General features: G+C 36.3%; 10 protein-coding genes, 2 long non-coding RNA genes and 3 other non-coding genes across 15 annotated transcripts; 10 read left to right on the forward strand and 5 right to left on the reverse strand.

The window, feature by feature from the left end:
• Positions 1 to 8,985: 8,985 nt before the first annotated feature.
• On the forward strand, positions 8,986 to 11,334 carry LOC136815793 (uncharacterized). The gene is made up of 2 exons (XR_010847762.1): positions 8,986 to 9,187; positions 10,674 to 11,334. It is a non-coding gene; the product is annotated as an uncharacterized lncRNA (long non-coding RNA).
• Positions 11,335 to 33,238: 21,904 nt separating this feature from the next.
• On the forward strand, positions 33,239 to 35,789 carry LOC136815794 (uncharacterized). The gene is made up of 4 exons (XM_067072246.1): positions 33,239 to 34,037; positions 34,234 to 34,331; positions 34,526 to 34,907; positions 35,123 to 35,789. The coding sequence occupies exons 1-4, from the start codon at positions 33,331 to 33,333 to the stop codon at positions 35,724 to 35,726; spliced, it is 1,791 nt and encodes a 596-aa protein (XP_066928347.1). The 5' UTR covers positions 33,239 to 33,330; the 3' UTR covers positions 35,727 to 35,789.
• A 1,938-nt stretch (positions 35,790 to 37,727) lies between these two features.
• Positions 37,728 to 39,049, forward strand: LOC136815795 (uncharacterized). The gene is made up of 2 exons (XM_067072247.1): positions 37,728 to 38,119; positions 38,583 to 39,049. The coding sequence occupies exons 1-2, from the start codon at positions 37,737 to 37,739 to the stop codon at positions 38,959 to 38,961; spliced, it is 762 nt and encodes a 253-aa protein (XP_066928348.1). The 5' UTR covers positions 37,728 to 37,736; the 3' UTR covers positions 38,962 to 39,049.
• A 2,467-nt stretch (positions 39,050 to 41,516) lies between these two features.
• LOC136815759 (uncharacterized) lies at positions 41,517 to 43,388 on the reverse strand. Its single transcript, XM_067072209.1, has 4 exons — positions 43,095 to 43,388; positions 42,313 to 42,591; positions 42,010 to 42,110; positions 41,517 to 41,681 (listed from the first exon to the last, which is right to left on the reverse strand). The coding sequence occupies exons 1-4, from the start codon at positions 43,215 to 43,217 to the stop codon at positions 41,609 to 41,611; spliced, it is 576 nt and encodes a 191-aa protein (XP_066928310.1). The 5' UTR covers positions 43,218 to 43,388; the 3' UTR covers positions 41,517 to 41,608.
• Positions 43,389 to 47,691: 4,303 nt separating this feature from the next.
• LOC136815796 (uncharacterized) lies at positions 47,692 to 50,533 on the forward strand. The gene is made up of 3 exons (XM_067072248.1): positions 47,692 to 47,966; positions 48,880 to 49,003; positions 49,750 to 50,533. Exons 1-3 carry the CDS (start codon positions 47,812 to 47,814, stop codon positions 50,281 to 50,283), a joined length of 813 nt encoding a protein of 270 aa, XP_066928349.1. The 5' UTR covers positions 47,692 to 47,811; the 3' UTR covers positions 50,284 to 50,533.
• An 8,936-nt stretch (positions 50,534 to 59,469) lies between these two features.
• LOC136815822 (U8 small nucleolar RNA) lies at positions 59,470 to 59,616 on the forward strand. The gene has a single exon (XR_010847765.1). It is a non-coding gene; the product is annotated as a U8 small nucleolar RNA (small nucleolar RNA).
• A 572-nt stretch (positions 59,617 to 60,188) lies between these two features.
• On the reverse strand, positions 60,189 to 60,335 carry LOC136815825 (U8 small nucleolar RNA). Its single transcript, XR_010847767.1, has one exon. It is a non-coding gene; the product is annotated as a U8 small nucleolar RNA (small nucleolar RNA).
• Positions 60,336 to 65,038: 4,703 nt separating this feature from the next.
• Positions 65,039 to 65,185, reverse strand: LOC136815824 (U8 small nucleolar RNA). Its single transcript, XR_010847766.1, has one exon. It is a non-coding gene; the product is annotated as a U8 small nucleolar RNA (small nucleolar RNA).
• Positions 65,186 to 75,946: 10,761 nt separating this feature from the next.
• On the reverse strand, positions 75,947 to 78,544 carry LOC136815819 (uncharacterized). The gene has a single exon (XM_067072271.1). The coding sequence runs from the start codon at positions 78,542 to 78,544 to the stop codon at positions 75,947 to 75,949; it is 2,598 nt and encodes an 865-aa protein (XP_066928372.1).
• A 17,326-nt stretch (positions 78,545 to 95,870) lies between these two features.
• Positions 95,871 to 121,932, forward strand: LOC136815797 (histone deacetylase 4-like). Its single transcript, XM_067072249.1, has 18 exons — positions 95,871 to 96,044; positions 96,252 to 96,422; positions 97,279 to 97,330; positions 97,766 to 97,934; positions 98,293 to 98,387; positions 98,654 to 98,943; positions 99,240 to 100,613; positions 100,975 to 101,024; positions 101,212 to 101,255; positions 101,512 to 101,561; positions 102,039 to 102,290; positions 103,487 to 103,606; positions 103,805 to 103,862; positions 108,875 to 109,033; positions 111,175 to 111,244; positions 112,160 to 112,308; positions 112,954 to 113,110; positions 118,719 to 121,932. Exons 1-18 carry the CDS (start codon positions 95,907 to 95,909, stop codon positions 118,780 to 118,782), a joined length of 3,462 nt encoding a protein of 1,153 aa, XP_066928350.1. The 5' UTR covers positions 95,871 to 95,906; the 3' UTR covers positions 118,783 to 121,932.
• A 381-nt stretch (positions 121,933 to 122,313) lies between these two features.
• On the forward strand, positions 122,314 to 133,467 carry LOC136815798 (uncharacterized). The gene is made up of 7 exons (XM_067072250.1): positions 122,314 to 122,986; positions 126,744 to 127,002; positions 128,354 to 128,637; positions 128,940 to 129,122; positions 129,285 to 129,454; positions 129,674 to 129,886; positions 131,368 to 133,467. Exons 1-7 carry the CDS (start codon positions 122,540 to 122,542, stop codon positions 131,708 to 131,710), a joined length of 1,899 nt encoding a protein of 632 aa, XP_066928351.1. The 5' UTR covers positions 122,314 to 122,539; the 3' UTR covers positions 131,711 to 133,467.
• Positions 133,468 to 139,821: 6,354 nt separating this feature from the next.
• LOC136815761 (uncharacterized) lies at positions 139,822 to 141,850 on the forward strand. The gene is made up of 4 exons (XM_067072210.1): positions 139,822 to 140,533; positions 140,798 to 141,187; positions 141,392 to 141,473; positions 141,680 to 141,850. Exons 1-4 carry the CDS (start codon positions 139,833 to 139,835, stop codon positions 141,848 to 141,850), a joined length of 1,344 nt encoding a protein of 447 aa, XP_066928311.1. The 5' UTR covers positions 139,822 to 139,832.
• A 519-nt stretch (positions 141,851 to 142,369) lies between these two features.
• Positions 142,370 to 162,845, forward strand: LOC136815806 (uncharacterized). Its single transcript, XM_067072258.1, has 7 exons — positions 142,370 to 142,631; positions 142,795 to 142,974; positions 143,216 to 145,068; positions 158,269 to 159,377; positions 160,017 to 160,440; positions 161,015 to 161,078; positions 162,487 to 162,845. Exons 1-7 carry the CDS (start codon positions 142,370 to 142,372, stop codon positions 162,843 to 162,845), a joined length of 4,251 nt encoding a protein of 1,416 aa, XP_066928359.1.
• A 46,613-nt stretch (positions 162,846 to 209,458) lies between these two features.
• On the forward strand, positions 209,459 to 211,513 carry LOC136815807 (uncharacterized). Its single transcript, XM_067072259.1, has 5 exons — positions 209,459 to 209,474; positions 209,708 to 210,004; positions 210,464 to 210,526; positions 211,056 to 211,130; positions 211,284 to 211,513. The coding sequence occupies exons 1-5, from the start codon at positions 209,459 to 209,461 to the stop codon at positions 211,511 to 211,513; spliced, it is 681 nt and encodes a 226-aa protein (XP_066928360.1).
• Positions 211,514 to 272,594: 61,081 nt separating this feature from the next.
• LOC136815799 (uncharacterized) lies at positions 272,595 to 277,974 on the reverse strand. The gene is made up of 2 exons (XR_010847763.1): positions 277,884 to 277,974; positions 272,595 to 273,016 (listed from the first exon to the last, which is right to left on the reverse strand). It is a non-coding gene; the product is annotated as an uncharacterized lncRNA (long non-coding RNA).
• Between the last annotated feature and the right edge of the window lie 10,384 nt (positions 277,975 to 288,358).

Here is a 288,358-nt window from a genome sequence, read left to right on the forward strand (position 1 = left end):
TATAGACTGGATGGCGCATTTGGATCCCAGGCTACAAAAGTTCTAGAAATTAAAATAAAGGGATGATGGTGATTGAAAAATATCCATTTGAGAGATCTTCTATGATTCTATGTGACATTTTTTGCAAACAAAACTGATTTTTTTCTTGCTTTTGCGGGACTTAAGCGATTGTGTGCAGCATTGAGTACAAAGTCCAAATGTGCGTTTCCCGTAAATTTTACATGAAGAGTTAGGGCTATTATACTGTTTTGTATAAAATTTGTATAGCAAAGCACACATTCAAATTTTCTATTTAAAAATGACCCACAGGAAATTTTTTGACCTTTCCAATTTGTATAATGCAATTACACTGCTGTATAAGTTGGTCTAATGTTGACATCACTAATTTCGTAACCCTTCTTTTATAGATAGGAATAAAAGGAAGGTCGGAATAGTTGATTGAACTAATTTTCTTTGCTTAGCAACCATTAGAATGACGGTGCTCCTCTTGTCTTGAAAAGCTTTACCAATAGCTTACTTTATACCCACTCCTTACGCTAATACACTAAAAGTAATTACTGCCTCACTCCAAATATATTCGGTGTACTGTGCACCATTTCCAGACTGCACCCCACATGCAATTGCAAGGCCAAGGATATCCCTGACTGCTGATAAACATATATGAAAAGGAAAGTAACAGTGACTGAGATTCCGAAAAGAGAAAGTTGAGAAGTTGGTGATTTATCTGCAAAAGCACACATTCAATTGCTCTAACTTGGGACTATATGTTTTTTTATAAGCATAATGCTTATAAGCATATGAACGGCTCAAATTTGCAGAATTCCTACACATAACATAAGCATATAAAAAAACATGGGATAGCCATTCGGCCACCATTTCACCAACCTCTAAAGTCATTAAAATTAACATAACCACGAATCATAGATAGCAAATAATATGAATACGCTACTCTCACCAGGTAGGCTTTCACACTGCAAAAGGAACAAATCTTTGCGAAACATGTAAATGCAATATGCGCATTTGCACAAGCATTAAAACACAGATATCAAAAAAGTCCGTTCTTCCGCAGAAAATTGTGAGATCTGTTATCGACACTCCCACTCAGTAACTTTGACATGTCAATCAATCGTGTACGCTGAAAAAAAGTCTCTAGAGAAAAACAACACAAAAAAATGACGTCAAGCTGTGAGCAGCGTGAGTGTGATTAAAAATTGTTAATTACTTTCAAATTATCTACTTTTAAAATGCTTTAAAAATATATTTGGTTGTGATTATGGGATGGCAAAAGTTTGATTTATAAACTTGGTTGAAGTACATAGAACAAAGAAATAAAATAGCAAAAGAACAAAGGAATTACCCATAGCCACCATTTGGGAACCATGGGGAATTGCAATTTTACCGAAATGGGAATCCTCATGTTGAATAAAGCATCTTCTGAAAATTTCATTCTTTCCACTAACAGATATACAGTCCAGAAATCTAACGACCCTCCCAGCGCTCCGGAAACGTCCGAAGCAAAAAGTGTAAACTAACTAATTTAACTAACTAAAGTGTAAACTAACTTGTAAACTACGTCACAACCACGGAGTGCTGACCTTTTAGTTTTATGACTTGTTCTCACTCGTTTGGTTTCCGTAATAAAAAGAAAGTAGTTATTGTGAACTTTGAATGTACTTAAAATTGAGGTACATCCACTAAACTGATTACAGTCCAAAAATCAAATGACCCTCCCGCTCCCGGCGCTCCGGAAACGTCCGGAGCAAAACGTGTCATTTTTTTTGTGCTCCTATTTTCTATTTCTATAAATTAATCCAAAGGGTACATATGTACATTTTTTCCCGGATATACTAAAAAAAAAATTAAATAATAACAATTTAAAAGCACTAATAAAACATGTGAGTGAAAAAAATATTTTCAGAAATTTTGGAAGAGAAATTTCAAATGAATTTTGCAAGAAGATTAAGACTATAATCACACGCTGGGTTATTTTTTCTACTTTGGCACGTCCTCAAAGAGAGCAATAATCGTTAATTGCATCCTGTAGAGAAAAATTGAGTAATTTGGCTAAGAACATTGATGTATGCTTATTAATAGTGATTCTTATAGATAAAGATGAATTTTTTGAGCTGAAAAATTCGTTTTTTACAAAAATCTGCTTGAGCCTTCTTTTACCTACTTTCATGCAAAAAATCAGAAGAAAACAATGATCCAATATTTCACAAAGTCCAAAAAACCCGTTTTTAAACTGTTTTTTGGCCCAAATTTGCCAAAGAACATTTTTTTTCGAAAATCAGGCTCCGTCACATTCGAGGGCTTATAGTGTTATGTATCTTTGTGAAAAAATTTATAAAGAATGAAAGGGCCAATCTCGAAAAAAGGCAATACCTGGCAATAATCTGGCCAGTTTTTCTATAAAAACACGCCAAGCAGCTAAAATTTCATGTCTAAACACACATATTCTTCAAAAGTAAGCCCTAATGAGCAAAAAAAACATCTATCTCACTAGGGGCCATTCAAAAAGTACGTTCTTCCAAATTTCCCTATTTTCAGACCCCCCCCCTTTGTACGTTCGTTTTTATCTCCGTCACATTTTCGCCACCACTATTTTGCACCTTTGGACCAAAAATCAAAAGATTCCTATGATTCAATCCTGAGAAAAGTTGGTAACAGACGAACGAACGAACGAACGAACGAACGAACGAACGAACGAACGAACGAACGAACGAACGAACGAACGAACGAACGAACGAACGAACGAACGAACGAACGAACGAACGAACGAACGAACGAACGAAAACGAACGAACGAACGAACGAACGAACGAACGAACGAACGAACGAACGAACGAACGAACGAACGAACGAACGAACGAACGAACGAACGAACGAACGAACGAACGAACGAACGAACGAACGAACGAACGAACGAACGAACGAACGAACGAACGAACGAACGAACGAACGAACGAACGAACGAACGAACGACGAACGAACGAACGAACGAACGAACGAACGAACGAACGAACGAACGAACGAACGAACGAACGAACGAACGAACGAACGAACGAACGAACGAACGAACGAACGAACGAACGACGAACGAACGAACGAACGAACGAACGAACGAACGAACGAACGAACGAACGAACGAACGAACGAACGAACGAACGAACGAACGAACGAACGAACGAACGAACGAACGAACGAACGCAGGTTAATTTATAGGACCTCCACCCCACCGGGGTAGGTCCAAATATAAAACTCTCAGTGTAATTTCTGCAATTTACTTTCCTAACTGGGAAAAAGTAGTGAAAGCCATTGTTCGATTAGCTTGTAATCACATTATAACTCGTACAATTCGAAAATTGCACTCGTGCTTTCGCACTCGGAAAATTTAATAACAAAAAGAATCACTTGTGCAATTAGCTTCGAATTGCACTCGTTATCATGTGATTACATATACAAATTCCTAGCCCAAAATAGTTGAGATTTAGAGAATCATGAGGTAGTTGTGACCAGGAAGGTTTTAGAATGACTTTATGCTAAAAATAGTATCTTTAATGTATGTATATATAATAAATAAGTTTATTCAATAATAATTATGATAAATTAAAAATGATTGAAATTGTTTTTAGTATTTGAGAATTCAGCAAAAAGGATAGAATGTAGGTAAGATTAGAATAGCTTGAGATTCAAGAACTTGAAAATGTAGTGATTCAGAGAGAAGATAACTTATTTGAGATGAACTAATAAAATAATTTGTATAAAAAATATCTAGTGAGCTAGAATTCATGATATTTGCTGGTAGTTTGTTCCATTCGTTGATAGTGTACGGGTAGAATGAATATGTGTAACGTAGTATGGCGCCTTGTATAGGTTGAAAACGTAAGCTAGTGCACCGTTGTGTTGGTTGATGGTTTAACTTGGCATGAACTTTAAGACCTAAGTGGAATTGGTACAGCGTTGATAACCAGTTGATTTGTCGTCTCTTATCCAATGTTTGAAGCTTAAGATTATCAATCATAGCAGTTGGGGATCCTTCATAGCTCCATTGGTTGCATATGCAACGAACTGATTTTCTCTGGACACGTTCTAGTTGGTATGTATGGCATACTCAACGATTGGGCAAATAAAGGTTTTGTAACTTTGCAGCTTTACCTCTTTTGAACATTTTCAAAGGTTACGTTGTAGAAAGTGTCGGCAGTTTTGCGCTTTAGCAGCAGTGGTTGTAATGTGCTGCTTAAAGTCAATTTATTGTCAAGAGTTACACCTCAGTATTTTCACTCAGCCACGGATTTTTCACTTATATCCTTAGGATCCTGAGCATCCTCAGGCTTTTAGAGGATATCCTCAGGATCCTCTGTTTTTCCTTGGATACGGCTAGATATTATATACATCAATATTTTAATTTCCCAAGGATCCTTAGCTAACTCAGGATCCTCATTTTTTATCTCTTCTTCTCAAAATATGAACCTTAGGATCCTTAGGATCCTCAGGATATTGCGAGGATAACCTGAGGATCCTCACTTTTTTTATTATTTCTTTCTCAAATATGAACCTTAGGATCCTTAGGGTCCTCAGGATTTTGCGAGGATACCCTCAGGATCCTCAATTTTTTATTTTTTCCTCAAAATATGAACCTTAGGATCCTTAGGGTCCTCAGGACAGGATTTTGCGAGGATATCCTGAGGATCCTCGTTTTTATTTCTTTTTTCTCAAAATATGAACCTTAGGATCCTTAGGGTCATCAGGCTTTTGCGAGGATGACCTGAGGATCCTCAATTTTTTCTTCTTTTTTTCTCAAAATATGAACCTTAGGATCCTTAGGGTCCACCAGGCTTTTGCGAGGAGAACCTGAGGATCCTCAGGATCTGGAGGATAAATGTGAAAAATCTGTGCTTAGCTCAGTATTTTGCAGTTTTTAAAACAAGTTCAAGATTGTACCCATGGATTGAGTAGGTACCGTTATTTTTCGTTTATTTGTAATTCGTATAACTTTTCACAAGCATTTTGCAATTTTACAGAATAACAACAATATTAATTGCACTTAACTGAAGGGCTGCACTTTTTGGATGATGTGCAGCCGGATCTTGTACACCGCTGGTTTCAATATCCAATATTTCAATATTGCGGGAGTAGGGTCAAGCAATGAACACACTCAAGGCACTTAGACTCAAATTTGGAGTAATTGGTGTTTCTTTTTATATATTTTGCTCCGAAACACCGGAAGATTCCGGAGCACTTCCAATGTTCCGGAACACGATTTTCGGAGATTGGTCTGCAACGGAACTGTGTTAAGTATCACTTGCTCCGGAAGCACAGAAGTGCTCCGGAACTTTCCGGAGAGAAAAATAGTGTTTTTTAGCTGCTCTGAAAAACTCTGGAAGTTTCTGGAGCGCCGGGAGGGTCCTGAAAACAACCATCCTAAGATTTGACCAAAGCGTCCCCAAGTTAAAGTGTGACCAGTAAAAGAATGACAAAATTTGATTGGCTATGTTTTCAACCGTTATTAGGATCTCAGAAATTCAAACTCTCAGCCCGTACCATGCTATACATTTCGCCATCAGTTTATCAAAGAAGAAATCATAGCATGGATTCCCAGGCAGGCTAGAACGATATTAGATTTGATGAAATAAATTTTACCAGATCAGAAGTTTGATATGGAACATTGATGAGACACAGTGAGATCAGAAATGACAACAATCCATCAGTTGGGAATTGAAACTTGAAACAGAACAAACAGAACAAACAGAAACTTCACACCAATCATAGTAATTTTAGACCACTCTAATAATGCGCCATGTTCGATGAAATTTAGCAGGAATTGGCGCTCCGCAATAGAGTGCGATATTGAGAAAAATTGAAAATTCCATGCCAACCAAAAATACTTCCGCCGCTCCCCGCCGACGGCTGGCTGGGTTCGAAAAGCAGGTCACAGTCAACAGGTCAAAGATCACAGTGCTTGTGTATTGAGTTAAATGGGCCCTTAAATCGAGGTCAAAATCACCGAACCGTTCACTCGATCGTTGAACCGGTCCTTAGTTCAGCTAGTGCACTGTAAGGGTAGGAAATTAAAAAACTGCACTGAACTGCACTGTAAGGGTAGGAAATTATGATTAAAATTGGCACAAAATTGGTCAATTTTGGAGGAAAATTCCACATTCTCTTGGAAAATTGCAAAAATGTACTGTAAGGGTCCGATTTTAGAAGCCAAATTTTGGGCCGAACGTATGGTCGTTTTCAGATGGAGTGCCCCCCCCCCCCCGGGACCGGTGGTCGAACCGGTCACTCAGTCGTTGAACCGGTGGCTGATCGAACCGTTCACTCGATCCTTGAACCGGTAACTCGCGATCGTTGAACCGTTCACTCGATCGTTGAACCGGTGGTCGAATTGGTCACTCGATTGTTGAATCGGTCAACGAATCGCACATTAAATCGGTCATTCGATCGTTGAACTCCTGTGAAAATAGGTGTCTATACTACAATAGTCCAGGAGCCAAATCCTATATCTCCTTAAATAAGCACTTTTGTTTAACCCAAGATTCTACAGGATAAACTATATATTTTCGGAATCCTTAACTATCCTAGTTTAAGAAATGGTCGGGGTCCAAAGCTAACTCCTGGTCAATTTTTCATATTGGGCCCGAGTTTTAGGGGGTACTTTTACCCTTTGTAAGGATTTGTTAAGGAAAATATCTTTCCATGTATGATATAATTTGCTATATCTCATGAATGAATTGACCAATTGCTTTGAAACTTTGCCAAAAGTTTCAAGATACATTGGTGATCATCATTGGCAAAAGATTTTTGCGAAAAATTATTTTTGGGGGTTTACCTGGGGCAAAATAGAGAAAATTTGGGTATTTTCACTGAATTTAGACATACACTTTATAAGACTGGGACCTACCAAAATAACTTTTAATGAGGCACAAACTTTGTGTTATGATAAAATTTGATGCGATACACCAGAAAAATTTCTTGTCAACTGTATTTAGTTTTATTTTTGACGCTTCAGGGGGTAAAAATGCCCATTATTGAATTTTTACATAATTTGAGCAATTTTCACTGCTTATCTCTCGCCTAAAATATCTTCGAAAATAGTTTTAACTTGATCTTTAAGTAATATACTCTGGAAAATTACAATTCTGACTTGAAACTATCACATTCAGAGTGCAACTGGACAAATAAACCAGGGGGTAAAATTGTCCGTTTTAGTGGATTTTTATCAATTTTATTGATTTTTGGGCCCATTTGACCCATAAAAAAGTATTAGGGTTTATGAGGGTTAACTATTTGGAGACATTGATATGACATGATATTTTCTGATAAATAATAGAGGAAAGCAATCTGTGGTTTTCATTATCTGGCATATCAGGGATACAGGTGTCAAATCAGGGAGTAAATATGCCAATTTCTAGTTCGCAGTTGCCTGAGTTTGGATGTTTTTCTTGAGAAGTTTCCTCAAAATCCTAAATTTTTAGGATAAAAACCAGCCCTAATAAACTTTAAATTACTATTCAATCATTCCTTAGTCCTTTTAAAGACAACTACACAAAAGTTCAATGCTTTTAACTGAAGTTATGGCTACGTGGCTACATAGTTACAGTAATTTAGCGTAATTTTGTCAGCTTTTACTTCCCGAAACGGTCACTACTGCCGGTTTTTGAGTAGAACTTGTTATTTTGAGGAAAGCTACTGTTAAAAGGAAAATAAAATAGCGGAAGAAAAGAGAAGTCACCTCAAAGCGTGACCTTAAAGAGGACATCAAGTTCTACTTTCATCGAAGATGATTTGGCTTTATATTCTTCGTCAGTCAGGTCGTATCCCGGCAAAATATCACTTTTTTTTCTACGCCTTCTAGTTCTAGTAATTATTTATCAAGTACTAGACTCCAGATAATAATTAAATATTTCCCTACTATAGGGGGGGGAATATTTGTTAAAACGGCCTTTTTCCGTCTTTTCTTCCATTTTCGATGTTAATGTTTTCTTTATTCGTGCTGCACATTATGACTAGGCTCTTCAGTCACGTGACTAAAAATCGTCGTGAAGCTTTAGCGGGGAAGAAAATAGCGGCTAGTTCGAAACGCAGGTCACAGGTCACAGGTCAACAGGTCACAGGTCACAGGTCAACAAAGTGCAGACCGGAAAAAAGATAATAAGATCATAACATATACATAACATAACATCAATACATAACGCATTAAATTACAAAAAAGTAATACATGTTATTTAGATATCATAAAATGACAATTGAATAAAATAACAACCTAGTGACACTTACTTACAAAAATAATGACAAAATCATAAAATATGATGCCTAACAAGAGAAAAACACGAAAAATATTTATAATACAGAATGTGATGTTGATAGTGTGAATGGATATAAAACGGCACCAATCAGAAGCTTGTGAGGTCCCTAAGAGAGTGGTTTTAGAAGGATGAAACTAATTAATCATTCAATTGTTATTTTAATGACTTAATGACAATTTTTGACAAAAATGTTGACAGAATCACAAAATATCATGTCTTACAAGAGAAAAACACCAAAAATATTTAGCATACCGAATGTGATGATAACAATATGGCTGGATATAAAATTACACCAATCAGAAACTCGTGAGTTCTCCGAGAAGGTAGTTTTAGAGCGATGAGTTTTATTATATGTAACCATCATATAACATTACAAACATTACAATATGTAATATACCTGTTATACGTATAATATGGTTTTAAATTTTCTGGTCTGCGTTATACACGGCGCAAACTGCGAAATATCGATAAAAGCACATGGTTAAATTTTGATGTTTGAAATGGTTTTATATGGATGAAATTGCTTGAGAATTATGTTTTTGATAATTCTTTGTGTTTTCCAAACATTTTCCTCTGCAATGACATTGATTAGAGTCAACCTGTCATCACTGACCTGTGACCTGTGACCTGTTGACCTGTGACCTGTGACCTGCGTTTCGAACTAGCCGAGAAAATAGTATCCTTTCTATCAAAATATGGCAGGGGTTTTTACCAGCTTTTCATAAAACAAATGATTGTGTGTAAAGCTCAGAAGACTGCCTGAGTTTCTCTCGTGTGTGCTGAATTTATATTTCCCATAAGGAGAAGAAGAAGGGTGGAGAAAGAAGCTGAAACACATGGAAATCCAATCCATTCCTATCTTGACTTGAGAAGAAGGTGAGCATAAATTTCTTTCTGATTTCCATCATGTATATATTGTCTAGATATTAATGGTCAAAACTTGGAAAAGCTTGCACTCTTCTCAGTGCCCCATTTGTAGCCTTGATGCCAGATGCTAAAAAGAAAACTAGATCATAATAGATGCTTTTACTCCCTGTTTACTGTACCTTTTTGTATGCTCCCCTCCCTTGTATCTTTTGTGTGCGCTCTCTGGGATCCTTTGGTACGTTAGGACCCTGTCGACGCACGGTACTATATATCTGTTGTATTTGTCCGGTGGCAAAAAGTATCCTTTCGCTACACCGGACAAAATAAGTCCGGTGTTCGTTAAGTCCGGTGCGTCGGCATGGTCCTGGTACGTTTTGTGTGGTCCTTTTTGTACTACCCATGGTCCTTTTTGAATGCTTTCAAGGTACCTTTTGTACGCTCTCCGTTGGTCCTTTTTGTGTGTTTCTGGGTACCTTTTTGTACGCTCCCCGTGTACCTTATTGTACGTTGTTCCAGTGTATCTTATTGTGCCGTTCCCCGTATACATTATTGTACGTTCCCCAGTACCTTATTGTATGTTCCCTGTGTATATACCTTATTGTAGGTTCCCTGTAGGTTCCCTGTGTACCTTATTGTGCGTTCCCCGTGAACCTTATTTTATGTTCCCGTCTACCTTATTGTATGTTACCAGCGTACCTTATTGTACGTTCCCCTTGTACCTTATTGTATGTTCCCCGTGAACCTTACTGTACGTTCCCAGTATACCTTATTGTATGTTCCCCGTGAACCTTACTGTACGTTCCCAGTATACCTTATTGTATGTTCCCCGTGAACCTTACCGCACGTTCCCAGTACCTTATTGTATGTTCCCCGTGAACCTTATTGTACATTCCCAGTGTACCTTATTGTATGTTCCCCGTGAACCTTACTGTACGTTCCCAGTATACCTTATTGTATGTTCCCCGTGAACCTTATTGTACGTTCCCAGTATACCTTATTGTATGTTCCCCGTGAACCTTACTGTACGTTCCCAGTATACCTTATTGTATGTTCCCCGTGAACCTTATTGTACGTTCCCAGTGTACCTTATTGTACGTTCCTCGTGTACCTTATTGTATGTTCCCCTTGTACCTTATTGTACGTTCCCCTTGTACCTTATTGTACATTCCCCTTGTACCTTATTGTACGTTCCCCTTGTACCTTATTGTACGTTCCCTGTGAACCTTATTGTATGTTCCTCGTGAAACTTATTGTATGTTCCCAGTGTACCTTATTGTACGTACCCTGTGGTCCTTTTTGTACGTTCCCGTAAACTTCTTTAATGGCTCAGTTTATATGCATGGCAAACATAGCTCAAACCATCAAGCAGAGTCTCACCCTTTTAAAGCCTTTTTTTGGGAGATTTCAGCGAATGACCACACATTTGGCATTGATTACTGTAAAGAGATTATTTCCCATTATGAAATTTTGAATTTTTCTTTCCTTTCACATTCAGGTGCCAGGATTACAAATTCAACAAAGTTTGACGACCTCTAAATCTGACAATACAATGTAACTTGCTGGCAATGATGTAATGATAATGTTGCACACAATGAGAATATGAACAAAGATAAACATTCTTGCAATAATTGAACCAAGGAACTCTATTGTTCCAAGATGTGATTTAATGATCAATGATACCAATGTCATGGAGTTTAGTTTATCAAGACACAAATTTCACAAAAAAGTTTGCTGGAAAGTGTTGTAAATATTCAGCAATACTGTAACTAAATGTGACAATTTCAAGGTTGACAATTTGGTATATTATCACATGAATACTAATGTAACAGATGTTATGCACTGGAAATCTAAATCTGTAAAGAAGGAGATCCATTTTTAAGTAACTTTTTACTTGTGGATGGTATAATATGGTGGTTTAAAATATTGATGACAAGGAAGTTTTTCACTAATGTGTACAACATATTTCGATATCTCCCAAATTCATATTGCCATATTTCCATATTAGTCCCTTAGTAGACAGTCTCAAAATATTTTGGCACTTTCTTACTCAGATGAGTCTTAGAATAATATCAACTTGTAAATCTAAGATTTTATTTCCTTAATGAAGGTAAAAAACAATATTAGTTGAATAAAATACATTTTTCTTTGTGTCAAAATGGTTATCATTTGCATGCAATTTTTTTAACAAGTTTTTAGACTTATATCATCTCTGAACATGTCTATGAAATAAAGACAATTTTTAGCAGGAATATGGTTAAATTTTGTTTTGCATCGGATATTGCTTAATATAAAGGCTTTTAAATAAATCTAAGTTACTAAGTTGGGGCTTTAGGATAATCTGTGGGGTTCGACTGCGACTACAATCTATGCTCTGAGCTATTGGAGGAAATATTTAACCACATCTTTGTGGCTCTTGTTGTACTTAAAACACTGCTAGTAGGGACCATTTTTGGGAGGTCCTGAGAAGCAATGCAAGAAATTTCAGCTGTAACTTCAGTTAAATGCATCGAAATGTTGTGTAGTTGTCTTTAAAAGGACTAAGAAATGATGGAATGGTAATTTAAAGTTTGTTAGAGCTGTTGTCCATCCTAAAAATTTAGGTTTTTGAGGGAACTTCTCAAGAAAAACATCCAAACCCAGGAACCTGCGAACTAGAAATTGGCATATTTACCCCCTGATTTGACACCTGTATCCCTGATGCCAGATAATGAAAACCACAGATTGCCTTCCTCTATTATCTATCAGAAAGTATCAATGTCTCCAGTAGTTAAGAACCAAATGATGATCACCAATGTATTATCTTGAAACTTTTGGCAAAGTTTCAAAGCAATTGGTCAATTCATTCATGAGATATAGCAAATTAAATCATACATGGAAAGATATTTCCTTAACAAATCCTTACAAAGGGTAAAAGTACCCCCTAAACTCGGGCCCAATATGAAAAATTGACCAGGAGTTAGCTTTGGGGACCGACCATTTCTTAAACTAGGATAATTGAGGATTCCAAAAATGTATAGTTTATCCTGTAGAATCTTGGGTTAAGCAAAATGCCATTTTTCGGGTTTGGCTCCCGGACTACAATTAAAATAAAAATCTCAATTTTTGATACCCTTTACCTTTAAAAAAAATAAATTTTTCTCTTTCAGAGAGTTTTACCCCTTATTTTCAAAAAGCTATATCCTTTTAAGTTTGCCCTCTTTTTTGAAAATTATACTTTAACATACGCTTAAAAGTAAAATACGTTCATGCCAGAAATGGAAGGAAAAAAAAGTCACGTAAGACCCTCTTAATCAACAAAATATCTACATAATGTCGGGAAAATTCCCAAAAGACAGCCTTAAGCTTTTTTCACATGCACGTAAAATTTTACTTTAGATCTTACGGTAAATCGCTCGTAAGGGCTAAGGCTGTCTTTTTAACGTTATGTTATGGTTACTTTTCTCTGCGTTGATTGCGCGCTGAATAGAATCTCCCGGGGGTACTAGGGTTGAGAGCTGACAGGGAGGGTCCCGCTCGACTTTCAAACTTTGGACCCTTACTATCGGGACTAAAAAGGAGAAATCAAAAGAAAATTTTGGGAATTTGGAGGAGGTAAAAATTTGAAATTTTCCTATTTTTCCGACTATCTAAGTGGGACTGAAATTGGGATTTTCTGATTTTTCCGACCCTTAGTGGGACTTTGGATTGGAAGTCCAAAAAAGGTACCCTTAAGGGCAGCACCGTACCCTCCATTTGCCTACGTACCCCCCCTGTTGTCTACTTTGCTTTGTACGGGAAAAACACCAAAACACCGTAGAAGCAAAGTCGACATAATGCCGTACGTCAAACATCAAACTTGCTTTCACCCGCCATTACTTGCCTTACTCGTCATTACCCTCGCCACTTAAACCGTAGCCGTAGAGAATTACAGATACATGAGTGAGTATCACAGCTCGAACAAATATGCAATGCAACGCCTTCCGATTGTATTAGGTAGGCTGGTCTCCACTTGTGCGCACTTCGATCGCACTTTTTCGAGCAAAGCTTCCACGCTATTGCTATTGGTCAAAAGAAAAATGAAGCAACTCCATTGGCGCGAGCTGACGTAACGGTTGAAAAAAGTTTAAATGTGTTCAACTTTTTTTTCCAGCGAGCACTACATTTATTATGGCTACATTTATTATTAATTAGTACCTCACTAAAAACCGAGATTTTTCATCCCGTTTCTTTAATTGCGTAGAAAAAACGCATTTTATATGACGTAATGTTTTTTTCCAAGCAAAAAGGATCGAAGTCAAAAGGTAACCTTGTCGCCAGAAGGTTACTTTCAAGGGCAGAAAGTTTCGCGAAGTCAAAAAGTCGCGAAATTTAGTGAATTTAAGTTTCGCGAATTATGTTTTAGCCGAAATTTCACAGATAGAACTTTAGCGAATTCATATATAATTTACCTTTTTTTTATTTTTGGCAACAAAAAATTAGCAAACAGTGCAAAACTGAGTAAGATCTAAGCAAGTTTATTTTTCGCGAAAAAAACTTTCGCGTATTTCAGGTTTAATTTCTTACCTGGCAGAAACTTTGGCGAAGAAGGATCAAAATCGCGAAATACGCGAGTTTCTGCCCGCGGAAGTTACTACTGCCCTTAAGGTAGCCTCCCGGGGTCCACTAGGCTGCATGCATCCCCAAATTAGTTTTGATATAGGGGATGCGAATCGGGCTCTGATATCGCTTCCGAGAAAATTACCGAATAGCTATGTATTTTGCAGAATTTTGGCGACTTGTATTTTTCAAAAAACTCGATGTGTATTGTTTGAGTTATTTAATGACGTAAATAGAAATCAAATAAAGATTCAAATAAAAAGAACATATGGCTAGAAATCTCTCTTTCTGCTCTCTTTCTTTTTGTTTATCGAAATTAATTGAATTAGCAAACAAAACTCTCAAGATAACAAAAGACGACAAACTGTCAATCAAAGTTCTCTATCATTCAACTCTTTTTTTGGTTAGCAGATTTTTTGCTAAGTACGGAATGGTTTTGTGAGCCTGATTCGCATCCCCTATATCAAAACTTATCAGAGGGGATGTGTGCAGCCTAGGGGTCCACTTAAAGCTTTTTTATAATACACTGGATAGCGCCCGGTAGAATATGGTATTAGCCTCCGTCTCAGCAGAACGCGGTCAGAAAATTTTGCGGATAATTTCACAGCGAAAATGCATCCAGTGAAATGTGAGTAATGTATCGTGATTCAAGTCGACTGACATAATTATACACATAATACATGTTACAAGTTCTGCCTACGGATTCTCAAGCTCGGCTATAATAAAACTATTACATGTTAGTAGCAGACCCGACTGACCAATGTTATGTAGCAGGCTGAAACATGAGTTTCTGCTGGAAAGATGCAGTTTGTTTTCAAGTTAAATCTTCAAAATAAAACAAACTGTGTGGGTTTCTTTACTTCCAAACAACCTACCAATAGTTTTGGAACACTCCATAATAAAGGAAGATGGCTCTTCTTGTGGATTGGCTTTCTGAGACCCCATATAAACACGATGTGACATGAAAGTGAAGAGACATGATTTGTTGGTTTTTGTTTGATTTGTTGACTCATATATCTCATGGCAAATGGGATAGCAAATGACTTTTCATGTATTGCTTGGCTCTACATATGATACCTCTAACTTTGAACACCTCCAGAATGTTGAAAAAAGCATTTTACGAGATAAGTTTCAATTATAATTTTCATGGAAATTTTTAATCGACAGATTTGGCTTGGCGTCAGTTTTGTTTGGTTGATGTTTGGTATCCTAATCATTAAAAGCAATGAAATGCCACACAGTCACTCTACACATGATGCCTCCAGCCATGATTGGTATCAGAATGTTGGAAAAAAAACATTTTACGAGAAATTGTTGATAGAAATTATATTGACTTATTTTTACAATTTTGGCGGTGTGGGTTTAGTTGGTTGATAATGTTTACACTGTGGGATGGTTTTCAAAAAACTGTTATATTGATTGTTGTTTGTTGGAATGGATTACCAAAAAAAAGAGAACCTTTTTTTGATAAATACTTTTTTTTTTCATGAATCGAAAAAACCGTGTGGATAGTATGTCTTGTAGTAACCAATGCAGTGTCTGTTTTCAAATTTTGAAAGCTCTATACCTACTGAATTGAAGCTCTGACTAGCTCTGTTTTTAAAACTTTGAGCCATGTTTATTTCTGTGTTGCTATTAAAGATAGATTTTTAAATTTTTGTAATGTAAATTTATGGTAAAGTTTTAGTTTTTGAGTTTTAGTTCATCAGTAGTACATACAGTAGTATTTTTTCAGTAATCCTTTCTTGTAAATATAGTAACATTTAACCAGACTCATTGCCCTCATTATATTCGAATTTGTATTTTTTTAGGACTGATAAGTACATATTTTTTAAACACCAAAACAAAGCAAACAACATGCCAGTTCTTTCTGGACAAATATATATGTATACTTTATTGTGTGCTTTGAGTTCTATTTTAATCAACCCTCTCAACTCCTGATCTTTCAACTATCATTTAGGAGTATAGAATGGGTGTCCATAGTACCATTTTCTCTAAGTATTTTGTGCAAATTTTCAACAAAGTAGACATCTTGACTGTCCTTGTCCCTTATGTTAAAGTTGTTCTGATGGAGGACATTGCTATTTTTGGTAGCCTTCACATATCAATAAGGAGCTTTGGTGTAAATGTTTTTTTCTGATGAAATCATACTAATCTGAAACTATTAGGCCTTTATGAACTTTCTAGAACAATAATCTTGCTCCAATCTTGAAAAACACTGGAAAAATAGGTTAGCATTCCCTGCCATAATTTCACATATTTCCTCTGCTTTCTGCTTGAAAACGCTGTCGTATAGCCGAAAACGAAAGTGAAACTGTGAAAACGTCCGCAAATTCGGGCCCAGTCCTCTTCCGAGACGGAGGCTAATTATATATGGTATGGTATTTGCTTAGGTGGACTGTAAAACAGTACAGTCCGCCAGATTTGTTATTTTTGAACGTAAAAACAGTACGATGCTGCAATGTTTTAATTTGAGAATAAGGGACTGCAAATCTGTTATTGATGTTTGTTTCTCATTTTTGATTATATCTTTAGATTCAATCTGTCGTCAAAAATACGGGCGCATTATCTAAGCCCCCCCCAGCCAGTTTGCGTGATTGCTTGAATGGGCATTTTCGGTTGCGTGAATGCGTGAAAATTGAAAAAAAATGCGTGAATAGCCCAGACAGCATGCGTGAATTGAAAAAACTTGCGTGAACGTGAAAATGTACTTTTTGATTGCGGGAATGCGTGCATCTGTCTGGGCTATTTTGTGCGTGAATACGTGAATTTTCCCATTTTTCCACCCATCGATTATGTGCAGTTTTCCCGATTTTCCAATGTTTCCCCGATTTTCCCAAAAAATTTCCGATTTCTGAAAAATCGGGTTAAGTTGGTGAAACTCGAGGAAAATTTGCGTGAATGCATGAATTTCGAAAAAAAAATTGCGTGATTGCGTGAATTGAGGGTCCGCTGGGGGGCCTCATTTAAGGCTTCACTTTTTCTTGCCTGAGAAAGGTTAGAGATTCCACTCTAGCCCTTCGGGCTTTAAATTCAATGCTCTAGTCTACTTATAGCCTGTTAGACGAAAACCGCTTTTTTATCGCGATTTAACGTCTGTTACTTTTTGCCAAGGAATCGAATGTTCTTGGACGGGAAAGTCCGTCCAAGATTTTCTCTTCGGCGCAGCTCATTTTGCCGTGACTTTGGACAAGCTGCACTCCATCGCGTGTGCTTTTTTCCTTTTTTAAGAAGTCGCTGCATTGCTTCGATCGGTAAAGTTCAATAATAGATGTTCGAACTTTCGAATTTTGTGATTCGAATTTTGAAATTTTTTTGAGAGAGAACCAAAATCATTTGTTTTGAAAAGTTGAAACCGAACGAAAAAGAAACATTATCAGTGGATGGAGGAGAAAAGAAGATGGAAATCCTTTTTTTGCATCAACAGCAGCAGAGTTGCTGGGTTATTTCCATAACAGGATTGAAGAATCCCAGAGACTGTAAACATTGAGAATGAAAATTATCAAATCAGATTAGATCCTATCCTACCTAGAACCATAAGTGCTGCAATCCAATGATGATTGAAAGGAAGACGAACTTGTACTTTTTGTATGCTTTGGGATGGCAACGAATATCTTTTGGATATGGCATGAAACCAGGAAGAATTTATTTTGTTTATTCCTGGCCTATTCCAGTGGAAAGAAGAACTGTTTGTTTGTTATTGTTTTTATTGGCTGTTCGATGTGGTCTCTCTATCTGGTCGCTAGTTTGAAAATATTTCATTAATAAAATGGTGGAAAGTAAATTGACATATGATTGAAAGTAAAGTGAAATTTGATTGTATTCGATTCGAAAGTTTGCTGGGAATGGAAATGAAAAACTTTCTTCACAGCTGTGTCTTCACCAGTGACATAGACAAGTCTTGACAATTCTGGACAATTGCCAAAACTTGACACTATTTTCATGATATTATTCTAGAATTTTTACATTATAATGTGAAGAGTTTGGTCCTGTATAATCAGAGTTAAAACTACTAATTAATTTTGAGATCTCGAGCAGATTTTAGATTTGAATTTCTCAACTTTGGAAACTAGATAGTAAGCCAGTAAAATGTGGAGGTTTTGCTTCGAATTGTGAGAGGAATCTACCTAAATTTTATTAGTTTTATCTAACTTTCCTATAAATTTATATTTTTAAGATGTTATAGTCATTGACATAGTTTTATTACAACTTTAGAACTTTGCTAAATTTTATGGTAAATACATTAATGATATATTTCTATTATTTGTACCTCTTAATCCTGAAATTGCACGAGATCGACTCATTTTCATCAAATGATAGTCTTGGAATCCTCATTATTTTTTATTTTACATCCCTGTTTCAAAAACTGGCTATGGCTAGTGTTGAGAGTTTTCTTTTATTTGATTTTGGTTGCTTTTCTCTACAACTTACAAGGAAGAAAACCTTTTGAAGAAGTGGGATTATCTCATTACCTTTCTAAATTAAGAGCCTGTTGACAATACCATTAATTGGAGCTGCTTGAAGACCTTTGGAAACTTTTTTGCTTCTATAGTTCTTTCGTTATAATAGGGGGGTATCAAAATAATTTCAAAAAAAACATTTTCAGCTCACCAAACTCCATCCCGATCCCGAGGATTCTTTTGTTTTGATTTTAATGCACGGAACTCAAAAATTGAGACTAGATTGAACATCAACGCAACCTCGTAACCAGGGCGATAAGCTTTTTGCCGTTATAGATGGGCGCTTAGGCTAATCGTCTGGCCATCCCCGCCCTCGCTTTTGCCGCCTGACCGCCAACGATTCGCCCTGGCTCGCGAGGTTGAACATCAACGCACATCCTCTCCTACCTATTCGATTGTCCGTTCCAGTCTTTATTTTCGAGTTCCGTGTTTTCCCGCCCTTATGCACTCTGCACGGGATCGACGTCACCCTCCACCACAGTGCAATAACTTTCGACAAACGCTTCAAAGTGTAACTGACCATAAAACAAAGAAAAAATTTGGTTTGTGGGAAGATACTGGCTAATAGCAAGGTTGGCAGACGATATCATCCACCAGGATGCAAGTGAAATTTTTCAATCTGCGGACCTAGACGGGGGTTCGGTTATTATCAGTTAGGGTTAGGGTTGGAGCTCGAGAGTCACAATATAAGGCCGAAGGCCTTCTTAGGGGCATCCGTACCCTGTGACCTAACTTAGGATCCCGTAGGGATCCTTGTAGGGGCATCGGTAGGGTTGGGAGCTTTCTTAATAAAGGTCTGTAAATTACACGCTATAAGTATTTGTGAATGACAGCTTCCTGCCGTGTCTCGTTGACGCAAGCGGTTAGGCATTGGGTTTGTAAACTAAGGTTGCTTGTATTTGGTGGTTCGAGCCGGGGTCGGAGACCTATTTCACCGGTACGGGCAAATTTCAGAAAAATACTTAGAAAACAGTCAGAAACACTAGAGAAAGTCAGAAAATCAGGATAGAAGATAGGAAAGTAGAAAATAGGGGGAAAATAAGAGAGGATGCATCCTGGTGGATGATATCGTTTGCCAACCAGTCTACTTACTACAGTACAATATTTTCTCTACGAAAACTTGGCCTTTGCGCTCTGGTAACCCAGGGTACAGTTTGTCGGTTCTGGTCGGTTCCGTAAAAATAATTTTAGGAAATGGTAGCCTGAGTAGCAAGAAATATTTGGATAATTTCGCAGTCGTCAGTGTCTGGTGTCAGTGTCCAGCAGTGTTTGTTTCATTTATTTTTTCTACTATACTATCATCATCTCTAAAACTCACGGGTTAAGAGGAAATCAGTAGTGGTATGTCATCTCTCTCATAAATTATGATATTTATTTATTTTTTGTTTTTTAGCAAACGATATCATAACAACATACTCCAGCCAGCGCCAGGATGCAAGTGAAATTTTTCAATCCATGGACCTAGACGGGGGTTCGGTTATTATCAGTTAGGATTAGGGTTGGAGCTCGAGAGTCACAATATAAGGCTGAAGGCCTTCTTAGGGACATAGACCTTTTCGCCTTTCCATCCGCCGTGTGGTTGGATTTACACAAAGTTTAAAAAGACAACAAAGCATCTTATAAAGAAATATTATAATCATTGGAACAATGAAAGATGGAATTTCTTAATCCAAAAAGAAATATTTATAGAACAGCAATAGCCCCTTCTTAGAAATTTGGCGGCAATCAAAAATATGTTCCATTCGCGGGTCCTAAAACATCTTCAAATCCAGTCGGTCGGTCGGTAGTAAGTTTTGTCGGATTTTTAAGATCTAGTAAATCCCGATGAATCAAGTCGGCAATCAACAGAATACCGATGGCTAAATCTTCATGATGCACCGGCCTTGCAAGTACACCCCGCGCGGGTACGCGCGGGCAAAATATTGTGCGCGTAAGCACACAGGCGAGCGCAGCGTTTTGTTAGGGATAGACTAGCGAAGCCAGCCTGCTGCTCATCCCTAACATGCACCCAGACGGCTGTGCACCCTCCCGGTGGTGCACCCGTGTGTGGAGTCTTCCTGGAGGAATGGTGATCATAACAGTTAGCCTAACTTCGTGAGGTCTGTTCACCCGTATATACTATATATGTCACTCTATAAACAACCTTGAATTTCGGAAAATTAGCAGCCGTCGTGGCCCAGTGGTATAGACTACGTGTGTTGTAATCGGAAACATGTAGGTTCGAACCGGGGTAAAGTATTGAAAAGTTTCAAAAAATTTTCTAAGTCTCCGTGCTTGTCGGTGCATCATGAAGATTTAGCCATAGGTAACAGAATCTTATGCCGCCATCTTTAATTTGGCAAACTAAATGTGTGCGCGCATGTGTTAACCTTAAAGCGAAACAAGTAAACAAAAAATAATAATTCAAAGACATGCTTCGTTCGCCCTGCAAACAGCGCCCAAGAAAACCCGACGATTTTACCGACTTTCCGAATCGGGTTTTCTTGTAAATAAACAGTCGGTCAGACGACCCGAAGGCAACATATTTTTGATTGTCGCCTTTGTTCTTAAAGACATTGCATATTCTGTTTTCATGCCATTAAAAAATTCCACCAAGACGGAGTACACACATCAAACTTTCAAAACACGCAAATTGAAAGCAGTAATTATGACATATGACGTCACACATTCAGCGGGTTCAGATCAATGTTTTGATTTGATCGTCTGACGGTTCTATTCCCAGGAGAATAATTTACCGTCAGCCGAATAAGGATTATTTTTGTACCTTCGCAGGCGGCTAGTTCGAAACGCAGGTCACAGGTCACAGGTCAACAGGTCACAGGTCACAGGTCAACAAAGTGCAGACCGGAAAAAAGATAATAAGATCATAACATATACATAACATAACATCAATACATAACGCATTAAATTACAAAAAAGTAATACATGTTATTTAGATATCATAAAATGACAATTGAATAAAATAACAACCTAGTGACACTTACTTACAAAAATAATGACAAAATCATAAAATATGATGCCTAACAAGAGAAAAACACGAAAAATATTTATAATACAGAATGTGATGTTGATAGTGTGAATGGTTAATTCCCACGTCTCAGATGTAATTAAAGTATAAGGCCCTAGGAATAAAAACACAAAAAAGGCAGACTAAGGAGGCAAGGTGAGAAGTTTTTGAAAGTGGTCGAAATACACTGATCTAGGTACCAAAGGATATGAGCAACAGAGGAAATGTATAGAGACATAAGTGTGCAGTAATGGAAACAGTATATTTCGAAACGTAAACAAGAATGCCGAAAATGTATAATAGAACTTGGGATGACATTGGGGATGCATCAAGATATATATATAACTGAGAGCCTAACCCGTTTTGACGACGGGTGTCCTGTGTAACCCGTATTTATATATGACGGGGGTCTTACTTAGCCTGTTTTGATGACAGGTGTCGCCTAGCCCCGTTTTGATGACGGAGGTTGATAAGCCCCGTTTTGATGACGGAGACTTATACGCCCCGTATAAGACGGAGGCTAAAAAATAAACAGGGAGGTTGCCCTGGCGAACCTTAACACCGTTGGGACTACAGTGTGCGAACCTAATCCAGATCTAACTGGATCCTTGACCTTAGGGGATTAATCTAAGTAACTGACTACTGACATGCAACGGTTACGGAGTAACCCTACACTAGAACTAAACGTATCATGATGCATCCCAAATGACCTAATCTCTGGTTACCAGCCTTGCCCAGGAGAAACCACGAGATCAGGATCCGTCGCAGCAGCAATCACCACGCTTGGATGAGAACGCAGTTGGTAACTAAAAAAAAGAAAAGGAAGAAGCAGAAAGCAGAACCAAAATATAGGGGTTAAGGAGAGGGTGGGAGGGAAAGATTGAAGTTGTGATCAATTGAGACTGAGCTGAACTGCGCTGAAAGGGGCTTGACGGTAGGATATATATAGGCGAAGGAAAGAATAACCGGCAGCCGAAATATACTATTTCATAGCCGCCTCGGTGCGGTGGCGGGATGTACTTCATTCGACTTGGAATTAACCTGAGCTAAGGTTTAGCTCCAATTAATTCCCACGTCTCAGATGTAATTAAAGTATAAGGCCCTAGGAATAAAAACACAAAAAAGGCAGACTAAGGAGGCAAGGTGAGAAGTTTTTGAAAGTGGTCGAAATACACTGATCTAGGTACCAAAGGATATGAGCAACAGAGGAAATGTATAGAGACATAAGTGTGCAGTAATGGAAACAGTATATTTCGAAACGTAAACAAGAATGCCGAAAATGTATAATAGAACTTGGGATGACATTGGGGATGCATCAAGATATATATATAACTGAGAGCCTAACCCGTTTTGACGACGGGTGTCCTGTGTAACCCGTATTTATATATGACGGGGGTCTTACTTAGCCTGTTTTGATGACAGGTGTCGCCTAGCCCCGTTTTGATGACGGAGGTTGATAAGCCCCGTTTTGATGACGGAGACTTATACGCCCCGTATAAGACGGAGGCTAAAAAATAAACAGGGAGGTTGCCCTGGCGAACCTTAACACCGTTGGGACTACAGTGTGCGAACCTAATCCAGATCTAACTGGATCCTTGACCTTAGGGGATTAATCTAAGTAACTGACTACTGACATGCAACGGTTACGGAGTAACCCTACACCCCAACGTCACCCAAATCCAAAGAATAACATTAAAAGGGGGGTAAAGTGATTAATCTGAGGAAATTCTAGACACATAATGACATTAGGTAGGTTGCAAATAGTGATGTAAAAATTTTACCTTGGCCAAGTTAGAATTAAACTTAGAAATATGTTGGTCAGAGATTTGAGATACCTAAGATAGCAATCCCTAGACCGTCTACCCATAATGTGTATCATTGAGTCAGACACACATGCGGAGAGGGCAGCGGAGGCTCCACCCATGCAAAAACTTAGGGTATTTTAACAGTGTTCAAGAGGAAGGAGCTTGAGCAGGGTATGGACTTTCCTTCAAAATATAAGTTTGCCATCCATGAATTTCCATATATTATTGTGAAAAGGAATCTCTACGAAGAAATGTGTCTTAGAAATTGTAGTCTGTAAATTTAAAAAAAAGGAGTAGGAAGAGTTATAAACAAAGATATAAAAAAAATCGGAAAATAATGACAGCAACAAAATAGAAAGAGAGAAAATATTCAAAAAGCATCAGCATTAAGAAAATCAGCTGGGAAACTAAATACAATCATGTGGAAAATTGAAGAACTAAATTTGAGTTTTAAGAGAGCTTTAAAAGATCTGAATTTAAGCTGTTGATTCGAGATCTGTACAATGTGATTCAAGTCTCTTGCAGATATGTGACATGAAACGGAAATAAGACATCCTAATTAAGATTTGGTTTGTAGTGAATGTACGCTGCAAACTAACTTGGAGATTACGAACGGTTCAAAACATATCATCTGTTAGCCATTAACTTATAATATTTTCATAAATGACTTGAACTTGGTCCTTTGATTATTCAAAAGTATCCATGCTCGAGAAATCTATTGAAATTCATTACTGTCATTGTCTTAGCCACTGACTCTATCAAGTTGAAACAATATCATTGTTGAGCTACTCAGGAGCCACAAGCTTTTAATACAAATTCTGCAAGTATTTGTCTCGAAAGCACAGCACTAAAATTTCAAAGTACTCCATACCTTTACAGTTAGGTTGTGATTCCATTTAAGATACTGGATGACTAAGTCATTTTGTGAAGCCCTTTTCTCCGTCAACTCCTATAGCGAAAATAATTTGACTTATCAAGTATTTCCGAAAAACCTGTTTAGCATTTAGTCACAAAACATTTGGCTGCAAATTGGAGCGGTGAACCTGCCAGTCAAACTTGTCTTCTTATCCCTTATTATAAAGTTTCAACCCATTGTCCCAAAAGGATAGACACTTCCGATAGTAGTCAACGAATATCGATCAATCAAATTTGACACAACACTATAAAATGATTATATAATTTCAAAACATTAGCAAAGAATTGATAAATTTATCCTGAATGTCTGGCATTGCTGGTACTACCCTTGCTTAAAAAGGTCAAATGTTGTTACCTCAAATGTAGGATATTAGTTAAACGTTAAGAATGATAAATTCAGGCCATTGAAAATTTTTTAAATAAAAACCGACCAGTCCCCAGAACAATGGAAGAAATGATAGTTAGAGAACAGCCTCCTTTTTGACTCGCTGTCGTTTAAATCAATAATAAAACAAGAAGGGAAAATGTTTGGGTGATTTTGGAATTGCAAAAAGTTTATGACAACATCTCAAAAATCAAAACACATGCAAAATGACACATCAATCCAGTCAAAAATCCACTATAACAAGCATTTAATTTGATCTTATTAAAGCAAAAGACGAAAAGCAAAAACTGGATCACTACCCTCATTCTTCAAGTCACAAGTAACAACACCAATTTGTCATTTCAACTTTGAGAAAGCAGATACAAATATTCAATCGTACCAGGCTTGTATACCACGTACGTGTCAAAATCAAAACAATCATTAAATCTGACATCTTTCTCAAAGAACTTGTCCCATCATATCAAATCCCAAAACAACTTGACAATCATTTCATAGCTCATTGACCGGTTAATTTATAACAATTATGAATAAAAATACATAACCATAACACTGGATAACAGGCCCCTATCCCCAACTCTCAAAAGGCTAAATGAAGCAGCACAACGACCAACAGTCACAACTCCAGAAACGATGACAAGTGTCACTCCAGCCACAAATCACTCAGAATGCAGGAAAATCTTTTAAGCCTTGAACAAAATTCTAGTGCCAGAAATTATCTTGATTCAAGACCGACACGACTCCTCAAAACAAACCAAAGGAACAACAAAAGCCAGAAGAAGCAAACAATCATGTCAAAGATTGAATTTAAAATGCCACATATTCAGGTGAATACTGATAAACTTGCCTCAATAACTTTACCAGCCTTTTAAGACTATCTAAATCCAGACGAAAAGAGAAAACAATACAAAGATTCATATCATACCGAAAATTAAAGGAGGGGTGGCAGTGAGAGTTGATGGACGTTTTTACTCGTAGCGAGGCTACCATTATTGTTGTTGATCGCTCCTGTGAGGGCGTTTGAGGCGGTAGCGGGTGAAGAGGTTGTAGTTCGTTCGTTATTTGGATGGACGAAGCCAGCTCGCTGGATGCTTTCGAATACTGTTACCAGGATATTGGTTTCATCGCCTACTGAAGAAACTGGCACTGTTGATGGAATTGTAAAGTTTGGGCGAGCCGTTGGATTCAACGCTGGTTGACAACCAGCGTTGTTGTTGACACGTGTAGCAGATATAGCGGCAAAATGGCTGAAATGGTGGTCGTTGTTCGTCGTGTTGTTCGTTATTCAGATGATGAAAGATTGAAGTTGTGATCAATTGAGACTGAGCTGAACTGCGCTGAAAGGGGCTTGACGGTAGGATATATATAGGCGAAGGAAAGAATAACCGGCAGCCGAAATATACTATTTCATAGCCGCCTCGGTGCGGTGGCGGGATGTACTTCATTCGACTTGGAATTAACCTGAGCTAAGGTTTAGCTCCAAATATAAAACGGCACCAATCAGAAGCTTGTGAGGTCCCTAAGAGAGTGGTTTTAGAAGGATGAAACTAATTAATCATTCAATTGTTATTTTAATGACTTAATGACAATTTTTGACAAAAATGTTGACAGAATCACAAAATATCATGTCTTACAAGAGAAAAACACCAAAAATATTTAGCATACCGAATGTGATGATAACAATATGGCTGGATATAAAATTACACCAATCAGAAACTCGTGAGTTCTCCGAGAAGGTAGTTTTAGAGCGATGAGTTTTATTATATGTAACCATCATATAACATTACAAACATTACAATATGTAATATACCTGTTATACGTATAATATGGTTTTAAATTTTCTGGTCTGCGTTATACACGGCGCAAACTGCGAAATATCGATAAAAGCACATGGTTAAATTTTGATGTTTGAAATGGTTTTATATGGATGAAATTGCTTGAGAATTATGTTTTTGATAATTCTTTGTGTTTTCCAAACATTTTCCTCTGCAATGACATTGATTAGAGTCAACCTGTCATCACTGACCTGTGACCTGTGACCTGTTGACCTGTGACCTGTGACCTGCGTTTCGAACTAGCCGCTTCGCAGGTGATTTTTCAGCTTGAGTTTATGTCTAATGTTATGGTTTTTTGAAGTTCTTGTTCAAATTTAATCTTTCTTCTACAAGAAGAAAAATGGCATAAACGGTAAACTCCTTGAATGGATCAGATCCTTTTTGACTCATCGAACACAGAGAGTTTCAGTAAACTCGACCTTGTCCTCAGAAATAGATGTTATTTCAGGTGTGCCGCAAGGATCTGTGCTGGGACCGCTATTGTTCCTGATCATGATTCAAGATATCGATAACAACATCCTTCATTCTATTTTGGCATCGTTTGCTGACGACACTCGTTTGATGAAAGAAATATCCAAACTGGAGGATGTTTATCATCTACAAAATGATCTAGACACTGTCTATAAGTGGACAGAAGACAACAACATGCAGCTGAATGGTCTTAAATTTGAGCACCTTGCCTACGGGAAAAACGACGCTCTGAAGCAAAGTTCTCGCTATTTTACTGACACAGCAACGTTGATCGAAAATAAAGACGAAGTTAAAGACCTTGGAGTCACCCTAGACACTCAGTTGACTTATGAGAAACATATCCAAGAACAAATCAAAAAAGTGAAAAATATAAGTGCATGGATATACCGCACATTTAAATCAAGGGAAATTGAAACCATGTTAACTTTATGGAAAGCACTAGCCATCCCTCATTTGGACTACTGCTCTCAACTCTGGTCTCCCTGGAAGCGTGGTCTTGTCCAGCAACTGGAAGAAGTTCAGAAATCATTTTTACATGGAATTCCATCCCTCAGACATCTCAATTATTGGGAAAAACTCAAATCATTAAAACTGTATAGCCTTGAAAGACGGAGAGAGCGGTATCAAATAATTTATACCTGGAACGTCATTGAAGGCAACGTCCCGAATTTTGATTATGACGAAAGTAAAGGAGGCATTTCCTGCCATATAAATCAGAGATTGGGGAGAATTTGCAATCTAAAAGCTGTCAATATCAAACACAAAAATATCTGGAGGGGAAGTCTTTCCCAAGAAGGCCCTCGATTATTCAACACCCTTCCCAGACCAATAAGAGATTTGACAAACTGCCCCAAAGAAGTATTCAAAAAACACTTAGACACCTTCCTCACAACTGTTCCGGACGAACCTCTGCTTGCCCACTATTTTAACCTTAGGCAAGCTGACTCCAACAGTCTCAAGGAAATGTCGAAGCATCGGACTCAACGAGTTGGATGAGCTGTTCAAGCAAAAGCCAAAAAGAGGTACAAAGAGGTAGGTACAAGATTACACTTTAATATAATGCCAATTATGCATGTAAGTTTTATATTAATACTTTCTTGCATATGTTTTGCATACTTTCTAAGGGAATTTCACCACGGCAATTCGGCCACCATAATTTTTGCATGCAATTCATTATGGCGGATGGAAAGGCGAAAAGGTCTATTCTTACCCGGTGACTTAACTTAGGATTCCGTAGGGATCCTTGTGGCTTGTAGGGGCACCGGTAGCCGGGTAGGGTTGTGGGAGCTTTCTTAATTAAGGTCTGTAAATTACACGCTATAACTATTTGTGAATGACAGGTTTTCATCGTTTCTCATTGGCACAAGCAGTTAGGCATTGGGTTTGTAAACCAAGGTTACTTGCATTTGGTGCTGTTTCATCGGTAGTATGGGCAAATTTTAGAAAAATACTTGGAAAACAGTTAGGAACACTTAAGAAAGACAGAAAATCAGATAGAAGATAGGAAGGTAGAAAATAGGGGGAAATAAGAGACGATGCATCCTGGAGTATGATATTGTTTGCACTGTAAGGGAACTTATATTGGCGGGAACTAATTTTGGTGAATTTGGCAAATTTAAACGGATTTCGCCAAATTTAGTTCCCGCCAAAATTAAATATTTTGCTCACTCACCTAAATAAGTTCCCGTCTAAATTAAATTTTTTGTTTCCTTGCCTAAATAACCCCTGAAATTCATAAAAATTGATCAAAATAAGGCAAAATAGAACAGATTTATGCTGTCATTCGCCAAAATTATTCCGCCAAAATTAAAAAAATTCACTACTGTATTGGCCAAAATTAGTTCCCACCAAAATTAAATTTTTTAAAGATTTTCGCCACTCGCCAAAATTAGTTCCCGCCAAAATAAGTTCCCTTAAGGTATATTTCTAAAGGTCATATCATGCATATCATCTGATATCTGAAGGCCTTGCTTGAAGAGGAATTTTCCCGCAAAATCCGATTTTATCAGGAATTTTTTTCGGGAAATCAGTGAATGTTACGTACAGTTTTTAGATGTCAATTTCAAATTTAAGACTATTAAATTGGAATAAAGCAATCATAAAATACTTTACACCCAGAGAATTTAGTCTATAAGGGGACCCGTCCCTATTCATTTGACAACGCATAACGTCAAATTGACGTTATCCTCTGACCCCCCACCCCCCACAGATAACGCCAAGCGATGTATACCAAAAGTTGTAGCCATTTTTTCATTAAATTTTTCCTGTCGCAAGGTCAGTACATGATTGTACCCGTGCGTGTATGTGTTCTTTTAACTAATGACCTTTATTTTTAAAAAAATTAAAAGCTCCCGCCCCTTGGCGCTAGGTCCGTGCTGTGCTTTAAGCGTACCACCTTCTTTGCCCACTTGTGCGATGTGGTTCGCACAATGAAAATATGATGTAATGATATCATAGCGCGAACCAATTGGATTAAGCGAGCAAATTTTCATGTAATTCATACACAAATATATTTCCGACAGCTTAAAAAGTATAGTGTGGTTGGTGGTTACAAATATTCGCGATTTTGACAAAAAGGTATGTATATATATACCTTTGATTTTTTATAACGTCAAACCTAACTTTTGAAAACCCCCCACCCCCTCATAACGTCAATTTGACGTTTTGCGTTGTCAAATGAATATGGACGGCTCACCTAAATAAAGAACTTAAATAATAGAAAAAGTGAATACAAAAAAGAAATTCACAGAACCAAGTTTAAATATTACGGGGAGCATTCAAACATGAGCGTTTCGTACGGCATGATTTCGTGACTGCGAGGAAAATTCCTGGAAATCTGTGAAAACACAAAGTTATTCAAAAATTATGTTTTTTCCATCAATTTCAAGTATTTTCATGAACCTAAACTAAAAAATATGACAATTAACTTAAGGCCCTAGCTAGACGAAAATTTTTTATTGCGTTTTTGGGAAGGTTATGGCTAGCCCGGCCCTAATTCAATTCCGATTTCGATTCCTGGTACAGGATCCTCATCATCATCAAATAGCCTTTCCTTCCTCAGTCTCACATTTGATATCTTTTGTAATCTCTTTTTGATTTGGTCACAGCCAGGAGTTGACGCCATTTTTTGCATTGTTCATTTTTTTGTCGATGGTGACATGCAGTTCAGTATGAATGAAACTTCTTCAGTGCTATCAGCAATAGAACTGGATTCCAATTGTCGTTCGAGTCTCCTGTTTTCATTTACCAGACGAGATACCCTCACTTTGAGAATCTGAAAGTAAATAATAATAGCGAGTTATATGCAAAAAAGCCTGCATCTATATATAATTAACATTTTTACAGCAGATTGAATGGCCAGGTGAAGGAGGAAGAAACCTTAGACCCTATTAAAATATTCTCTTATCCCCTCCTGCTCCTTTGATTCCCTCTGATATTTTCTTCTCATTGACAAACCACGATCTTTTCTTGATGATTTTGACGGATTTCTACCCCGACCAGGGTGTAAAGGACAGCCATCATCGGAGCATCTCCTCCCCAAGGGGTATTTTGGCTGTTTTGCTCTGACCTCTGCAACACGCTTTCTTGTTTCCTCTTTCTCCTTTTCATGGTCATAATCTTTCTTTTGTCTCTGCCTCTCTCTAAACAGTCTAATCCTCTGCATTGATGAAATGACTTCTTTCACTGGTCCTAGTTCTTATTCTTGTTTTCATTATTGCTATCACTAAAAAAAAAAATAAAAGACTTTTAAAAAGCTCCAAATCACTCAAATCACTTGATGGTGTAGATTTAAGGCTTTCCAAACTGGTACTGTCAAAGATCTACCTTTCAAACTTTATATCTAAAGAGGCGCGTTTCGTACACAGTTTCAGAGATAACCGTACGTAACATTTATTTTGCCTCTTAAAAAAATAGGGTTTAACCTGCTGAATGAATTCAATATGTAAATTTACGTAACAATGGTAGATGTCAGGAAATACAATTCATTTGGCTTCCAAACTCCTGTGTTCAATGGTATAGTGAATGTTACGTACAGATTTTAGTCATCAATTTCAAATTTAAGACTATTAAATTGTTATATTTTCATTTATTGGAATTTGAATCTAGTTTTGCACCTTAAATTCTTTTCATTTTCCCAGAAAACATCAAGACTGAAGAGCTTCTTTCATCTTCATTGCCTTTGGCGCGTTTTACAAAAAAAATGTTTCGTACGGTTATCTTTGGTTTTATTAGACTAAATAAATTTTGGAGCTAACAGAGTTCATAGATCAATCTTTGAAGACTTTGGTCAGTTATTTTTTCGAATTTAGGACAGTTTCTTATATTTTCCTCTTTTTCAACTTGTAAAATGACAATATGGTATCAAAAATGTATTTACAAGACTTGTAATTTCAATTTTTCAAATTTTTATGAATTAAATTCAGGAAATATTTCTGAACTAGCAATTAAATCATGAATTTTACAGTTATATATGATGGTACTAATGGTATGGTTTATATCTGTAACAAAAAAAAGTTTCCTATCTTCTTTTTTATAAAGTTATAAGGGTATAGCCGGTGTTTCGTACGGTTTAAAAAAGTAAGCGGGTCTTCAAACTCCATAGGCCGTAACTTTTACACTGTTTGAGCAATTGCCTGGCAAACTTAGACATTGATAACCCATAGGTAGGGGATCATTTTGATACAAAAGTTATTTCAAAATTTTAAGTTTTTTTTTAAAAAAAATTCAGATTTTTTTGGGACGGATTGGTGACCGGGACCCAAATATGACAATTAACTTGACAGTTTTTGTTGTTAAAATAGACAATGCAATGTAGGACCATGTCAAAACCAGTATTTCGTACGGTCAATTTTGGAACTTTTAAGCACAATAGCCTCAGATCAGGATTATTTTTGTCAAATTCAATGTTGGTCCCCACTAATTTACCTAGATAAGAGACTTTTGACACAAAAATAGTAAGTTTAGATTTTTCAGGTTTTCTATAAAATCAAAAACCATGTTTCGTACGGTTTTGGGACGGATTGGTGACCGGGACCCATAAAATGTCGAAAAGCCCAGGCTTGGACAGCATGTAATGAACTACCTACTGTCAACTTGGGACCATTGGTCGAAACATGGGACTGTTGATATATCTGGCCTGTATTTTCACTTGCTGTTAAATCTCTTTGACAACAAATTTGTTTTGATAACTCCACCAAGTTTATCAATCATACTTTCTGTCATAGCATGTCACGATATCTTTCACTGATAGCGCGCCCTTTTTAACTTTTTTGTTTTCATTCAAAATGACCCGAGGCCATTTTGGAGAATTAGAGAACGCCCATCGCCTAGCCGCCTATCGCCTGATGGGATTAACAAATGACGAGTGTGTAACTTGCCGCACGAGTGACGTCAAACACTCGTTTTGCCACTAAATTGTTCATCTTTGTTCCAAACCCTTGCGTATGTTCCTACGGATTTTTTTCATATTTCGATTTATAAGCCTACTCAGTGCGTAAGAGAAATCGTGTATTTTATATGATTTTATGAGGTTTGGTGAAATGGTGGCCAAATTGCCGTCCCATGTTTTGTCAGATAGTCCCAAGCTAGAGCAGTTAACGGTATCTAAGATATGGAAATAAAATCTGTCGCATGACCTTAAAATTAGAATATTTACTGCTACAGTAGAGATTGTACTTCTTTATGTTATGGTTGTGAAGCCAATTTTGGTCATAAAACGGTTTTTCTTGAATCTCTTGAGCTGCAGTTGATATTGTAAATAATGCGTAAGTAAGTAGGTAAGTCTGCGACCGCAGTCGGAGGCGACCCGAAGGCTCCTCTTTCGATAGCTATCTACCCGAAGGTAGGGGAGGGCGCCACTCTTTCTCCCTGGATTTCTCCACTTACCCTTGATCCTTCTCTTAGTTGCTGAGCATCAAGCAGAGAGGCATCAAGTGCCATTTTGGGAATCTTTGGTATGACACGGCTGGGGGTTGAACCCACAACCTTGCGAACCGTAGCCGGATGCTCTACCACTGTACTACGGCGAGTTTCTCTTCTTCCACTGATTTTGTGCAAATTTCCCGATTTTCAAATATTTTCCAGACATTCCCAGAAAACCTTCCATTGAAAAACTTCCAATTTTCTGAAAAATCAGGTTTTGTGTGAAACTTTCTGAAAATTTGTTTGAATGGGAGACTTTCAAAAATAATTACGTGATTGTTTGAATTGAGGGACTGCTGTGAGGGGCAACTTCTGCATTATGCTGTTTTTGTTTGTTTCCTGTATTTATTTTTTACATTACTTTAAGTTTGATTTATGTCTATGTTGTTTATGATTGACTTTAATTTCTAGCTGATGAAGAGTATTATGTAGTCATTAGACATTAGTAAGCTAGTGGGGAAGGCTCTTGTTGGAAACAATTCCTCAGCTGTTTAAAAAAGCTGTTGAATTTTTCTTAGCATACAACTTACACGCTTTTTCTTTTATAAGAATAACTTCTATAAGAATATCAGGGTGAAATTTTGGGTTTAAAACAATAGGCCTATTGTTTAGAACAATAGAAAAATAAGAATAATGCTCACCCTCAACCAAAGTACACTATTCTTATAAAAGAAAAAGCGTGTATATTATTTGTTATTATCATTATTACTAATAAGGTTCTCTGAAGAAGAAATCTTTCCAAATGATTTACTTAATAAAATAGAAATTCAAAGGGGAAAAATGAAAACAAAAAAGCAACTGAATACACAGAGTGGGAGACTTAACAACAAAAGAACAACAGCCAACACGAAACCTCCGCAACAATCAAAATATAGTTTCCGGGAACGTGCGATTGTTATTGAATCATCCACAGAAAACGAATCGAGTGATGGTGAAACTGTAGACTCAGAAATCGAGAGTAACAAAAAACACAGTGGAGAAAACGAAAAAAACCCACAAATCTCAGGTGATGAGACTGAGAGTCTTTCAGAATCAGATGTTGAGTCTCTGCCTCACAAGTCAACAAAAACACGTCAATCTCCAAGGAAATCACCTAGAAAACAACCTCCAGTAATAGATGACGACAACCCACAAACTTCAGGTGATGAGACTGAGAGTCCTTCAGAATCAGAAGTCGATTCTCCGCCTCAAAAAAACACAAAAAAACGTCAATCTCTGAGGAAATCACCTAGAAAACAACCTCCAGTAATAGATGATGAAGATTCTGACATCATCTCATCCAAATCTCGAAGATCCACTAATAGGACGCTTAGATCAGGGATGGAATGCATAGAGGATAGTCCACAGAGTTCACCCAATTCCGCTGCAGATTCGGCTTCGCCAAAGCTATTTTCACCAGCTGATCCAGAATCCCCTGGAAGTCAAAATTCGTCAGTATCGTCCTTTGATGAGTCAAGATTAAGGAATGAAACCTCTAACCATGCTGAGTAAGCATTGTGTTTCTCTCTCTAAACCAATTAAAGAGTCTGGTCTTTCAAAAGTTAATAGTGTTTTGATTTTCTTTTGTCATTTATTGTTGGGATCTACCATCACTAGGATGATTTTGGTTGTGGCGTTTTATATGCCTGAAAAATAGTTTGATATGATATGATTGATTTCTTTTTTCTATCTTTGTACAATCAGATCGATTCACTTTGATTTCACGCCAATTATGAACGTTGACAAGCTTCCTACAACGAATGTCGAAAAACAACCTCCAAATACTGTTCCTTATGGCCATGGTAACTATCATACGAATTTAGATTGGTATTCGTTTAACAATTTGAAAATTTTTGGGAATGACTGAATGTGAATGTTTTTGGATGGTGCTTGGAATAAACTCACATCACTTTTTTTCAGATATAATATCAATCAAAAGTTTTGAGTCCGACAAGCTCAATTTAAAATTTCCATCATAATTTTCCCTACACTCCAGGTGCACCAATTGAAGCTTGTAAGATAAAAGATCACTTATCCATTTATTATAACGAACGTGGCATATGTGATGAATTCGCCAAGAGAGAAAACCTACAAATTCCACAAATGAAAATATTATGGAATAGCTACCTTGAGTTTATGACCATCAAAATAATAGGCTGCGATACCGGGCTCGATGGACTGATACGATACTCAACTTGCACTGAAATGCATAAACTATGGCACGCACATGTTTTGAACACACATAATTACAGAACATTCATGGCATTAATCAATAACATTAATCCTTTAATCGAATATTTGGACCCTTCTATTGAGCACGCCAATTCTACTGAAGAAACCAAGAAGAGACAAATCCAGAATACGAAAGAAGCTTACAGGTATTGAGTCATTTTGTTCGCAATTTTTGCAGGTTTTGTTAAGTCCGGGATTGTTTTTTTATCTGCTTTTACTCTTTTCATTTCCATTGGACGAAAATTACTCAATAATTTCCCTGTTAAGCTGGCTGGAATGTGTCATGTTTAAGTAGCTTATACTATGTCCTTCTGAGTTTATGACACCAAACACATTTATATATCCATGTTTTGTTCATCAGGAAACTATTCAAGAAAGAATGTCCGTGGTTGTCTTCCACACAAGAGGATGATGAAATTCCAACAATAGAAGTATCGGTACCCAATACACCAAACACTACAAATGATCGACCAAGTACAATAGATAAAAACTCCAATAGTAATACATCTAATAAATTAACACACAATGCTCATTCAAAATCATCAAGATCAGCTAATGACCCTTTAATATCCACCAATAATGGCACTCTTACAAAGACAACTAAATCTGTTTCAAAATCATCTAAATCAACCTCTGCTGATAATGTAAACTATGCATCTACATCTAATAACAAATCACGTAAACGTAAACAAAATAATCAAATCGAGTCCTTGACCGTCAACATAAAGACACACTCCACTGGCAAACTCACGTTTTTTGAAAGATTTACAATAACGCCATCAATAACAGTTCTAAAGTTAAAAGAAATGCTTGCGCAAAGGCAGGATGTCCCTACTGAGTCCTCTCTTCTATGTTTTAGCGGCAAGCATCTTGAAAATCATAAATCATTATCAGAATATGAAATAACAGATTTGTGTACTATCCATTACGTCGAATCACGCGCCAGTCGACGGAATAAGAAATAGTTGTCCACAAGTTTGGAGCAGCATTGTTTTGAGATAGTGCGTCCTTTTTGTGCAAGTTGAGATCTGCAACCTTGGCTGAAATATATTGAGATTTTAGTGTATTTTAACGTTTTTCAAAATTTAAAGTTCGAGCGAGAATTGCTATTTTAGCACTTCCACTTTCTTTCATTGAATATTTCGATTTTAGAGGGGGTTCGGTGGCTTCTAGGCTATATTCCAAGCCTTATTCGAGTAAATTTGAGCTTTTAAATCCTGAGATCCCAGGTCCTAAGTCTCAAACTGTAGTCTAAGGCGCTTAAAAATCATTTGTGGTGTTTAAAATTTCGCCGGGAAATCCCCTTAGTCTCAAATATTTTGTCCATGATTGTGGATTCATCAAGGATTAGGTGTCTTTTTTTTTTAATCTTATGTTGGCAGCAACCTCGTCAAATTATGTTTGATGTGTGGTGAAAGTTTGTGAAAATATTTTTTTATCCATTTTCTTCTGTAAATTGTTATGCGTCTTCTGTTTTGTCTCTATTTTTCAATCTTTAAGAATTCTCTTGGGTAGCTAGTAAGTATTTTCGACACCCTAATTATTTTTAGAGAATGGCTACCTGGGAAATTAATTCTCGTAAAAAATTTGTCCTCATTCTTCTTCGTTTTCTTTCTCTTTTTTTTTACTTTATTTTTTTTACTTCTTTTTTCATTATTATTCCAAAATATAACATTTTTTGTTTTTTTAACTACCGTCCCGCCGTCGAAAATAGCCAAGATTGTGACTATTTTGATAACGAGGATATCAAGTTTTGTTGGTGATGTGGTTGCATGAAAATTACACTTGACTACTCCATGTCAATTGCACTAAGCCATATAAAACAGGTTTAGTAATACTTGTTTTATACTAAAGAGTGGCATTCAGCCGGGTGGACCAAAAAAAACGCAACATAATTTATTTTTGACGTATCTTTAAAATTTATCGAGCTTACTTTATAATTTTCACAGGGATTTTTACTTACCTAGTTTCCATCGTCTCCTGAAATTTGAAATCTATAACTTGATTACAAAAGCAATTATCGTTGTTTTAGTACGAGTACTTTTTTTCAATTTGTTACAAAATTGACGTCGCAGTATAATGTTGATTTATTTTTCAACAGGTAGATTGCATACAGGTAATATAATCTGGGCAAATTTTATCTTGTACGTAGAAAATTTTTAATATATCAAAATTTAGATATTTAAAACTTTTTTGATTTTTTTTATGTCTTTTGTATTAGGGTTATCTTTTATTATCACCCTCTTAAGGAAGACTGTTTTAGTGTCCGGCGAGGAATCAGGGAGGGTTCTCCTGAATCTCCCTTGATATCTAGTGCGACACTTTTATGTTATTGATAGCCATTGTTTGTATGTATGGTTGTATATATTTTTGTGTGTTTGTGTGTTTATGCGTCACCACTTTCATCTTTGAAATATTTTGTTCTTTAAAAGATGACTTTTGAGTTGATAGAGTCTGGTCTAGACTTCATTAAGCCTTTGATTTGAAATTAAAGACCCATCTACATTAAGAGCATTTTGAATTTCTACCTTGGCTAGCTTTTCTCTTCCTTTACATCTTTTCGAATGTAATTATCGACCTTATTTGATTAATGACATTCGAATTATTTTCAAAACAAAATAAAAAAGTCTTTTTATCTAGAAAAGAACAAAATCTATAAAAACATTAAAATCTAAAAGTACAAACTAAGACTTTTTAAGAAGCGCAACTTAAAATTGTTACTTGTTTACTATTTTTTGAATTTGACAAAAAAATTTACATTATTATATGTTTGTCTGTGTGTCTTTGCCGCCTGAAGAATCTAATCTCACTCCTCTATTTTGACATCAAAGTTTTTCAAATAATCGAGAGCTGAACGGCACATTTAAAGCGAGCGAAGCGAGAAGAATGTAATTGTAGCATAATCGTCTCGAACACGACACCAGAACGCAAATAATTTTTATTTTATTTTCTATTACTGCTTCAGAAAGATTTTAATGCAAAGAATGAATGCTTTTAAAGCTAAAGACATTTTATCAACATATAATGGAAAGAATCACATTTGCGATTTATTCTGGAGAAAAGAAAACCTATCAAAAACTGCGATAAACATTTTATGGGACCACTATCTAGAATTTATGACCATCAAAGTATTAGCTTTTGATACTGGTGTTAAAAATCAAATGAAATATTCGACAAGTCAAATCATGGAGTCGTTATGGAATGCGCATGTGCAGTGCACAGAACGTTATCAACAGTTCATGTTGTTGGTGAATAAGATAAATCCTATGGTTGATTTCATACATCACTCTCTAGAGATGTCCATCTCCTCTGAAACGTCCAAGAAAAAGCGAAGATATAACACTGCAATTGCATATAGGTATTTTTTATCTTTTCTGTTGTGCTTGAATAGTGCACAGCTTATGTAACGTTTGATGGATTTTAAGGCGAAGATATAGGTGAATGGCATTTTTTTACGTAGGACAAGTGAATTTTTTTCACCAGATATTATAAAACTGTAGTGGGTTAAACTATCGGTATTCTTTCTGTGGTTGTACGTTTCTTACAACAGCTGATATATTGCGTTTTTTTAAGACGTCCAATTTAACGACCGTTTTTTCTGTATTGATCAGGAAAAAACTCCGGTCTAGTGAGATGAAAAATGGTAGCCATAATATTCTGGGGGAAAATTGCATGAAATTTGCGTCATTAAAACAGAGTAAACGTGTCGTAAAGCCTACAAGAGTAAGCTCAAATCGCTAATACAGATATAGCTTTTTTTTACCAAGCTCGGGGTCCTTTATTTCAACAGTCATTTATTTTGGTTGACATTTAATTTACAGAAAGCTTTTCAATAAAGAATGCAAATGGATCTACGATGAAACTGAACCAAACCCTCCAATACCAATAAAGGAATCACGAAAGCGAAAACAAAAATCGGTGGCAGACGAGTATTCGAAAATCTACGTGAAATCGTTAAACGGTAACAAAACGCATACAATTCGAATCGTTTCTTGTATGACAGTAAAGCAACTAAAACAATTAATCAAAACTCTAGACGGAACTTCTGTTGAGCGACAACATCTCATTCTAGCTGGCAAGGAGCTTCAAGATCAATGTCTATTGGGTCATTATTGTGTGAGAAGTGGATGTACGATGCATCTGGTGTGTTCGAAAACGTCCAGAATGTTACAGAAAGTCAATTTCAGAAGATCACCTTGAATTTTATAACTGAAAAGATGTTAGAAATTTATCAAAATCTTTTGAATTCTAAAAGCTTTGTCTGCAATATATCTTGAGCTTTTGTGTTGCTTGAGTTTTTTTTGTTGTGTTGCTTTTTTCCTTTATAATACTTTTATCACTAAGCACAGGCATTTTGTATGGCCTTAGTAGTGAGCCTGAAGTGCATTTACGAAGGAGATTTTTTATCTCTGAAGAACAGAAGTTTTCCCCAAGCATACGGAGATTACATATCAATTTTGTTGATTTTAGTGTATAAATCCTTACGTTGTCAGAACAGCATTCTTATATTTTTAAGAGAATATTATTTTCTTCCATTTAGGGATCTAAAAATGAGATGTTTATATTTTAAAATATTTTTATGTATTATAAGTTGTATTCCTTGTCTTTTTCATTTTTTACTGAGGCCTCCAGCGGCACCCCTTATCGCGCCAGTACGCCGAATTTGATTTTTTGCTTCCTCACCATCACAAAATTGTGAAAATTCTCTCATCGTGATATCACAAAACATGCAAAAATAGCCAAAATCACGCATTATTCTTGAAACTTTTCGAAACTCCGTCACGCATGCAAGAATCACGCCATTGCGCAAACCGTGATATGGAATTTTTTATTCTGACTGAATTTGATTGAACCAATTGTTTATATAGGTTTCGAAAATTTGTAAATTTTGTACTGGGACGTGTCTCTAAGGTGTTGATTGATTTCAGAAAACTGATGATCTCACTTTCTTAACCCAACAACACTTTTGTATTTTTCAGTGTAAAAAAACACACTATATATTCAAATAAAAAAAAATAAACAAAATGTCATCCAGCTTACGTCAAGAATACACCCAATCTTCCAGCGCATCCAATAGCGTCAAAAATATGCAAAAGATCTACCAGGTAAGATAGTATTTTCTCCTTTGTTTTTGTATTTTTAATACTCTATGAACCCCTTTCGCTGCTGTATGAGTATTTCCAAAGGGAATTTTCGGATCAGGTAAGGTTTCCGTGGGCGCTGGTTGAATTCTTTATCAGTTTTCGAGCCAGATAAAGAATTCGCCCAACGATGATTTTACTGACCAGATTTATTGAAAAAAAGCACTTAAAACTGTTAAAGAATTCTCCCAAGACTGTTTAACAATTGGCCCAAGACTGTTAAAGAATCTGCCTTTCTGATAAAGCATCTGCCCCAAACCTGATAAAGAATGTACTCCCCTCCAGATAAAGAATCTGCCCACCTGTTCAACGATCTGCCCTCCACCAGATTAAGAATTGACCCAAGACTGTTTAACAATTGACCCAAGACTGTTTAACAATTCACCCGAAACTGTTCAACAATTGACCCAAGACTGTTTAACAATTGACCCAAGACTGTTTAACAATTGACCCAAGACTGTTTAACGATTCACCCAAGACTGTTTAACAATTTACCCGAAACTGTTTAACAATTGACCCAAGACTGTTTAACGATTCACCCAAGACTGTTTAACAATTTACCCGAAACTGTTTAACAATTGACCCAAGACTGTTTAACAATTGACCCAAGACTGTTTAAAAATTCACCCGAAACTGTTCAACAATTGACCCAAGACTGTTTAACAATTGACCCAAGACTGTTTAACAATTGACCCAAGACTGTTTAACAATTCACCCGAAACTGTTCAACAATTGACCCAAGACTGTTTAACAATTGACCCAAGACTGTTTAACAATTGACCCAAGACTGTTTAACAATTGACCCAAGACTGTTTAACAATTCACCCGAAACTGTTCAACAATTGACCCGAAACTGTTTAACAATTGACCCAAGACTGTTTAACAATTCACCCAAGACTGTTTAACAATTCACCCAAGACTGTTTAACAATTCACCCAAGACTGTATAACGATTCACCCGAAACTGTTTAACGATTCACCCGAAACTGTTTAACGATTCAACCAAGACTGTAGAGTATCTCGTTACTGAAAATCTCATGCCAACGGATAAAAAATGGCGAAATTAGCGGATTTAAACAATAGAAAAAAGTTAACTCTGAGTTCAAGAATCTCCCCTAAATCAGTTTAACAATGTTCCCTAGCTCAATTTAACAATGTCCCCTAACTCGGTTTAAGAATATCCCCTTGACTCAGTTCAAGAATGTTCCCTAACAATGTCCCCTTAACTCGGTTTAACAATGCCCCCTTGACTCAGTTTAACAATGTCCCCCAATGTCCAATGTTAAGGAAATAACCTTTCTAAGGTCCAAAACCACAAGTAAATATCATCTACCCCGTGTATACCTAAAATCTATCCGGAGCTCTGAATGTTAACCCTTTAAAATCGGAAGACCTGTTTAGTTTATGTGTCCAGAATAATCCAAAATACCAACCACAGACTTTTGGTGATAACTCCTGACCGCTTAATTTAAAGGGGCATATACTGGAAGCTTTTAGAAAGAGAATAAAAATAGCCTTCTAATGGTACCAAAACGATTGTCTAACTCTCAAGCTACAAGTATTTAGGCCACTTTGAAGTTTTATGGTTATTTCAATAAGAAGATGGACAAAGATGTTCAACTTTCAACTTTTTTTTCACATGTTGAAAAAGTACTATAAAAATATATATACAAGGGAATAAACAAAATAGCTGGAGCAACATCAAAATCATGTTTGGGGGTAGTCGATATTAATACAAGCGATGATGTTGTCGAATGGCTGGTCAAGTCCGTACCAATCTCTGTAATAAAACAAGACAGTCAATAGTTAACAGAGTTTATTTAAATTATTTTTGGATAAAATAAAGGCTTTGTATTAGCTTAAGTAACTCTGTCTCAGATTGGGCATATATTTCATATTAGACCAGAGTCGGCATATTGTCTTTTTTCGCTGAGATAAACAAATATTTTGAATTTTCTTGGTTTTCGATCGAAAATTGCTAAACATCTGTGTCTATTCAATACAAAATAGCTTGTAATTTAAAAAAGCTGAGTTAGCAAACGAAAACTTTACATAACAAAACAAAACCTTTAAACATAATTTCTAAAAACTATTAAATTTTTAGTTACCTCCACATGAACTCGTCCATGTAACTTTGAAGATCAACACGCCTGATCCCTTTCATAGCCTTGATTTTCAATTTGAAGCGGTTCCAATATGACTCTATATTCTAAAAATATAAGAAATAGGTTTCTAACGAAATAATCTTAACTTGATTTATGTAAAGTTATAGCTCCAAAAAGCTGGCCCGTTTCGCCCATCTTTGCCATTTTAACTCTAGCTTGTTGGTCTGTAACTTTTGATCCGTTCAGAAATATATGAGAAATTTGAAGACAAATTTCAACTTCTAAAGAGTAGTAATTATCGCTTACCTGCGTGTGAGCCCCTGTTTGAGGATCTACAAAGTGGTACGTATGGTTAACCGTGTCATGGCCAATACAATTTGGAACGAATTGTGGGAGATTGATGTATGCCCTCCATTCGTCGCTATGGATAATGCTGTTGGCATTTAGGACACGATTGATCACCCCAGTCAAAACAGCGCGATTCCTCCTTGGGACAATTTCCATATATCCTTTGGCGGGTACAAACCTCGTATCGGCCAAGCCAAAAACCCATACCGGATTTTGGGCAACGCGTCCTACTCCAGCCTAAAAATGAAAATAATACTTGTTTATGCATGTTTAAAGACTCTCAAGGCGCACACTATTTTATAAGAACGGATAAAATTTGGTCGAGACTCGGCGCTGTTCTTGACTTTTCGAGACTTTTAGAAATCTTCTCAAATTTTCAAATCATCGAGAATAATAAAATTCCAAACAACGTTTTTTGGCTATGAATGTTCTACACTTTGTTCTGATATAAAATCGTTGGATATCTAAATCTTCTGATATCCTTAAAATTTTAAAATTTTATGAACTACACGGGTGTTTAAAAAAAACGGAAAAACTTTTTGATGTTATTTTAAAAGAAAATTTGTCGTTTTTCTTCATAACTTTTGAACGAATAAAGCAAATTTAAAAACTCAAAATTTAAGTTAGCCTAACAAATTAAGTCGATAGCATTTGTAAAATTTTTTCACAACTTTTCAAACTTGTTCCGTTTTTTTAACACCCGGTACCTTACAGCTCAAAATCAATTGATCAAATTATACCCTTCGTCTGTGATGAAACTGGCTTTCGTCAATTTGAACGACAAAATTTGCGCCACCACCACCAACCCGGATGGGGTTCCTTTGAAGATCATTTTGACACACTCTTCTTAACTTTTGAAACATTTGAATTACATGGTCCTTGTTGATTCGCACAATATTGACTACTTTCACGCAGCTTATCTTCTTCGACCACAAATATATAATTAAAAAAAGGTCCGGTAGCGATTTTCTTTTCCAGTCTGAGAAGATTGTACCATCCCTGATTCGCAGTGCTTTCCGACATGGTCGGTTGCATCTCCTGAAAATGTACCATAAAATTTCCCAATTCTAATCAAAATCTTAAAATCCTTGTATAGTCTGTCTCAAAATTATGTGGACACTTTATTTTTTTTGATATTATCTCAGCACCCATTCATTCTATATTAAAAAGTTATACACCGTTGGAAAGATAATTTTTTGCAGAATATTTTAATAGATTTAAAATTTTTTGAAATTTGAAAAATGGAGATGAAAAGTGAAGAAGAAAAAATGAAGATTTTTTCTACTGATTTAGAAATCATGAAGTACTGTAATACTTTTTAGAATATTTAAACTTTGGTGATTTCAAATCTGTGCTCAGTCAGATTTTTCATATCTTTCTTGTATCAGAAGTTACAGTCCCCGAAGAGGGGCTAAAACGGTCTGAAATGGCTAAAATAGACCAATAAAATAAACCAAAAAAAAAACAAAAACTGTTTAACAAAAAAATTAAATAGTCTTACCAGCGGTAACCATCAGTGCATCTTGCATCTCTTTCCATGTGCATTGGATTTTGGCAATTTGGACAATCTTTTCGCACAGAAATCAAACTTCTAGCTTGCAGAAAGTGAATAATTGCTGCCTTATCACGACCAAAAAGTAGGGCACCCCATCTTTGCATGAATCCCCGATGTACTGCATTCGCTGCCATTATGTTACCGTGATACTACTTGAACAAATTACTAGATCCCAATTACTAGTTCAAAAATCCACTACATGCAAATAAATAGTAATTTTCGAATCCTGGGAATCCTCAAATCATTAAGCCTGGTAACTAGTAAAATCGTTTACTATTGTTTATCGTGTAAATAAGTTGGGCAGGGAAGAAAGGGAAGTTTTTTTATTGGGGTGCAATTACATAGCATATTAATAACCGCTTAACTTTTTCTTTGACATGCAGGTGACTAAGTGTCTCTAATTCCAACCAATTATATTCCATAATTGGAATTGGAATTCAAGTTATTTCACACTTCTGGAGCTTTTTGAAAATGTGAAGAGCCGTTTCAAAGGGAGAGTGTTATTCTTAATGTTATACTTTGAAACAACTCACACCATTCCTTTGTTCGCGCGTGTGTAAAATAAAACTTGAAATTTTGGCACGATAAAGTCCGATAAATCCATGTTCCCCCCATAAAAATTGTTAAATAACCCCTTCAAAGCTGAATTCCTTCGGAATAATATAACAATAGCATTCGGTTTGAGGTCGTTGTTGTTATTTTCTGCCCGCGCAGTTTGATTATTAGCCCGAGAGTGTCATTTGGGCCCGACGCGAAGCGGAGTTAGTTTAGTCTTTTCGCTTCAATGCAACGACTTCAATAAAGTTCTGAGCGGGCTGCAAATGACGTTATCGCCCTATAACCAGGGCGGTTATTGATATTTTAGCCCTCTGAAGCGCGACGCCTTAGTTTTCTCAGCGCGGGTATGACTATTTGAGTCATAGAACCTTTCAATACCGCCCGCCGTTCGAATATTTAATGGCTTACTTAATGACCGCTTTATGGATAATAATATGTGTTTATAAATAATATTTTCATTTTTGAGCGAGTCATTTTCATCTTTTTGTTGTTTATGTACAGGTATATATGGTTGCAAAAAAAAAACCGCAACCAATTGCCTGACGATTGCATAGCATGAAACACCGTGTAGCAATAAGTTAGTTTATTATTTCAAAATTCCTATTTTCGCTCGATTTCTTTCTTTAGCAATCTGTGAATTTATATTTTTATTGTACAGGTATATACATAACTTTAACCCTATTTACCCTAAGCTTTTTTGAGAGTAGTATCCCTAAGGGGGAGGGAGGGTGTTTTCCACCAGGCTTTAATAACTTATGATCTAGTTGGGTTTTAATCGTGAAACTTTGCAGGAATGGGCCTTACAGTATGTGTTCCCAAAAACGGCGATCAAATTTGAAATTTCTCTCAAATCTAGAGGAAAAGAGATTTTACAAAAATTTTTGCTGCATGAAAATCTTTTACATCTCTACTTTATTTCCTGGAAGTTCTTTTTCAAAATATTCAATTTCAACAATATTTTTCAATCGCTTAAAGATATGTAGCTTTTTTCTAATGGCCCCCGAAACGGAGGTTTGACACTTTAGCGATTTCTCGAGATATCTTTAAGATATGAATACAAAATTTTGAACATAGTTTTTGCATTTTCTGAACGTCATTAGATGTAGAAAGTTTCCTATACCACGTTTTCATAACTTATTTTCAATATCCAAGGAGCTAGAGTGAGTTATATGCAATTTTTATCTAATTTAGGTGTTAAAATATTTCCTTTAGACGCAAATATGTTATTTTGAATCCGTCTCAAACCAGCAAAAACATGCTCATTTTTAAGTATAACCATCATTCTTTCAAAATAAACAAAAATCGTTTGATTCTGATAAATCTACAAGTCAGAATTTTCATTTTAATGAAAACCTTCGTTTTGGGGGCCGTCTCCGTTTTGGGCGGGCCATATACTGTACCTTGAAAGGACCTCACAGGAAAAATTTGGAATTGATGACGTCACCGTACAGGTGGTGACGTATCGCGCAAACCTTTTATCAACCGCTGACCAGTCAAAAAATAAGGGTCACTAAAAACGTAATCCCAGGATAACGAGTAAAGATTTTTCAATTCTGTTTTGATTTTCTAAAAGAAGAAGATTTAGAGGCGGTTAGGCGAGATTTCTTTGGGGTATGTTGAAAAAATGCAAAAAAGTGAAATAACTGCCTCCATTGGATTTTTGTACAAACGTCAGGATTTCTCCAAGACTCTTTGTTTATTTCGTTAGAAAATTCGGCTGAGTATAGTAAAATACATCAGTAAATCGAATGGTAGTTCAATTGTTTTTAAAAACCAAGCAATTTATAAGTTTTAAAAGTCATTGAACGGCAACATGTATGGTTGCAAAATTCGTAGGAAAATCGCGGTCACCCTTGGAAAAAATAGAAAGATGCCCTTGCATTTCACTTTTTGAAAAGTTTAAAAAGATTTTGGGCTGAGAATAATTGAGTTTTGTCTCAGACTTTTTGTATGTAGGTATAGTAATTTTGGAAATTAGAAATCCTGAGCTTTCCAAAGCTATAAAAAATCTTTCCTTTTTTCCACTTAAAAACGTGTGAAATTTAGCCTCTAAAATAAGTCGCTGCGATTACCCTTGGGTGGCCGCCGTTTGCCTATGTTACCGATGTTTTCTAATGATCCAGGAAAATTTTACCTCAGGATAAAAATTTAAAATAATCACATCAAAACATCACAAAAAGATTAATTTACTCAATGGAAAAAAGTATTAGTTGTAATTGCTGGGGGGGGGGGTTGGAAAAAAATGTAAAACTTACATACAGAAGACTTAGTGCAAAAGAAGGAACTTTCAAAAACATTTTCCCAAAAAATAATAAGCGGGGGGGGATTGGAATGAGAATGTCCTGGGTAAAAAAATTTCGAAAAATTTAATTAGCAGGGGGAGACGTCTATTACAGATCAGAGAGTACAGACATTCATTAAAATTGGCATTACGCCTGGGTGCTCAAACGTCACATACATACAATCGAACTAATCGAAAAATTCTCCCGCTGCAGTTGATATTTTGAAAAATTCTTGCAAAACATTAGATTTTCATATAATCCAACTTACGGGTTGTGACGTTTTTAAGGGTAAGTTTTTATAAATAACCACCGGGGATATTTTCGCACTTGCTAGTGAGTTGCATGCGTCAGCATGTTCGTATGATCACCCCATGCATGGCCTGATGTAATACATACTTAAAGGAAAATATCCGTCACGAGACCTGTAGAACAGAGATATAGTAAAAAATACTTTGGCCAAATATTCAAATGAAAGTTGAAGAAGGTGGTAAAATACAACACGAAAACGGCAAAAGAATTCATTTGTTTCGAAAAAATTTATGTCGGTGTGTCGGTGTTTGGCTAAATAATTGTTGGTTTTTCGGTGAATTCAAAAAAAATCGTCGGTATTTCGGTGACACAGATCCTTGTACGCCCCCACATTACATAGCATATTAATAACCGCTTAACTTTTTCTTTGACAGGCAGGTGACTAAGTGTCTCTAATTCCAACCAATTATATTCCATAATTTTCTATCTTTCTTTCTAAATTCAAGTTTCACACTTCTGGAGCTTTTTGAAGGACCGACATTATTTGACAGCAATTATCTTGTTATGTAATTGTAGTATTTTGACAGTGTTCAGAAAAAATTGTTTCTACAGTATATAATCTACAGATAATTGGGAGATAATTAATACAACAATATACACGCAGGTGGTGGTAGATAAAAAGAATGGGCCGACAAAAAGTATATTTGATTGGTTAAAAGATTTCATACGAAAAGGTGATTCCCCAAAACTTTTTATATAAGGATAAAAAACACACGAGAACTTCACTTCACTTAGAACAAAAATAATTTCAAGATGAATTTTGCATTGATTACACAAATCGACGACGAAGGAATTTTAACGTACGAACTAATGCAGCGTGGTGTTTTGGCGAGGTCACGAAGATGTAAAAATAGAAATAAACACGAATATGACGTGGATATGGAGCTTTCAAATAATCAAAAGCGTTGGTAAGTAGTGGATTTATTATTAATTTCGATATTATTACGATAGTCTTTCTGCGGCGGCGGTGGTGGTCAGAAGATGTTGATATGTTTCTTCAGTTATCGACGGCGCTAGATACCTAGCACAGAAGCATACCTTTTAATAAGGACCGTATTTTTCAACTTTATAACAAACTGCCCAATGGCCTTTTTTTCTTATAAGCATCAAATCTATACTTAAGAAACTAATCGATAACTTGCGATCCAAGGGAAATTGGCTTTCGGCAATTCGGTTCGAGAATGAGCATAGTCTTTCGATTATACGTATGTGATAATCGAATACTTTAATCGTAGAAATTTTAGCGAGACTAATTTTAGCGTCAGGAAAATCTTGATTTTTTTTTGATTTTTTTTTAGCGAATCACGATTTCAAAAGATTTTGCGTGGACAAATTTTAGCGAATACTTGTATTACATTATTGACTATATCCGTTTTCTAGTATTTCTTTGCACTGAAACCCTTCCTATTGATAACAATGTATCAAGACAATATTTTCAGAAATTTCGCAGGGATAAATTTTAGCGATCTGTCGATTCGACGTGTTTTAGCGAGATTCATTTTAGCGAAAATAGGGAAAAATAGGGAAAACTCGCTAAAACGCTAAAATTAGTCTCGCTAAAATTTCTACGATTAAAGTATACAATCCATTTGCTTTCAAAGGTTGTCCTTCGATCTAATTTGTTGATTTGAATCGTCAATTGGCTTTTTAAAGTGTCTATAATCATTGAATTCAATGTTGCGAGGAGCATTCGTAGGGTCAGCTAATTGCTAGTTACTATAATGTTAATCCAGTGTATTACACTGTCAAACCCCTATACTTTTTTCTGAGTCACCCGGTACAATGGGATATAATGTGAAGAATTCTCTTTCTTTACCTCAGGAGATGTCATGAATGCACCAACACTTACTCTGTTCGAAAAGACTCGTTTTTTGAGAACTCTAATGTCAAATTATTGATTTGGGTACAAGTTATCGCCTTCTGGAGCCAAGAAAACACAATACGAGTAAGGAAAATGATTTATCTAACATTTAATGTTTATGCCTAAGGTTGTTTTCAAGCTAGGCCAGGCAGATGGGTAATAAATTAATTCCCAAAAAGTAATCAGGATCGAGAGCTAGTCACATCTGTATCAGCTATATATTTCTATTTTTTTCGGAATTTTTGGGTTTTTCGGCATTTTGAAAGTAAAATCAGAATATTTTCCCCATTTTCTGATTTTCCAAAAAATATTTATCGAATTTGGCGGAAAAATTTTCCTGAATTCCGGATTTTCCTATTTCTAAAAACCGGATTATCGGTTTAAGTATGTCATAGCCTTCAAATTAAATTTTGTTTTAATTTTTTTGCCCAATTTCGAACTATAAAAGAACGATTTCAAAATCTTTTTTAGCCCTTAAGATAAACGAGTTTAAAGTTTTCAGAGCAATAATTTTTTATTTCTAGTCATGTGCAATTATGTGAAAAAAGTGCAAAAAAATGATTTTTTCGATCATTTTGAAATTTAATTAAATAACTCGGGAACCGCTCAATTAGAAATGAAAAATAAGACCCTTTTTAGATCAACCTTTTTTTGTTTTTTTTTTGTTTTGTTGTTTAGAAAAAGAATTATCTTGAAAGCTAAAAGCTAAATGGGTGACTTTGAGTCTTTGAGTCATCAGTCATCAGTTATGACGTCATAAAGCAAGGTTTTTCTCAAATTACTCAAAAAAGATGTCGTCATATAAATCTACGTAATTTTTCTATTCTCAGGCTATTGCCAACAATGTGGATGTGTCACAACCAACAGTGAGTGAGATGGTAAAAGGCCTGAGGGAGCAATGTCAGGCGTTTTTGGAAGATCAACCACCTCTGATCGGTGGTCCGGGAAATCCTGTCGAGATAAAGATTTTAAAGCGATGTACTGCAGAGTGTGACATCGTGATTGTCAAACAAAGTGATAGAGACCATGGTTATTTGCTCCACAACAAAAATGGACGATATAATAACCCAGAAAGTGGAAAAGTAGTGCCAGTTCAACCAGGAGGCACCGTCTTCACGAGGCATGGTTTTAATTTACCGGAAAATGTGGCCACTTCGGATGATCTGGTCCTTTACCAAGGCAATGCCAATCCAGAGAGACACGCGAAAGATTGGATTCGGAAAAGACATGGGATTCCTTGTAACAAGGCTGGTGGCTTCTTGGGGGAGTACAACTTCCGCTTTCTATACGAGAATGACCAAGATGAGATTGGGGAAAGGTTCATCGCTGCCTTAAGTAGACATTACCAAGGCGAATTTTTATAAGGTTGAACGTCAGTTTAGTATTTATTAGTCGATTTTCTTATTGTTTTGTATATACCCGTCGTTTAAAAGAAGCCTTCGCCTTCGGATGTTCTTAACCTTTTTCAGTTTTAAGCCTTAAAATGTTCGTATTTTCAACATTTTTACCAGTTTTAAAAAAAATCGCTTGTTTCCCATGTTTTTAAAAAGTTTCTGGATGTTCCCACGAAGTTTGTACGTATAAAAAACGTAGCTTTTTTTATTGTTTTGTATATTGCTGCTTATTGTTTTGTATATAGCATATCGTTTCAGATTGATTTTACTATTTTCTTTTCATTTTGTAAAGCAAAGAGAAAAGACAACACAAACTTCAAATACCGTTTCGAAGAATTATTCCATATAGGACCATATACAGTGGTAACAAGAATCTTGACAAAATCAAAAATTTCCCAATTAAAAGGGCAAAAGTCTACAGAATACTCTCGGGTACCTAATAGCCGGGGGGATTGGAATAAGCGGGGGGGGGGGGGGTTGGAAAAAATCTCAAAACTCAATAAGCGGGGGATTGGAATAAAAATGTCCTGGGTGGAAAATTTTTGAAAAGGAGGTTAATACAGCTGAATTACGGCAAAAGAAGGAACTTTCAAAAACATTTTCCCTAAAACTAATAAGCGGGGGGATTGGAATAAGAATATCCTGGGTGGAAAATTTTCAAAAAATTAATTAGCGGCTATTAGGTACCCGAGAGTAACGCTTTTGAGAAACTTTAGCAAAAATTTATTTAGAAGAGGTCGGAAAACTTTTTTGTCAGTGGAAATTTTACTTATTCGCAAAACTTTATTGAATTTGGGATCAATATTTTCTTGGACAAATCCTTTTATAGGTAGAGAGTCTGAACGAACATTTTAAACAATCGTAACCTTGCGCCAATTGTTAAACAGTTTCGGGTCAATTGTTAAACAGTCTTGGGTGAATCGTTAAACAGTCTTGGGTCAATTGTTAAACAGTTTCGGGTCAATTGTTAAACAGTTTCGGGTGAATTGTTAAACAGTCTTGGGTCAATTGTTAAACAGTTTCGGGTAAATTGTTAAACAGTCTTGGGTGAATCGTTAAACAGTCTTGGGTCAATTGTTAAACAGTTTCGGGTCAATTGTTAAACAGTTTCGGGTAAATTGTTAAACAGTCTTGGGTGAATCGTTAAACAGTCTTGGGTGAATCGTTAAACAGTCTTGGGTCAATTGTTAAACAGTTTCGGGTCAATTGTTAAACAGTTTCGGGTAAATTGTTAAACAGTCTTGGGTGAATCGTTAAACAGTCTTGGGTGAATCGTTAAACAGTTTCGGGTCAATTGTTAAACAGTCTTGGGTGAATCGTTAAACAGTTTCGGGTCAATTGTTAAACAGTTTCGGGTAAATTGTTAAACAGTCTTGGGTGAATCGTTAAACAGTCTTGGGTCAATTGTTAAACAGTTTCGGGTCAATTGTTAAACAGTTTCGGGTAAATTGTTAAACAGTCTTGGGTGAATCGTTAAACAGTCTTGGGTGAATCGTTAAACAGTCTTGGGTGAATCGTTAAACAGTCTTGGGTCAATTGTTAAACAGTCTTGGGTGAATTGTTAAACAGTCTTGGGTCAATTGTTGAATAGTTTCGGGTGAATTGTTAAACAGTCTTGGGTCAATTGTTAAACAGTCTTGGGTCAATTCTTAATCTGGTGGAGGGCAGATCGTTGAACAGGTGGGCAGATTCTTTATCTGGAGGGGAGTACATTCTTTATCAGGTTTGGGGCAGATGCTTTATCAGAAAGGCAGATTCTTTAACAGTCTTGGGTCAATCGTTAAACAGTCTTGGGAGAATTCTTTAACAGTTTTAAGTGCCTTCTTTCAATAAATCTGGTCAGTAAAATCGTCGTTGGGCGAATTCTTTATCTGGCTCGAAAACTGATAAAGAATTCAACCAGCGCCCACGGAAACCTTACCTGATCCGAATTTTCATCAAAATCACCTTAATACTCCATTGTCACCCATTTTAAGAAATAATTAGGATGCCCCTAGAACCAGAGAATAATAATTTGTACTAAAGTCTTTCTCAAATTTGTGAGGAGAGTTTTTTTGACAATTTTCAACATGTATTAGTATCAGAAAGAAAATATTTTTCAAAAAAAGAAAAAAGACGAAGAAAAATGGAGATTTCTTCTAGGGGTTTAATAATCATGACATAATTTTTCTAGTGTATTTGAACTTTGCTGACTACAAATCTGTGTTCACATCTTTAGTATCATTGTTGGATGAAAATTTACAGTACTGTAAGCTGTTTATCTAAGATAGCTACGAAAAAGCAGTTACAAATCAGCAAGGCTCAAATATTCTTAAAAAATCCGTCATGGTATTTGAAACTATTAATTTCTTTCACCTTTATTCTTCGTTTTCATTTTTCAAGCTTTCAAATAAGTTTAATCTTTTAGATTAATCTCCTTTGAAGTATCTTTCCAACTGTGCAAAGTTTTTTAATATAGCATTTTCATGGGTACTGGCAAATTGTATAAAATGTAAAGTGTCCCACATACTTTTGAGTTGGATTATGTTCATGATTTAATTGAGCGTCGTTTCTTTCTTGTTAGTCTGGTCCAGACCCCGTTCACATCAAGACACTCGCCGACAAGAAAATGTTCAGGTAGATTTAAATTTATTGATTTAATCTGGAAAGATTCTTCGTCACAGACTGGTACACTTGATTGGCACCTCGTTAAATTTTTATGTTCCTTCTTCCAAGCTGGTTCTGTCCCTTTTATTCTTATTTTTGGGCGGTCTAGGGTAATGGACATCAACGTCATCGAGGGACTCCACTCCACTTTACAATTTTTTGTGGAGTCAATTGTTGAACTTAAAACTGCTACAAGCGTTGGTGGCATAGTTTCATTTTAAAATTTCCTTTTATTTTTTTAGATTCTTGATGCCAGCAACTTACATCTCAATTGCTGGTACTTTTGGTGTTTTCATGTACATGGCTCTCGGAAAAATGAAGCGTGCTCCACAAAATTAAAACGATGAAATTTGTTATTTGTGTGTAGTATTCAACAATGTTATTTCTAATGTCATTTTGTAAAGTTATTTTAACAATGTACCATCGCTGAATGTTTGAAGTCGAATAAATATGTTATTACAAAATTGCACGTTAGATATTTTTGTCAGAAAATTAGCATAACCGTAAAATCCTGGCCCTACCTTACCTTTTATCACGCTACACCTCGTGTACAAAGTACAGTATAATTTTATGGATGAACGTCTATATCGTAGAATGTCTAAAAGTAATCTGCAACGGATAGCGGTTTTGTAATTGTAAAAAAGAAGATGCTCCCCCATATTATCAATGTTGTCTGGTTGAAGGCTTCTGCTAGACCCGAAAAAATCTCATAACAATATTGATATTTGGGGAAAGAGTTTTTCCAAGAAACGACAGCGATCTTGATTGAAAATTCTTTTTCTTTTTTAGAAAAAATATTTTCATAAGCTAAAACTATGGCGGCGATGAGAGCTAAGAAACTTTTTCTTGGATATTCTGGAAGAATTGAAGTTACTCGTTTATATATAAGAAAAAAAAGTATATCCACACGTCAGATGAACATTTTATGGGATAATTACATCGAGTTCATGGTTGTCAAAACTATCGGATTGGATCCCGGTAGTAAATATGGAATCAAGTATGGAGCCACTGCACCTATCGAAAATCTTTGGCATTTCCACGTCTCCTTGACTGAGATTTATAACACCTTCATGTTGATTGTTAAGGATATCAATCCTCTTGTTGGATATATTGCACACCCGTTGGACCTTTGTTATACATCGAGAGAGAAGAAACAAGAAAGACGCAAAAATACGGTTGAAGCTTACAGGTGAATAAATTTCTCACATTTTACAATATCCTAAATTATTTCTAACTTAATCTACGGTGTGAATGCTTTAAAGATGCATCCTGACTTTACTGAAGTTGAAAACAACAAAAGGGCATCACATTTTGGGTTTAATTCAAAATATAAGCTGTGTCATATATATATTTCACGCTGACTGTCAGAAAATATTAAACCGCTATCGCAGTGTACTTTAGGTGTGCTAACTTGCGAACAGAAACTTTTCCGAGGTTCAAAAATCGCGAAATTTACGACATTTACTTTCGCGAATTTGACAAAAAATTATTTTTCGCGAGCATACCACATGAAAATGGATACTTAGAGGGACGGTTGGGTGGGTTGGGGAATTCTGTCTTTTGACTATTAATGAGGCTTAAACAGGCTAAAAAACCATACATTTTACACATTTTACATGTTATAGTTAGAAGTTTTGTACAGATTTTCTATCTTTCGTCAAGAATTCTTCGCGAGCATTAAACTTTCGCGAATCGACCTTTCAAGAATTTACTTCCTTGAAAAGGGCTACAATTCCCGAAAAGCGCGAAGGTTTTTGCACGTTCTGAATTTTACTTCTCTGATTTTGTTTCAAATCTTTAGGATGCTTTTCGAAAAAGGATGCAACTGGCTCACCATATCAGCAAAAAGAAGACCATCAATACAACCAAAACCAAATTATAAAATATGTATTGAAAGATCTGATCGGGCCTGTCATCATATTTGTATTCCTTGCAATTATGGCGCTCCAGATGAAACTGTTGGATTTATGAAATTCAGGATTCAGTCTCGAGAGAATATTCCAATTGAAGAACAGTGTCTTTGTTATAATGGCAGACCACTTGCCCGTGACCATTTAACTTTAAAGGAAAGCGGTGTTCAACAAAATAGTGTTTTGACATTACATCACAAAAAGGTCAAAGTTTCAATGGTAGAGGAGCAAATCAGAAAAGATATAGAAAGTAAAATCATGGAAGATTTTGGATCTCTACCATGGGAGCATTAGGGGAACGAACTACAGTTGTTTTTTGAACAGAAACTTTTGCGCCTGACCAAGTTCCTTTTACACCCCCTTCTCGCCGATAAGATTTGTTCAACCAGTGGGGTGAAAATAACGGAAGGAAAATGGATGGGGATTGATATTTCTGTGTTTTTTTATGGCTGGGGATTGGTTGGAATTCCATTGTTTTCGAGCCAGGAAATGGGTCTGTGAGAAGTGGTAGTAGGGGCCGCTATGTCGCGAAAAAGCTCCCCGTGTGCAGCAGCTTGTGCAAAGGGATTTTACGATTGAATATTGTTCCTTCCGTTGCCATGGAAACTGACGTCATTGGTTACTATGGCAACCAAAGTAAAAAGTCGTGAAAATTGAAAAATTTTTGTTCCATTCGAAAGAGCATGAAAAACTGATAAAGAAAAAGGTCACAACCTATATCTGAAAATGAATATAAAGTTGGGAAATCTAAAGGCTCTTAATCTTAAGTCTGCTGGAGACAAATAATTGGCAGTCTTTTACCCTTGAGTTGTTGACAAACAGGAGCAAACTCTTCCCATAAAAAGTAAAAAAATCTGTGACTTTTTTCTCGGCTGTAGCACATAAATTTAAAACAGTTAACGTGCATCATAAAAATAATGTCAAGTTTTGTCGATGTAGTAGTAGGGGGAAATTTGTTCGTTTTTTTGAGGTCGCTCGATTTTTTTAGTCAAAGCACTTGTTATACATTTTTGGAAAGCTAAGGGGTAGGGAAATCAAAATAACTTGGGTGCCAATTTTGTTTCGGACACTTTGGTATGATTTTCGGACAAATACGACGGTCTCGGGCAAAAATCATAGGGTGAAAAAATAATGAAAATTTCAGCTTGAGAAAACGGAGACCTGTTATATATTTTTGGAAAGCTCTCAAAAAATTAAGATTAGTGATATATTGCGAGTATAGGTGATTTCAGTACCTAACTCGAGATATTGAGCTTCCGAAAGCGCTAAAACTGGACAAAACAGCTGTTTCTGGCTGAAAAACACTGAAAAACACTGTTTTTAAGGATTAAAATCTCGAGTTAGGTAAAGAAATCACCTATACTCGCAATATATCACTAATCTTAATTTTTTGAGAGCTTTCCAAAAATATACAACAGGTATCCGTTTTCTCAAGTTAAAATTTTCACTAATTTTTCACCCTATGATTTTTGCCCGAGACTGTCGTATTTGTCCGAAAATCACACCAAAGTGTCCGAAACAAAATTGGCACCTAAGTTATTTTGATTCCCCTACCCCTTAGCTTTCCAAAAATGTATAACAAGTGCTTTGACTAAAAAAATCGAGCGATTTTACAAATTTCCCTCTACTATAGGCTGCGTTTAGACCAGCCTGGCATTTGTAATTGCTTGCAGTATTCTTTTGAATTCTATTGTTCCGCGCAATTGTTCGGTTTGTCAAATGCCTAATGATGCCAACGTGTTGGCATTTCGTTGGCATTTGAAATGCCATTTTGAGCAAAGGAATCCCCTTTTCTGGCATTTCAAATCAAACAAAGGAACCAAAACAAAGAGAAAAAATGACATTTTTGATTTTTAAAGTATTTGCACGTTTTTTATTCAGTTCTTTCTATAGATTGTAAAATTTGCAAGATTTGCCATAGCCTAGCCCTACGGCAAAAAGTTTCAGTCTTAATGACTGCAGTTTTTGAGAAATTCCATGCTTCTCATTGTTTGATCTGTCAAAGTTGAACTTGAGGGAATCACCTTTTCAGTAATGGCTCTAAAAAAGACGATTCCTTAAATGCCATGACAGAAAATACAATGGAAAAGCTATTAAAATCGAATCCCTCATGAGCAAATGCCAAATTACAAATGCCAGTTGGTCTAAACGCAGCCGTATTTTGATATTTTACAAGTCATTACCATTGCCATTACCAACAATAAAATCCTTTAGAATACAATCACATGTTAATGTTCTATTCTCTCTGACAACTAATGCGTATTCATAAACAACAAACAACAACCACATGGATGTGGCCACATCATCGAGGATTTGCCAAGCTAAAATTTCAAAAACAACGACAAATGAACAGTTCTCCTTCTACTGAATAAGGGGTGGAATAAATTCTTCCAGGTTAGCCATATATCCAAAATATTTTTTTTCCCATTTCAAAACATACGAAAAGTCAAAATTCGTGTTGTGCTCACTTCAGTGTTCAGATCCAATGTAAAGGAATGGTTTTCCAACCATATGTATACAGTTTATTTTTTCAGCTTTGATCCTCTTCTTGCAACGAAGCAACAACTCTGTTGAGTATGTCCTGTTGATGAAACAATAAAAATTCCATCTTCTTTCTTCTCATTCCACAAGTTCAGCTGCTTTTTTTGTTTCTTTTCATCAAGCACCACCTCTTTTTCTTTTCAAAACACCAACGTCTCTTTTCAAAACAACAATGTTTTTGTTGTTTACAGAAAGTCAACATTCGAATTTGGAAAAGTTCGAAAGTCTTTGCTCGAGTCAATGCACTGACTTCTTGAAAAATGAGCGCCATTTGTGGTTTTAAACGCTTCGAACGCGCGCTGATTTCCCGATATTTTCTTTAGATTTCCTAATTTAAACATAAAGGAAGATAAAAACAAGGCTTGTCTACTAGCGCCAACCGTGAGTATTATCTCCGTAGCTTTTAAGAATTGGTACATCTAAACGCACGAGGTGACGCTTTTTGAAAAATACGAATTTAACCATCCGTAATTCCAGGTCTCTCCGCTTAGGTTTCTAGGTTTGATCAAAGGAAGGGCGGACGGCTTTCCCAATTATATGCGTTTGAAAGATTAGATACATATTGTAAATGTTCATTTGCGCTCCCCCGTGTATATGAGATTTAAAGGTACATATACACGATAGCAAAACTGCTTCGCTCATGTATATTCGCTTCGCAAAAAGGATTTTCAGACTATTTCGTAATAATATTTTATGTTGACTGAAAGGTATTCTTTCCAAAAAAACAAATATTTTTGAATTTTGGCAAATCTTTATTTTTCGATGACGTCATTGTTTCATGACGTCATTTTGCCTTATTTCCTTAATATCTCGTGACATATTCATTTTCAGATATAGGTTGTGACCTTTTTCTTTATCAGTTTTTCATGCTCTTTCGAATGGAATAAAAAATGTTCAATTGTGACGACTTTTTACTTTGGTTGCCATAGTAACCAATGACGTCAGTTTCCATGGCAACGGGTGATAACACCCGGCCCCACCTCTCAAATTTTGATCTTCTACATTCAAGGAACAATATTCAATCATTAAATCCCTTTGCACAAGCTGCTGCACGCGGGAAGACATAGTGGCCTCTACTATGGGTTGTTTTCTTGGTTTGACCTGAACTTTCGAACTTTGACTAGTTGAATATAACTCTCTTTTTTTAAGGAAGATTTCATATTTGTTTACATCTATGTCTGTCTTAATCTTTTTATTTCCCTGATCTGATTTTATTTTTCATCCACTCATACTCGTACTCGTAGTTGATCGACACCTTATTTTATCCCCAAATTCTATTGTAATGTCACGTGACCTAGGTAGGATTTTCTACCTAACCACGTCACATTAGCGAGTTTATGTATGTGTGTTTTTCAGCGACGGAGACGATAAGGTTTTAATTTGACTAGATCCTGATCACCTGAGGACGACGGTAAATCAGCACTTTTACCGTCCTCGATTTTGCAGGGCGGAATTGCGGGTTTTTCCAAACCGCTTCAGTCACTCTACCGTCCTCAAAAGTGCAAATACATAAACTCGCTATTTTTCAGCAAAAGCATACGACATCTATCCCTTCGGGCTTTATAAATCTGTGATCCGGAGTTAAGTCCTAGTAGGCAAAATAGATGTAAAAGCTTATCTGACAGTGCAGACTTTTGGTCATTTGTATTACTTTTCTGGATGGATTCTAGATAAAAGTATCAAATTTCGTCTTTAAGGGTCCAAATTAGATCAGGATTGGAATGAAGTGAGTTATCTCGGAACGTTGATATAAATTTTAACGAATGGGTTCATTCGCCAAAATTTCTTCTCTGAAGGTAATACAGGCAGATTTGTCATTTGCATTACATATTGGATTATCCATTAGACAAAGTACTTTTGGTGAAATAGGCTACCCTTCGAAGTTTTGAATCGTAAGAAAAGATCTTATGCATGCTCAAAATCTGAGAGTCGATTCTCTACGGGCCTTAATAATCTAAAACACATCGTATAAATTGCTCCATAAAGGTGTTCAATATGTAAACCACAAGTCGTTATACAGCTTTCAGAGTATGATAACAAAAATCAACACTTTAAGTTATCATCAGTATAGGTGTAATCCTTACCTGTAGATGACTGTTTTGTCATCTATAGTAAGGTGGATGATGATCATGGGGCTGAATGACTTGTATGAGTTAAAAGCTTCGGACCTTGGTGCTGCAACACACCTCGTGTTCCCATGTCTGATCTCGACCTACTGATGTCGACCTTCCAACAATTAAAAACTAAATTAAATTTTGCAAATAGACAAAGGGAAGTTTTTATGGAATAAGAATCGACGAAGTGTTTCTAGAAAAAAGAAATTAAAGAAAATCAATATCCAATCATAGAATTAACAGTTATTAAATTTCTTACAGCTATTGAGAATGAGATAAAAAGAATCTATTTTTTTGTTTGGACTTACCTAGACTAGAGTTTACTTCTCGCTGAACTTTGCTTTCTGATAATATTTGATGACGCCGAGTCCAGTGAGTGTGTAGTCTTGGTGAGGTCGCCATTTTGAAAGAAACAACCAAAATATTCAAAAAAAAAACCGCTTGGAGTTGTAAATTATAGTTGGAGCTGTAAATTATAGTTAGAGTTGTTAAAAAAAACATGAATAAAAACATTGCTTAATCCTATATTTAAATTTCATTAACCAAGACGGGATCATAGAACTTTTTTGAATTTCGGCACAAAGATGCAAATGTTTCATCACATACTCCCCTCAATGTTTGGTATAGTTTTTAATTATTGGAAAGCAGGTATCATCAGGTTGAGGTCAGTCATGGGAACACGAGGTGTGTTGCAGCACCAAGGTCCGAAGCTTTTAACTCATACAAGTCATTCAGCCCCATGATCATCATCCACCTTACTATAGATGACAAAACAGTCATCTACAGGTAAGGATTACACATATACTGATGATAATGTGAAAACGAGATTTTTGCTATTATACTCTGAAAGTTGTATAATGACTTGTGGTTTACTTATTGAACACAAATGTGGAGCAATCCATGCAATATATTTTACAAGATTTGTAACCATGGAGAATAGATCTTTTCATAAATTAACGAACATCACTTGCCTTGTATTCAAACAATTACCATAGTGATTATATCCCTTGAGACAATAAATGATTTCTTTATGAATAGAAAGTAGTTTTGATAAAATCCGCTGGGAGTTAATCACCTTGACAATAATTTCAAAACGAGGCAAGTGATGTTCGTGACATAATTTATGAAAAGCTATCGGCCCTCAGATTTTGAACATAAGATCTCTTATTTAGCATTCAAAAAATTAAAAGGTAAGCCAGCCTCTAGGAATCGATGACTATATTACCGTATTAACCAACTTTACTCGTGATTGCTTCAATCATTTCTCATAGATTTGTAACTTAATGTCTCTTGTTGATGCATTAGGTAGGACCATAAAAATATCACTTGATTTATGATACATAGATCTTTAATTTGTAGTTGTTGAGGCAATTTTTTAATATCTGAGAGCAAAATTTGCAGTCTAACGTTTCCTCAGACTATTTTGTCGAAATGTTTATTTTCCAGAGAAACTTAATGAAGAAAAGAAAATTCTCACAACATCATCGGAATGACTTGTATAGTCACTGACAAAGATCTCAATATTGCGGCAGAAGGGGAGGACCTTATTATCCATGGTCATGGTAATATGAATGAATGGTGCATTAAACAACATGGCGAATCAGGTACAGCTCTTTTGTAAGATAAAGTTGTAGAAAAACAAAGTTTAATACATAATTTTAGGAATCGCAATGATTTTGACAGTATTTTTTAGTCCGGGGAAATTTAGTGTTGACCCAAAATTTGCGTCCCGTAAAATTTTTTGATTGAAATTATTTTATTAAGTCCCTAGGAGTGAAAACCCTCCAGATCCACTTTTGTCACCTTGGGAATTTTCTATAATGAATGGCAGAATTTCAAAATATGTTTTAGAACTTAGGCATATTATATACCGTTGGAAAGGATTTTTCTTGCTGAACAACTGTTTTGCCTACGATAAATTCTGAAAACGTACTCAGTGTGAGTAAAAAGCTATAGAAGATGTCAAAATGACGTCATCACTTTCAAAAAAATTGGCATTTGTTTCAAACTATTAAGTCTTATGTACCGTTTGAAAGGATTTTTCATGCTGAACAAATTTTTCTTACTTACGAAAAATTCTGAAAATACACGGAGTACCATAGTGTGCAACATCTGGGAGTTTGGATTTTTGGGTCTAAAACTATACAAAAATGCAGACTTGGTGTGTTCAAGGTACTCGGGTAACTTAATGCATGTCCCAGAATTGCATTAATTTTTCCGCCCCACTTCTAGTCCCTAAACTATAACAAACTATACATTTTTGGAAGCGTATTTGGATGTAGAATACCGTATTCGGTGTAACTTAAATTCTTTCTCAGTATAATTAGAGATATCTTAAGAAAACCTGATTATGACGTCATGATTGATGACGTCATAAATACAAAAAGTTGAATATCTCGAGAAATATAAATCAGAACTTTATGAAATTCGGACCAGTGGTAGAGTACATTGAGATGTTTCAAAAAAACTTGAAAAAATTTGAAAAAATTAATGATATCAGCAGAAATTGCAAGAATTTAAATTTTTCCAATAAAATGCTGACATCAGCTAATTTTCAATTTTTTTAAAAAGAATTCTCTTCCTCTTGATGAGTTCTATCATTGGTCCAAATTTCATAAAGTTTTGAGTATTAGTTCTTGAGATATTCAAAAATTTTGACGTCATAAATAATGACGTCATAATCACGTTTTCTTAAAAAAATTCAAATTCTGCTGAGAAAGAATTTAAAGTTACACCGAATACGGTATTCTACATCCAAATACGCTTCCAAAAATGTATAGTTTGTTATGGTTCAGGGACTGGAACTGGGGTGGAAAAATTAATGCATTTTTGGGACATGCATTAAGTTACCCGAGTAGTCCGCAAGACCAAAGTGAATCGATCCCTGCAGTTAACGTGTATGGGAAAATGACGCCCATTGGCAGGTTAGTTAGCGGTATTACAAGGAACAATTGGGTGTTTCCCTTTCAATTTTTGTTCCAAAATCGCTTATGTATCTCCATCCACTTACATTCCAGTTAATGCGTCGTTGCAAAATCACTTATGTATCTCTGTGCACTTATATTCCAGTTAATGCGTCGTTCCAAAATCACTTATGTATCTCCATCCACTTACATTCCAGTTAATGCGTCGTTGCAATCAAGACTAAGATCGATCATAAACCTCGTCAATTAAAAAGAATGAGTACTACATCAGCAGAGAGACTGTAGGAATCTTTTTCCCTTACTTTTAGGTACTTGATAGCGCTGGCTACGGAATCAGGAAAAGTCAGTATTTACGAATGGTTGAAGGAATGGCACCACGTGACCAGTGAAAAACGTATCCTTTTCTTCAATTTTAAAGCCTTATTTGAGAAATTTGAGATTAGGAAAAGCCATAGTCTATGGCAATGGATATCCGGGACAAGGCATGCAGGGTTACTGTAAGGGTTAGGGGTTTGTCGCAGACGCTCAAAAAGCAACAAAGAGACTTTCTTAATCTCGTAAAACAAAAAGTCCCGGATTGAAGTGAAGAGAAAGGATGAAAAATAGGCTAAAATTGATTTATAATGCGCAATGTATTTCCTTTCAAACAATCAGGATATCATATCATTTCCTCCACCCACTAAAATTGAATGGTTCTGTAATCAATCTTCTCAAAGCCTTTTTTACTTCTCCTGAAAGTCTTTTGATTTCATTTTGCTATCATGGCGCGGTTTTTTTGTTGTTATCATTCGACATTTATAGTTCGTGAGCGAACGGGTTGAAAACATCTCCATCTTCGTCTTCACTCTCGTCGTCAAGTTCGTATTCGCCCATTTTTTCCTCGCATTCCTCCTCCGATTCTTCGCTTTCCTCCTCTTCGCCGCTGTCACTGGCATAAGCTCCTGCAGCGATGTGGCCGTACCGCTCTACCCATTCAGGGTCGGGTTGAAAGGGTGGAAAGAGGCGCAACAGTGACGTCCTTCATCTTCACTTTCGCTATCCTCATCAACATCGTCCCCTTTGACACCACTTTCACTTTCAGTTTCGCTTTCGCCATCTGTTTCATATTCCGATTCACTACAGTGTGATACGAACATTCACTTTGGTAACTCTTATCACAAAAATAATCATGGTTTACTTCGTTCTCGAACTCTTTCTCCTGGATGGGAAACAATGTTTCGATTCCCATTGACTCGACCGTATCGTAGTCCCATCCAATTTCTTCCAAACATTCCTATGGAAGTTTACCCGTCAACATAAAGAATTCGAAAGAGATCCTGCTTTTGCACTTTCTTAACTTGCCACATATTGAAGGGGTCTGAGAAATAAGCTAAAAGAGCGAGAAAAATCAGAATTGATACTCCTAAAATTGATAATTGAGAAATTGATAAATTCTTGATTTAAGCACGTCTAATTTACAGAACAGAAAAGTCTCTTACAACTGAAGAAAAGGTGTATAGTTGAAGAGTGTTCGGGAAATTACTCCAATGTTGATGAAATAATTTGGATTGGATCTATCTATCTAATTGAAAATTAGCATAAGGTGTGAACCCATACTCGTGTAAAATTTAAATCCAACATAAATATAAATTGTATTAGGTACAAGTTTTATTGAAAATTAATTAATATGGTAAGTAAAATTTTTATTGCTGAATATACAAGATAAATAAAAGTATTTAGTAGGCCTCGGAAATGATGCAAAAAGTACTCGGCTCTCTATCTATGGTTACAGGTGGCATTCATGATTTAAAACACGTCGTATGAATTGCTCCACAAAGGTGTTCAATATGTAAACCACAAGTCATTATACAGCTTTCAGAGTATGATAACAAAAATCAACACTTTAAGTTATCATCGATATAGGTGTAATCCTTACCTGTAGATGACTGTTTTGTCATCTATAGTAAGGTGGATGATGATCATGGGGCTGAATGACTTGTATGAGTTAAAAGCTTTGGACCTTGGTGCTGCAACACACCTCGCGTACCCATGACTGACCTCAACCTACTGATGTCTGTCTTCCAATAGTTAAAAAGTGAATAAACTTTTGCTAAAGGGAAATTTTATGGAATAAGAATCGACGAAGTGTTTCTAGAAAAAAGAAATTAAAGAAAATCAATATCCAATCATAGAATTAACAGTTATTAAATTTCTTACAGCTATTGAGAATGAGATAAAAATAATCTATTTTTTTGTTTGGACTTACCTAGACTAGAGTTTACTTCTCGCTGAACTTTGCTTTTTGATAATATTTGATGACGCCGAGTCCAGTGAGTGTGTAGTCTTGGTGAGGTCGCCATTTTGAAAGAAAAAACCAAAATATTCAAAAAGAACAAAAAAAACCGCTTGGAGTTGTAAATTATAGTTAGAGTTGTGAAAAAAAAAACATGAATAAAAAGATTGCTTCATCCTATATTTAAATTTCATTAACCCAGACGGTATCATAGAAATTTTCTGAATTTCGGCACAAAGATGCAAATGTTTCATCATATACTCCCCTCAATGTTTGGTATAGTTTTCAATTATTGGAAGGCAGCATCAGCAAGTTGAGGTCAGTCATGGGAACGCGAGGTGTGTTGCAGCACCAAGGTCCGAAGCTTTTAACTCATACAAGTCATTCAGCCCCATGATCATCATCCACCTTACTATAGATGACAAAACAGTCATCTACAGGTAAGGATTACACCTATACTGATGATAACTTGAAGTGTTGATTTTTGTTATTATACTCTGAATGCTGTATGATGACTTGTGGTTTGCACATTGAACACCTTTGTGGAGCAATCCATGCGATATGTTTTATTACAAGATTTGTAATTAAAGAGACGTTATGGAAGCTTTAGCATAGGCGTAGCGAGATACCCTGCAAACTTTATGAGGGAGTGCAGACGTTTATAACATATTCATTATCTTTTGATAAAACAAAGACAATAATTACAGTGTCGTAAAAACCGTTCTCATCCATAAATTTTGCAGGGTAATGTCGCTACGCCTATGTTTAGACTTTTGAATTTGTAGCAAAGAGGTAATAGAAAACCAAAGCATAAAAACCAGTAAAAAACTGCAAAAACTAAAATTAGGGTTGTAAAATTAATGTTATTTGTTTAAAGACTGAGTCACCCTTTTATAAGCACCGCATCCATAAGAGCACCGCACCCAAAATCTCAAAAATTCCACAAGCTCCATGAGCGGCAAGGAGCTGTGACACAGCAAGGGGTGATTGTAACTCAATAACAAGTTTTCATATTCATAGGCAAGGGGGCCAAAGCATATGGTCTCTTAAAAGTTATTTAGGTATTCGCCTAATTTCTGGCTAAAATTAGCAATTGAAGGGCCCTAATTAGAATGTAATTATCGAAGTGATTTGGTTCTTATGTCTAGGAGTACAAAATTTTCACCTATCACTCCCGTAAGAGTTAATTTTGCAGGCGGAAAAAGTGGCGTGATGGTGTGAATTTTAGGTCCGCTGGGGGGGGGGGGGGCTTTTCTTCGACTCGAGTTTGGGAAAAAACTGACCCTGTGAGACTAATTTAAGGCTTTCTGATTTTTGCAACCCTTAGAAAAAAAGCCGACCCTTACCATCCACATATATCAAGCACCCATTTTTGACTAAGTACCCCCTCGATCTTCTACTACCTTTAAAGTTAAGGTTGTGAGAAAAGTATACAAATTGGGAAGAAAAGCGTAGGAGTTCAACATTAATTATTTCTTTTTTTATAATTGATTCATTTCCTAATACAATAGCTATATTTTTATAACTTTTCCATGATTTAAAGGTTTTCAATTTTTAGATTTAATTTGTTTGGGTGTGATAAATAGTTCTTTTCTTCAAATAAAGAGTATTGAATTTTTTAATTATTATTTAATCTATTTGATATAATTCGATATTTTTAAGTCGCTGTACGTTCTTATCCTTACCTCTTTCAAATTTCTGTTCAAGGTGTAGTCTGTCTGGATATAGAGCAGGAGGAAAGTTACAAAGCCAAAAATTCTAGGAAGACCTTTGAATATACTATATATATATATCGGGAATTGATTTCTAGTGTTAGTATATACTATACGATTCAGATATTGTGACATCGTTACTATGATGGATCAAATGTATATCGGAATAATATTATATTCCGTTTCAGGTTTGCTCCACATTATCGGGTTTACCTTACTACGGCGATGGCGCCGAAGTTCTCCATCTTCAACGTCACAACGATTGTACATGTTATCTTTATCTATGACGGAGATAATTTTATCTGTTGGTGGTATAAACTTACGAACCCTGTATATAACAAAGGCAGACAGATTGACTCAAACCTACGCTGAATACCTGCAACTAACACTTGTTAATTTGCTGTACACGCTAATGATGATTGCACTCACTTTCGATCGCTTCTTAAGCGTCCGCTTAAGTATCTACTATAATGTTAAATGGTCAACTCTCAAAACGAAAATTGTCATTTGCTTGGTTCCTAGTCTAGCCGTCACCTTGACTGTATTGATTGTCGTGATTTATCAGCCATGGCAGAAACCTTCGAATTGGAGACTTATTTTCAATATCATTTTCCTTTATCTGGTACCAATTTTCGACTTTCTTTTTCTTGCAGTTTCTTTGCTTTCTTATGGCTATTTGTACATGAAAATACGACAAAATTGGGCTGCAGAGCGAAAACAAGTCGCTAGTCTAAATACCAGCAGTGGAAGCCTAGATGTGGTGATAACCTCACCAAAGCAAATCAAAAGAGGTTTCTACACGCCGACTATCTTGATTGTGACTTATATTATCTTTTGGGCTATTCCCGATCTAATTTACGCCTTTCATGCTTTTCAAGGTGTCCAGATAGCCAAAGAATTGAGAGATTCTTTAACTATGTTGTATCCAGTGGGAAGTATTGTGGATGCGTTAGTCTTGATTTTATTACCTTTTTCTGGCACTATCAAACGAAGGATGAAAAGATACTTGGTAACATAATTGCTGCTGAAAACTTTCAACAGTGCAAGATAGAGGGTGTACAATCGCGTATACAATGTGTAGCCTGGTTATATATAGCACCTCAGTAACTAAATACCTCAGACAAAGTTTGGATTAAATTAGAAGACCCTGGCATTTTTTGTCAAGGAGTTTTGAAGGAAATTCTGGAGACTTTGTTTGGAGTTTGGATCATTTGCACAATAATAGTGCACTTGTTCCAATCTCCTACCCAGAGCCGCTACTTGCGCCATTATTTGATTTTACTGATAGATGTGATGTAACCATTTCCAGAATTATCAAAAAGACGAGCTAAAGGAATGGACACGAGTTTGCACTGGTTCTTATTTCATTAAATTTAAGATAATATATTTGGTAACATATTTACTGCTTTAGAGCTTTAAGCTTTAAGAGGTATGGGATTCTGTAAGAGCAACCTTTCAAGAAGTTTTTATAGCTTTTTATGGCAACTGGTACGAAAGATATGTTTTTAAAAATTTAATTTTAATTAATAACTTTATATTTTCAAAAAAATTTAATTACATCGGCTAAATCTCGAATTTCTCTATGTATTCTGAATAGAAGACTTTCTCTAAACAGTAAGTCATAACTATAAAGTTATTGTGAATTCTTTAGAGAAAGTCAGTACCTATAAATTTTAGTTGTCTCCGTTAAGAGATATTAAATGTAACGTAATAAATGTAAACGTGAAATATTCAGCCGAAAATGGTAATGTACGGGAAAAAAAACAGACATACTTTTAGGTTTTACGCTACCCTACTATTCAGAGAACGTTTTTTCTGCATTCTATTTTTAACCCCCTACTTACCTTGTCTAAACGATAGGCTCGTTTGAGTGTTATCAATCAATGTTATCGATTAGCGCTCTAGAAATTGATTAGAAAGCCTTTAGATAGATATGAGCCCTCCGAATGCGTTCGGGATGGGTCCTACCCACGAAGGAGTAGGAATCACGGCGCATATAGACACTGCGACTTGACAGACGCGAGCTGCCAAGCCATGGCGTATACCATGACACTCGAACGACACTGGGAGAGCAATACTCACGTGAGGCCGAACCTTATTAGTGCCATAACACGTCATGATGTCTGTCTAATCTACCTACACTCTTGTATCAGAGTCAAAGTAAATGGTACCCGATTCCCCTCACATTACATGGGTTGATTCGGGCGAAGGTGTATTCACTTACCAAGTGAATCGTAGAGACACAGTGGGTATCGAACGCTGGGGCCTCAAGGATGATAACCACTATATCACTACGCCTTTTTTACCAAAAAAAATAATAAGCTCAAATATCGATGTAAAAATATACTCTGACTGACTAGCTGTATATCTATAGGTTGAAATAGTTTCAATCGTCATTATCATACCAAATAAGGAAAATATTTAAACCGTAAAACTCCTGCTTGGGAATATGTAACACGCGTAAACATTTTTTCTTTAGTAAAATTCTGAATATACTGTCAATGAAGTTTGTCCTGAATTTCCTATGTATAATGCTTTCTACGTTTCATAGATAAACAAAACAGCTGGGTGTTCTCACATGTCTTTTGGTGTTTCCCTTTTAGAGCATATTTGAGCTGTCACTTATGTTTGATGTTATAAGATTTATACATTTACATGACATGATGACATGGAATTCCGAAATAGAGCCAGTTCTTTGACCAGTTTTCCAAGGCATCAATATGTCTTCCTGTATCCGAGTGGATCGGCACTTTTGAATAATAATAATGTAAATATACAATAGGAAGGATGGTCTCGGTTATGGTAGTAAATATAAACTTATTATTAACATGGTTGTTCGGCTGTTTTAACCGAATTTGTATTTGTATTCGACCGGACCATTAATCTGCTTTGAGTAGAAGTTCTTTTGAATTGAATACAAATTTTAGTTAAAAAAAAGCTAAACGTACGGTGGTTTGTTAGTGCGTACAAAGCAGATATAGTTAGCTAACTAACTGGGTCCAAAACCCAATATATTATGAATTAGCGTGCTAACTCGACTTATAGCGCAGAGCCCGCGCTACCGGGGGGGCATGTCTCCCCTCCCCCACTTTTTTGCAAAGCAAAAAGTTATCTTTTTCTTTTCAGTGCGCTTGCCAATAAAAACGTTAGAACCTTTTTAAAGGGGACATGGTTTGTATTATCTTTAGGAAAATCAGAACAAAAAGGAAGCTGTTTTAGCCAAATAAGGCAGGTCAAAATCGAAAATTTTCCGGCCCGTCGAAAAGTAAAGTAAGTAAAGGGTCGGAAAAATCTGAAAATCAACTTTCAGTCCCACTAAGGATAAGAATTTCAACTTTTTAACCCCGGAAAGATCGAAATTTGGTCAAAATTGGTCAAATTTGTACCGTAAGGATCGTAAAATCCACAAAATTTTCCTTTGTTTTCTCCGTTTTAGTCCCGGTAAGGGTTGGAGGGTCGAAAGTCGGGCGGCGCCTCCCCGTCAGCTCGCAACCCTAGTACCCCCCGGGACGATCACACATGACGATATGCGTAAATTCCAAAAAGTCCAATAATAGCCTGCTATGCTGAAAAGAACCAAGGTCCTCTTTTTTCCGTCAGCATATAAGAGTCTGCTAAATGACGCGCCTTACGCGCCCACGCGCCCTCATATTTCTAACGCGCCTTCGCGCCTTACGCGCCCACGCGCCTACGCGCCTTGAAAATTTGACGCGCCCTATGATTTCGACGCGCCTTGAAAATTTGACGCGCCCTAGAATTTCGACGCGCCTTGAAAATTTGACGCGCCTTAGAATTTCGACGCGCCTTCAAAATTTGACGCGCCCTATGATTTCGACGCGCCTTCAAAATTTGACGCGCCCTATGATTTCGACGCGCCTTGAAAATTTGACGCGCCCTAGAATTTCGACGCGCCTTGAAAATTTGACGCGCCCTAAGATTTCGACACGCCTTAGGGTTTTGATGTGCCTTAAGTTTTCGACGGTTTTGACGGACGGAATAATGGGACCGGTTTAATCATACATGGTTGGTATATAAAAGAATGACGGTGTTAGCAAAATGATCATTTCTTAAGAGATTAGCCTAAAGTCGACCCGTTCCATTTATCGGCTGTACACTTTATGTACGCTTTAGTCTATTTCATTGAATTTGTGCATGCTACACGTTATTTCTATTCAATTTACAGGGGAAAATGCACAAATTTGTCCCTTCACAGAAAACCCAACTTTTTGTAATCATCTTTGACTTGGAAATTTTTGAAAAGTTTTCCATTGTCGCTGTCTTTGTTAAATGTACATCTCAATTTGAAAAAGAGTGATTTAAAATAATAATTTGATTACTGCAGTGACGTAGAAAAAAATCATGTACTGAAAACACAAATTATGGCTTGGTAATGGTAATAAAATACTCGGGAAAAAGGTTTGTATCCTCAATCGCTCATAGAACGACACTGGGATAACAACAACATTCTTTATGAGACATGGAGAAAACTCTGATCTTCAAGTCAATCTCATTAATGTCAGTTATTTAGGTAGTGTCAAATTATCAGGGCGCGTCAAATTATCAGGTCGCGTCGATTTTTTAGGGCGCGTCAAATTATCTGGGCGCGTCAAATTATCAGGGCGCGTCGATATTTTAAGGCGCATCAAATTTTTAAGGCGCGTCAAATTACCAGGGTGCGTCGATATTCTAAGGCGCGTCAAATTTTTAGGGCGCGTCAAATTACCAGGGCGCGTCGATATTTTAAGGCGCGTCAAATTTTTAGGGCGCGTCAAATTACCAGGGCGCGTGGGCGCGTGGACGCGTAACATTTTAGGGCGCGTAAGGCGCGTAAGGCACGAAGGCGCGTTAAAAATATGAGGGCGCGTAGGCGCGTAAGGCGCGTCATTTAGCAGACTCCAGCATATAATTAGGGACACATACAGAATTCAGAATGTGACATTTAGAGCGGCACTAACCAGCTAACGTGCGGCACCTCGGCTGCTGACTGTTCTTTTTGCTGTGCTGTGGTGTTAAGATTTAGGCCCGGGGGGGGGGGGTACTTAGGCAAAATGGGTGCCGGGTATGTGCGAGCCATAAGGGTACCTTTTCTCGTTCCTCAAAAGTCTCTCAAAGGGGTACAAATTCAAAAGTTAGTCTCTGAAAGGGTCCCAAAATCACGAAAGTCAAAAATTTCTCTCTCAAAGGGTCACAATTTCCAAAAATTTTGACCAAAATTTGGTGAAAATCAAACCAAAATTTGGAAAAAATGGACCAAAATTTAGGAAAAATTCTCTCAAAGGGTCCCAAAATCACCAAAATTTTGTCTCTCAAAGGGTCGATTTTCGATTTTCGGCTCGGACATACCCCCGTCACCTCGCAAACCTAGTACCCCCCCCCCCGGGGATTTAGGGTGTCCGGCTTAAAAAGGTGTACGGAATTCTTTATTCTTCCGGGCTACCTTTAGGGCTAGGATACACTCTGCTCACTATCCTGAAACTGTTTCTACAACCGTTCATGATCTAAAAGAGATTCCACTTATAGCTGTTAGTGTAGACGCACCTTAGTAAAGTTAAGTGTGCGACCATCGCGCTGCTCACACTAATGGCGTTTTCACAGGGAGCACCAAAACAAAACACTGATGGTATACATTCTATTTTTGTTTGGTGATGTATAGTGTTAGAACATATATTTTATCTTTTAGTACCTAGTAAGCACCTTTTCAACTTATTACATCATTTCTTAGCTTCACATACGTCTACATGTCGAGCGTAATAGTTTTCGCTCATCATCCACATCCTGGTACCTGCCCTGGACTGGAGCTGGATGCTCCCCACAAGTTGTATAGCTATTTAGAAAGTAGGGGGTCTGGTGTGGTGGGTGTTCAGCAGAGGACAAAGTTCCATCCCAAAAGTCAATCTGTACCGTAAGTTGGTCTAATCTCGACATACGTCTTCTAATCTCGACACCGGATTTGTAAAATAATCAAAACAAACCTTGAATGAAATTCTTGGTATCATTCTTATCGAACAAGTTCATCCATCAAACTAGAAGTTCAGTAAACATTGCAATCCTTTCAATTAAAAAAACAGCCAAATTATAATCAGTTTTACACAACACACGAAACGCATACAAACTTCCTCGTAACTTTCTCGTGTCCATCATCATTAAAATTGTACAACTTTATTACGCTTCTAGTCACGTGATAAAAATAATTCGCACGCTTAGCCTGGTTTCCCCTTCCTTATTTATCAAAAACACATGCTCTAGGTGCTAAGAGGCCGCACGCCGTGATGGCTAGTATGGCTGTCACATTAAATTCAAAAGGAAACCGGGTTCTTTTTATTATTTTCGGTTCACGGTAAAAAGGTCTACTTAAAAATTCGTTGCGTGCAAAATGTTGTTTTGATTTGGATATCTTCGTTCCGTTGAATAAAAGCATGCTAATTAGTTTTTAGTGACTACATTGTTAATTAAAGTTTTCTTGTACGTGTTTTCTTTTCGAAAAAAAACCACTTCACGTTTCTTACATTTCAACAATCTTGATTTTTTATTTCGAAGACCAGCCTACAGCTATGTCAAGATTAGAAGACATATGTCGATATTAATTCGACTCTACGGTGCATAATTGGTCAGCCTAAGCTGAGCATTCAAATAGGTAAAATTCGGTTCTTCTTCTTCCATAAGACGGCAAAAAAAAATTCCGATTTTCCGATCTCACTTTGATTTCTAAACTTTCTTCCGATCGGGTTAACTTTTTGGGTACTTTTAGCGTGCGTTGTTTTTACAGATCATAATGTAGTTTCAAGATGGCGGCTCAAGCATCAAAGTGATAGTCAGATGTGATAAGTCAGTGTTGTACCAAAGTATTTCCAGTGTAAATCTGTTGCAAGCTTCAATTTCTGTCATTTATTTTTTTAACTCGGCAAATCAAACAAATGATTTTCATCAAGGGGATTCTTTTTCTATATCCTTTGAAGGTTTAAAGCCGTTTGCTCAAGTTTTGTTTATGTTGAATTTTCTGATATATACTTTTTATTATGCTGCTTTTTAATAGTTTTTGCAATAAAAACATATTTTTCTTGTTTGCCTCTAGGGGAATTGATGGTGTTATAATGTTATTGGGATTTGATAAAGTTTACAAAAGTACAGCTACTGTATAAATTTGATATAAAGACTGGATGGAATCGTGCTTTTTTGGACTTGGACGTGTTTGTGATAAAGGCGAATCGCAAAAAACTGTCTGGTTCCCGTCATTTCTACTTTAAAAAGTGGGAGTCGTTCGGTCAGTCGAAATTATTTTTCTGTTAAGAAGCAGCTATACATCTTGTTGAAAGGGAGTTCGTGTGGACTGATCCAAATTTAAAATTGAGAAACCGTGGATAAATTGGTGTTTTCGGTTTACTCTCCATTAGCATGCGGCTCTCTACTTCGATTTGAAAACTTTTAAACACAGAGCGTGCAGAGGTCGACAGTTGAAATCCAGCAAAGCAGTGGAAAAGCTTTCCGACTCTCCAGCTCGTAACCGTAAATCAGATGACGGGAACCAAATGATGACGTCACATCTCCTATTATTGGACTTGCAAGATTATGACAAATGGTCTTTGGAATTTGATCATTTATATTAGTATTAATATATACAGTTCTTATTGAAATTGATCAAACTATTTTTCACACAGTTCCGGATGCAGATTGTGTTTTTCTAACCTTTTCTAACCTTGGCGCACATTTTGACTGAATGATGGAATGGAATGAATGGCGATAACAGTTTATAGATATCTCTTATCAGACTTGCCGAAAGCGGGCTGCCGTCAAGTTACACAACATGCTGTGCACACTCTCGTCACAACTTGCACAGCCATAACAAACAGATCAACCTGGTCTTCATTTAACATTGTTTTAAAGTTTAAAAAACACTACCAGTGCTTGGCACAGAAGAGAGGACTCCCAGTTGAAATTAATTGCTACACCGCTGCCCTGTTGAATTTATTTATTATGGTTGTGTGTTTATTCCGCCAAGGCGGTAAATCAATCGCCCAAATTCATAGACCAATCAAAAGCGAGTTTAAAGCAAAACGGGGGAAAATGAGCTTCCCCGTATAGTTGTGAATTTTAAGTTTTGCTTTCGATTATCATTTGCGACCAGCAAAGTCTTCAAGATGGTTGTGTAGAGAATGAGTGTTGTGAGGTTGTTCAATGATTTGATATAAGTTTCTTCTGTTAAAAAACCATTTCAAAATGTGGCGTGAGCTACCCTCACAACCTTCTCTGATTAAATGAAAATTTCCACAGCTTTTATAGCATATCAACATGTCAAAATATCTAACAATGTCATTAGGGAATACAATCATACAAAAGAAATAAGAGGGATTTCTAGATAAGCTAGAAATCCCTAATGACTAGATAAATTACAAACAAATTCTTGTAAGTCATTTGGGAATTAATACGTGTATCAAATAAACTATTCATTTTAAATGTAAACAAAATTCCGCATGTCATTTGAGAAAATGACGTCAATTCAGCAGCAATTAAGAAAAGCTCCTTTGGTGGAGCGTGCGTCGAGGTCAGTAATAACACAAGATGTTTTACAATATACCCCTCCCCTTAACGAACGTTGGGAAGTTCAAGTCTGTAGATCTTCGAAGCGGGTCGGAGGTATGTACCAGCATTCGTCTTTACATACGCCATTCGAATTCGATTGTCTCGTCCGGGTATTGTTTCCACAATAATACCAAGTGGCCATTGTCCTCTTGGTGCATCCATGTGCAGGAGGACCATATCACCAACTTGCAGGTTTCTCCTTTCTTCGACCCATTTGCCTCTTGTTGTCAGTGTTGGGAGATATTCGGATCTCCATCTATTCCAGAAGTGTTCTAAGCACATCTGAATGTGCTTCCATCGTTTGCGATAGCATTTTGTTATGTCCAAATCTTTGTCTGTATTGAGTAGGACTTCTGCGTTGTTGAATCCTTTTAGCAGGTGGTTCGGTGTTAGTGCCTCTAACCCTATTCGGCCTAGGGGGGGGGCTCTTTCTGTTCGGACGTCAAACTATTGGTAATAGCTCCTGAAATAATAGAGCTTTTGCCTTGAAATTTTCTGTAAATTCCTAACTTTTATTTAGCTTCAAAATAAAAAAAAAATTTGACACCTAAAAATTTTCACACCTTGAGTATGATGACATTTCTGACAGTAAGGTGTCACAAAAATTGACACTTTTCCAATACAAATTTATTTTTAATGTCTAATATATCGTTTAAACCGTAATTTATTGAATATTTAGGATAAAATAAGCATTTTAAACTCAGACAACTTTTTTCTAAAGCTTTTGTTAGAATACAATAGCTATTTATAAGAACAAAGGAAATTTTCGGTTTTTGCTCACCTTGGGCATGATTAGTGACGTCATCAAAAAATTTTTTTGTCAAAAGTTACCTTACGTGACAAAGATCTTGTGTGCCAAATTTCACCCAAAAAGACCAACTAGATCAAAAGTTAAGGGGTGGTACAGGAAAAGCCCCCCCCTAGTTCTGAACCGCCCCTAAAAGCCTAGGTTGAATAGGGCTAAGTCTTTAGGATCTTCACTGATTGGAGTTAGCGGACGACTGTTCACCATATTTTCCACTTCAGCTATGAATGTCATAAGTTGAAATTCGGTTAATATTAGATTCTTCAAGGTGAATTTCATGCTTGTTTTTACGGTTCGAACTAGTCGTTCCCAGGCTCCACCCATGTGTGGCGCCGATGGAGGGTTGAATTGCCATTCAATCTCCCTGAGTGAACAAAATTCCCCAATCTTGTGCTGGTTCAATTTTCTTAGTTCTTCTTTGAGCTCGTTTACCGCACCTTTAAAGTTTGAGCCACAATCCGAGAGCAGCTTCCTTGGTTTCTGTCTGCGACTGATGAAGCGTTGGAGTGCGTTTAAAAAATCGTCAGTTTCCATACTTTCTCCATGAAGTAGTTCTTCTACGCTGAAGACTCCTCTTGTGGTAATGTCACCAGGATTTTCTTCACCATTAACGTGATGCCATTGTGTAGGTTGTGTCACTTCTCGAATTTCTGAGACTCTGTTTGCTACGAAGGTCTTGAAACGATTCCTTTCATTTGTTATGTATTGGAGGGTCAGTGTCGAGTCACTCCAAAAATGACTGTCCTCGATTGGCAAGTCAATTTCTTTGATGATTAATCTGTATAATCGTACTGCAATTGTTGCTGCACTTAATTCCAATCTTGGTAGGGGAACTTGTTTTGTTGGTGCAACTCTTCCTTTGGCTAATACAAAGCTAACGCTGATCGGTTCTGTGGTTGTTCTGAGATAAGCAACTGCACCATAGGCGTTTTCTGATGCATCGTCAAAGATATGTAGTTGAATCTTGGATGATATTGGAATGTTGTAGCATCTCTCCAACTTGAACATGTCGATAGTGGATAGGCCAGATTGCCATTTGTTCCACTTTCTTTGAATTTCGTAGTTGACTGGTTCATCCCAATTTGTGCCATCTTTCCATACATCTTGTAGTATCATCTTTGCAGTAGTGGTGAAAGGTGAAAGAAACCCCAGTGGGTCATACAGTGAGCTAACAACGCTAAGGATTCCTCTCTTGGTTGAAGAAGATTTTAATAGGTCATCCACATAGAACGATCGTAAGATTGTTTCAATGGTGCTTGGGTCGAAGTCTCCTAAGTGATCCCTTGCACACCTTTTTAGAGCATAGTTGGCACACGTTGGTGAGCATGTTGCACCCATGATATGAACCAACATTTGGTAGGTGTCTGGTTGATCAGGTGAGTCAATATCTTCTTTCCAAAGGAACCTCAATGATTGTGTGTCCTCTTGGTTGACTTTCACTTGATTGAACATTCCTTCAATGTCTGCGGAAAATGCAAAGTGGTGTGTTCTGAATCTCATTAGTACTCCAAGCATATTGTTAAGCAGATCTGGTCCAGTGTATAGAGCATCGTTTAAGCTCGTTCCTTGAAACTTTGCAGCTGCATCAAACACAAGACGAATTTTGCCTGGTTTGTTTGGGTTGAAGACGCCATAATGCGGCAGATACCATGTTCTTGGGTGTGCGGTAGCTGCCTCTTCTAACGTCATCTTTCTTGCATAACCAATCTCAAGATATTTGGTCATACTTTGGTCGTAAAGCTTTCGAAGGTTTGGTTCTCTTCTCAGCTTGTTTTGAAGTTGATGGAATCTTTTCTCGGCCACAGTACGGTTGTTTGAAAGTGTTACATCTTTCTTCCAAAGCATTGGTACTTGATACTTTCCATCAGCGAGAACAGTTTCCGATTCCAGCTTTTCGTGACACCGTTTATCCTCTATCGATAGGGCTTCGTCACGGTCTGATGGGTTTGTAATAAAGTCTTGATCCCATATTCTTTGTACACAGTGATGGAGATCAGCTTCTGGTTCGATAACAATTCTGTTCATTGATACCGTCTCTGGTTGTCCACTGGCACCGAAGAGGGTCCATCCAAAGATTGTTTTGATAGCCAGTGGTTCGGAATTTTCTCCTTCCTTGACTTCCAAGGGTATGTGGACGGATGGAACGTTTGCTCCTATGAGAATTCCAATTTCTTCATAAAGAGCATTGTGTAGTTTAATGCCTTTCTCCTCCTTCATTTTTTTCATCATTGTTGAAGGATATTGCTGCTTTGGCATGTGGAAACTTGATTTTGGCACAATATAGCAGTGGTCAATATTGACACCGATTCCATCGTCTCTGTTTTCGACACGCATTGACGTTTCTTTGACTTTAGTTTTTGTCCCAATGTCATTGATTGTTGTTATGGTGATCTTCTTGTCTTTTTTCTTCAGTTTGAGTTTCTTGGCAACGTCATTTCTGACCAAAGTGCTTTGACTACCTGTGTCCAAAAGTGCGTAGGTAGTGATAGATGAAGAATCCAGTCCTTGAAGCTTTACTGGAACGACAGATAGATACACTGTACCAGATTGTTCAACAACTTGAGTGTTTCCTAAGAACGATTCTTTTACATGTTCAGTGAAGTATTCATGTAGCGTGGTATGATGACGTTCATCGCAGCCAGCATTGAAACAATTGTTCTTTGATTTGCATTTTGAAGTAAAGTGATCCTTCTTCAAGCAGTTGTAGCAAAGATTCAACTTCTTTGCCATTTCAAAGCGTTCTGGTTGATCAGTGATACATATTTTGGACATTTGTGAATTTGATGCTCATCCTTGCATATGTAGCATTTGTTGCTTGACTTGTTTTCTTTGGATTTTGTTTTTGTTCCTTGTTGTCCTGTTGGTTTTCCATCTCCATTTTGCCAGACCAATTTGATCGATGGCCATTGTCATGTGATTGATTTTGCTTCCCTTGTCCTTGTCCATTTCTTAAGTCTCTATGATCTTTGCGGTCCTTGTGATCCTTTCTATCGTCATTCTTTCTTGGTAGATAAGAGTCTTTGGATGCAAGAATCCTTTCTTGAAGCCAGGCTTCCAAGTGGGTGAGATTTGGTTCACAGGATCTTCTCAGGGTAAGACAATAATCAGCCCATTTATGTAGCAGGTACTGCGGAAGTTTGGTGCAGGCTTGTCGAAGGATGTCTGTGCTGTATAGGTCGGAAACATAGTTTAGTTTTCGTAGCGTCACCAGGCAATCACTTAGTGTGTAGTAGAACTCGGTGAGCGAAGTTTGATCTCTGTTGCCAATTGGTTTGTAGTCGACAATCTTTGTGATGACAGACTCTGCAATTCTTGATCGTTGACCAAACATGTACTTTATTCTTCTGAGTGCGAGTACGTAGCCTTCATGGTCATTTCTGAAGCCTTGGATCGACCTCTTGACTTCCCCTCGTACAGCTTGATGTAGATAGATGCATTTCTGAAGCGTGGTCAAATATCCTTGGTTGTGGACAAGATCTCTAAAACTGGTTATAAATTCTACGTAGCTTGATGGAGTGCCATCAAACCATGGTATTCTGATCCTTGGTAGACCTTGCTGTACAAACCATGTGGCGAGTGTATCTTCCATTTTATTACCAGCCAGTTGATACGGTGGTTTGTTGATGTCGAGCTCATCTATCCATGCATCGACCTTGTTAGAGTTGATTGGTATAGATGAGTGATCTGTAGTTGTTTGATTCTTCGGTACTGCATCCTTTGCCGCATGTTCTTTTGGGGTGCTGATAATCTGGAAAGGTGATGGATCCACTCTGCTACGTTGTGGTTGAACATACGTCGATTTGTCGAATGCATTGGAAAATGTTGTGCAAGTAGGAGCTATGGTAGTCACGAATGGATTAACCATAGTTGTTAGTGGCAATGTTGGATTGGGTTGAAATCCAGTTGCAGATACGTTTAGTGTGCTTGCCGGTTGTGTTGTGATTGGAGCCAAATTCTCAAGCTCCTTGGTGATTTCCTTTTGTGCTTCGTCCATTCGGAGGAATTTCCCAAGTAGCCAATCTGATCCACCAGCTTCCGAAGGGGGATTATCTTTTAGCAGTTCAAGATAATCATCGATGTTTGATTTGATGTTGTCGGTTTGAAACTTCATGTCATCCATCCATCCTTCTGTATCATCACCAAGATCTTCAAGTTTTTGGTTGATGACGTGAGCTTCTTCCAAAACTAGAATCATCGAGTCGTACAATGAGCGAATTCTGGTACGACTGCCATTCATCTTCATGATTTCCTCAATCAAGTTGATTCGTTTGGTTATTGAGCCTTTCTTTCCTCCTCGTTTTCTGCGAAGACTCGCTATCTTCAGATCCACAGACATCTGGTCTCCAGTTTCACAAGGGACAGACATCGTTTGGTGGTTGAATGTGAGCAGTTGGGCACGAGTTTTTCGCCAAAAGGAGGCTAAAACTTTGGGGCAGCCTGGAGACTTCAAAAATTGTTCGATTTGGCTGAAACTTTGCACACTTGTTCCTTGGGTGAATATCTTGGGGTGCTTTTTGCATTTTTCAAAAATTTTGATTTTTGGGGCCTGGGAACGAGTTTTTTGCCAAAACGAGGCTAAAGCTTTGGAGCAGTCTACAGGCCTCCAAAATGATCGGATTTGGTTGAAATTTGGCACACTTGTTCATTGGGTGAATATCTGATGGTCTACAATTGGGCCTATGAATGATTTGAAGCCACTGAAGTTGAGCCCAGTGCGTTGCGCACGTTCGACTATGTTAAAAAACCATTTCAAAATGTGGCGTGAGCTACCCTCACAACCTTCTCTGATTAAATGAAAATTTCCACAGCTTTTATAGCATATCAACATGTCAAAATATCTAACAATGTCATTAGGGAATACAATCATACAAAAGAAATAAGAGGGATTTCTAGATAAGCTAGAAATCCCTAATGACTAGATAAATTACAAACAAATTCTTGTAAGTCATTTGGGAATTAATACGTGTATCAAATAAACTATTCATTTTAAATGTAAACAAAATTCCGCATGTCATTTGAGAAAATGACGTCAATTCAGCAGCAATTAAACACAAAGAAAAGCTCCTTTGGTGGAGCGTGCGTCGAGGTCAGTAATAACACAAGATGTTTTACAATAGGTTGTGTGCATGTTGTGTAACTTGACGACAAAATTTATTTACCCAGACTGACCATCCATATAGTACGTACACAGTGAAGGGGGAGAGGGGGTCCCGTTGGGGGGGGTACTAGGGTAAAATGGGTTACGGGGATGCTCCGCTGGTCAGGGTACCTTTGTTAACCTCCACGAGTCCCTGGTAGGGTCGCCAAAACACGAAAATAGAAAAATCAGTCCCTCGTAGGGTGCCTATTTTTGGAGAATTTGGGGAAAAAGTCGAAAATTTTGGAATTTCAGTCCCATTCAGGGTCACTTTTTTCGCAAATTTCGAGTCCCACGTAGGGTCCATTTTTCGAACCTTGGCGGAGCACCCCCGTCGGTCGACAAGGGTAGTACCCCCCCCCGGGAGGGGGTTCAGCAAAAGCGTACATCTATTGTTTAAACAAAGTCATTTCTATTGTTCTCTGCGTACAAGGGGGTGTCTAATATTTGGAAAATCTTTGCGTACGTACTATATGGACAATGCTAAAGAGAAGTATACTTTGAGCTTCTCGTGGGGGGGGGGTTGGAGGAGCTCTCAGGCTTGTTTTACATAATTTTAAATCAAGTTATCAAATGTTTCACATTTTGTACATTATTCAACATATTTAGTCTACTCTGTTTCAGTGCATCTCTTACATCTGTTAACCCACTTATTAAAGCTATCTAGCTAAGCTCTATTGGCTGACCTTCCAGCCTCGGCTGGTTTATATTAGTTTTTATTATCCGACGCGAGTAAATAGCGACATTTGATTGGCTTCTTTGTTGTCCAATATTTTCGAATATATAGCTTCCATGGAGGCTATATATTTCAAAAATTGACGTCACACAACGAGTTCAATGACAATTGAGCATCTTCTTTTTGACGTTACCATGGTTTCAGCCCACTTTTCAGGTGCCCCCATTTAGTATGGTGCCCCCAGCAATTTAGGTCCCCTTGAAAAATTGCTTTGAGTTAGGTACCCCTATTCAGCAGATAATTTCTTTGAATTGACACTTTTTGTTCTTTTGTCATTCCTAAAGTAAAATCATGCTGACGCATGAACGCCTGCTAATAAGCTTTGTTGTTATGCTATAAAGATGGCGGCTGTAAATCAAAACAATCACATTAGAAAAATATAGCAAAAGATGGCGTGATGGGAAACGAAAGAAAAATTCAGTTAGGGAAAACATCCAGGATCCTGCCATTCTATAAGCCAGCAAAAACTAAATGACACTTGTAAACTTAAGTTTCTTACCATTTTCCATCGAAAACAACCAAAAACATTGCTACTTCCCAAAGCCGGAGACCAAAACAAATTATCTTCCAAGATTATGGCGCCCTTTTGGATCTATTGTTAAGGCCATCTAAAATGGTGGAAAGAGTTGCGGAAAGACAAAGGCGCTCGCTGTTTCGAGGGTGGTAACGCCAAAACGCCCAATATGATCTTCCAACAGAAGGCGAGTTAGTTGCCGCGCGAGTTACGTCATGCGCTCCACCGCAGCGCTTAACGAAGCGTGTTTAAATGAATATCATTAATTATAAGAATATCTTATATGTGCTTACTTTCAGTAAACTTTGAGTGCTTCATTAAAGATGAAGAAGGTAAGAAGATAAAAAATGCGCTGGATAATTTTCATTGTAACAGTTTGGTCAATCATCGCTAAAAGTTTGAAAAAGTTTTTCCGACGCAAAAGAAATTGTCAGCCAATTAAAAGCACAGTGTGCTTATACTTACTATGTTTGCTACATCATCTAGGCTAAAAAAAGTGCGAAAAGACACGAACGCCATTTTTTATTGAGTGACGTTATGATTTTTTTGATTGCGGCCGTGTACAGGAACTCGCCAAATGTTCCTAACTGAAATTGGATGGGAAACTAGGTGCTGGGGTAAAAGAATTCAATAATTTGAAATATTTTGAAATATTAGATTTGGAAAATATAATACCCCAGAGCCTCCATCAAGACAGCTAGGTACCCTTAATGAATAGGTAACCCCAAAGAATTGCAAGGCATTAGCCCCCCACTACTAACCTGGCCTAGGTGCCATTCAGATTTCTGGGGGGCTGATACCATGTTGACGTTACGTCACAAAATAAAAATAAGACTTTTAAATAAAAAACTACCAAGAAACCAGATTTACGAGCTTATAAATTGAAACTATGTTTGAAAAAAAGAAATATTTTAGCGATGAACGGATAATAAACCATTTATTTGGACGTAGTCTCATCCAATAGACCTTTTTTTTAAGAGGCCACCCAGTTGAATAATTATGTAGTCCAGCAGAAAAACAATGATATAGCCATGCATAATCATTACAATATCCATGATACAGTTATTATGCATGACTGTATCATTGTTTTTATGCTGGACTCCTTAATTATTCAACAGGGTCGCCCCTTTAAAAAAAGGTCTATATGAAAAATATTGGGCTACGAGAAGTATATAGTCAGTGCATCACAAAGTGGGATATACACAAAACTCAACATCCTTACAAAAGTTGTCTTTTTGATTTTCCAAACATTCGTTTCAAGTGTTCACTTCCATTCACTTCCACAATAATTTATGTAATTACTGTTTTGGTCAGTCGGGTACAACATATACGCGGTTTTTAGTCACGTGACTGAAGTGCCTACTAAAACAATCCGGGGGTAAGTGTCGAAGCAACACAGCAGGTTATTCTTTAAAAGAAATATCAGGTGACCCACGAAAAAGTTCAGACGTTTCCCGACGTCTTGAGGCCGAATAAATGTCCCAAAGTGCTTGGAGTTTTGATATTTAGAAAGCAGATATCCTAACTTAAAATTTGAGCCATCATTTTTTAAATTTGACCAACTTGTTCTCTACTTATGAGCTTTTTTAAAGTCAAAATTCACTTTTCGAAAAGTGTAAAAAACACGTAAAAAAGAGGTATTAAATTGATACAATCAATTAGAAAATCACTTACAAATTGACTTATTTAACGAGTTTTATGACATTAATAATTAATAAAAACACCTTTGAAAGTAATTTTTGTTTAAAACAAGACTAGTTTTTATAAAAATTGGCGCCTTCATAGATTTTTTTCAAAAACTGTATATCAAAAACGTCTAAAAATACCAAATTTGATACCCCTTTTTTACGTGTTTTTTACACTTTCCGTAAAGTGAATTTTGACTTTAAAAGCTCATAAGCAGAGAACAAGTTGGTCAAATTTAAAAAGGGATAGCTCAAGTTTTAAGTTAGGATATCTACTTTCTAAATATCAAAACTCCAAGCACTTTGAGACATTTTTTCGGCCTCAAGACGTCGGGAAACGTCTGAACTTTTTCGTGGGTCACCCGGTATCTTTTGGCATTGACAATTAAATAATATATTACATTATATATTTCCTTAATTCAAAAATACAAAAATTCACTTTGCATTCGCGAAAAATAAAAATAACAAAATGATGAATTTTAAAATATTACGTACTAAAACGCCCCCGTCTTTTAGTCTCGTCTAATTTTCGATCTTGCGGAACGTGCAAAACACCTGTCCGCCTAATATCCACCCAATTATCATAAATTCACCTTGATTGTCCTTTGACTTTCAAAAAATAGTATTTAAAAACTATGAATTTATAATAAGTACAAAAAACAAAACGTTTGATACTTCATTTGTGAAATATTCAATAAATTCCTAGTTTCAATTTTCAGTGGGCGTTTTTCCAGCGCTTCGTTTATTGCGCAATTTTTGCGTCACACGAATTTTCTCGGCCGTTCGTAATAATTATGCATTGCCAAATTTGGTTTCTCCATTGTTCTTACTGTCAAGTCAGGATCGATGATGACGTCACCTAAGAATAAAAAAGAAAGGAATTTGTCAATTTTATGCATATTATTAATTTGCGAGATATTCTATTCGCTGCGCGCGGGCACATTTTCGTAGACTAGTCGGAATACCTCTTTTTGCTCGCAGGATCAATGGTAACTTACTTTTCATCTTCTTTTTTTTTTAAACCAAGCACAACCGAAAAAAAATTATTGATGATTTATAATTTTTTTTCAGTCAGCCAAATGTCTCGTATTGGGGGTTCTAGTCTTGAGCCTTAAGCCTACGCGAGATTGCAGCGTTTGGGTAATCGAGACAAAACTAAAAAAAAGCTGGTGTTTTGAAGCGTTTCCGTGTCATCGCAATATTGCACTTTGTTACGCACTGATAGTCATCAACTGGTGTACTGTAATTATGGGACAGTTAAAATGAAGGGGTAAATACACCGTTCACCCCTAAAAACAGTGTTTATTATTATAAATTTGGATTCAGATGGAGAGGATTTTGGAGATAAGTCATTCTCTAGCTGCTAGAAAATGTCTAGTTAGATTATTCTAACATATACTTTTGAAATTTCAACAAAAATTTCACATGTCACCATAAAAATCAATTTTCGTAAGGAACTGTCAACTGCTCTAACTTGTGACGATTGGTCAAAGCATGGGACTGAATGATATCTGGCCTGTATTTTCACTTACTGTTTAAATCTCTTTGACAACAAATTTGTTTTGATAACTCCACCAGGTTTATCAATCATACTTTCTGTCATAACATGTCACGATAACTTTCACTGATAGCGTGCCCTTTTTAACTTTTTTGTTTTCATTCAAAATGACCAGACGCCAATTGGAGAATAATAGAACACCCGCTGCTTAGCCGCCCATCACCTGATGGGATTAACAAATAACGAGTGTGTAACTTGCCGCGTGAGTGATGTCAAACGCTCCATTGTTTTGCGACTAATTTGGTCTTCGTTCCAGACACTGGTGTGTGTTCCACTGTGAATTTTTTTCATATTTCAATTTAAAAGCCTACGAAAGTGCAAAAGAGAAATTGTGTATTTTATAATTTCTCGTTCGCATTGACTCAAATCAAATGACTTTTGAGGTTCGGTGAAATGGTGGCCAAATTGCCGTCCCATGTTTTGCCAGATAGTCCCAAGTTAGAGCAGTAAGTTGACAGAACTTTTCATGCTTTAGTGTCAGGAAGAGCTGCAATCACTTTGATTATATTTTGACTGAATTCTTAGATCAAGATACTATGGTTTGAAATTATAATAGTCTCATTATCAAACACCTTGTCAGGCACCTTGTCTCTAAAAAGTGTGTCCCATACTGTATTTACCCCGTAGTCAAATCTTAATCTTGGGGTAATTATTGGACACTAAAGTTTGAGTTTGAAGTGTGTATTTTTTATAAGAAAACTACAAACTTGATTTTCTAGTTATGGAACTCTAAGTCTTTCAAAACCTGCAAAGGTTTGCATCTAAATATACTTCAGTTGGTCTAGATTGCTCTATACAAACATTACTGATTGAAAACTAATTACTCCACAGCAGCTGAGGGAAAGTAATTTATGTGGAGTAATTTGTTATTCAATAGGACGTCTCCTCAAACCGCGTACAAAATGGTAGAACTTAGCTGAAGCAGATCATTTTGTGGGCAGTTGTTGGAATGTTTACAAGGTTCTTGACAAAGAATCCTTTGTTTGATTGTCAAAAGATGACAGTGTTGTTATTAATTTTGTAAGATCTGACAAATTGATGTTGGTGAGTGCACTTATAGTTTTGATTCCCATCAAAAAATCGTATTCTGGTTTTCATGTTACTAGATGCTGTTTTAGAGCTTTAGAGCTAGCCTGAAAAATCCCTGACTAAACATACGTTTGACAAAGTTCGATAACAAGAAAACAAAATTGTCAAAAACACTGTTTGTCAAAGTTCGACAACAATAAACTTGGTTTGACAAATTCTATCTTAAGTTTACTATCCACTATGGAAGCAGGGTTAAGATTGTCAAGAGCACTGAAAATAGTAGCCTGATTTTTACTTTTTATAATTTATTTCTCATCCCTTTTATGTTGCTGCCCTCTGCTTTAATTTTTTCGATTCTGAGGAAACCCCAATATTTAAATCATCCTTTAATTTTTCAATGTGACCCCCCCCCTAACTTGATTTTGAAATTGGCAAATATGGACATTAAAACGCACTGTTACTGATTTTGTCCTTTGCTGGATAAAACTGTCCAGTGTGTGTAGGTTTTTAAATTGCAATAATTATTGACACTGGACTTGTTGGACCTACCTCAAAGGTCCTTCAAGTTAAAGAAAGTTTTGGCAAAAAACTGCCTAAAAGTGGTTTTTTTTCGACTTGTGTGAAATTACATTGTTGTTTACATTGATTTTTTGCATAAAGACAAAGGGCAAGGTTCTCTAAAGAGTGGCTGAAGCTGTGTTTTTCCAGAAATCTTTTTTGGTCTTAACAATCTGATTTCTTATTTTTGGAGATTCCATTTGTCATCTTCAGGGGAAATGAGCATTTTGTATGATTAGTTTTGTATTTTTTACATAATGATGCGAAATTGTAATGTCTAAAAGCCTGAAAGTGCCTAAAGAAGTGAAATGGAGTGAAATTGCTTCTTTAGTTTTTTCTGATTTTTCACATAAAGACAGAGGGTAATAAGAGCTTGAACCTTTCATGTCAAAAAAGTCCCAAAAACCCTGAAAACACTTTGGCTGAAACACTTTTTCTGACCTTTCATGCTTTTTGGACAAAGATTATTTCCCAAAACACCACACCTCTTGAATTCTTGCATATGATCTAATCACACTGCCAAATGATTTCAATTGCAAATATATCCATCTGGATCAGTAATTTAAAGGAATGAAATTACCCATCTTGCACGGGGTTATGTTTTTAAAAAACTTCAAATTTCTTCAAATTGTTAATAGTTACTTAAAGTATCAATTAGTACTAGTAGCCTTGTCCAGAACCATGTCTTTCTTTTACAATGTTGATTTTATAAGGAACAACCCGAACACTTATCTTTGTTAAAGGAAGTGCTGAGTTCAATCTCAATCTCATGTCTCAAAATCCTCAGACCTCACTGTCTAGACAGACCCCTAAAACAAAGTCTTGTTTTTTTACATCAAAAGTCGGATTATTTTAAGTCATGACATAATTTTATACTTTGTGAACCTCGCTTCAGTGTTTCACATATTATCTTTATCTTTTACTGTGATTGAAAACAGTATGTTTCACAAGTCAAGCATAAGAATATGACAATGTCATTGTCTGCGTTTTAAAAGTTTGGAAAGGAATCTTCTCCCAGAAGACTTGTCTTTACCATTTTAGTAAAGTTTACAAGAAAGTTTTTCAAATGATAGAACCAAAATAGCTCATGAAAACCTGTCCTTTTTCAAATAATAGTGTCAAGATGCAGTTGAAAATGTTCCTATAATATACTTAACTGTGTTGTGTTGGTTTTTATAAATCATCTTGTTCATATCTCTCTCAATGAACTGTTTTGAAATAGACTGTTTGCTATTTTGACATTTTTAGTTAAGGATTTTGTTTTTAAAATAAGTTTAGATTCTGAGATTGTGAAGGTATGTTTAGTTTTTCATGGTTTGGTGTTTTTGCATTGTTTCCATTTCTTTTTATAAGTTCAGCTTTGAAATAACTTAGTTTAATTATTCCTTGGTATGTCTATCTGCAAACAGACCATTCTTCATACTTTTTATGTTCAATTGATCACTGGTTATAGAACGCTCAATGTTTAATTGCAAAGAGGAATAGTAAAAACAAACTTTTTCAATGGAAAAACATTAAAACCCTTTTTGTGTCAACTAGATCCTAGCCTGTTTTCTAGAATTTGGCCTGTTAAATACACCTAGTGGAAATTTTTTTGTGAATAATGTATCAACATCTTTACAAGTTTGTCAAGCTAGAAGTAAACAGTCAAGCACTAGCTAAAGCTTAAAATGTTGAATTTGAGTACAACGAATAAAATACTGCTATGGACGAAAACGTTCATCATAAACTTCAATGTATTAGCTAGCATTGTTTTTTTGTCAGGATGGAATAAGAAGGGGTAGGTGTTAAGTAGTTAAGCATCTTTGCTTTTTATGAAGCTTTTTTTATTTCAATTTATTTACCATTTGATGCAACCTTTATTTCAAACTCACTTGGGATAAAACAAGAATTTTCTTTTTGAAGCGTTTGATTTTTTCTTGTATTTTGCAAATCTCAAAAATACAAAAAAGATTTAAAAGTTCCAAACTAGAAAGGTTTTGAAAATTTGCCATATATTTCTGTTTTCTAAACATCAGGAAAGGTTTTTTCAAAGAATTCAAATTCAAGGTTCTCTTTTGTTATTATTTATATCACTTGCTGAAAATTTATATTTCTATCGTCAAACTTGATTGAAAAATATGACAATAGTACATATTGTAAGAAGGAGGAAATAATTTTGTAAATGTCTTCTCCAAAGCTCTTTTTGTTCTATATTTAGACTTTTCAGAGAGGCATTAATTAACTTCTTGTCATGAATTATATATTAATCACACTCTTTTCTCTGATATAATAAGAATTTCTCTTAACTTTTTATTGTATTGTGTAAGATACAAGAGCAAGATAGAATCCAAGAAATCACTCTAAATATATTCTCTTGAGTTTTGAAATAAGGTTGATTTGTTTTGGAGTTGTGAGATCTGATTTCTTGATTGGTTGATTGGTTGTATGTATTATTGTATACACATAACTCTTGAAAACTGGAACTTACTTTCTTCGCAAATGAAGGAATTCCATTAATGTTTTCAGGGGACTTTAAATATTTTCAGTTTCATAAAAATATTTTTCCCAATTTTGTTTCGTTAGTAAAAGTTTTATGTTGAGGGGCACATTGTTTTCTCCAGCAATCTAGGATTACTGTGATTTTGTGGATTTTATTTTATTGCATTAAACTTAATTTCATTCCCTAGAAATCATAAATCCATGTTTGTTTTAATCAGTGCTAAACAGAATTATATTCTTCTAATCAATAAATTTCTTAATTTTCAATTGTATTGATTAGTAGTTATCCAGCATCATATTATGAAATTCACATCCATCATGTACTAAAATTATCATCTATGAACCATCTTCTGACTCTAATCTAGACCCAGTAAGTCCAAGAGACCCAAAAAATGAACTTATGTTTGTTGTGAGCTTGGAGTGTCGTTTTCCCAAATTTTAGAAAGATCAGACTTTCTGATAGGGATAATTTTTTGGACTGTGATTTAATTGAACCAATGACTATCTTAACATCCCATTGTTTTTGACTACTTTCGTTCTTATGATAAAATGTTTAAAATGTTTTACTGTCTATCAGGTTATAGAGAAAAACAATACTCTCTCTCTCCCTCTCTCCCTCTCTCAAGTGCTCATAATATTATTTTACTGAATGAAAATAATACGTATTATACAGTAATAATAATGATGTGTATCATTGTCATATCATTTTATTGCTTGTAACGTGAGAGTTTTAAACCATTTGGTGTCAGTTACAGGTTATTAGACTGTGTTGTAAGTTTTAACGTTGTGTATTTTTAAATGAGAAGAAAAGCAAAGATTTTATATCAGGTAGTTGTATTAAAGGTTAATTTTTGATACTGTTCTCTAGCTTTATCCAACGTTGAAAGTCATAGAGTATTTTTATTGCTAGAAATATTATATTTGCTTTCAGAGGTTCAAGAAAATTATAAATGATTTGTAGTGGAAGTATAAATTTCTTATCATTTTTAAAGTCAAGAGTCTTTCAGTTTTCGTTTTTGTACCTTGTAGTGTGGTTACCTTGTATCTACTGCTGTGTACTGAGAAAAACTTCATAGCTTTGAATAAACCTTGATGAATTTTATTCAGCTTTAGATTAATCAACACCTAAAAGCTACTATGACCAATACAGAATGAATGATAGTAACCTACGATTTTTGTTAACTTAGTTTTTGAAGAAACCTCGATTCAATGAACCTGTTTTTTTATAATAGTGATTCCACGCCTTTATGATGTTAAAAGTAAAACTTATGTATGAACAGTCAAAAGTTATCTTCTGATTATTTTTATCATTTCAATTTACGAAACCTTTTGTATCTGGAATTTTTGCAAAACACCTCCAAAAAGTACCCTAATTTTTGTTGTAGGAAATTTAATAATAGCAAGTTGATAAAAGACAAAAGTTCATACAGCACAACAGAAACTTAATTCAATTTTGGTCCATTTCTAGGGGACTTTGGAATAGCGTAACCCCAAAACCTTTAAAGATAAAGATAAAGTGAGGAGGATTTAGAAAGAATGTGAGTTGAATTGAATTGAATTTGAATGTTGCACGATGAGAATTTTGAAAAATAAATTAGCCGAGGTCTTGCTAGAATCAAAGAGTAATTCATTTGGCAATATTTTGTTAAGATTTTTATAAGGATGATGCCAAGGATAGGCTTTCTCTTTCCCTTGCCATCTTATTGTTCTATTTTTCTTGAATCTGGTACCTGTGAAGAACTTTTGCCCTTTTTGATTGTTTTTATCACCTGTCATAATTCATTATTCTACAACAATTTACATTTCCAGATGACGAGACCATTTTGGTTAATTTCAGACTGAATCTCTGTTTATAGGAATTATTGTGATGGATCAACGTTTTTCCTGTTTATGTTTAAGACCAATCCTCCCTTGTCACCTTGATTCTCTTTTTTGTTTTTCACGTGTGTGGAAAATATTTCTGAAATCTTCACTGATTTTATTGGTCTCCCTTTGTAAAAGCTAATACTTCAGGCTTGATGTTGGTATTTTAACTTCATTTATTGAGTTTCTTACAAAGATGCTTACGGTTACTAATAGTGACTTCATCATGATGAGAAGAGAGAAGTAATTTCTTAATTTCAAATACATGAATTGAGAGGAAGCACTTAATGATATATTAATTGCTCTCAAATGCTTGATTGTTGTAACACCACTTTCATACACTTCAATACGAATTCTTTGTAAAGAAATTCAGTAACAAAGTGTTTAATGATAGTGTTATATTGTCGGAGTTGCTTAATTTTGTATGTTGATTTTTTTCTTTTCACTCTTTTCTTATTAATTTCAGTTCATATTTTCTGAACAAGAGATTTGGGCATTTGTTTCCATTCTCATAAATATGCCGGTAAATGTGTGTATTGTAGGACCCTAGTGCCACTAGGTGGTGCAGTGTTCCATAGTCTCCGCAACACCCTAAGTAGCTCTTTAATACTACAATTTTTTCAATTGGTTTTGTTGACATCATTTTGATATGGATTGTGCTTTATTTTACAGATAATTTCTCATTATTACTGGGTACCAGATTCCCATAATTATTATTCTGAACTTCAGTTGAGTTAAGTCTGAGAATGGTTAACTTGAGAGTTGAGTTCTTTGGGACTCAAGTCCAGCAGTCAATTTTTGTTGGTCTCCCTAAAAAAATCTAATAATTTTCTCTTAAGCAATTACACCAAAATATGCACCCATGGAAGATGGTGACGAGGCCTTTTGATAATAATACATTTTTCTTATACCTTGATTGAAAAAAGGGCTTTTGGTTTGACTTTTTGTGTAGCAAAAATGAAATAAGGGTGGCAACACCAGGAACAACTTTCACGTTAAACGTACTGATCAAAAGAAAAAAATCCCAATATTTCGAAAATTGACTATTATGAAAATAATCGTCAGCCGTGCAAAATTACTCGAATCTGATTGGTTTAGAGGAGTGCGATTAATCGTTAATTTCACTATTACCACTTTTTGCACTCTTCGGCGGGGGGACACTTTTGTCCCCTTATTCTTTTCTCTCCCAAGTCCTGTGTCAGAGACTTTTTTTTACTATATAATAAAAAAAAAAGACATTTTTTTTCTTCAATATAAAAAAGAACAAAGAAATTTTGCGTTACAATAGCTTCTTTTAATTGAAAGCAAAGAAAAATTACACTGCAATGTTTTCTTTTCTCTCCCAAAAGAAAAAAAGGAGGTTTTCGAATGTTTACAAAAATATAAAAGTTAGAAAAAGATTCTTTTTCAAAACTATTTACTGACGATTACCTCGGAATCGTATGTTTTGTCGTGCAATTAACGATTAATCACTCGTAACAAAGGAGAAAATACCGTAATTTGCACTCGTCCTTCGGACTCGTGCAAATTAATATTTTCTCCTTTGTTACTCGTGATTAATCGTTAATTGCACTCCAAACCATACGATTACTAGTACTAAGAAATAATTCCAATTATATCTTTCAAGATTACAAAGGTTCAATATCCGTTTCCATTAATCGAGAACCTATTCTGCAGCATTTATGTTAAATCTTGCTGATAATGAATGGAAAAGGTCGATATTCTGCTATTCGACTTAAATTATAATCTCATAACAGATAATAAATTCTGTACCTACTACGCTCTGCTCTAAAGGGATATGGCTATGTGACGATCTGACCTGTTTGTCCAGCCAAAACATTCAAAACCGTGTGCCTTTTGCTTAAAAACGAAAACGAAAACGAAATGATTGAGTTCTAATGTGTATGTATTGTTTATGTATATCGATTCAGTGCGATTGTTTTGCTTTAGCCAATCAGCGCACCCGAAAGTCCATTCCATGTTCATCTCGAATCTGGATCAAAGCGGTGTGCCAACTTGGACAGGTTCTCTTACGGAGCCAACGCCTTTAGAGTGGATACGTCCCATGTGCGGAGTATTAGAATCTGCTTGGAGATTACTTGAATTAGGGATGTAGGTTTTCCAGATAGGTTATATTATTTATGGTATGATAATTACAGGGTTTTTGAAAAGTTGCTTTTCATACGATCTTTAGTTTGTCATAATTCTTAAAAGGTTACAGAATAGGTAGATACGCTCTCAACAAGAAAAAAATCTGTTTACAATTTACATAACTTTAGCAACGCAGATCTTTAATAAGTACTATGAAGGATTTTTGAAGGGATTGGATTAAACTGAAGTTCGAGATGTAAGGAAGGTAAGAAAAAAGCTAGGGTACTATAAGTAGATTTTATTTTTGTTCCTCTTTATTTTCCCTTGTTTCGTGCAGCTTTTAAGAGCAATGAATTTTATTTTTTCTGAGGTAAAGTTGAATCTGAGCCTCCCATATTTGAAATTACGAAGAAGACTTTACTAGTTTTAAGGCCTCTTTTATAAGCCCTTAGAATGAAAGAAAGGTAACTAAAAACTTTGTAAAGGAAAACTTTGAAGACTTTGAAGAAAAAGAACCACTGGAAGTGAGCAAAATGTTCTTATGAAATAAAAGCTTGTAGCAATAGCATATAAACCTCATTTTTATTTTTCTTGAGTATTATTATCACCCTATGTTATTTTGAAATAATACCTTATCTATATGCCCGATCTCAACACTTTCGAAAAGCTCTATAAACCTTTTAATAAGCTTTAAATAGTCTATTACCCTTTACACCTTACTTTTCTCTCTGCTTTTCATTGCTCTTTGTTCAACACAATATATTTTTTTGGAATGTGCAAAACCTGGTTTTCTGTTTATAGTGCAGATATTTCATAAATAGAGAAGATGCTTTCAAAATACTCCTTGGAAGTACGTATGGAGATTATTTTCATTTTCTTATTGTACTGATAACCCTTCAAGGGAAATATTTCTTTTTTTATTTCTGCTGGTCTAAATTTGCTTCATATGGTATTGCAATTGGTAATTTAATTAATTGATTAGATTTTTGTAGTCGAGAATTTGAAGTAGTATTTACAGGGATAGTGTTGTTATCAGCAAGGTGTTTGTTGAAGAAAAAATTGCAGATTACACACTCAAAAGTTACAGGCGTTCTTGTTTCCACTGCCAATTATATCTGGACAGACTTTAGGATTGGATTTTGAAATATATTTTTTTTGAAGTTTTCATATAATTTTTAAAAACGAAAGCGACAATTTTCATCATGTCAGAATCTTCTTGTCTACTTCGCAGGACTCAGCGCCATCAAAATCGTCAGAAAGCAAAGTTCATTCAGAAGTAGACTCTAGTCTAGACAGTGTCCATACTGACTGGTATATTCCGGTCAAATTATTTTTATTTTGAGTGCTCGTTTTGGGTGTTAGTATTACTGGACAGATTTTTGCGTATCTGTTCAATAATTACTTTGGGTTTGAGAGTTTTTAATTAACAGTGGACGGCTCGCTACTAAAGTCTATGTCATAATGTCGTCTAAGTGACGTGGTATGGTATATATATTTTTCATAAAGCCTTTTAGTACTCACAATGTCTGAGATTTTAGCACGTCAACCCCGCTGTAAAGTGACTAAGTTTGGAGCTTTGCCTTCAAAAGACTCTTTCTTAATGTAATTAATTTTTTATGTCATCTTGTTGATTTTCCATTTGATTTTGATATTTAACTTTTGATAAAACTGGGTGGTCCTTCATTTCATATTGGTCTTAACTGTATAATATAACGATGTTATGAAGATAATCTCTCTCCGTATGCCACTCTTCACTGTTTAATGATAATTTATTGAATTTCAAAGAGATTTACTTCAAAATTTTATTGGAAAGTCTGCTTTTCTTATTCTATTCGTGAATAAAACATCTCTGTTCTTTCAATACTCTTAGTTCTGCTTTATTGATTATGAATTTGATAATTACATATTTGTAAAAAAAATTTTTCTTTAAAGTAGCATTCGTACGATGTTAGTTGTGTCACTGAGAATAAATGTTCTTACGTGTTTCTTACGCAGTTCTTAGATATGTTTATATTCTCCATGTTTATTTTAAAGATTTTTTAACAAGTTAGCTCTTGTTCTTGGTCTTTTTTGAGAATTCAGATAAATACAAGACAGGGTCAAGACACCCTCTAAAATGACAGTTCCCTTCGTGAATGGGGAAAATTTAAAGACGCCTCGTTTCGTTATTGTAAAAGCTTTTACAATCAACATACCATTGCTGTCATTCGGAGTAACTTTGATGATGCTTGTGTAGGGGTTACTTATCCAACTTGATCCCTAATGGGGTCGGAAGGGGGTAGAAACTTTATAAGATGCATCAGACAAAAATATCTTTGTATTTGGACTAAAGTACTGTGATTATTGTTTGTTGGTGAATTAATCTGAGAAAAATTATTAAACTTCCAACTTTCATTATTTTTTCAGCCTCAAAAAAATAAAACCATAAAAATAATCAATAATGAGCAGCCAGTCATCAGGTCCTTCAGAAGCTCCGGCAACTCTTGCTTCAACAGATGCCGAACACCCAGAAACATTTGTAGCTCAACTCGATGAACTGAAAAAGAGCCAAGAAGAACAGTACATCTTATTGTCAAAGGTAAGGCCTGTCGGACTGTCATAGATAGCTAGCTTCAAGACTAAATCTCTATCGATCTTTTAACTTTAATTTCATCGTATGATGGGAAGGCAGAAATCCCGGCTGTCGAAATTCCACGCACAAACCATCTATTCATAGGTTGGTCCTAGTAACTGTTTCTAAGCTTAACATCTGTTAAATTCATTTCTTGTCATTTAATTGCTAAAGAAATACAAAGAAAACAAAGACAAACTGAAGTTTCAGCAACAACAAGAACTCAAGGAATACTATCAACGACAGTCCGTGTTAGGGAGCAGTAACAAAGTGCCCTCACGCCATGATTATCCGCCCACACAAATACCACCGCCCTATTATCATGGAGAACCAATACCACGAAAGGTAAGTTTTTGACTCTCCGATGATTTTTAACTGATTTCATTCGACTCTCCATTCGGATTTTTTAGTAGATTTTATAATATTTCCTGCTCGAATTAGTTTTATAGTCTGTGCGTGCATTCGATGCAGGTTCTGTGCCTGCATTCGATGCAGGTATTTTAGAGATGTTTTCAACCAAGTATTTGTATCAGAAGGAATGTTTTCTCTTTTCTGAATATTTACAATGTTACATTTCTAAAAAAAGGGGCTGCCCGTCGAGGTATTGCTTTTTGTATGGAAAAATATCATCTAAACATATTATATCCGGCTATTAAGAACAGCGCATAAAATAAAAGTCAGTACCCTTTCAATAAATCTTTACAGCAATGTAACATTCTTTATTCATGAGCGTCGGGAGCCATTTTATGTGTATTATATATACTAGAAGTATGAAACCTTCAACTATTCAAATGGAAACACAGAGAACAAAACCCACAAAACAAAATATATAGGTAGTAACTTGGTGGTCTTTAGTAGTATCCTTCGTGAGTGACCATGGCTTTATACTGTACGACAAGACATTTTGTATTTCCAATTTCAAATGTACGTATTAGACCAGATTAGACCTGAGTATCGTATCGCTTGGCTTGAAACGTGATTTTAATGTTTCGTGTCTCAAGGTTTTAAGTTCTCTCTATGCATAGAAGTCATAATGATACACTTTTTAGTATCACGGAATCGTTTTGAAAGTAATACACAGATTACCGTTCAGGCGAACGTTGCAAAAAACTAGAACGCTCTTTAAGCAGCTTTAAGCTCTAAATTACTGGGCTATCCATGTAAAATTTCGACTCTTATCTATTCATCTAAATATTTACAGGGCGATTATTCATCAATCACAAAAGGAGCATCCATGTTCGACGATCTGCCAAGTAAGTTGTCTGCGTCTGAATACACTTATCAATTCTAAGGGGGGTGGGATCAAATTTGCTAGGGTAAAAGGAGGTCAAAATGTCTCTGTCTATTAGAAAAACAACTGGTACATTTGACGTCAATTCTTCTCGATAAACTCCTAGCGTTTTATGGGATAACTGGATCACCTCTTTTTACAGACAATAGTCTGTCATAATCTCAATGAAATACATAAAGAGGCTGCTTTTCCGTCTAAAGAATATGAATATATCACCAAAATTTCAAGAACTTGTATTGATTTGCTGAGCGAAATCCATTTTCTGTCTAAAACCAAAAACCTTGCTTTAACAACTGCATCTTAAGCCTAAAATGTGGTGAAAATTCCTTTTCCCGCCAGATTTCAAAATGTATTATCTTTAATGTTTAATTTGTTTGTTTCTTTCCCTTTTCTTCAGCACAAGCAGGTGGAGGCGGTAGCGGAGGCGGGTTGAACGCCCTTGTCAAAGAGCGTCTCCGTAAGAAAGCAATAGACAACATTAACAAGAAGACACACTTTGAGCATGTCGATCACAAAGACCCATCGATGCCGCCACCGAGGAGGATACCCGACGATTATAACCGATGGTAATAAATTGTTGTGTTATCATCTTTTCAACTACCTTATCCAGCCTTTATACGCCTCCCGCCTTGGCATTGTCTACGCCCTAATTAGCAAAATTGGGCGTATTTAATGAATGGATGTCCAAAAGTGGGCTCTCTCGGGAGAGGTAGACCGGCTATATGTAGAGTATAATTTTCTCCCCAAGAACCATTCGCGAATTTATGTATCGAAGGGTATCACGGAAGTGAAGTCGACGCAAAACAAAGTCGATGTACTGCTCTATATCACCTTTGCTCACCTAAACATTCGAATCCAAAGGTTCAAATAACCGGTTAAATATTTAACTGACGATATTAATTTTTTCTTTCTTCTTCATAACAGGGTATACGAACGATACGAAGGTTCAGGGGGAGGTGGTGGTGGTGGACCTCCTGAAGATGATGATGAACCAGGATCATTCTCCTTGCGCAAAGCTGGTGAGTTCCCTCCCAGGCCCTAATAATTTCACCTGTTAATGAATAATCAGCCGAGCGTATCCTGGATTTGCGGAATATTCCCATAATCGCAGTGTGTCGCATCACCCTGAAAATGTGGTGACTTTGCTTACTATGATGTAATATAAGTGTTATGCAATAATACCGTAATCATCACGGGATAGTCAGTTTCAGAAACATTTTACTAACAGCGTATTTCTTTCGTAGATACATAAAATTTTTGATTTTATTTAATTTTTTCTTTACAGAATCTGAACCGAACCTTCGTGGTCGCAATCAACTCAAACTTCGCACAAACCGTTATAAACCACACACCGATCACCATCCACTCAATCCTCGCCATTATTCCCCCAATGACACTTCGTCCAGTACTGCGTCTGCCTCACGCCATCGAGAGGCGGTCTCTCCACCTTACCGCCCTCCTCTAGAAAAGGTCTTCCACCCTGGTCCGAGAGGCGTGCCATTGTTTCAATCGCCTTCTTTACCGAATATTTACAAGACTTCGCGATCACAAGTTCATTTCCCTTCTTCTTCAAGTGTGAGTTCTCTTATTAACTCAGAATTTAACTAACATTCTCGAAAAACTTCTTTTGCATGTACCAGACGACCACGGCTTTTCTTCGACATTGTTCCATCTGTAACTCCTCTGCAATCCCCCAGGCTCCATGGTAGACGCGACGCAACTCTAAACTTTTGGAGCTTCTGCATTATCGTATTTACTTTAAAACGCAAAAACAAACGTTAAGCCAAATGTGTTACTCGAACTATTTCGAGTATGATGGTGTAGCGTATTATAATCTCGTTACTAATCTTTTTCTGCTTTCTCATTTTCAGTCGATGATGGGCAGTAGTGGTTCATCTAGTTCCGAAATGAAAGCGCCTTTCGATCCTGGTCATCCGAAGTACTTGGAAATGTTGAAGTTGCAATACGCTACCAATCATCGCTACCTACAGCACACCATGGTTGAGTATGGTTATGATCCCAAAGAGATTGACACTTTCCACCAGAAATACCTAGCTGAGATTGACGATAGCTCAATGTCGGACGTGGAGCGCGTAAAACAACTGTTAGAATCGCAAAACAAACTTTATTTACATTTAGCTGAGAGGCTATCCTCGCCATACAGTAAAAGCTATTCCAAAGGGTTGAATTCAATTGATAGTGCTCCGTCGCTCATGTCGTCCCGATCACACGACTCCTTACACAACATTAAACTACCGCGTAACGATCCGTACTTAGTACACCCGAGAGGCGGCCCCTCATCAGGCAGTCGCTTCCCGATGCATTCTCGTGATTTCCCGCCTTCGTTACCGCCCGATCTTCATAGTAAAGACCACGCGTTGACCAGGCGCCGTTTAAAAGAACACTTACGTGAGAAGCAGGACGCGTCGTCGATTAAGACGTCGATGGATTATCACCAGCACGAAGATAAGATTCAAGAGGAGACAGCCGAAGACGTCGCCAACGAGGAACGGAAGCGTGCCTCGCGTGACGAGGACGCCTACCATCACCGTAGCTCGGAACTTCACGCGGCAACCAAAGCCGAAAGCACTAACAACACATCTGTGTTTGACTCGAGCCGCTCTAACGGTCTCTCGTCACGATTTAACGGATCAGATACAAAGTTGTATAGTTCGAGTTCCAGTCTTCACACTTCGAACCCAAGGTTGATGGGCTCTGAACCACGCCTTTATTCATCAACAGAAGCACGTGAAAGAGAAACGCGTGAACGCGAGTCTCGCGAGAGAGAACGTGACAGATTACATGGTTCCAATCCACACTTACACGGATCCAACCCACACTTGCACAGTTCCAGTTCCCGACTATCTGGGTCCAACCCGAACATCCATGGGCCTAGCTCTCGGCACAATGGGTCAAATTCATATCTCTACGGATCGAACCCTAGACTTTATAGCTCTGCTTCTAGACTCCATTCTTCAAACTCATCGCTACATAGGTCAGACTCTGGATCAAAAATGAACAGCTCTGACCCAAGAATTAGCACGGGGTCGGATCCTCGTTTGAGTGGACATTTTATTGAACCTAATAAATCTACAAAACACATGACAGGTCTTGTGTATGATACTATTATGTTGAAACATCAGTGCCAATGCGGTGGTAATTTTCCGCTTCACCCAGAATGTGCTGGCAGATTGCAAAGTATCTGGGCTAGATTACAAGAAACGGGTGTGGCGAATCTGTGTGAAGTAAGTATTTTTTTAACGGAAATTATCCGCTTTTTCTAGTAGCCTGCGAAATACCTGTGAAATCAGTCAATTTCAAAAACAGGTAATAAATAGTGCTGTAGTATAGAAGCTCTAATAGTGGCTCATGGTTTAAACTCACCTTTTTATGATATAAATCTCAAGAAAGAGGGGTATTAGAGGGGTATTAAATGGGAGAGGGGTATTTTTCAAAGTTTAGAGCTGTCAAGGAGATGTCATTTAAGACGGAGGAATCGGAACCCTTTTAGCACTATAGTGCTGACACATGAAAGTGCTTTGACATCATCCAAATAGTTAGATGGCAGATGAAGACGGTCTTAAAATATTTTAAACTTTATTTTAGAAAATCCGGCCACGGAAAGCAACAATATCAGAACTACAGACAGTGCATAGGTATGCCTGTTCACACATTCTATCATTATTTTATCACAGAATTCAAAGACCTCGTAGTTAATTGTACAGAGCAAGTCTATTTCAATGCTTTACACCTTTTTTTTTGTTAGGGACATCTTTCATTATCCTTTTGGTCTGGCAGTTTTCGGTACTTGTTGATCTTTATATTTTATCTCTTTCTTTTCAGTGAACAACATACGTTATTGTTTGGTGGGGGTGCCAGTTCAAGAGGTAACCATTTATCCACCTATCTCGTTTTCTATAGTTTGTAGAAATTTATTTTATTTTCCTAGTCTAATTCTAAGGGACTGAATGTATTATATCTCGACAAAGCTTTTTCTACTAAAGAGCTGCAATTCTCTTAGATTCAATAACCTTCCAAGTTTTAAGATAACGTACTTTTGAATCTGATCCTATCTTAGCTCCCACCTGAAATATGTTGCCCAAATGTATGCGAAGGTTTTTACTCAAATCATTTATTTTCCAGGGAGCTCAAATTTACGTTGTTTCACCAAGTTACCTTGTGGTGGCACTGGGGTAAGGTTATGTTAAGTTTATATAAATTTAGTGCGATAGTTAGAAATAGGTTTTAATGAGGCTATGTATGGTATGAGATGCGTTAGACGATGTCCTTTAACAGTGTTTGCCTGACCTCTTATTCTCTAAATAGTAAGTCTGCGACCGCAGTCGGAGGCGACCCGAAGGCTCCTCTTTCGATAGCTATCTACCCGAAGGTAGGGGAGGGCGCCAATTTTTCTCCCGGGATTTCTCCACTTACCCTTGATCCTTCTCTTAATTGCTGAGCATCAAGCAGAACGACATCAAATACCATTTTGAGAATCTTTGGTATGACGCGGCTGGGGGTTGAACCCACAACCTTGCGAACCGTAGCCGGATGCTCTACCACTGAACCACGGTTCTCTATTAAAAGAATAAAACCTGTCGTACGTCAACTTCGGTTTATCAGTCAATGATTGAAGAACTTTTAAAAAACTTATCAATCCATTTATCTAGGTTGATGATGATACGATATGGAATGAGACGCATACCGCTAACGCCGCCCGAATGGCGGCCGGTTGTGTCATTGAGCTCGCCTTCAAAGTCGCCTCGGGTGATCTCAAGAATGGATTTGCTATTGTTCGGCCGCCCGGTCACCACGCGGAGACTCATCAAGCCAAAGGGTTCTGCTATTTCAATTCGGTTGCTATAGCAGCGAAATTATTGTGTATGAAGATGGCAGTTGAGAGAGTCATGATCCTGGATTGGGTAAGTTTAAAACCAACGACAATTGCGGTTTAGGTCACACTATAAGGATTCTAAACGTTGTACTTGTGACACCTATCTGGGTTAAAATTAAATACATGGATAAAACTTCTACCTTTGTACGGGGTGACTCACGTAAAACTGTTGACGTGTCGAGACTTTAAAATGTTTAGAGAGTGTGCAGATGTAAAAGAATAGGGTAGAAATCAAAACATAGTGCCCTGAAAAAGAAAAAGATATACAAAAAAGCTTCAACAAATTTGAATGATATTTAAAGGTTTCCTTAAAAACTATTTACACGATTCTTTGCCGATGTTGATTTATTTCTTCGGGTTTCGGTCTTTTTCTCAATATTTTCATGCGAATTAAAATCAAGTAAATAAGAAAACGAGGCTCTTTACAAAAAACCTTCTAATTGTTACCAAGGTAACGGAAAAAATGGCCTACTACCACCTATTTCTTTAGAAGGTGTCGGTGTTTCGTTTTGACGGGAACGTCGAAATTCGTTGAGTAAATATCAACATTCTTTTTCGTTTGAAAGGTGAAACTCCTTTAGAGGTTTTGATGAATGTTTTATTTGGTTACGATTGACTATCTAACTTTTCGCTCAAAAGTTTCATTTTCCATGTTTGGCGATATGGCAAAAATGATATCACCTTAAATTAACAAGCAAACTTGGTTTTGTGTCAGTCGGTTTTTGATATCAACGATTACCGACTATGAAATTTAAGAAATTGAGTATCCAAATAAACGAGCACATTTAAAGGGATTTTTTATTTCCTGAATTCCCAACTCCCTAAAACGAAATGTAAGAAATTTGATTAAAGTCTTCAACTTTAATTCTGTGTGTTGGCAGGCAGATGATAACCCGTTTTTTATAAACAGTAATGTCGATAGTTTGGTATTATTTTGGCCTGCCCAATCCTTGAAAAAAAAGTGATAGTCACGATGGATTTGAAGCTTTTAAACAGATTTTAAGCTAACTTAAGACTTCCGACAGGTTTACAGGGCCGCGGCCTTGCCGTTTTTAGACGAAAATTCATCTAATTGAATCATTGAAAGGATTTCTAGCCTCGAAGAAACATTCTAGTAAAATTAAAGTCCAATCTAGTCTAGAGTAACAAAATACCGACAGCAACACTTAGTTTACCTCATAGCCCGCACAAATTATTGATACCATTTTTGTTTTGATTTGTTAGGATATTCACCATGGTAATGGTACACAACAAATGTTTTATGATGATGATCGTGTGTTGTATGTGTCAATGCATCGTCATGATGAGGGAAGCTTCTTCCCTGGGACTGGCAAAGCTGAAGAGGTCAGTGCATGTTCAAACATAAAATTTTATAAGTAGTGTTTGGGTTGGTGGATTTGAAATTTAGCTTTAATGCCTGAGAGCTCTTATACAGTTAATATTCTCAATTTTGGACGTCCATCATGCTCTAAGGAAATGGCACTACTCTTGACTTTTTGTGCAAATTGTAATTGTTTTTTTTGTTTTTGTTTTTGTTTATAGTGTGGTGCTGGCATAGGAGCTGGAACCAATATAAATATTCCTTTCAATGGTGGATTGGGTATGTATATAACTTCACTATATCTCTTTAAGATTTAAACAGGGGTTTTTGAGATGTCCGAGCCCCAAAACCAAAACTCATAATGAGAAAGAAATGACGTCTTAGAGGGCGAGATTTTTAGAGAAATCGCGATTTAAAGAAAACGAAGAAATATAAAAGCTTTCTAAACGGAACCATATTTCGAGGCTGAGGACGATTCGTAAAAAAATCCTTGTGATTTAGCGGGGTTTTTTTTTTAAGAATCTTTGTATCCAAGAATTCCGTATTCAGTTGAGAAGAAGCTCAGAGAGCTTTCATTAACTTCGGTGGACACTACATTAAAGTGATTGTTTTCAAATATTTTAGAAAAGAATAGCCTAGGAAATAAGAGCTTCTAATCCATCTAACCTTAGTCCCCTTTTACTGTCAGATTATGGGTTATTTTATGGTCACCTCTAAAGTCTGAGTAAAGGGAGGACTCAAATACATAGAGTCATTCACTGATGTTTCCATCTTTAATCAAATATATCTGCAGAAAGATGAGCTTGTCCTTTCTAGACTGTCTGATCAAAACGTCAAAATGAGATCTCCATCTCCCATGCAGAATTATAAGACCTTCGATATGTTCCATATGTCTCAAATGTTTTTGAGTTTGTCTAATTTCCTAATTCGTTTCCAATGTGTACGGCCACTCGGTTACGGGGTTCCGAACCGGGCTCTCGGTCAACCTTTCAACTTTTTCATCCTTCTTTCTGCTGTACTTCACTGTATGGTCAGGAATTTTAAACTTTTTTGTTTACAATTTGTTTTATTTTAATCCCTCTTCTCTGTTTTTTTTTATGTACGAAATAGTGTCTGATCAACACTATTTCTTCTTTGGTAAAGATGACGGGTGGCTCGCGGGCGCCAGAGAGTGCTTACTCTTGGTACCACACCTGACTCTAGGCTTTGTCTTCATCTTGCCATTTTCTTTTTCTTTGTATAATTGTTTGTTTGAATGTTTTGTTGTTTGAAAAAACATAACCCGAAGATCAGCATCCTTCTTAGTTTTTAAATAAAAAACAACAAGAAAGTATTCATAATGCGGAATATTTCGATGACTCTATCTCATCATTTTCAACCATAAACTAAATACATTTCAAAAATCTACTTTTATTCTAAAAATCTGTACAGCAGTAAAATGATAATTAAAAACGTTATTGAGTTATAAAATGTACAAGGGAAATAAAATTGATATAAGCTAAAAAATGACTGAATGAAAAGAACAAAAGAGTGTCAATTGTCAGGGGCCTATCCAAACAATTGAAGTTCTTTTGAAGCTTTCAACCCGTCATTAATCTTTGGTCTTAGTTTTTTAATGTAAAATGCTTCTAAAAAGGCCAATTGCGACCAATTATCATTCGAATCTAAGATTTTGCAATTATTCAAAACAGCGTTCAAAATGTGTTCTTTATGGTTAATCCCTTGTGATTCTCCAAACAATTGTGCGAGATTAAACATGTCAGTCAAATCGTGAAAACTACTACAGTTATTTAAATGAAGATTCATGGGTTGGTCCACTCGTTTCCCATGTTCAATCATGCGGGTTTTGAAACAACGGTCGGTCTTTCCAACATACCTTTCACCGCAACCAGGGCAAACAATTTCGTAAATAATCTTAGCTTTGTGTTCTGTTAAAACTTTGTCTTTAGTTGGGCAGAACATGGCTAACTTTTTTGATTGATAGCGCGTAATAAATTTTACATCGGGTTTAACGTATCTTCCCAATTTACGAATAAGTGATTTAACTAAGCGTTCACCATCGAGACCAAGATAAGGAACGTTAACGAAGATTTTGGTGATATCATCGTCACTATTCTCATCATCAGTTACGAGAGGGAGATTTAATTTCTCTGTTTGACGTTTAATTATACAGTTACTAATATGTGATGGGTAGCCATTCCAAGAAAGGTACTGTCACAATCACAATCACAAGGGATTAACCATAAAGAACACATTTTGAACGCTGTTTTGAATAATTGCAAAATCTTAGATTCGAATGATAATTGGTCGCAATTGGCCTTTTTAGAAGCATTTTACATTAAAAAACTAAGACCAAAGATTAATGACGGGTTGAAAGCTTCAAAAGAACTTCAATTGTTTGGATAGGCCCCTGACAATTGACACTCTTTTGTTCTTTTCATTCAGTCATTTTTTAGCTTATATCAATTTTATTTCCCTTGTACATTTTATAACTCAATAACGTTTTTAATTATCATTTTACTGCTGTACAGATTTTTAGAATAAAAGTAGATTTTTGAAATGTATTTAGTTTATGGTTGAAAATGATGAGATAGAGTCATCGAAATATTCCGCATTATGAATACTTTCTTGTTGTTTTTTATTTAAAAACTAAGAAGGATGCTGATCTTCGGGTTATGTTTTTTCTTGTATTTTTTGAAATTGTCTGGTACTGTTGGGTTTTGTTGTTTTGTATCATATTTGTTGGTATTGTCGGTCGAGCAATTGGGGTGTGATGATGTTTCAGCTTTTGCTGAGATTATGTTGAGGGTAGTGTTTTGATCCATGAGAGATTTTCAAACTTTTCTTAGATTTTAATATTAAGTTTTCTTAGATGGGTAGTGTCGACATTTTACGTAAACATTCCAGACTTTTGGGCATTTGTTTTCACTGGTCCAGTTATTTTTCTGATCAGAATCCGACAGGCTGAGCGGAACATTGAACCCCTGGTTTGAGGTGCTAAAGCCTTGATCATTCTTACATCGCTCCTTTTGAAACCTGGTTACATATTTATTTTTAGAACAAAGCTTATAAGAATGTAGGTTTGGAAGACAAAAATTCAAGAACAGGGGCCTTGAAGCTTTACTGACCGTTTTTTATGAGCTTACACCAAAATACTAACAAAATTTTGCAATATAAACATTTTATTATTTTTAAAACTTTTAAGGCTTAATTTTTTAAAACTTTTACATTCTTATAAAGAACGTGTAACCTTTTATTCGTTACATTTTTATCTTAGCTCTATCTCTGTTTGTTATAATCCGCATTTTGTATGCTCGCTGTTGTTCCTGCGCTGTTGCTAGTGATCCAATTGTAATTGTTATAAATTTTACGCTTTTCCATTCCTCGCGCACACAGATCAATATGATTGCTGGGTTTAAAGGAATTATACCTAACTTCCTAGATATATTTCCTCTCTCCTCTTCTCCCCTAATTTGCCCTTTATAATCTTGAGTTGCTACTTATTTTTTCTATCTGCTCATACCCCACAAAATCTCTATTTTTTTTCTTTGAATTTTCAGTTTGCAAAGAAGAACAACAGAAAAACATGAATCTCTTCTTTTTCGCAAAATCCCTCTCTGTTTTTCCCATTTGATCCTTTCTCATTCCATTGCTTTTTCTCTTGTAAATATCTTATTGATTCATGTGGGTTTTTTTGTTATCTCCCTAGTATTCCATGATGAAGAGGAAACCCCTTGATCCTTTTAAGGGAGATCAGGGATAGAATCTTTATCCGTGTTTGAAAGAAAACCCCTTAGTTTTCGTGATTCACCTCATAATTCACTTATCACGAATCCATCTCTATCCAATTTATGGGGATAAAAGATACTTCAAGTGGGACAGGGAAACCCCCTATAGCTTTCAAAGGAGGGTCAGCCCATGTGAAAACAATCCGTAATTAGTTACCTCGCAACCTAGAAATATCTAAGTTCAGCTTTTAAAGTCGAAAGATTTTTAAAGGCGCAACATAAAAAGCGGGATTTCCTTTATAATGACGTTGAAATTCAACCTGAAAAAATACGGTTAGTTCGAACCATTGTCGAAAACGGTGATAGATGCTAGGCGATATTTCGAAATGAAAGTTTCCAGATCAAAATCTTTTAGTCTTCCCAACCTTAGCGTGTTGCAAGGAAACTTCCACATCAGATAAGATTAGAATTCTCTCTATAGATTTCTGAGAATTCCTGTGGTTGGACTTTAGAACAGTTTAGTGACTAAAATATCGTGACCAAAATAATAGCCATGTTAATATTAGAGATATCTCAAAAGATTTCTAGGAAATCGAGCGGTTCGGCCTCAAAACGGTTTGCACGCTTTTTCTTTATAAGAAAATACTAAATAAGAAACTCATGATGAAATTGGCCAAAAAATTAAGAATGTATCACCATCATGGAATTTTCCAACAGAACCTAAGAATACCGTAAGAATATTAGGATGATTTTCTCCATAAAGTGAAGAATATCTATGATGAAATAGAAAAATTTTGTGACCAAGATAATTTTTCTATTGATTTAGCATACTTATTTTTGATGCCATCGATCCACTGTGTGTATGAAGAAAGGATTAGAGTTTGAGCGTGTCGGTAGAAAATGTTTACATCTAAAGCTATTTCAATATAAGATAGGAAAGAGCTCAATAGGTTTCTAAATATTTCAATGGTTCGATCTGTGTACAGTTTAGAAATTTGAATTTGAATTTCGTGATCAAAATAACTCGAGATGCTATCTATAAAGATTCTCCTTAATTCGAATGACAAAAGGGAAAGGATGTCGTTCGAGTTATGGAGACTTACTATTACTTGTCTCCCTTCTAAATTTCATCATAGTATGGAGAAGGAGTTGGCTGCATTTTAGATCACAAAAGTTAAAAGAATTATTTTAGGATGTGTTTGGTTATACAAGGAACTTTAATAAAATTTTTATTTAAGTTTCTTGGGTTATAATAAAGAAAAAGCGCCGTTATTTACTTCCTCCAAAGTCTATTCAACTCTGGTTCTTAACTTTCCTAAACTGAAGCCTCGAATGCGTACATAGGTGTTCTTTTCACGGACGTAAAATAACTTTTGAAACCTTCCTTCCAATGTTTCCAATTTTTTGGGTTTAAAGCCTTGAAAATGTTTTTTAAATGTTCTACATTTTTTCTGTATTTTCCCAAGTCCTTTTTATTTGGCTGGAGGCCTCGTGCTGCTAATATATTTTGTCCTATACTTTTTTCATTGCACATTTTATAAAAATAATAATTATATTTGACAGATCCGATGTACGGCGATAAGGAATATCTGGCGGCGTTCCGGTCAATCGTCTTACCCGTTGCCAAAGAATATAAACCGGACATCATCCTGGTGTCGGCCGGTTTCGCAGCTGCTGACGGCCATTCTCCCCATCTTGGTGGTTATAATGTTACTGCTGCTTGTAAGTTTTTTTTTCTCCTCCTCGCTTACTTTGCATGTTGGAGAACTAAATTTATAACAAAGTTTATCCTATATTTCGATGGCCAGTCTATAATTCGGAACTGAGGATCCCCAAAATCAAAGGCTGGGGTTCAAACCTCTCACTGCAAAATCCTTGACGCGGCCTGGCGATATTCCGTAACTTGGAAATTATCCGACCTTCAGAGCTTTAGCGTGTCGGATGAAATTTCTACACCAGATAAAGACAAAGCGGGAAACTAAGGAAAACTAAGGATATGTTGTTGTTTACTGCAAACTGCATTTTTCCCTTTTATATCAGCGTAGTTGGTAGACTAGAGTCTACTTCTGTCTGAACTTTGCTTTTTGATAATGTTTTATGACGCTGAGTCTAGTGAAGTAGACTAGGAGCATTTGACGAGGTTGTCATTTTGAAAAAAAATGTTTAAAATCCAAATAACATAATTTAAGCGATTTGAAGTTGGTAAAAATGAAAACTGATTTGAAAATAGAATTTCCTGCTGAAATTCGAAAAAGACATCATCAAATTCACGGCAATGTTTCGGCAATGTTTCGCTTGCTCGGAAAAGGGTAAAGATTAACTTCCATCCCTTAGGACTGTTTCTACACTTCACTGGAATATTTGAGTCAACGAGGCTTCATATCTGATGAAGAAATGTGTGATAGGGCTTTTTTAAATTTTTTTTTCGGACGAATAATTTTATTGTTATGCTGGTAAATGTCTTTAAACTATTTATTTCCGAAACTTTGGTTCGGTATCACTCTTCTTACAGTAAGTCTGGAAAAGGTGTTAATTCCCTTAATTTAATTTCATTGTTCTCAGACGCCCTCACACTTTTCACAGTTTTTTTCCGATCGAATCAGCTGTTTTATGTTCGTCTGCCACCCTTATTTAACGGGAGCCCTCTTTTCTCTGCGCAATGGAAATAGGATTAGACACTGGGACCGGTGGTCTTAAGTTTCCTGGCTCTTGATCTGTGTACTACCGTTCCGTTCGATTTGTTAATTCAATTTCAGAGCCCTCTTATTTGTCACACCTTCTTTTCCTTCTATAGTGTGTGGATGCAGCTGATGTTTCTTTAAGTTCACGAAACTCCTTGATCCTTTTAGAAAGAGGTTGATCTTATTGAGTAGTAATATGATATCTGGCTTACGGTTTAAGTTATCCAGGAGGTTTTTCTCTCCCCTTCTAATTTCTTGATTGGATTCCCTTGTTTACATTTTGGAGAACAATGTATGCTTTGTAAAGCGAGGCTCTTAAAAAGGATAACTTAATATTGTACTGATTTCTTCACACTACGCCCTTCGCATTGTCTTATCTCACTGTGTATCGATCTTAAATATCTATAAGAGTTTTGAATTATGCAATTTATCTTTTCAAGGTTAAAATTTTAGGGCTTTCTTTATGAAATCTTTACGGTCCTACTATATCCCCAACCTTAAGCTGAGCTCGAATCTGAACAGTTTCTCACTACACGTTTTTTTTTATAAGGAACCTTAACTTTGCTCTGAGCCTGGAGTTCCTTATTTTTACAGAGAATTTCAGTCTCAAAGTTCCTTATCGAGTTCCTTACTACATAGGAAATTTTGAACTTTTTGCCCCTTGAAAGATCAAAATTTGGTCAAATTAGTCCCAATAAGGTACATTATTTTCAAATCCACTTATTCTCAGCCTGAGCAGTTCCTTAACAATTCCTTATTTTTTGAACCATTTTCAGCCTCGAGTTCCTTATAAACGTGTTTCTCATAAAAAAAAAAAACGTGTATTGCTACAATTGTGTGTCTCCGAATAGTTCGAAACATATAGGTATGAGCCCAGTGCGATGCGAACGTTTGACTATTACACATATCAGAACAAGCTCACCGAAACAAGGATTTCCATATCGATCATTTTCTTTTAAGAACCAGGCTAAGTTGTTATTTGCACTTACGAGTTTGATTTTGATAGGAAAACTAGTCAAGCATTCTAGACCACTGATTCCAGACAAATTTTAGTCAAACAAGCTGATATCTCGTTGCGCTTATTGTGTCATCCCTGGTGTTTGTATTTTTATCCCAGCCAGGTTGCAGGTATTGTTATTTTTTGCTATTTCACTATCTTCTTTTTACTTTTGTATTTTTAAGGTTTCGCATATATGACAAAGCAGCTAATGGAACTTCGCAATGGAAAATTAGTACTAGCTCTTGAAGGAGGGTAGGTTTATTTCCAGTACGAAAGTAGATCCCTCAATATTTTAGCTAAATTGTATAAGTATATAACATATATATGTTGGAAGGAGCAAAGTTTTATTATTGCTAACCGACTATCAGTCCCCACTCCTACCCCGAACGAGAAGATTCTTTGGAATAGGGAGAACTTTCCGAACGAGCAGACAAAATTCACGATAGGGAGGGAGGATCTTCCCGATTTTGTTTTTTACAACTTAAACTTTTCCCTTATTTATTCGCGATGTGACTTTCAGATCGGATTCAAAGTTCCCGCCCGGGTGATAAAAGGAGATAATATTGCTCAGGTAAATCTCCCTTTAAAAAAAAATTGATTAACAAAGAATTTTTTCACAAAAAAATTCATTTTTTGTGAAAAATTTTGAAAGTTCTTTAAAAAGAATTAAAGTATAAGCACTTACTACACCAAAAGTGCTAGTTTTAGTGTTTGGCACCACCCCCAAACAGCAGTTACTACACTGTGTAGTAACTGTTTTCATAACTTCTGAATACAGTACCAACACGGTAGTAAGTGTCATACTGTCTTGTAATAGCTGCGTGCCCCCTGTTTTATCTGCCTCTCTCAAGCAACGGCAGTCGTAGCAAAATAATGCTCCATCTTTGCTGAGTAGACCACGGTATTAGAACAAAAATCGGTGCCGGTAATTTGTTAAATTAGGAAAGGCAACTAGCATGGCGTGAAACGAGGAGGTGAAAGAACGGGCTTGATTGATCAAATTGAGGTACTGAGCTGTTGTCTACTTAAAGATGACCCATTATCTTGCTTTAGCCAGGGACAGGATAGCTCTATTTAGTGTTTTAAATAAGATATCTCTGGGCGGGACTGACTGTACTACCCTCTCAGTCTTCTATTGACGATATAAATGTCATTTTTTTTCGACAGGTACGATTTACAATCACTATGCGACTCATCAGAACAATGTATACGAGCACTTCTCGGTGGTGCAACATTGGAGCTGACAGAGGAAGCATTGATGACAAAGCCTCATGACAATGCTGTCAAATGTCTGGAGAAGGCTGTTCAGATACAAGGTAAACCTTCATCCCGTATCCTCCTTTGAATACCTTAAGAGAAGAAATTTTGCGGAAAAATTTTTCGTGGAATTTAATTTCGTGGTTTTTCAACAAATCCGCGAAATTAAATTCTGCGAAACACGAATATTCTCAGGTTTAAAAAAAACAACCCAAAATTGGTCTTTTTAGGGCAAAATAGGCCATACTTTAAATAAAAAATTGTCTCGACCGCGAAAAATTATTCCCTTGAGGTACTTTATCGGAGGAAAAAGACGAAAGTTTTATGTGGGTCCAGCAAATTTCTTTGCGACGTAATTTTCCCTGAGAAGTTTTCTCCTTACTACCACTGAGGCAAATGAATATAATAGGATTATTGTCTGAGTGGTTAAATTAAAACCTGACACAGTGTCTGACTGTTCCTGAATTAGTTCCTTGCGCGAACTGGATTCATCGTGTCAGTAAATTGGATAGTTTGAGTCTAAAAACAGCAGTGCTTTAGCAGTTCGAAATCCGTCAATTCGATTCGATGCACACTTAAGTCCTCCGTTTAGCTTTGATAGTACTATTATTTGATTTACTAGTTTTGGTATTAGAATACCATACAGAATACTGCACGTACTTAAATTCTAATGACAATATTAAACTCTCATTAAATGCTTATAGGAAAATATTGGCCGGGAGTCAAAAGAGCAGCCTCATTGGTCAATTCAAGTCAAAACAGTGCTAAACGGCTAGAAAAAGAAGAAAATGAGACTGTCAATGCACTCGCCTCACTTTCCGTCCGCGTTGTGCAACAGAATGGGAAAGGAGCTGAGACCAGGTAAAGTGTAACCTCTTGTTTTTATTTTCTGCCGCCTCAAAATGTCGAGTCTATAGTATAGAGTAGTTCCTTTAACTTCAACTTCTATAACTTGAATGCTTTTTTTCATGGGCTTTGCATTTGGTTGATTGTGTGGAATCACGGCTTTAGACTTTTCTTTTACAGTTATCAGTTTTCAAAAAACGAAAATTTCTCGATTCTTTCATGAGACGAGTTTTATTCATGACTTAATTTATCAGTAAAGCCTCTAAATTTTATTGACGATTTTGACTGGCTGAAAGGAAAAGTCTGTTATCAATCACGATCAGGGATGGACGTTGGTCTTAATTAATCTGATAAGGGGCCAATGGACGTCCAAAGGTGACGCTTGATAAAGACATCTTATAGAAATGAGATTCTTCGAGATCTTGTTACGTGCGTATTTATTTCGAATCTCGCCATAATGATAAAAAAGGAGGCTTTTTCTCTCTAATTGCAGAGATAACCTTTTAATTGACAATCTTTTCTTTTATTATATTATCCATTTTTATTTCCAATCCCTGATCCGTTCAGTCTCTCGGCTTATTCGGAGTCATTAGATCCTTATCGAATGGATCGTCATAAATCCATTAAATTAACTTTTCTAAATAACTGATGAAGTAATGGTATTGAGTGAAAGTTCCATCCCTTCCCAATAGACAGAATGATTAACTTATCAATGAATAATGGATCAGAAATCTTGGCTTTAAATAACTCGTAATAACAAATCGACCATAAATATGAAGTGGCTTTTTTGCATGCTACTAATTATGAGACCGACCGCCTTTGAGATAATGCAATACTATTTTTTTCGAAAAGTTCTTCCCTGTATATACTCCATAAATCTGAAAATAAGCATCAAGTGTGAGAGCATCTATAAGAGTGGAAAATTATCAGAACTATTCTGGTCTGGTCAAGAAAAGTGCCAGCAAGCCAAGACCAAGGCGTCTACCAGTAACGGAAACAAGGCCTGGGATACACGGCGGTGAGGTTTACTCAAGCATAAACTTACTCAAGCATAAACTGTAAAGGTTACGGTGCGCAAGGTGGTGGGTTTTCCCTGTCAGAGTCGTACTAAATATTTATTTTCGTCCCCTTCCCCTGCATCTCATACCTCTTTCACTCCCACAATTTTTGTTCGTTTTGTTGTTTTTAAAGATGACAAGGAAATGTAGAATATCATGTTGATAGGCTCTTTATTCTACTTTAGTAATTGAACCTAATTTTCCAAATACGTGAGAAGGTTTGCCAGGCCAATCATTAAGCCTCATTTAATTTAATATCCACATGATTTATGTGACAGAAATAGAGTGGCGTCGGAAAGCAGCTGGTGATTTCTTGAGAACTAAAGACGCCAGTCAATTTAAGGATTAATTGACAATAAAAATCTGCAATTACTTACAAATCAAAATACAATATCTCTTCGAGTATAAAAAGGATTCAATTTATCACAATTTGTCACATCTTGATTTAATTTATCTGCGAGATGCGTCAATTTTCTTTTTCGATATTGATGCAGAAAATAGATCCTTTTTTTCTGAATGACATCATTCGGAGATTTAGATTAATCATGAACAAGGACCAATTTGTTTCCAATATTAAAATACAAAACCAATTTAATGAACCGATCTCGTTGACTCTCACTCAGAAAGAAATCTTATATTGAAAGTCTCTGTAATAATAACCAAAAACCACACAATCTTCATTTGGATTCTTTTGGACCTAAGCAATCACCGAACTCAAAAAAAGTTTTTAATAAATATGAATAAAGTATATCAGAACACAAGGCGGCTTATAAGAACATTATAATATCATTTTAAGGTTTTGCGAAATCCGAAACGTGCAATTTTCTTACCAAAAAACACACCCAAAATACTCTCAAATTAAAAAAGTAAGATCAAATTAAAAAAGCTAAGAAAATCGGAAGCTTTCTTTATGCTTTAAAAAACATGGATAGTGCCTGTTCCAGGCTTTCTTTTGAAGTTCGTCTTGGATTTTTAATAAATTGAGTTTCCGAATAATTTGTTGGCAGATATTGGGCGGTTACTATCATTTCACGGAAATCTTTTAGTTATTTATAGTTCCTGTGAAAGACACTTGTATAAAATCTCAAAATAAGGAATTTTTTCTTACTTTTGTGTCATGAAAATTTATTTTACAATCTCCCGGCAGGAACATCTTCAACTAAACATTGAGATCAATGGACACTTCAGTAACTCTCAAACTCATGCCACGACCCCTCTTAATATCGCCCTCAAAATGTCAAATCTATCTCTTCCTTAAATCGAGTAAATTTCTAAAATTAGACTACTAATTTTCTCCTACATCGAATCACGATTTGTTAAGTGCCTGAAAACCGTAAAGGTTTCGTGTCTGTAGCGCCTAGTATGATTTCAAATCTCATAAATTAAACTCTTTTAAGGAAGTTTCGTTCAATTGCGTTTAAAAGTGCCTCCTTAAAAACGGCCTCTTTTGACCCTTCTTTATTCTATTAGAGTAGCACCCACTTTACAATTAATCGACTTGATTTCCTTAGCATGTACCTCCTATTTGACATCACTTGACTGAAGCATAAAAATTACTTCCTATCTATAGTTTTCACAAACGATTCCTTTCGGAATGTTTACTGTTTCTCTTTTGTTATTTTGCTGCACGCCGAAAAAGTAAATTATTGTCACCGAATTCAATGACTGCTCCAAATCATCTTGTCTTATCTTATGTTGTCGGTGTCTTAACTTGAAATACCTGTAATAGCACTGTCTTAGAAATAGTCACTCTATTTAAAAGCTGAAAATGGAAAACAGCTGGCTAGATATTTCGTTCGGTGACTTAGTCGCAGAAATTTCCATATTTGATCTAAGAAAATGCATCATCTCCCATTTCATCTCGACAAAATCAGTATCTCGTGTTGACCGTTGCGGCTGAATATCCACGGATTTCGAATGACGGTTTTTGATATGAATGACGTTGATTGATCATATTTTTCGTCACTAGTTTCTAAAAATTGCCAAAGACAATCTTATCCTTTTCTTCTTCATTTTCAATCTTCAGCCAAAGAATTCTTTTTTCGTTTCGAAACTTCTTATTGTCATTGTCGCTCTGACGGATTTCGCGGCTAACATTTTGACGTCATGGATGGCTTAAAATTCAAAGTGGATTTCTTCTGCGCCACCACCTACCGAAGCTGCATGAAACGTGCTAGCTTTTGTTACTATCAATCCTCAGTTGCAGCTGTCGTAAAGATAACGTACACACATTTGTCGTATTTCGTATTTTATAACAACAATGATAAAAAAACTATGAGAACAGTTTTTGAATAAAGCTAAAGTGCGAATATTAAGGGTTTTTTTTATTATTTCATTCCATCAAGCCTTAAATACCGTATTACTTTGGATAAACACCCCGTCCTAAAAACCTACCATGTTTATTACGCAGTAATACGGTACCTTAAATTTGCTTTCAAAGTAAGAACGCGATAAAGAACAACTTGAGGCTCGAAGTACCAAAGAAATTAGGAAGCTGGGCCTGGTTTTTGTTTCCAGAACGTTTCACATGTTTTACTTTTGGATGATTGAAACTTAGATTTCAAAAACTTTTTATGGGAGAATTTCAAAAAAAATTGCAAAGAAAAGTTAAAGCTATTTTCAGATCTGGGGATGAATAATTTGTTTGTTTTCGAAGCACACATCCAACAATGGAAAAAATGTAATTAGTTACTCATCATCATTCCGTCAGCAATGAAAATTAACTTAATGTGCCACAACAAATGAGAAATGAAAAAGAAACCACGAATATATACCGTGAAACTCGCCTACCAAAATACAAAGCTTATAACAAAAGGGAAATGTTTCCGTATGGTAAAGAGATACATATCAAGACAGGCCCTTTGTACGTGGGGTATCATGGTCATTTTATAAGAACATCCAATATATTCAGGCCTTCGGATGTTCTTAACTTTTTGATTTCCAAGCCTAAAAACGTGAACATGTTCTTATTTTCCAAGTTTTGTGAATATTTTTATATATTTTCCTAAGGAACTGGGTATTTTAGAGTCTTTAAAGCCTTAAAATGTTCTTGACTTGTTCTTAACATTTTTGCAATCGAAGCCTTGTGCTCTTATATAGTTTTTTCTTATAAAAAACGTGTAGATGTCAGGCCGACAATGTTCTGTAATGGGCTTAATGATTGTGGTAATCATGCATCAACGTCAACCAGATTGAAACATCTTTTACTCAATTCCAAAATGATCCATTTTCAATTCATCATTATCTGAAAATTCTTCGTAACACATGCTATTATAAGATCCATGGAAGTTTTAACTTCTTACCCTGTGTTAATCTACCCTCTGAATTTCAAAGTACTGTGACTTAAAATTTCAGTCCAGAAAAATGCCCCCTATTTTTTCCTTTTTCACTTATTTTGGAACATTTTGACATGCTGCAAAAACCCATTACTAACTTACAACACTTTTACTTTTTCTAGTTTTGAATTCCCCTCTAACGTTTTGAGTCAAACTGTTCTTATAAAAGAAAATTCAGCCTGTGTGTATTTTGTTGTCGTGTTGTGTGCCCGCTCTTTAATTCCATTTTTCATCATCCATCCTCAAAACTATTCTTCTTTTTAATTTGTATGCGTCACTGATTAAGAAATCTTCATTTCCTCTCAATCGAACGTCTTCTGGACGTCTTTACAACGGCATGACGGTTCTTTCAAGACGTCAAAAACTCCGTCATACCGTTATTATTTCTCTTTAATAACAGTTTCTATGTATTTTAGGAATGTATCACCCTTTTTTAAGTCGCTTGCTTTTTGTTGAACTTTTGGAGGCTACTCAAAGACGAACGTTATTTTCTTTTTCTCTTTGTGCAAATGAATTGATGACGTCATCAAAATAAACAACCTTAGATTGCCTTGTACTTATCTTTTTGCCGTTTACGAGACCGCGATATTTTTTCTTTTCGTACCGTGTATCTCTTGATTACGCAATACCCTTATACATCTATTGTTGAATCTCTTATTCGATCTTGAAGAGAACAAAAATTTTATTCGAATTAGAGAAAAGTTCGCATTACAAAGGGTAATTTAAACCACTTTCCAGCTGAGGGACGAAGAACCTTTCCCAAATTCTTTAACATTGAAAAATCGTCAAACATCCTTTATGAAATCCGCACACTTCTAAAGTGTGTGCCCGCCTAATAAAATGTTTTTATTTGTGAATTTCTCATTATATATGTTGAAATGACGAAGAACTTCCAAGTTCCTCCCTTCTTTTTGATGTTGAACTTAACGAATAACCATAAAGTGCTTGTTTTTGGACGTTGTACACTATTAATTATTAAAATCTATTTACAATAATATTAATTATCAACCCTCCATACAACGAGCTACAGATCCGCTTCAAAAAAGAATGTTTCCAAAGATGACATTCCATTTTGGATTTTCGTCATCTAATTTGTCGGTCAGCAATGGCGGCTCCGCATAAAAATGCAAATTAACTATTAATTAATTAATGCTTTGTTGTAATTAATGATCAGTCTCCCCCTCCATTATAATTTTCTCTTTAAATTTGTCAATTTCAATTATTTTGTAGTGAAAAGAAAGAGGAAAGCCCTGCCAGCCGACAAGAGGAGCCGATGGCGATGGATGAAAATTAAAGACCCGTCTGGTCCTGAGTTTATACCCTGCTATCCGATCACCTCCCCTTGATCAACCGTCGCAGATTGGAGTCGTGAGTTTAAATTTACTGACCGAATATGTTTTATTTTGTTCCTTAATAAGGCTGGTTCACCACGTTTGTCTGACTTTGGCAGTTATTTACGACGATCTGGTCTGCAGAATACACCATTGGTGATGACGTAATGCAAAGTGACGCACAAGGACAAACATGGGCATTATTTTGGTAATGGCGGATAAAAATGGAAGAAATGTCTCTTTTCAAAACAACTTATTGTTACTGCCGGGTAAATAAAAGAAGTTTTTATTCGCCCGTACAAAAACAAACATTTGTTAAAAAGAAAAACAACAATCCATGGATTTCAGTTGATGATACACGCGGACATGCTTTTGACGGAGATAATATACCCACTGGTGTGTCTTCCGTGAACACTTTTTTATTGAAATAACATGTTCACCTTATTTTTAGTCCGTTTTAGGTTCACCCCACCCTCGTAATACACTGTACATATCTATTAGTAGTCATAAACTGGTTTTAAACTTTTAGCTTTTTTTATATTAACAGATTCAAATACACGCGGACTAGGGCCCTTTTAGGCCCATGCATTAGCGACGCCAGGCGAAAGAGCCGATAAGTTAGAAGTGAGTATTTGTAGCATGCATAACTTCGTAGTTTAAACATTAAGTTGATTTCTAAGAGCAAACATACCGAAAGATATGGGCTAAATGCTGTCGAAGCCTCAAAATAACTTCAAAAAGATTGTTTTGCTTGTTACTCTCCAAAGTGCTATTGAGTGTGAGTCAGGTCTAAGCGCACGTCTATTGTGTTCTGAATATAGCTCATATTGATCCAAAAACGACACTATAATTTGGCACGGGACTCTGTTAAAAGTTCAGTTTTGACTTGTTTTGTATTGAACGTATACATGCTTTGTGCATCTCCATCTTGGTATGGAAGTGACGGACCTACACACTAGACTTGAGTCATGGCAAGCCTTTACGATGTATTGTAGCTGGTTGTTTCGACGTTTGTTTAACGTTGAATAGATTCCATGGACGTTTAATGAACATGTTTTTGACGTTTTGTGCCGGCTTAGTTTGCGCCAATAGAAGTAACGATCATGTTTAGTTTAATTCCCGCAAAGCTCTAGGTATATGATCGTTTTTTTAATCGGTTTTTCTCGTACATCGATAAACTAAAGAGTATTTATTGACACGAACTATGGCAGTGTATTTGACTCGAACCGACTGAATCACAATTTGTATTTGTCAAACGTCTTTCCTTTGTGGATATTTGAGAGAATTTGAAAATACACATCCTCTTTGCACAGCCTGTAGAATGCCACCAAAACACAACACTTACTGACATCAAAATTGACATGCGGCAGGGTTGTGAAAATGTCGAGTATTATTTATCTTTGTTGATTGATGTTGCTTCGCTTGTATATACATTCAACATGAACATTGCATTTTTACGACACTTGGACATGTTTACATTTGTTGATATCAATCATCAGTGAGAAGTTTTATGAGAGGTTTCAGATGTATTTGCGTTCAAAGTTGATGTGTTTTCATTTCTGTTGTATGCAAGAATGGTCTTTCAGTCTTTGCGAAGAAATTACCCTAGCTAGGTAACCGTAACCACTTCTAGGGGTTTTATGACCTATTTCCCTATGCTTCAGGATGATTGAGAGGCATTTGTTACTTCAAAACCCAAAGCGATGACTGAAGATGTATGCAACCTTGAGGTTTTTCAATGACCAGTTTTCTATGTTTTAGAATGATTTAGCACTTGAAACCTCAAACTCGAAGTTACCTAACCCGGTATTCTTTTGGTCTACTGCATAGGAAGACGCGATTTTACACTTATCTGTACACTTTGACCAAATCTAAACACTGTCTTTAAAAGCCTTGATGCTGTCAATTTACATTGATACATTGCGTTTTCTTTGTATCATCAAAGTTTGTTTTCGGCTAACTAAATGATCGTCTTTTAAAGGCTCCTGGATGACGATTTAACATCACATGCATGGCAAACACTCTTCAACATCTTAAGCATACATCAACGGAGAGAAAAAACACTTGACATTTTCAAATACTGATATTATTGTCTGACTTGTTTTAACACTACCTACTAAACTCGAACGCGACAGGAAATCAAGGTAGAGAGGGTTTTTATAACACAAAAATGTGCGTGAGTGTTGCTTTGATTTATATGCTTTGATGATGACTGTTGACTCAAAAAATCTGATGAAAAGAAATTTTGACGGCTTTTGATTTGACCCTATCTGTGCTTTCTTTCTCCGCCTGGCTGTCAAATATTTCTTTTTCTTGTCATAGGAAAACACTTGACAAAAAATTACTGTCGGTTGTAGTTAGAATGTGCTTTAAAATGGCGTTGCGCTCCCTGTATACATACCTGACGATATAAGCAAAGGACATTTTATAAGGAAATTTCTTTGATTGTAAGTTGTATTCTTGGACTGTTTCTTGGAAAAGGGCTTTAATACAACGATATCAGAATCCTAGCTTCTTGTTCTTTGCAGGTCAGGGTTTTTTGTAGGTTACTGATATCCTCAAACATTGATGATGCTCCTAGTAGGTTTTGTAGAGATCTGTGATTAAGGCAAGACAGCTTTTGTGGATAGTTTGAAACCTTTTTACGAGCTCTTTGAGTTTTCATATAATCCAGTTTGTCTGTATATACTGTTTTTACTCTCGTATTGCTTATTCAATATTTACTAGTAGTATTATAGTTTCATTCAATATTTTACTTTTTTTAAGAATTTATCGTTGCAATTTAAATTCAAAATTTTTTTTCCACCACAACCAGCCGTAGAGAAATATATTAGAAAAATTATTTGTTTTTTTGTTAATTTTTTCAGTTTTATACAAACAAAATGTACATAACCTTTTTACTTCACCCTTCTCACGCTCTTACTATTGTAACGTGGCGGGTTGGCCGCCCCTTCATTGGTGCAGTCTCGCCCATTCATTCCCAAGGAAGATTTTTTAATGAATTTTTCTTTTTATTGATGATATTATATAGATATTGGAGAGAATGTATTTCTCCTTGTTATTGAATTGGAGGTACGATTTATAACAGAAAAAAGGTGCATGTAAAAAGATAACCCTGTTGAAAGAAAAATTTCCTTCCCCCTCATTCTACCACTTTGCGCTTGTGATGTGATAATCAGCTGTGGAAATCTCGCGCATGCGTGTAACAGCTCAAAAACAACAAAAGCACGTGTGTTTTTAAAGCTCGACACATACTACAAATATTAGATGTCAACTCAGTATTGGCTTGTTATTAGGGAGATAATAATTTAAAGGGACAGATGGCGCAGAGGAAAACCACAAAGGTGATTTACATCTTTGTAATGTTTACATGTTAAACATAAGCAATAGTGTTTTTCTCATTCTTGTGATTATCTCCGTAATATCACGCTTGCATTGTTATTCAAAATAATAGCGCGGAATTTGTAAATGATGGGGCTTTATTGTCTTTTAGGATTATTAAATGTTGAATACTTATAAATAAAAAAAGAGAGAATGGCCGGCTAGTCGATATCAGTGTGTTATGTGAAGGCCATATACACGAAAAAAAATTTTCGAGGATGAAACATTTGAGCTTGTTATAGCAAAGAAAAGAGAGGAAATTTTTCACAAGAGATATATGAGAAACAGAATTTGTTTTCTTTGATTTAATTTGTACTGCATACTTACTTCAATATAGTTATGGTTTTAGTTGAGGAAATACATTCTTGTACTACTACGGCAAGTAGTAGCGATTCTGAACCTGACAGTGGTGGAGGCGGTGGACCCACAATGAGCCGTTGCGTTACGAGATCGATGTCTGCGAGTATAAACCAAGAACGAAAAACACATCCGAATTCAGCCGCCGAGGAGAATAATAGTAATTTATGTTATACCAAACTCACCACAATTAAAACTCGGGAAAGGACGAAAAGGAGTCGTTGTACTAGTCGTAGAAAAATTCGTAATAATAAAAAGAAAAAATATACCGTCAATGAATCGCGGATTGAATTAACGGACTTGAGCGAAGAAGTTTTGATTGCGATTTTAGAGCATGTACCGGCTACTGGTCTAGTTTCTATGAGTAAAACTTCCTGGCTATTTCATCGCATCTGTCACACGGACACCCTTTGGAAGCATCGCTGTAAGGTAAGAATTTCTTTTTCTGAATTTTTCTTGGTTTCATACCTTTATTTTGCTCTCACATTTCGTTTGGTTTTTTACATTTCACGTTTACATTACTATAGCTTGCAATTTAGTACTGTACGTTCAATTTGAAGGGTGAATTGGGGTAAATTTTAATTTTCTGGAACCAAATTTTCTTTTTTTAGTCATGATATGAACCGATTGATTCAAAGTACATTTTATTTTATTTTTGCTTTTACATTTAAATCTACTCTTTGTAATTATTTCAGGATTCAGGCTTAATCTTGTGGGTTTTCGGGCTTTTCGGGAAACTTTTTCTAATCATTTTTCTCATCTTCTTCCTTAAAAGTACGAAAACATTGATTTTGATAGGGTCTAAATATTTTGAATATATGCTATATAATTTTGAACAGAAAGATGCTTTTGCATGTTGCAAGAGCTCTCAAATTTCAAAACATTCTCCAAAATTTAAAGTGCAATTTTCTATATTTAGACCTTTTTTATTTTTGATCTTTTTAGGTGTAACATTTTTCTTTTTATCAAGGGATTGAATTTGTCTCTTCAGATCTGTGCTTCTAAAACTTGAACCGACAAATATCATAACATTTCTAACTTTAAAAATCTGAAGTGGGATGAACATTAGTCTCTTGGTTAAATGCAGGAGAGTGATATACTGAATTTTAAGTGTCATGTCTCAACTTTTTGCTTGTTTTTCAAGATCTTGGAGATTGTCTTTCCTATTTTGTAACTTGAACTTTTATTATGAATCTCAGCTGAAAAGTTCTTTTTTTCTCTTCTAGTTCTAGAGCTATATTTTTTATTTTAAGAGTCTTAAAAAATATTTTAAATGCTCATGAAATTGTAATTTGAAGAATATGGCCTTTTGGACAGCTGTAACTTTCCCCTTAGCTCAATTCTTATTGTAACCATACCAGCATTTTTATTGTCTATGGCTTCCTAGATCTTTGGCATATCTGATTTAAAACTTCTTTTCTTTTCACATAAAGCTCTTGAACTTTATGACTAAATATTTTGCTATGGTATAAAGAGACATGTTTTTCCAGTGAACGTAAGCTTTTCCTTTCAAAATATGTTTAAAGTTTCATCTTTCAATTTTCTTTTCCCTTCTTATGTATATATTCACTATGAAAACATATATTTGTCTATAAATCTCAAAAGGTTGAGCTTTACTTCACAACTAAACCCCCTGGTTGTCAGAAAACTTCAATAGAGCAAGGATGTATGGATATTTTATGACATATAGTCTTAAAAACAAATTTCTCTATTTTTGAAGGTGTTTTTTTATTTACCAATAAATTAGAACTAGTTGTAGAAGCACTGACTAATTCCTCTGAAAAAACTTTTGAAATTTGTTGAAATAAAGTCTTAAAAAGTGTCATTCATTCATTTTTATAATATATTTTCAATATGATCAAAGCATAGTTTTAGAGAAGAGCATGGGTCGTTTTTTATAAAGTAGATATGAAAATTATCTACTGAAAGATTATAATTCATCACAGGGTCTAGTATAAAAAAGTTCTTTTCACCCATTTTATAATATTATAATGTTGATGATTGTACAGTAGAGGGTAGTTTCAACAAAGTGGATATATAGAAAGAAAAAGCAATAAAATATGAGCCATCATGATGTAGTTCAAAAGAAAAACAATATATTCAAATATTGAAAAGACTCTAATAATACAACTACAGCTATCTCTTTAAAAGCCTCACTGGACAGATAATCAATTTTCTCTGTGACCATTTTTCTTTACAACAACAACACACAAAAAATGTGGAGTTATTAAAAATTGTTGAACAAAAATCCCACAATACCCAGCTTTATATTATTCCATACTATTTTCAAATCTCCTCTCAAAATTAGAAAATCATATTGAGTTTCCTTCTTTGTAAAATTTTCCTTACTTTCATTGTTCATTATATAGGTTGCTTTTGTATATACCTTGGTTTGGTGCTAAGTGGATATTCCTATCTCATTTGCTTTAAATGGATGAGAAGGACAACTTAAGGAGTCTCAGAGGAGAGCTGTGCTATTTCTCTCCCTTTCTTTCGACATTTTTTTCTTTCCTATTTAGCTATTTTAGCAGTTCAGCCTATCGAATACTAAACTTCATATTATGGGTGAAAAATAAAAATTATGAAAACATTTTGATGGATGATATCATTTTCATCTCCCATTTTGATATGATTTTCATTCAGGGGGTTCAGTTTAAAATGGTGTCAAAAGATTTCTTCTTGAAAGATATCTTTTTTCTTCTTTTTGATCAGCAAACTTTGTGAAAGTGATAATATAACTCTTGAAGAAAAAGTCGAAAATATATTACCCACTTTATCACTTTCACCAATTGGTCTCAATAACAACAAAATCATTCAGTCTCGTGTTGCCATATAATTTTCCTTCCTAATTCATTTAAACCGTACTTGTCAATAATAAAACAAATTATTCTAAATAATGAATGATCATTTATCATAAGAGAGGTGTAATGGATAACTAATAGCTCTGTAATTCTCCTGGCAATTGCTGGTGGCTCGTTTTTTGATGATATACCATCTATATTAAAATGAATAATGGCTTTATTTTGGTATTGATACTTTTGCCAGCTTTTGCAAAACAGTATAATATCACAATTTGTATGATCATTATAGTATCTCATTAATTTGATTGTTGTCATAAAAATAAAAATAACAACAAACTTAATTTTCCAGTTGCATTTTCATGTCTCCTGTGGAATTGACTAAATTCTTTTAAATTTGTTTATAAAACTATCCATAGTTATCCTGTATTGACCAATTTAAGACCAAAGGCTGCCAATACAAGTTAAGCAAAATTTAGGCCCTTTTTCATAGCTATATAGACATGGGCAACGAATGCATTACATATTGTAATCAAAATAATACAGATTAAAATGGTCTGGTCTGGTCAGAATGACGTTTTCAAAAATAATTGTTATTTATTAATCTTTGTATGCTATCAGATCCTGAACTTTTTGATACGATTAAGAAAATTTGATTGGGAAGGCACAACTACTTGTACATTAAAGGAAAGGCTGGCCTTTTGAATAAACTAATCAAATTTAAATAATAATTTGATGACATCTGTTACTGTGATTCGATTTCCTTAATTGCGATCACTTGGATTAAGAAAACATTAGTTGTGATGGAGGCTAAAATTTTCATAGTAAGAGAATATTTTCTTTCAAATGTAATAGAATAACCACACATAATATTAAAGCTGACCTTTCTTTGTACAAAGTTACAATCTAATATTCAGGCTTTCAGACTAATATTTAAATTAAATCTTATTTTTGTTTTGATATTCGTTTTAATGTAATACAACTCATAACCTGACTGATCTTACCTTTTTACTCTCAGAGAGAAAGATCACAAAAACATTGGAATTGAATTATAATGATATTGTGAAGATAATGTCTTTGACAAGATTTTCACAATTTGATCATGGATTTAGCATAAAAGCCTGTCTAAAAAAATCTCATAACAACATCCTTGAAATGAATAAGAATTTAAATAATACCCTTCGAAAACACCCTCAAAACACTATCTGGCCTTGAAATTGCTTCTTCAAGTATCCAAAATAATATAGCAAATGACAAAATTAACAACAATAATAACTCTCCGTGACTTCAAATTTTCAAATTGACATACCGGTACAGGGCGGTGTGGGCGATCTCATTTGATGGAAACTCTATAACAATTTCCATTTATTTTTTTCTACCTCTTACAGATCGATTTCAACTTACAAACGAAATGGGCGGAATTCTCACACTTGTATTTATACGAAATGTTTTTCAAAGCGAACACCCTACGTGACGATCAAAATTTCTTTAAACCCGTCAGTCAACTCAAAACATCAGTTATCGTATGGTATTTAACCAACCCCTCACCTCCTTGTCACGTGGTCGGCCACCTGACTGCCAGTCAAGTCAAATCAATATGGAGTATCACTGAAGAAGAACTGGAAGAAATGTATTTCGATGATTCAGGTATGTGAATTAGCGTTTTTTCTCTACAATGTACGAATCGAATGCTAGAATAAGACCATCTCTGAGTACATTTCGAGCGCGAAGTAGAGGCTCGCATAACATTTCTTATATAAGAACGGTATAATTGTAAGGTTTATTAAAACATGCAGTTTCTCAGAATTGTTATTGTTAGCGCTGGGTATTTAGAGTGAAGGTGAAATAAATTGGATTAAGATTTTCCTTCTCTTTGAAGGGGTCATCTTTTGTTTTTGAATCAGTTTGGACGTTTTTGGTAATAATCTGTTAAACAATTATTTTGCGTGTTGCTGAATAAAGGGGTTTTGCTTTGTCTTAGAAACTTTCAAACAGCTTCATGGTTTTCCTACCTCCCTACACTCACGCCATCAATGTGCGGCATATTTTTTGACTTTGTTACCAACCCTCGTTGAGAGGTATAATAATAAACCCCCATGTGAATGTTTGCGCATTTTTGTTTTCTTAAACTTTCTCAAAAACAGAAAACACCTAATATATGTTTATCTGTCAAATGTTGTCAAATATGTTTGAAAAACTCAAACGTCAGACACTGGTTCGTTTACCTCTCTATGTATTTTTCAACAAAACTTCAAAGCATGACATGTGTTGAAACTGTCTTTTCATGCTGTTGACCCACTTGCCAAAAAATAGGTTCCCGAACGGCACACAACCTTGTCTTAACGTTTAATGAACGTTAGGGCCATCAGATGGACGTTATTACGACGTTTTGTGTCAGCTGGGTTACTTGTTTCTTCTAAAGCGCTACCATTTTTTCTCATGAACCCTAAAACATTAAACAAATCGCGTCATTCTTTGCCTACCTCAAACACACACCGGCACGCTCTAAAAGAATCATAAATATTTAGGCTTCCTGTCGCAAATAGCAAACTTGATTCCCTGTCCAATGAACTTGATAACCTTAGATCCTTTGCCAAAGTGACCTCTCTATGTGACTTGATAGTGCCATATAAGTATGTACGTGGTACAGAAATAAACATTTTTAAACCTAAATATAGAACTATGTCCCGCTGCAATATACACTTTCAACACTTCAGTCAATGAAAGATTAACTCTTTTCGAAATTTCGTATTTTGATACTGAACATCACAATCTTACTCATCATAGTGTTGTCTACAAATATTACCTACCCGGCTCACCAAGAACCTTAACATTCTATGTTTCTTGCTAAATACGAAAATATGATTATTCGCAGATGTGGTGAACATTGTGCTACATTATTTCTGATACCTTAGCTTAGAATGGCTTACTTCCCTTTGTTAAACATACTCATCACGTAAAACGAAATAATCAATTATCGGTTTTTCTTATGTTATAGAGGACAGACCAGATATGTTCCCGTTATGTCATTACGATTGGAGCCGATTATACCAAGTCTTTTTACGTAAACACGGCGGCGTCATCCCCATGCAGAATTACGTCTTAAAAAGATGCTTCCGTAATAGAGTGGCGCTAGAAGATCATTACAAATTATCTTTACACGCATCGAGAAGACAGAAATGGTATCAATATTTAGAGGACCGTGACGTCGGGAATCGGGAAGCTCTCAAAGCATTAACGGAACACATGCCGAAAGTCACATATATTTACATGCTACATCAGGTAAAGTTAAAGTCTAAACTTCGGAGTATTATTCAACGTCTTTAAGTCTTTTTTTCTAAACTTTCACTTTTTCGTTATTGCCTCTTCTTATGGCGGCGGTGGCGTTATTTGTTGATCTGTGTCTTGGCAAAGACCAATATATTTTTGGTTAGCCTGTTGTAGATCTAGCTGAATATACAGCACCATAGGAAACACAACGGTTTCTGTAGAATTTACCGAATCTGCTACGTGTACCTGTAGAAGCCTGTAGACGTTTTTTATCTACATTTTAATGCTAACTTTTAACTTTGTTCTCTTTATAGATTACAGCAATGTACATTGAGGGTAACTTGAAAGGTGGTTTTCAAACAGTCAAAGCTTACGCTGAATTTTGCGGCAAATTTCGGTCCTGGATGGAGGAGAAAAGCATGAAGCTGTGGCCTCCAAGGATTGGAGAAATTCTTGCGCAGGACTACAGGATAGCATTGGACTTTGTTAACAAATGTGTAAGTCGTGTTTCCTATTGATATTTGAATCTAAAGAATAATGAGGCTCAAATCGCCAAAAAAAAGAACAACACCTTAGAAATACTCCATTTCAAGCTATTTAGGGGTCAAAGTTGTAAAAAATTGTATCTCATTATTTGAATTTTTTTTTTAATCTTTCAGTTGGCAAGTGAAGCTGAGGAGAGAGAACTGGACGTTGAATCTTTCATGAGCAAAGCATGTCCTTTCGTGCAAATGTTACACGAGGTATGGACATGGCAAAATCAACACGGTACGGCGTATAGGAAAGAACACCGATCGTCGATGATAGTCAGGAGGCACGAATGTTACAGGTGAGATTTTATTCTTCATAAGTGAGTTTGGAATAATATGTAACATTTACGAAACATGTTTTATTTACTTTTCTGATTTCGGGGCTATTTTGCTAGACGCTGATGCTCAATGAATTTATGTTGACAGTCAATATAATAATTACTACATTTTTCAAGAGCGAAACTGAGCGAAATTCTTGCTCCCTGAAGTTGCTTGACCATATCTGTCTTCATTTTTAGAAAATATTTAGAATTCGGACGAGCCGAAGATTTCCGTAAACTGCGCATGTATTTCGAACGACGTGAAGTACTTAGTCACTGGCTGAAGGAGAATCTATGGTTAATCTCAGTTCTTGGCGAGGGCGTTGTCCGCAGTTTAAGGCCGCCCATGTTGGCACCCGATTACTCCTTCCCAGTATTAGGCACGGATCAAGTGGCCTGTCTTGTACAAAGGTGAGACCTCACTTCTTTTATATTTTTATTTTATAAGCATAACATTTATGAACCTCTACAGAACTGTGTCTTCATAATTATGTAACATTTTATGCGAAAACAGCCAACAATGGCTTATCAATAGTACCGAAGTCTGTCATTCATCCATTTCTGGGTTTAACCAGTTTAATAGTGGGGTACACACTGTAAAACGAAAGCTTGTGTTGTGATAATATTGATGCGATATTAAATGATTGGAAACGATCAGTAAATAAAGTAACATGTTATGTTATTGGATCTTGATGATTTGATGACAATGAAGAATGCTATAAATCAGTGCACTGGCTCCTCACGGGATGACAAGTTGCTGCATTTTTTAGATACGCGTCTTCAAAATATGTAGATATGCCATTAATATTTCCTTAATGGGACTTTAAATGCTTTGCAGTGCTTAAACATTGGCAACGAAGAGGATACTGCTTGTTCTAAAAGATAGGATGTTTTGATTTCAAATTAAGTTTAATTGCCACGAGAGGGAGTCATCAATGTTCTTTACTTCTTAACGATGACTGAGGTCGTTTTTGATTCATGATTCATGATTTTTTTAGATATTTTATTTACAATCTTCTAAGGGTTTATGTAATGGATTTTGACTGAAAAACGGCCTGGGTACCGAAGTGAAAATAGGGGAATCTTTATATGCACAATATTCTTAGCATAGGCTTTTGAAAGAATACTCTCAAAAAAACATCGCAAAAACACGACATTTTACATTGTTTAACTTACCCTCTTTAGCAAAAACCAATAATTATGAAACGTTATGAATTGCCTGTTTTCCTCCTCTTTTGTTGGGTTTACCCAAATAACGAAATTTCAATTTGTTTGTGTTTTCTTCTTTGAAGTTCGGTGAGCAGCTTCTCAAGAGAGAGTATAAGAAACCGACACTTAATTGGGAACTTCCTAATGACGTCTATTGTTATATTGTCGTATGTTTATCATTATAATGTCGGTTTTTGAGCTTATAGAAATGATGGATGTTTTTCTTCTTCAATATTTTGATCCGACAATTTAATTTGACGTGTGTTCTTTCTTTTATTTATATCAGTGAAGTATAATTAGTCGTCATTATTACAGGCTTTTCACTGTTTCTTTGTGGTTTGCCAATGAAATTACTTGAAGTGACAAAAAGTTATGATTATTAATTGAATTAATTAGTATCTATTAATTATTCTCTTTCTCGGCTAACTACTATGCCTGTTCTATTTAATAAGTTGTTGGATTTTGAACCTATTCAGAACACCTCACATAATATTAGATTTCGAAATTAGAAAAATCCCAATTAGCGGCCCGGTCTATCACCGTTGATGAGGGGTAAAGGTGGCCGCTTATTACAAATTAAACATCGGTATTTTGCTAGGGAATTGGTATAATTTCCACTTAGAGAATTTTTACCTTTTTGTTAGTATCACATATTCAAATTTTTCTTTTCCTTTTGTTTTCAGATTTCTCGAAACTGGATTGTTTTCTGACTTCAACAAAATTCGAATGAAACTCTCTGAACTTTCATCAATGCAAATTCACGGACTCTTCAAAAAATCACAAGCACTAGAACTTTCCATTATGAATGAAATGAACCGCCCTGATTCATTCACTCTAAACGAAACCAACCGCATACAACAACAAAAACCATTTCCACCGCATGGTAGGCCGCAACATATGGCTCCGCATACCGGCCTCCACCCACAGCCTGCCCCTATTTCGACGGGCGGCGCTTCCTCACACATGTTTTATCCGCCACATCAACACAATAGATTTTTTCAATGCCAATCGCACCCGTTCAGGTGATATTATTACAGATATAAAAATTAGATTATTTTTTATTATCTTTTAGAAAAAAATTTATTCACTTGTCCGTGAGCAGAGATTGAAATCGGTTTTCTTATTTTGCTATTTAACATTACTCGATAAAAGACTTGAATATCTTTTACCGCTTGGTTTTAACCCCATTGGCAAAAAATACTAAGGTTAAGGATAAGCTATTTAACAGGGTTAAATCAAATAACACGGGAAAGGTTGGATTTCTTTTTTACTTTCCTATTCAAAATGTTGTTTTTTTAAGTTTGTTAAAAAGCAAAATAAGATGTTAAGGATTTCAATAGATAAGAGAGATTGTGTGTTGTGTGCGTTTTAGCATTTTTAACAAATCACTCACTAGTCACTGCTAAATATTTGATTTGATTTCATAATTCGATCAATCGACATGGCGGCATGGGAGCTTTGCAATAGCGCCTTATGTCCTTAGAAAAACAGGATTGAAAAGCATATAAAAACACATCATATTATTAACAAAAGTCTTATCGCGCTTTAGATTTCATTATTTGTCAAGAGAAAAAAAATTCGACTTTGTTTTCTTTTAACCTACTTTTCACTAAGCAAACCTATCATCGCGCAATAAGAGATAGAAAACAGCTCATCTGTCTTAATTGCTCATCAATTTGAACTTTTTTGATTTGATGACGGACGGAATGGCTTTTTTTAAAACCCCCGGATCTTTTTGACACAAAAGTGTCGAGTTTATCCTTTTGAAACCGTAAATTTTTCAGAGTGTTTGAACAAGTCCGGTCGTCAGATATCTGTTGAATCTAGCTCTATTAGAATCTTTATGAAGCTAAATATCTCAAGAACGTTCTTGTAATAAAACCTCAATGTTTTCACTCTGACTCAAATACGAACTGTGAAATTCGTGCCGCCATACCTCACTCACATCTCAATCGAATCTCTGGTTATCTCCGTCATAATATACACGCTTTTTTCATACGCGGTTTATGACAGGTCTTGATATTATGGAGATAAAAATAATATAAAAGGATTTTTTTCTGTGGTAATTTATTATATAGTATGCTGTGTTTGTTAATATTATAACTTAGATATGTTTTTTGGATGCTGAAGCTTTATTTGTCTTCATATTTAAAATGTCAGAATTGTTGCTGATGACTCAATTGAAACGCCTTTATTATAAAAATATCTTTTGTGCTATCTAGGTAGGGTTATTTATAATACACTTGCACCGCTTGCACTGCCTTATCAGCTCCTATCCTTGAAACCCACTCTTACTCGCTTAATCTCATAATTTCCTCGCGCAATCAGCTTATCGCGGCAATTAGAGTATAGTGTTTTCTTTTCTACACGAGAATTTTTTTTATTTAAAGGGGGGTTAAGGTTAGAGATAAAACTTAATCAAGTTAAATTCTAAAATCGAGACTTTTTCAATGGGTAATATCAACCATGACCTTATGGAATGGACAAATAATTCTTGTAAAGCAAACTAATCCCAGGGAAAGTCTCGTAACTTTTTTGCTAAATTCGCGATGAAAAATGCGATCTTTCAATAGGGTTTTAACGCAATTTTTTTTAATTGAGTCATGGTAATAGGTAGATTGGAAAATTGATGGACAACGAGATTTATTTCAGCTTTTTTTATTGTACAAATTTTTTGTCCTTGTATGAAATATGGACAGAGTAGAGTATATATTGTGTATAATAGCATATTATTATTTCAACAAAAAGTTTATAAAGAAAATGTTTTCGGGTAAATTATGTCAAAATAATATTCTATCTTTTTTCTTTCGCCGTCCCTTTTTCTTATGACCTCGATATGTCATGGAGCTCATTTAATGCTGAATGGAAGATTAGGAAGCAGGCTAAATTCAAATCTTCTCAAAAAATTACCCCAGATTTATTGCCCTTTGCAGGTGAAAATGGTTGCTCTAAAAAGCAGGGTCGCCGATTGGGCTAAGTTGTTGGGTATCCGTGTATTTCACAGACCAGTGTAAAAAATGAAAACCTTTTAGATGATTATCCTTATTGAAGCCAGGGGGCAAAACTTTGATAAATATTCTGATTATTCATCTGTGATGCAGAAGATATTCAAAGAATTAACTTAACACATGGTCAGAGCTTGTTTTCTCCACTAATTGAACTAAGACCTTTCTGGTTTCATATAATTATCAAATGTAATTTCCTTACAAGGTTTGAATACCTAAGTTACATTAATTACCCTTTGATGTTATGAGAGTACCCATTATTCTGACTTTCATTCGAGTCTCTGTTAGAATGTTGTGGATCAAAAATATCCTGTACTTTTCACCATAAAAAATGTTCTGGTCTGTAATCTTTTTTTTATTTAATCTTTCCAAAAATCAAAATTTTCAAAAAATGAAAAAATCACCCCCAGATATTCACCCAAGGAACAAGTGTGCCAAATTTCAGCCAATTCCGACCATTTTTGAAGTCTCCAGGCTGCCCCAAAGTTTTAGCCTCGTTTTGGCGAGACAGGTAGGAAGTCAATATGGCCACCACACTCAGTAAACAGAAGGAGATTTTAGTACTTTTTACAAAAATGACTACAGTAACTTAAGTTCCGGAGCAGCAAAGGTTCTGATAGTGCATTTTCACAAATTTAAGCACTAGCCTTTGAATATTTGGGCAAAAAAGGATACGCCAAATAGCCCAATTAGGGTAGCCAATTTGCTACCCTGCTTCTGTAGACCATGAAAATTATCCTCGAGGGTGAGATTTTGCAAATGCACAAAATGACCCAAAATCTGCCATATTTCACCTCATCATCTACTGAGTAAGTCAAATATTCTCAAACCAAGTTTAAAAGATGGGCCTTGCAAACTGAGAATGTCATGGTTTATACGGTCTCGATGGCTAGATCATGAGATAATTGAATTTAAAGTTTTGCTGACTCAGCTAAGATATCTCAAAAAGTGCTGAATCAGCAAAATCAAATATCTAGCCGTCGAGACCCTATAAACCATACCGTTTCACTTGGTAAGGCCCATCTTTTGAATATAGATAAATAAATTCTGAAAATACACAATAAATTATCGACCAATGATGTAGGTCTGATTCGATGTGGCGTTTGACTTGAGGAATGTGGTACATCGCTAATAGAATTAGTTGCTAAATATTTTTTTTTTAACTGAGCGTGAGGTAATGTACGAAAATGCAAGAGGAGTATGCTGTCACAGCCTGATCGTTAAAAAGATATATGAAAGATTTCAAAGATCAAATTAAATTCAATGATTTAGCTAAATAAAATTTTCAAGCTACAATCATTGCCATAATATATTGGCACTTTTGGCTAATTTACCATTTTTCGAAAATTGAAGTTCGAGCGAGAATGTCAATTTCAGGCTTTCAACTTGATTTCATCGATTATTTCGATCTGGAAGGGAATTATTGGTTTCTGGGCTATATTCCAAGCCCTACTAGACCATTTTTGAACTTTTGGATCATCAGATCCTAAGATTCTAAGTCTTAATCTAAGTCTTAAGTCTAGCGTTAAAACTCAGAGTTATAACTACCTTTCGAACCTACTTTAGAGCACTTACAAATCGATTGTGGTTTCAAAACTTCCCGGTGGATTTCCCTTTTGTGCCAAGTATTTTGTCACTGATTGTAGATTTGCAAAACTAACTTTTGATTCAATAGGCTTTATGTTGATATGTAGTGACACTCTGATTATCTTTCTACATTATGAATAGATAATTACACTGTCATAAAAATCTGCTCTCCTACACAAATTTTGCGTCCCTCCTGTCTATGCTACTGGGGTAAGTTATGGCATGTCTTAAAATTACCATAATTCTTAGATGGCATTAGTCGATAGAAAATGACCAAACAAATGACTGAACATGAAGGGTACTATGATGAAGTTACCAACCTGACGTGTAACCTAATTGTTTTTCCGTTGATTTTCGCCAAAAACCGCTCGATGACGTCAAAAAAACTAAAAATTGAATTTCTCAAGGATTATTCATTCAAAATAATGTTTTCAGAGCACAGCTCTCTGACAGGGTTGGTTACTTTGGATGTGCGTAGGTAAGATGGCCAAGCGGGGGTTTGGAGTGCACTGTACACGGTTTTTGCCATGGTGAAGTCAATAATTTCAGCGACGGGTAGCCATTTCAGCTCGATAAAATCTTTGATGGAGGCGTGGTGCTTCAGCACAAAACTAGCTGCGGCGTTCTGAACTTTTTAGTTGATATTTTGCAGTCTCTGAAAGTAGCACGGATCCATACATTAACTTAATGAGGACCAAAGACTCCACTAGCATCTTACGTTTGTGTCAGGTTGTGATGTTTCTAATTGTTTCTAATTACGAAGTTTAGCGAAACAGCACTTTAGCTTCTGATTCACATGCTCAGTCCAATCAAGTTGCTCGCTGAATTTAACGCCGAGATTTTTGAAGTTCTGGACTCTCTTCCAATTTCTTGACGGGTCGGTGACCAAATCAAGCAATCAAAGCACGCGAGTGGCGTTGTGCTAGCTGTCTAGTTGAAAATACAGTCATTTTTGTTTTATAAGCATTCAAGTAGAGATTAATCTGGTCCGACCACTGGTTAGTGTTATCGATTTCTATATGTACGGATTCGATGGTATTCTGTATCTCTTTTATTTTTGCGTGACGTAGTAGAGTTGTATTGTCAGCATAGAGAGATAGTTATTATGACCCTTAATGTTTATTGTGGTAATGTTAAGCAGAATAGGGCCGAGTATGCTGCCCTGTGGAACACCGAACTTAACGTTTAACTTGTTGGACGATTTCTCGTTGATCTCGTTGAAGACTTGTCAGAAAAAGCAAAGATTGCTGAGATGCTCCAGTAGAATACGATAATCAACCGTATCGAAAGCTCGATAAAGTCACTTCACTTCTACTCATAGTAGCTTTGATATCATCTTTCAGCTTGAGTAGAACAGTTGTAGTTGAATGAGATTTTCGGAAACCAGATTGACTGTCGAAGTAAATAGATTTCGTTTCAATGTGGTCTGTAAGTTGCTGAACTCCTTGGATTGGATTGGTAGGATGCTGATGGGTCGGTGGTCAACTAGTGATTGAGGATCGTTGATTTTGGGTACAGAACAGATTCTGCTAATTTTCCAGTCGTCTGGGAAAGTTGACGATGTTATGCAGCTGTTAATGATGTGAATGGGGTGACGCGAGATATTGTGACACTGGTTTGACGAACTTTGATGGGATATTGTCTGGGCCAGTTGAGCAGTCCGATCTCAGTTTTTGGATATTTTTTAAAACTTTGTCATAAGTCGCATGGCGAAGCTGGAAGTTATCTGGATGATCAGGTAATTCGTGAAAAAAGGATTTCGAGAGTTCTCCAGCATTCTTCCCCATCGTGCGAAGAGCTGTTGAATTAAAGAATTTGTTGATTTCGCCTGGATTGATGCTCATACATTTCAAGCGAGGATGAAGAATTTTTGTTGATGACATTCCATGATTCTGAAGAAATTTTATTTGTGAGAAGGTTTTTGAAAAACTTTTTCTTTGCATCTCAAATATTTGATTTGAGATCATTTCGTACTTTCTGAGCTGCTCAAGCTGTACGTCGTTTCGATCGTTTTTCAGACTTACTCGAAGTTCTTCTTTCTGACGCTGCAGGCTTTGTACATCTAGATCTTACATCTACAGAGATGACGGGAGTGTCAATTTAACTTTTCGTATATGTGCATGGCGGTCACTACACTCTGTGATTATTATTGAGTTCACTGACCTTATCTGAGGTGTTGTCAAAAGTGTACACAATGTTCAATGACAGCTCACAAAAATCGTTAACAGTCCGTTTCAAGTACAAGGTTTCACTCGTCTCTAATGTATTTGTGTCGAGGTTCGTATCGAGGTTTATTGATTTTTAATATACAAAATGGAGAGTCATGGTCGGATATTTCATCACAGAAGACAATGTCGCTCGCGATCAATTTTGTATCAGTGTTGGTAATGACGTGGTCAATGAGAGTTCTCGACTTTCTCGTGGGTTTGGATACTAGTTGTTTGAGATTGAGCGTGTCCAAGATATTGTTGTAGGCTTCGTGCTCATGTGAGGGTACACGCAGATTGATGTTCAAGTCACCTGTGATGATTATTATTATTCTCCGTTGCAACTTAGATATAAATAAGCTACAGGACAATGCTACGACGGTGCAGCAGCCATGTCAGGCACGAAATTAGGTGTTACAATTTGATTTAAAGAAGAAATTTACAAATGTCTTTATACTCACTTCTAAGGACATGCCCTTAACCTCGCAGTCGGTGATGCCATTAAGGAAGTTACATCACTTAATGAAACATTTGGTACTGCCATTGAAATTTGTAAGCTTGTTAAAAAGTCTCCCCAAAGAAACACAAAGCTTAATGAAATTCGTGAGAAAACAGAAAATGATGCAAAGAGTATTCATATAAACTTTGTCCAACTAGGTGGACTTTCCAAGGAGAAGCATCAGCGGCCATTATAGAAAACCATGAAGAGCTGAAGGAGCTTAGGAAGTGGTCGTTAGAGCATGTGAAAGTTACAGAGATGCGAGGGAGAATCATTGGTATGCAATCTAAAATGGACAATTTCGATTTCCAGTTTGGTTGTCTCCTTGGTAAAACCATTCTTAAACAAAACCTGAGTAAAACACGTCAAGATCCAAAATTGTCAGCAGCAGAAGGTCAAGAAGCTGGCAAAGATGTCGTTGCTGCATTGGAAAAAGATCGTAACGATACCTCTTTCGATCTGTTTTGGGGGTTAGTCGAGAAGCGCAGGCAACAGCTCTCCATCATGCAAGGGAGATTACCAAGAGTACAAAATCAGCCAAACTTTTTTCATTCAAAAAATACCGAGCACCATTTTAAAACACTAAAAGATAAATACCGTAAGCAATGCCATGACGCAAACGGTTACACCATCGAAGGTATCAAGGCTCAGTTTGAACAAGAAGACTACCAATGCTATTCCAAGGTACAACAGCTGATATTGAAAGCCACCAATGGAAAGCAGTACCAAGAAGAATTGGCCTTTGTCACAACCTTTTACAAGGATGACTTCAAAAAGTTTCTTCTTGAAACTTTGAAACTCAACTACCACTTATTCCAGTCTTCTTAGGTAATCAGTCATCAGAGTAAGTAGTTAAGCTACTAAGATTAGGAAGCAGGTTAAATTCAAATCTTCTCAAAAAATTACCGCAAATTTATTGCCCTTTGCAGGTGAAAATGGTTGGTCTAAAAAGCAGGGTCGCCGATTGGGCTAAGTTGTTGGGTATCCGTGTATTTCACAGACCAGAGTAAAAAATGAAAACCTTCTCGTTGCTATTAAGGTCGTATCTTCCGGTGTGAATATTTTTTTTCATGAGATATTTTTAATTCGATTTTTAACCATAAAAATTTTCAACTTTTCGTTTTAAAGCGGTATATTCAAAATCTACAATAATTTTGCTTTTTAATGGTACCCATAACAATTAATGTTGAAGAAATTTTATAAATTCAAATTGTGGAAATATGTCCTTAATAAAAAAAAATTTCAGTATTTTTGAAGCTGTGGGACTATTTTTAAATTCTACATCTTGAATTTTTGACAATGTCTTGAGCCGAACTCTTTCTATCAGTTTTTGTCAAGGGGGTTTATATTCGATTTTTTTTCTTTGATTTTTTGGCGGTCAAAAGTTGAAAAAGACGATTTCTTAATCATTTCAATAGATAAAAGCCTTTATATCTCTAAGTATAGATATGAAACCATATCCTCCTGAACAAACTTCGTTTATTTATTATAATTTCAATGGAATGAAATAGAAAATTTCGTCGAAGTTTTGAAATTAATCCCGCTATAACAATTTTAAGGTAACTTACTAGTAGATCGTTGCGTGTAGAGATTTTACTGACCTAATTTCCAGAATATTTTTTACGCAATAAGCAAACAAATGGCCCATAATACAATAAAGAAATGTATAGATTCAATTAACTCCGATAGCTAAAATACATTAAATGGCTTTATCACCTCAATAGATAAAAGATCCAATGGCCCTTTTACAATTTGTTTTCTTGTTAATAAGCAAACAAATGGTCCACAATACAATAAAGAAATGTTTTTATCCAATTTTTAAACGGTTTCATTATCTCAATAGAGATCCCATGGCCCTTTTAGAATTTACTCTTTTGTTTCTAGCCTCCAGCTGTATTTCGAGCGGGAAAAATTTTTGGCGGGGAAAAGATCCCTTTCCCCTTTTTCTTATTCCATTCTCATTAGAAAAAATGACAGCGAACGACCCACTGACTTGTGGATTTTTGAAAGTGAAAGTCTTTAATTTATTGGTTCGAGATTGTTATAAATTGGGCAAATTAAGTGCTTGTACAGTTGACAAAAGTAATACTTATGAAATTCATTGTCGAGAAATTAAAGAATATTTTTGTGGTGTTGAAACTTTTGATATAAATTCGGCTTACTATGCAAAGAATTTAGTTGGCATCAGAAAGATATTACTTGATATTGGGAAGTCGACGTCAGTAGCAAGACCACCTAAAGAAGAAATTTTGAATACATTTTCCGAAAAGATTTGGAAAAGGTTGTCACAGTGTGAAAAAGAACTACACTCGTTAAAAGACTGTAAAGGTTGCCTTTCCTTTCGAACATTTAAGACAGGGCTTTCCCTATTTCCAGTCAGTAAAAAGGCGAGAGTTCATTATGCCAAAGCAAAGAAAAATGGCTTGATTCGTGAACCAAAACGCACACCATTAGCTGACATTAGCAATTTTACCAAACAACAGCAGGACAAAATAAAGAGACAAGTTATAAAAGAGTGCGAAACTATCAAAAATGCTTCTGCTATCAACAGGTACGGTTCTTTTATTTTTTAATACACCCCTGTGTCACAGACCCGGTGGACCCCCCGCCCCGGTGGAAAAATAGGCCAAAAACTCGTACCCGGTGGAAAGGGTTGCAATTTTTTCGCCACACATGCCGTCAGTTGGCAAACCAAGTGCCTCCCCCGGACTGGAGCAGACTGGAGCAAAAATTTGAAAGTTGTTTTTCTCAATAAAGTAAAAATGGCTCAATCATGCTGCTCCTTTAAGTTTAAAAGAATTATAATTCCTCTTAGGGTGCTGACAACCAACCAATCGTTCCGAAAACGAGGGAGAGTCCGTTCGAAAGAATCACTCGAAACCGATGAGCAGGCTGAAAACAGGTTTCGAAAAGAACAAGAGAAGATAAAATCTGGAAAGAAAAAGCCGAATAACCATGGTAACGAAAGAAATTACGATTGGAATAGAGAAGGATGTTTACGAGAGGTTAAGAAATTGAAAGATGGGGACGTGATAAACTATTCGGTACTTGGAAAAACATATGGGTTGAGGAACAAAAATGGAAAATCTGCTAGAAACCGAGGCCAACTTGTCAAACAATTTTTGATCAAAAACAAAATTGACGTTTCAAGATTTCGTCCCGCAAAAATCAACCGTACAAGTAAAGCAAGAAAAGCTAGATTAAAGTATGTATATTTCGATATAAGTTCAACTCGTGAGTTCTAAATTTATAGAATTAGAATTGCAGATTACCACTGACTACCTCTGAAATCCTTCGTGATTCATTAGTCCGTTAATAATGATAATTGTTAGTTCTATGTCTGTACTGGTCTGTACTGATCTGGTCTTGTGAAAGTATCCAACCACGCATATTCTCTTTACATCATCAGGCTACCCAATTCGAACGTTTCTGTACCAATTGAGATGACCAATGAAACTCTCTCTAAAGTTTTACGTGAAGAAATTGCAAAGGTATATATATCCTGGTATATTTCTTTTTTTTGCTACAATATAATTAAAATATAGTGTGTGATGTTCGACCGTTATTTTAGGCCCTGTAATTATTACTGGTCAGTTCAGGCAACAAGAGCTGAGTAATAGGTAAGAGCTAATCTAATAGAAAATGCATCAACCCTTGCTGTTCATTCTGTTTCCAATCTTTTCCTACTAAAATTTAGGGCGTTTATTCAGTTGGAGAGTTGTTGATGCCACACACGTTCGAGAAACATATGGTTCTAAAAGATGGCGAGATTGTCATCGAAAGTTTCTCAGTTCAAGGTAAAATCTATTTCACCCCTGTCTCGGTGGCCCATTTCTTTTGTCATTCAATTCACACTTCATACTTCTAGACAATATTCTAAATAGCTCGCTTTATTCTAAATAACAATACATTTTCTTACTATCGCCCAACTGGTCTTCAAAAAAACTCCAATCGGGACACAGAGAAAAGGGTGTTTTACTATTGATCTCCTTGTTTAATGACCCCCTATCCCAGACCTGCTTGGATTTTTCACCGTAAAAATAACAGACCAACCAAAGCAAAAAACCAACTAAACTCGGTGAGGATTGATATTCCTATCTATGTTTCTTATAGCTAGAGATTTGTTTTTTTTTCGGGCTAAACATTCTGTGGGAATGGAAAAATAGCACATTTTTTTGCAGTGAGGGTATGTTTGTTACATAATTTTTTCACTTGGGAAAAGAATTGAGTATAATTGTCCAGTTGGGACGAAATTTTTGTCAATTCTTCCAGTGGAAAGAGCTCCCAGTGAGAAGGGGGTGTTTGAAGTATTTTTTGAATTGTGTTTGCAGAATAAAGTTTTTAACCTTAAAGTTTTTTTTGCATTATTTTTTATTTTAATGGGAATATGAATGTCCAGCACGAGGATTATAGCTCCATGAGTATCGAAAAACTTGAATTTGAATTTGAGAGGCTTGATGAACCTTTTGAAAAAGATCTGCCAAAGGATAAACTTATCGAACGTCTTAAAAATTTCCACCGTAAACGTCACTTGACATGCTGGCACGACGGTTCATCGATATCGAATCATGGTCACCTTCAAATCACTTTTAACGTTACCTACGACAAGGCCTTGTTTTACACGAATGAAGAGTACCGTGAAAAGTTCCGTATGTATTTTTTAGTTAAACTAAATATACCCATGAATTTCCTATTCCTCTATTCTTAACTTCTCGTTTTTAAAACGTATTACATCAGCTCAGTCTTGTCTACGGCTATGGTAATTACGCTAGTCAGTTAATGAAAGCATAAAATGTTTTCTTATAATTTCAGATAAAAACGTGAACGTTCAAGCAAAAATTAAATCTCCAAAGATGTATTTGCTAGCCAGATGTCCTTCAAGTGAAGAGCAACTTTTCTATAGCGAAACACGTTTGGAAGACATCAAGTCGTTGAGCTTTGACTTAGAAGTAGATGGAACAATAGTTAAAGATGTCATGCGCTTTTTTAAAGGTTTGTTTTAAAAAACCCATGGTGTTTATTATAAAACTTATATATTTTTCTGATGAGACTACTTAATGAATAAAAACAAACTTTCCCTGTTGTTTGAAGGTCTTTTAGACTTTGAAAGTTAATTCATTTACATCTTTTACATTCATTTACAATATCACTTGCATTAAACTCAGCCAAATTCAGCTAGTTGAGCTAATTACCCCACAATAGATTACTTATAGATTATATTTAAATCTTTCAGGTGACGGTCCAGCTTGTCAGACTGAGTGTGGGCAGCAAAAAGGTGGTAACTATTTTTGTTGGGTTTGTCCTATATTAGCATCACGATCTAATGACTTCACACACTCAAACAACTTAGATTATCTCACACTTGAAGATCGCATAAACAACGTGACTTTAACTAAAACTTCTAAACAAGCTGCTCGTTCCAAAAAGAACAATTATTTTTCAAAACTTAACATGGCAGACCTTAAAAACGAGTTGCAAGGCAGAAAAGTTCCTATCTGCGACGCTGAATCGACAAAAAAGCCTACTATGAAAGAATTAAAGTTGAAATTGTCTGAAAAAATGTGTGGAAACCATCGTGTCCCGGCGCTTGTTTTTAACCATCCAACTAAACCTCTTTCTGATCACAATTTGGATTCCTACGAAGTTCTACCTGTAGAACCACTCCATGTTATTAAAGAACACATTAAGAACCTTCTAGATGAGATTCCTGAACATTTAGATCGTAATGCTAAAAAACATTTTAAAGATTTGAAGAAAATATCATTTAACGGAAAGGAAGCAAAGAGAGGTTGCGACTATCGAGAGAGCATAGTGAGTTTATGTCAAACCCTTCCAAAAAGTTTCCCTTACATAGAATTGCTTGAAACGCTTTGTGAAATTACCGAGCTTCTATATCAATATGAAGATAAACGCACAGTCCAGTCAATTTTACGCCTACACAACGTTGGTTTCCGCCATTATATCCTTTTAAAAGAGCAATTCCCACAACCAACTAAACTAACACCACGAAAATTTTATGGCCAATATTACCATTCTCTGATCATTCACGCCCCTCTTCAATATCGAATCATTGACGGTATCTCCTCAAACGCTGAAGAAGAAGAGCGTAGTTTCAACGATCTAAAGTCCTTTGCAAATCATACGTCAAATCACCATGCAGATCACATCATTTACAATTCTTTTATCCGATCTCAAGCTAAAAGCCAAGAACCAAAGCCAACAAACTACAAAGAAAACATAATCTCAAAAAAAGCTCGCAACCTTCCACCAAAGCTTGACTCATTTTTTTATTTTGAGGAGATACAAAAACACGAGCGTGACTATCAAACACATTTAGAGCGTATCGCTGACTATTTACTTTTTGGAAACCTTTATTGGATTAAAACAAACAATGGTATTAAGTTTTTCGACATCACCAAGATCAATTCAAAAAAACTGAAACATCATTTTCGTAGCTTTACAATCAAACAAGAAATCCAATACTTGAAAGAATGCTGGTCCAACTGTTTAAAAGACAGAGACCGTTTGATTCCTGCTTTCAAAGTCATCATCGAAACCAAAGGTAAATTGGTCGTCCTCAAAACCTTATCAGAATCTATTCCTAGCTCACCCGAGACACGTGTTGAACCAGTCACTTCTAGTCGATCACTATCATCTACTGTACTACTTAATGAAGCAAATTCACCGTCATCTTCACTAGATTTGGGCGTTCCCATTTCTCAAAGTACGCCTCTTTTTCCACCTTACAAAAAAGCTAAATATACTCCTTCTACCAGCATTTCAACGGTCAAAAAATCATCATCCGATTCAGAAGCGCCTCAAAAACCACTTATCCCAAAACAAAAATCACCAAAGCCAGTCAGTAAACTACAAAAAGTCGATGATATTAATTTTACAGTTAAAACCTTTGTTCAAAGGCCAACCGATAGAAGTGAATATAAAAGTAAAAGCGCTAAGCTTCTACAGTCAGTATTCGGAAAAATGGACATCATAAATCAATATGATACATTACGGTTTACAATGAAAAGTAAAAGAATCAGTTCATTAACCAAAGAAAAGTTTCAGGGTATTTGTGCTAAACTTGAGGTAATGGTGAAGAATGAAATATCTAGACTTCAAGAACGAAAGAAGAAAATCGAACACGAGGAACTGAAAAAGTGTGACTATAAATCCTGTGCACTGAAAGGCTCTAACAAAAATTATCATGAAATGGTTTCACGTAAACTTGGAATCTTAAAAACGATAGTTAATATTTTTAGCTATTTTTTTCAGAATTTTGTTAACCACAATTCATTTTTTATTTTATCTATTAAAAACGACGGTAGACACGCTTCTTTTATAAGAGCCAGTAAATTTGGCTGTGGCTCATTTCAATCCTTCTTATTTTTTCATGATTAAATGTTCTTAAGTTTTTATTACTTTCAATAAGCCTGATCAGTTTTAAAACTTGTTAAGAGAAATAACCTGAAAAGTAACTTTTTGCTGCAATAACGTCAATAATTCGAATATCATTGGCAAAATATTTGGTATTTGGAAAAAAAATTGGTGTTTCTAAAGTTTCAGGGTCGGATTGTTCTTAGTATTTGGTAAATTTCAGTCTCATATTCTTATGAAGTTGTTCAAATAGAAAAAAGCGTAAGCTTAGATGTGCTTATTTTTTCAGCAATTTTCAGCCTAAGATGTTCTTAAGTGCGTTCTTAAATAAAGAGCACTTAAAATTGGTAAAATTCCTTCTCATAAACTGGGTTCTAATAAAAAAAACGTGTATCTATGAGAGATAGATACAGGGTAAAAAGAATTTCTTCAGTAGCTCTTATGTCCTCTTAAAGCTTGGTGACATGGGAAGTTTTTCCGCGTTGGTACAATTTTCCAGCCCACCTACCAACACAAATAAAAAGTCCCATGGTTACTTTTTTTGTTTCATGAGACAAAAAGTGAGGGAAATACCCAAAAGACATACTGATTTTGACCCAGGGACAAAAGTGAGTTTTGCCTTTTATAGATAGAAGGAAAATGGGGTGCCTCCACGAAAGTGTTTTAGGTTGCGTGGGATGGGGCATGTTGCATTGTACCGCGAATAGAAAACTTCTCGTGTCTCCAAGCCTTTTAGCAAATTAGCAAAAATTTTAATTTTCGCTCTTTTACCGCCAAATCCAAGAGCTTTTTTACTACTTTTGTCTGTACAGTTCTTTATTCGATAGTTTACTAATTTGATAGGAAAAAGGAAAAATATTTTATTTCCCATATGTTTTACGTTTTATTTGCTGTAGGCTGTCTATAGGTTAGAAAATCCATTATATCAACAAATCAATAGAATCAAATGCTATTATGAGACTTGTTTGTTTTTCTTTTACTCTTAGGTTCCAAATAAACGGGGGGGTTCGAATAAACGGGGGGGGTTGGAAAATTTTCTAGATTTTAATAATCGGGGGGGACCTAATTGCCATGGGGGTTGGAAATTGTACTTCTGAAACCCAAAAATAAGGTAAAAATAGGCTAAAATCAGGCTATTTAGAGCAAAATAAGGGGCCTTCTCTTTGACAGTTGAAAATATTCTTAGAGATTAATAAACGGGGGGGTCCTAATAAGGTCCGGGGGGGTTGGAAAATTTTCGAAAAATTAACAAGCGGGGGGGCCCGTTTATTTGGAACCTAAGAGTATTAGACTCCTAATCAATAGGTCTTTTACGAATTAGAACATTTGATAAACTCAAGACCGGCCTTAAACAATAGCATCACTATAGAAACGAAAAGTTTGAAATCAATCTCAAAATTATTTTGAAATAGGGAAATAACACCTTAATTTCAACGAGTTTTTACATGATTATCCTTATTGAAGCCAGGGGACAAAACTTTAAATATTCTGATTATTATTCATCTGTGATGCAGAAGATATTCAAAAAAATAACATAACACATAGTCAGAGCTTGTTTTCTTCACTAATTGAACTAAGACCTTTCTGGTTTCATATAATTATCAAATGTAATTTCCTTACAAGGTTTGAATACCTAAGTTACCATAGGTATAAGATAAATTATCCTTTGATGTTATAAGAATACCCATTATTCTGACTTTCATTTAAGTCTCAGTTAGAATGTTGTGGATCAAAAATATCCTGTACTTTTCACCATAAAAAATGTTCTGGTCTGTAATCTTTCCAAAAATCAAAATTTTCAAAAAATGAAAAAAAAAACCCCAGATATTCACCCAAGGAACAAGTGTGCCAAATTTCAGCCAAATCCAAGCATTTTTGACGTCTCCAGGCTACCCCAAAGGGTTAGCCTCGTTTTGGCGAAAAACTCGTCCCCAGGCCCCAAAAATCTAAATTTTCAAAAAAGGAAAAATATTCCCCCAGATATTCACCCAAAGAGCAAGTGTGCCAAATTCCAGACGAATCCGACCATTTTTGAAGTCTCCAGGCTGCCCCAAAGTTTTAGCCTCGTTTTGGCGAGACAGATGGGAAGTCAAGATGGCCACCACACTAAACAGAAGTAGATTTTAGTACTTTTTACAAAAATGACTACAGTAACTAAAGTTCCGGTGCAGCAAAGGTTCTAATAGTGCATTTTCACAAATTTAAGCACTAGCCTTTGAATATTTGGGCAAAAAAGGATACGCCAAAATCTAGCCCAATTAGGGTAGCCAATTTGCTACCCTGCTTCTGTAGACCATGAAAATTATCTTTGCGGGTGAGATTTTGCAAATGGACAAAATGACCCAAAATCTGCCATATTTCACCTCATCAACTACTGAGTAAGTCAAATATTCTCAAACCAAGTTTAAAAGATGGGCTTTGCAAACTGAGAAAGTCATGGTTTATACGGTCTCGATGGCTAGATCATGAGATAATTTAAAGTTTTGCTGACTCAGCTAAGGTATCTCAAAAAGTGCTGAATCAGTAACATCAAATATCTCGTAACCTAGCCGTCGAGACCCTATAAACCATACCGTTTTCACTTGGTATGCTTCAAGGCCCATCTTTTGAATATAGATAAACAAGATTCGCAAAAATGCGACTAAATATTTCCTTAAAAATGAAGGTCATTATTGACATATACTAGCAAGTAGCTGTCGCTAAGAATGCCCCGCAGAGCTTCCTATCGAAATATCCCTAAGTAAGCAAAATTACGCATGTGTAGATTTTAAATTCGTTTTATCGATAAAATTTAAGTTGGAGGGAGAAATCTTGGTTTCAACTTTACTTTTGAGATGACATGGGATAGGCGGTCGCTCACATCTCAAAAAGAGAAGTTGTCGCTCACATGTTATCACAGTGAAAACGCCGAAAATTCTGAAATTGATTTGATTCTTATAAAGTAGACACTTATATAATAAAAATAAATATGCTCATCTTTTTCGCCATACTTAGTTTACTTTGTAAGAACTAATTACCAAAAGATATATTGCCTTCAATCAAGAGTTATTGATTTGATTCTTATAAAGTAGATGCTTTATAATAAAGATAAATATGCTCATCTTTTTCGCCATCCTTTGTTTACTTTCTAATAACTAATTACCGAAAGATATATTGCCTTCAATCAAGAGTTATTGATTTGATTCTTATAAAGTCGATGCTTATAATAAAAATAAATATGCTCATCTTTTTCGCCATCCTTTGTTTACTTTGTAAGAACTAATTACCGAAAGACATGTTGCCTTCAATCAAGAGTTATTGATTTGATTCTTATAAAGTAGATGCTTATAATAAAAATAAATATGCTTATCTTTTTCGCCATCCTTTGTTTACTTTCTAATAACTAATTACCGAAAGATATATTGCCTTCAATCAAGAGTTATTGATTTGATTCTTATAAAGTAGATGCTTATAATAGAAATAAATATGCTCATCTTTTTCGCCATCCTTTGTTTACTTTGTAAGAACTAATTACCGAAAGGCATACCGTAAATCACCGATTAAGCGCCCCGCTTGAATTAGCGCCCCGCTCGAATAAGCGCCCCCCATTTAGTTAAAATAATTTTATAAGCGCCCCGCTCGAATAAGCGCCCCCCCCCCTTTGAATAAGCACCCCCCCCTCCAGGGAGGGGCGCTTATTCGAATTGGTGGCCTAGGCTAATTTCCGGGATAAGAATTTCTCTTCAGATGATTAACAGTCGAAAAAAATTGGAACAAAAATAAAAATCAAGGTCTTTTAGCTTTCTTTTTTTTCTGTTTCTCATTGGATTTTTCTTTTATTCATCCTTTTTTGAAGTTTAAGTTTAAGATTCCGAATTTGTTGATATACGAATTTCTGAAATAAAAAAATAAGCGCCCCGCTTGAATAAGTGCCCCGCTTGAATAAGCGCCCCTCTCAGAGCCTGAAAAATTAAATAAGCGCCCGGGCGCTTAATCGGTGATTTACGGTATTGCCTTCAATCAAGAAGACTTATTGATTTGATTCTTATAAAGTAGATGCTTATGATAAAAATAAATATGCTCATCTTTTTCGCCATCCTTTGTTAACTTTGTAAGAACTAATTACCGAAAGGCATGTTGCCTTCAATCAAGAGTTATTGATTTGATTCTTATAAAGTAGATGCTTATATTAAAAATAAATATGCTTATCTTTTTCGCCATCCTTTGTTTACTTTCTAATAACTAATTACCGAAAGATATATTGCCTTCAATCAAGAGTTATTGATTTGATTCTTATAAAGTAGATGCTTATAATAAAAATAAATATGCTCATCTTTTTCGCCATCCTTTGTTTACTTTGTAAGAACTAATTACCGAAAGGCATATTGCCTTCAATCAAGAGATATTGATTTGATTCTTATAAAGAAAATGCTTATAATAAAGATAAATATGCTCATCTTTTTTGTCATCCTATGTTTACTTTCTAATAACTAATTACCGAAAGATATATTGCCTTCAATCAAGAGTTATTGATTTGATTCTTATAAAGTCGATGCTTATAATAAAAATAAATATGCTCATCTTTTTCGCCATCCTTTGTTTACTTTGTAAGAACTAATTACCGAAAGACATGTTGGCTTCAATCAAGAGTTATTGATTTGATTCTTATAAAGTAGACACTTATAATAAAAATAAATATGCTTATCTTTTTCGCCATCCTTTGTTTACTTTCTAATAACTAATTACCGAAAGATGTATTGCCTTCAATCAAGAGTTATTGATTTGATTCTTATAAAGTAGATGCTTATAATAGAAATAAATATGCTCATCTTTTTCGCCATCCTTTGTTTACTTTGAAAGAACTAATTACCGAAAGGCATATTGCCTTCAATCAAGAAGACTTATTGATTTGATTCTTATAAAGTAGATGCTTATGATAAAAATAAATATGCTCATCTTTTTCGCCATCCTTTGTTAACTTTGTACTCTTAGGTTCCAAATAAACGGGCCCCCCCGCTTGTTAATTTTTCGAAAATTTTCCAACCCCCCCGGACCTTATTAGGGCCCCCCCGTTTATTAATCTCTAAGAATATTTTCAACTGTCAAAGAGAAGGCCCCTTATTTTGCTCTAAATAGCCTGATTTTAGCCTATTTTTACCTTATTTTTGGGTTTCAGAAGTACAATTTCCAACCCCCATGGCAATTAGGTCCCCCCCGATTATTAAAATCTAGAAAATTTTCCAACCCCCCCGTTTATTCGAACCCCCCCGTTTATTTGGAACCTAAGAGTAAGAACTAATTACCGAAAGGCATGTTGCCTTCAATTAAGAGTTATTGATTTGATTCTTATAAAGTAGATGCTTATATTAAAAATCTTATCTTTTTCGCCATCCTTTGTTTACTTTCTAATAACTAATTACCGAAAGATATATTGCCTTCAATCAAGAGTTATTGATTTGATTCTTATAAAGTAGATGCTTATAATAAAAATAAATATGCTCATCTTTTTCGCCATCCTTTGTTTACTTTGTAAGAACTAATTACCGAAAGGCATATTGCCTTCAATCAAGAGATATTGATTTGATTCTTATAAAGTAGACTTTCTTTAGGCGCTAAAACGGGCGTCAGTCAGGGCGTACGGAAGGCGTTTTGACACTGGAGAAAGCCCGTTTTAATAAATATTTCCCTTTTGGAAAACGGGAAATATTTAATAAATTCTGAAAATACACAATAAATTATCGACCAATGATGTAGCTCTGACTCGATGTGGCGTTTGACTTGAGGAATGTGGTACATCGCTAATAGAATTAGTTGCTGAAATTTTTTAACTGAGCGTGAGGTAATGTACGAAAATGCAAGAGGAGTACCTTATCGGGGAAAACTTTGTCGGGGAAAATTTTCGTCGGGGAAAATATTCGTCACTTGTCCAAAATTTCGTCACTTTTCCCCGACGAAGTTTTCCCCGATAAGGTATGCTGTCACAGCCTGATCGTTAAAAAGATATATGAAAGATTTCAAGGACCAAATTAAATTCAATGATTTAGCTAGATAAAATTTTCAAGCTACAATCAGTGCCATATAATATATTGGCACTTTTGGCTAATTTACCATTTTTCGAAAATTTAGGAAGTTCGAGCGATAATGTCAATTTCAGGCTTTCAACTTGATTTTATCGATTATTTCGATCTGGAAGGGATTTATTGGTTTATAGGCTATATTTCAAGTCCTACTAGACCATTTTTGAACTTTTGGATCCTCAGATCCTAAGGTTCTAAGTCTAAAACTCAGAGTTATAACTCTACCCTTCCAACCTACTTTACAGCACTTACAAATCAATTGTGGTTTCAAAACACCCCGGTGAATTTCCCTTTTGTGCCAAGTATTTTGTCACTGATTGTAGATTTGCAAAACTAAGTTTTGATTCAATAGGCTTTATGTTGATATGTAGATCATTAAAACATGCTCGGGTTACAGTAGTGTAGACAGGAGGGGTGCAAAATTTGTGTATGAAAGCAGATTTTTATGACACTCTGATTATCTTTTTACATTATGAATAGATAATTACACTGTCATAAAAATCTGACCAAACACTAGCACTAGCATCTTACGTTTGTGTCAGGTTGTGATGTTTCTAATTGTTTCTAATTACGAAGTTTAGCGAAACAGCACTTTATTGTCTGATTCACATGCTCAGTCCAATCAAGATGCTCGCTGAATTTAACGCCGAAAATTTGGAAGTTCTGGACTCTCTTTCAATTTCTTGACGGGTACTTTTTATTTCGGTGACCAAATCAAGCAATCAAAGCAGTGGCGTTGTGCTAGCCTTCTAGTTGAAAATACAGTCATTTTTGTTTCATAAGCATTCAAGTAGACTTAATCTGGTCCGACCACTGGTTAGTGTTATCGATTTCTATATGTACGGATTCGATGATATTCTGTATCTCTTTTACTTTTGCGTGACGCAGTAGAGTTGTATTGTCAGCGTAGAGAGATAGTTACTATGACCATTAGTTTATTATGGTAATGTATAAGTTAAGCAGAATAGGGCCGAGTATGCTGCCCTGTGGAACACCGAACTGAACGTTTAACTTGTTGGACGATTTCTCGTCGATCTGAGCGTACTATTTACGGTTGTACAGATAGTCACCGATTAGAAACAAGACTTGTCAGAAAAAGCAAAGATTGCTGAGATGCTCCAGTAGAATACGATAATCAACTGTATCGCAAGCTCGATAAAGTCAATTCACTTCTACTCGTAGTAGTTTTAATGGGACAAGCTGGAGTTTTTACAAGCTCTTATTCGATTTGGTTGGTCGTTAACATGTAGTAAAACAATTTTGTTACTTTTTCTAAAGAACGCGTCATCTCTATTACTTCAAATGACTAATTAGTGAAGTATCTTATAAAAACTCCAGCTCATCCCGTTTTAATATCATCTTCCAGCTTGAGTAGAACAGTTGTGGTTGAATAAGATTTTCGGAAACTGGATTGACTGTCGAGGTAAATAGATTTCGTTTCAATGTGGTCTGTAAGTTACTGAATTGGATTGGTAGGATGCTGACGGGTCTGTGGTCGACTGGTGATTGAGGATCGTTGATTTTGGGTACAGAACAGATTCTGCTAATTTTCCAGTCGTCTGGGAAAGTTGATGATGTTATGCAGCTCTTAATGATGTGAGTCAGGGGTGACGCGAGATATTGTGACACTGGTTTGACGAACTTTGATGGGATATTGTCTGGGCCAGTTGAGCAGTCCGATCTCAGTTTTTGGATATCTTTAAATACTTCGTCATAAGTCGCATGGCGAAGGTGGAAGTTATCTGGATGATCAGGTAATTCGTGAAAAAAGGATTTCGAGAGTTCTCCAACATTCTTCTGCATCGTACGAAGAGCAGTTGAATTAAATAATTTGTTGATTTCGTCTGGATTGATGCTCATACATTTCAAGCGAGGGTGAAGAATTTTTGTTGATGACATTCCATGATTCTGAAGAAATTTTATTTGTGAGAAGGTTTTTGAAAAACTTTTTCTTTGCATCTCAAATATTTGATTTGAGATCATTTTGTATCTTTCTGAGCTGCTCCAGCTGTACGTCGTTTTCGATCGTTTTTCAGACTTACTCGAAGTTCTTCTTTCTGACGCTGCAGGCTTTGTACATCTCGATCTTTTATCCACGGAGATGACGGGCGTGTTAATTTAACTTTTCGTATAGGTGCATGGTGGTCAATACACTCTGTGATTAGTTTATTGAGTGCACTGACCTTATCTGAGGTGTTGTCAAAAGTGTACACAATGTTCAATGACAGCTCACAAAAATCATTAACATAGCTTTCAAGTACAAGGTTTCACTCGTCTCTAATGTATTTGTGTCGAGGTTCGTATCGAGGTTTATTGATTTTCAATATACAAAATGGAGAGTTGGTTCTAGGACAAATCCCCCCATGACAATTGCCCCCCGGACAATTGCCCCCCAGACAATTGCCCCCTGGACAATTGCCCCCCAGACAATTACCCCCGGGACAATTGCCCCCCCCCCAGACAATTCCCCCAGGACAATTGCCCCTGGACAATTCCCCCCCCAGACAACTGCCCCCGGACAATTGCCCCCCAGATGTCGAAAGTAAAAGAAGATGTCAAAATTTATGGTGATCGAGTAACTCGATTTTAGCCTTAATGTTCTTATAAAAAAACTCATCGTTGAAATATCTTGAATTTTTTTGAAGACGTTTTCTTAAGTTTCATGAATGAATGAATGAATAAATAAATCGTACCTGGTTTTTCTCGGAGCCAAGAATATTAAAGCGACAACATGAAAGAGCGTCCCAGCATCGTCCCACCTGAGCGTTCCACCACCGTCCCACTCGAGCGTCCCACCTGAGCGTCCCAGCATCGTCCCACCTGAACGTCCCAGCATCGTCCTACTTAAGCGTCCCACCTGAGCCACCGTCCTACGTCCCACTTTTCCAGTAAGCCTTTTATTTTCATTTTGTTTTTCAATAACAGCCCATGTGCATGGGAATTCAGTAAACACTTTTTTATAAGAAAATTTGCCAGAATAATTATCGCTTATTTTTGAGTTATCTCTTTAATTGTTTTTGGTCACATATGATGGTTTTACAGTGGGTATATTATGCAGACTATTTTCTCTGTAATCGTCAAAAAGTCTCTCTTGGAAAAATCATACAGCATAGCATTCTTGAATGCACTTTTCAAGTCTAACAAGAAAAATAGTCAAAAAGACTAACGATCACCCGATCAAGAATTGTCTCAACGGTGATTGTCTGAATTTTTTTTTTTTTTGGGGGGGGGGGGGCAATTGTCCGGGGGGGGTAATTGTCCTGGGGGGAATTGTCTGGGGGGTAATTGTCCTGGGGGAATTGTCTGGGGGGCAATTGTCCCGGGGGCAATTGTCCGGGGGGAAATTGTCACGGGGGGCAATTGTCCTGTCACCAATGGGTGAGTCATATCGGATATTTCGTCACAGAAGACAACGTCACTCGCAATCAATTTCGTATCATTGTTGGTAATGACGTGGTCAATGAGAGTTCTCGACTTTCTCGTGGGTTCGGATACTAGTTGTTTGAGATTGAGCGTGTCCAAGATATTGTTGAAGGCTTCGTGCTCATGTGAGGGTACACGCAGATTGATGTTCAAGTCACCAGTGATGATTATTATTATTCTCCGTTGCAACTTAGATATAAACAAGAAGCTGGAGAGGCGTGAAGGTCCAGCTGACGTGGCAATAACCAAATGTCGTTCGTACCGGGTTCCTTAAGTGACGCAAAAAAAATTCCTTCCCATTCTCCACTCTGAGCTTCTATTGATTGACACTTTTTTTGGATTGCTAAGTTTTGATGCATTTCCCGAAATTTCGAAACTTTTGCAGCTGATGGGATTCGAACTCACTATATACAAAGCACCTATGATTAGAACGCCAGCGCCTTAACCACTCGGCCATCGAGTCACAAATGGAGTTCAAAGTTGCTTATAAACATGGTATTTACTCCAAACTCTACCCGGGGGCTAAAACCCTTACCAGGGGTTAACTCCCATCCCCAACCCTAGCCCTAACCCTACCTGAAACAACCTTTAATCTAACCGGGAAATTTGACTCTACTACCAATTCAATCCAAAACATAGGTCAAACATCACGTAGGCGGGGCAAAAATTTTAGATCGGCGGTTGGTTTAGCCTGGACTTGTTAATTTATTGCGCGCACATGGCCCTGACAAAGACAAAATCTTTTCGATCAGTTGCTTTTTAAAGGTCCATTCTACTGCGCGCTGGACCAATAAGCTACAGGACAATGCTACGACGGTGCAGCAGCCATGTCAGGTACGAAATCAGATGTTACAACTTGATTTAAAGAAGAAATTTATAAACATTTGGTACTGCCTTTGAAATTTGTAAGCTTGTTAAAAAGTCACCCCAAAGAAACACCAAGCTTAATGAAATTCGTGAGAAAACAGAAAATGATGCAAAGAGTATTCATAAACTTTGTCCAACTAGGTGGACTGTTCAAGGAGTGGCATTAGAGGCCATTATAGAAAACCATGAAGAGCTTAAGGAGCTTTGGAAGTGGTCGTTAGAGCATGTGAAAGTTACAGAGATGCGAGGGAGAATCATTGGTGTGCAGTCCAAAATGGACACTTTCGATTTTCAGTTTGGTTGTCTCTATGGTAAAACCATTCTTAAATAAAACCTGAGTAAAACACATCAAGATCCAAAATTGTCAGTAGCAGAAGGTCAAGAAGCTTGCAAGGATGTCGTTGCTGCATTGGAAAAAGATCGTAACGATACCTCTTTCGATCTGTTTTGGTAGTTAGTCGAGAAGCGCAGGCAACAGCTCTCCATCATGCAGGGGAGATTACCAAAAGTACGAAATCAGCCAAACTTTTTTCATTAAAAAAATACCGAGCACCAGTTTAAAACACTTAAAAGATAAACACCGTAAGCAATGCTATGACGCATACGGTTAAACAATCGAAGGTATCAAGGCTCGGTGTGAACAAGAAGACTACCAACGCTATTCCAAGGTACAACAGCTGATATTGAAAGCCGCCAATGGAAACAAACCTTTACAAGGATGACTTCAAAAAGTTTCTTCTTGAAACTCAACTATCACTTATTCCAGTCTTCTTGGGTCATCAGTCATCAGAGTAGTTAAGCTTTTGCTTGGTATGCCAGCCACGAACGCAATCAGTGAAAGACCCTTTTGCTTGTTATGCCAGCCACGAACGCAATCAGTGAAGGACCCTTTTCCGCACTCAAGAGAGTCAAAACATATCTTCGAGGTACCATGAATGATACCCGCCTAAATCATCGCACGACTCTACACGTGCACAAAAAGAAAACTGATGAATTAAACTTAAGGTCTCTGACCATAGTGAATTTTTCATAATTGCCGTGTTTAAAATGTGTTTTCTGACTGATGTAACCAACAAAACTATGGCATGTTATACATTTTCTGTTAAACAAACTATTCCTGAATCTGAAAATTCAAAAGTTGCATTGAAAAGATTTGATGAAGAAGAAAATGAAGACTTTTGCGAGGAAGAGTATTTCAACTTTGAAGAGCTTAGTTTCGGCGAAGAAAAAACATTTTGAAAAATTTTTCGCAGTAGATGGTGTATCTTTTACCGAACAATAAAAATATTTGCGGAAAATTTTTGTAAATGCTTCTTTGTCACGAAATCTTCAAAATAGTGGTTTTTCATAAATTTTTCATCTGGATTTTGCTTAAAAAAACAGTCATAACTTTTGACACATCTTTACAGAAAAATTTTCCGCAAAATTTAAAATAGTTCAATTCTTTGCGGACAGTTTGAAAAAAGTTCGAAACAAAAAGGTTAATTACCCATTGAAACTTAGCATTTTTTATAAAAGAAGGTGATGCAACATATCATTAACGTCTTTTTAAGGTTCATAACGTCATTTTTCCAATTAAGTTCTTAATTACTCTTAACGGGTTTGATTAAGAAGCAATTTATAAAGGCAATTCTTTGTTAAAAGTGTTAAAGAATCTAAAAGATAGCTTTTATATTCAGATACTAAAATCAAATTTCTGACTATGGTCAGAGCCCTTAATTAACGTTGGTAATATTTTCATCGATACCAAAGACTTAACCCTATTCAACCTAGGCTTTTAGGGGCGGTTCAAACCTAGGGGGGGGGGGGGTTTCCTGTACCACCCCTTAACTTTTGATCTAGTGGGTCTTTTTGGATGGAATTTGGCACATAAAATCCTTGTCACACAAGCTAACTTTTGACAAAAAAATTTTTTGATGACGTCGCTCATCATGTTCAAAGTGAGCAAAAACCGAAAATTTCCTTTGTTCTTATAAATAGCTATTGTATTCTAACAAAGGCTTTAGAAAAAAGTTGTCTGAGTTTAAAAGGCTTATTTATCCTAAATATTCAATAAATTAAGGTTTAAACGATATATTTGACATAAAAAATAAATTTGTATTGGAAAAGTGTCAATTTTTATGACACCCCACTGTCAGAAATGTCATCATGCTCAAGGTGTGAAAATTTTTAGGTGTCAAATTTTTTTTATTTTAAAGCTAAATAAAAGTTAGGAATTTACAGAAAATTTCATGGCAAAAGCTCTATTATTTCAGGAGCTATTACCAATAATTTGGCCTCCGAACAGAAACAGCCCCCCCCTAGGCCGAATAGGATTAAGAAAAGAAACATTTTCGGACAGTTAAATGATAAAGACATTAAAGTTAAGTTTACTCCGAAGGATGCATCAACACAAACCCTGTAAATCTTTATCGTCCATCTTTATAAACTGTATTTTTACTATTTTTACTATTAATCACCTCTTTGTATCCTCAAAATCAACTAACCTCGATATGAACCGCGGCACAAATACATTAGAGACGAACGAACTCTAGTACTCGCAGATAATATCAATGATTTTCAACAGCTACCATTAAACATTGTGTATGCTTTCGATAACACCTCAGACAAAGTCAATGCACTTAATAAACTTATCACGGAGTGCATCGATCGTCACGCACCTGTACGCAAGATCAAACTGACCTGTCCTTCGTCCCCATGGATGAAAGATCTTGATGTCCGAGATTTGCAACGGCAGAAAAATGAACTACGGGTAAATTCGAAAAATAACCGCAATAATGAACAACTTGACCAACTAAGAAACGTGCGGAACAACCTCAAATCGACCATCCGAGGAGCGAAAAAGAAATTTCTTAAGAAACTCCTTGCTAACAAATCCTCAGCCGAAACATGGAAAGTCATCAACAAATTATTACACCCCAGACAAAAACGCATGGACGTTGATCCAGACGAAATTAACAAGTTTTTCAACTCAACTGCCATTAGGACAACAGGAAGAAATGCAGGAGACCTCTCAAAATCGTCCATTGAAGAACTACCCGAACATCCAGACAGCTTCCATCTCCGTCCTGCAACGTACGATGAAGTTTCGAGAGCTATCCAGAAACTTAGATCAGATTGTTCCACCGAACCCGACAACATCCCTTCAAAATTCATCAAGCCAGTATCCCAATATCTCACATCACCTTTAACCGATATCATCAATAGCTGTATCCAATCGTCGACCTTCCCAGAAGAATGGAAAATTAGTCGAATTTGCCCAGTTCCCAAAGTCACCGACTCCCAATCCTTGACAGACTACAGACCAATCAGCATCTTGCCAATCTTGTCAAAAGTATTTGAAAGAATTATCCTCCAACAATTAACCGAGCACATCGAAGAAAAATCGATTTACCTCGAGAGTCAATCTGGTTTCAGAAAATTGCATTCAACTATAGGCGTCCTACTCAAGCTGAAAGACGATATCAAAGTTGCAATGAGCAGAAGCGAAGTAACGCTATCTGTATTTGCCGATTTCTCAAAGGCTTTTGACACCGTTGACTATCGAACTTTAATAAAACAACTTAGTAACCTTGGCTTCTCTAGAAAAGTACTTTATTTGATTAGAGATTATCTATCAGAACGCAAACAATACGCCCAAATCGACGATAAATCATCGAGCAAATTAGACGTACAGTTTGGCGTTCCACATACATTCCACGTATACTTGGCCCGATCTTGTTCAACTTGTATGTGACCACTATAAACACCAACGGTCCGAGCACATACCTGCTATATACCGATGATACTACGCTTCTCAGTGCCGTAGCAACTGGGGGGGGGGCTATGCCCCCCAATAATATTTTCAAAAATGGTTATTTTGCAAAATGCAAAGTTTTTATTTTTTAATTTGTCATAATTGTCACAATTGAGTGCATTTTCAAGCAATCTAGAGCTCAAATTTTCAAAATTGTCACTAAACTTCAGCCCCCTCAATATGAAAATGCTTCCTACGGCACTGCTTCTCCGACACACAAAGATCTAACTGCAGAGCGCCATCGAATCGGTCCAAAATGAAATAGACAACATAAACCTTTGGTCTGAGCAAAACAATCTTTGTCTAAACACAAAAAAGACAAAAATAACAAGCTTTTCAACCAGACAACTTGCACAACGCCATTCCCTCGCGGAACTCGTCACGGTTATCAAAAACGCTGGACAGGATATTGAACAGGTCAAAAATTTCAAAATTCTCGGTGTTGGATTTAATGAGCATCTAGACTGAACTGAACATGTCAACCATACCCTGAGATATTGTTTTTCCACGTTACACAGCTTAAAACGACTCAAGAACACCGCATCATGGCAGCAGCGCAAGGTGCTTATGGAGTCACTGGTTCTCAGTAAACTGACATATGGCATCGCTTTACTATCCGATGCTACAAAAGCCCAGATTGAGCGTCTTCAGAAAGTCCAGAACGCCGCCGCTGGCTTCGTGCTCAAACGTTATGACAGAACCAGCGACGTAATCGATCTCGAATGGTTACCAGTTGCTGAGATGGTTGATCTAACAATCGCCAAGATTGCCCATAGCGCTCTCCACAACCCCAGCTGGCCGTCATACCTCAAACTCAATAGACAACCGGATCCAGACAGAGAGCTCCGAAATGGTAATTTGGTCGCACATGATATTGAGGACACATCTCGTCTAACTGGCACCTTTGCACATGAGGCCGCAAAATGCTTCAACAACTTGCCTGTAGATATCAAACGAATTTACAAAAAGGAAAGCTATTTTATTTTACCTAAAACATTGGTCCAGCATTTCATATTCCTAAATGAGACCGAACCTATATTCTAGCTTTGTAAAGTTTAGCATAAGTCGATACAGGCCTCTTAGCTATATCAAGACTTAGAAGTCCTCTCATATCGTTAACACTAATGACCAATTTAAAATTTTCTTTTGTTTTCTAGTAAAAAAATGAGTAAAACAAAGAAAAATGAAAATCTTGAATGCATTTGCCATTATTCTGATAGATCAAGCTACAGTGAAATCAAAACACTATCTGACACAAACATCGAATGCTTGAAAAAAGCAAAACAAAAACGTGAAGAACTTGGTGGCACCAATCTTCATCAACATCAAATCAACCAAATTCCTCAAGATTTTGACCTTGAGAAACATGGGGTTCACTCTCGTCCATGTTACAAATTGTAAGTTTTTTCTTTAATGTGGAAACTTCGTCCAAAGCATAATCGTTAATTTCTTGTTAAAGGGTCATCAAAAGTTTTAAAGTGGAAAAACTAATTGGGATTCTTTTTTCTTTTATCAGGATACAGCTATTGTTGGAGATAAGTGTTATTCGACAGAGGGCGAAGATCCGTCTCAACCAACACGTAAGTCACTTCGATTGTCAAGCCCTCCTCCAGGACCATCTTCAGGCTCTAGTTTCATATATCCTAATGTTTGTCAATTATGTGGAAGCTATAGGAAACAGCATTTTGAAAAAAACGTTACACGCCATACAAAATTTTAACTCAAAACACGGCAACATCTATCAAAAATGCGGCCAAAGACAAGAGACAAGAATTATAATAATAATAATAATAATAATAATAAAGCTTTACAGTTTTGCAGGCCACCGTGAAGACACATGGGCCTCTATAAACCGCTCGTACTTTTTACAATGATCTTTTTGAAATAGAGTTTTTTTCGCGGGCTCCCCCGGACTTTCCATTTTGTGTTGTCTTCCTTGATTTTAGCATTCATTTTTTCGGCTTCCTTACACCATTCTTTAATTATCTGTCTTTCATTTTTGGTCAAATCCTCTGTCACTCGGTAAGGAAAGCCTTTTTCTTTTGTTATTGCTTGCAACACTGTGTTCTTGTCCTCTTCGTTCGTAAATGCGACTTTAATTGGTCGGTATCTCGCTTTATCTTCTCTTTCTTTCGTAAATTTCCCGATCCGCTGCGTCTCGGTAATCTTTATATTCCTCAGATGGAGCCGCTGGCCAATAATTTTGTCATTGATAAATTCTTCGTCCTTGATTTTTGTTTCTTCTTCAGTTTCATCTGTCGATTCATCAATCCCATGAAAAATTAGGTTGCGTGCTGTAGATCGAATCAGCTGCTCTTCCTGTTTTTCTTTTCGAATCGCATTTCCAATGTTTTTCTCGATGTGTTTGGATGTGATTTTAGCGTAGCTCATTGGTGGTCTTTTCTCTTCTTTCTTTTCGATGATGTTTTCAATCTTCTTTTCAAGCGTGGTTATTCTGGTGTCGATAGTTTCTTTCATTTCGTTGACCATAACATTGACGTTGTGCTTTCAAATGGTTTATTTCTTCGTCTTGCCTTTTCATTATATTCTCACAAGCTTTGATTTCGTTTTTGAATCCTTCAATTTTTGATGTTTCATTTGAATTATACCTTTCCATTACCTGTGGTGCGATTTTGGTACAGTTTTGACACTGGAAACTTCTTGATTTTTGATTTGTATGACAAGCATATCTGGATCTGGTAAAGTGGCAGTTCTGTACAAAGATAATGGACTAAACGGTGGCACTTCCTGCATTGTAGGGTATCTTTTAGTGCGTTTTCTTCATTAATGATGCACTTTGACGGGCTGCAAAAGTCGTTTATTGATGGTGATTTTTGATTATTTTCTTGAATTTTTTCCGCCATCTTTGTGCATTTTTCAGACGACAACCGTCCAGTTTTGTATTTGACGTCAACGAATTGTACCGAGAAATTCCGTACTTAGATATTGTGGCAAGAGAATTTCATGTTCATAATCCATGTTTTAAAGATTTGACTCTAGATTATTATCAAGGCAACGTTCAATATAGCAAAGGTGCGTCACAGCAACAAGAACATCAAAACCAAGAAGAAACCTCATCGTATTCCAAATCGAATTATGAAGGCGTAAAGCGATATGTTGCTGATTCAATCATTCAGGATAAGAAGCCTGCATCAATGAAACTTTTGCATGAAATTTATGCAATAGGAATTGACTCTTTAAGTTATAGAAACAAACTTAAAGCACGTTTAAAAGATGATTTTGGTGATCAGATATGTTTTCTTAGTCAACAAAACAAAACGCTGTGTGAAATTGTAATATCAACGAAAGCAGCCGGCAAGGCGACCTTTTTTTCCGATGTGTTCTGAGGGTATGTTTCATCTAGAAATTTCGATCTCTTCTGATAAGATCTTGAAAATTAATCAGCTATAAATAATGATGTGTTCTAACGAGACAGGGGTATAATCAAGTCATCAAATGTGTTCTTGTTGTCTAGGTAACCCTAAAAAGCTTCAGAACACATCTTTTAAGGAGACAGGGGGTATAATCAAGAGAAAATTGACGCGATATTGTTGCCTAGTAACCCTAGAAAGTTTCAGAACACATCTCAAGACACGACAAGACATCTTTCGTGGAAAAAAACAAATATCTTACAAGTATATCTTGGCAAAATGTTTTTCCTAGATTTTAGAACACATCCAACCATAAAGTAGTAATAAGTTTAGGGAGACACATAGTGCGATTAAGGTTTCCTAGAAATCAGAACACATCATTTGTATAAGAAAATTGAAGGTCATAACTGTCGTATATTTATATTCTTGTATTATTGTATTATAGCTAACACGGTGCGTATTATTATATTACGTATCTATTACATTTGAAAGATAGTATATTCAGTCGGTAGCATAACTTCATAGTGTACGGTCATATAAAACCACATGGTCCACATCGAACCGGATGTTAGAAATACATGAAATTTGAGAAGTTATGTATTTGTTTTTCTTTAATTAGTTTTGTGAAAACCTTGTTTTCACTGAAGAATTTATTTGTTTGAACTCAGGTGAAGTTCATTCAATGTTTTGATTTTTTATAAGCTTGGTAGCTTGTTTGAACTCGGGTGAAGTTCAATGTTTTGATTTTTTATAAGCTTGGTAGCCTGTTTGAACTCGGGTGAAGTTCAATGTTCATATGGTCAAAATTGTTGGTTTATTACACATTGTTGGTTTGAACTTGGACAGTTCATATAATTGAGTAATTTGATTGATTATATTGTTTATTTGGAACTTGATACTTGATTGTTGGTTCCTGTTATTGATTTAAATTGTTTATTTGGAACTTGATGTTCCTGGATTGTGGATTATTATCAATATTGAATTTCATTGACTGTATGTATGGTTCTTGACTCTGTTTCTCTCGCCTTAACTTGTGCTCGCTGGTGGTGTGAGTGAAGATTAGTAATTCAAATAAATAAGATATAAAATAAATAAGAAATAAAACAAAAATCAAAAATCAAAATGTCTACAGATGCAGATAAAAATGTTAAAAGGCAGAGAGCAGGGTTCATGAACTACATGGACAAATTGTTCAATGGTGAAATAAAAAGGATCATGTCACTGGAAGAAGTTGACCAAAATAGCTTGGATTATTTAAAAACAATAAATGAAACTTTGAGTGTGAAGTTAGAGAAAGTTTTGGAAATCGATCAACATTTAGCTGATCAATGTGAGGAAGATGAAGACTACACCAAAGCAATTGAGCAAAGTATGGAATACGAGGTAAAAACTAAAACTAAATTAACCTCAATTAACAGTTTTATCGCTAGACATTATGCAAATTCAGTGGCACCTCAAATTGAAAGCTCTCCTCCCATCTCTCAATCGAATCCCTCATTTTCTTCAAGCACGGGTGTGAAAGTCAAATTGCCGACCTTAAATATCAAAAAGTTTTCTGGTGAACCCTCTGAATATCAGTCATTTATCGAGTCCTTCACTGAAGCTATTGATAAGAACAATAGTATTCCACCGATTCAAAAGATGAATTATTTGATCGGATTTGTAACGGGTGAGGCTGAAAGTCTTTTAAAAGGCCTCCGCTTATCTGGAGACAATTACAAGAAAGCTCTTGAACTTCTTAAAGAGAGGTTTGGAAATTCTCAAATTTTGAAAACTGTTCACATGAACAGAATTATCGAACTTGAATCTGTTTGTGACATTTCTGAGGTGAAAGAATTGAGAAAACTTTACGATTCTGTAGAAACAGAAATAAGAAACTTGGAATCTTTGAGCATGAAGCATGATGAGTATGGGCCATTGCTAGTCCCACTGTTGATCAACAAGGTTCCTAATGAACTGAAACTAATTCTTTCACGGGAAAAGGAATTTGATTTAGAAAATATTTTGAAGTCTTTCAAAAATGAATTAGAAGCACGAGAAAAGGTATCATTAACTATGACGTCAAAAGAGAACGATAAAAGATCAACAGCTTCCTCACTCTATACAGGAAGTGAGTCCAAAAACATTTCGAGAAATTGTGTATTTTGTAATAGGTCGGGACACAAAGAACAAAATTGCTCTTTTATTAAAAACGTAAATGAAAGAAAAGAATTCTACAAATTGAGAGAAGATGCTTTGTTTGTTTAAAGACCGGTCACAGTGCGAACAATTGCAAAGCCAATTTCAATTGTTTTTCTTGTAAAGGAAGACATCACGTGTCGATCTGTTTTAAACAAAGGGACAAAGGAGATAGAAATGGTCGATATCACAGAAATAATAATAATAACAAAGTGAAAGAGAGAGATACTAAAAGTGAGGATAAAGGGAAAGAGAGAGACACAAAAACTGATTCAAAGGGAGAGAGCACACATAATAAAGAAAACGATGAGAGTGATAACATTACATGTTTGTCTACACACAGTTGTCAAGTATACTTGCAAACAGCTACTGCAACGATTTCAAGCCCGAACGTCTCCAAAGAAATGAGAATTTTATTTGATCTCGGTTCACAACTGTCGTATATTTCCCCCACTGCTGCTAAGCAACTGAAACTTAGTTCCGATGAAACAAAAAACATTTGTATTAAAACTTTTGGTGGTCACGTCGAATCGAAAACCCTCGACGTTTTTAAAGTGAAAGTTCAAACCAATGAAGGTCCAGAAGAAATTAAACTTTGTTGCAATGAAATTTGTCATCCCATACGAAATGATTTCGTTTATGATGTTAGTAGTCTGCCCGAATTCCAAAATTTACAAGTTGCTGACAAAGGACTTGTTTGTGAAAAGTCTTTACGCGTTGATCTTCTTATCGGTGCAGATAACTTCTGGAAATTTGTAAAGAATAAAACTATTCGTAGTTCCAAGGGACTAGTTGGAACGGATACTAAGCTGGGCTATATTTTCTCAGGCCCACTCACAGCTGACACAGTTTGTTCAACAACCCAAGCTACTGTTACTCTGTCTGCACACACGCTTAACTGTCAGACATGTGATGTTGATTCGACTTTAAAAAAGTTTTGGGAAATCGAAGAAGTGGGTAGAACTGAAAGCCCAAAGGAAGTTGTTTTACAAGAGTTCGAAAGGAAAATCAAATTTGAACAAGCTCGTTATGAAGTTCAGCTTCCATTCATTGAGAAACATGAAATTTTAAAGGACAATCTCTACAACTCTACGCGTCGAATGAACAGTCTGCTTACGAAATTTAAGACTAACGAACAATTGTTACACGATTATGATGAAATCATCAAAGATCAACTTCGACAAGGCATCATTGAAGTCGCCCCTGATACATCTATTGAAGGGCAAACGTACTATATGCCACACCGACCTGTTCTACGATTGAACAGGTTAACAACCAAGATACGCATGGTGTTCGACGCCAGTTCCTCTCTTGATGGTCCAGCTTTGAATGATTGTCTACACGCTGGCCCGTCGCTTACTTCGTCACTTTTCGGGACGTTACTTCGATTTCGAGCCAAGAAGATTGGTATCATCGCAGATTTGGAAAAAGCTTTTCTACAAATTCGACTCAACGAGAAAGATCGTGATTACGTACGATTCCTTTGGATTAAGAACATTAATGACATCAATTTCGACAATTTCTACAACAATGATCTCGTGACGTATCGCTTCTGTCGTGTCCTCTTTGGAGTGACATCTTCACCGTTCCTGCTCAACGCAACATTACGTCATCACGTCAACAAACACGAAAATGAACTGTTTCGAAACACGGTATTGAATTCGCTTCATGTCGACGACCTTTCTACGAGCTTCGACAGTATGCAAGAAGCCTTCGACTTCTACAAGAACTGTAAGTCTCATTTTGCTCTTGCGAGCTTAAACTTACGAAAATTGCAATCGAACTGTGCAAATCTAGAAGCAAAAGTTAAAAATTGTTACATGGGTGATCTTGAAACTATTGATCACAATTTGACCAAGGTACTCGGTATTCCTTGGGATAAAACTAATGACTCGCTGGTTATTAGTTTGAGTGAAATTCTACGTAAAGTGAATTTCGAAAATCCTACGAAAAGAAACGTTATACAATTCGCTTCATCAATCTTTGACCCATTGGGGTTGATTAATCCACTCGTCGTGAAATTTAAACTGTTATTTCAAAAACTTTGTACACAAAACTTACAATGGGATGAGCCCATTCCTGACGACTCGTTGAAAATTTGGAAAGAACTGATTACTGATTTGAGAGAATGTAGTGAAATTCGTTTTAATAGAGCTTATGATTCCAACAATGGAAATGTTACGTCCCATGAACTTCACGGTTTTAGCGATGCGTCGCAAGACGCCTACGGTTGTTGTGTTTACCTGAAGCCCACTGTCGATTCGGGCGTTGCTACACCGTCACTCGTCGCGAGCAAATCGAGAGTTGCTCCACTCAAGAAAAAGACAATGCCCCAACTCGAACTATTAGGGGCCCAACTACTTTCTCGATTATTGAAACAAGTTACCTCCGAGCTACAAAGTAAAATTATTATTGATACGTGTTACGCTTGGACTGATTCAAGCATTGTTTATTGCTGGTTGAAAAATGAGAAACTCTACAAACAATTTGTACAAAATCGCGTTAATGAAATTCGTGAAAATGATACGATAAAAGTTTGGAAACTTGTAGACACTTCGAACAATCCATCTGATGACAATTCGAGAGGACTTCTCTTCTCACAATTGAAGAACAACGAAAAATGGTTCCATGGTCCATCCTTCTTGTCTGGTCCAGAATCTTCCTGGCCTGACTTGAAGCCTGGTGATAAATTTACTGAAAAACTTACTGAGAACACTGTTAGCTTTTATTCTGGGAGTTGTCAATTTACTGATTTGACAACTGATGAGAAAATTACTTGTTTAACTTGTGATGAGAGTATTGATTTGATCCCCATTACAAAGTTTCATGTCGTTCGTGAGTATAAGGGCGACATGGAACAAGAAGAAACGGAAGGGGTTTTTAGTTTAAACACACAATTCGATGAGCCGACTTTACAGGCAATAATCGAATATAAGAGATTTAGTTCATTAACAAAATTGCTTCGTGTGATGGCCATGGTGATTGGCTTCATACGTAAGCTAAGAGAAAAAGTTAAAAAGAAGAAAGAAGAAAGAAGAAAACAGTCAACCAATACAATTATTGAAACTAATAATAACAATGAAATTGATGATATGGTCCAAGCAAAACTTGTTTTGCTCAAGGACGTACAGAAAGACTTTGATGACAAACAATTTGATCAAACGAAGAAATCACTCAACGTATTCACAGATTCCAACGGCATCCTTCGTTGTCATGGTCGTATTGGCAACGCTCCTGTTCCATTCGATACAAAGTATCCGATCTTACTTCCGAGACGTCATCCGTTCACACTACTGGTCGTTCGTGACAGCCACGTTAGCGTTGGTCACAACAAGACGAAAGAAACTTTGAATCACCTACGTCAATCGTACTGGATTCCAAAAGGACGTTCACTCGTAAGAACTGTTATTAACAAATGTCAACTTTGTAAAATCTTTGAAGGACAAAAGTGTCGGTACCCTGATGTCCCTATTCTTCCAAAAGAACGTCTTGATAAAAACTTTGCTTTTACAAATATTGGCGTGGACTACGCTGGTCCCGTCCATATTCGAAACACGTTTGGTACCGATGAATCTACATACAAAGCATGGATCGCGTTGATCACATGCTCCACGACACGAGCTGTTTATTTAGACATTGCTGAAGATTACGGCTCCGACGCCTTTATTCAAATGCTTGAGCGCTTCTTTAATCGTTACAGTGCTCCTAGCAAAGTCGTAAGTGATAACGGCTCGAACTTCACGTCAAATGCAACGAAAGAATTCGCAAAATCGAGAATGATTCGTTGGTCGTACAACATCGAGGCCGCCCCCTGGCAGGGTGGTATGTTTGAAAGGATGATCCAATCCACGAAACGCATCTTAAAGAAGTCTCTACGTAAAGAGATACTAACTTATAACGAACTGTTAACGTTATTGAAGAGAATCGAAAACATTCTAAACAACAGACCATTGACTTACGTTTACGATTCTGAAGTTGGAGATCCACCATTAACGCCAAACCATCTCATCTACGGGCGTAAGTTCGAAACAACAAACGTAAATACGGACAGCAACGACAACGCTGACGTATTAACATGTGACAATTTGAAACGTATTTTGGCTTTCTTCTGGCAACAATGGAAAGTCGAATATATAACCAGCTTGCGAGAACGGGACTATGTTAAAAGCAAGCGTGGTATTGATACCACTATCAAAGTTGGTGACGTTTGTTTGATCGAAGACACAGGCTCTAGAAATACTTGGAAAATGGGTCGTGTCGAAGAAACTATTAGTGGTAAAGACAATCAAATTCGTGCAGCAGTCGTAAAGACAATTAATGGCCCTTTGCGTCGGCCCATAAACAAACTTGTAATTATTGAAAGTACCAAAGACGAGAAACAAGAGATAGACTTGCAAGGCGTCAAATTCGTACAAAACGCCAAAGAAGAAATTAAAAATTTTGAGTAGTTTATTATACAGTCCTTATATATTTCGGTTTTTACGGTATATATATTTTACATGAGAAACGTAGTTTTGTTACTATATTTCTTCGGTATTTTTAGACTCATTCGGTCGTGGGGAGTGTCGTATATTTATATTCTTGTATTATTGTATTATAGCTAACACGGTGCGTATTATTATATTACGTATCTATTACATTTGAAAGATAGTATATTCAGTCGGTAGCATAACTTCATAGTGTACGGTCATATAAAACCACAATAACATGTGGTCTTCTAGAAGATAAGAACATATATTTCTAAAAAATCTTTCCACCGGCTGCTTCTGTATCAAGCGAGTATTTTACTGATGATACCGTCTTACATTCTGAAGAGCAAACAGTTAAACACGCTGCAAAGATTTTAAGAAGAATTGTTTTTGAAAAGTTTGAGTCGTTTTCAATGGAAAAGTGGCCACCAGACCCAAACAGATTCAATTCAGTTGACCGTCAACCACCACAAATCGTACAAACGTTTGTTAGATCGCTTTTACAGCCTGCAAGTAGTAATCGTACACCAAACATTGAAATATTTTAACGTTCTCAACCGTCAGGTGTCACTCAAAAACGTCTTCATCGGACTAGGGCTTCACAGTCTAACTGGACCAAGAGAACTTATTGAGATCCTCTCCAAATTCGGAAGCTGTGTCAGCTATAACTATGTTTGCGACGTGGAAACTGCATATGCTGAGGTTGCTCAAGAAAAAGCTAAACTTTGTTTCACAAGCAGTCTGGTGGAGGTTCTATCAACACGACGCTTTTCAGAATCCAAACAAAAATGGAACCAACCAAGCTTATAAAACTTTTGTTCCAAGGAGAAAAAACCATCAACTTTTTATCGAGGATATCAACATTGATACCTTACCTGTTAACAAAAAACAAGAGCAACCTCTAACACTCACCGAAATCTGAAGTCTGAAATTCCAAAAAATTCAACTGATTTTAACAACACCTACCTCATTTGGATTTATTTAAGGAAGATATGCTCTGTTGATCAATTGATTCCAAAGTCTGGCAGAACAAGTCAATATGCCATCTGTCAATATCACTTTGGATGTTGAAGCTGCAATCAACGCCTATTTGGTCATCTGGAATAATCCTGTCTTGTTAAAAAACATCACCATCCATCTCGGAAGTTTCCATTTTGTCAAGGAAAATTTTCAGGTACTTGTTGAAGGTCTTCCTTCGATTTTACTTTTTAACTTTTTTTCGATGGTGAAATCAATTGTCTGTTTGGGTTTGTTATTTTATGGGAAAAGCTACACATAGGACTGATTTTATTCTTTAAACCTTCAGATTATTGGATCACTTGTTGCTGGCTCTGGCTTTGAAGATGCCGTGTCTGAGTCAAATCTATGTACATCTGGAAGCTTGCACGGTGCACTTGCTTGGCCACACTACATTCGAGCATGTTTCATGCAAAGCATATTCTCAGAAGCATTGGAGCTTCTCTTCTTGACACGGTTTCTTGTAACAAAAAGACCTGACATTCCCAATGAAGAATTGCCTGAAAACCTTACCATCGATGACAACTTTATAAACAAGTACGACACCTTTCGTGAATCAGCAAGGCAAGAAAATGTTGGTAAAACAGCCCAGTTTTGGTTAATGTATATGGATTTGATGAGATATCAAGTGATGGCACAAACTGCTATTCAAGAAAATGATCTGGAGGACGTTGTTATTTTGTTGGAAAGAATTCATCCCTATGTATTTCATCACGAATAAACGCAATTATGCTAGGTGGGTTTGATGAGATTTGATGATTACCCATGATACCTAATCCTTAACACCCAACCAGATTCTTATTAAATATTTCCCGTTTTCCAAAAGGGAAATATTTGTTAAAACGGGCTTTCTCCTTCATAATAATAATAATTTCCCGTGTCAAAACGCCTTCTGTACGCCCTAACTGACGCCCGTTTTAAATTTCACAGGGAAAAATGCATCCAGTGGAGTATAAGTAATGTATCATGATTCAAGTCTAGTGATAAACTATATATATAATATATGTTACAAATTCCTTACGGATCCTCAAGCCCGGTTATAATAAAACTATTACATGTTAGTAGCAGACCCGACTGGCAATTGTTATGTAGCAGGTTGAAACAGTTGTTGTTTTCAAGTTAAATCTTTAAAATAAATCAAACTGTGTGGGTTTCTTTACTTCCAAACAACCTACCAATAGTTTTGGAACACTCCATAATAAAGGAAGATGGCTGTTCTTGTGGATTGACTTTCTGGTTACCCCATATAAAACACGATGTGACATGAACGTGGAAGTGAAGAGACATGATTTGTTGGTTTTTGTTTGATTTCTTGACTCGTATATCTCATGGCAAATGGGATGGCAAATGGGATAGCAAATGACTTTTCATGTATTGCTTGGCTCTACATATGATACCTCTAACTTTGAACACCCCCAGAGTGTTGAAAAAAGCATTTTATGAGATAAGTTTCGATTGTAATTTTCATGGAAATTTTTAATCGACAGATTTGACTTGGCGTCAGTTTTGTTTGGTTGATAAATCTTTAGCTTCACCATTACCGTGGGATGATTTTCAATAAACTTTTTTTGTTATACACAGTCACTCTACACATGATGACTCCAGCCATGATTGGTATGCAGACAGTCAGAATGTTAGAAAAAAATCATTTTACGAGAAATTGTTGATAGAAATTATATTGACTTATTTTTACAATTTTGGTGGTGTGGGTTTTGTTGGTTGATAATGTTTACACTGTGGGATCCTGTTAGTGTATATTGATTGTTGTTTGTTGGAAGACACCGTTTAACAGTCTCGCCATGTGTTATCATATTTTACCTTGTTGTCTTTAACTGGGGTTTTTAACTTTGTAACTATCCACCCATGGGTTCATTTGTCTAGTCGGGCAGTTGTTTTTCACCCCATTTGCTCCTCCCTCCTTTAATCCCTGGTGATATCCAATAGTGTTGGTTGATACATTGGTAATTATTTCAGCTTAAATGCACCTTTGGGAAATCTACTGGTTGGATAGCACTGGGTTTCTGTGCTGTTACGTTTCACCTTTTGCTTTTAACTGGGTTTCTCACTATCCACCCATGAGTTCACATTTAAGTTAGGCATTCGTTTTTCACCCCTCTTTTCTTCATCCTATCATTCCTGCCGACGTCCAATGACGTCATGATACATTGGTAATTATTTAGCCTGAACTTTTGGAAACCTACTGGTTGGATAGCCCTGGATTTTTGTGTTGTCATGTTTTACTTTTGTTTTTAACCCATGGGTTCACCTGTAAGTTGGACAGTTGTTTTTAACCCTTCTTTTCTTCATCCTATCACTCATGCCGACGTCCAATGATGTCATGATACATTGGTAATTACTTAGCCTATGAACTTTGGGAACCGACTGATTGGATAGCCCTGGGTCTGTGCTGTCATGTATACTTTTTTTAGTTGGGTTTCTAACTATCCACCCATGGGTTCACCTGTAAATTGGACAGTTTTTTTTTAGTTTTTTTATTTATTTATTTTTTTTTTCACCTGGCCTTTTTTTTGTTTTCATCCTATTATTCCTGGCGACGTCTAATGACGTCATGATACACTGGTAATTATCTTAGCCTATGACCCCATGCAAACCTACTGATTAGGTAGCTCTTGGTCTTGTGTCGTCAAGTTTAATTGTTCTAACTGGGTTTCTTACTATCAAACCATGGGTTCACATGTAAGCGGGACAGATATTTTTCTTTTCTTTCTAGTTTTCTCTTGCTATAATCCCTGGCGACGTCGAATGACGTCACAATTCAATGATAATTATATTAGCAATGAACATGTGGGAATTTACTTGTTGGGTATTTACTATGGTTTTTTTTGTTTTTTTTGTTTGTTTTTAATACGCCTATTCTCTATACAATGCTAATTATTGGGAGCTGTAACATAAGTTGGGTTTTCAGGTTTCACAGTAAGTAGATTGCTTTTTTGGTTTCAACTTCCCTAGGACTTGGTTCCCTTTCTCTCTGAAACATACCCCTTTTCTTGGTCAGTGCAATTAACATATATTAAGTCCCACACAGAGTTAGAGTGCTTAGATTAAAAGTTATATGCCACCACTCTCAAATAATCTTATTATATATTTATCAGGCCTCTTGCATTAAATGTTCAAACAATTTTACCCTCAGATCGCGATTCAGACCATCCTGCCTTGTTCATATGACTTTCCCCCTTACAGTCCTTCGACAGGCCGTCATCCCTAGGCACCTAAGTTCAATCATCCTCATTACAATTTAGACAAAAATCAATTATCCCCATCAGGACATGGGTTACTTTCATCAGGATATAGGCTCAGGCCATTCTCATCAAACACATGGGCTCAGGCTATCCTCATTATGACCTATAGGGAAAACTTAAAACCACTGAGACCAAGACTGTCATCCTTTTAGCAAGAGTTAGGTTCCTGATGTGTAATGATTTTTTTTTTGAGTTTGGCTGCTGATTTGGGGATGTATTGTGCGGGTAGTTTTGGGGACGTTTTGGGGGTGTGGGTCCCTTCGGAACCCCATACTCCTACCTAGTGGCTAGCTTATATAGTATCTACATGCACATACATGTTAGGAGTAAAGGCTGTCCTCCTTACAGTCCACGCTCATAAGGTTAGGGAGTAGAGGCTGTCCTCCTTACAGTCCACTCTATAAGGTTAGGAGTAAAGGCTATCCTCCTTACAGTCCAGGCTCATTTGACTGTCCTCCTTACAGTCCACGCTCATAAGGTTCAGGAGTAAAGGCTGTCCTCCTTACAGTCCACGCTCATAAGGTTAGGAGTACAGTCCTTCGACAGGCCGCGTCATCCTTACGGTCTTAGGCGCTTAAGTTAGACCTTATATTGCATGGTACATCCCCAACATCAGCCCCAAAGCGAACAATATTTCACATTTATTTCATTTCACAGATTTCGGCAAATTTCAATCATTTCAAGTTTACTATAATTTACTCATTTCGACAAATACACATTTCGGAACCTAATACACTTTTGTCATTTATTTGCCTCCCAAAAATCTTCACCTGTTTGCACTGTTAACAACATTTCGGCCCTCTGACGTAAAAATTAACATAATAATTAATCTTGTCATCGAATTTATTCTCGACTCTGAAAGGTTTAGTGGTGCCTTATTTTAGTTTAATGATCTTCTTACACAGCTCTATAATATTTTTTAATATTTGTGTTTATCCTTTTAGGGATGGTTTTCCCTTTAAGTCTTTTATTTTATTCAATAGCTTAGTACCCTTGGCGATATCACTTAGTGCCTTGCGGGGGGGGGGGACGAGCCATTTATTTTTTCTCTGTTTGTTTTTGTAAGTAGTATATGTCCGCTTTCACAGGAGTGATTCTTCAATCTTAGATCATCATCACTGTAAAAACTTTTTCAAAAATATTAATTCAATCAAAAGATATCAAACAAAGTTTGTTATTGGTTGATCGACAAAATGCTATTTTTTTGTCGTTTTTACTACTTTATACAGTCAACCAGCAATAAACTTTGTTTGATATCTTTTGATTGAAGTAGGAGTGGGCTATAAGTCATGAAAAAGTATAAATTTTAAGATCTCATCACGAACTGGATTATTTTAGGTGCCTTAACAACTATCTCGGTAAGAAATGAATTTTTTTTTCAAAAAAATCGAAAAGAAAAAATGTGCTGGCTACTTTTGTAAGGAAGGGTGAAAATAACACAAATTTGATTTCTCAAAATTACTGACAATAACTACACATTTACCTTTAACAATAAAACGCAAATGATAACATATTTTCAAAACACAAGGGGCATACACGTTTTAAAAAATGTTCTAAAATGTTAAAATTTGTTAAAAAATTTCTCAAAATATGAATATTTACATGCACAACTCATAAAATCGCGTATCAACCGAACTTCACGAACCAAGAAAAAGCGGATTGGCTTGAAAGCTTCGACAGAATCGTTGGAACAGCTATTCTTGACTGGACGGGAAACGTGGTAATAACGGGTGATTTTAATATCGATCTATTATCGAACTCTCAAATAAAAGATTCGTATCTCGAAACCCTTCGTTCGTTCGACCTCACCCAGCATGTCAAATCTCCATCACGTAAAGGAGTGTCGCTCATTGACCACATTTCGACCAACTCGTCATGCAAAGTCAAATTCTGCGAAGTTCTACCGACGCCAGAAATCAGTGATCATGATGCCGTGTTTGCCTGCTTGAATACTCGTGTCGCCCGATTCGAACCACGGTACAAAGTAATACGTGACATGAGAAACTTCAACTTACCTACATACGTAGTTGATGCTTCCACCCTACCGTTCAATCTCGTTTATGCAACCGATTGTACAGATGATAGTCTAAGCACACTCAATCATCTACTCTTTGAGTGCGTCGAACGCCACGCACCCTTAAAAAGAATCAAAGTCACTCGTCCGCAAGCACCCTGGATGAAAGACTTACAAATCAACGATCTACAGCAAAGCTGCCACGAGAAGCGCATCGCTGCTCATCGAACTCAATCAGACTCCGACTGGAACGAATTTCGTGATGCATTAAAAAGAAAGATAAAACACACTAAAAAGACTTTCTACCGCAGACTTCTTTCATCGAAAAAACCAAAAGAAATCTGGAGGCTGATTCATCGAATTCTCAATCCAACAAAAAGTGTGATAAATATCCAACCATCCGTACTAAATGCACACTACCTATCCACGGCACCAAGAATCCTTGGATCGCAACCAACTTCCACTGAAGAAATCTTCTTCGAAATTTCGTCACTGAGGTTGATCAGGAATTTGAGTTTCAACCCGTCACTTATGATCAAGTTGTCAAAGAGATAAAGAATCTTCGAAGTGACTGCTCTGCCGGGTATGACAATCTACCAGTATCGCTGATCAAACCTATCGCCGACCATCTAGCATCACCACTAACTCACATCACAAACACAGGGATCGCTGAAACCACTTTCCATCAACAATGGAAAATCGGTAAAGTAACACCGATTCCAAAAACTGAACATTCCGTCACTCCTGACCAATTCAGACCCGTCACTGTTTTGCCTATCTTATCAAAACTTTACGAACGTTTAATGGCAAAGCAGATCGTTGAGTACATCGAAAGAAACCAGATATATCAACAAACCATGTCTGGTTTCCGCAAGCGTCATTCTACCGAAACGCTCCTAATGAAGATACGAGACGACATCATTGGTGCGATGAACAAAAGCGAAGTCACACTAGCCGCCGTTCTTGATTATTCCAAAGCCTTCGATTACAAAACGCTACTGGTAAAACTACGAAAGATAGGCTTTTCGAACAGTGCTGCCATGCTTATGCTTTCGTACTTATGTAATCGTCGCCAAATCGTTTGTATCGTTTGGGGTACCTCAAGGCTCTATACTTGGACCAATTCTATTCAACCTTTATACCGTCGACCTACAAGATAACGTTGATGGTGGGAGTAAAAACCAATATGCAGACGACACTACTATCTATGAACACTGTAAGACAGTAAACCTCCCAGCTTCAATCGTCAACTTAACACATCGTTTAAACCAACTTAGAGAATGGTCAAGCACTAATAATCTGGCGTTTAATAACAAAAAAACCAAAATCATGCTACTGTCAACACTGAGAATGTCAAACCTTCACGATTTCATGAACCCCGATCACGCAACCTTTCATATCTATCACACAGACCAACTGATAGAACGAGTTACCGTTTATAAACTTCTTGGCATCCAATTCGATCAAAATCTAAATTGGCAAACTCATATCGATAAACTCTGTCAATCAGTTTACGCAAAATTATACGTGCTACGCTATCTTCGTCGTACAGCAACTTTTCGTCTGCGGAAGCAACTGGCCGAAGCCCTTCTTATATCGAAGTTACACTACTGTTGTTCATTGTTCTGGAACCTGCCACAAATCTAGTTGAAAAAACTTGATAAACTGCTATGCAGAATTGCAGCTTTTGTGACGCTGAGATATTCTACAATCGAGGATGCAGTACAGCTTGGTTGGTTACCGATCCAGCAGCAAATTAATTTTGAACTTTTGAAACTCGCACACAAATCGATTCACCAGGATGAGTTTCCATCGTACTTAAAAGGTTTTAAATTAAGAGTCGCTGGACGTAATACTCGTAATGTTGAGGAAGTTGAATCTAAATACGAGACTAATGTATCGGAAAAATTATTTGTTGGCAAGGCAAGTCGCCTTTTGAATGATATTCCAAAAGCGATCAGGGAAGAACCTGATCACAAAAAATTTCGCAACATTTTAAAAAAGTATTTATTAGATCATAGTCTGGCAATATTTTATACACGTTATATCTATTTTTTTTTCTACAATCGGTAACCTCACAGCAATCTATACATTACTTAATCTTATAGTTTTCTTCGTTCGAGTTAGCAGTATTCAACTCTACAATCATCAGTTTTTTTTTTTTTTTTTTTTTTCTTGGCACCTCACTCACTTTCAAAATTTTTCCTATTTCAAGCCAATATATTGTAGATTCTATGATCATGAGGTCTAGTGGTTATATTATTAATATTTACCTTACAATATTTACTTGATATTTTAGTCTGGTGGTCTGATCAACACTGAAATTTTCGCAGGATTAGCTACTTCAATACTATTACAACTCAACCGAACTTTTCCTAATCAACCACTACAACACCAACAAGTTATACTTTCTGTTTTCTTTTTCTGCAATTTTGCGAGCTCTGTCAGTATCCTTGAGTTCTGTTTTGTGTTTTGTTTCTACAGTTTTACGGTTTTACAATCTGCAATTTTGTGAGCTTTGTCAGTAGTATTCTTGAGTTGTTTTTTTTGTGTGTTTTGTTTCTACCGCATATTTTTTTTCATAGAATATAATTATCTTTTTATTTAAATATGATTATTTTTACATAGGACGAATGGCCATTGTAAAATATGGAAGAGCCTGAAAGACAATTAAAAAAAAAAAATAATAAAAATAAAAATAAATAATAATAAAATAAAAGATTTTAACAAAAATTTTCACTTAAAAAGATCTGAAATAATATGGTCAAATGTCTTTTGAATTTCTGAAACGTTAGTTAAAACAAACATTAGTTTCTCTGATGAAAAATCCCAGTCCCCTGAAATTTTTACAGGTAGAACTTGTACCTCTGCTGTGTCATGGATATCCTCGTAGCCACTCGACCGTACCCAGTTTGAAAATGATCGTGTAGTTATTTTTTGCAGGTGATCAATTCTAAAAGTCCCGTCCTCATTTCCATCTAGAAAAAACCCAATATCTACCATTCCTTTTTGACTTTCTTGTCCCAGATTACGGCGACCGGTTGGTTAGGGATAAGTTTCTGCTCGCCTTCGTAATTTTGTTTTTTATTACTTTCACCAGCTGATTGTTTCTCATGGAGGAAATTCATGATTTCCTCTTCCGTAGATAACAGAACACCATCTTGAGTCTCTCCCTCATCGGAGAGCATAATGGTTAGATTTTCAATCATATCTTTTTCGGAGAGCTTATTGACTTTGTAAAGGTGCGGGCGAGCTTCAGCGTCAAACTCCATAAAGTAGTAAAAAGTGACAAAAAACAGCCTTTTGTCGATCAACCAACAATAACCTTTGTTTGATATCTTTTAATTGAATGAATATTTTTGAAATTTCTTTCACAGTGATGATGATCTAAGATTGAAGAGTCACTCCTGTGAAAATGGTAATAATACCACATTTCTACAAGAAGTTGATTTTTTTCTTCTTCATTTTTCATTTTCATTTTTCTTTTTTTTCTCAAATTTTTTACTTGATAATATTCCACTCACGAATATCTTTTTAACGAGCACAAAATCGCAACTTGATTCGAATTCGATCAAAAGTTACAGAAATTTTTTACTCCAGCTGCAAATTATTTTGAGACAGACTTTAGATCGATTTTTTTGTTGCGGAGTATGGGAATCTCCATACTTCGATCCATGATATTCTCATTAAAAGCCCATTAAGGTATGTGTTCACCTTCCTTGACACATTCTCTTTAATTGATCATATCTTTAGAACAACAAATTTTTATACATCAAAAGTATATATTTTCTGAAAGCCAATAATATTCTCTTTCTAATGGTAAAAGTCTCAGCTGAATTTAAAAAACTGGGCAGGATGTAATTAAAATCTTAAGAATTTTAACCTTACCTACTTCAAAGAAGTTAAAGTCACCCATAGCTTTTGAAATTTGAAAAAATAATTTCGATACTATGTTCCCAATAGATTGAACCAAAAAAATGTCTTAGGATTTTTTTTTGGATCGACTTTAACTCGAGAAAACTTAAAAATTGTTAAAATTTGGAAAAAAATCATTCATTTCTCGAGTTTTTTCCACTTAACCTGAAATTGTGAAGCTTTAACTCGATTAGAAAAAAAATCCTAAGACATTTTTTTAGTTCAATTCTTTGCCGAAAATATAAAAAAAAAATTAAGTTCATAGCTAAATGCTATGGGTGACTTTAACCTCGTTAAAACTAGTATGGTGTGGTAAAATTTTGTTTTTTTCTACATCAATTTGAAATTTTTAACGAGATGATTGCTGTTTATTTGAGTAATCAGTGAAATGTGTCAAAAATATTACTTTTCAATAGAGGTGAGAATAAACATCAGCTGAATTCTATCTTTTGTCTTTGTTGTTTCCGAAAGAGACAATTATTTGAGTAAATAATCCATCATAAGACGAACTTTGTTTTGAAATTTAATTGGTTATAACTCTGGATCTAAAAAAGATTTTAAGATCGCGATTTTACAAAAATGAAATCCAGTAACTTTTCTTCCACTTTGACTGAAAAAATTTTTTTTGACAAAAAATCGGAAAAAAGGTGTACACATACCTTAACTGCCTAAATTGCTAGAGACGTCTCTTTCTCGTTCTCATTTCATAATTTACAAAAGGAGCATGCTTTTCACTTGCGAATTCTGATTTCGTCTATGCAGAAAACTGTGATAATATCGTAAAAACTTTTTTTTTAACCAGATGGAGATTCCTTTTTAAACTTTGATTTAACTTATGAGGAGCGTGCAGCTAAATACAAAAGGAATATAAAAGAAACATGTAGCTTTATTACTTTAAACCTTGGTCTAAACACGACCTATGCTTCCAGGTTTTAGGGTGGGTTTACATCTGTAGGAGAGGATCGATTAACACTCCCTTTGTCGATAAATATTCGGAGCATAAACGAAAGCTCAAAATCACTAATACGAATTCTTTTATAAACATAATCGGTCTTCCCCCCGTTATTGTCAAAGTTACATAAGGTAGGTTTGGGTACCTCTTAAGACAAAAGAATGTAAAGGAGGGAGGAGATCGAACTATGCAGTGTGAGCTTGTTGTTTGTGTAGACGGGATTATTTTTTCCACAAAAGAATTATGGATCCGTATCACCAATACCAATCATATTATTATTGGTAAAAATCAAGGCAGGCAATTCAAGAAGCCACTGTACAACAAGGGGAAAATCCGGCGGAGGAGGGTATCCCTTTGGCTCAACCTGATCCCTAAATGGAGACTAATAGAATGCTGATCAATATCCAACAACATTTACTTTTAATGGAGGCTAAGCGGGTAGAGGATAAGAAGGAATGGCAGAAGAAATTAAATAGCTCAAACAAGCCAAAGAAAGAAACTAAAAATTCTTCTGTTTTTAAATATAAATCGAACAAGACGCTCTTCTAGTCAATCTGCATTGACCTCAGCCAGGAGGCTAAAGACTAGTCGAAGCTGGGTATCGAAAACGTTTAGCGGATGCTTTGGATGAGATTAGCGATACCATAAGGAAGAGGAGAAAGGTATTGAAGTTAGCTGATCGATCACTAGACGATCCTATCGTCTACACAAGATCACTAAAAAGGGAATAGTTTAGGGGAGGCGTGATAAATTCGGGTGGAGTAAGCAGTGGCGGAGATGTTTACAGTGTAGACGATACCAATTTGGCGCAAAAGAAAAAAACTGAAAAAAGCCGTGGATTTGCCTTTGCGTATTATTGACGATTCGGTTCGACCATTTTCAAAACATTCGAAAGCGTAACGTACAGTATATCAACTCTTATTTTTCTACACTGGCTGAAGGAATTTCTTGCATGAAATTCTTTTCTTTATGGGTTTATTTTGTAGCTCAAATTTAGAATGTTAGTTTGCAATTTATTTGCAACAAGTATTTAAATTTTAAGAGCCATGCTTCATATGTTTAACATACTTTGACTTCAGAAATAATCACCACAAAGACTAAGTTTGTTGTTAATCTTTTTTACAACCTTCATTTTTCTTTTTAACTAATTTTATAACTCAAAGACACAACACTTGCTGTACATTTAGTATCATTTTACACACTTCCCTTCTGATAAAAACAGCTTTTTACCTTCTTTTCAAAACTCCCCATTTTCGTTTTGTTAGATGCTGTTATTGCTACCATACAATGCTACTTGAAAGTCTTATCCAAATCCTAGCTGGAAAAAATGATTATTTAAAAGAAGATAAAATATTTTATTTTCTCAGACATATCGTACTACATATTCTACAAATGGCCTTTTAATCGGCTGATTGGAGTAAAAACTGAGCTTTTTCAGGGTTTCGAGAAATTAAACCAAAAAATGCCAGAACAAATTCTCACCCTAATTAAAATCCCTGAAGTAATTTCTAAATTAAAAATTTGTTTTTTTCCTGATTTCCTATATAAATTAAGAAAAATAAGGATAAAATTTTAGTTTTAGTTCTGTTTTGCTAACTGATTATATATATATATACTGATTATATAAGATTATACTGTCTGCTATTGCGAAACCATATTTTACATTAACTTATGTAGCATTAAAATTACCATAAATCCTAGAGCACTATTCAGATTGACTTCAGATCTGGTGTGTAAACTCTCTGTACAGACTGGAAGAAATTTGCAAAGAAAAAATGCCCAAAGGATACCCCAATCAAAATCTTGTTTTTTCAGCAAAGGGCGACAACAGTCAGACAGTTTCTTTTTTCAAACAGCCAAATTTCTTGTTAAAAAATTGCTAAAATTGGCATAATTCTGGAATTTTTTTACATGATATAGACATTCCTTTGCCACACAATTCACCAAATTTTGTTTGAGATATTTATTCAATCTGAAGTTATTTACAAAAAAATATAAGTCAAAAAAATCATTTATATGAAATATTTTAATTCCCGCAACCCAAGATTATGCTAAAAAAATTTTGTCGCTGAATGTCTTGACCTGTAGTAGAATAATAAAGGAATAACAATTGCCTGAGAATGTATAAGTACAATTTTTACATCTTACCCTAAACAAGTAGAAAACAAATTAATCACTTATATAGAAAAATTTCTCAAAAATTAAATAAATAGGTTCAATGTACGGGTAGCGACATGAGTATTCACAGCTTGCATTTGGCAGTACCATTTTTTATTGTTTTGAATGGTTTTATTCTTCATATAACGTACAGAACAATTTCCCAACCACGTTCTACTGGTTCAATTTCACAAATTTCACAAATATACATAAAATAACATGAAATAATTTTATAAAAAGGTATATATATAAGCAGTAGGGAAACTTATTACCAAAACCTTTTTGGTGATTTCACAAAAACATTTTTGGTGAACTCTTGATATGCACCATTGTCTATTCCACAGCTGATTGGTTGAAAGTGACGTATTGACTTATTTTACGTCACTTACAACGAATCACATAATGGGTACGTGATGTAATGTCAGAAGACCTTGGAATGGCACATATCATGAATTTGCAGTGAAAAGGTGCAATTCATGAAAATTTCAACCGTTCACACCGTGAATTTGCCAAAAATTTATGGTGACTTTTAAACGTTTGGTTTTTCATGTACTCGTACATCTGGAATTAACTGAATATAAACTATGTTCTGGTTCAATTAATTGCCGTTACCTAACCTAAGAACACCCACTGTTTACTTTTCGAGAAAAATCTCAAAAAAGCCTGTTATATATGTCCAGTGAAGTGGCAATTTTGACCTTTTTTCCTCAAATAACTCCTTCATGAAATGTGCTAATCATCTCTGGACCTTCAAATATCCAAACGGTGATAAAGCACAGATCGACTATATCCTTTTTCGGAAAAAATGGCGTAAAAGCATACAGGACTCAAGAGCATATTCTTCCTTTGCTACTGTGAGTACTGATCATCGCATCGTATCTTCTAAGGTCAAACTTAGTCTTCGCTCTTCCAAACCTTCCAAACCTAATCCTTTAAAACAAATAGATTGGAAAAGAGCCTCTACAAACCCTGAAGTCTGTAGCATGTTTGGAATTGAGGTCTTTAACCGTTTCTCTACTCTTTTCAACGAAGAATTGACCAAAGATAACGTTGAGCTAGCGTACTCTTGTCTTAAAGATTCCACAGAAAAAGTTGCCCTAGAGCAACTTCCAAGACGACAAAAACGAGCTAAATCAGATCCAAAAGAATGTCCCTTAGTCAAGAAAGCAAGAGAAATTCTAACAAAAGCTTCCTCTTTGTATAATGCAGCACCAACGCGGAGGCGCAAGGAGCAACTTAAATCTGCCAAGATCAAACTTGACGAGGCCTACCTAGAGGCTCAAGTTTCTTTTATTGATACTCAGCTGAAGGACATGTCTGAGCAATTTTCTAAAAATTCTCATCGCGATGCTTGGAAAGTAGTACAAAAACTAAGTGGCAAGAACTCAAAACCGTCCATCCAGCTGAAAGGTGGCTCGGATAAAAAACGCTTAGATAATTGGTTACAGCATTTCAAAAATCCTTTAGGTAAAAAACCGGTGTTAGCAACAAATAACTTTCTCCCACGAGAGCAAATCTCTCCCCCTCTAGATATATCTACTTTTTCTTTTTCCATGGAAGAGTTGACAAAGGTCCTTTCCACAACAAAATCATGCAAGGCCCTCGGTCCAGATAACATACCACCTATTATCTGGAAGGACAGAAATTTTCATGATATCCTTTTAAAGCTTTGCAACCTCGCGTTTGAAGACAAAGTTTGTACAACACACTGGTTAAAATCGACCATCGTTCCAGTACCAAAAAAGGGAGACCTTAGTCTTGCCACAAACTATCGTGGTATCTCTCTTCTCCCAATCGCAGCAAAAATCTATAATAAGCTTCTTCTAAATAGAATACGGCTCCATGTTGAACCCATTCTTCGTGAAAATCAAAACGGCTTTCGAAGTGGTCGTTCTACTTTAAGCCAAGTTCTTGCTCTTCGACGAATCTTAGAGGAAGCTAGAAACTTCAATCTTGAAGCAATTTTGATTTTTGTTGATTTCAAGGAAGCCTTTGATTCGGTTGATCGCGACTTAATGTTTGATATTCTCTCTCTTTACGGCATCCCTCAAAAGATCATTGATGCCATTGATGTACACTAATACAAAATCTTCAGTACAAACACCTGATGGTGAGACTTCAACTTTTTCTATTTTAGCTGGTATTCTCCAGGGTGATACCCTTGCACCATTTCTCTTTATTCTAGTTGTCGATTACCTTATGCGCGTTTCTGTTGATAAAATATCTAGCTGCGGTTTTCTTCTTCAACGTAGGCTTAGGCAGATTACAGACTTTGCTGACGACATAGCACTTATCAGCTCTACCCTAGAGGATGCACAAAATCTTCTAATTGCTCTTGAATCTGCTGCAAACTGTACAGGCCTATACCTCAATGAGTCCAAAACCGAATATTTGACTCTTAATGTTAACGAATTATCAGACAATATTAAAACGATATCTGGTACAAAAAACCTACGAAAGGTAGAAGACTACAAATATCTTGGTTCTTACATCTCTTCTTCTGAAAAAGACTTTAAAATTCGCAAAGGTTTAGCTTAGAGTGCATGCAATAAGCTGCATAGTATTTGGTCATCTTCCTTCATCGACTCTAGTCTCAAAGTTAAAATTTTCAAGTCAACTATTGAGCCAATTCTTATGTATGGTTCAGAAACCTGGTCCCTTACCAAAAAGTTTGAAAAGCAACTAGATGGTACCTATACCAGACTTCTGAGAAGGGTTAAAAATCTCTCTTGGCGTGACCATCCAACAAAACGCACCATATACGGTTCCTTGAAACCAATCTCTCTCCTCCTTAAAGCCAAGCGCGTTCAATTTGCTGGTCATTGTTTCCATGCCTCATCTGAGGTTATTTCCTCCCTATTGCTTTGGAAACCTTAACGTGTGGCTCAGAGATCGAGAAAACTTACTTTTCCGGATGTGGTGAGCAGGGATACAAGCCTTGATCTTAGCGACCTGGGCACTGCTATGCGCAACCGCGACTCCTGGCGCCAGCGAGTGGAATCCATTGTCTCGACTGCGGTCGAGCAATGATGATGATGATGAAGTGGCAATTTGAACACCCAATAAATAAGAAGAATTAGAATTTGTAACACCAGTTCTAAAAGGTTCTATTCCTAGAAACTTGGGGAAATAGATTAGAAACAAACATGAAAAAATAGTACATGAAGGAAAGTATTTTCAATCAAAAATCAAAAAGTAGTTTGAGGTATAAAGTAGTTGAGAATAGAGTGAGAATATGTGAAAATTACTTGCTCATGCTCATAAACCACATAAAAGCACAAGCTGAAAATTTCAAGGAATGGAAAGAATGGAAAACATACCTTGCCTGATTAAAATGGAATCTCGAGGGGAAAGTCAGACAGGTTGTTGTTCATATTCAAAAAGATTTTTCCAAAAGTAAATCTTGAGGAATCTAATCCCTACTGACACACTAAAGACTTATATACTGTACACAAAAATTCATGCATAAAAAAGACTAATAAAAGTAGAAATAATTGTTCTCCACCATGAAAATAAATCTCATAAAAACAATCTGAGTGAAAGTTCATCAGCCATCTTTCTCAAACGTTTAGCTGTTTGCACTGTTTTCACTCAGTTCGAACAAAAAAACGCAAACGGAAAATCTCGAAAACCCGCTGACCTGTCTCAGAGGTCAGTCAGGCAAGGATTTTTATATTGAGGTGCGCCAAATTGGTATCGTCTGTTTTGTTCCAAAACTCTACCGCCACTTTTTTTCCCGTAAACCGCCCTGACGCCCTAACTCTTTCTCGCATTTACTTTAAACGGACGATAGCATCGTCTAATCGATCACCAGCAGGTTGGGACACCGTCTAGGAGTATCTCACCGACGATTTAGCTTCAGACTCCGATGATGGCAAGAAAATCCGTCAGGCAGATGTTAATATTTACAAGGATACTCAGTATCTACTTTGTTTATTTTATCTATTTTGCTTTGGTTCCGTATTTTATTCCATAATGGCAGATTAGCTGCGCGGAACATTCTAGTTCTAATAAAAGCACAATTTCTAGCATAGATGCTAATGTCTCAAGTTTCTGTCTAAATCCACCTCCATCGACTATGAATTCAACAGGTTATGGGCCCAGTGCCAACACATACTGGAAAAACATTACGTTTGACGGAGACGAACGAAAATTTGAACTGTGGGAAGTAAAATTCCTTGGATACATGAAGATTAGAAAACTCAAAAACATTTTTGTTGGTGAAGATGATGTTTCCGCCGACAACAAGGAACTTACTTTTGCTGAGCTTATTCAAGTACTTGATGAACGTTCTATCTCCTTGATAATGAGAGATGCAAGAGATGATGGACGTAAAGCATTCCAAATACTTCGAGAACATTACGCAGGCAGTGGTAAGCCCCGAATTATCACACTTTATACCCAGCTCACTTCGCTGAAGAAAAAACCTAATGAAACCATTACTGACTACGTTCTACGAGCAGAATCTGCAGCAAATGCACTTCGTATGTCAAAGGAGACGGTTAGCGATGGCCTCCTCGTTGCCATGGTTGTTAAGGGGCTACCAGACGAATACCAATCATTCATAGCAGTTACAACCCAATCTGAAGAAATCATCCAAGATTTTCAAAAATTTAAACAAACTTTGAAAAATTTTGAAGACACTGAAAATGCCAGATCTCAACGTTCTGCTGGACAAGTACAACCTGATAAAAACTCTGTCATGAAAACCAACGACCAGCATCATCGTTCTAAAGTTACTTGCTACAACTGTGGAATCCCAGGACACAAAGCACCAGATTGCACCAAACCAAAGCAGAATCGAAAATACTGCTCTCATTGCAAGTCTTCGACGCATTTTGAATCAAATTGTCGAAAAATCAAAAAGCATTCATCAAAGAAAGCAGGAAATCTTGACGAAGCAGACCACAGTTTTGCTTTTAAATGTGATGACAACGACAATAACTTAAAACTTATGTCTGATATTGATACCTTTTTAGTGGATTGTGGTGCCACATCTCACATGGTCAATACCGATGCAAATTTAATATCCACCGATGACGATTTCAAACCGGAAAACATTACATCGAGCTTGCAGATGGATCTCTTGTCAATAATTTAGCAAAGAAAAGAGGGACAGTGTTAATTTCTTTGCGTACATCTGACAATAAGATTGTTAAAGCAACATTGGAAAATACCCTGTATGTACCTTCATTTCCGCAATCCATATTTTCAGTTAGACGAGCACTCGAAAAAGGAGCCAAAGTAATTTTTGATGGCGAAAAATCAAACCTTATTTACAATGGAACGTCTTTTCCTTTTGTACAACATGCTCGTCTCTACTACCTATGCAAATCGTCAGAAAATACCAGTCGTAAAGAAAGTCTTGAAACTTGGCACAAAATTTTGGGACATTGTAATTTATCTGATGTGAAAAGTCTAGAAAATGTCGTCCAGGGGATGACTATTACAGAGTCAAAGCCATTCGACTGTGAAACTTGTGTTTTATCCAAACAAACAAACACTCGAAATGTTGATCCAGACATCAGAGCAACCAAACCCTTTGAGCTTATTCACACTGATCTTGCTGGACCTGTGGACCCAGTTGCCAAAGAGGGATATCGATATGCCATGATCTTTGTTGACGATTACTCAAGCTGCTCATTTACCTACTTTCTCAAGGAGAAGTCAGATGCTGTGAAAGCCACCGAAAAGTTCTTTGCAGACACCAGCCCATATGGTAAGATTAAAACATTGAACTTTCATACTGAGATTATTCCCAATGGAGATACCGAAAGAATTCGAAGTGATAATGGAGGGGAGTACATCTCTGAAGAATTTAAAACACTGCTCAGAAATCGTAATATAAAACATGAGCTTACATCACCATACTCTCCGCACCAAAATGGTACCTCTGAACGAAATTGGCGTACCCTGTTCGAGATGGCCCGGGCACTCATCATTGATTCAGGTTTACCAAAATATCTATGGACCTACGCATTGATGACCGCAACACACATCAGAAACCGATGCTATGTTCAACGCATCAAGACCACTCCTTACAGCCTTATCACAGGACGAAAACCTAACATTGCCCAGCTCCACATCTTTGGTACCGTGTGTTACTCATACAACCACAACTACGTGAAGAAGCTAGATCCACGTTGCAAGAAAGGTTATTTTGTGGGCTACGATCGAAACAGCCCATCCTTTCTCGTCTACTACCCTGAAAACAGAACAGTCATGAAACATAGACTTGTTAAATTTACTGATCGTTTCGAGCACAGTGATGATGCATCTGAGCCAGATTTCCATATTGAACCAGCTAACCCAGCTGAAGTTAAGGTCGACGCCAAAGACCACGAAATCAAAGCAGAACCAGTCAGAGCTGAACCATCACAACCAAAGTCGTATCCTTTGAGGAACCGGCAAGAACCCAAAGTCGAAGACAAAGATTCTGTCAATCACGTCCACATTGATTTTTGCTATCATGTCAAAACTCCAGTCACATACCATGAAGCTGTGAATTGCACTGAAGCATCAAACTGGCAAATGGCCATGGAGAACGAAATACAGTCACTGAAACGTAATGATACCTACACACTAACTGATCCGCCAACCAACCGTGCCGTTGTCGATGGGAAATGGGTATACAAAGTCAAAGGTGACCCAGATCAACCAACATTTAAAGCAAGGTATGTTGCCAAAGGTTATAGCCAGATCGAAGGAATCGACTACACTGAAACCTTTTCACCTACCGCTCGTATGGAGACAATCCGATCACTGATCCAACTTGCTGTTCAAGAAGATTTAATCGTTCATCAAATGGATGTCAAAACAGCTTTTCTACACGCACCTATCGATGAAGACATCTACGTATCTCAACCAATCGGTTATGCCATCGAAAATAAAGTTTGGAAGTTGCAGAAATCGTTATATGGCCTTAAGCAAAGCGGCCGCAACTGGCACAAACTCTTACATGACTATGTTGTCAATGAACTTAACTTCAAACAGTCTGCATCCGATCCATGTCTCTTCTCAAAACGTAACGAGAGAGACACAGTCATTCTACTAGTTTGGGTCGATGATATTATTATAGCAGCAAATTCAATGCAACTCCTGAAGTCAATCAAAGAAAGCTTATCTACTAAGTTCGAGATGAAAGATCTTGGACAATTATCCACGTTCCTCGGCATAACATTTGAACACCGAGATGAAACTATCACCATGTCACAAAGTCACTACTTGGAGAACATTCTAAAAACTTTTGGTTTCAATGACTGTAGACCAAGAACGACACCGTGTGAGCAGAACATCAATTCGTACGCTGAAGCCACACACCAAATATACGACAACCACCAATATCGTCAAATGGTTGGAAGCCTGATATATGCGATGACTTGTACCCGACCTGATCTATCGTTTGTCGTAACCAAACTATCTCAACATCTTTCCTGTCCTGATCCTGGAGATTGCGCAATGATAAAACATGTCTTCCAGTACGTCAAGAAGACTGTTGATCGCAAGTTGACCTTCCGAAAGTCATCAACCCCTCTTCGTGTTCATGCATTCAGCGACGCCGATTGGGCTACATCTGTGGAAGACCGCCGAAGCGTTACCGGATACTCTATTAGTCTCAACCCAGAAGGTCCTGCTGTCAGTTGGAAGTCTAAGAAGCAGTCGTCTGTCGCTTTATCAACGTGTGAAGCTGAGTACATGGCTATATCAATTACTTGTCAAGAGACAATTTATCTCAATCGTTTGATCAACGAATTACTCCAATCGAAAACGCAACCAATTATTGTCAAAAATGACAATCAGGGTGCCTTAGCACTCGTAAAGAATCCTGTGAAGCATACGAAAGCGAAGCATATAGATATCCGCTACCACTTCATTAGGGAATGTTATGATGAAGGAAGTATTTTGTTAGATTATGTCCCGTCCGGGGACAATGTTGCTGATATCTTTACGAAACCACCAAAGAAACAGTATCTACTCAAATTCGAACAATTTCTCTTTGGACAAAAGTAAAAAGGAGAAAGTTGCCCTCAAGGGGGGATGTTAATATTTACAAGGATACTCAGTATCTACTTTGTTTATTTTATCTATTTTGCTTTGGTTCCGTATTTTATTCCATAATGGCAGATTAGCTGCGCGGAACATTCTAGTTCTAATAAAAGCACAATTTCTAGCATAGATGCTAATGTCTCAAGTTTCTGTCTAAATCCACCTCCATCGACTATGAATTCAACAGCAGAGAATCGTGCTCTATCCAAAAAAGCAAAGGATGCCAAGAAATCATCTTCTTTCTCACCGGCAATCATGTTTTCCAACAATCGTTTTTCCGCTCCTGCAATTACGCTTGCTTCACAACACCTCGGTTACCAGGGAATCTCCTTCCAACAACCAAGCGCTTCAAACGGCTGAGGTAGTTCAGCAAGTGCCAAGGGTTATTCCAGCTGCAAATGTTCGGACGATTAATCCAGTACCAAACATCCAAGGTGCAATGTCGATTCGACCTCGTCAACCAGGCTGTTTCATCTGTGGTGCCCTTAATCACTGGAAGCACAGCTGCCCTTCTAGAACAAATTGGTATGAAGAATTTAATTAAATTTAAATTTTCTGCAAAAAACCGGTTTCATCCTTATGAAAAGGCCGAAGAAAGGGGAGATCAAAAACCAATTCGAATTAAAGGGAGTCTCAGAAGGTATGCTGAATTTTGGGAGAACGATTTAAAGGCAAATGACTTCATTCTGAATACAATTAAGTCTGGTTATAGGATTCCTCTGAGACACATACCACCCGCCACAGAATTTAAGAACAACATTTCGGCTCATAGGGAGAAGAAATTTGTAGAAGAATCCATTGCAGAGCTACTTGCTCAGGGCTTTGTTTCACAAGTCGATTCCCCACCTTATATGACAAGCCCTCTCTCTGTTGCAAAAAGTTCTGCTGGTAAAAGGCGACTCGTCTTAGACCTAAGTTTTCTCAATAATTTTGTTTGGAAGGAAAAGATAAAATTTCAGAATTGGAAGGCTTTTGAACAATTTTTGGAGAGTGATGAAAGGGCATACTTTTTTTTAATTTGACTTCAAGAGTGGCTATTATCATATCAAAATCCACAAAGATTTTCAAAAGTATTTGGGGTTTGCCTTGACATTCAGCGGAACCTCCAAAAAATATTTTGTCTTCAAAGTTTTACCACTGGGATTGAGGTCGGCCCCTCATAGATTTACAAAAGTTGTCAGGGTTCTGATAAAATTTTGGAGAGCTAATACTTCAAAAATTGCATGTTTTATTGACGATGATATTTCTGTTGAATACAATCTTGATCAAGCTCGTAAAAACTCCATATTTGTAAAGATTACCCTGTCCCTATCAGGTTTTATTTGTAATGAAGGAAAATCCAAATGGGACCCCGAAAGTGCAATTGAGTGGCTAGGGATTTGTATAGACACTGATAACAAAAATTTTAAGATTTCCTCACCAAGAATTGTGTCGATTATTGAATGCGCAAAATCTATTCTTTCTGCTCGCCATATAACAGCTCGGAATTTCGCTCGTCTTGTTGGCAAACTCATGTCAACGAAATTTGTGTTAGGAAATATAGTTCGTTTGAAATTTGAAAACACATCGTTTATATCAACTGATCGAATCCAGAGTCTCCTGAGATTTCTACTTCGATTTAAAACTTTTTGTTGAGGCTAGGGGAGAAGTTCTGTTTGAAAAGGAAAAGGAATATTGAGAAATTAAATTCCAGAGACATTTTCGTCAATGAGCCCAGTAAGCACTCGACCGTTAGGTGACGGTCGCTTTTTGGTCGATACATGGTCACGACCGTCATGGACCAGATATGACCGTTTAAAGGGGATCTAACGTCAAATCCTTCATTACACTTTTTTGGAAAGTTTTAAAAAATTTATAACGAGAGCTTTCGAAAGAGCTATGTTACATCAAAAGATCTTCAGTCAATGTGTTATAATATCCCTTTAAAGATTTGTACGTGTGACGTCATCGTTGGCTTAGAAGCTAGCACACATCTGTGTTGATTAACAGGATTATCCCTCTATTTTTAAGGCTTCGATCGTAGAAATTTCTATAAGGCTTTATTATGATTTATTCCTTGCATCTAAAATTCGGCAGGATAGATGGGATACTTTGGAATACCTATCAAAAAGTTTGTTCTTTAAAGTGCGATTACAAAGATATATTTTTTATCCAACAAAAGCTTTTTTTGAAGCCATTACAAGACGCTGTTTCTAAAAATGTGCCTGTTCAACGACTGATTTATGAAACTAAAGTGCAATCATGTCGTCACAAAATCCTCTTTTTCTCAAAGAAAGGGAAAATTCAAGTATCAATAACTTAATGAATTTAAAAGATTTTAAGTTCGTTCTTTTTTCAATATTTTTGTTTCTATCAGAGCTTTCCTATGTAAAAAAATGAGGTACATGAATTTTCTGACATTAGATCCCCTTTAATGACCGTTTATTTTTAACCGTCTTTTAAATGACCATGATACGACGATTATCAGACGATCTGTTTTTTGCTAAAACTAATAAATCTTTGCTGATGACAAGCATTCTTTTCGCTTTTGAATGTTAAAATTGGCATGCTCAAGTAAAAAAAGAAAGTCGAAAAACCAACGTCTATGCGACGTCAAATATTTTTATCAAACATATGTTCGTGTTTCTGACCTGGATTAGATAGTTTATTTCTATTTCTAATTCTACCACCCCGGCCCCCCCCCCAATCAAAAGTTAGCTAAAATGTCAATGCACGATGAAAAAGCTTAAGCGGAATTTATGACATTCGATCGGCTTTTTATGCTGGTCGAAATTAAAGACAATCGTGGTTACACTTCCTTTAGACAAACAATAGGTATTCCGATGGGCTCGGACCCAGCTCCCTTTATGGCTAATTTGTTCTTATATCATTTTGAAAGTCAATGGGTGAAAAGCCTCAAGAAAGAAAATTTACAAAAAGCAAGGCGATTTTCAAACACTTTTCGATTCATCAACGATCTTTTAACCATCAATGATGACAATTTATTTATGGAAAACTATAAAGAAATCTACCCTCCTGAACTTCAGCTCAATCTTGAAAGTTCAGGCGATACTATTACTTTTTTGGATCTCTCATTAACCAATGATAGGTTACATAGATGCAAAACTCTATGACAAAAGAGATGACTTTCCTTTTTCGATTGTTCGTCTTTTATTTGCGTCGAGCAATATACCATCTCGGATGTTTTATAACCGGCAGGTACAAAATGCATAAAACATAATGCATAATAGTATTGTGTAATTTACAGAACGATTTTATATTTTCTAAGACTCTCCTTTGCAGAGGCTAAAACCGCAAAAACCTCTTTAGAAGAGTTTCTTGTAAACATTCCAATCAGCGGGATTTCCCCAGACATAATATTTACTTTTCGAATCCGAACTAAAGAGAAAATATTCGAATCATAACAACAAAGGGTTTTCCGTTAGCATAAATAATAAGAAGATGCAACAGATCAGAAAGGTTTCCCCCTTCTTCTTTCTCAAAAGAAACATAAACATTCGAATGTAAAAAGATTCGAAGTCAATTTTCTTTGATCTAGCTTGGATGAAGCTCTTTGATTTATATTGGCTTATCTATCAAAAAGCATTCACATGGTTAATGCTTTGTAAGAGGGTAAACCCGTTGAAATTTATTAGCAATTGTTCGAAAAAATCTCTGAGAAAACCCAGAAAGATCTATTGCTTTAAAATTTACGTTTTCGAGTTAGAAAAGTAATATACGGAGGAGATATTTTCGTGTTTTTTCTACATTATAATACGTTCTGTAAAATACAACTATGAAAATCAAAATGGCGACAAGCATTTTAAGTGGATCATGGATTTTCTTCATCATTCAAAAGTCAAATTTACAGCTTCCTACCCTTTATTTTCTGGTAGAAAATGGTATATTTGTTTTGTTGAAAGTATTATCTTTCAAATTCTCCTTATTAAAGCCTCTAAAATTGACATTTTTCAAATATTATGCATTATGCATTATGCAATATGCATTATGTTTTATGCATTTTGGACCTGCCGGTTTTATAACTGTGTGGGAGCTGAAATTTTGAGGATTGGTAGGGTCTGTTCCAGTGTGAACAATTTCATTAGTGCAAGTATGTCTCTCATTGATAGAGCAAAGAAGCAAGGAGCAAAGATTACACGGTTGGAAAAAGTTTTGAGGAAAAAGTATGGTCGCCATCAAGTTTTGAGAACCTTTTTCAGTAATGCGAAAAATTTTTCAGATTCATTACTCCACAACTAAACAACAAAAAGATTTTGGACTTGTCACGGTTTCTTTTACTAATTTACAAATTTTCATTTCTTTTTAATCGATAGAGTCGTTTTATATTTCAATGTGTTGTATCTTTTTCTCTGTCTAGTATATTTGTAGTTTATGTCTAAGTTTGTTGAGTTTGTCTCTTTCCTAATTCGTTTCCAATGTGTACGGCCACTCGGTTATGGGGTTCCGAGCCGGGCTCTCGGTCAACCTTTCAACTTTTTCTCTTTCTTTCTGCTGTACTTCAACAAAAACTATGCAAATTCTATAAAGAAGGAAAATGCATATTTGGAAACAGTTGCTGGTATAACCATGAACAAGTGGAGGACTGCAAGTTCTTTAGCAAAAATGGATGGTGCAAATACGAAGACAAATGCAGATACAATCATCCCCAACAAAGAAGAGAAAATTCCAACAGTATCTTTTCAAACAAATCTTACAGTGACAGCTTAGGACAACACAGACAAATAGAACAAAAAATGGGGAGTACAACGTACGGTCAAAGACACGCTGACATAGGATACAGACATGAAAGTGACGAAAGAGGACCGAGACAAAGACATGACAACTATAGACAAAGACATGACAACTATAGACAAAGACATGACAGTTTTAGACAAAGACAGCAAAGTGACTTACGAACGACCAATACAGAAAACGCAAGAAGGGAGACTAATGACATAAGTGACTTGACCAAACTGACTGAAAGACAAACAAAAAATGACAATGAACGAAAAACTAAACTAGAAACACTTATGTCAAAACTGATGGAAAAAATAGACCAAATGCCTAATAAAAACTCTATTCCTTTTTTAGGTTCGACATTCCAAACGAACAGACCACCACAACAACCAGAATCAAACGAGCAAACGATACCATCAAGTGGACCAATGCAACAATGGGACCCCATCATGAACCAGTATCAAACGCCGGTAAACTACATAAACCCACCGATGCCATACAGACCTGTATAAAGAAACGAAATACGAAACCAAAGAAAAAGAAAAGAAGAAAAAAGACAAAACAACTATACAAAAACTTCAAAATATATTATGTAAACATTCGAAGGATAAAATCAAAATTAGAATCCTTAAAACAAATAATCAAAGATCAAAACCCGACCGTGATATCAATAACCGAGACGAACCTTAAAGAAAACGACAACATAGAAAACGAACTGAAAAACTACAAAATATTCAGAAACGACCGAAAAGACAGAGACGGAGGGGGAGTACTGATTGCAGTGAAGAAAGAACTCGAAAAAATGACTACCGAAGTAAGCAGAAAAAATGACTTGGAAGAAACAATATGGATAAAGATCAGTAATCAAAAACTGAGATTAAGAATTGGTGCAGTATATGCTCCTCAGGAAGATAAGACGAGTATACCTGAGTTGGAGAAGATTTATGATGATGTCAGTGAACAAAGAGATATAGCAAGAAAAAATTGCGAAAACTTCATTATATCAGGCGATCTCAACGCAAAAATCGATTTGAAGAAAGGAGACAAGTCCAGCAAAAGTACCAAAGCTGGAAGAATACTTCAAAATTTCACCAAGAAGAATCGACTATACATAACAAATTGCGACGAAAAAACTAAAGGTTTCTACACAAGAATCCAAGGAAACGAAAAATCAGTTATTGACATTATCATTGACAAGAAGAATAAAGAATACTTGCTGTCAGCTTCAATTGATGAAGAAAAGCTATATACACCATATCATATCGACAAAGGAAGGACCGTATATGCAGACCACAACGCCTTCATTATTACGATGAACTGGGAAATGGAGAAAGTAGTTGAAAAAGATAAACGGAAGTTGATGAAATTCGGAAAGAGTGAGATTGAGAGGTACAAAAAACTGACGAACGGGAAAAACTTTACCAAAATTGCAACCGAATCTACAGCTGATACCAACAAAAAGTATAAACAATGGGAAAATGAACTAAAGAAATCAGCAAATTTATGCTTCAAGAAAGTCTCAATAAATAAATATTCGAGACAAGATCCAGAAATAGCAAGAATGATGAAACGGAAAAGAAAACTAAAGAAAGCAGGAGGAGATGACCCTATCAACCGAATCCGTGACAGGCTAATCAACGAACAAATTGAAAAACTTTTATGTGAACAGCAAAAAAGGAAAGTAGATAAAACCGTACAAAAGATTATCGAAGCCGGAGGTGTAAACAGCCCAGAATTCTGGGAAATACTGAAAGTGAAATCAAAGAAACAAGAAACAAGATGTGCTATGAAAGACAAGAATGGGAATTTGAAAGAAACGGAAGAAGAGATCCAGAAGGTCTACCAAGACCATTACAACGAACTCCTAAAAACACCGTCAGCGGCGAGCAAAGAAGAAGAGGATGCTGAGAAAGAAGTAGAAGAAAATTTTGATCTTCTAAAACGAGCTGCAGAAAACAATATCGAATCAGAAGAAATAACAATGGAAGAATTAAATACTGCTATAAAGCAGCTGAAAAAGAAAAAAGCTGCTGATATTGGCGGTATGAAAGCAGAGTATGTAATATATGCTGCAAACGAGGCAAGAAAAAGCCTTTTGAGTACTTTAATGGGATAAATTTTCGCGGGGATTAAATTTCGCGGTTGAGCTCATCCGCGAAATTTTAAAATTTCGCGGGGATTAATTTTCGCGAATAAGGGATTTCCTGATTTTTCGCGGGGATTTAATTTCGCGGATTGGGGTACAAATTAAAAATTTTGAAAAGCCCTTTTTCGAGGGTTGCGTGCCCTCATGTAGAAAAAGAATAAAAAACGATAAAAATATAAATTTCTTGGATTGCAAAAAAAATTCAAATTTTTCGCGGAAACTAATTTTCGCGGATGGGCCTTTTTCAAATTTCCAATGGGACTTATTTTCGCGGATGACACCCAAATCCGCGAAATCCGCGAAAATTAATCCCCGCGAAAATTTATCCCATTAAAGTATACTAAATGAAATCTACAGGAAAAATGAAATCCCCAAAAAGTGGGAAAAAATGAAAATTAAATCTCTATACAAAAATAAAGGAAGCAGATCAGAAATGACAAACCAGAGAGGTTTGTTCATAACCAACATCGTGAGTAAAATTTTCGAAAGAATAATATTAAATAGAAACAGAGATATGGTGGAAGAGGATATGTCACCTTATCAGTGCGGAGGAAAGAGAGGAAGGGGGACAATAGACCACCTTTTTCTTCTCAGGGCCATTATAGATGACTACAGGTCAAAAAACAAAGACCTGTATGTCTTTTATGGTGACCTTGAAAAATGTTTCGATCGCCTATGGTTGAAAGATTGTCTCCTTGAACTATGGAGAACGGGAATGACCGCAAAAGAAGTTATGCTAATCTATGAAATGAACAAAAAATGCTTGATCACAATAGAAACACCATATGGAAAGACGGAGGAAATCATAGTGGAAGAAGTGGTGCGCCAAGGAACAATTTGGGGCCCTTTCCTATGTTCAATCACGACCGAAAAGATAAACAGAGTTGGAGAAAGAGTATATACACCATATGAAAATGTGCGCCTGGAACCAATGGTATTCGTGGATGACATCTGCGAGGCAGGAGATTTACAACAAATCAAAACCATTGTAAAGAACTGTAAGATCATTGAAAGTAAGAAGAAAATGACCTTTAATAACAAGAAAAGTAAATTACAAAGGATAAAGTTATCCAAAAAACGAAAACGAAACCCAGCAGAGAAAATTAACAACACAGTCAAGCGAGGAGAGATTGATTATTGCGATCAGTATAAATATCTCGGAGAAGAAATAAGTGACAGTGGTCGGTACGAACAGTCCATTGAAAAGAAGGAGAAAAAGGTAAAATCAGTTACCGTTGTCATAAAAAGAAATGCAGAAAAATCTGGAAAATTATACAATAAAGTCGCGTTAAAACTTATAAAAACATGTCTAATACCAGTAATAACAGCAAACACGGAGACATGGTCAAACATTTCAAACAGGGAATATGAGAGTCTGGAAAAGATCCAAAAGCAGGCTCTATACAACATTTTCAACATAGGTCAATCTGCACCGTACCTAGCTTTTTTAAGTGAGATTGGCATCCTACCGGTAGAAAAACAAATTCTGATGAAAAAAATTAACCTATACCATACCCTCAAAACGTCTGACGACAACAGAATAGCAAAGAAAGTATTAGAACAACAAGAATCAAACGAGAAAGAAGGAAGTTGGTACACAGAACTGAAAAATGCAATGACGAAGTATGATATGGGGGAAGTTCTTGAAATCGGAAAAACTAAGAGGAAAGTGAGAAAGAATGTTAATGAAGTGTTTAAAGATCATATAGAAATCGACCTGAGTAAAGCAGGCACGAAATCCAGATTCACAAACCACTTCGGAGCGAAGAAATATTTAGAACTCGGAAAGAATGATACTAAGATATACATGGACATACGGTTAAATATGATAAAATTAAAGATGAACTTCAAAGCAACAGAGCGTGATTGGAAATGTAGAGGGTGTGAGATAGAAAACGAAACAACTGAACACGTGGTACAATGCAGAAATATGAAAACGAAAATTTCGTGGCCGGACGAAAAAATGATAGACATGAATGATATTTTTATTACGGATAATTTGGAATAGTAGGTAGCTAGTTCATGCCGTTTTCACCTCTTGGAGCTTTTACCTAACTTTAAAATTTTTTCTGTGATTTCTAAAAATTTTTTTTTTTAAAGCCAAATTTTCTAGGCTAGATCCAAAAATTTACAAATCTTTTATATTTCTTAAGAACAGCTACCGAAAGTACTTGCGAAAAAATTGTATTAGACATATAATTTTTTTTGCCCACCAAGGTGGAGTGGTACAATTTTGAAAAAAAAAAAAAAAAAAAAAAAATGGTCAGAAATTTTAAACTTTTTTGTTTACAATTTGTTTTATTTTAATCCCTCTTCTCTGTTTTTTTATGTACGAAATAGTGTCTGATCAACACTATTTCTTCTTTGGTAAAGATGACGGGTGGCTCGCGGGCGCCAGAGAGTGCTTACTCTTGGTACCACACCTGACTCTAGGCTTTGTCTTCATCTTTCCATTTTCTTTTTCTTTGTATAATTGTTTGTTTGAATGTTTTGTTGTATTGTATCATATTTGTTGGTATTGTCGGTCGAGCAATTGGGGTGTGATGATGTTTCAGCTTTTGCTGAGATTATGTTGAGGGTAGTGTTTTGATCCATGAGAGATTTTCAAACTTTTCTTAGATTTAATTCCGCATAACAATACATCCCTTCTGAAAGGCTGTTAATGAAGCCATTGATTACTACAAAACACGAGGGTTAATAAAAAGCTTTATTTGAAGAGAAAATTTAATAAGGAAAGATTCAAATATGATGAGAAATATATTTTCAGCACAAAATTTAAAAGTAATGTCCTTGAAAGCTCAAAAATCCATCGACGAGACTGTGTAGAGCTTGAAACGATGAATGTTCTTTCAACTTTGACCCCCTATCTTCTGATCTGCGCGTGCATATTCAAAAAGACTGCCAATTCGAATTCGGAAAGATTCTTCAGTCTCAACAGCAAGTTTGATGAAATTGTGGTTGGATGTGGTTTTTTGATTGGTTTTACTCTCACTTTCACTTTGATGATTTGCCACTTTGACCTTGAGATTATATTTCTAATTACTACTTTCATCTGTTGGTGGTTTTGAGATATATTAATCATAAAAACGATCGTCCAATTTTTCTGTGTTTCTGTGACCTCACCTCAGCCATGTCTGACTATGGGCATTTTTTTAGTGCACTGCCTATTGATCTCTAAGTAAGCTGTATGCAAGGGCAGCCTAGACTAATGTTAATTTTTCTTTCAGAAAAAAGACTATAATTTGTTTACCTTTATTCCTGCAGCTTCCCAACATCCAAGCTCTCCAACATCACAAGCCGAATGAAATTACTTTCGATTTCCCGTAGAAATTATGCGATGAAAAATCCGGGGGTCGAAGAATGAAGACTTATTGCGGAACGACCGTTTTGAGGGCGCGAAGCGCCCGAATAGGGAGTGTAGCATCCTTTCTCTAGATCTGCGCGTGGCGTAAAAAAATCTGTATATGTTCGAAATTTTCTGAAAATGAGCCGGTGGGATGGCGAAATATCGACTTTGCTTCCTGTTGGATGGGGTTAAAATTAGTTTAGCACTATTTGAAGTATTTGTTTCATAAATTACTTATTTTAATAGGATATCATCTATGTTTTGAGTATTATAATGTAAGATCTTTTATGAAAATTGCAACTTTTGTACAAATAATAGTAATAGTACCAAAACTTTATCTCCTTTGCTTTTTTCCCGCTTCTTCCAGATGTCTGGGCCCAGTCTTTTTTTCTGCGTTTCATTTTCAAAACAACAAAGATGGCCCTGAAAACCAACGAATCTCTTCGGTTTTTCAGGTGCATGCATTAACGTTTGGACTGATTATGGCCCATTGAAAGGTAAATCTTCAATTTTTTTCACCTTTATAGTTTCAACTACCTTTGGAATGTTACATTAGTACTTTTTCTTTGTGTTGACTTTTTTGTATTAAATTGGATTTCATCTCACAAAACAAAATGTTTTTTTCTCGGCCATGTGTTTCATGGATATCATATGGCCATATGTTTTCTTTCCACAGGCTTATTTTTATTCATATGGGTCGAGTGTTTATTTCATTTTACTCTAACTATAATTATTTTCATCTCTTCTGTCTTCAGCTTCAGGGTTCAGGTGAAGGAGCTTGATTGATGTGATGGGTCAGGATGGGTGACTTTTAACTACCGATCGGCCGACTGGCTGAATCAGCAGTGTTTCAGAGTTTAGGTGGGTGAACGTGCACAACAAAGAAGCAGCATAAAACCAAAATATACATAGCATTATGACTGTATGAACAGATTATATGATTGATGGAGAATAATAAAATGGTCCTGCTGAATATAAATTGTGCCAGTTCCATGTTATTCCGTGCAATGTTTACGAGACAAAAGAGAAGACTGTACTGGAAAGCAGAATCAAAATGATAATTACTAGTTGCTATTTTCGTCATTGAAGATTTCTTCAATATTTATTCGATAATGGAATCGTTTTGATTTGGCTTGATTGATTGTTGATTCCATTATCGCTTGCTGACTCTCGAGAGATTTTTGTTTAACATAACATTGGAGCTTGATCATCATCAATTAGAATAATGCCGATTTATATTTGTATGATAAAGTGATAACAAAAGCATGATTGATGGCTTTAGCCCAAAAGACAATTAAATGATAAAAGTACCTATATGTTACTTTTGATGCTAGCTCGAATATATTTTCAAACAAGATATCTTTCACAAAAAAGTGTTTTTTACCGGCGAATCAACTTATATTTTCATAAACTCTTTAACGTGAGATTGTAGATAACGCTTGTTATTATTACCGCCTAATAAATAGTAATGGCATTACTTTAATATACTTATATGAACAGATATGAATTATAGAAGTTTTTGAATTTTATTCTGCAAGGCAAGGTTCTTGAAAAAATTAGTTTGGACTGGTTTGGATTGATTTTATAAATGAAACATTGGGAACATCTTTTTGCCGAACACACAATATCGCAAAAATAGACTCACAAAAAGACAAAATTTCATCACGCAAAAAATCTCACTACTGTAGTCTTGATAAGTTACTGGAAATTATTGCTAGGCTGCTGATTCCTTTTCGGAAAATTGATACTACATTTGAAGTGAATGATATCATAAATAGGTAGCACATTTTGAGAGATTGTATACTAGGTTCTAATGGCTGAAAAGCTCAAGATCATCTTTAAAACTACGCACTATTTTCTTTTAAATTTTGAAGGGAAATGTATAATATAATTTTTGAATTGTTGATAAGTTTGTCTTTGTAAAAGTTTTATTGTTTATAATAGAGAGCTAAGTAATTGTTTCAAAAAGTCACAAAAAGATGGGATAAAAGTCTTTCAATTTATTCAGATAAACTACCAGCCTAAAGCCTAATGTAATATCTTTGTTGTTGGTCATTCAGCCATTGCACAAGAAACATGTGTGTTCTTTTTTGTCACTTGCACTCTTTTTTATAAGAACCAGTAAATTTTTTTAAAGGTTTGGCTGTCATTTTTTGCACTTTGAGCCTGAAATTGTTTTTGAATTGCTCAAAACCCGGCGTATTTAATTTTTGAGCCTCGTATTGTTTCTATAAAATTCTTATAAAAAAGAAAGAGTTGAGTTGGAAAACATTATCAATAAAAGTTGCTTATAAAAATAATTTGTTAGTGTCGAAATTTCTTCGCTTTGCGAAAACGGAACGGTCGTTCCGCAACCCCTTTTATGTTGATTATTTCCGAACAAGTTATCTTTGCTTATAACGAAATATTAATTTTCAATATATATTTGCTAAATATAATGTTTGATTACTTTACACTGTATTTAAAGTTTGAAAAAGTCGATTCTACCATTCTACTTAGCTCTTTTCTCTTTGTCTAACCCCCGTCTCAAAAGAAGTCCCAGAATCCCGAGACTTTTGCAGTCGGGCGTTCAAAACAAAGGCGTTTTTATTTTTCCGCCCACTTACGAATTTTTCTTTATAATAGGCATTTAAAATATCAAAAAAAAAATAGTATAAAACCTTATTTTCTACCGTATAGTATTTCTTCTAAAACAAAAAAACAAAATACACTAGAAAAATAAAGAATTTACGAGTGTTATCAAGCCACCACAAATGAACTTTCCATTCGTCGCGCGTCATCGAATTGTTGTATACGTCACGATCTATTGTCAACCATTGTCCAATCCCGTAAGCGATTGAAGTGCCGTCAGTAATAATCTGAGAAGAGAACAATAACATTATGACATCACACAAATAAATTACGCTGGGAAAGTCCGCGAGGACAACATGCGGTTTTAACATTTTTCCCTCGCAAGTTTGGGGGGGGGGAAACGAAAGTACTCTATATTTTACGTATGGGGAAGTGTAAGAAAGATAAAGAATCAGTATTGTGAATTTAAGCGAGTTTCTATTTCGCAATTTTTCTACAGAGCCAAATAAAGATTTTTTCTATTGTACTTGCTCGATTGCCTCTAACGATAAGTTCCGTAGTTATGAGGTTATCGAAACAAAATGTGACGAATTTGCGCGGAAACGAAATTTAACATTAGTCTAGGCTGAAAGGCAATAAAGGTCTTTGATGTCTACCTCTAATATCTTCACCGCTAGTTACATCAAATCCATACTGGTCTGCAACACAGGGCTGTTCAAGTTATAGTCCGTCTACCCCCCTGTGGACGACATGGATTTTCCGTAGCATTTTACTTTAGAAAATATTCAGGATTTCCGTATCATTCCCAATTTTTTATGGGAAAATCTTGGTTTTTCCAATACATATGGCAAGAAAATAGAGCAAATTTTATGGATTTTCCAATACTTGGTAAGAAAATGGAGCAAATTTTATGGATTTTTCGATACATTTGACTAAATAATGAGGAAAAATCCTGGATTTTCTGAAACATTTTCAAATTTCTCAGGATTTCCAAGTGAAAAATAAATCCAAAAAACCTTGTCGTCGTCCACAGGGGGTAATGGTTTTTTTCTGGAACTGCCCACAAGAGAGCAGGGACCGTCAGAGGACTGTAAACCGAAGCTTCAAGGAAAGATCCCCGTTAGATAGAGCCATCATACTTAAAAAAATAGTTATCATATTTTCTGTGCTCTCGGGGAACTTGTGGTTGGAACTTGTTTTTTTCAAGCAAGTGAAATAACAAGGTTGTGGCGTGGAGCGTAAAAGTTTGTGAGGCAGCATAAATTTTTTTTTCCTCAGTGTAGGAAATAACTGCGTTATTGCCATATATATATGGCGTTATTGCCATATTCGCTGATACCAATACCGGTTGATGAAAATAATACTATCGATGAAATTGTGAACGTTAACGCTCGTATCATTGTAGCTGATTTTACCGTCTACGGATTTGCATTACGTATTATAAATTGTTACGCTCCAACAGAAGACGCTACTATGTCCGCCAAAGACACGTTTTATGCTAATCTGAGATAACAGTTTAATACTAAATCCGATCGTAAAATTGTTTGTCTGGGTGATTTCAATGCAACCTCTTCTGCTACCCTATATAACTCATCACTTCGAGAACATGTTATTATCGAAGACCTCGAAGTTAAATAACGGAGAACGATTCCACAACTTTTTCAACACGCAAAAACTATCAGTACTCAACACTTGGTTTTCGCACAAAAAGTCTCGCCGCATCACCTGGCACTCACCTGATGGAACCACCAAAAAAGTATATGACTTTATATTATCATGTTCATGGATACGTCAATACGTTAAGAATTGTCGTGTACATAACAGTTTTGATTTCGATAGCGATCACCGGCTAGTGATAGCTGATATGAACACTCCGTGCACAAAAGCAGCCAGATTCCGAAAGAGACATATAAAAAGCTAATGCAAAACACTTAGATCTATCAGCCCTTCAAAACGAAAATATAGCAGCGAATGTACGAAATGAAAGCATCAATAAACTTACCACAATTGAACTAGATCGAGATAACAATACTTTAAACTCAGCATTTGTTAATTCGTTGAATCAAGCTGCAAAAAGTATATTACCGCAAAAAAACTAACACAAAACTTTATCAGCCATGGCAAGATGACGAGAAATTGAAACAACTTTACCAGGAAAAAGATGAGCTTTTAGCTAAATTTCCAGATTCCAATAAACTGAAGGCAATGAAAAAGAAAATCCGTTTAAGAGCTAGATTTCTTCGTAATGAATACCTTAAACACGAAGCTGAAAAGCTTAATCAACTGGCCATCAACCGTGAATTAGAGAAACTATTCCACAGAGCCAAACAACAAGGAAAGACACTCAAATCCTTAAACCACTCATGCGACGCTCAAAAGCTTGCTGATCATTTCAAATCACATTTCAACCCGACCGATCACTTTGGTCCAACCTCACCTGAACTTGAAAGAGATAACCTACCTTTATTTCTTGAAGAACTTCAAAATATCTCAAGAAATATACATATCGACGATTCACCCCCTACAATTGACGAAATTGAGCACCAACTAAAACTCTTGAAAAATAATAAGGCAAGCAATGATATTGCTCCAGATATTCTCAAAGCCTGCGACCACCCCATAATGAACCAAGTCATCCACCGAATGACACTCAATCTGTGGAATAACCTAGACGTTGCCGACGCATGGGGCAACTCCAAGCTGAAAATCTTATGGAAAAACAAAGGATCCAAGTCTGACCCCACGAAATACCGAGGAATTAGCATTGGGTCAACGGTCTGTAAACTCATAATAAATATTATTCTTGAACGTTTAAGACCGTGGTACGAAACTCAGTTATCAGACGAGCAGAACGGATTCAGGCAAAATCGTGGCACAACTGACGGCATCTTTACACTAAAACGAGTCCAACAAATTACCCAAAAGAAGTTGCAACCACTGTATCTACTATTTGTTGATCTTACCGCAGCATTCGATCACATCTCAAGAGACTGGCTGTTTAAATCTATCAAAATGCGTTTTCCTGCTGACCAAAATCCTAGACTTTTTACTATATTTAATAGTCTCTACAAACGTACAACTCTCACTTATGAGGAAATACAGACAATGTTCGAAACCACATCTGGAGTGCGTCAAGGTGGTCCAGAAAGCCTGTTTCTTTTTAATTTATTCATCGACTTCGTAATGAGAATCTTCATTAATAACGCCACTCATGCTAACATTAAATTCTACGAACACCGTTATCGTATCAACCTTCGTTCTGTTAGCCGAGAAGAAAGGCTATCAATGAGATCAAAAAATCGAAATCATGAGGGAAACGTAAACCTTCCATGGTGTGGGTATGCTGACGATTTGATCCTTTTCATCCAATCTCAATCTGAATTACAAAAAGCTACAGAGATCTTGGATAATGTGTTTGAGCGTTTTGGTCTCAAAATTAATGAGCAAAAAACTGAAACAATGATTCTTAATATCACTGAGCCTGATTACCCAAAATCAATCATATCTCTCAGAAATATCCCAATCAAAAACGTAGAAAAATTCAAATATCTTGGTGCTTTCACAAAATACGACCAGCCGAATACTGGAGATGTTGAACTAAGCTGTCGTATCCGAACTGCTATCAGTAAATTCGTTGAGATGTCAACCCTATTGCAGAATATGAAAATAAACTTGAAATCTCGTATTACTTTCTTCAATAGTAACGTGCGCAACGCACTGACTTACTCTTGTCAAAATTGGAACTTGACAGCCGATCAATACGAAAGAATTGATGTTACATATCGTAATCTATTGAGACGTATGGTAAGAGGTGGTTTTAATCGTGTGAGTGAAAATGATTATAGATTTAAATTAAATAACAAAAGTCTTTGTGTGGTACGAATGATGTTTCGATATTTGTTAAGAAACAGCAACGAAACTACACTGAACACTTGATACGCATGTCTCATAATCGAACACCAAAACTGCTTTTATTCAATGATGATAAATCGAAAAAGAGAGGAAGACCATCAAAATCTCTCTTAGAACAAGTTCTTGATAATGAGTTATTATCTCTTGACCAGCTATGCAATTGCGCAATGAAAAAGAAGAAAATATCATGATTATTTATTTAGATGAAATTTACATGCTCTTTGGAACAACTCGTACTCAGTGTACTTGTTGTACTATGGAATCGCATGTACAAATATTACTAGGAATTAGTAATTTGTAAATTTATACATACATACATACATACAAGATCTTTGGAAGGCTACTGAATTTAAGCAGTTTCTTCTTTACACTGGAATGTTTGTTTTGAAAGGAGTGGTGAACGCTGATGTTTATCGACAGTTTTTGGCTTTAAGTGTCTCTGTCTCAGTGTTGATGTATTTTAAACCTGAGGAGAAAAACTATCTGAACCTGTTTAATTTTACCAAACAGCTTTTGAAATGATTTGTTGAAAAATCATCAGATTTATATGGAGGAAGTTTTGTCTCGTACAATGTCCATTCCACAATACACTTACACGAAGATGTTGAGAATTTTAACTGTGGCTTGGCAGATCTTTCAGCTTACCCATTTGAGAATTTTCTGCATCGAATCAAAAAGATGGTTAGGAAAAGCCATCAACCTCTGCCACAGATTGCCAAAAGAATCCAAGAGATGGAAAAAACTGGTGTTGACTTTGTAAGTAAAGTTATACACACAAAAGTGAGGTCTGTGTTAAAAGGTAACCGTGATGCATGGTTTCTTACCAGTAACAATAAAATATGTGAAGTTCTTGATGTAAAAGGCAAAGAAATATCAGCACGTCTGTATTCTTTCAAGAAAACAAGATCATACTTTGATGAGCCTGTTGACTCTAAAGATATTGGAATTTGTGTCTTGCTGGAAAACACTAACTTTAAAGAGTCAACAATCTATACAACAGACATTAAGAAAAAGTTTGTTGCCATTCCTACTAAGAATGGAATGCTTCTCATTCCCATGCTTCATAATTTAGAACTGTAAAATTCATCAAATGAATGCATACTATATTCAGAATTTTGTTTCACCTAATTTGAAAAGAAATCTACCCTTCATCTGTTGTACTTTTTCAAGTTTGAATAAATATTTAATTTTGAGTTGGCTCATTTCAAAAAAGAACTGTCGTATTGGAAGAAAATTTGGTGGATTTGACAGATTTTAGCAAAATCCGCACCACCAAATTTAGTTCCCGCCAAAATTTAAGTTTTTTCATATTTCTTTCACTTTCGTTTATATATCTTTTTCTTCTCTTTTCTCTAAAGGAGACAAAGAAACATGTGATGCTATTGCTGATTTGACATCTGCTAACGAAAGTGAAACAGAAACAACGAGATCACCCAAGTTTGTTTCAGGAAAGGCACGTAAATCTAAGAGTAAGTAAAACTTTTGATGAAAATGCTTTATTAACCTTGGAGAGACTTTTTCACAACAGTGTGCCATTTTTTTCTACTCAACGTAAAATCTTGACCCTTTGTTGACCTTTTATTGTAAATCTACTGTTTAGTAGAAAAAACAGGCACATACCCGTCACCTTTTTTGTCGAAGTATCGTTGGTGACGGCAAACCAACATTTTTTTAAGTTCAACCCCAGGGTTACAATTTCAAATGTTTTGAGATTATGATTAATTTTAGAAGCCAGTATTCCAGATGTCTCAACCTCTGATATGCCAACATTTCATCAAGCTTTTAAGTAAGTGAAATATTTTAGTTGTGTTTTGTTTTTATAGTTTTCACATTTTGCTCAAACAGAACAATCATATCCGACATAATTAATTTTGCTCCATTTATAGGCGAATGAACCTTGGAGGAGGTTTTCAATAACACTTTCTCTAAAGTGATTGATTTTTGAAAACCTACTCTCCTCTTCTTAGCAAAGTTGGCCCAAAATCACTTTATTCTTTTATGGCCTCTCCAATTCTATGTATATTTTTCTTAGAGTGACAACTCCTCTTGTTTATTAGACCCCACTACAATCAGGCACTGAAGTTTGCATTTTTAGACTGTCTAATTGTTTTTCCTTTTTCTTGATTCTCAGAATAACAGCATCAGGCTCTTCAAGTGCAACAGCAACAGCTGGAACACCACCAGGCAGCACTCGTCAAAGCAGGATTGCTAATAGATCACCTTTTCTTCGCGAAACATTCAGCCCGAGGATTAACTCAACTCTTCCTGGAAGTTCACCCAACCAAAGTGCAACAGCAACAGCTGGAACGCCACCAGGCAGAACACCACCAGGTAGCACTCATCAAAGCAGGATTGTTGATGGATCACCTTTTCTTCGCGAAACATTCAGCCCGAGGATTAACTCAACTCTTCCTGGAGGTTCACCCAACCGTTGTGGTAATATTTGTGGTACTCTCACTATTACCCCTGTTTTCTTACCACATCTCTCCCTCCCTGAGAGTACTAATCCATGTGAAAATTCATGGTGGAGAAATTTTTTGTCAGGGAGTAGGGGCATAGTGTATGGGACTTGGAAAGTCAGCATTCAGGTGGGAGTTTCTCGAGTGGTGGGACCTGAAATTTTAGGTGGAGCCTTGAACCCCTGCACACTATGGGGGGGGGGGTAAATTTGCTCATTAGAAATTTTGTAATTTGTAGTTTGAATTTACATTATTGTTCGTTCAAAAGTTACACAAATGGCGTAAAAACAGGGTTTTTGGTGGCTTCGGCTAATTCAATAATATTTAACGAAACTATATTATTCTGGAAATTCGCACCATGATGTTTGTTGAATATGAATTTCCTTCAAACCTTTTTCTCTCATGATAAGCAGATATTCTCTGATTATCAATTTAGCTATTGAACGACTGCAGCGACCAACAAAAGAGGCAAATTCCTTAGTTGGGCAGCAATCTTTGTGTAAGTTTCTGTCTTTTTTATTCAAAATATTTTTTTGCAACTTAGAACCCTGGGGGATCGGGAATCAATTTCTATACAACAGCTTTCAAAATTGGACCCTTACAGTGCAGCTTATAATCGTTTAAAACGTACCCTTACAGTGCATTCCATTCTTAGTGCAGCATAAAACAATGTCTTGAAAATTCTCGTCCTTAAAATCAGCCTTGGCTATATCAGTAAAGTTGTCAAAAGTATAAAACTTTGGGGTTTTTAAAGTAAAAACACATTAATTAGAACAATTTTGACCAAGCAGATAAATGGAACAGGGGGTACTATTAAAATCTCAGACATGAGTACTAAAAAGGGTTTTTAGGAATGAAACTGATTCTTCTCTTGACTCTCTCGTTCCCATTTCGTTGGTAGGTAACACAAAAAGGAATTTTAGTAGTGACCCCTACACCATCCCTTCCCTGCTGTTGAGTCAAATAATTTGTTTGTTTCTACACTCTAACAAAAACATGGTCACACTACAAATGTTATTCTGTTTTAGCTTCCCATGACAAGGACCATCCACATCCCTTGTCAGCTGAAATCATTGACATGCAGTTCCCAATGGGTGAAGCAAGTGAGTAACTTTACATGCCTTATAGTTTGGCCTTAAACTTGTTCTTTTAACTTTTATTTTTCGAGTAGGGACCATTCAAAAAATTTGTATGCTCAGTAGGATAAGGGTCAACCTGAAAGTTTATAAAATATTCCTGTTGTGATTTATTTTCAGGATATCAAAAGCTCAAGCTTGAGCGGATGCTTGAGATTTCAAAGTGTCAAGAGGAAATCAGAAGTAGGCTTGTCCTGTTGGAGAGTGGTACTGCTGCTGGTCCATCTCGAGCGGTGTCAGAGAAGGCAAAGTTATTACCCAGTCATCCTTTCACCAACGTAAATGACTTTGAAGAATGGGAAAAAGATCTAGACAATGGTCAAGCAAATCAATTAGTGAGTATTTCCTGATACACTCCTTTATCTATTTTTTGTACACTTGCGTGCGTGTATGATCGGTTTCAAATACTTTAGGATTAAATTTTCCTTGATAAAAGGCCTAAATCTTTGAGAGACAAAACACCCCCGTGTCACAGACCCGCTGGGCACCCCCACCCGCTGAAAAAAAAGTCAAAAATTTTGTCCCCGGGGAAAAAAACAGGCTAAATTTGCCTCCGGGGAATCCCCACTGAAAACTTTTAATTTTTCTAGATCCCCACTAAGTAGCTCTTCAAAATTTTTATTTCCCCACCGGTCCCCACTGAAACTTGAAGATTTTGAGAAAACCCCGCTACCCGCCTATGCTCAAAAACATCAACAGAATTTATACAAAACTTTAGTTTGAAAACTTATGTTAAAAAACTGTTAAACTGCTATTCTATCTTTGATTAACTCTTTATCTTTAAGACTGACTGTTCATTGTCAAGCAACTTCATCCAGCCAGCCAATTTTTTTTAACATCCAATTTAGATTGTCTACCATATTTATTTTGATTTTGAAATACCTTTAGATATATATTTTGCACGCTCGCAAGCTAAGCGAAACAAACTGACAGAATTGTTTACCTAAGTAGTACGCGCTCAGCTAGGCTAGAAAATCCCGATTTTTTGTTATGAACAGGCCTGTCTAGAATGTGAGACACGGGAAAAACTGTTTACAGTGGTTTTAAACCTTTGTGCACATAATATTGAGCGGGCACATAATATTGAGCGGGCTTCAAGCAGTTTTATGGAGTTTTGATGATTAAAATGGGTTGAAAATAGACTTCTGTTGACCCTGAGAATATTTTAATGGATTTTTATCAATGTCAGTTTGATGTTTTGTAAACTAATGTAGAAAACACCTCCATCACCCCACAAAGATCATGGGGGGGGGGTGATGTATAGACCTTTTTTCAAAGAGGACGTCCTGTTGAATAATTGTGTAGTCCAGCCATAAAAACAATGATAGAGCCATGCATAATTACTGTATCATGCATATTGTAATAATTATGCATGGTTTTATCATTGTTTTTCTGCTGGACTACATTGTACATAATTATTCAACAGGGTGGCCTCTTTGAAAAAATTATCTATTATATCGAGTAAGGTCAGTCAGTCAAAATTTCAAGAGTTGTCAAAACAGTTGTCATCTGACCTTTGAGGGAGTAACATCTCTCCTAGCTAAGTTTTCAACTCTATGCGGACAAACGAAAGTGCGGACAAACGATTAAGCGGACATACGAAAAGTGCGGAAAATCTTTCTTTTTTTTTACGGTTCTGGTTTCAGTCCTACTGCATAAAGCCGGCCGGTTTGGTTTCAGTTCTACTGCAAAAAACCAAACGTTTCTTGTTGTTTATATATTTTACGAAAATTAATTTTACAAAACGCGTTAATCACTTCAGTGTGAAAGCGGAAAAAATATACCAATACTTTTATAATATATCACTTTACAATACAAAAAAAAAAAAAATTTTTTTTCCAAACGCGTTAATCACTTCAGTGTGAAAGCGGATCATATACCATAATCTTGATACAAGAGAGGTTTTTAAAGTTTTTAATCGTTGATAGAGGGGCTTCGGCCCCGAAGTACATTGGGCCTAGTGTACTTCTTGTTCCTGTTTGCTAATTTGAAATACCTCTGTCTGTTTAGTAATCTCTTCTTTAATTATCTTATCTTCTCTTACACTTACTTACTATGTCAAATAGTACCAAAAGAGGTCCTCCATCTCCTCTTGATGATGTAAGTCACAACATTGAAGACTTAAAAGCTGATTTTAACTCTCAGAAGAAACAAAAAGTCCACTTTGGCATTTCCAGAATTATTAAACCACGTTCTCGTTCTAACTCACAATCCTCTACTACTTCTAACTCTGAAAATTCTGACTTGTCTTCCTCCTCCAAATTAAAATCTCTCGAAAATAACCGCTCTTCTTCTAAATTAAAATCTTCTGAAAATAATCCTTCTTCTTCAAAATTAAATCCTTCCATAATTAAACCTCAAGAAACACACTCTGATGAAGTAATGTTAGAAACAGGCTTTGAGACCAAAAGAACACCTAGAAATCCTTTCATCCAAGAAACACCCAAAAAGAAAAAGATAAAAGTAATACTCCATGATCATTCGTTTAATAAACCATATAATTTAGAAGACTTAAACTCTCACATTAGTAACTTTTCCTTCCTTTCTGCTACTGAAGCACACACAAAATCCTCTACTTTAATATGTGAGATTGACGTCACTGAAATCGAATTCCTCCTTGATAAAGACAATTGGAGTGAAAAAATAAACACTTTATCGATAGATAAAAAATCTAATCTTCTTGATAGTTTTTGTATTAATAAATTAGCCATGGAATCAGAAGCTGGCCCCCCTATTTCTCTCCAATTAGTCTTTGACCATCTGGAATATCATGTGAAAAAAAGTATATAATCTTAGAAGAGAAGGTAATCTTGTTGTTTTTGAGGTCCTAAAAGGAGACATAGAAGAAGAATTTCCACTCACCATCAAAGCCAATAACAAAATAACCAAACACTTCGTTAGAAAATTTGATCCCATTGATAATTACATCATTCAATGTAAAAAGTGTCTAAAGTTTGGCCATGTACAATCCACCTGTAAACAAAAAAACTCCTTGTGTAGCTGGTGTGGAAAAGAAGATTGTAGGAAAAAATGTAATCAGAAAAAGTGTGTCAATTGTGAGAAAAACCATTCATCATTTTATAGAGGCTGCTCCGTTTACAAGAGACTAGTAGAAAAAGCCACCATCACACGACAAGACAGACAAAGATCCACCAAAATTTCTGCCATTAACAATTCTGTCAAAGAAGTTAAAAGTTCGTATTCCCAACTAGAAAAATCTTATGCACAGGTTGCAAACTTTGGTAAAGAATCTGAATCTTTGAAAACAAGTGTCAATAGTTGTACAGAAGGTATGGGTTTAGTCAAATCCCAAGTAACAGAATTAGCCACTCTTCTTGAAAAAATTACAGTCAACACAGAAACTATCTTTGCAAAATTTTCAGCTCTCGAGAAAAATGTCACGAAAGTAAATAATGTAATAAACTCCATATCCACACGTCTAGAAAAAGTTGAAAACCAAAATAAAGTCATATTTGAGCACATAGAAGATATAAAAGACAATTATGTCACCAAAGAAAACCTTTCATCTGAACTCTCCTCCGAAATCCTATCTCTTTCCCAAAAATCTGTAAACTTTGAATCTTTCTCTTTAATCCTCTTTGAAATTTGCTACGCCATCGAACAACAGAAAATGACAACTCACCTAGATATCTGTTTCCATCTTCAATCCATCCTAAAAAGACATAACAGCAACTTCAGTAAAGAAACTTTCATGCAGTCAATAGAAGAACTAGAAACAACCTCTCTATTACTACAAGAATCCCCAACTATTTCTTCTCTGCCACAATGATGACTCTAAAAATAATTCAATTAAACCTCAATGGATACAAATCTAAAAAACAAGATCTGAAAACCCTTTTAACCGAGGAAATACCTGACATTGTCTGTCTTAATGAGACAAAATTAATAAAGAAGGAAAACATCAACATTAAAGGATACACGTCCATAATGAACAACAGAAGGGACAGAAGGACCTTAAGATCCTATGGAGGGGGTACAGCAATTTTACTAAGAGAAGACATAGCTCATGACCACATAAGGAAATTCCAAATAGGGAAGCATGAAATACTACTAATTAAAATCTTCCCAGACTCTCAAAACATGCAAAAATTTTTCAATCTTTGCTGTTGTTACTTTCCACCTACTTTCACTGCTAATCCAGAAACCTTAAAACTTCTCTTCCTTCCTAATTCAATAATCGTTGGAGACCTAAATTCCAAACACCACTCTTGGGGCAGCCTTAAAACAAATTCTAGAGGTACAAGCTTTAGAGAGCTATTCGATAATAATGATTTCGAGACATACATGATGCCACCAAACTACAAAACCAAGAAAGGTGAATTTAAGGAAGTTATCCAACAAATAATTACTTCTCCAGACAGATTCTTCCAAATTAATGACATTACTTCCCTAAAATCCATCGGCTCTGACCATTTACCTGTTTCTTTCTCTTTCTTTGATCCTTCTGCTCCTAAAAAATCTAAATTTGTAAAATTATATCATAAATTAAACATGGACACAGCATCCAGAATTATAAATCAATTCTCTTGTGAGAAAGTCTTTGGTACTAAGAAAGTAGAAGAAAAAACTAATAAATTAATGAATATCCTCCAAGAAATTGATAAGCATATCCCATTTAAGAACATACCAAACAAAAACCAGGGAATGTCCATGGAATGCAGAAAATTAATCAAAGAAAGAAGAAGTACCATCAACCTGCTAAGAAAATACAAAAACAACAACTTTCTCAGAAACAGGAAAACAGAATTAAACAGGCAAATCAAAAATGAAATCCAAAAGAGCAACGATAGGAGATTTAATTTAATTAAAAAGAGGATGAATGAAAGGGAAACAACCAAAAAGACATGGAGTTACATCAAAACCATTTTAGACGGTGAGAAAGTAAACACCCAACATAAAGAACAAACTTTTACTAAAGACGACGGTTCCAAAATTAAAAACAAGCAAGATATTGCAGATGCCTTTAAGGAAAGACAAGAAAATATCTTTCAACCCAATCTATCAAATGATAGAAGACATAAGTACGTTGTAGACCACTGGTTCGAAAACACCCAATTTCACAGAAGAGAACGACATTCAATTTACCACATGCTAGACCCATTACTAACCAGGCACGAAATAGATGAACAAATAACAGATCAAGAAGTAGCTAATGTTCTTAAAAGCCTCAAATCCCACAAAGCACCAGGTCATGATGCCATACAAAATAAACTTCTTTCCACACTTTCTCCTATTCTTATATCACCACTATCTTCTCTTTTTAATGACTGGTTAAATAATTCCATTTTTCCAGATACATTAAAAATAGCCAAAATCACAATGATTCCTAAAGTAAAAAACTCCAAGAAAATTTCCGACCATAGACCTATAAGCCTTTTGCCTGCCATAGGTAAACTTTTTGAAAAAATCTTGGCTAATAGAATTAATTGTTGGGCTGAGGAAAATAATATTATAAATAAGGAACAATCTGGCTTCAGAAATAAAAGAAGTACTGTAGATAACCTTTTTCTTTTATTAAATGACTTTCAAGAAGCAAAAATAAAAGGTGAAAGAATGCACGCTGTGTTTGTAGATTTTGAGAAAGCCTTTGATAAAATAAACCACTCTCTTCTTCTATTTAAACTAAATTCTCTTGGAATCCCTAAATATCTTTTATATATCCTACATAGCTACTTAAAGGATAGGAAAGCATACATAAATTACTCCCATTTTAAATCTGACACCTTTTCTTTGAAGGCAGGAGTTCCACAAGGCTCCTGCCTATCACCCATTCTTTTCTCTCTCTTTGTCAGTGACATACCTAAACCAGTAAATAATAAAATTAAAATGTCTCAATTCGCAGACGACCTTGCTACTTGGGAAAGATACAAGAAAGCCTATGTTTCTGAACTAGATGAATATGTTGAGATCTTATTTGACTGGTTTAGCAAATGGGGCTTAGTGGTTAATATGGACAAAACTAAACATATAAATTTTGGTACCAGTAAAATGTCAATCTGGTCAGAAATGTTAGACTCAAAAAGGATAATAAAATAAAATTCCTAGGTCTACAACTTGACAAACAATTAAATCTCATCACACACATTTCTGATAAAATTAATAAATCATACCACATATTAAACTTTCTTAGAACCCTTAAAAACCAATACCAAATGTCAAAAAATAAATTATTAATGCTATATAAAAGTCTATTAAGATCAAGACTGGAATACTCGCATATTTGTTTATTAAGTATCTCCAAAGCCCAAATGTATAGAATGGAGAAAATCCAAAATCAAGCACTGAGAATTATATTAGGGAGACCTAGGAGAACGAGAATAGCAGACCTTTATCAGGAATCAAAAGTGTCATCAATAGAAAACAGATTAAAAGCACTTGCAAAAAACTGGCTAACCAAAAGTGTTGGAGTTCTCCACCACCCTCTAAATGTAAACAACTTCATGACTAGACAAAACCCTGAAAAGCCAACACTATTTGAAAGATTAACTTCTTTATAAAAATCAACTCTCTTAGAAATATATATATCTTTTTCTTCTTATCTCATATACTCTCTTTTATTCTCTTTTACTTTTTCCTTTTCTTGTATTTATAATCATATACAAAAAATTTAATCTTTTATCTTATACAAAATATTTATTACTTTCAACATAATCTTGAGCAACTCAATGTTACTCTTGATTTTTATTATGCACCTTAATATGCAATTTCAAGCATTCACTTTTATTACGTTATTACGTTTTAGTAATACCTTATAAGTCATAGAGACACAACTTTTTTCCATCAAAAACATTTTATATGTACTTATTGTACATCGTTACGTTTTAGTAAACATTTTAACCCATTAAGTTAATATTATAAACATTATATATGTATGATATACATACCTTTCTTTTCTTTTATTAAATAAATCTATCATAAAGTCCATGCATCTTCTCGACCACTAATAAATTAAAACTAATATTCTTCTAAAATCCTCTTAATCCTTACTTAAAATTAAATTAAATCTCTTACTATCTCCATGTCTTTTCCACTGTATATTAAATTTAAATTAAATTTTAATCAGTAATTCCACAAGTTCAGTAGGCTGGGTACAGAAACTTAAGTAAAATAACTAAAATCCCCAATGGGTAAAGGTAGTTAAAGGAACTACAACACCCCTAAACACCAACTTCACAGATCGAGGTCAGTCAGTCAGTAAGTCAGTAAGTTTTCAGTCATTGGATTGGTTCTTGACCATCCAAGAACAGGTTTATACATTCTCTTGGCCATACTTTGACATATGAATATGCAGCAGATAATGCAACAAGGCCTTGCCTTTTTTTAAAGCGCAAGAGGCTGACATGTTTTGTGAATAATGTAGTCCAGCATAAAACCAGGCCTGACTATAAAATCGACTAATCAAACCGATTGAACCAGTTTTTGAACCAGTTTTCTATAATCAAAATAATCGAACTCAATCGAACCTAATCGATTGATTAAACAGAGGACCCTGCCGACGCACCGGACTTAACGAACACCGGACACGAAAGTCCGGTGTAAAATGAGAATTTTTTTTACCACCGGACAATTTCTACACCAGACTTAAGGAAGTCGGATGTCCGGTGTCAGAGAAGGATATTTTTTTCCCACCGGACAATCAAAAACACCGGACATGACCAGTCTGGTGCGTCCGGTGTTTCTTAATTTTTTGTTTCATAAATGTCCGGCGTCCAAAATTCCCTATATGCAACACCTGACTGACACTGGACTTATTGCGTGCGGTGTAGCGAAACGATACTTTTTGCCACCGGACAAATACACCGGACAGTCCGGTGCGTCGGCAGGGTCCTTTAAACAGTAGAGGAAGATACCCGCAATGCATGAAAAAAGTTGAATGTGCATATAAAGTTGAATGGATGTAAACAAACTTTTTTTCTGGTCTTCAAAATAGTTTTACCTCACATTCAAACAGTCACAACACTCCAAGTGAGGTAAAACTATTTTGAAGACCAGAAAAAAAGTTTGTTTACATTCATTCAACTTTACATGCACGTTCAACTTCTTCATGCATTGCCGGCCCCTCGATTGGGAGACAATCCTGTATCAAATTCATCAAGCTTTGTCAGCGAAAGGTCTCTGTGAAGATACTGCTGCAGCTACTGGCTGCGTGAATTCGTGCAAAAATGTTCTTGCCTAGAAAAGATTATGAAAGATTTTCAAAGTAGAATCATGTTTGTAATTGGTTGAGGCATTCTCAGTTATTGTATAAATTTGATTTAGTGATAAAAGCTATTTATCTTTCAGATTATGCTGCCACAAAATTTATAAAAATAAGAAATTTGTTAAAAGAAAAAGACATGAGTTCAACTGGTAAAAACAAAAGGTCTTTGAATGAAAACAGTGAGGAAGTAAAAAAGAAAAAGATAAAGAAAAAGGACAAAAAGGTGATTCCCAAAGTGACATTACTGGTAAGGAAAGACAATGACGATTCTGTCTTCCCTTTTGACTACAAAAGAGGTAAGTAGGAGTGACTGATTAAAGGTACTTGTATGATACAAAAAATGACTCCTGAATGTACTCTAATGCAACAGTTTTTTGACAAGTTTACTAATGGCGTCATCACTTTTGTTTGGTACTAAAAACTCAAATTTATCTCTAGTCTTACAATCTTACACAATTGCTACTCTAGAATGATAGGATTTAACAACTCTGTGTTATAATGCTTTTGAATATTTTTAGGGTTGTTTGGTTTGAACAATTGTCATAGTGTCCTCCAGGGTCTCAGGCCCCTCCAGAAAGTCAAAACTTTTTAGGGAAATTTTTAAAATCTCTACCCCCTCCCAGCAAAAAGGAGCAGAGTTTTTAAAGGTTCAATATTTTGACAAAATCTAGCAGCTCTGTAGTGTTTCCCAAACCTTAGCTCACTTTTGATTAAAAACTGTCAAAAGTAGGGTTTTTTGGAGAACAATTTTCCCCAGAAAATTATTTTTCGTCGTAAATTATTAATTTCCTTTTTTTTTGGGAAATTCCCTTTTCATTTTCCTGATACCAGCTTTACTTTTGTTCATGTCTACTTTTATTGAAGCTGCTCACTGCATTTTCTCAATATCTGGCAATTTTTCTATTTTTATCTGACCCTCGTCGTCAGGTAGGTCCAATCAGCATGTGGCTTGTCTTTTTTTAGGAAGCTTGTCATGGGATGAGTTTGTGGTTAAATTGAGGAAATTAACATCAACAGATGTACCCATAAAAGTTGGAATCTCATTTACACAGTTATTTGGTGGTTCAAAAGAAGCAAAGTGTCATCTAAACGAAGACAGCTTTGACAGTTTCAATAATTATGTCAAGAAAAATGAAAACACTGGTAATTATTTTGAAAATTGCTTTACACAGAGTGTCTGATAGTATCATTCAAAAAACTTTTGTTTCAGTATTATTTTCTTTGGAAGTGTGATTCTTTCAAAAGACCAAGCACCATAACTTTTTGTCTTAAGAATTTATTGAAGATACTTTCAGCACTATTATATTATTACTACTGTGGTAAATTTCCCCTGTTCTTTAGGTAATTGCAGAATTTACTGTATTATTATGGGTATTATCTTTTTCGTGCTTTGTCAAGTTTATTCGTCTATGTTAAAATACTTTTTTCCATTTTTTTGTCAGAAATTCCAATTGACATTCAACTTAAAACTGTCCCATACACTTCAACCTTGATGTCATCAACTGTTCAATCATCATCGACTAAAACCACAGCTTCACCAAATGATGATACAAGTATGTGAAAATTACATTTTTTAATTTTTGATTGATTAAGCTGGATGTAACCTTTACTTAATTTCTTGCTTTGTAATTTCTAGACCACCATGCTGGAAAAATTATAAACCACATTCTCCCATAGACAAGACCATTTTTTTCTCACTCTAGCCGAAGACAGGCCAATTCAAAGCATTGTTGCTGCATTCTTCGAAAAGAAGTGGGATGCGGATTTCGTACAAAGTTTTAACTTAAAAACAAGAACAAACGCTCTAAGACTTATCATCAACGATGCCTCACGAAATAAAAAATGTGTGGAATGTCCCAAACAGCATGAAATTAAAGAATTAGACATAAAAAATCTCCCAAGTGCTGATCAACTAAGGGCTCTTATGACTAGTAAAGAGTTGCGAGCTTTATTCGATAAAAGAGCCACGTTCAAGGCAGTCTATGGAAATGGTGATTTGCTATTAAATTGTCTATTTGCCCAATGCCCCATCTGTGGGTCAATTATCTCACTTGGTCATTTCAACGACGCAATCCAAAAGCACGATAAGCTGAGAGAACATATTAATTCAATTCATCACAAAGACCCGCTGGGTGATCATCGCTGTGAGTTATGTTTATTCGTATTACGCTAGGTCTTTCATCAGATGTAGATAAACAAAATATAATCTGAATGCATTTCGATTATGCCCGACAATTCTGAATTTGAGGCTTCAATTTCACAGAAACAGTTTTAGATAAGTAATTGATTAGCATGATCTTGCTGAAGCAGAGTCCATTGCTTTTGGATGAATAGCCAAAAAGTATTTGATGTTATTTTTTTACAGGTCTTGGACATATCTGCCTCCAAAGGCATGCAAATTACTTAACGAATAACAAGATCATGGAGTTAGTTATGAATCTTACTTCAACTTATTTATTAGTAATCTTATATTTTATGATAAAGTTGTATTATTGTCGTCAGTATATTTCGAGGTACTTGTAAGTCCAGCTTTCGGACTTTTTTACTTTACTTATGCAGACTCCAAAATTAATCTTCTCCGACGTCTCTTTTTGGGACATTTTGGGCATCTATTCAAAATAGTTTTCTTTTCTATCATCAAATACGTATAATTTAAACTTCTATGATTGAAATCTTTCTTATTTTAGGATCAAGGAAGAATCCATTCACAACTGAGCCCCTGGAACTAAAGCCGCCAGATGTGGATGATAGCTTGAAATGTAGCCATCAAAAACAGAAGGATAGTGAAAATGAAACAGAAGATTTTGGTACGTTACAGTTACGTGTATATTTTTTGAAATAATTTTGAATCAAAACGTTTTTCTCAAAAGTAATTTCGAACTGCAGAAATGCTTGCCTTTGTAAAGCATACCTTAAAGGTATTAAAACAACTCAGCAAAATAAATTTTACATGAAACAAACATCAAATCATTTAGCAGATAGAAAACTTAAAAGTAGAAGAAAAGAGTTATGAGATAATGGAATTGCGATAAGCTTTTCCCGCTGCGAGACACACCCGTCTCCAAACCAAGATTGAAATAGAATTGATCGGGTGCTATCTAAAAGAAAATATTAAAAATGAGGGCAAAATCTAACAAAAGCCAGTGAATGATACCTAGAAAAAATTTCTCGGCAAATCGCTGATTTTGTTCTGACGCCAAAATTTCTTCCATTTAAGCTACTAAACAAAAATCCTTTTTCTTGCAGTGATCGTTACCAAGTCAGGAGTTTCGCCAGATGAATTCAAAAGTTATGCAAAGGCTGTTTTTCCACATTTGGAAATCACTCCCTCAAACAGAAATATTTTCATCACTGAAAACACTCAACCTAGAGTACGAGATGAGGACGCTGGTCGAAATGGTTTACTCAGTGAGTAGTTTGGTTATTTTGATTTCTGAAGTTTTGGGTTTGTTGATTAAGCTATAAACTCTTTCATGTTTAGACATTTATCGTTTTGTTTACATTATGTTGATCTGGCATCTGTAAAAAAACTGCCTGTGATAGATACTAAAAGATTTACTATGAATAATAACAATAATGGAACGAGGATAATCAGAGACCATGGGTGATTGTTTTGGCTTAGACCATAATTGTTTTTTACTTCTTGGTGTTAAAAATTTACTGAATTGTCAATTGTCGTTGTGTTGCATTAGCCGATAAGTGGTGTCTTTTTATCATTACTACTTCTTTTCTAATAATGACTAAATCGAAAAGTATAGACGCTAAAATTTATCTTTTTACGTTCACGTGCCTTACGCTGCACCTCTTTTTTCTCGCACTTTTACTCTTCTCATGTACGCGTTATTCTCGACCGACTCCCTCGCACCCCTGCCTCTATCACACTGTGTCACTGTGTGTACATTTAAATAGCCCTATGCTGATTTTTCAAAATGCATTATCAACACTTCAAAATTATATCATTTTATTTTGACTCATTTTATATTTATTTATATTTATTTTATATTTATTTTATATTTCATTGTTTTTATCTTGCACGTATGTTTCAGTGACAAACTGGATGTAAATATTGTAAATGAATAATGTAAATACTTTTTATCATATAAAACTTTGTGTAGTGCTCTCTCTATCTCTATACCCCTCTCTCTCTCTTAGCATGGTATATTTTAGTGTCTCCCTCCAGAAATAAATTCAATAACCTTCCAAAAATATATTTACAATCTGCCTATAGGTATTTCGCAAACCTGGTAAAAATTATCCTTTTAGTGCCTCCTTGAAGGTTTTTGATTTAGATTCATATTCATATTAGAATCATTATGATATTTAACGATCAGATCTAATCTTCAATTCGTTTATAGTGTCATGTGAAGAATTTCATCCGATTTTGGTGCGTCTCCAAGAAATGCTGAATTCAAATAAGCTGAAGGAGTGCCATCCTTTCTTCCAAGAGATGCAATTATTTTCTTCGGTATATGGAGATATTTCAAACGATCCAGTGCGTGGTCTGACCAACATTTCATCCAGATACCCTTCTTTGATGTATTTACAGGAGAGGATGCGCACTGCAAGCACTGCTAAAGGTGCATACAATATTTACTTGGGCAAACACAATGTTGGGAGCAGCAAGAATGTCCTTCGATCTTCCGAAGCAACCGTTCCTAGCCCAGATTCTGTTTTTCATTTTGGTTTGTCACCCTCTTCTTGGTCGAAGAAGCAAGTATGTCCGGCTCTCTTTGACGGCGTATTGGTTCAATACCTTCTTATTTTATTAGAAGTGATTTCTGCTGTCACAAAAACAAAATTGGAATCGAACAACTCTTGCACCATCTTTGTATCGTCAATTTTTGACCAAAAAGGGATCTCACCAGGTGCTGAAAAGTATGATGGTCAAATCCATGGTTTAATCCCCATTCTGGATTCGCCAAAAGTCAAAGAACTCTGTAAAGATGGATATCCATCAATGTTGAAGAATTTGATTCAAAAATTTCTGTCCAAAGAATTCAAGTGGGTGAAGCAAATTGAAGTATTCATGGTCCAGCTGTTAGATCTAAACATTGCTGTTCCTGTTGCAACCTTTGACCTCGAAGAGACAGGAGATTGCGAGGATGTAGCAAAAAGAATCGAAGAGGTCCTTCTCTACATTAACACCTGTGATCACTGCCTGAAGTGTTCAGTTCAATCTTCTGATCCCCCGACCTGCGATGCTTTTTGTAAAGTTTGCTTCAAATCAAAGGAAGTATGTGAGATGCATAGTGGAGTTTTCGAATGTTGGAACCCGGACAAAAGAAGATGTACCAGGTGTGTAGAACAAAACCTAAAATGCACGCGTTTCAGAGTCCTTGTCACTGTATCTGATATGGACACATCGTACGAAAAATATGGAAAGTCAACACGCTACGATTTTGAAGAGTTTCTTGAAAACAAAACATTGACTCCACTTCATCTCCATGATATTGGACACAATATTAAGAATGCCGAAGCCTCACTCGAGAGAGGTACACACTTCGACGGAGAGTTTTCATACGATGGTACCGACCTTGCAATCCTACTATCAACAGTAGGGTGATCTTTATAAGAAATTGAATGCAGGGCTATCTCATAGGGCCGTTTTGCAGTTTGATAAACAGAGCGACGAATTATCATTGCAGCGAATGTCCTCGAATGTAGTCGAAGTTATATCCGAAGTGAAAATCATGGTCAAGACAGATGTTCCCGAACAAAGAAGACCTTGGTTTACAGAGGGGCACGAAAAAATCAACAAACCTCTTTTTGTGGCAGCCAGTAAACTTGGGTTAGTATTTGCTACAGATGATCACACTCAACATGTCTTTTATTATCGTCAAGTTGCATTGCCAAGGAAAGTGATCTTTATTGGTAAATCTTCCACCGCTGATTGCCAAGACCCCCTTTTAACGACAGATCAGGATCACATTTCCACTGTTTGGAGGTCAGTCGGTGGCATCATTTTTTTCAAAGAGGAAACCTGTGTCCTAGTCAGTGATGTTGGATTTCAAACGATTCGGGTGATACAATGTGCAAAAATGGAAAAGAAAAAGGGTGTTTTAACGAAAAAATTTAAAGCAATCACCAATCTTTCAAAGTTTCCAAACTCGAAGATCAACATTCATGCTTTCGCTTGTACAAATTTACCCGATATGTGCCCTTGTGGCATATCTGAAGTTTCACATAACCTTCTTGCAGTGGCAGATCCAAAGACAGGCAATCTTCACATTTTGGAAGTTTCAGATGACATCAGATCTTGTGTTTGCTTGAAGTCGATATCAATTCCATCTCCGGAACCCTCAAAACCGTTTGATTGTGCGTCGATGCCAAATGGTCTTATTGTGGTTACTTCCATATCGAAAGAAAAACACACAATTTACATATTATCAATCGAGGATGGGGAATTCGTTCAGAGTTACGACGGAGAAATCAATCCAACTTGTGTTTGTATGATGGAAGATGAATTAATTGTTAGCGATTCCAAACGTCATGTTGTTTACTCTTATCAGTGGAAGGAAAACAACTTTACTTGTTTGATTGGTAAGACTGGCATTCAAGGTTTTGAAGATGGCCCGCTAGCTACAAGCACCCTCGATACCCCGTTTGGTTTATGTAGTCGTGGACAAAGTTTGTATGTTGCTGAGCATCCAAGAGAATTCCAAGGTGCTATCCGTGTACTATCAAGGTTGGACGGTCTGGCTCATTTTAAAAAGGTTTGGCATGACATCGGTGCTTGCTTTGGAATGATATCCAAAAGGGAAAAGTGTAGCTTGATGAAATCAACACCTGAAAAAGTTGTTACGAAAACAACAGCTTGTAATTTGCTTGATCAGTTACCTCAACATGCCACTGCATTGCAACAAACAATCCAAAAGATTAAATTGCTTCATTCTGCTCAAAAACTAAACATTGTACACGGCTCCATGGCATCACAAACAGCAGAAGCTGTGTATGATACTTTCATCAACGGATTGAATTTTCTCAAATCTTACTTTGATCATATGGATGAAAGTAACCTACTGGAATCGATATCTTCAAAGTCCTTAACAACACGTCTTGTAGAATGCTTTTTTGGTCATATGACATCAGGAGTCAAGGCTAACAACTTGAGATACCTAGAAATCAAACGAAGAATATCGAATGACGCCTTTACGTTTTTGCTTCCTTATGTCAACTCCAAGGACAGCGGTGTATCCATTCGTAGTGAAAAAGATAGGAATGTCGAAACATACTCCTACAGTCAAGATGGTATGGAGGTAGAGAGTGCAGCCTTGATTTGGCAATTTCGCTTGAAACAAAATGATTTGCTGAATATTGGTAGAAAAGGAGTTTTGAAATCACACAATCAAAAGAATCCTCACAATTTAAAGGTAACATTAAAAGTTTTAATATCTCAGTATACCCTGTACAGTTTCAGTTTTATGTTGTCTGACGTTATAACAATTTAGATGAATTGTAGACTTTATTTTCATCTTTCCCAGAACTGAATTTTCAATATTTATCTTATATCCTTACTTGGGTTGTTTCCGCAGCATGAGTTTTAGGACCTGCTTAACTATTCAGGTTTGAAGTGACAAACATGTGACTTTCAAAAGGAATGTTGGCACTACCCCCTTCTGCTGCAACACTTTTTCGTGTTAATTTGTATCATTTAAAGGTGGGTTCATTCACGTTCGGGAGGAAAACCTCATGCATGGATCTACTCCAGCTGGTAAATTGCCAAGATTTTGATGAAGAGGAAAAATCCAACTTTCGGGAGGTAACCACTGCTCTCAAATCTCGCCCAATGCGTCGGCTAAGAGGGTTTAGCAAACGGAGGTTTGGAACTGCACCTACCATAACTCATGCACAGCGCCACCAAGTTGAAGATACACCCAATACAGTCACTTTTGTTCATTCAATTCAAAATGAGGAGAATCAACCCATTCAAGAAATCAGCCTCTATGCTTTTAAAGCTGGGGAAATTGTCGTTCTCAGAGGATCTGATGGATACATCTTTAATGTCCTACTTTTGGTCAATAATTATGAAATAGAAGGCATGCATCCCAACACCAAACTCAAAGGCAATTTTCTTGTACCGGAAGACCAGCAAGAACAACAAGAAGACTCCATGGTTTTTGTACAGCTTCCAGAATGGGAAAGAGGTAGCCAACCATATCGAGATGTCATCAAGGATGAGAAAGAAAACTTGGTGACACTACAAATGAGACTCGTTGTATCAGAAAATAACATTCGTAAATTTATTCTTGAAAAAGATGTATATGAAAGGATTTCTAAACTTGCAGAAGATTTTGAAAGACGCTTGGAGGAAGAGGCTAACGAATCAGAACAGGAATTAGAATTAGAAGAACGAGAAGATAACGATGAAATTGACGAGGCTCGAGTAGAAGAAGATCTTGAAGAACAACAAAGACCTTTAACTAGGCGTAACCGTAAAGGAAGAGGAAATAATTATGCCAGTATCATAGCCAGTTTATTGTAAAATATGTGTTGTGTGAAGGACTAATTACTTTTGCTCTTTTTCACCAATTTTAACGGAAGGATTTCCGAGAGAATGGCCTCACTTTCACAGTTATATTTTCTAATTTTGGTTTATTTTATTAAGATTGCAGCATTCTAACTGTATTTGGTTCTTTTCAAGAGAAAGTTTAAAGCCTACGGAATTTTCTATTCGTTCTTCTCGATTTGCTTATTAGCATTTACGTTAAGCAATCATGTAAGGTTATGTTATTTGTAATTTGTCATTTTTTTAGAGAAAACACAGATTTTGGATACGTGTCCTTAACTGTTCTGTCATCATTTTTATGTGTCTGCACTTTTAGCAGTAAATTTAAATATATTTTCTCTTCGGAAAAAGGGAAATTTGCCATTGTTTTGTTTTTCCTCAATGAAGTTTCTGTCCAATCTATCTTTATCTTATTCAACGGATGAATTTTAATTCATGGAAGAACTTTTGGTAGGAAGAAAATTTGGCGGAATTGGGGGATCTTGCCAAAATCCGCCAAATCTTTAAGTTTTTCCCAATTGTTGTTCGATTTTTCACTAGGTCATAAAAAGGGGTATTCTTAAGATTCGCCAAATCAAACTCCCGCCAAAACTAATTTATTTGCCGATCCGCCAAATTAAATTCCCTCTGAAAAACTTTTTGATCCATCCACGAAATTAAATTTTCATTTAATTTAATTTTTCATTTTTAATTAATTTTCGCCAAAATTTCTTCCAATAAGATATCTGTTTATTATTACATCTATCGATTCATCCTGTACTGTATGTATGTGACTGCATCTCGTAATTTGTTGACACAATGAAACTACTTATAATCTTATTTCTTTTAGAGTATTAATAAAAACTAAAAACTTACACAATAAATCAATAAATTGCAAGAGAAACACATAACCAAAAGTTGGCTATGGATGTACTCAAAGAAATGGTTAACTGAGAATGAGGTGTGTCGAAGATATGTTACTAAAGACTGACAGATTGATTAAAGGTTTGTTTTTAAACATTTATTACATTTTGATAGTAAGTGTGCTAAAATTATGCAAATAATAAAGGCAGACTTTGTATTAAATTTAGCATGAAAAATTCTATAATTTGTAGAATCCCCACTGAAAATTTCATCACATTTCAGTGTCCCCACTGACATTTTTCCATTTTGAAAAATCCCCACCGAAATTTCAAAAAGGGATAAAAATCCCCGGTGAAAATTTTAAAGCCACCGGGTCACTGAGACAGGGGTGTGACAAAGTTGAAGACGCAGACCATGGTTTTCAGTCTGAAAGAATAGCCCAGTTTTTGGCAATAAAAGATTTAATATGTGCACAGTTTGTTAAATTATAATCGAACCACACTTTTTCTGCTAGACCAAAGAGTTTGTCAGAATTGGAGGCAAAGACAAGATGGCATTAATGCGTAGTTGCATCGATAGGTAATTTTGCAAAATAGTTTTGAAAAGTTTTTAACAGCGAGACCGTTCAAAATTTGAACCAAAGTTTAATAAGCTATTCGTCCTTTGGTCGAAATCGTTATTAAACTTTGGCAGAATAAATGAATCGAAATTGTTTCAGTGAGATGATCACAATTAAAGTCTTATGTTTGTAGATATGGAGACTGCAGCACAAATAGTGAAGATCTTATTTAATTCTGTTCATGATTTTTCGACCAGACATTTTGAATAAAATCTCTGATTCATTGTATAAACTAAATAATAACACTATCTTTTTTAGTTTAACTTGGCTGCTTCTGTTAAACGAAACATTCGAAAAAAGAAGCCGTTTGGCAACACAAAGACGTTCAAATGTCTGATTGGTAAGTTCCATGCTTCATCAATATAGTACACACGCAGCGAACGGGCAGCGTCATCTAACGTAACGTCGTTTCTATAGATAATTTGTAAGGTTCTTAAGGGAATGAGGATAGTGACTACTAATGACTTATTTTTTTGTTACAGATGCAGGGCAAAAGTTATTCAGGAAAGTCAATTCCAAAGGCGTTGCGAAAGGCCCAACACAGCAAGATCTGCGAACTTGCATTGGAAACGTCTTCAAGCATGCGAAGCCAGGAGAAGATCGACGACAATGAACCGGCGAACGACGAACGTGAACGTGGACCGGTGAACGAAGAGACTTCCCCAAGTCTGTCGGGAAGCGGATCTGAAAGTGACGTTGAATCTGGGAAGAGGAAAAGGCAGCGTGTCATCAGTTCAAGCAGTGACGATGATGATCTTGATCGTTATTAAAGTCTATTTCACATTAGCTGTCAGTAAATTTTGAAATGCTAATAACTTTTGATATACTTTGAGCTAGATAAATCAAAAATACTTGGTCAGAATTTGGTCATTTTATAGTAAATCGTGACGGTTATGCGACGGTCATGATGGACCGTCATGTGACATTTCACTTTCGACGAAACTCTGACCGTAAAGCGACGTTAAAAATTGACCGTCATGCGACGTTCATCCGACGTCCAAATGCTTACTGGGAGATTCCTTTTTATGAAATGTTTTTCAGATGCAAGTACTAGTAACAAGGGAATTGGGGCAATCTCGGGCTCAGATATCAGCTTTAGAAATTTATGGCCTCATGAGCAGAGTGAAAGTTCAACTTACAGAGAACCACTAGCAATTGCTTTCACGCTGAGTGCTTTTGATAGAAAGCTCCAAGGGAATAATGTTCTTTGGCATACAGACAACATGGCAGCAGCTAGGATCGTTAAGGTAAGAAGCAACAAGGAGTTACTTCAATACTTGGAAAATGCTATTTATGATATTTGCAAGGAAAAGGGATTTTTTTTGGAAATAACCTGGATCGCCAGAGAATTAAACAAGACGGCTGACGTAATAAGCAAATCTGTAGAATATGATGACTGGGGCATTACAATTCAATTTTTCTCTCTTTTACAGACTCGTTGGGGCCTCTTTTCCATCGTCCTTTTTGCAGATAACTCAAATGCCAAATGTGCTCGTTTCTGTTCGAAATATTTTTGTCCTTTTGCTCATAAAATCGATGCATTCAGTTTTGACTGGTCAGGAGAAGAGTGCCTAATGGTTCCCCCGATCTATTTGATTGCGAAGTGCATAAAGCATTTCTCAGCTTCAAAGTCTGGTACCTCGGGGGTTGGACGCATTTAGTTGAAGCTTTTAACACGTTTAAGCCTTTTGTCAAAGAATTTCTCTACTTTGAAGATTCCTCGGGTCTGATTCGAAGGATCCTTAATGAGAAATGAGGAATTAAAAATCCCAATACTCGCTTTGAGATTGGTAAAGTAACAAAAAAAAGAAAAAAAAATGTATTTTCAAAAAATTTTTACGTTTCACCAATATTCAGGAAATCAATCTAGAAAATTATTTCGATGTCCAGGACCCGAAATTGAGAAGCCTCGCTGATCAATTACCAGGAATACTTTTGTATTCTAGATGTGAAAACACAGTGGCGAAGTATCCGTTTTATTTTCAAAAGTGGTCAGAATGTTGCCAAGGCTTTCAAGAATTCAACGCGTTACCCACTCAGGACTAACTTCTGATTCTCTTTATTCTACATCAATTTCAATTGGGAAAGTCTTATCCAGTTATAGAGGCCTATTATTTTGCAGTAAAGAATTTTCATTCACTATAAAGCGACTCTTGTGTTATGTGCCTAAAAAGAAGAAAAAAAAGTCAAAGATCTTAAGAGAATAGTTCAAAAGCTGTATGAATCATCAAGTCGGAAAGGCCTTAGAAGAAAGACAATTTGTTTACTTTCTTTTGCTGCATTTTTGCGTTTCAGTGAATGTCAGAACCTCATAAGACCAGATTTAATGTCTTTTAAAGACCATGCTGCGATTTTTATAGAAAGTAGTAAAACTGACGTTTATAGAGAAGGCCATTGGGTTTTTGTCGCAAGACTAAATTCAGACCTCTGTCCTATTTCCAATTTGGAAAGGTACTTAAAAATTGCAGGAATAGAAAATAATTCTGATAAATTTGTTTTCAGAGCCGTATCCAAAGGACGTCGTTGTGTTGAAATGTTGAGAAAGGCGGACAGCCCAATTTCCTACACTTCGGTGAGAGAGGACATTAAACAGGTCTTGAAACGTATTGGCTTAAACGAGAAAGAGTACCGTGTTCACAGCCTCGGATCAGGCGGTGCCTCTGCGGCAGCCAACCTGGGCGTGCCAGACAGGCTTATCATGAAACACGGAAGGTGGAAGTCTATCGGAGTGAAAAATAGATATATTTCGGAAGACCTTAAAAGTTTATTATTCATTTCTAGAAATTTAGGGCTTTAAAAATTTCAAGATCCTCTCATCTCATGCTTTTAGTCTACAGCCTTGAAACGGTTCATTACTGTCCTAAATAAACGAGTGAAAAGTCTGTCTCAAAATCAATTTGTGTTCTTTCTTTTTACATTCCCTAATGCGGCCTTGTATTCTTGTTTTTTCTTAAGGTCATTAGCCTGAGAATCTTTTGATTTCTAAACTGAAGGAATAGTAAATAAATAAGGTTATTTTTGGTTCAACGATTAGAAAATAAGTGAATTTATTTATGGTTCCATAAGTATATGTCGTGTTTTTGAGCGTTCGGTAAATTATTAACTGAGACAAGAGGGTCGCGTGCTTCTAAAAATGGTAGACTTGTTTATCTCAATCACACGTCTTTCAAAATCTTGTCTAGTATATTACCATTAATGTAAAAGAATTTTTTTTTTAATTTGCGAGTAAAGATTATAAAACTTTATAAATCTGTAAATCGAGAAATCGAAATATAAAAAAAAACTTAAAATAGATTTTGTCCGTAAGTAAAGGATCGAGGAAAAGATTTAAGAATGTGGGGGAGCATCAAAGGAAAGTGATTTTGAATATGTTTATTCTAAATGTAAAGGTTTACTGGGTGAGTAGTTTTGTAAAAAAATCTTCTTGAAACCTCATCTTCGTTAATCAATCAAAGTATTTCAAAAAAATAAAAATAAAATCTTTCAGATTATTATCTACATCAAGTGAAGTTTGGCAAAAAAACAAAAAAAAGCAGTAGAATTGCCTGTTAGTTTTGGCGGAGACTTCCTTACGGTTTCCTCACAGACAGCTCAGAAAAAATTCAGAGACAGCCTGGGCACCCAATTTTGACCACCGGGGTCTGGAGGTTTTTGCCCGGGGTAATGGTTTTCTCCGCCAAACTATTCAGCTTCAAGATGAAGGTGCTAGGGTTAAGAAGTATTTTATATATCTGAGAGAATAAAAGGATAGATTTGTAATTTGAGAAAGATGTTTTTATCGCGTAGCAGTAGGGAAGCTTGTAATCAGAATATGTAATGTAAGAAAGCGTATCGGGAAAAAGAGAGTTGTAATTATATTTTGATTGTCAGTAGGGTTGTTTTTTATTATTATTATTATCATTATTCTAGCTGTTGTATTTTCGTAATTTATAACCTTAGTCGCGTTTAGGCTGGCTGGGCCTTTTTTCCCACGAGAGCTTGAAACGGTTCATTACTGTCATAAATAAACGAGTGAAAAGTCTGTCTCAAGATCAATTTGTGTTCTTTATTCCCTAATGCGGCCTTGTATTCCTGTTTTTTCTTAAGGTCATTAACCTGAGAATCTTTTGATTTCTAAACTGAAGGAATAGTAAATAAATAAGGTTATTTTCGGTTCAACGATTAGAAAATAATTTTAGAAATTTCACGCCAAACACTTGGGGGGGGGCTCATAGAAGTGTCCGATTTGGAATCCACATCTCTAGAGCTGGAGTCTATCCCGACGGTACCGTAAAACTACTTGACAATACCAGTTTAAAACACGAAAGATTAGGATTTGAACCTGATTTCAAGTTAGAAATGACAAAGGTATTCACTGCCATTAACGAGACTCCGATAGACACTAATGTGAATATTGTTGGCATACTTAAATTGCAGTATCCGGACACGGTGGATGTCAATGGCTCCTACGTCATCGTACGGCTTGGCGTAATATGTGATGAAACAAACTACATTTTCTTGTGTCAAAGTGGAAAAGTCAACTGTCTCGTGTCCATCATGTAATGTCACAGTCTTAATAATAGCAAACCAAGTTAAGTATTGGTCGATAATTGTCGATACAGGCTACTCAACAACCAAGCTAGAAATTAAGGCCAGCCTATTACCGCAGCAGATGGGAGATGATCAAATTCGACTTTACCTTTTAAGAAACAAATTTGACATCGACTATACCACAATGAATGGTAATATCACTAAATTAACACTTGTTTGTACGAAATCGTCTCAAAACGATGGAAGTAGCAGCTCTCCAAAGAAAGATGGTGACAGCTCAAAGACGGATGGTGACAGCTTAATGAAAGAAAATGAAAATGACACTGAGTCAAAAAGTCGCCAAGCGGACAAGATAGCGGACACGAGCAATGAGAGAATTTCAACTATTAGTCAAGAAGGACCATCAATCACATTTCGTAACAACAGAGATGAAATCTACAGATTTCCCAAAGAAAAAAAAACCATTTATCTTGTTTCTCAACACATGAAAATCGAACAAACAGCCAAACTTCAAGACTAATTATTTGACATTTTTGTAGATGAATTTGACAACGAAATCCTTGCAGCCAAAGACTTTGTCTTCAACTAAGGAGACGACTCAAAACCCCATCCAAAAGATAGAAGGAGTAACCCAAACCTGGCAGCAGATATATACAAAATTGGACTCTGCCTCTACGAGGAATAAATCACAAATAGTTTATTCACTGAAGTACTGTAGTCATCGTCAATCAAAACAGATAGTTCACCATTATTAATGAATCACTGCAAAACTCTTATCGATAAAATGCAAGAATTGATAACCTAAAACAAGAGCATCACAAATGAGAACTCTGCAATGGAAAAGGAATTTTGAAATCTGCATTAAAAGCTTGACTATCAGAGTGAAAAATTTGAGAAATTAGTTGAGCTAATACCAATACCAACAACATTAAGGATAAAAACCAACTCAACCAACTAGATCATCTGAAGCCAAACAAACTGCACCAGCATCCATAATTATCCCTGAAACTACACCCTATCCTCATACGATAGCTCTATTTCAAGAAAGAATCGCAACCAAAGCATCTAAGCAACACTAACATCAATATAGGGCAAGCAAATGAAAATCAACAATCAAGGCAAATTAAACAAAGGAGCTTCAAATTACTCAGGACAAACATAACCAGTCGCTCTAAGCCATTTTCTTTATTTGTCGGTGGCTTTAGCCCACATCTCTCCACCAATCGAATCAAAACCATTGTTGAGAAAGACATTCATTACCGGTCATCAACATCCGACCAATCCAAAACAACCATCAAAACCAATCAGTCCAGATTGACATTAACGTAACCGACAGGGAGAAAGCATTCAACTCTGAATCTTGGTTTGAAGGATTGATTGTCAAACCATACCGCCCGCCGCATCAGAGGAAAACTAAAGAGAAGCACAACCATAACTATAATGACCAGACCCATCACCACAACCATGAATATGACCAAGCAGGATTCCCAATTGACGAAGGCTACCCAACTTGAAACCCTGCCAACCAAGACTCATGGTGGTAAACAAAGCAAAATTCATTACCCTATACTGTAATGGCTACAAATCCAATTGTACCTATATCACTATATGACTCCTTCTACTTAACAGAAGCTTGGTTTTTGAAGTCAGAGGAACAGCTGATTCATGAATCTCAATCAAACTTTAATATTCAGTCACATCTATAGTATGGAATTTTGGCATGGGATTCACCACTACAGTAAATGGCCCCCAAAACGTCGATCAAATTTAAAATTTCTCTCAAATCTAGAGGAAAAGATTTTTGCTGCATGAAAACCTTTAACATCAATCTTTATCAGAAAACACAAGCCCACGATGAATGTTCAAAGACTATCAAAACCTATTTTGTTATTTAATTAGAACCTTAAAGAGGCCCTTATCTAGTCCTCATTTTCCTTTACACACATTCACTTGAGAGTCATTTTATTGCTAATTTATTTATTTATTAATTGATTTTATAGCAGATTTTACAGCGTATTGTTTTATTTGATCTTACCAATTATCCTCGTTTGTACATTTTTTTAAACAATTTGTTAACATTTTCAGATTAGAAATTTTAATGATGGTGGTCGGATGACACAGAAACGTCTTTAATAAATAAGTCGCTTCTGTGTTTGAAATTTTTATTGAAATCATTCAGGAGGATCAAACAATTTGACTTTAACATCTCTACTTTATTTCCCAGAAGTTTTCTTTCAAAATTTTCAATTTGAACAACATTTTTCAATATCGCTTAAAGATATGTAGCTTTTTTCTAATGGCCCCCAAAACGGAGGTTTGCAATTTTAAGGATTTCTCGAGATATCTTTAAGATATGAATACAAAATTTTGACCATAGTTTTGAAATGTGATTTGGAGGGTTTTGGGCATTTATTTGATAAAATTTTTACAGTTTACCCCTGTTATTTTGAAGCTGTCTCAAACCATCAAAAACATGCTCATTTTTAAGTATGACAATCATTCTTTCAAAATAAACAAATATCGTCTAATTCTGTTAAATCTACAGGTCAGAATCCTCATTATAATGACGACCTTAGTTTTGGAGGCCGTCTCCGTTTTGTGGGGCCATATCCGTTTTGCGGGCCATATACGGTAACACATTTAACAAACTTACAAAAGATAACATTAAAAGCTGAGAAAATTATTCACCACTACACTGACACTATAATTTTACACATTGACCAACTCTATCAATTAGAATGTTGTAAATTAATTTTCAAATTCAAACGTAAGGGAGTGGTCAGAAAGTATCTACTAGGGGGGAGTGGAGGATATTTTGAAAAATCCCAGAATACTTTCGCACCCCCTCCCCTAGCCTGGAAAAAAATTTCGAACCCCCCCTCATAAGGCCCAATATTTTTTCGCACCCCCCCCCCCCCCCCACTAGAAAAATTTTTACGCAAAAAAAGAATTCATACAGATGCGGTACAAAGAGTATTATTTGTTTGTATGACAGTTTTTTATGTCAAAATTAGGTAAGGGAGATAGTTTAGCCCTGTAAAGTTGAGTATAGTCCTTTAGGAGATCTACCATTTTGATTGACGTTTACACCACGGGATTTTTTCCGTCGATTTCCATGGTTACGACGGAATTTCTCTGAAGTAAACAAAAGAAAAAAACCCGTGGTGTAAACGTCAATCAAAATGGTAGATCTCCTATAGGAATAGTCCAGAGGGTTAAAATAAGAATCAACGAGTTATTTTCTCTGAGTTTCCCAAAGTTTTGGGAGAAAATTACGGCTTATTTTCCCTGATACATAATCTCCCTACATTACAGAGGCATTACTCAATTACTCAAAATATCCTGAGGGGCCACCATGGTTGGCCCCGAAGGGAGAAAATTTTGAAGATCAGGTACTCGAGACCCTAGAATACAAGCTATTCTGTTGTTAAAAGGAGTCTGAAAAATAAAATTCTCTGAGTTTGAAATTTCCCTATAAACCTATATTTTCAGGTTTTCCAGGGTCTGTCAAAGCTCTGTGTATATAATTTATAAGATATTAGTAGAGACTAAGGACGCACAACCATGGTTTGCGCCGACGGGAGAAAATGTCGATGTTTTTCACCACCATTTTAGCTAAAAGACACTTTGTTTTGACAAATTTCTTTCTAAAAAGTACTTTTTCAAACCACTCTGATGAGCTGTGAAAGCCACTAATCTACTTCCCTCATTTAGCTCAATGCTACAAACCAAAAGGGCAAGGCGATGATGCCCAAATAATGTTAGTATGACATGTGCATATATCAAATAAAATAAATTCTGAGTTGAAAGATTTTTGAAATCTTGAAACGTAAAACTATGAAATTAGACTTCCTACATTTTCTCTTGAGTTGCCCAAAAGATTTGTAACCCCCCCCCTAAACCCTCAAAAAAAATTTGAAATCCCCCCCTAAACCCTCGAAAAAATTTTGGACCCCCCCCCCCTAGAATCCTCAACCCCCCCTAGTAGATACTTTCTGACCACTCCCTAAACTTCTCCCTGAAAGTATAAAGAAAATCATTAATGACAGTAACCTACTTCTTCAGATAGTCACACGCCAAGTAGATAATCATGGTATGTCCATAAACCACATTAACACATAGTTCCCTTTAAAAAGCTTCTTTTGTAGGTTTTGGAATGTAAAATGTAACAATAATTAAGATCCAGACATTTCATATTCATCTTTCATAGAAAAACTGAAAAAGAAATTTCTCCAATAATTTTGCTCTGTTACTTTTATTTTAATTTTTACCTAAGACTTTCTGTGCATATGTAAATACTCTTCGAGTTTATTTTTACCTTTTTGAATATTTCCCCGCTATAAGGGGAAGCGATCCTTGGCTACTTACGCCCTTTTGGCGCCCTTAATAACGCCCACGCCTCTCCCGATCGATTTGTGCAGCGAGGCATTTGTGCAGCGAGGCGGAACTCTTGTCTATAGTATAAAACCTTTCGTCAGGATTAATCAATGTGCGATTTTTATTGAGGAAATTTAACTTACCATGCGGTGCATGTTCTGGACTGTTTTGGTTGTCAACTCGACTGAATTGGAAACTTTCTCTCTTGTTATTTTTCAGACATTCAGACAGCTTTAAAAGTGACTTTTAGGGATCTTTTTCCTAAGGATTTTTGAAGTTTTCGGATGCAATATTCTTTATTTTTTTTTTCTCCTAAAAGTGCCATACAGTGTGCTGGTGATTAAGGAAGCATTGATCACCAACAGTGTGAGTAAACAACAGTGCTTGATCACTAAAGAGGTATACGGCAAAAATATAAACCTTGTCTGCTTGAGCAGATTGAATTACATTCTCGACAAAGAGGTCGATAAAACAAACCTTGTCTGCTTGAGCAGATTGATTTACATTCTCGACGAAGAGGTCGATAAAACAAACCTTGTCTGCTTGTTGAGCAGATTGATTAGTTACACTCTCGACAAAGAAGTCGATAGAAAAACTATTGTCCGATATTTCAGGTTGACATATATTCTTGACAAAGAGGTCAATAGAATAAAGCATCTCCTCTTTTGTGGATTAGATTGGTGTCAAGAGATTCATATATCAACAAACTTCCACATAAATATAAACATGAAGGTAATCCAAGGTAATTTCAACCAAGCACACGAAATGTTTGGACATAGCGCTGGTAAGCAGTGTGCTGCTATGTCACTTTTTTCAATGTGTTGGACAAAGATTAGACATACCAATTTTTGGAAAGACTATGATTTAGACTATATTTTGCACAAGGGTGACAAGGTTTTCAAAGACACTGGCAAAAGTCGTTCTCTTTATATTAACGAGCTACCCTTGAAAATTTTTGTTGAAGATAATGTTTTTGATATCAAGGTTATTCAGCTAGTTGATGGTTATGTAGAGACTCTTTATGATGGCAGTCAAGTTTATTTGGACACTTTTCTCAACGAAAAATTATTTTTTAGTGAAACTGTCACTGGTGTAATTCTTTTTATTGAAGGTTGTTGTGTATCCATTTTAAAAGATAGAACTAGGCAAAAATGGGGCTGTTGCATAAACAAGTTTTTGGGGCATGCAGTGATTTAATCCGCCATACCATTGCTTATTTGAGGCGGGAATCGAATCGAGAGATGGCATGGAGATGCTATTTGAATGTACGGCCAGCTTATTATGTATCTTTTCAAAACTTTCTATGTTTTCATTCTCTTTGACCGACATATTTATGATTAAGGTTAGCTGGTCATTAAAGGAAAGAAGCTGGTCCAGCCCTGCCGTGGGGGCATTAAAGAATGCCACGGCCACCTGCCCTGGTGTTTCGTAAGAGGCGAAAGAACGGGTCATAGGAGAAGACCGACAAAATCAAAGTAAACAACATAGCGAAATAGCTTGGATAGCTTTTATTTTAGAAAGCTAATAAGTCATAAAGTAGATAAATACATTTGACGTATGGAAAATAAAAAATAGTATGATAAAAATAACTACCATATATTGTAGAATTCTATTTATAAGTCTACGGAATGTATATAATTCTTAACGCGACATCCGACAAAGGCCAGCTCAAAAGGAATGAAGGTTAAAATAACAGGGGGTTTATTTTTACAGGACAGCAGCTATGTTCGTTTACTTTATCAAGATCTCTCCTATGCATTGTTTTGTTTATATTGTCGTTACTTGTTTACAAAAATATATTATATTTACATTTTCATTTTTTTACTTAGGAAAAAATATTTCAAAAATCAAAAACAATGAATAGAAAAAGAAACCGTGTGACAATGGAAGATTCCCTCTATATGAGATTTTTATACATGGATATGAAGATGTCCGTTGCAAAGATTATGCTCAAATTTCCTACCTACAGTCGTGCCACAGTATTCCGCCATGTTAAACGCCCAATAAAACGTGCCTTCGACCGTTGTAAACTCCACCGAGGCAGACCGCGCAAATTGAGTGAACATGATGAACGCATTTTGATCAGAAACATTAACCGGTTGCCTAACTCTATTAGGCCGTTTACATTAAGACGTTTATCTTTAGAATCTGGTATTGACGAGGGAATCTCTATGGCAACAATCTCTAGAGTGCCAAGAAAACATGGGTACCGCTACCTACACTCACGTCGCAAAGGTATTATGAAGCGTACATACTTCCATAAGAGACTCACTTTTGCCTGGAAAGCATTGAGATGAATCGTATAAATTGATCTTGATGGCACAGGTTTTAAGCATAAGAATAACCCCCACGATGAAGCTCGATCAACAAGAACTATGGCATGGAGGATGCGCTCAGAGGGATTAAGTCCTTTATGCACAACAAAGGGGAAGCGGGCTGGTACAGGTGGACGTATGTCTAATTTTATGGTAGCACTTTCACCGCGTCGTGGCATTGTTTTTTGTAAACAGTACTACAAGCGCTGGAATGGAGACAACTTCTCGGCAATGGTAAGGAAGGATTTCCCGGACGTGTTTAAAAAGACTGCACATATCAAAGGCAACATGTTTCTTCAAAATGGGTGTCCAGTGCAGAATTCCGCAAAGGCGAAAAAAGCTTTCAAAGATGTGGATTCAGAAGTATTCCCAATCCCTCCAAGAAGTCCCGATATCAATCCCATAGAAATTTTTTTCAACTTGGTTGCACGTCAATTATCGAAAGATTCTTTGAAAAACCGGATCACAAAGGAAAATTTGGAGGAGTTCAGTGCACGAGTCAAAAGCACAATTGAAAACTTTGATAAGCGCATGGTGGACCGTATCATTAAATCGATGCCCAATCGCATGCTAAAGATTGTGAAACGACGTGGTGGCAGACTGCGGTATTAGCTAAATTTGTAACTTTTTTTGTTGTTTGGGGGGGTCTACGGCGCTTGTGGTTCCTAACAAACACAATTAACCACAGTTAACCACAGTTAACCACAGTTAACCAGTGCTCCTTTAAAAAAAAAAAAAGATTTTCTTTCAGAGAGCACCGGTTAACTGTGGTTAAGTGTGGTTAACTGTAGACCTTTGCCTTTATGATTCCAATAAAAACTGCTGATTTGGCCTATCCCATTTGTGCTGGTTTCCTTGATTTTTAACAAACTTAGCTTTACTGTTCTTTTGTTATACATTTTTTAATATACATTATATACATATAGTGAAGATATGTAATATCTGTCATTTTAGAAAAAGAAAAGTATTGATATATAAATAACTCAAACTGATAAAAACGAAAAAAGTTAATAATATTTTTGTTAATTGTTTGTATTTACGATTTTTTTGGTATTTTTTATTTTTTAATCATTCCGAAACAGAGGGTAATTTAGCAAAAAGTTAAAGGGAATTTAAATAGTGGTATGTGAAAGAAAAACCTAATCCAAATAAAGATAGAAGAAAAGTAATAGTGGAGAAACAATGAATTGCAAAAAACTTTTTTGATAAACACACTACCGTAAGTTCATCAAAATACATACAAAATGGGGACAAATACAAAAGCAAACACATCAAATAAATTTAAAAAAAAAAGAAAAAAGATACATAAACAAAACAAAACCCGAAGTCCCAGACTTGTGACTGGCATAGTGACTTTCCACGTGTTTAAGGGCCCACACTATATATATATATTAATATACATTTTGTGCTTAATCTGAGGTTTACATTCAGTGTAATTTTTAAAACACATGACTACAATATGCAATGTTCCTCACTTTGACATTTTCTTGTTATGAACCCTCATTACGCTCTTTTTTTATAAGAACCATGAAATTTGAGTTAAGCCTAGGCTTGTTCTTATTTTTTCTATTGTCTAGAATAATAGACCTATAGTTTCAGTCTAAGCCTGATTGTTCTTATAAAAAAAGAGTGTATGCTGTTAACCCTTTCAGTACCGAGCCCTTTTTTCTATTTTTTTAGTCTACACTTTTTTATAAGCGTATCGTAATGCCCGAAGTTTTTATCATCTTATCCTGGAGATGAGCTTACTTTTTTAAATACAGTAGAGTCTCCATAACTCGAACCTCTATTACTCGAACGTCTCCTTAACTCGAACAAATTCGTTGGCCTGGACGGCCTCAAGTTGAAACGTTTTTTTTTTTCGATCAGGCAGTCCATCTGCAAGTGTAAGGGGAAATATTTAGTCGCATTTGTGCGAATCTTGTTTAATTTCGCCTTAGCGAAAAAATTAGAAAACGAAAGTACTTGATACGGTGCACGAACTCAATAAATTTAATTTACAAATTACACGCTCGTATAACCACGGGTTTTCTTTGGATTACGTCATATATCTTTGTGTCTTTAACTTCACAGTTTTGATTTTTTCTTTATTCTTTTTATAAGCATATACTTAATAAGAATCAAATCAATAACTCTTGATAGGCGTTGATATACCTTTCGGTAATTAGTTCTTACTAAGTAAGCAAGGGATGGCGCATAATATGAGCATATTTATTTTTCTTATAAGCATTTACTTCATAAGAATAAGGTTTGTACGCCTAAAGTATTTTTTATCTCAAATGTGTTGAAAGTTTTTTTAATGAGAAAAATCATAGGTAGCAGCAAAGTTTAGAGAGGTTAAGGCAAAATTATGATATTTTTTGATCTAGTTGATAAAATCTCGTGAAATTTTAAGGGATTTTTTTTAATACCGTATATAATACATTGTTCAAAGTTTACCATAGTTATTTTTTATAGTATTTAATAACTTTTGGAACATTTCTTTAACAAAAGGGATATATTTAAGACAAGAGAAATCGAAAACTTTCTATTTTGTTCTTCATTTTTATCGTTAGATCAATATAACTTATACATGCATAAAGTTTGTTGTTTCCGTATCGTAAGATATACGATAACAGAAATGTTTGTAGTACACAAGAACAATTTCAGAAATATAAACACTTTTTTTAAAGGATAAGAGAGGGTTATAGTTTTGATTTGAGACAATGGTCTATCGATGAAGTTTATCGTTGCTTGGATCACGCGATTTACGTTTGGCTACGTTTTGAGAGATTCTTTCCATCAATTTCTTTCTAGAAGAAGTGCATGTTGTACCTTGCTCAGTGTATCCCTTGCTTTCTGTGTATGCACCTCACAACCTCACACCTTATATGTATTAATTATATTTCAAATTGTTTCTGGAGACATACCTAACATATAATGATGAAAAAAACGCTATCGTATACAACGAGAAAAATAGATTTTGTCTTCACCGAAAATAAAGATAACAAAGAACGAAAGAGAGGAGAAGGGTTGATTGTTGACAGATCAAAGCGGGCCAGCACACGTTCCAAAAGAAGAAAGGGTATAAAAAAGAGCATGACCATCCTAAAGCTGACGATAGAAGACGAATCCCTACGTCGAGTTTCACGGACCAACTGGCGTAAAAAGATTTTCGACGTCAATTGAGCTTATGAAAAACAAAACAACAACAACAACTAACACTAGTCCTGAATATGGATTTGGTCAATTTACACCATTAACTTCCCCGACATTAACCCTGCCTTTCCCTTTGTTTCCAACAATGAGAAATATCTCCAATCCATTATTACCAACCGATCCACAGACATCATCTCAACCTCAAAGTATTTCTACACAACATCAAATTATTTCTACACATCCTACAAGTAATATTTCTAAACATCCTACAAGTTTTTCCACGCAACCCACTACACAAACCTTTATAGATTTTCTTAATTCCGATAGCCTGGAATTTATGTTGTTGAACACTACACCATCAGTTTTTTATTTGACGTCAAATAGTCAAGACGTGTTGTGTTTTGCATCGCTTTCAAAAAAATGGTGGAAACTCAAAGAAGCATCGAAATTCGCTAAATATGAACAACAATCGCGACAAAAACACCCAAGACCCACCAATTGAAGCAGCAAACACCACTGCAACATGCACCCTTGTTACGTGTATTGATGATGGAGATCAAAATCGACTCAAATGCCGTAGCTGTCAACGTATGGTACATTACGAATGCACACAATTGCCACTTTACCAACTGCAAATATTCGCTAACACGTATAATAATCAATATGTATGTCACAATTGTGTGCGAATAACGAGATCCTTAAGAAGTAAAATCGGAGAAAACAAGTACCATATGATGCAAGAGCAGATTGCTAAAAAAGACGACGAAATCAAAAAACTCAAAAAACAACTGACCAAAAACCGAGAAGTCATCAACAACGACATCAAAACAATGCTAACACAAAAGATGAGCGACTTAGAAGCCAAAACAAGGAAAATGATAAAAGAAGAGATACAACAGACAAAAGATTTTATGAAAGAGTCATCCCGTAAAACCTACGCTGATATAACCAAAGCACACAAGGAAAATCTTAAATCTGTTGTTGCGGAACAAAAAGAAGAGGAGAGGAGAGAAAAACGAGGCATCGAATCAAGAAGAAAAAACATCATAATTCATGGGCTCTCTGAACAAGTTGAAGACACGAAAGAAGAAGAAGTGTTTTCTAGTTCGAGATATTTTGAGGATCTAAGAATCGCTCTCCAACCGATCACTTCGTGTTTGAGGCCAGATATTCTCGAAGCACTCTCAGAATTTAAGTTCAAGAAATTTGACGTTTTCTAATACAATTCATCAATGAAATCGACTGAGCGTGATATTCTTTGCCAGGTCTGATTGTCAACAGGCCCCTTGGGTGCAATCATCTTCTGCCTTTGGACCTGAAAAAAGAGGAAATTTTTGTAGTTTTTACTGTGCTAAGATTTGAAAAAAAAATACGAAATAATTTTCTGAGTTTCGCTTCAAAAGTTGTGGGGAGAAATTCTAATCATTTTGTTAGTTACAGTAGGTGGCCCCCAAAACGGCGATCAAATTTGAAATTTCTCTCAAATCTAGAGGAAAAGAGATTTTACAAAAATTTTTGCTGCATGAAAACCTTTAACATCTCTACTTTAGTTTTTTTTCAAAATTTTCAATTTCATCAATATTTTTCAATCGCTTAAAGATAGGTAGCTTTTTTCTTATGTCCCCCAAAACAAAGGTTTTAGCGATTTCTCGAAATATCTTTAAGTGTGAATACAAAATTTTGACCATAGTTTTGAAATATGATTTAGAGGGTTCTGGGCATAAATTTATTTCATAAAAATTTTACGGTTTACCCCTGGTTGTGATAATGCAGGTTTTGGGCCCCCAAAACGGAGTTGTAGTTAAAATCAAATTATTAAGCCCAGTGGTAATAGGGGGAAAAACTATGAACATATTTGTGTTTTCCCTTAAATTTACGACCCGATGGATGTAAAATTTATGATTTTTTATGAAATATTTCAAGATTTTCGATATTGCAAAGTCCAAACTGAAAATTTAGAAATTTTGATTTAACAATTTCTTAATCAAGTTTTTGAAAACAAATCTCTTTTGAAAATAGTTCCATTCATGTATGGAATAAGCTGTGAAAATTTTAGAAAAAAAACTTAAATGAAACTGAAAATATTAAGCTTTAAAGATATTTTTCTCCTATATTTTGCAAAAAAATGACAGAATTTGCCGTTTTTGCTGATTCAGCAAAAAATTTTATATACAATGATAATTTTTTGTTATAAACTATTAACTCAAGGTGATAGGAATAGAATTCCAACATTTTTTGCTTCTTCTCATATTAGGAATTTTCGGTTTTGTCAATGCTGATTCTAGGGCTCCAAAATACTGGTTGACCTTCAAGATGCTATATCTTTTACCCAACCTCTACAGTCACAGATGTATTTGCATTTTCTGAACGGCATTAGGTGTAGAAAGTTTCCTATACCCCGTTTTCATAACTTATTTTCAATATCCAAGGAGCTAGAGTGAGTTATATGCAATTTTTATCTAATTTTGGTGTTCCTTTAGACGCAAATATACGCAAATATGTTATTTTGAATCCGTCTCAAACCAGCAAAAACATGCTCATTTTTAAGTGTGACCATCATTCTTTCAAAATAAACAAAAATCGTTTAATTCTGATAAATCTACATGTCAGAATCTTCATTTTAATGAAAACCTCCGTTTTTGGGGCTGTCTCCGTTTTGGGGGCCATATACTGTAGGGCATTATATAGTTTACAGACTTTTCTATATTTTGGAAAATATTTATTCTGAATTGTACAGTTATAGTCTTATTATTGAAATAAGCTGTAGTTTATTAATTATTGTCGAAAGATTTTACAAAATACTTAAACAAAGTAAAACCAAACCTTTTGCTCTAACATGAAATCTCCACCTTGGCATCGTCCAGGTTCTGCATAAGTTAAATACGTAAGATTTTTGTTCCGCTGAGCTCTTACTTCTTCTGGATAGATGACCTTGTTTTCGAGATCTCGATACTAAATTTCTTGGTAAAGAGGGTGAGGAAAGCCGTAAAATGTGTCCATGAAAGCATATCTTCCAGCATCGCTTATCACATGGTCTAAATTTCGATCACCTACTCATTGAAACTAGATCCCAAGGGCATACTTCAATACTATTTGGGTCATTAGCTTCAAAGTGGTTGTTTTGATAGATTTTTGCCATTGGAGAAAACCGAGGGTTCTAGTTTTGTTGTCTTGCATTCCTTACAATAAAGGTCGATCAGTTCCAAACAAGTTCCATGCATGTTCCATCTCCAAACTCTGCCACGCTTTATGTGTATCTTTTCCACCAACAAAAGTACGGTATGCTTTGAGGAAATTAAAATTCAAAACATCCTTCGCAAGGGGCTCTAAACATATCTTGTCCATAACCTAAAACTGAAAAAATATTTTAAAGTCAGAAACTCTTGCGGATTGAAAAAAAAACTGCACTCTCTGAACCCTAATAGGGGTTCACTTTTACGGTACGACGGTATTGGATCTTTTTCCCCCCAGTAAATTGGTATTACCAGAAAAAAACGAAGGGATTACGGTATTTAATTTTCTACCAGTATCGGTAATTAGGTAATTAGGCTTCCTTTATCGACGGTATTACGGTATTTGACCCAAATTTTTGTCGGTATGACGGTATTTAAGACCCCTGAAACTCCCTCTCTAATAGATGGAGGGGTTGGAATAGGAATGTCATAGGAGGTTGGAACTGGTTGGAATAAGAATGCCCTAGATGAAAAAAATGAAAAATTAATAAGCAAGAGAGGGGGTTAAGAAGACTGAGAGTACCCTAAATTTCAGATCAACCTAAATGATTGAACGCCAAGATAAATCAACAAAAGTGTTATGATAAAAATGGATTGTTAATCATAGCTACACAACAATAATTGTATCGTTAAATACATTTATATATTTATAAAGCAATCAAGACGCTTTTTGTAGGACATTTATCAAGTAATAAAACTTTGGAATTTCTTTACAGAAAAGCTGTGGTTTATGCCACGATAAAAATGGAATGATTTATCCTTTTAATGCTGAATACACGTACCTAAAATAGTGATTTCATTTGATTCATGTTAAGGTGGCCTAGCACTGGTGTCATTGCAATCCAATCATATCGTCTTGTTCAATAAGTCTACTGGCAAGACAATAAGGCGGTCCATCACATCCAATGAAGGTCCATTGTCGATCCTTGCCAATATTAAAATTTGTCTTCAAAGCAGCCAATATATCTTTCAGGTTCTGATAGCTGTTTGGGTTCAAAAGAACTGGTGCACCAATCTTGTGTTGACAAGGATTCGAGATTGTTTTTTCCCCCCAAAACACATACTTACTGGTGAACAAAGGGGGCTTTGGTACGTTTGAGGTTGATTTAAAGTTTAACACGGAAAGCTTATTTACTTAAAAATGTGGCAATAAACATCTTTTCAAAATATTGAAAAATAGTTAATGTCAATTTGATTGTACAATAATTGACATTGAAGTTTTATCTAAAAAAAAAAAATGTAAAAAAGTATTTGAAAATATGGCACAAATTTGCAAAATTAAAATACATTTTAATATTATTTTATACTTTTTGACACTTTTTATTGTAACCAAAATTAAAGGCAAGTGAAAAGTAACAGAAAAATATCCTACTTAAAGCTAAGTCGATAGAGAATTTGAAAATAAATGTTACCTGGTTAACACAAAGCCGTAATTTTGAGTTCTCAAATTGCTTTATCCGCTCTTCTACTTGATTGCTTGGATTTTCTGCGTAGAAATGGCACATGAAATTGAGATCATTCAATCTGCAACGGCGAAATACTTTCTTCGAAGCCTCCACTATGTTTTCCATTTTTTCTTGGATATTGGCAGTAGATAAATCTGATTCCCAATTTATTGGTTTGAGTTCCTCTTTTGATTGCAAATTTCCCACAAGTGAGATATGTAGGACAGTTGTTACGACATCTGCTGTTTTGTTTTTTTCTTTGGTCACTATATATTGTTTGATGATATATTTCCCTGAGTAAACAAAAGAGATGATTATCAATTTACAGTTGCTAGTATTGATATCTTATAAATAATATAAATAAAACATGTATAATCAATGTCAGTATCAGCTTACTTCTTCACAAAATAATCTAATAATAGTACAATAGGTCAAAATGGTTGACATTGATAGTATCATGGCAGAATAAACACTTTGGGCAACATTTTTACCTTCAAAAGTCTGTCAATCAGAAACTAAAAAAGTGATTGCCTTTATGTACTTTTTGTACTTACCAATGTTATCATTATAAGTTTCCAAATCATTGGTGGTGCTTTAAGCTTTAAAGCACCAGCGTCTCGAAGCCATGGTAAATATGATGAGTAACCACCACCTGCACCTGTTTTGCCATTAATTTTTGCAGGGATATGACCAAGCGTAGCTGGATAGAGGACGGCTGGGTTGGGCGCGGTCATTTCTATTGTGTTTCTATTGTTTTCGCGGTTCAATCTCTGTCCCCCGTCTTTTTTAAAAATGGCGGAAACGCCCGATACCAAGCCTGAAAAATTAAATTTGAAAATTCATGCTCTCAGACATGACTTCAGGCTAGACAGCATGAATCCATGTTGTTATTGGCAACCCATTTGTTCTAGCCTACATTTTTAATTAGTTGAGGAGATGTTTATTGGTAAGAAAGCTTGAATAATCAAACAAAATCAGTTATTTCATAGTGCTGTAATGCACTTTCTGTTCCCTACTATAACTTTTCAAGGAATTAAGATTTTAACGTAATTTTTTCGGTAGAAGAAAGAAAAACTATTAAGGATTCCAAAAAGTATCAATTTAGCTGTAGGTATGTCGCGGTATAGCACGATATTGAATTTTTCTATCCCAAGGTATCAGAATACCTTTCGCCATTACTGAAGCTCATGTGAATTTGTTTCCAGCGATTTTGAATTAATTAACCACGTGACTAACTTTACCGATACGCCTACCAATCTCTAAAGTCACGTGACAACGTTGATCGCATTATCCTAAAAACAGAAAACAACAACAAACTCGATGAGCGAGAAGCTTTAGTTTTTTGGTGGTGGTTCGGAGAGTGATATTATGTGAAGTTATTGAAGAAATGTGTTATCAGAGTTATTGAGTATATCAGATATTATTTATGAATATGGATGAAAAAGAACATTTGGAGAATTTGAAAAACTTATGTCGTCTTTGTCGGATGAAGGCAGTATCTATAAAAGGCTACAAGGACGTGAAGCTTGCTACCTCATTCAGTGGTCAAATTCAATCTTTGTTTGGGTGCGACTTGAAAGATGACAAAGATGGAGTTCACCCAAAGAAACTTTGCAGCTCTTGTATGAGAAAGCTCCGAGACATTAATGTTACAACCCCCATGCACAAGAAGCAAGAGATTGCCGAATTTTCAGTCCATAAAAGCAAGGAAGACTGTCCATTATGCTCAAAAACAATGACTGTGTTTAACTTTAAAGTAACACCTTTGAAATGCTTAACTGTTGCCTCCATTATCAAGATAGCAAAACAATTGGGACTGACAGAGTTGGAAACAAGGTCCACCGCAACATCGTGTACAATGTTACGGGTGAAATATGATATACTATTGACATCAAAGCAGACCCTGCAGGAGGATTTTTGTTTCAGACTTTCGTTTATGAGAAAACCAAAAGTTTTGGTGATGGATTACCAACAAAGCTGTCATCTGAAGATGATGCTAAACAACTCTTTGGTCACATTTTAAATGCCAAAGGATGTGAAGGGAATGTTGACACTGGTCTCCCGAAGTTGACCACCAAAAGAAAGGAGAATATGAATGAAAGTAAAACATCAACTCGTCTAGAGACTCCAGAGCTGAAGCAATTCAATAAGTTCTGTACCGCAATTCGCAATCAGAACCGCTCCCTCTTAACCCAAAAACGAAAAGCGATGCAACGAATGCCAGAAGAGTCGGCATGACCTTCAGAAGATGGAAAGATGACAATCGATCAAAGCCAAATCAAAAAGGCCACATGCAGCAATGACAAAAGCTGAACTAACTGATAAACTAACCACTGTTACCAAAGAAAACAAAGAGTTGAAGCGGAAGCAGAAGAAACTTGAAAAGCAAATTGAAAACCTTGTTAAAAAGGAAGGTGTTGTGCTTCACGAAGAGGACAATGAGCCTCTCGTACGAGATGTTGTCAAAAACGAGGAATGTCCTTTTGATAAGGGATCTGCAATGGCTTTGCTATGGCAGCAGCAGAAAACGGCATCCCACTTCAAAAAACCCACATCAATGAGGTGGCACCCTGTAATCATCCGCTGGGCTCTGAGTATTTATTTACAAAGTTCAGGTAACTATGTCTATTCATGTCTACAACTCTTAGTTACTAAATGAAAATCTGGTCAAAGCTATCATAACCTTTTTTATTCCAGTGAAGATTATGTATTTTCTTTTTTTTGTTGGTAATAATTGTTTAAGATTCAATCTACTACTTTCATCATTTAATTATCAACCTTTTTTTACATTCAAAATTATACTACAAAGAATTTTATGCAGAGTTTTTGGTTACAATTATCGGAGAAAATAACATCAATATATAATAAGTGATTACTTTCATCCTTCTGTGTCTGTTTTGGAGAAATTTGATTTGACATAACAAGCAAAATATTGTGTGTACATGTCTCTGGTTGTCATGTTTGATTTTAGATATAAATAGAATATAGTTTTATCGAATGCTAAGCTCAAAAGATAAATTTTTCAAACCAAACGGTAATTTTTCTTCTCCTTCTTCTTCTTCTCCTCCAAGTCTAACGCTCGTTTTTGGTCAATTTCGTGAGTTTTTAACACAAAGCGTGTCCAGAGACGGCGAAAAGCTTCCCGGCCCTTATCTTTTTTGAGAGCCGGCGGTCGTTGTGTTTTGACTCGATTACGTCAAAGTTGTGAATTTTTCGTCGATGAGACAATAAGCTGGCAAATCATATTAAAATAGAAATCGACTTGAATTAATAAGTGCTTGAAAATTACCGTTTTCGGCCAGCCTGGCTGGCACTTTAATTAAATGCGCTCGCAGTGCTGTGTTTAGTCTCACAGTTCTAGAAAGGATAGAAACCACTAGAAACTGGTTTGTTGTTTGTTGGCTTGGTAGTCAGTATATGAGAAACTGGCTGGATGTTTAGGGAATGAAATTATCTGGGCTATCAAGATAGTAAGCTGTTGCATTATAGGTAATTTCCTAATCCTCTTTGAGCTCACTCTTTTCTCTTTACAGTAGAAGGCTAGCAGCAAGTTTCACATTGAGATTGAGACAGTGTAGTGTTTTTCAACATTTTCGTGTAAAGCAAAAAAACTTTACATATCATATATAACATACTTTGATTTGCTGTGTTCTTTTTAGAATGAGCAGTCATTCAAAGATTCTTAGCTCTTTTCTATAGTGATGGGTAAAGTTGCAGTATTTCAGAATTTGCGATAGTCCAACCATAACACCTCAATGTATAGTTAAGATCTTGATTGGCAAAAATTTGATACTTAGCAATGAGTGCGGTCGGCTCCAATTATTTTCCTTCAAGAAAATTGTTATTGTCGTATAGATTCCATCCATTAAGCTTCAATTTTGAAGTTCTTTGAACAAATTCGGCATAATTGGTGTAACAAGGCTTTGGAGTAGAATCAATTTCAATTTGTTGCTCCATGACGCATTGTTCCCTCTTGGAAATGGCTGATGATGGTCGTGGTACCGGTTTACTAGGGTGACTTTAGACGGGAAGATTGAGTGTTGGCAGTACTCCTTCTTTCATCTTTGTACAGTGAGAATCTATAGAAAAACAAGCAACATGCTGAATGGACCTACCTAATGATTAACATCAGATGAAAATAAGAAAAAAGTGACAATAATTGTACAAAAATTCAGAATGTAAAAATAAAGCTTGTGTGTTGAATAATGTAAAATGGTAAAAAGGAATTTCCCCAAATACGAAAATCACTTAGACCATTCAGGCCCAAAAAACCTTTTAAGCTGTTTAGGCCCAAATTTGCCCAAAAAAATTTTCCTTAAAAATCTGGCTCCGTCACATTTTGGGCATTGCCATTTTGCATCATTGTGCAAAAAATCAGAAAAAAATTATGAGTCAACATTGAGAAAAGCTATATTTTCTTATTCGGTTAAAGGGAATTTCCCCCAAAATACAACAATCCGTCTTTTAAGGCGAATAAGAATGTTCCAGGAAAAACCACTTCAGCCATTCTTTAGAGAATCTTGCCCTCCATCTTTGTACAAAAAATCAGAAAAAAGTAATGACAGGATTTTGCACAAAGTCCAAAAAACCCTATTTTTAGGCAGTTTTTGGCCCAAATTTGCCCAAATATATTTGTTTTCGAAAATCGGGCTCCGACACATTTTAGGCATTGCCATTTTGCATCATTGTGCAAAAAATCAGAAAAAAATAACGAGTCAACATTGAGAAAAGCTATATTTTCTTATTTGGTTAAAGGGAATTTCCCCAAAAATACGAAAATCCGTTTTTTAAGAATAAGAATTTTCCAGGAAAAACCACTTCAGCCATTCTTTAGAGAATCTTGCCCTCTATCTTTGTACAAAAAATCAGAAAAAAGTAATGACAGGATTTTGCACAAAGTCCAAAAAACCCTATTTTTAGGTAGTTTTTGGCCCAAATTTGCCCAAATAATTTTTTTCTCAAAAATCGGGCTCCGTCACGTTCTGGGCATTGCCATTTTGCATCATTGTGCAAAAAATCAGAAAAAACTAATGAGCCAATCCTGAGAAAAGCTGGTAACAGACAAACAGACGAACGGACGAACGAACGAACGGACATGGGTTAATTTATAGAACCTCCACCGGGGCACCCGGAGGTAGGTGTCGGTGCATATGGTTGCACCTTATGTTTTGGATTTGATGTTGGTCAATTTGGTTTTGTCTTGATACCGATGTCGGTACTAATTAATAATTAGCTCTCTAATTTGTTCTCCAGCGTAGCGTCTCAACTCATTAGTGTTTCGCGTAGTCCCTTGAGACTTTTGATACTGCTTTTCTATTGTAGAATTTATTCTAGCCTTTTATATTATAATTAGGCAATTATGACGTAGCATTTTGAAGTCTTTTGACAGTGCTGTCTTTCGTGTCTTTTTTGTGTTCAAAATCTTGTACTGTAGAGAGAGGAGAGAAGAGAATTTTGACATATTTTAAGAAGAGATTTTCATGCTCGAAACTGAAAGCAATTTCTTGTTTGGTAAAGAATTTTGTTACATTGAGGTGAAGTTTTTACCACTGTCACGCCAAAGTGTTTTTAGTAAGTATATTTTTTCACCTAGACTTAGCTTTGTTATTGGACTTTAGCCTAGATCTCTTGATGTCTTGTAAGCAAATTTTTAGGCCTTTTCAAACATTTTTCTAAGCAAAACTTTTGTACTTATTTTTAGCCTGCATATCGAATGAATATATGCTGAGTCAAAACTTCAAACGTGAATATCGTTTACAGAAGGTCCAAAAATTATTAGGATCTGAACCAATTCTTGACATGAACTCCAATTAAAAAGGAAATGTATATATGTTGTACAGTGTATACAGTGTATACTCATTTCATTAGTGCGGTTTTGAGTGTTTTCGTAATATAATACCTTGGTAACCAATTGGAAAAAAATTATCAGATTATACCCTACAATGATAAGTCTTTATTAAAATTTCATGGTATGCAAACCCCCCAGATTTAGTTCTGTCGTGTGATTTCTTCCTCCTCCTCCTGCACATATAATTCCTCCTAAGAAAGCACAAGAAATAATACATAAAAGTTGTTGCCAAATGTCTTGAATGTCTATAAATTATGAAAAATCCTTACAGTGCCATAAATCATTTTCATTGAAGTGAAGGTCACAGACATACACATTGTTTTTTTCAACCTGAGTCTTGAATTTCGCATCAATAACTCTATCTTGTGTGATAACAGAGAGAAATTGTTTGTTCCATTCAGGGTAGGTCTTTGGGTTGGGACATCTGAACTGACATCTTTCCTTGTGTTTTCTTGTTGTATTACAACCCACAATGGCACAGTTAGATCCTGTCATACTTTATTATTGATTAAAATCTTTCCTTTAAAATATTTTACTTCATCACTCTCATTCTATTTTACATATATCTAAAAACCATAAAAAGAAGTATAATTATACAGGGTAAGATTCATCCATTTAAGTATGTTTCCTCCGAGAAATATAAACAACGAAATAATATGTCTGTTGTTCTTGTTCAATTAATCTTTGCCTCATTTTTCCTACCATAAGATAATATAAAATGTTATAAAAACATTTAAACAACCAAAAACAGCAACAATTCCTGCATCCAATCCGCCATCTTGAATGTTTTGACCCCGTGAAGTAGTCTCGACCCGAGTAAAATCAAATTGAAAGACTTCGAACAAAAGGCTTTTGTTCTTTTCCCGTCTATGGTTTTATTCATGTTTTTTTTGTTTTTTTTTTAATCTCTTTTATCACCATTAGATTTGGTTCATGTGTCTATGGTTAGTCACACTAGGAAATCTAGCTTTCAGAAAAAACGACATCAGTCGAAGCGATCGAAGCAATCGAAGTCAATCGAAGTCAATCGAAGTGATTGTCGAATCGATTGAAGTCGATCAAACCTTTAAAAAAATGTAAATCTTCGATCGATTTCGATTGACTTCGATTGACTTCGATTGATCGACTACGATTGACTTCGATTGACTTCGATCGACTACGAATGACTTCGAGCGATCGACTGCATCGATATTAAACGATCACCTTCGATCAGAGAGAATCAAACCCTCAAAAACTAAGCACTTCACGGTGCGAGGGTATGAGATTGGCGTTATTTGCAGAACTAACTTTCGAGGTTATTCCGCGAAATTTTTTCTTTTTCCTAGGGATTTTTAAGTATTTTTAACTAACGAACACTGGTGTAAAATCCAAGAATATGACAGCAATTATTGACTGTCAACCTCTTTTCTTAGGATGCTTAGGGTTGATGGATTTAAGAAAAAATTTAAAATGAAATTTTTCCGCACCTATTTTCCTACATTCATCTCCACACTTCCACACTTTCATGAAAAGTAAATGTTAATATAAACAATCTAACAAAGATCGAGATTACAAATAAGTGAATGAATAAAATGAGTAAAATCAAAGGAAATTAATATTGAAAAATATTTTTTGGAAACATTGTGATTGTGAAAGAACTTTTCATCGATCAACTGTTACTTTGTAATCAAAGATTCAGTTTTGTGAATAAGAAAATAAAATTAAAAGTTATTTTTTTTAAAGATTTTTAACAAGTTCTATCATTTCTCCTTTTCGTGCACTTTTCTTGTATTTTACGTTGTTTTCATCAAGAAAATCCTGTAGCATTTTCACAGTCATTCCATCGCCTGAACCAGCTCTCTTCGGTGAGAATGACATGCGAATGACCTTCCAGATGCAACAAAATCAGACGATACTCTTGAGGATGAGAACCAAGATGAAACGGAAATGTTTGCTGACGATACTACAGAATCCAGTGCTGCAGATACTATTGATGAATTGATACCAAAAATCCAAGCAGCTGCCAATAAACTGCACAATTGGTCAGCTTTGAATGGAATGATAATTCATCCTTGAAAAACGAAAATCATGATCATTTCCAAACGTAAATTTATTGGTCCACTGCAGAAAATCACCATGAATGGAAGAAACCTTGAAATTGTGGATCACCAGAAGGTTTTGGGAACCACCATTGATGATTCCTTATCCTGGAGAGTACAAATTGATAAAAACGAAAAGCACTATCGCACAAAAATCAAAATGTTGAAACGTATGGTTATTCTTGGTAATGTTGTCATGTCAAAATTTTACTTTGCAACGATTATCCCATCCGTTACCTATAATATAACAGTATGGGGCAACAATAATGTTATCTTGAAAAAGCTAGAAATTCTGCACGTACGAGCTGCTAGACGAATATTCCAACCACCAGACCATTTGTCTGACGATGAGGTACTAAAGGCAGCTGGATGGATGAGTATTGAATATTTGTATAAACGAAGACTGTTATGTCTTATGCACAAGATATTTTACAGAAATATTGATTCAGAACTATCAAATATGTTTGTATTTTGAACTCAAAATCTACTCCTCAACGGAGGGACAATCAAGTAAAAATTGCTAAACAATTCAAAACAACAAATCAAAATACTTTTGTTGTTAGAGCTTCCAAGATATGGAATGCAATGCCGAATGAACTTACCAATGTATCAAAATTTGACATCTTTAGGAATAAATTGAAAAATTTTAAAGATAAGATCAATAAATTTTCTTTTACATATAATTCATACAATATTAGAGATGACTATGTTATTATTTAGTTAATCTTTATCAAACAACTTACACATCATTTCCCATGAACTTTGCGTTACATTAAATTCTTTGATTATGAAACATAAACTTTGAAGTCCTATCTTAGCTATATTCTTGGTAAACAAAACAATTCGTTTGTTTAATTTCCCTATCTCACTTTGATGACCTAGATTTTAAAATTTTATTTATTTTTTTAGATACATAGCTTTTAATTTTATATTGCACATGTGTAGGTTTTCATGACTCATAGGTTACATTAGGTTAGCTCAAGTCTAGTTCTAATTAACTCCTATAACAAAACTAAATCTCACATTAAGCCACATAAGCTTATCAAGCTTTACCTCTTTTTCTCTGGTTAACTATCCTTCAGAAATCTCTGCACTAATAATTCTTTTATCTCTATTTACAGCATATACATAATTTTAATACATTTTAACTATTTTTCATTTGTAATATAGTCCTTAGTTGCAGGTCCACATCAGCTTAGTCTGCGTTTTTTAACCTGCTTTATCAAATAAATAAAATAAAAAAAAATAATTAAAAACATATTTCTTTCGAAGTTCCCAAATTTTCCTTTCCTCGTTACGAGATGCTTTTTCAGAAGATACTTTTAACAACACATATGATATCGGTACAGTATCATATTTCCTTTGTGAAGTCTCATCACGAAGTCGAATTATGACACTGTACGATGATTTTTTATCATCCTCGTATGTCAATACAGCAAATGTTGATTTGATTCCATATTTCTTTATGATCCGTTCAACCTTGCCATACACGTACGGCTGTTGATCATGTTGTGCCATTGGTGGAACATATGCACAAAAATCTCCGATGGTGAAAAGTTATTGGGCTATTTTTCGCTATTTTTAGCGTGATGACAAATTTTAGCGATTTTCGTGATGCGTGATGGAGAAAATCTTTTTGCGTGATGGCGTGATTAGGGGTGCCGCTGGGGGAGGGGGGGCTCCTAAAGGTCGGTCTCCACTAGCGCACGCTGCGATCGCAACTTTGGCTTCAATCATTTTGCTTTGAGAAAAACGCAGCATGCGCTTGCTTTTCAAGCGAGTGATCGTTACGTCAGATCACGCCAATGGAATTGCTTCATATTTCTTTTGATCAATAGCGTGGAAGCTTTGCTCAAAGAAGAGCTCACAAAGGAGACACAATGTGGGTGAAATTATTTGCCGCAAGCAAGTTACAAGTTACAAGTTAAATTCGATTGTCGAATCGATCGCAGTCAATCGAAGTCGATCGAAGTCGATCATAAAGAGGGAAAAAATGTAAATCTTCGATTGACTTCGATCGATTCGACAATCGAATTTTTCGATTGACATCCCCTGGTAAAGTAAAAATAATTCCGCACATGTAAATGGGTCAGTGTTTGAGGTCCGGCAAAATATCCGGGAAATAGCCTGTCCGGCAGTGCGCGGATCTAGGTGGGTTCCGTCTCCCCAGTAGTTCTTTTTCTTGGGAAGTTGATCTACAAATTAGTTTTCAAGGTTGGCTTGGCTCAAATCTTTTCATCTATGGCTCAAATTTTAGGCAATTTCTCATAGTTTTTGAAAATGTTAATTTCATTAAAAAGCGCCGGGTTATTTTTTCATGAATCCCAATAGAAGTTTTGCGGTGCATTTTTTTGCCAGCGAGTCAAGTAAACGATATAGCGCTTTTGCAGCATTAATCTTTGATACGCATTTTAGCGGAAAGCTAGTGTGACTAACTGCTGTTGGCTGGAAGTCTAAATACATGTGGCTGATGTTTTGATGTGGTTTTTAGTAGTTTTGAAAGTCTTTAGAGCGTTTGAAACAGTTTTTATGATAAGTTGATTATGTGTGTTTGCCTGGGTTTCCAAATTTCAGAAGGTCTGTCAACAAATGTTCACGCACAGACTGTTTATAACATTCTGTGTGAGACTAATCTACCTGCACCATGCTATATAATCTCTATAAACTTTGCGAGGTGAGGTATTTTTAGTTTTTTCTAAGATTATGAGCTTGGATTCCCAGACTAGAGAAAACGAAGAAAGTACAAAAAGTCGGCCTAGAACCCGGTGCGAAAACCCGCCTCTAAGCGGCGACCGTACTTATATATTTAGAAAAATTCTAAAAAGTAGAAAAAAACTGGATGGATGGGAATCGTGTAATGTGCTTGATCTCAAACCACAACAAAGTCCTTATAATTTTATGTAGAATGATTAAAAACTCCTGAAAATATTGTGTCTGTTCTTCACATCGTACCTCCTCGCCTCAACGAATATTACTGACTACAATCACCCAATATTCAATGTTCTTTGTAAAAGTGTTACTCAAATTGTTAAACAACGGCAACGTGACAAAAATTGGCAACAATGCCCGCTGAATTTAACGATGACATTTCCAATGAAATTATAAAGTCTATAAAACGTTAAAATATTTCGAAATCCAAATGTTGTTTTAAATCTGACTTGACTGCTGTTTGGTTTGGTTTGATCAAGTCATAAAAATAGTTTTTCGGTGAGATTAATTGATGTAATAGGAATGGTTACTCCAATCAAATTATCACAAAAATGTACCATGAAGTTTGAATGCCACAAGGTAAACAACTATCAGACCATTGTGACCATTTATCGAAAATTTCATTCAGCAGTTGACAGCCACCACATCAGCAAGTGGAGGGTAGGACAGATCTCACCTCTCCCAGAGGAAGTGGTAAAAAAACCTAGAATGATACTCGAGTAAAATTTCCATTAAGTGTGAACAGCAGCAACGTCATTTTCCAAGCAAAGGATGCATCCAGTAGCTTAAAAAATCAGCAGGGATTCTGCCTTGACAAAAATTGCCATCTTTGTTTATGTTTCGCAAGTGTGCAAAAGTGAAAGTAGCAGCAACGACACAAAAATAGACATCTCGCACTTGATTGGATATTCAAACTCGATATAATTTTAGATACACTTTTACTTTTTTTAAAAATATGTGTGATTTTTGAAAAAAATTACAAAAACAGAACCAAAGTTTTACTAAAATTATTTTTCAATAAAATTTACGAGGTGAATGCTTCTTTTCGGTGGCTAAACATGGTGCCATTCTTCAATACAGAGCAAAGTCGACATTTATCGCCGGAGGTAGCAGTTTTGGAAACACTTTTTGGAACGTAATACAAATTTACGCCCCGCGTACGCAGATCTTGCCAAAGGATGCTACACCCCCTATTCGGTCGTTCCACAAAAATTAAGATTAGTGACATATTGCAAGTATAGGTGATTTCATTAATCAGAATTCCGGGGGGGGGCACTTAAGCAAAAATAGGTACGGGGACGTGCCGCTGGTCAGTGTACCTTTTTCAGTGTTGCAGAATTACTGACAGGGGTGCAATTTCATGATGTGTGTCTGACAGGGTCTGTTTTTGCCGTTTTTGCATGTAGGGTTCTTTTACAAATCGTTTTGACGCGGCGGTGAGCAGACCCCTGCGAGGGGCAAACAGCTTTTTGCAAATACTTATCGCACGGCCAACACTGTCTCGCACCACACGCCCGCCATTGCGCCCTCTTAAAGGGATCGAGGCTAATTTCAAAGATACCTCTATCGAACTATTTAGAATAAATGTTCAGCTGAATAGTGGTACTAACAACATTGTTTCCAGATTTTGATTCAGATTTTTTATTTCAACTGTTATGTTTTGTTTCTTCCCATATCGTTGAAACATTCCGCTGTAGGCTTAGAACAGCTGTAGAATAGAACAATACTCTCGACTTTTCTGTATTAGTCTCTATAACATTCCACTTGCCACTTGAAAACAGATGATAGTTAGTTCCGACTAGTTGAAAACAATGAAACAAGTTGGCCGATTATAAAAATAATCAAAACATTACTTCTTTTTTACGTTTTATGATTTGTCAGCTTGGATTAATTCACTTTTTCTGCCGGTATGCCCGGGAAAACTAGCAGAATGATCCCGGAAAAGCGCCAGTAATGCTAGAGCGAGAATCGGAATCTTATGTGATCATACGGTAATCCTGGAAACGGATATCTGAAATTTATCTACGTTCATTATTGCGTTTTTTGAAACTTTAGCGTTCTATTTGTTCTTGTACATCTATAATATAATATTGTATGACCTTTCTAGCTTTGAAACACATTTTGTGGAAGTAGAGAGTGATGATTTTAAATAATATTAAAGATATGTTTACTTTGTAATTTCATAACTTTCGTCGTCGATTCTTTTGGTCGGTTTTCCAGGTATTGAGGTTTAATGTTTATGCAATGCTGTAGTTTTTTAGCCTGGAAATGTTGGTATCACGTTATACTTTACGAAAAACGCGAAAAAGGTGTATAAAGAGTAGGTTTTTAACATAGAATCTGACAGGGTAGGTTTTTCAGGGTACAATCTGACAGGGTATAGGTTTTTCACAGTAGTATCTGACAGGGTAGGTTTTTCATCGAATTTTTCTTCTGACAGGGTCGATTTTTCATCAAATTTCATTTCTGACAGGATCGATTTTTGAAACTTCAGCGTCGTCGGTCGTCAAGGTCAGTGCCCCCCCCCCGGGTCAGAATTTCCCCCTACTAATATATATTTATGTTATTATCATTTTTTTCAACAGTTTTTAACAATTTAATGTTTTATTTTCAAAAATAGTCTATGACACTCATAGGCCACCATATGCCTGGGGAATTAGTATCGGATTTAGGAGTCAGTCACAAATCGATTCTAGGTTAGAAGAACGTCAATTGACGTTAGTGGGTGGGTGGGTTAAGGGTGATTGACGTTTTACTTAAGAACAAAATTATCGATTTTTTGATTGACTAGCAAATCTAAAATTTGTTCTTTTTCCTTTTTAGAATAACATAAAATGTAAAAAAAGACCATCAAAATACCTTGATTAGAAATGATAATAGCATATCCGACATTTGGAACTACCGAGTAAATGGCGAGTTTGGCGGGTGAAAGCAAGTCTGGTTTTTCGACGAACGACACTGACGACAATGTCGACTTTGTTTCTAATTCGCCCGCTACAATGTTTTGGTGTTTTAACCGTCTAAAACAAAGTAAATGGCCATTTTCCACGGTATGTCAGCCTGTCGTTAGGATGTCAATTACCGATATCCTCAAAAATATCAGGCTAGATACAATAATCTCGCTTTCATATAATCGTTTGTAGAATACAGATTAAGCTGAAAAAGCAACGGGACAAAAAAGATTGGAACAAGTTCAAAAGTACAATGCCGGACAAAAGGTACGTAGACTTTTTGAAAAAATCCTCCCCCCTCAATGTTGAAGAAAATAAGTCCCACTGGTGCCATCACAAGCCTGCCATTCAATTCAAAACAACTTTGTGGGAGGAGGATTTTTAAGAAGTGTTTGGTATTTTTTGGGGTATTTTCAAAAAGTCTACAACCTTTTGTCCGGCATTGTCTGGTTTTTAAAAAAAAAATTGAACAGGGGACAGGGGTGCCGTTTCAATTTCCTGGTAAAAGGCCATTAGAAGAACACTCAGGGTTAATTTCGCGACCCTGGGTCAAAAGGGGGTTTCAGAATATGGCATAAAGCTAAATTTACGAAAATAGACTTTTTGCAATATACTGAAACCCCCTCATTTCTTCTAAGCATGACAACTGTATCTTAAACTACTGCACGTGGGTAGAATGACAGATGACATGCTGTGGGGTGGGTCAGCTCAATGATCTAATTTTGAAACCTTTTTCTCATTTAGATAAATAGAAATTGAAAAACAAAATGTCCTTGATCAGACAAACTTACTTGGTCACATATAGTAAATGTGATAGGCTAAGGTACCAAGCAAGGAGGACTTTGCATCGCTGGTGGTAAAAGAATTTGGAGATGACTTGGTTGAGAAATGGGTGGCAAGTGAGGAGAAGCATGAAAAGGAAGGAAGCCATTACCACCTGGCTATTAAATTGACGAAGGTGAAGCGATGGAAACAAGTACGTAAAAATATTGAAGATAAATTTGCCATTTCGGTTAATTTTTCCTCGAACTACAAAAACTATGGTACAGCATACGACTACACTGTAAAGGGTGGAGACTACATCACCTCACCAAACCATACCGTGTATACTGGAAGAACTGATAAGGCCAGTGTTGCGCGCATGGAGAACGCTGCAGCTGCGGCAGCTGCCTCGCTTGAGGATGAAAGAAATGAGCAATGGGCAGTTCCTAAACCAGCTGCTAAGAGAAAGTCGGTTGATGTGGTTGACGTGTACGAAATGATTATAGCTAAAAAGATAAAAGATGACTTGAACTTGTGCGCGCAGGCAAGGGTAGAATTAGATGATGGTTGGCGAGAACTGGGCAAGTTTGTGTTATCAAAAGGCGAGAAAGCCCGGATGGAAATTATCAAGGCGGCCTGGAAAATGCAGGGCGCATCAACTGAAATCAAAAGAGCTGCGAAAAGTAGGTTGGAACTTCTTGCCGAATGCGGCAAATTTGAATGTAATTGTAATGTCCACGATGAATGGTTTGATGCAGCCTGTGAAATTGTAGACAGAAATTCTATACCGCCAGTTGATATTGCCACAGCAATTTATCGTGCACTTGAGTCTAGGCGTCAAAAATTGAACAACGTCATCATTGTCGGTAACCAACCAAATATGGGTAAGAGTTTTATCTTACGGCCGCTGTGCCTAATTTTCAAAACCTTTGTCAACCCAGCCAACACTACATTTGCATGGGTGGTTGCTGAAGAGGCTGATGTTGTTTTCCTAAATGACTTTCGCTGGTCAGAACGTGTTATTGCATGGAATGATTTTCTAAATCTATTAGAAGGGTGCCCCATTCACTTGGCTGCCCCTAAAAAACATTATGCCCAAGACATTTTATGGGAAAGAGATACATCCATATTTGCTACAGCTGGTACAGTCATCCGTAAATATGAAAATGGTAAGCTAGATGAAAAGGAAACAGATATGATGGATGCGCGCTGACGTGTATTCCAGTTCACCTGGCAGATTCCAGGTCCGCGAAAGATACCACCGTGCAAGCGATGCTTCCGTGAGTACCTTTGCCTTACGCTAAATCAAAGTGTTAAAAAAACCCTGGTGTTTTGTTAGTATTTTACAAATTGTGTCTTTGTTTCTTACAGTGCAGCTGACAGGATAGCATGGCCCAAGCCTTAAAATTCCATAAGTCTTTCAAAGATACAGGTGATACCTAAGCATTTGATTGAAACAGCATAATTCTGTCTGACGGTTCACGGGGGTGAAGTTAGAGATAATATAAAATATATTTTATATTATATCTAACTTCACCCCCGTGAACCGTCAGCTAGAATATCTGTTATAGGTCAATACCAAAAAGTTTAAAAAGTTAACTCACTATGAGCTAACGGTTCATGCGCGTGAAGTTGCCATCTGTAACAGTCTGTAAATATATTTAATTATAATTTAATTTATAATATAACTTTCAACTTTACGAGCGTGAACCGTTGACCCTTTGTAAAACCTGTGCTGCAAAAAGTTTATATTTAAATTTTTTTAGCTTTTTTTTATTTCTCACTCAGAAAGCTCTGTAAAGAAAGGACAAAAGAAAAGCTAAAAAACTGTTCGTTGTAGATGCCATGCCTCTTGATGTGCTTATGTTTTGTCCTTCTTTTAAGAGCTACCTTAAGTTGTGTTATGTTAACTGTTAACATTTTATATAGCCTAAAGGCAACAACACTAGGTGCATATAAATAATCATAATGGCAACTAGACCTAGGCTAACTCAATACTTTGTGCGACCACCCTTGTTTTTGATCACCTCCCTTATCCGCCGACCCATATTTCCAATAATTTTATTTATGACCTCCCGATCAAAGTTCAGAATGATGTTCTTCACCCGTTCTGTAAACTCTTCCATTGTCTGTGATGTTATATTCTTTTCAATGGAATCCTTTTCCACTGCTTTACCGACAAGATGAAAAAAATTTTCAATTGGATTTAGATCCGGTGACCGTGGGGGAATTGGCACCAATTCTGCCCCAAGCCCTTCCAAAATTTCCATAGCCACATTCGAGTTTTGGACAGGGCAACCATCTTGGACATATAGCTTATCATAGGGGTTGATTGACCACTGAAATCCCCTCGGTAGACAGCTGTTCAACATTTTCGAAAAGCGCACACCATTTAAATTTTTGTACTGCTCACACAATACGACACCCCGATCATAGGAAATTGCAACCATATATTTGGCCTGTTCGACACCAGCTTTGTTACATTTCCCTGTACATCCTCTTTTCAACCCCTCATTCACCTTTCTCCAAACTTTCCCATTTACTGCCCTGGCCTGATCAAATCCATTCTTTTTGTAAACAAAGCCGGTGCCGTCCATGTACATAGAAATTCCTGACCGCCAAAACTCGTCCTCTACTCGACCTGCACCCTTCACCCGGGGGGTACTAGGGTTGGTGAATGAGGGGTATGTGCGGACGGGACCTCCGAAAACCGACCCTTAGAGAGACCAAATTTTAGTGAAAAAGTGACCCTTAGAGAGACTTTTTTGAAAATTTTTCTCTGATTTTCAAAAATTTCCTACCCTTAGTGAGACTTTTTTGTAATTTTTTCTCTCAAAATCTAAATTTTTTTCTAAAAATCGTGATTTTTCCCACCCTTAGAGAGACTAATTTGAAATTTCCTGATTTTTGTAACCCTTAGAGAGACTTTGAAAGGTGAAAAACCCGACCCTTACCGTCCGCACATACCCAGCACCTATTTTTGCCTAAGTATCCCCCCCCGGGACCCTTCACCTTCGACTGACACCCCCTCATTCGTTCTTGCTCATCTTCCTTTGATAACTGCCCCTTCTTTCTTGCATTCAAAAACTTGTAACCCATTTCATTCATTGCTCTTCTTACTGTTCGGTTATTACACTGACCCTCTTTAATCCCTGCCTCTAATTGTACGCGTTTCGAAGTAAAATTTGAGTTGGTGTCTCTCAGCTCAATTATAATTTTTTTGATGTTTCTTATGTCCCTTCTGTCTACAATTTCGTTCATAATATAATGAGAATTTTTGATTTTTACCACAGCTTGAACCTGTCTTCCCCCTTCCCCCCTTACTACAATGCTGAAGGAAGACTCTGCCAGTCCTTTTAGGCTTGAATCTTCATATCCAGCATTGTAGTAAGGGGGGAGGGGGTATTTTCGATAAAATTGACTGTAATTTTGAAAATTCTCATAATTAATGCACAAAGTTGTCTATTTTTTTAAAAAAAAAATTGAAAGGACTCTCCCTACTGCGTGGTAAAAAAATTTTTTTAAAGTGCGTCTGCCAGTGCTCTGCACGTGGTCGCGAGTCAATAATGGCGATTTTTCCATAATGGCGGACTTGGAAAATAACAAATCACAGCAAAAGTCATGGGAAGCAACTTCCAAAGCTGCAAAGTTGAAAATAGCTAACTCTACTGGTCTATAAACTTCAATTTACATAAAACTATTTACATCTTCTTCATATAAGACAAATAAAAACAGGTCTATAGCCTTACACAATATTTACATTTTAGTGACAAAAAAACTAACAAATAACAGAATGGAAGACATATCCTTTGATGATGATAACTTATCCTTGACACTGGAAGACTTGACACCTCCTAATTTCCTGAATGAAGAATTTGATACAGATGAAGCCCCTCTGTCACCATGTGTAGTGACACCGAGCACACCGAGCACACCAATTAACCCCACTGTTTTAAGCGATTCAGAATGTGATCTGCCCGTTCCTGCAAAGATTCAAAAGAAGGAAGGAATAAAGCGCAAAGAAGATAAGAAAAAGCCAGACGGGTCTCGGTCAACCTATTTGGTAACCTATTCTCGAGCCGATGTGGTTAAAGTCAGGGGTAGACAACATTTTGGGGAAATTGTCGCAGAACAATTTAATCGTAATGATGATGTCGTTGAGTATTGGGCCTGTTCGGCTGAGATTCACCGTGTCATAGGTATTCATTACCACTTGTCGATAAAATTATCCAAAAAGAGACGTTTCGCAGAAGTGCGAAAGAACTTGAAAAAGATACACAACATTGATGTTGATTTTAAGTTTTTCCCACAATATCATGATGCCTATACATACATGAGGAAGTATGATCCACATTTTGTCGTCAGTGAGAACCACCTTGTTTTGGATAATCCTCCGCGTACATTGCAAGCTTCCCGGGCAGTCTCCAAACAAACAGCACCTAGCTCCCCGTCGTCTGGGCCATCCAAAAAAAAGAAAGCAAAGCCGTACCGGCCACCAAATCTTACAACACGACAGGTTTGCAAAATTGTGCGAGAAAATGACATTGCAAGTGAAGATGAGCTGTACGCCTTTGCCGATGAGCAGGCAAGTGTTGGAAAAGTAGATCTCCTAGACTACCTCTACGACAAGCCAAGTCTAAAGCACCATGCCGACATTCTCGCTACCGTTGAAAGAGTGAGAACTTCACGCAAAAGGTTGGAGAGGAAAAAGAAAAGCCCATTGCAAATTCTTGAAGAGGCGAAAGATTTGCCGTGCGAAGTAAACCCTGTCACCAATGCCCCTTGTGACGGGCTCTTCTTGACATCTGCACTTGAAGTTCTTACGCACAATAATATAACCCGAAAAAGATTTTCAGACTTAGTTTTGAATACTTTGAAGTTCGGTCGAGGAAAGGGAAGGAACCTAATGATTATCGGAAAGACCAATTGTGCCAAGACTTTCATTCTGAGCCCTCTAACCAAAATTTACCAGTGTTTCATGACCCCGTCTAAAGGAAATTATAACTGGGTCCACGCGCCATCAAAGGAAATAATTTTTCTCAACGACCTACGATACGAGAAAGATGGTGATGACAAAGTAATGCCGTGGAGTACATTTCTCAATTTTCTTGATGGCTCAACGATCAACGTCAGCAGGCCAAAAAACAATTACCCCTCTGACTTAGAGTGGTCGGCTAAGCAACCCGTGTTTGCTACAGCAGAAAAACCGATTGTCCGAGTTGTTGGTGGGCAGTTCATTTCTGGGGAGACTGATCAGATGAACGAGCGATGGGAATTTTTAACCTTTACCTACCAATTCTTGAAAGAAAAAAACAACATTAACTACAACATTACCCCATGTGGTGCCTGTTTCGCAAAACTCATCCTTGATGCATGAAAGGTACTTTCAGAAATTTTGGTCAGTCGTCGGTTATTGTTCTTTTGATGTTGGCAATTGAATTTTTGTTGTTGTTCTTGTTATATTACCTTTACGTTACTTACTGAGACCTTACGTTACTTGCTTTTAACTCGGTTCCTTATTAAGAATTTGTTGCACGGTGGACACATTAAGAGATAATATTTTTTTAGACTTATATTTTTATGGTGGACACCCGTCCACCGTGAAAATTTTTTTTTCCCTAAAAAACAAAATTTCTCAGCTGTGCCACAAAAAAATCATCAAGCAGATTTGAGCAGGGCACAGACTGTAATTATGATGTTGATATTCTCATAGCTATATTTTTTACAGGCTATGTCCTGGTTTTTATTGTGTTATTTTTTAGCATTTGGAGTGTATATATTTGGAGTTATTTATTTCCTTGCAAGAATACTATAAAAAAGCAAACCTGTTACTATACTTAGTACTTGGTTCTTTGTCCACCATTCTTGATGATAAGGTCTATCCGCTTGTCCATACTCTCAATGGTCTTGTTGATCGGTTCAACCGGGAACTCCATCATAGTCTTCTGAACGCGGGCCACAAATTCTTCTTCTGTCTCCGAAAGTGATCTTTCCATCAAGGGCCTGACGCTTTAATTCCTTCCCAACAAGATGAAAAAAGTTTTCTATCGGGTTCACATCCGGGGACCGAGCAGGGATGCAGAAGAGATGGCCACCCAGACGACCAATTGCTCTTGTGGCGCGCTTTGAATTCTGAACGGGGCACCCATCCTGCAGGATCCTTTTTGCCTTCGGGTTGTTGCTCAATGAAAATGCCAGAGGGAAATCACGCCTCACCATCCTTGCAAATTTATATCCATTCAGTCGGAAATCAAATTCTTTGCACAACACCACCCCTTTGTTGTATGAAATTGCGACCATAAACTTCTTCTGGGTTGTTCCCTCCTTGCTGCCCTTGGTGGTACACCCAAAACTCAACCCTTCATTTTTCGTTCTCCACTCTCTCGCTCTCGGGGTCCTTGCCTGATCCAGTGGGTTCTTTTTGTAAACAAATCCTGTCGCGTCTAAGTAAAAACTGATACCTTCCTTCCAAAAGTTTGGTCCCAATCCCAACCGCTTAACTTTCTTTGCAAATTTGAGCCTCTTTACCAGGTCTTCTTTCTTCAAAACTCCCTTTCTTCTAGTGTTGCGGTAGCCATAGCCCATTCTTCTGAGGTAACGTCGAAACGTTGAATTGCTGGTCTTCTGTCCTGTGCTATGCGCTTGCAGTTTTATTGAAGAGAAAGCCCCCTCACTGCTTCGCAGGACAGAGATCTGTCTCTTCACCACCCGCAAGTCACGGTCATCCAACAAGCGCGGTCTGCCTTTGTTCCATACACGTTTGTCATGAGGATCTGTTCCATCAAGCGGCTGTTTCGCATGTTTGTACAGCGTTGACACAGGAATATTTGCAAAGCCAGGGAATCTCTTCTTGTCATTAATGATCGTCTTGACTTTGACACCACCATACTGCACCAGTGCCCTCAGTTGACAAGATTGCCAATATGATAATCTATCTGGCATCTTTGTTACTCTACTTACTTGTGTTACTTGTGTAGGTATATATTTGTATTGATTTATTATCTATTTTTGATATCTAGCTAAAAATAAAGAAAAAATAAAGAAAAAATAATTAAATGTGTAAAGCGCAACAAAAATAAGCCGATGAACTTAACACGATAAATTCACATTTCCAAAACAGAGTCTTAAACATCTAAAAATGAGTCATTTATTATTCACCCTGACCAGCCAGTAAAGCAATAAAGACCATAAGTAATGCTAGAAGACACCTCATACAAATCCAAGCACTCATAGATACCTATATTAAAAAAAAAAATTTTTCAAAATTAGTTCAAAAAATTTCTAAGTCCTTGAAAAATAAAGACAATTTCGTTCATAATATAATGAGAATTTTTGATTTTTACCACAGCTTGAACCTGTCTTCCCCCTTCCCCCCCTTACTACAATGCTGAAGGAAGACTCTGCCAGTCCTTTTAGGCTTGAATCTTCATATCCAGCATTGTAGTAAGGGGGAGGGGGTATTTTCGATAAAATTGACTGTAATTTTGAAAATTCTCATAATTAATGCACAAAGTTGTAGCTTTCTTGGTCTTCCTATGCCACTTCCTAGCCTTTTATCAAACTTTTCTTCCCCTTCCAGTGATTTCTTTGCATGCTTGTAAATGGTCGCCTTACCATACCCCTTGAACATCTTCAAAAGTTTCTGGCCTCTTACCTTCATCACTTGGTACTGATACCACATTGAAAAGACTTTTCCACTGATACTGCTGTCGTTGAGTTCTTCTTGTTAGCTTTTGTTTTCATGTTAGATTTATCACTTTTAGGTTTAATTTTTTTTTAATTTTGTTGTGTTTTTGTTTCTTAAAAAAGAGAAAAAAAGATATTTTTAATTAAGTAAAAATGATCAAAAGTTTCAAGGACTACCTAGACTATCTTATTAAGGCCCTAATCACATTTCTTTCAAGGTCTACTGGATACTGCTAAGCTCTGTGATTATTATTTTCAACATTTTAATAAATTAATATAATTATGCAAGAGTACAGTTTTTTTTTAAGAAAACATTTTATACAAGTATTTCATATATTCTTATTATGCCTCTGTGGCCTATTTATGACCTCATTAAACTTGTCAAAACCCTCTAGATCTCACTTAGAAAGGTACTAAAATATAAAAAAAGTCAATGAGGAAGCCTAAAGTGTCCTACAATTAGTGTACAATCAAAATCTAAACAAAAGAGTCATTCTTTTTTCGTCAAAAAATGATAGGAAAATATTCTATGTCCAAAATCTCAAAGACAATGCCGGACAAAAGGTACGTAGACTTTTTGAAAAAATCCTCCCCCCTCAATGTTGAAGAAAATAAGTTCCACTGGTGCGATCACAAGCCTGCCATTCAATTCAAAACAACTTTGTAGGGGTGGGGGGGAGGATTTTTAAGAAGTGTTTGGTATTTTTTGGGGTATTTTCAAAAAGTCTACAACCTTTTGTCCGGCATTGTATGTGCTTTTAATGAAGACGAAGAACAGTGAAACTATGAAAAATATAGAAAAACAACTGTGTACAGTATGTGAAAATATCAACAAAAAATGAATATATCAGTCCAGCATTTTGCGATCAAGACTTGCAGTTCTAAAGAAAATTTTACGTCCATCAGTCACTCCTGCACAGAATTTAGGCCACCAATCCTCATAATTTTTGCATGCGACCCAGGTTATCTGGTTTCCTCCCTCATATTCAACTATTCTGCACATCTCGTCATCACACGGTGTTTCTGGTTCTGTCTCGTTTTCACTCTCATCTTCGTTTGCACTTTCAACTATTTCATCTTCGTCATTCTCGTCAGCACACGATGTTTCTGGTTCCGTCTCGTTTTCGCTCTCATCTTCGTTCGCACTTTCAACTATTTCATCTACATTTTCAGTCGCACTTAGAATTTCTCCTTCATTTTCGTTTTCATCATCGCCATTCTTCTTGATTTCGATACCAAAATTAACATCATTATCATCGTTATCACCTTCAGTTCTCTCCTCCACAGGTTATCGTTTGGAAAAGATTTCTTGGGTCGTCTTTTGACCAGTTTTCCTTTTACGCTCAGCGACTGCTTCTTTGGCTGCTGTTTTTTGAGCTTTAATCTTCCGATCAGCTTTGTGACCCATTTTTTTCTTGTGCATGAACAGCTCGTGATACGACGGAAATGACAAGTCGCAAGATTTTCCATTCACTTTAAAATCGCAAAAATGAAGTTTTGGAGGCGGGGCTTGTATCGCGATTTTTTTTTTCGTCAGCAATCAGCTTTTTCGCGGGCACTAAACATTTGACATTTCATTAGTGTGAAAGAATTAGATCTCCTATCAGCATGTTTGCAGAAGAAGGAGAATTCTTTTCTGGCTTGCTTGAGATTTTTATCACCTTGGTCAAGCGCTGTTGTCAGGCAGCTATATGAAATACGGCCCACCTTCGGCATTATGCTGAAGGTTATTCTTTGTATCTAGCCGCAACTATTTAATTAGGGGGATGAAATTTTAATAGGGAACTAGACATTATGAACTTAGGACATTGTAGTAGAAATCTATAAAAAGCACAGTCTATTGCTCTCTATTTAATTCTGAACCCCCAGGACAGTTTTGTTAGCTTCGGCTAACAAGTGGAGGTTCTACCGAGATCCTTAATGGGTCTTGGACCGTTGTACTGTTCTGGGGAACCGAGAGTTACATAAAGAGAACTTAAGTTTATAAATAGAAGACCGGCACCTTCAAAGGTAGTCAAAATTTGATTGATGGGAATTTAATCAATGGAAATGTCATGAGCAAGACTATAACATGCTCCAGGGCTCCCTTGAGCAAGGACAGTACCCTGTAGCTCCCCGCGTCAGGGTCACGACGAAGTATATGAATCATAGAGAATGATACAAGAAGCAGTTTTAAAATTGGCTATGTGAAGTTAATACACAAACATATGATGCCGTCGGAAGAATATGGCAGCAGAAACAATAAATAAAATGGAAACACATGTGACAAATCAGAAAAGTATATTTACAAAACTATCAACAAAAATGGAAACACGCGTGACAAATCGGAGAAAACATAACAGTTTATTTATAAAAGTAATACAGCGCGCTGGCTGTAGATGGTTGTAAGTCGTGCTCTGGTGTCTCGGTACCACGGATGCATGCGGTAATTGACAATACCATATCGAAACAGTTCACACGTACGTCATATTCGATTTGCAAAGGACAGCAGATCACCTTGACGGAGAGCGATCGCTGGTGGCAAGGATATTGAAATAAATTCTTTCGGAAGGGCCCTATATTCGAGAGTCTTTGCTTCATATTCACGTTCACCTGAATAAACATTATAAAGAAAGTTAACAGCAGAGCTATCAATACAGTATAAACGCGGAAGCCAAGGAAAAGGTACTAAAATAATAGCCAGGTACAATTACGACGTACAGGCAAATTAGCTACCGCTGAAATTGATAGAAAAGGATATATATGAATGAAGTAATAGCCCAAAACAAAGCAACAAGCAATGCAGCACAGGAGCCAAATGATAAACAAACAGATCAGCCAAATCGTACCCAAGATGAGGTAAACATAAACAATGGAGAAATTATCTCAACAAAGATTAGATAACAAAGCAATTGTTTCTAAACAAATAGACAGATTCAAACAAACAGACGCTTTCAAACAAGCATTCAATCATACAAGAAGTGATATCTAAAAAATGAGTAAGAGGTGGTTTCGAAAAGGAAAAAGATTAACCTCTGTGCCAGACGAAGCAGATTACTCAGCAGAAGAAGAAAACGAGTCTAAAACAAGCTTATCTTCAATCGAAGAAGACGAAGAAGCTGAAAAGGAACAGTCAAACACACCGTTATCAATAGGAGAATCGTCAGCTGAAAATTCAACTTTGCTGTACACCCCTGAGTCAACAAAGATATCGTTCCAACATCCATCCTCAAAAAGGGATCACAGAAAGAAGGCTTTCCAAGTACCAATAACCATAAAAACAGTTATGGACAGCAGCCAGACAGGAAACAAGTTAAATGGTCTCAAAGAAGATGAATATTATCTATTTCCAAGAGGGGACGACGGTGACAAGATTGACTCAATCCAGCAAGTTGCCGAAAGCAAACACAGTCCGAACGTTGAAAGACATGTCAATCCAATCGGTACTGGAAGTGAATCGGAAGGACTCGTTGCAGCATTCGAGAAAATGATGGCTGACCAAAGGCAGAAGCAAACGCAACCAATCGACCATCGTCCACACCTCAGCACCAGAATAGCTGATCTGCCATGCTTTGGTGACAGAAAGCTCACCATAAAACAATTCTTCAACAAATATGAGAGGTATGCTCTTTTGAATGAATGGACAGAGCTGCAAAAGGCTCTAATTTTGCCAAATTGTCTGGTGAAGAGAGCACTGACCTTCTACGACACCATTCCTCTGGAAACCCAGAAGAACTACAAACAATGTAAAGAGCGTATAACAAATCAATTTTGTTCGCCAGAAGATATTGCGAAGCACCGTGCTATCCTATACACGCAGCGACAGGGAAGTGAAGATCTTGAAAGTTTCTTGGAGAGACTCGAGTTATCGTTTGCAGAGCTCGGAACACCTGACACCACAAAGATAGACATTCTCACCGCAAATCTTAGGCCAGAACTCGCCTACCGGCTTCAGATGAAGCAGCCAAAAACGTACAACGATGCTGTACGTTTCATTCAGCTCAAGAATGCACTTGAACGACCGAACCAGCAGGATGGCGAATTAATGGACATGGTACGCCAGCTGTTAATGAACAATGGAAGAAGTATTTCCCATTCCAAGGTCATGGACAACAATGACTTCGATCCAGTGGCAATGACAAGACAGATCGAACAGCTAAAGAAGATCACCAAAAATGTCAAATCATCACTAAATTCAATAACGAAAGACCGCAGCAACGGCAAGACTTGCACCTTCTGCAAGAGAAAGGGACATGTAGAGGCAGAATGTCGCACCAAACGATACAGGAATATCACATGCCATACGTGCGGAAAAAATGGACACATTTCAAAATTTTGTCGTTCCAAGAATCAACACCAGGAGGATACTACAAAGTGACTAGGCCTTCCAATGCTTGAAGTTTCTGTTGGAAGTTTAAACATAAAATTTTTGATTGACAGTGGATCATTGGTCTCTATCATCAGTGCTAATATGATGAAAAAACTTAAAAGGAGTATTGATGGAAAATCGAAAATCACATTGATGAGTGCATCGGGCACGACACTTCTTACGAAAGGATTCATAAACCTGGAACTTGGAATCGGACGTAACATTTTAATAAGTCACAAGTTTCTGGCCCTTGAAAACATTGCTACTGAAGCAATATTGGGCATTGATTTCTTGAATGATCACAGCATTACGGTAAACTTTCATCAGCGCAAACTAACTATTAACGCGCAAGGACATACGAAAGAAATAAATTTCGACATTGTTTCCCATGAAACAAACGATGAAATGTTGCACATTTTACCGGGGGAAAGCAAGCAATTCCATGCAGACTTTAATGGATCCCACAAAAGCAACTTGACGACTCTTGCTAAGGAGATTAGCATAAAAGTGTTCACTTCCATGGGGAAGAATCCGGTGTCAGCCAATAACGCTATCTTTGTAATTACAAATGTTTCAGATGAAAAGATTGAATTCAAAGCCTCCGCACCAGTTGGGTATGCAGAAGAAGACAACAGCGATACCAGTTTACCACCGCACAATGAAATCAAGCCAGCCTTGGTGCCAAAGTCAAGCTGCTTAACCGACGTTCAAGAGAAGCAGATCACAGACCTCGTCGAGGAATTCAGTGGCTTATTTCCAGATTCTTCGCAGCCACTTGGCTCAACAGACAGAATCGAGCACAAGATAGAATTATTGGACCCAACTCCCATCCGACAACAACCATACCGTGTTGGACCCTTCAAAAGGAAAGAGATCGAGAATCAAGTTCAGGATTTGCTGCGCAAAGGCATCATACGGGAAAGCAATTCAGAATTCAGCAGCCCAATTGTTTTGGTTGGAAAAGCCGGAGGAGGTTGGAGAATGTGTGTTGACTATCGAAAGATCAATGCAGCATCCAAGAAATTCGCTTATCCTATCCCGAACACGTCCGATATTTTAGCAGCCTTGCATGGAGTAAAGTTCTTCTCGACAATGGATCTGATGTCTGGATTTCATCAAGTGAAAATGGAAAAATCGTCTATACCGTTAACCACCTTCAGCTGTCACGTTGGCCTTTTCGAATATGTGAGGATGCCATTTGGTTTGCAAGGAGCATCGGGTACGTTCGAGAAGCTGCTGGAGGATGTGCTGAAAAAGGTCAGAGGACGTTGCGTTCTCATATTTATTGATGACATTGTGGTTTTCAGTAAAACATTTGAGGAGCATCTTGGGCACTTGCGAGAAGTCTTCGAGCTTTTACAAAACGCAGGTTTGACAGCCAAAAGCTCCAAATGTCATTTTGGAAAAGATTCGCTGAAATTCCTCGGTCACATAGTATGCAGAGAAGGAATTTTGTAACATCGAAACTGGCTAGATGGTACCTATATCTTCAACAATTCAGCTTCCAAATCATTTACAAGCCAGGGTTGAAGAACAGAGATGCAGATGGAGTATCAAGACTACCTCAGGCAGTCAACGTGATCTTGAGAGTTACTGGAGATGCTGAAGCAGAAGATTGGTTGAAGCAATTGGAGGAGGAGGAAGAATTCAAGAATCGCGAAAGCAATGACAAATTATTCTTGGATGACAATGGTTTCCTGCACAAGATAACCAATCGAAATGGCCAAGCAGAAAGACGATTATGTATTCCAAAGAGCAATCGCGACCAGTTAATACATGAAGCTCACGCTACCCCATTTGCAGGACATCTGAATTCAGAAATCGTATACCAGAAGCTGAAAGCAGCTTACTATTGGCCAGAAATGTTGAAAGGCATAATCAAGAAGGTCAAGGAATGTGAGAAATGTGCGATCTACAAAGGAAGAAAGAAAATATCTGAATTGTACCCTCTGGAAGCTACAGCACCCTGGAGAGACATCTCCTGTGACGTCCTTGGACCTTACGTGGAAACGCACGCTGGTAACAGATACATTGTCTCATTCGTTGATCGTTTTAGTGGATGGCCCGAGTGTTTTGCAGTGCCAACTACTGAAACCCCCATAATCGCATCACTTCTGGTCAACGAAATCATCGCAAGATTCTCAACTCCGACAACAATCTTGTCGGACTGTGGAACAAACTTTGTCAGCAACCTAATGAGAGAAGTTTGCAGATTACTCGGAATAAAGAAACTACAGACAGCACCATACTCACCGAAATCTAATGGTCAAGTCGAAAGATTCAACAAAGTGATCGCAGATTCATTATCTACGCTGATAGATACGAACCAAAGAAATTGGGATGTAAGACTTCCACTGGTGTTGTTCGCGTATCGGTCCTCCGTCAACAAAACAAGGAAAGTTTCGCCATTTGAAATTCTCTTTGGAAGGATCGCTCACCAACCAACCGAGTTACCTATTACGAGAGATGTGGAGAACCACCAAACTCCCAACCAATACCTGCATCACCTCAAGAATAAACTGGAAGATTTGCATCAGCAAGTGAAAACAAACTTAGCGGACAGCAAGGAATATTCACGCTTGCGATCAATAAAGAATGCCAATAAACACAGTATTGGAGATGAAGTATACATCACAATACAGAGGAGAACCAAAAACTTGTCAAGAAAGCTAGCTCCAAAATGGGAAGGTCCGTACACAGTTTTCAAAGAGAATCATCCCCTGTATCAAGTAAAAAAGAGAGGAAAAGATACTCCAGCTCGTGTTCACTACGACCGCATGAAGCCTTGGAAGAAGCTGGAGGAAGAGCAAAACACAAAGACGAGACAAACCCAAAATGGAGTAGCAAGCAACGAACTCCAAGAGTCAGAAAATGACATAGAAACAGCAAGAGAAGCCGAAATTCAACACGATCATGAGGAACAACTACCAGAAGACTACTACTTGGTGGAGAAATTGATCAAACATAAAAGGAACAAAAAGGGAACCAAATTCCTGGTGAAATGGCTAAACTACAAAAAAGAAGAAAATTCTTGGGAACCTGAAGAGAATATTCCTAAAGAGATAATTGAACAATACTGGAAAAACTTTAAAACAAAATGAATTTAATTACCTTATATGGAAAACACCATCAATCGTAAATTATTAATGATAATATGAATGATGAAATGTTGCATCTATTCACATGCATTTGAATGGCAGCCATCCTGAAATGAAAAAGAATAGAAAATTGTTCAAACGAATTCTTCATAAGAGAAACTTATGCAGAAGGCACAATCATTGAAAAAAGATTAAAACAAGAATGCAGAAGTTTTTAATCTTCATCACTTTTGGCATTGCTGTCGTGAATGCCGAAACAAACAAACAAGACGACAATAAAGGACAATCACAATGAAACAGCTACGAACAATAGCACCGAAGATGTTTCACCGAAACTGAAGTTGTTCGACTGTAAACAAAGCAAAATATTAGGAGTATATGCACCTCAAACAATCGACTCCTGCGACAACCTGAATAACGACGCCACTGAAGTGAACGTGAAGGACCACAAGATATACAAATTCCAACCCGAGACCACTCACTTCTTCACTTACATATGCAGGGCAATCGAAGTAAAGGAAAATTGCAACGGAAAGTCAAGAGTGAAGAATGGGAACGCCAGAGACTGGAAAGGTAGCACGTATCTACCAGTGAATCCAATACAGTGCGACCAATGGATCCGGCAAGCAATCTTCGGAGATACAAACAATGTGGATATGTCTTTCCCGTATAAATTTCAAAGTTATGGCTCGACATACTGAGTGCGCACACTTATTCCTCCGGTGGTCAGGAGGAAAGACGATAAAGGTATATGGTATCGTGACACTTGTCCCGTTGGCAAGATATTGTGGCACTATTTCTACGAATTTAAAATTCAAACAGCGTACATCACAGGCAGTGACTCGAAATTACAAATGAGTTATTTTGCAAACACGAGCTGTGGAAACATGAACACTGAATCAAACTTTGGAACTGTAATAAAGCTAGAGGCCGGGAAAGAACCCAAAAACACTGGTATCAAGTATGTTCCGCCAATGCCAGCAGCTTATTGTACACCAGTATATAATAATACGGAAGACACAACAACACTTATCCTCTACTATCAGCTCAAGCATGATAATCATGATTTTCAATTGATGAAAGTATTACCTGTTCTACAAGCAGAAAACTTCATATCGATTCCTGAGCTAGGACTGGCCGGACACGTTTCAGCAGCATACGAGTGGGGAGAAGACAAACTTGCACAGAAGACGTTCTATAAAAGTGAACATCCATAAAGCACCTACTGGAACCATACATCATCCAAATTGACAATGGTTTTGTGGTGACATCGAAAGAATTGCCACCTGAAACGAAGATACATTCGCTAACTAAAGTAAGGAAATTTGCCACGAAAGCCAGCACCACTTCGACACTTCCAATAGTACAAGGACATATTGTTAATGCACTCATCAATCGCAAACATCACCTTTTAGAAGAGATGCGAAGAACATGCAATGTTCAAGCTGGTCAAAACAAACTTTACCATTGGATAACTAATCATTTCCCCTCTGCAGCAAATGAATGGATCCGTAGTGGTCAAAACGTCATTGTTAAACCAATGGGAGATGCAATCATGTTGAAAGAGTGTATGGAAATCAAGGAAGCAGTCGAAATCTGGTGGTCAAGACAGTATAATAACACTTGTTACTTGCATTTTCCCATCCGCAGAATCTCGAATGGGAGTGGAACTGAAGAACAGAAGGACAGTGTTAATGGCACACATTCTCAGGATTCGCCATTCTCAGAATTCTTGGTGCTCTCGACAAGGTAAGTGGTGAATGAAAGCCCAACAATCCCATGCGCGAGATGCGATGCTCTATTCGTGGTGGATAACGAACAATCCTCCTTCAGAATAAGCAGGAATGGCACAATCCGAAAGACACAATCCCTATTGAAATCTCTGAAGGATTTTCAGTCACAAGATGTCATCCAAGACATCATAGGGGATCACGAGGATATCATACTAGAAGAAAAGTTCCATCTTCCACCAGTAACCATATCCGAAATCATGTCTCGAGTCTACGGAGCCGTCAGTGAATTAGCGGAAATCACAGAAGAAGTGGCAAGGATGAAAGCAAATCAAGAAACACCCCACAAGCCAGACATCTTAACAGCTATCACGTACGGACTTGGAAACTTCCTATCAGAATCTCCCAGCCAAGTCATATCTGCCCTCGGTAAGGGATTAACAGACACTGTAAAGACTGTGGGCGGAGCGGGAAGTGAACTAATCCATGCAGTCGGAGACGCAGGAAGCGAATTAATTGACAGTGCTGCTGAAGGCATTGCCAAAATCTTCAACAAATGGGTCATGATGGGACTCATAATCGTCGTGGGACTCATCCTACTCTTCTTGCTGTTCAAGTACAGAAGTGAGCTGCAAGCAAAAGGAGTTACTGGGAATAATGTTGAAATGTCGAACATAACTACCCCCGCAAATCACGACATCAAATCGGATTTGGTACTAATGGTAATAATCCAAGAGTATGTTCGAAAAGAAGTCGAGAGATACATATCAAGTATGCCAAAAACGAGCCAGAATGCTACTGAAGGAAGAAAAAGGAAAAACAATCAAAGCAAATTCCAAAAGATCAGCCACCAGAGCTTCCACCTCGAAGTCTGAAATCCAGAAGAGGCAACAGGCGAAAACAGGAAGAAAATTCAGTAAACCATGTTTCGGCAGTAAAGCACATCATCAATGGAAGCACAAATGACGGGATGTTGGTGACGGCAACAGCATTGTTGGGGAACATGCCAATCAAACTAGAAGCTTTAATCGATACAGGCAGCCCTATATCCTTCATCAAAAAGGAAATGTGGGACCAATGCAACGTGGAACCATTTATGATGACAAATGACACAAGAGACTTTGGTACAGTGAAATCAATAACTGGATCCGCTGTGGAGATAGTAGGGTCGACTATCCTCCCATTGGCCATAGGAAGTCAAAGTTGGCTCCATGAGGTTTATGTGTCAAGCAACGTGGAATTCAACCTTGTGCTTGGTCTAGATTTTTTGAAGAGAATCAAAGCAGTTGTGAACCTGCCGAATGAGAGTATCCAAACAAAGAAAGGAATGGCACGGGTGAACCCTTCAAAGTTCAAGTATCCCAAGTTGTTCGTTAAAGGTCCATTTGTATATAACAAGTCAATCAAGAAGCTAATGATCGGACTGCTTTCAGTATGGCTCGTATCTTTAGCAGTCGTGGCACTAAGTGTAGCCATGACAGCTACGAGTGGGACCTCAGCCACCACAGCTATAAATAAATCAGCTGTGGCATGCAGTCGCGCAACAACGGTAGAAATGAATTCTACTAGGTACTCAATAGATGTCACCACAATTGGAGCACGAACCGGAAAGGTCATTGCCTCAAACACACAGGCAATTTCAATCATGGAAATTCTTATACCGGACATGCTGCAAAGAAACTTTAATTTTGGCAAAATATTGAAAGTTACCTGGAAGTCAGGACCTAACATCACTGCCAAAACAACTATCAAATGTCGACATCGAGTCTACAAAAGAAAAAGTTTTAAATAAAAAACATGATGCTTCTGGTTATTCTTTTACCATTAAATTATTGGCCCAAGGAAATATCTTTCAAAAAAATCTATAGACATACACACAAACAATGAAATATTAAACTTACCGCCAGAGTTGGAATTCACGCTTCAATGAGATCGCCAACCAAGTGACACGCATCAAGTATCTTCACAGACCTTGGGAATGAAATCAACCATCAACCAGGGCGGAACAATACACAAACGATGATTGTCGATTGTTTTACTCATTGTCTGAGAAACAAACAAGAACCCCAAGAAAACACTTATCTGCAAGACGGCAATCTACCAACTGCAAAAAATTTGTGCAACAAAAGTTCTGACAAAATGTACTTCTTGGCTAACACAAACGAAGAATATCGCCAAATGCCAGTCAGCAGGAAAGCCAGCATACGTTTAGACATCGGAAGCAGACTGAGACGCCACCGCTGACAAGTCATCACCTCCACTAATCCATTGGTGGAATTTTTTACGGTGGAATGGTTGTTTTTGTGCTGCATCAAGTTTTGCAAGACGAGTTGCACGCGAAGGGTTACGGACCCCCTGCTGAAACGTACCAGCAGTTTCTCAGAAGTAGCAGGTGGAACGATACGTTTCAGCGTATACGTTGCCGACTGACGCGGTAACATCGTTATATGACCCGCAGTATACGAAATACCGGATCATGCAGCTTTGAATTTGTCCAGAGCATTGGGTGGACTGACCTGGACTTCAAACTGCTGACAAACGACGCGATCGACGTGTTATCACGAAGTACCAGAGGACCGAGGATGAACAACAGACCCCATCGATACGCAAACTTGGAGGTTGCGCTGAATGAGATAGCCCGAAGGGAAATTAACCAATGGGTGGAGAATGTCTCAAGGCCAAGACTCCAACAGTGGATGAATGGGGAAGTTGCTACCAACGTTTCAGGAGCCGTCGGAAATGATGCAACACCGAAGTGCGCATTATGCATGGACTGGCTGCAAAACGTGCGAATGGTTACGAGTTGCTGCAGACAGCCTGCACTTTGCGCAGATTGCCTACAAACCTTCAGGCAGGCTTGCACCGACCGAAGGTATCCTGAATTGTCAAAGTGTCCTCTGTGCAAAGCGCAATGGCCGAACGGACCGCCAATGGCCATGCAATGAACTTTGTGCCTAGCACACGTATTGTTTTCATCACACACACGCTAGGAATTCATTTTATTTTAATTAGGATTTTTTTTTTTTTTATATACTTAAAAAAACAAACAAAAGATTGTAGCATTTTATTTTTATTAGAATTTTTCATATTAAAAAACAAACAAAAGATTGTAGCATTTTATTTTAATTAGAATTTTTCATACCAAAAAACAAACAAAAGATTGTAGCATTTTATTTTAATTAGAATTTTTTTTTTTTTTTTTTTCAACGATTGCGGAGAATCGCTTCGTTTAGGAAAGGGTTGTCAGGCAGCTATATGAAATACGTCCCACCTTCGGCATTATGCTGAAGGTTATTCTTTGTATCTAGCCGCAACTATTTAATTAGGGGGATGAAATTTTAATAGGGAACTAGACATTATGAACTTAGGACATTGTAGTAGAAATCTATAAAAAGCACAGTCTATTGCTCTCTATTTAATTCTGAACCCCCAGGACAGTTTTGTTAGCTTCGGCTAACAGCTGTCTTCGAGGCATACATCAGCGTCTCGACGATGTCATGATCGTGATAGGTCTCCTTTTCAACATCTCCTTTCTTCATAACAATTGGTATGACGGGATGACCATCATATGAAAGATTTTCCCAATGATTTGACAAAGTGTTGGCCGCATTTTCAAACATCTTAGTGGTTTTTTCATCTTTCTCATTCTGACTAAGGTTCTGCTTACAAGGCGGCTCATCCTCTTCAGGAAGACATGCAGAAATCGTAACTTTAGTCAAAGCATTGCTTAGTGGGGACCATGCATGCTCGATGGGGTTGTATGCAGAACGGCCTGCTGGATAGGTGACACATGAAAAGGGTTAGTGATAAATCACGCCAAATCCTTCCCAAATACGTAATATTTATGTAGTTTTTGGGACACATATCTGGACCGTTGTCACCAACCATTGTAATGGACGACTTTTCATTTTGGATTAAATCTTGTAGTGTCGTAAGCAGGTCGTTTGCATGAGCCTTTAAGAAAAAATTATCTACAGTGAGTTTCCCTGACTTGAATTGTGTAGGTCTTTTAAAAGTTGAAATTGCCTAATGGACTTGCTCTGAAATGATCAAAAGAATCTTTTGAGTAAAGGATAAATTTGAATTTATCTACTTAGTTTTAATGGTAAAAAGGAAATTCTAAGAATCATTTACGTTCTGATATAAAGTAAAATTACTGCATACCTTCATCGTCAAGCTTTGAAACATTGCGTTTCTGATGCAAACAACCAACAGACCAGTTCTCTTCACGTCTATATGTGATCGTCCAAGCTTGTCTACTTTTCTCTGAGGGTTGTCGTTTGATATCGCCTCTATCATTTCTTCCATCAGATTAGTAATAGTAGTATCATCATCCTCAAAATGGTGAAAAGAGAGATTTAAAATTTGACGTTATTCTTCAGAGCAAAACTATTTTCAATTTTACGCTATACTGTCTGTTTGAATACATAAACACGTTCCAATAATAGACACTGTTTATGTTCAAAAGCAGAAAAAATGATAATTCTTACATCATCAAATCGAGAGCATCCAAGTTCGTCAAAGTCTTCAGCTTCGAAATCTGGTTCAGGTGTGATTGAAGTCTGGAAATATAAAACCAATATTATATTACAAAATTTAATAAAGATGTGACCATGAGAAATACTATAAGGAGTAAACAAAAAAACTTCATTAGAGTGATACTAACTTTTTCAGCAATGTCTTTTGGCGCAAGATCGTCTGTGAGAAACATGTACCCACATGGAATTAACTTGTAACAAAGGGGGGGGGATCATGGTCATTGTATTTCACTTTTTCTTCTGTATCAAAGTACTTGCGAATTTGATGGTATCTGAAAGAAATACAAGGGAATAAATAATATATCAACCTTTCATAAAAAGCAAATAAGCCTAGACTCAATTCAGACAATAATATTCCTTTTCTGGATTGAGAGATGTATTATAAATTTCATCACAAGATGATTACATGGACACAGCTAGTGTGTCTGCGTGCAACTTATTCATGGCATCAGCACTGATGACCGAGAAATCTTGATTATAGGTGACGGCATGTTCGAGGTGAAGTAAGACTTGGGTGTGTACAAAATGAGCATTTTCGTTGTCTTTGCGCAAAGAATTATCTTTCTTGGGCACTTTGCAGGCAACCAAACTTTGATATCTAAGAACGATAAGAGTATACCTGTTTTTTTTATAAGCATAAGGTAATTTTTTGTGAGCTTCATTATGCTTAGCAAAATGCTTCAAAAGAGAGTACCGAGTTAAATAGGATTCTTTCAAAAAGTAAAGCGAGGGTTATAGAAAGAACAATGGAATTCTTGAAATACAAAAAATGAAATACACTCGACAAAAGTAGATAATAGTAGATCTTTTTGCAAGTACACATACAAACCTATTTCCACTTTGTCTTCCCTTATGCGGCGCCACAAACATGTATCGGATGATGTTGATCGATATACCGTAATCGGACAAACCAGGAACTGTCTTCAACAGGTGTCATGATTGAAAATTGTCATCTCCGCGTTTTTCTGGGCCTTAAAACCATTCACTTTCAAGAATTCCGTAATCGTTTCTGGAATGATTGGAAATTTTGACACCGTTGATGGCCTTCCGAATTTCTTACGGTCCACCGTAGATTCATATAATAAAGTAGAAATCTTCCTTAAGTCGACATATTTCAAAATCATGTTTTAAGGCGACTTTGTTATTGTCGCCCTAAAACATTGTTCGGACTATTGTTTTCCTAAGAGTGGGTCATGACAAGGTTCCAGGAGGTAGTAAAGTATTTGAAAAGAACAATGTTCTAGATATATGTATGGAGAAAGAAAGAATTTGTGGTCGCCTTAACGTTTTATGTATATTTACTGTCGCCTTTAAGAAAATCATACATTAAATCGACTTAAAGGTGACATTAAAAAATATGAAAATGTCACCCTTGGTATCAGTCCTGAAGCATATGCCAAATGCAGGATACGACCAATTTCAACTTTTTGACTCTAAAGGTAGAGTACAAAGCATGTCAGATAGCTCAAATAAGTGTCACCAAAGAGAATGAAAATAAATTCAAAATCATGGTCACCTAAATTTTTTGTATTAAATAAAATTAAAGGCGACATTGAAAATGTCAAAAAGTCGACCTTGGTATTACTCCTGAAGCATCTGCCAGGCACAGAAATTAATCAGTTTTCTTGAAAATAATACGACTATTGTCACCTAAGCGCAGTTTTATTAACACTCCCTTGGGTTCTTCTAACGCCGACCGACAAAAAAACTATCTAATGAGTGTTCCCCTAAAGCTGTAATACGCATTGTTGCCCTAAGTAACAGTTTTAAAGTAAAAAATTGCTAATCGGACACAACTTTTTTTTCCATTTAAACTTTACATAGATTCAACCGTTTGCTCTTTTTACCCGTTAACCACCGCCCATGTTTTATACTTTGTTTGATATCGAGTCGCCAGCCTAAAAAAGACCTACATTGAGTGGATTAATTTCGGCGGTTTTTGGCAAAATCCGCTAAATTAAATTCCCGCCAAAACTTTCTAGATTTGCCGACCGCCAAATTTACCCATTCACCTGTTTTTTAAAAATCATGTTAACTGCGTACAATCGCGTGTAGGATCTTGGTCTTGGTCTTGCGCCGGCGCGTATTTTTTTCCGTCAGCGGTCTAAACCCAACTTCAGCAGTCGAAACCCAGCTTAGCGGTCGAAGCCCAACCTAACGGCCGAAACCCATTTTACCGGTCGAAACCCATGTTGGAAATGGAAGGGGGATTTTTTAGCGGCCGAAACCCAACGCAGGTGAGTAAACAAACTCACAGTTGAATGATTCTTTTGTTTTGATAGCCCACGAACGAAACAAGATATCCTAGCGGTCGAAACCCAAGAATTTTCTCTTTTATTTGCTTGAAAAACTTTCGCGTATGGAACATTAAACTTGAGAGAAGTTTTGGGTTGATACCATGAGTTTGAGTTTGATTTTTTTACTTGAAAACTTGGATAATATATATTATTTAAAAGGACGGTGATTTGAAGTAACAATGTCGAATCTAGAAGATATTGTTGGTGAATTTATTCCATTAGAGAAGCACCAATTTCGCATAAGGAAAGTCGAAGGATTCATAGATAACTGGGAAGCCTCGATAAATTGTGATATTAAGTGTGATGCAGATATAAAGAAATTCATCAATGGCTATAGGGAACTAAATGGTGAGACCTTAAAGTTAAAGGTGAGCAAGGTCCCAAAGACTCCAAGAGGAGTATACAAAATCAAGTCAATTTACCGTTGTCATCACGATACCAGATACGAAAAAACTCGCGAGGCTGAAAGGATTCTTTTAGAAGATCCTTCGAAGCGCTTTCAAAATACATTTTGCCCTTTCTAAATAACTTTTAAAATCTTCAAAACTGTAGCATCCGGATTTCCTTGTGAAATACATCTAGAACGTAAACACAATCATCCAACCAAATCTCTGGAGGCCACTAGCTTCAAAGATTTAACAGATTCAGTAAAAGAGAGAGTGTACAATTTGTTCGAATCTGGTATGAGTGCTTCATCTGCTTACAAAGAGTTTTTACGAAGCCTAAATAAAGATTGCGAGAGTGAAATACTTTTTCATCAAAGAAAAGCGGATAGGTCCTTATATCCGAGAAGAAGGGACTTCAACTCGCTGTACAGTCGGTATTGTAGAGAACGGTTTGGTGGTAAAAACGGTGGTGAAATGTTCTTGCATATGGAGCGAAAGATCAAAGAATATCAAAACGAACATGAAGGTACAAGAATCAATTACCAACTTTACGATGGAGAAGCTAACGAACCTTTAATTATTACAATTATGACCCCGTTCATGTCGAGAGTTCATGAGATGGTATGTATGTTATAGTATTTAGTATATAATATAATTTTAGGCCAATCCTAGCACCAAAAATTACTAATCATTACAACCTAATCAGAGTTTAGACTTCTTATAAAAAGGCAACGTATACATAATTCAGATACACCAATAAACTTTCGCGATTTGTTTTTAAGGTCCCACAATCAGGAGAACTGATGTTCATAGATGCTACATCCAATTTAGACGAGCACAACCTGAAATTCTTCTTGCTATGTACTCATTCTGCAGCAGGTGCTCTTCCTTTAGGTAATCTTTTTTCATTTTCAAACATCCCAGTTTCTTGAATAAAGATACTGTAATGAATTGGTGTATTTTTTGTCACAAAGAGATGATATTTTGACCGCCATTCAATTTCCAATGGGGATAAAATAGAGCGTAGAGCAATTTCCCAGCGGGTTTGAATTGTGTTATAGTCAGTCTAAAAGAGATAATTTGTTCCTGCTAGGTATTTCATTTCAATGAAATCTCGGCTTTAAAGCGAGTCCCCCAGTGAGTTTGTAGACAGGATTCACAACACAAAGGTCACTTTTCTATTGATACCATTTATATACGAGACAAAAAGACTTTTTTCATTTTTAGGAATCTTCTTGACTAGTGACGAAAAGGAGCAAACTCTCATAAAAGCTTTGGGTATGCTGATGGAAACTCTCCCAGATAAAGCATTCTATGGTAAACTAGATGATCCATCTATCATAATGACGGATAACTGCGATGAACTTCGAAATGCTCTCAAATTTCGATATCCAATCTCCTTACTATTATTTTGTGTATTCCATATGCTCCAACAAGTTTGGAGGTGGCTCTATGATCGAACACACAGTATTCGACCGGATGAACGAGTTGAAATAATGAAGCAATTTCGAAAAATTCTGTACTGTGAAAATAAAGA

The sequence above is a fragment of the Clytia hemisphaerica genome, unplaced genomic scaffold (assembly GCF_902728285.1).
Source record: "Clytia hemisphaerica strain Z4C2 unplaced genomic scaffold, Clytia hemisphaerica genome assembly, whole genome shotgun sequence".
NCBI classification, from domain to species: domain Eukaryota; kingdom Metazoa; phylum Cnidaria; class Hydrozoa; order Leptothecata; family Clytiidae; genus Clytia; species Clytia hemisphaerica.

What these genes read in the sequence shown, in the direction of transcription:
- LOC136815794 (XM_067072246.1), top strand. Translation starts at nt 33,331, where the DNA reads ATGAAAACAAAAAAGCAACTGAATACACAGAGTGGGAGACTTAACAAC. An exon ending in TACTGTTCCTTATGGCCATG is followed by an intron (nt 34,332 to 34,525) that starts GTAACTATCATA and finishes CCTACACTCCAG; the next exon opens with GTGCACCAATTGAAGCTTGT. An exon ending in AATACGAAAGAAGCTTACAG is followed by an intron (nt 34,908 to 35,122) that starts GTATTGAGTCAT and finishes TTTGTTCATCAG; the next exon opens with GAAACTATTCAAGAAAGAAT.
- LOC136815795 (XM_067072247.1), top strand. Translation starts at nt 37,737, where the DNA reads ATGCAAAGAATGAATGCTTTTAAAGCTAAAGACATTTTATCAACATAT. An exon ending in AACACTGCAATTGCATATAG is followed by an intron (nt 38,120 to 38,582) that starts GTATTTTTTATC and finishes TTTAATTTACAG; the next exon opens with AAAGCTTTTCAATAAAGAAT.
- LOC136815759 (XM_067072209.1), bottom strand. Translation starts at nt 43,217, where the DNA reads ATGTTTCAAAAGTTAAGAAGAGTGTGTCAAAATGATCTTCAAAGGAAC. An exon ending in AGTTTCATCACAGACGAAGG is followed by an intron (nt 42,592 to 43,094) that starts GTATAATTTGAT and finishes TTTCATTTTTAG; the next exon opens with GCTGGAGTAGGACGCGTTGC. An exon ending in ATGGACGAGTTCATGTGGAG is followed by an intron (nt 41,682 to 42,009) that starts GTAACTAAAAAT and finishes GTTTTATTACAG; the next exon opens with AGATTGGTACGGACTTGACC.
- LOC136815796 (XM_067072248.1), top strand. Translation starts at nt 47,812, where the DNA reads ATGAATTTTGCATTGATTACACAAATCGACGACGAAGGAATTTTAACG. An exon ending in TCAAATAATCAAAAGCGTTG is followed by an intron (nt 47,967 to 48,879) that starts GTAAGTAGTGGA and finishes TCTTTACCTCAG; the next exon opens with GAGATGTCATGAATGCACCA. An exon ending in GCCAAGAAAACACAATACGA is followed by an intron (nt 49,004 to 49,749) that starts GTAAGGAAAATG and finishes TTCTATTCTCAG; the next exon opens with GCTATTGCCAACAATGTGGA.
- LOC136815819 (XM_067072271.1), bottom strand. Translation starts at nt 78,544, where the DNA reads ATGGCAAAGAAGTTGAATCTTTGCTACAACTGCTTGAAGAAGGATCAC.
- LOC136815797 (XM_067072249.1), top strand. Translation starts at nt 95,907, where the DNA reads ATGAGCAGCCAGTCATCAGGTCCTTCAGAAGCTCCGGCAACTCTTGCT. An exon ending in GTGTGGCGAATCTGTGTGAA is followed by an intron (nt 100,614 to 100,974) that starts GTAAGTATTTTT and finishes ACTTTATTTTAG; the next exon opens with AAAATCCGGCCACGGAAAGC. An exon ending in GTACTAGCTCTTGAAGGAGG is followed by an intron (nt 111,245 to 112,159) that starts GTAGGTTTATTT and finishes TTTTTTCGACAG; the next exon opens with GTACGATTTACAATCACTAT.
- LOC136815798 (XM_067072250.1), top strand. Translation starts at nt 122,540, where the DNA reads ATGGTTTTAGTTGAGGAAATACATTCTTGTACTACTACGGCAAGTAGT. An exon ending in TTTGGAAGCATCGCTGTAAG is followed by an intron (nt 122,987 to 126,743) that starts GTAAGAATTTCT and finishes TACCTCTTACAG; the next exon opens with ATCGATTTCAACTTACAAAC. An exon ending in GTGGCCTGTCTTGTACAAAG is followed by an intron (nt 129,887 to 131,367) that starts GTGAGACCTCAC and finishes TTTTGTTTTCAG; the next exon opens with ATTTCTCGAAACTGGATTGT.
- LOC136815761 (XM_067072210.1), top strand. Translation starts at nt 139,833, where the DNA reads ATGGCCCTTTTAGAATTTACTCTTTTGTTTCTAGCCTCCAGCTGTATT. An exon ending in AATGCTTCTGCTATCAACAG is followed by an intron (nt 140,534 to 140,797) that starts GTACGGTTCTTT and finishes AATTCCTCTTAG; the next exon opens with GGTGCTGACAACCAACCAAT. An exon ending in TACGTGAAGAAATTGCAAAG is followed by an intron (nt 141,474 to 141,679) that starts GTATATATATCC and finishes ACTAAAATTTAG; the next exon opens with GGCGTTTATTCAGTTGGAGA.
- LOC136815806 (XM_067072258.1), top strand. Translation starts at nt 142,370, where the DNA reads ATGAATGTCCAGCACGAGGATTATAGCTCCATGAGTATCGAAAAACTT. An exon ending in TCGAGCAAATTAGACGTACA is followed by an intron (nt 159,378 to 160,016) that starts GTTTGGCGTTCC and finishes CACGTTACACAG; the next exon opens with CTTAAAACGACTCAAGAACA. An exon ending in AGATCCGTCTCAACCAACAC is followed by an intron (nt 161,079 to 162,486) that starts GTAAGTCACTTC and finishes CATGTTTTAAAG; the next exon opens with ATTTGACTCTAGATTATTAT.
- LOC136815807 (XM_067072259.1), top strand. An exon ending in AGTTGGGCAGCAATCTTTGT is followed by an intron (nt 210,527 to 211,055) that starts GTAAGTTTCTGT and finishes ATTCTGTTTTAG; the next exon opens with CTTCCCATGACAAGGACCAT. An exon ending in GTTCCCAATGGGTGAAGCAA is followed by an intron (nt 211,131 to 211,283) that starts GTGAGTAACTTT and finishes ATTTATTTTCAG; the next exon opens with GATATCAAAAGCTCAAGCTT.